The sequence below is a fragment of the Pezoporus occidentalis genome, unplaced genomic scaffold (genome assembly GCF_034315485.1).
Source record: "Pezoporus occidentalis ecotype Australia unplaced genomic scaffold, CSIRO_AGI_Poc_V1 ctg179, whole genome shotgun sequence".
NCBI classification, from domain to species: Eukaryota; Metazoa; Chordata; class Aves; order Psittaciformes; family Psittacidae; genus Pezoporus; species Pezoporus occidentalis.
The window spans coordinates 1-276,370 of NW_026913629.1; the positions used below are offsets into that span (position 1 = coordinate 1).

The 276,370-nt window shown below is 49.7% G+C and overlaps 15 protein-coding genes and 1 non-coding gene across 27 annotated transcripts in view; 8 read left to right on the plus strand and 8 right to left on the minus strand.

The window, feature by feature from the left end:
* Nucleotides 1-352: 352 nt before the first annotated feature.
* Nucleotides 353-6,919, plus strand: LIG3 (DNA ligase 3; the record flags this gene model as incomplete). The annotated part of the gene is made up of 8 exons (XM_062614958.1): nucleotides 353-430; nucleotides 697-820; nucleotides 984-1,126; nucleotides 1,924-1,998; nucleotides 2,855-3,001; nucleotides 3,977-4,151; nucleotides 5,476-5,567; nucleotides 6,376-6,919. Coding segments are annotated over 8 exons (1,068 nt in total), but the record flags the coding sequence as incomplete, so codon positions are not given.
* A 2,460-nt stretch (nucleotides 6,920-9,379) lies between these two features.
* Nucleotides 9,380-39,757, minus strand: RFFL (ring finger and FYVE like domain containing E3 ubiquitin protein ligase). 5 transcript variants are annotated; one of them, XM_062614857.1, is made up of 8 exons: nucleotides 39,595-39,753; nucleotides 31,413-31,488; nucleotides 20,002-20,192; nucleotides 14,983-15,387; nucleotides 12,407-12,490; nucleotides 11,820-12,027; nucleotides 10,656-10,679; nucleotides 9,380-10,116 (listed from the first exon to the last, which is right to left on the minus strand). In XM_062614857.1, the coding sequence occupies exons 3-8, from the start codon at nucleotides 20,185-20,187 to the stop codon at nucleotides 9,935-9,937; spliced, it is 1,089 nt and encodes a 362-aa protein (XP_062470841.1). In that variant the 5' UTR covers nucleotides 20,188-20,192; nucleotides 31,413-31,488; nucleotides 39,595-39,753; the 3' UTR covers nucleotides 9,380-9,934. The 5 variants fall into 5 exon arrangements, with proteins under 5 accessions (XP_062470841.1, XP_062470842.1, XP_062470843.1 ...); XM_062614858.1 differs by lacking the exon at nucleotides 39,595-39,753 and adding an exon at nucleotides 36,885-36,908; XM_062614859.1 differs by lacking the exon at nucleotides 31,413-31,488 and having other exon boundaries at nucleotides 39,595-39,757.
* A 1,435-nt stretch (nucleotides 39,758-41,192) lies between these two features.
* RAD51D (RAD51 paralog D) lies at nucleotides 41,193-50,431 on the minus strand. Its single transcript, XM_062614863.1, has 12 exons — nucleotides 50,394-50,431; nucleotides 48,899-49,083; nucleotides 47,722-47,853; nucleotides 46,787-46,848; nucleotides 46,514-46,632; nucleotides 46,195-46,276; nucleotides 45,958-46,092; nucleotides 45,434-45,529; nucleotides 45,164-45,254; nucleotides 44,275-44,345; nucleotides 43,233-43,400; nucleotides 41,193-42,558 (listed from the first exon to the last, which is right to left on the minus strand). The coding sequence occupies exons 2-12, from the start codon at nucleotides 49,041-49,043 to the stop codon at nucleotides 42,493-42,495; spliced, it is 1,167 nt and encodes a 388-aa protein (XP_062470847.1). The 5' UTR covers nucleotides 49,044-49,083; nucleotides 50,394-50,431; the 3' UTR covers nucleotides 41,193-42,492.
* Nucleotides 49,244-60,760, plus strand: UNC45B (unc-45 myosin chaperone B). Its single transcript, XM_062614862.1, has 20 exons — nucleotides 49,244-49,569; nucleotides 49,667-49,836; nucleotides 50,549-50,585; nucleotides 50,890-51,065; nucleotides 51,613-51,702; nucleotides 52,143-52,310; nucleotides 52,853-53,021; nucleotides 53,303-53,473; nucleotides 54,286-54,457; nucleotides 54,787-55,087; nucleotides 55,478-55,572; nucleotides 56,243-56,384; nucleotides 56,836-56,976; nucleotides 57,160-57,287; nucleotides 57,731-57,797; nucleotides 58,151-58,264; nucleotides 58,371-58,486; nucleotides 58,807-58,924; nucleotides 59,037-59,192; nucleotides 59,993-60,760. Exons 2-20 carry the CDS (start codon nucleotides 49,675-49,677, stop codon nucleotides 60,254-60,256), a joined length of 2,787 nt encoding a protein of 928 aa, XP_062470846.1. The 5' UTR covers nucleotides 49,244-49,569; nucleotides 49,667-49,674; the 3' UTR covers nucleotides 60,257-60,760.
* Nucleotides 60,761-63,910: 3,150 nt separating this feature from the next.
* On the plus strand, nucleotides 63,911-64,008 carry LOC134161783 (Z30 small nucleolar RNA). The gene has a single exon (XR_009964081.1). It is a non-coding gene; the product is annotated as a Z30 small nucleolar RNA (small nucleolar RNA).
* Nucleotides 64,009-64,143: 135 nt separating this feature from the next.
* PEX12 (peroxisomal biogenesis factor 12) lies at nucleotides 64,144-70,017 on the minus strand. The gene is made up of 3 exons (XM_062614879.1): nucleotides 69,788-70,017; nucleotides 68,495-69,039; nucleotides 64,144-67,777 (listed from the first exon to the last, which is right to left on the minus strand). Exons 1-3 carry the CDS (start codon nucleotides 69,911-69,913, stop codon nucleotides 67,384-67,386), a joined length of 1,065 nt encoding a protein of 354 aa, XP_062470863.1. The 5' UTR covers nucleotides 69,914-70,017; the 3' UTR covers nucleotides 64,144-67,383.
* On the plus strand, nucleotides 70,012-148,886 carry AP2B1 (adaptor related protein complex 2 subunit beta 1). 3 transcript variants are annotated; one of them, XM_062614876.1, is made up of 22 exons: nucleotides 70,012-70,173; nucleotides 73,913-73,970; nucleotides 76,402-76,507; nucleotides 78,516-78,651; nucleotides 79,505-79,750; nucleotides 91,797-91,987; nucleotides 94,064-94,285; nucleotides 95,187-95,307; nucleotides 97,287-97,382; nucleotides 101,927-102,042; nucleotides 103,120-103,285; nucleotides 103,791-103,889; nucleotides 107,088-107,347; nucleotides 111,637-111,829; nucleotides 122,263-122,304; nucleotides 124,204-124,350; nucleotides 125,622-125,767; nucleotides 128,254-128,383; nucleotides 136,598-136,682; nucleotides 137,392-137,478; nucleotides 145,511-145,665; nucleotides 146,674-148,886. In XM_062614876.1, the coding sequence occupies exons 2-22, from the start codon at nucleotides 73,934-73,936 to the stop codon at nucleotides 146,746-146,748; spliced, it is 2,856 nt and encodes a 951-aa protein (XP_062470860.1). In that variant the 5' UTR covers nucleotides 70,012-70,173; nucleotides 73,913-73,933; the 3' UTR covers nucleotides 146,749-148,886. The 3 variants fall into 3 exon arrangements, with proteins under 3 accessions (XP_062470860.1, XP_062470862.1, XP_062470861.1); XM_062614877.1 differs by having other exon boundaries at nucleotides 70,017-70,154; XM_062614878.1 differs by lacking the exon at nucleotides 122,263-122,304.
* A 1,844-nt stretch (nucleotides 148,887-150,730) lies between these two features.
* Nucleotides 150,731-157,628, plus strand: RASL10B (RAS like family 10 member B). 4 transcript variants are annotated; one of them, XM_062614866.1, is made up of 4 exons: nucleotides 150,731-151,038; nucleotides 153,670-153,996; nucleotides 156,219-156,263; nucleotides 156,704-157,628. In XM_062614866.1, exons 2-4 carry the CDS (start codon nucleotides 153,781-153,783, stop codon nucleotides 157,139-157,141), a joined length of 699 nt encoding a protein of 232 aa, XP_062470850.1. In that variant the 5' UTR covers nucleotides 150,731-151,038; nucleotides 153,670-153,780; the 3' UTR covers nucleotides 157,142-157,628. The 4 variants fall into 4 exon arrangements, with proteins under 4 accessions (XP_062470850.1, XP_062470848.1, XP_062470851.1 ...); XM_062614864.1 differs by lacking the exon at nucleotides 150,731-151,038 and adding an exon at nucleotides 151,292-151,813; XM_062614867.1 differs by lacking the exon at nucleotides 150,731-151,038 and adding an exon at nucleotides 151,301-151,813 and having other exon boundaries at nucleotides 156,139-156,263; nucleotides 156,704-157,118.
* A 2,481-nt stretch (nucleotides 157,629-160,109) lies between these two features.
* GAS2L2 (growth arrest specific 2 like 2) lies at nucleotides 160,110-165,438 on the minus strand. Its single transcript, XM_062614854.1, has 7 exons — nucleotides 165,017-165,438; nucleotides 164,546-164,915; nucleotides 163,719-163,954; nucleotides 162,859-162,966; nucleotides 162,214-162,310; nucleotides 161,636-161,888; nucleotides 160,110-161,459 (listed from the first exon to the last, which is right to left on the minus strand). The coding sequence occupies exons 2-7, from the start codon at nucleotides 164,901-164,903 to the stop codon at nucleotides 160,331-160,333; spliced, it is 2,181 nt and encodes a 726-aa protein (XP_062470838.1). The 5' UTR covers nucleotides 164,904-164,915; nucleotides 165,017-165,438; the 3' UTR covers nucleotides 160,110-160,330.
* Nucleotides 165,439-167,881: 2,443 nt separating this feature from the next.
* Nucleotides 167,882-183,672, minus strand: MMP28 (matrix metallopeptidase 28). The gene is made up of 8 exons (XM_062614868.1): nucleotides 183,542-183,672; nucleotides 175,706-175,785; nucleotides 174,964-175,127; nucleotides 171,605-171,826; nucleotides 170,818-171,063; nucleotides 170,275-170,424; nucleotides 169,607-169,774; nucleotides 167,882-168,689 (listed from the first exon to the last, which is right to left on the minus strand). Exons 1-8 carry the CDS (start codon nucleotides 183,641-183,643, stop codon nucleotides 168,295-168,297), a joined length of 1,527 nt encoding a protein of 508 aa, XP_062470852.1. The 5' UTR covers nucleotides 183,644-183,672; the 3' UTR covers nucleotides 167,882-168,294.
* A 6,089-nt stretch (nucleotides 183,673-189,761) lies between these two features.
* TAF15 (TATA-box binding protein associated factor 15) lies at nucleotides 189,762-211,275 on the minus strand. Its single transcript, XM_062614870.1, has 16 exons — nucleotides 211,122-211,275; nucleotides 207,215-207,251; nucleotides 206,032-206,080; nucleotides 205,749-205,839; nucleotides 205,553-205,670; nucleotides 202,608-202,891; nucleotides 201,662-201,776; nucleotides 194,968-195,002; nucleotides 194,329-194,361; nucleotides 193,602-193,711; nucleotides 192,931-193,060; nucleotides 192,208-192,297; nucleotides 190,809-190,893; nucleotides 190,633-190,718; nucleotides 190,424-190,526; nucleotides 189,762-190,141 (listed from the first exon to the last, which is right to left on the minus strand). The coding sequence occupies exons 1-16, from the start codon at nucleotides 211,129-211,131 to the stop codon at nucleotides 190,102-190,104; spliced, it is 1,416 nt and encodes a 471-aa protein (XP_062470854.1). The 5' UTR covers nucleotides 211,132-211,275; the 3' UTR covers nucleotides 189,762-190,101.
* A 2,380-nt stretch (nucleotides 211,276-213,655) lies between these two features.
* Nucleotides 213,656-219,759, plus strand: RHBDD2 (rhomboid domain containing 2). The gene is made up of 4 exons (XM_062614871.1): nucleotides 213,656-214,034; nucleotides 215,060-215,461; nucleotides 215,829-215,979; nucleotides 218,050-219,759. Exons 1-4 carry the CDS (start codon nucleotides 213,803-213,805, stop codon nucleotides 218,456-218,458), a joined length of 1,194 nt encoding a protein of 397 aa, XP_062470855.1. The 5' UTR covers nucleotides 213,656-213,802; the 3' UTR covers nucleotides 218,459-219,759.
* A 3,587-nt stretch (nucleotides 219,760-223,346) lies between these two features.
* On the plus strand, nucleotides 223,347-251,276 carry LOC134161741 (NADPH--cytochrome P450 reductase). Of its 3 annotated transcripts, none has more exons than XM_062614872.1 (17): nucleotides 223,347-223,444; nucleotides 225,237-225,359; nucleotides 235,173-235,364; nucleotides 241,841-241,889; nucleotides 242,641-242,769; nucleotides 243,363-243,512; nucleotides 244,330-244,454; nucleotides 245,264-245,353; nucleotides 245,526-245,624; nucleotides 246,167-246,283; nucleotides 246,798-246,916; nucleotides 247,942-248,123; nucleotides 248,259-248,408; nucleotides 248,927-249,194; nucleotides 249,927-250,072; nucleotides 250,288-250,373; nucleotides 250,554-251,276. In XM_062614872.1, exons 3-17 carry the CDS (start codon nucleotides 235,186-235,188, stop codon nucleotides 250,696-250,698), a joined length of 2,034 nt encoding a protein of 677 aa, XP_062470856.1. In that variant the 5' UTR covers nucleotides 223,347-223,444; nucleotides 225,237-225,359; nucleotides 235,173-235,185; the 3' UTR covers nucleotides 250,699-251,276. The 3 variants fall into 3 exon arrangements, with proteins under 3 accessions (XP_062470856.1, XP_062470857.1, XP_062470858.1); XM_062614873.1 differs by having other exon boundaries at nucleotides 225,237-225,348; XM_062614874.1 differs by lacking the exons at nucleotides 223,347-223,444; nucleotides 225,237-225,359 and adding an exon at nucleotides 230,037-230,173.
* Nucleotides 251,277-251,648: 372 nt separating this feature from the next.
* Nucleotides 251,649-258,722, minus strand: TMEM120A (transmembrane protein 120A). Its single transcript, XM_062614875.1, has 12 exons — nucleotides 258,581-258,722; nucleotides 257,112-257,230; nucleotides 256,557-256,673; nucleotides 255,575-255,634; nucleotides 254,879-254,974; nucleotides 254,543-254,632; nucleotides 254,187-254,252; nucleotides 253,879-253,940; nucleotides 253,573-253,665; nucleotides 253,192-253,256; nucleotides 252,416-252,484; nucleotides 251,649-252,346 (listed from the first exon to the last, which is right to left on the minus strand). The coding sequence occupies exons 1-12, from the start codon at nucleotides 258,656-258,658 to the stop codon at nucleotides 252,233-252,235; spliced, it is 1,029 nt and encodes a 342-aa protein (XP_062470859.1). The 5' UTR covers nucleotides 258,659-258,722; the 3' UTR covers nucleotides 251,649-252,232.
* A 1,129-nt stretch (nucleotides 258,723-259,851) lies between these two features.
* STYXL1 (serine/threonine/tyrosine interacting like 1) lies at nucleotides 259,852-271,151 on the minus strand. Its single transcript, XM_062614880.1, has 9 exons — nucleotides 270,964-271,151; nucleotides 268,140-268,201; nucleotides 267,593-267,710; nucleotides 267,240-267,278; nucleotides 266,162-266,307; nucleotides 264,719-264,864; nucleotides 264,001-264,095; nucleotides 262,169-262,278; nucleotides 259,852-260,082 (listed from the first exon to the last, which is right to left on the minus strand). The coding sequence occupies exons 1-9, from the start codon at nucleotides 271,064-271,066 to the stop codon at nucleotides 259,951-259,953; spliced, it is 951 nt and encodes a 316-aa protein (XP_062470864.1). The 5' UTR covers nucleotides 271,067-271,151; the 3' UTR covers nucleotides 259,852-259,950.
* Nucleotides 271,152-271,213: 62 nt separating this feature from the next.
* MDH2 (malate dehydrogenase 2) overlaps nucleotides 271,214-276,370 on the plus strand; it is an 8,212-nt gene continuing 3,055 nt past the window's right edge. The window contains exons 1-6 of the mRNA XM_062614882.1: nucleotides 271,214-271,375; nucleotides 272,823-272,991; nucleotides 273,727-273,810; nucleotides 274,800-274,909; nucleotides 275,414-275,539; nucleotides 276,207-276,284. Of these exons, the coding sequence (XP_062470866.1) occupies nucleotides 271,298-271,375; nucleotides 272,823-272,991; nucleotides 273,727-273,810; nucleotides 274,800-274,909; nucleotides 275,414-275,539; nucleotides 276,207-276,284 (645 nt within the window). The 5' untranslated portion in view covers nucleotides 271,214-271,297. The remainder of the gene's footprint in view (nucleotides 271,376-272,822; nucleotides 272,992-273,726; nucleotides 273,811-274,799; nucleotides 274,910-275,413; nucleotides 275,540-276,206; nucleotides 276,285-276,370) is intronic.

Here is a 276,370-nt window from a genome sequence, read left to right on the forward strand (position 1 = left end):
GCTACTGATTTCTGTAGCATCTTGGTTTTGGTGGAGAATGCTTGGGCGTTTGGGGCAGAGGAAGCATTTTGGGAAGAAGCAAAGAGGATAGGAACCAAGGCAGCTGGATAGAGCATTAAGCAGGCTGAGAAAATCCCATCTTGCAGACATAGGACATACCTGGGACACAACCAATGTGTGTCCTCATCTCTGAGGAGTACGTTTAACTAACCACCCCTTCTCTTCCTGGGACATACTCCCATATTAGTTACTGGATGAGCAGCAAAGAGAACATGGTTTAGTGCACCACTGCTCCACATAGAAAGCCTGAAGACCACAGCCCTTTGACACTCTTGATGCCTTTCCATTTCAGAAAGCTTCGGATCTGGCAGATATGATCACCCGAGTCATCCGTGAGGGCCTGGAAGGACTGGTGCTGAAAGATATAAAGGCAGGTTCATATTTACTCTTCACTGGGTATGCCGGGAGTTGGGGAGTAACAGCGGGCAGATCTGTGGATGAAGCACACAAAGCTGAGCATCCTGGAAATCTCCGGGTTCTTGCTGATGCTGACATCCAATCCAAGTTGCTCCTTATAGATGTGAGCACTGCTGTGCTCTTGCAGTGTTAAGCTGGATAAAACCAAGGGCTGTTTGAGGAGACAGCTGTCCCCCAGATGATCTTTGTGACCGGGGGTTCTTGCCCTGTTCTGCCCAGGGCAATTATGAGCCAGGAAAACGGCACTGGCTGAAAGTGAAGAAGGATTACCTAAATGAGGGTGCCATGGCTGACACAGCAGACCTGGTGGTGCTGGGAGCTTTCTATGGACAAGGCAGTAAAGGTAAGTCTGGGGTTGGCTTATGCTGATGCTGTGAAGCCATCGCAAGCCCACAGTCCTTTGACACCCCAAGATGGAAAAGGGTTTTGGTTCATTACTTTGCTTTTTGGAAAGCTGTGGCATGTCCTGTAGAAGCTGTGAACCACCCTGCTCTCCCCTCCTGCAGGTGGGATGATGTCCATCTTCCTCATGGGCTGCTATGATCCCAAGAGCGAGAAATGGTGCACTGTGACCAAATGTTCTGGTGGCCACGATGATGCCACCCTGGCACGTCTGCAAACAGAGCTGGATATGGTGAAGATCAGCAAGGTGAGTGGGGCTGTGGCATGGAGGTGATCAAGGACTGCTCAGCAAAGGGCTTGTAAAAGCCACCTTCCTGCTGAGCTACACCTGGGTGCTGGCTTCTGCGGAACTCAAGTGCTCTGCTGGGAAGAGGCTGGATTAGTGGTCAAGCAGATAAATCCCTCTGACAGCAGTGAGATGTAGGTGCAGCCACCTCCCGAGATGAGGCACTGCCTGAGATTAGGCACTGAGTGGGAAGCCAGACACCATCTGTTTTCCTCCCAAGACTGAGTTTTATCGAGAGGAGCAGAGCAAGTGCCTTTGCCTTTAGTGCATATTGCATTGGTGAAGACAGTCACTAGATGGGGCTGCGGGTGAGCAATGCAGGTCAGGCTGCTTTGTGGCTGGACAACCTGACACCTTGGAGTTGAGACTTGGTGTGAATGAGGAATCTTTACTTTTGAAGACTTAAATAAACAGCTGAATTCTAGTATTTACTTGACACCCTGAAGACCATTTGAATCTTAAAAAAGGGTGGTTTTATATGAAAGACAGTTGGAGCACCAATGTTATCATTCCCATATGGAATGTCAGTAATCAAGAGCTGCTGCAGACAGTCTGTGTGATTCTCTGCATAAGATAAACTGCTGCAGATCAGTGCACCCTGCACTGCAGGCTGACAGATTTTCTCCATACAAAAGCAATGTAATACCTGTGATAGACTAATCTACTTCTGGGTTATCTTTTGGCACCTTCTTTTGTAGAAGTAGGTCCATATATGCTCATAAACGCTGTCATTTTGGGTTTGTGCTTTTTGTTAATAGGATCCCAGCAAAATTCCAAGGTGGCTAAAAATTAACAAAATCTACTACCCAGACTTCATTGTCCCAGACCCAAAGGTAAGTCACAGTCACTGAACTGTTTTCCAGCCCTGATGCAGCAATTGCTACACTTCATTTAAATGTACAAACTGTCTCTATTACAATTAGTCTTCATAGCTGGAACAGGAAATTAAGTGTTTATTTCTGAATCTTGCAGGTGTATTTGAGGCTAAGAGCTCCCTGAAGAGATCGTACCTGCAGCACTTCTGGTACTTTTATGCATTAAATCCCTTCCAGAAGTGAACTCCCTTTAAATTTGAGGCATGAAAAATCTGACTTAGAACATTTGAAGCACAGCTGTACCCCAAAAGTTGCTGGTTTACAGAATGTATCAGTATGCCTTGTGCCACGTATGGCTGACTGATACAAAAGCTGCTGTTTAGAAGTTGGCATTCTGTGTTATGACTGTAGTGATAGGACAAGGGGTAATGGGTTAAAACTTAAACAGGGAAAATTTAGCTTAGATATAAGGAAGAAGTTGGTGCCTGTGAGGGTGCTGAGGCGCTGGCACAGGGTGCCCACAGAAGCTGTGGCTGTCCCATCCCTGGCAGTGTTCAAGGCCAGGTTGGACACAGGGGCTTGGAGCAAGCTGCTCTAGTGGAAGGGGTCCCTGCCCGTGGCAGGGGTTGGAACTGGATGAGCTTTAAGGTCTTTCCAACCCAAAGTACTCTGTAATTCTATCATTAGTTGAGGTTCTTTGACCCACTGAAAAAAGTTTGTCAAATGAAGGTGACCAAGGTGAGTCTGTGGGTATGGAACTGTGTGCTGGGGTGGGGAAGCGGGGTTGTGGCAGGGGTAGAGGAATACAGACACATCGAGTTAGTTCATGAGAGAGCACAGGAATGTGACACGGCTTCCTCAATCCTGTGTTTAGAAAGCCCCAGTGTGGGAGATCACAGGGGCCGAGTTCTCTAAAGCTGAAGCCCACACTGCAGACGGGATCTCCATTCGCTTCCCTCGCTGTACCCGCATTCGAGATGACAAAGACTGGAAGACAGCCACCAACCTCCAGCAGCTAAAGGTGAGTTCATGCAGCGTGTCTGCAACGTGTTGGAGAAGAAGTTCTGACTAAAACAGATCTGGATAGCAGAGTATGCAGTAAAGATGTCTGCTGGCCGGTACCTGTTTAATCTAGGCTCAGGCTGCTTGCGGGGTTATTTTGGTGTGGATTTTATTCTTTCATGGGGCCTCTGGAGTCTCTTGAGTTGTGTTGTGCACTTTCAGGGAAGTCAGTGCTGGCAGCTGGTTGTATCAGCTCTTGTAACAGCCTTCATGGTGAGGCATTTCCTTCCTGAGAGAGGTGACCTTTGTTCTCTTGTTTATGGTCATTCGGTCTCCCATGAATTGCTGAGATTGAGGGAGGCATCTGGGAAGTGACATGGGGGAACCTGGCCAAGTTCCAGGGCGCAGGGGCCACGTGGCAGGCAGCCAGGCCCCCTGTACTGCATCCACCCCATGCAGCTTCCATACCTCCCGCACTGGGAAGCGGGCTGGCCTGCTGCCACCCCAGCTGCTCCTGAGCTCTGGTCTTAGGTCTCAGCGTAGTTATTGTCATTTGGGCTGTCTTCACGCTGCCCACAGGGGTCCTGGCAGCAGACACAAGCACTTGTTATGCCATTGAAGCAAGGAGGGATTCTGGCTCCCTATGCAGGTGAAGGAGAGAAAGGTAAAATACGTTCTTCAGACAGACTGTTCTTGTGTGAGCAGTGGTGTTCCTTCTCAGGCTAGGAGCCAGGCTCTGAAGAGGTAGTTTGTCTTGCTCTGTAGCAGATGTGAGTGGCTTTTGGTAGTGTGGCTTCTCTTAACGCCAAGTAGCTGGGTGGAAAGCAGAGAGCTTGGACAGAGTAGACAAGAAAATGGCTACAAAGAGGAAGAAAAAGTATTTGAGCAAACACATCAGGGGAAACAAACTAGAGAAGACCACACGTTACAGCTCTAATCTAATGTCAGAGGTTTCCCTGTGGTTAAAGGCAGTGCTTTGTTTCTGGTGGGACAGGAGCTGTACCAGCTCTCCAAAGAGAAGGCTGATTTCAATGTTACTGCTGGGGAGGAAGACGAGTCCACGGCTGGCAGCAGTGGAGAGAACGAGGGAAATTCCAGGTCTTCCACACCACACAGCACTGTTAAAACTCCCCCAAACAAGTCACCTGCAAAAGCCCAGAAGCCAGAAGGTAAGATGGTGCTTTTGGGAGAGGAACCTCAGGGTGTGCTCTGTGCCTTTGGAGAGGCTGGCACTGGATCTTTGCCTTCTGTCAGGTGCTTGAAGATCCTGTGGCAGCTTCCATGTGTATGTCGGGGATCATGAGCAAAGCTGTGTTTACATAGAATCATAGAATGGTTTGGGTTGGAAAGGACCTTGAGATCATCCAGTTCCAACCCCCCTGCCATGGGCAGGGACACCTCACACTAAACCATCTCACCAAAGGCTCTGTCCAACCTGGCCTTGAACACCACCAGGGATGGAGCATTCACAACCTCCCTGGGCAACCCATTCCAGTGCCTCGGCACCCTAACAGGAAAGAACTTCCTCCTTATATCCAATCTAAACTTCCCCTGTTTCAGTTTGAACCCGTTACTCCTTGTCCTGTCACTACAGTCCCTAATGAAGAGTCCCTCCCCAGCATCCCTATAGGCCCCCTTCAGATACTGGAAGGCTGCTATGAGGTCTCCACGCAGCCTTCTCTTCTCCAGGCTGAACAGCCCCAACTCTCTCAGCCTATCTTCATACAGGAGGTGCTCCAGTCCCTGAGCATCCTCGTGGCCTCCTCTGGACTTGTTCCAACAGCTCCATGTCCTTTTTATGTTTGGCCTGTGTTGCTTGAGCACAGACTGAGCAGCCACAGCTCTGAGCTGGGAGTGAGAAAAGATGGGAAAAGCACTGACGATGCTGTTTAGGGTTGGACAATAAAAGCTCTCTGGGATTATATGCTGCTTGAAGTGGGTATCTTGAACCTAGCAGTCTGTTATAATTCATACCAAAACTGCTTTGGAGTGATTCCTCTGGGGCTCAATCCCTCCCTTTAATGTTGACTAGCTCAAGGTCCTTAGCAGAAGGTGTAAGACTGATCTGAACAGCAGACCTGCTGCTCCTGTTCCTGCAGATCTCATGCTCTCTGGTTAGATGGGTTTTGGCCGTGAACCAGTGTTTAGTTTTATTGCCTGAAGTTCATGCATGTAACAGGGCACCTGGAGGCAGGGGATTTCCAAATTGCAGAGCTGTGACATGAGTTTGCCTCACCAGCACTTTGTCACTGGGGAGGAACTGAGGCAGTGCAGTGCCAGCCAGGAGGGACGCTCAGCAGCTCCATGAGGGCAGGACCATGCCCCACACCATTTGCAGTACAAAGGCTTTACTTAGTTACATTCTAATACACAGGTTTTCCAGAAAGGGCAGCAGGGGGGGAACTTTTTCCTTTTCCTCTCCTTCATTCATCCCCCCCTTTTAATGCACTGTATCTGGACAGAGCACAAATGAGACAAGGTTTTTGTTTCTAGAGAGCAAAGCAGTCATTGGATCCCCTCAAAAATCGGAAGAGAAACGAGGTGAGAAGAGGAAAGCATCTGAGATGGAAGACAATGGCAAAAAGGTATGGTCAGCTGGGCAGCAGCCACTTTGGGTGGGAAGGAGCTGAGGCACCTTTGGTTGTCTCTTCACTTTTGCCTTCCATCAGGAAAGCTGGAAATCCTCCTACAGCAGCACCCTAAGTTAAAATGACACGTAAAGGCAGAAAAAGCATGTCCCCTGGTAAAGGCAGCAGATGGCTGAGCTCTGCTGGCTGCAGAGCTGATGCAACTGGGTTTGTCATGCTAAAGGCCAATGTTCTCCTCACCCACTGACAATGTCCTGCTCTGCGAAGCAGTGAGACTGCTGAGTGGCTGCTTTTCCTGACTGATGCGTACGACGGAGTTGGGAGGTGGAGGAGAGAACTGTCCTTTCTAGCCCATTGTGCAGCAAATTGTGGGAGTGGAATAAAGTCACTGAGCTGTAAATTCCATGATGAGCCTGGAGCAGTTATTTTGATATAAAAAGCAAGTTCTCCCCCCGGGGTTGTTACGTTCTCCTACTTTAACTAAGAAGCATCAGCTTGTAAAGACAGAGACATTAAGATCATGTTTACTGGACCACATCAGCATCAGCACTACAGGGAGTAATGGGATAATAATTCTCTTTAGCTGGGACAGTGCTGTTCAGCTGGAACATCTGGCTTGCAGAGGAACCATGTGGGTGCTGCTCCTGTGGACGATTTAACAGCAGTCCCGTTATTAGGTGTGGGATTAGAATGAGAACCGTGGGAACTGCAGATAGACTCGCTCATGCCTTCAAAGACCTGTAGTGTCATTTCCAGACCAGTTTAATGGCTTTTCCAACCTCTGCTTCTCTCTCACCATCTGCAGATACTGCTGGACATATTCACTGGTGTGAAGCTCTACCTATCGCCCTCTGTGAAGGACTTTGACAAAATCCAGCGGTACTTTATAGCATACGATGGGGACCTTGTGACAGAGTCTGACACAGCCTCAGCAACCCACGTTATAGGGGACATCGATGACAATCCTGGTGCTAAGCGTGTGTCTCCCAAGTGGATCTGGGAGTGCATCCGGAAGCAGAGGCTGGTAGCCCCGTGCTAGCAGTGGGGGGCAGCTGAGCAGGCCCGACACAAGAACAGCAGAGAAGTAGGTAGGTGGAAGAAATAGTGAGGTTCCTCTGTGGAGACATAGATAGAAATAAAGTGCCCAAGACCATCCAAGGTAGCTCTAAAGATCCATATGGAATCAATTAAAACAGCTCTCTGAGGAAGTGTCACTGCTGACTCCATTTTTCTGCCCATACCATAGGCTGCTGCACTTACCCTGGTGCTGCTTTAGTCTCTGGGTTTTTAAAGTTTGGGTATTTTTATAGATAAATAAAACTGAAGCAGTTGCTCCTTTGCTGTCAGGACTTATTTCCCAAAAGTTACTCTCTGCCGGGCCAGGGACACAGCCCATCAGCTCTGTGAAAGCACCAGCTGTGAATTGCTGCATGGCTACAACTCCCATGAAGGACACGTGTCCTCCTGCTTTGACTTTGCTTTCCTGACACTCAGCACAGGTCTGTACCTGGTGGCAGTGTGCACCTCTGCGGTAGGTTTCAGACCAAAACTGGGGCACCAAATGATCTTCCACTGCAGCAACTGCTGCAGCATTGTCTGAGCATCCCCTTGGAGGGTTTGTTCTCTAGAATATGCTGCTCTTGTTTCACCAAGGAAAAGTTGAGGCAAGAATTCTTGCAACACCTCCTTCTCTGAAGGTGTTCGAAACTACTGCAAGTACTTGAATAGTAAGGAAATAAGGAAGATGGGGTTTAGGAATGGGCTCATTTTAACTGTTATGCAAATACCAGTGTGACTCTGCATGACATACTCGTGACTGCATGAGCAGGGCGGGTGCATGTGTACATGATGGAAGGAAAACCAAGTTGACCAGTTTACTGGTTTCTTTAACCTCAAGGGTGCTCTCCCCTTTGTAAGCTCCACACCATTAAGACTGCACTGCTGAAAGTCAGTGTGTGTTTGTTACCTTCTTTCCTTCAACCTCTCCTGTACTTGTCCCTCTCCTACTGCTGGTATTTAAGCGCCTGCTCTCCCAAGCCTCTCCAGGTTGAAGCTCAGAAGTAGCTGTAGCATCTCTGCTCTCTCCTGGCCTGTTGGTAACAGTCAGAAACCAAGGTTAACTAAATCACAGTTCAACTTTATTATAAAATTATAAACCAAACTTCTGTACCAAAACTAGGAAGTTTCACCATCATCGTACCAAGAGGATTTAACATGCCAGTTCAAGGAGAATATGTACAGTGGACATAAAGCACATAAATATTATCATTTATTAGTTCAGATCATTATATTCCTTTGGATCCTTAATCAGTTTCCTCCACATTTTGATTTTCCTTCAAAAACAACTCAGCCATAAGTAGAAAATCATTTTTGCAAGGGAAACACTGGAGCCAGGAGACAAAAACAGAACCTCCTCCCTTCAGAAAGCACATTTCAGAGTTGGGGGGGGGGAATCTTCTCATTCCTAAGGTTTCAAACATTGATCCACAATTTGATTTATCTGCTGTAGAAAATAAGCCTACCCTCTCCAGGTACATCTGTCTGCAGGGGAATCCTCATCTTCCTGCTTCCCCCCAGCCCTGAGGATGACAACATGAATTTTCACAGTGAGTTTATGAATGAGGCAGTTCAGCACTTCATGTGTGTATTCCTGTACCTCTGAGAGGGCCCTGTGAACCTCCTGAAGAGTAAATACAGGGACTGCTTACCTGCCCTTCCTTTCTTTAACATGATGCATGGAACTGTACCAGTGCTCATCTCCTGCTGGAAGCTGTTAAGCCAAATACTAAAGAACAACCTGAACAGAGAAAGAGGGAAAACTCTGAATTCTTAGTTCAGTAAAGCTCAGTAGTGCAGCAGTTCTGCTACCAACTGACAGATTTCTTCAGCTTAAGTGCTTTGTTAACACTCAAGAGACCCTCCACTCCAAGCCAGTTGAGAAACGAGTTGCTACTCATGCAATACTCCATGTTAAAGATGACACCAGTTTAATTCCCTGTTAACATACACTGCCACTTACTGCAACAGTAGATGACTTTGGTGATGGTTTCTGTAACTGCACTTCTGCTGCTCCAGGAGCTGTAAGTGGACACTTGGTTTTGTGCTGTTGCTCTGCTGGCAGCTGTGCAGGGATGCAGCTTGAACACTAAGTGATCGCTCCCCATGAAGGGAAAAGCTAGACGGGAAAGAACCTGCAGCAGAAGCTACTCAGCAAATGACTTAAAATGAGTGTACAATCCTATGGTGGTGAGAACTTAAGGCATCAAGATTCTGAAACTCAGGGAGAAATACGCCAGCTACAGCTCTCTCTAGCAAGGCTTCCAAATGAACATGCTGCTCCTGAGGGCTTGCACTTGTCATGAATCAAACCGGAGCCTCCTGTCCACCCTCACACGCAGGAGTGAAAATCAATTGCTCTGATAAGCAGTCTGCATGTACAGGAGTAAGGGTGAGCAAAGGGGAGGATGGGGGAAGCATCTCTAATGATTTGAGGGAGATAAAGCTTCCTTTCTTTCATGTCTCCTCTCTATAAAGTCACCTGTACTTAAGCATGATTGTGTAACAGTAGAACCCTTACTGCTCTGTAGCTGTGTCTTGGCCTCACTAAACCCTCTTAAAGACTCAAGCCTTCGATTTGTAGCTCCTTAAGTGAAATGAGTTCAGGTTTAAAACTGAAAGTCCGAGGGATCTCCCTGGTGTGCAAACCAACCCACCACAGAGGTCAGGCTCCATGGGCCAGAGCCTCACTCTTGTTCTGTTTTCAATACTATAAAGTCCACCTTCAAATAAAACCATACAATTGTCCACCGTTGCACTAGGCTAGACGTGTTTATTGTGCTGTGGAGGGGGGAGGCTTGGCTGCCTGTCCTGCAAGCATAGGAGTTTAACATTAAATTAAAGGTAAAAATTAACAAGTACAATAAGCTTTCATCTTTGAAAAGAAAAGTTGTTGCTGGGCGTTGAGCCTAAGCAGCAAAACAAAGGTCACTGAGATCCCACTGTATTTACTAGTCAGGGGAAAATATGAAGCCTCTGCATCTGAGCTTTGGGGTGGGAAGCCAAACATCCCTGGCTCCCCACCTCTAACGGATCACGTTATCCTAGAACGTAGGTTAAGTTTGTGTGTCTGCTGCTGGCAATGAGCTCCAAGGAGTCCAGGCACTGTGGTGTAAAGCACTATCATGGGAAGAGCACAGCCAGGCATGGCTTGGGTAAGAACAAGTTTTCTCAGGCTTCATCCTTCCCTCACCTCCAGCTTCCAGTGGGGTCCATGTGCTAATCTCTGACCTAACTAGTAGCTATTTCGACCGTTTCTCTCACAGCAGATGAGGCTTTAAGGCATTCCCAGTCTTCCTTCCGCACGCTTAGGACTTAAAGACATGGACGGCCCTTATCACATACTGCCGGCAGATGGGGCACTCGCTCATCCGCTTCCCGCACTTGGTGCAAGTGACCATGTGGCCACATTCCAGCAGGACACAGTCAATGGGGGCATCCATGCAGATTTTGCAGAGGTTTTCCTCCGTGCCCGGGAGCCCGGCGCCACCTGAGTAAAGAAGAGACCGGGGTTGGCAAGAGACAAGGAAACAGAAGGCAGGTACGTTGTCTCTGAGCAGTGTGCGAGTTGGCTTTGTCCAGCTTCTCTGATGGACTTGTGCACACTGCAGGTCTGAAAAAGAAATGCTTGTGTCTGACTCAACTGATGTGGAGGTATCTGCTCCATCAAGGGGCAGGAAGTTGTAGCTTTTAGAGTCATTTGTGCGATGAAAACAGAAATACCACTGAGATTCTTAGCAATGAAGCAACATGGATCTCTCTTCACTAAGTAACAAGAGAAAACGGCCTCAAGTTGTGCCAGGGGAGGTTTAAATTGGATGTTAGGAAAACTGTCTTCCCCAAAAGGGTTGTCAAGCACTGGAACAGGCTGACAGGGAAGTGATGGAGTCACCATCCCTGGAGGTAATTGACAGATGTGTAGATGTGGCACATGGGGACACGGTTTTGGCAGTGCTGGGTTAACAGTGGGACTCGATTTGAAAGGTCTTTTTCAACTCACACAGTTCTAGGATTAAGAATATCACTTACCAGTTTGATCATCAGTGTCAGAAACTGCAACAGAAGAAGAGACAGTTATTTGGTGAGAATAAGGGGAGCTGGGGAAATAACATGTTTCTCAAGCAGTATTATTAACAGGGGACAAAAGCCTTGCAGAGAGATCACTTAAACCAAAACTGCCTTTTGCTGATCCCCATGCAGGGGCTAAAGCTGAGGCTCTGATCAGGATAGGTTCAACTGACGAGAACTTTCTCTTCTGCTGCGCTTGCACAACAGCCAATGCTTCCCAAAGCTCAGCAGCCACCTACAGTGATGTGTCAATGTTTAACACAGAATCGATGCGGTGCTTGGCTTCCAAGAACTACACTTTCAGTTCCTTTGGTGTTGCACAATCTCACCAATATTGCTGAGCACAGCCGAGACAGGCAACAGGGATCGAGAGAAAAGGGCAAGTGCTGTCAGAAGCACAAGATCCAATGAAAGAAGAACATAAACCCAAAGCAGTTGTCTTAAATCTTGTTATCGTTCCCAGAGGACAAAGCTTAGTTTTTAAGACTACAAAGCCACATTGGACAAACACTGAGAAAGAAACCCCTCTATGAAATCAAAGCGTCCCAATCCATTTCTCTTGGAAACCATTTACAAGTGTGTGTCTCTTTTAACCCTAGAATTGCAGACTGGCACCTGCAAGTCTAGCACACCACCATCCCTCCCTGCTCAGCGTGCAGGCCCGGCAGTGCACTGCAGGAATGGCTCTTGTGATCAAGAGCCACCATCCCCAGGCACATGCCTGCTCTGAAGTGCCCGGCTGCTTTCGGGTGGCATTTTCCTGCTCACTTTGCCAGTCACCATGAGTCGAGAGATCAGAGCTCACCCAGAGCTTACACTCATCCCTCTGCGGTCGCACATCAGCCGTTCAGCGGGTGATGCCGTGACTGCACGATCCGCCACAGAGGAAGGGTGCAGAGTTCTCCTTTGCTGCTAACAGAGGGAAGCCACTCTCCAGAGCTACCATAATGCTCTCCTCTTACACAAGCACAAGTGGTGAATAAAAGTTTAGCTACTTTCACTCTTAACATACGTAACACTTTCTCCTCCCTTGCACAAAACAGATGTTAAGTTCTAGTTCCTTCTGCAACTGTCCATAAAAAGGGAACACCTGGGAAACAGGCCCATGTTTGCTCAGTTCCTTACCTAGATGTTGAAGGTCTTTCTCTTTATAAAGACGAGTCACCCGCTCCAGCAGCTCCCACTTTTCACAGCAGCCTTTGTAGTTGACAAAGTTGCGAGCAAGGATTTCCTTCAGCTGTCGCACAGAGAGCGCGTTGATGTCTCCAATGCTTGTCAGATCAGACAGAGAAGCCTTCCTCCCCTGCACCAGGTTATCTTCGGAGTCTGTAGACTGAAAGGGAACAAAGATGGAGTGATTCTTGCCCTCAACACACAGTGCTACAGCTTAAATCGGCTTTCAATGTGGGCTAGCAGGGATTCATGTTTGGATATAAAAACAACCCTGACTCCTCTGTGAATTCCTCCATCTATCAGAAACACAAGTCCTAGGATGGAGATAAGTCATTTCTATTAGTATAGTGTCCAGGAACACCAGTTCTTTCCACGTGTGGAGGACACAATGATGCCAAAGAAAGGGGTTGATTGGGTCTGCCCGTGGGCAGCCTGAGTTACTGGTTAGCCCCCAGTCTCTCTGCAGTAATGATTCTCTGGCAGCAAATACAGCCTTGCAAACCTGGTATTCCTGGTTATTAATTCCAGGACACACAAACCTGAGTCTCCTCCTCTGCTTGCGCTTCAGCTGCAATCTCGACTCCTGTCAAACCAACTTGGCTTGGAGGCACGTAACCATTTGCCTAGAAGAGGAAATAAAGCTTTCACTAAGAGCATGTCTGTGTGTCCAAAGCGAAATAAACTCACTATTCAGCATGACCCTGCCCATGGCCAGGGGTTGGAACCAGATGGTCTTTAAGGTCCCTTCCAACCCAAACCATTCAGGGATTCGAGGATCATCCTGTGACTGCAAACGCTGCCCACTGGAAGCACAAACTGCAGCACAAAGTACAAGTGAGGCACACTCACAGGAAGCTTTTCCTGTGCATCACTAACAAAACCAAGCTTGGAATAAGTAAAACTCTGAAACTGAAATCACCATCTGACCCTTTAAAGCCTCACTTTATTTAAGCCCTGACAAAGTATTTGTACAGCAAGATCCCACATAAGGTTCTTATGAGGCTGGATCAGGAGGAGACCGAATTTATACACACACACATATATATGCAGCGCACTGCAGTGTGGCAGTATGCTGTGGTACGGTATGACAGCCCTGGTGGTACACTGCTGCCAGTACAAGGCTCTGTGTAACACAGCTCAAAGCCAACAGGTCATCTTCAAGTAACCACAAATACCTCCAGGTGGGTTCTGGACTGGACAAACAGGAGATATCACATGAAGGACCAGCAGCAGCAAAGCTGGAGATGAGGAGGAGCAGCTGCTTTGAGCACTTAAAGGAACTGCAGTGTCATTCAAGCTGACTCCCCCCTCAAGCAGCTGCCGTTCCCCTCTGTGGTTTCCCTATGACAAAGGAGACTGTAACGTTACCATCCTACTTATCTAAGTGGGGACTTGTTAATATTTACCAAGTAAGAGGATAACGATAATGATGAAAGAGCCTGAGCTGCAGCAGGATGTCATGCAAATGAGACAAGCTGACATGTGTCATGGGGGCAGTAAGGGAAGACAACAGAGCTGAATGTGCTGGTAAAAACTGGAATGGCAATAGCCAGAAACCAGGCAATGAAATGGTCTTTTAATGATTTGTGAGAACTGTCCTCCCAGGAAAGCTCTTCTTTGGCACTACACACAGCTGCTGAGGAAGCAGGAGGTACATACACTTTCACAGCTTTGATCCACAGGGAACTAAAGACACCTATTAACTTCCTAATAGGACTAGGAGCAGATGTCAAACACGGAGTAAACTTTCCATAGCAGATAGCAGAAAGACAAACAAAGCAAAGTCAATGAAACATAATTAAGCTCCAATGCCCCTGCCGTGGTTCATTACAGACTGCAGAGTCAATAACATCCTCAGCTTTGCCTTCTCTTGGTCTGAGTGCAGAAGGCACCAAAAACCTCACCTGTACTGCAATCATCTCTCATCAGTTTCAGTTCCAAAATGGCTTTAAACTGTGCTTGTGTCTTGCACATGAATTAAACAACAATAGTAACCATTTCTTCTAACACCTACAGACAACTGTCAGAAAGCCATCAACATCAACACACCAGACAGATCTGAGCACTGACACAGCCATCGGGTACCACAGCAATCAGCCACAGAGGATCTAGTGGCAATGGCACATTTGGACCAGAGCACCAGAGGAAACGCATCTCAAAACAGTGGTGGAGTTATCCGAGTGAAGGTTCAGCACTGCCCACCAAATTCCATAGTGTAGAATGGGAATAGCACATCAAAGCTGGTGGTGGCATGTTGAGGTTTTGGCTGGGATAGAGGTAATTTTCTTCCCAACAGCTGGTGCAGTGCTGTGGTTTGGATTTAGTGTGAGAACAATGCTGATAACACACCGATGTTTTAGCTGTTGCTACGTAGCGCTTACCCAAAATCAAGGACTTTCCAGTCTCTCCTGCTCTGCCAGTGAGGAGCTGCACAAGAAGCCGAGAGGGAGCAGAGCCAGGACTGGTGACCAGAACTAGCCAAAGGGATATTCCATACCATAGAACATTAGACTCAGTACAGCAACTGTGGGGAGTTGGCTGGGGGCTGATCGCTGCTTGGGGACAAGCTGGGCATCAGTCAGTGTGGGGTGAGCAATCGTATTGTTCATCACTTGTCTGTCTTGAGTTTTATTCCTTTCTTCCTCATTATCATTGTTATTACATTCTACTTTATTTCAACCATTAAACTGTGCTTATCTCAACCTGCAGGTTTTACCTTGTTCTTATTCTCCTCCCCATCCCACCAGGGAGGGGCAGGGGGCAGTGAGTGAGCGGCTGCTGGTACTTAGTTGCCAGCTGGGATTAAACCACGTCACAGCAAGTCAGTTTTACACACAGCAAGGCAGTGCAAACTAACTCGTCTTGCTTCCTAATCACTCTGTAAGAAAGTGAAGTTCTCACTGCAAAATCAAAACCAAACCCAAATAGAGCACGTATAAAACACAACAGAAGTATTTTGTCATCTGTTCTGTGCAGAACCCTCCTTGCTTTTTACGCAGGTATAACATAACACTTTTCTTGCCACACATCTACCTGGAAAACCTCATGCACCCTCAGTAGCTAATCCAAAAATAGGAATGAGGTTGCAAAAGATGCTTCCGGCTGGAGACTGTACCTGTTCATGTTCCTGAGCTAGTGAACTTGAGACGGGATCTGCAGACCCTGGAGCCGCATCATGTGAGGTAGAAGATGCTGGGCCGGTTGGTGGGAGAATCACGAAGCCTTGCTGTCCAGAGGCACTAGTATGAAATGGATTTGTTCTTATCTGATCTTCCTGGGTAATTACAGGCTGCTGGCCAAGAATCAGCAGTACCAGGTCCTCCTTTTCACGACACAACTCTGTGGATATCTCGTGGAGTGCCAGATAGTCTCGCAGATCCTTCACCTTCATCTTTATCAACTCCTCCCGCTGAAAAGCCGTGGCTCGGAACCGCTGGCAGAGGTGGCAGAGGAGGGGACCACCGTCAGCCTGGCTGGAGCAGGACGTACAAAAGTTCTTCTTGCAGTCCAAGCAGACGTGCTGGTAACGAGAAGGGAACAAAATCAAACCCATCCGTGACCTGCAACAGAGGCGCGCGACAGCCGCGGGCAGCGCTCCCCTTCCACCTGAAAGGCAAAGGAAGCAACAGCCTCTGATAAAGCATCACCAAAACCTCCTGCTTTATGAAAAAGCATCCAGTTTGTTACTCGTGTTCCTAGAACAGGAAAACCCCCATTTACCCAGAATGAAAAGTTAGATTCTTAGCCTCTTCCCTCAGAGGACAGGCATTTTCCGCACCTTATTCAGGACCTGTTCATGCAGTTTAAGGCACAGGTGAAATCAGGAGATACCTGTGAGGCAGCAGACTTTGAAGTAAATTACACCTAGTTGTGCACTGCTTCATAAAACAACCAAACCCCTGCAAATTAAGAAAGCCCTGGCACTGGAGGGAACCACTTAAAACCCTTTCTCCATTTCATCAATGTAATACTTGCTATGAGTGACCTTCCCCCTTGGTTCTTCCTTCCTTAATTTGCTGCAGTCACTGAATGAATCTTTTTTTTGCCATAAGAGGGAAAGGAAACGGCAATGCTGAGTGTCTGACAGACATCAAAGAATCCAACATTTATTTATGCAACAAAAATAGCCAGCTTCTGCTGAAAATACCAGGCAGGCCATGTGCCAGCTAGGTGCTAGGCAGAACGTGTTGGAAGGTTTGGAAACAGCAGGCCCCGGGTGTTTAAATCTCTACAGATTCAGTTCTGTTGGTCAATGTCTCTGTTTTACCCTGTTCTGGTCTCCTCACTCAGGGCTCCATTTCCAAGCACTCCCAATCCACGGTGACTTCTGCAGACACTTGGCTGTTCAAGTGGGAAGTCAAATCCTACGTTTTCCAATAGGAAGAGCAGCAGAACAGCCCCACTGCGTGCCTTTTAAAAAGTCCAGAGGGAAGAAAGAACTGGTTTCAGTGCTGCAGAAGACAAGCACCTCTATGAAATGCTGACATCCTGAGCCTTTGGAGCCGTGCCAGGAGAAACACACGTGTGTAGTGTATGTGAGCAGAGAAGCAACAAATACCAACTCAGAGACAGAAATATTGCTTCATGAGCTGCTTCTCCTGATTAAAGAACGTTTTTAACTTCACAGTGCAAAGCAAGCAGATGTTCCTAATGGTGGAAATGCACTACTTGCTTACATGAGCTCCTTCTGATCCCCTGGCAGCCCCCTTGCCCCACACACCCCTTAACATTATAACCAACAGGCTTCTCATTTAGACCCTGTAATAAACTTACAGTGACAGTGGAAAGAATCCCCATTTCCTGCCTAAGCATTTTAAGACATGAAAGTTTCTACCACAAAGAGAACCTCTGGTCACGCAAGCTTGAAACCTCATCTCCAGATTGCTGTTTGGGGGCCTGCCAAGTAGAAGTGACTTCCATCAGTGACACAGCAAGAAAGGAAGGGCAATTTCCACATACCCATTTTGAGAAGTTTTGCTTCACTTGGTCATTAGAATAGAAGCCCATTAGTATTTGTCTGTCTTCTTCTGACCTTACAATTGCAGGAGCACTCAGGGTAGAGACAAGAACTACTGGTTGTGTGCATGTCTAGAGTAGGGGAACAAACATTCCACAAAGGCAGAGGAATGGGAAATAACCCCATTGACAACACTCCCCCTCTCTCAACCATCCATCTGTGACAAGGGAGCAATCAGAACTGAGGAAGAAAACAACCAAACCCCAAACAGCCCTGCTTTGCTCTGGGCAGGGGGAAGCCTGCACCACACTCCAAAGGGAACCATTGTATGGCCAAGGACCTTCCAGCCAGAGAAGTCCTACTTATTTACATGGTTAGACATCACGTAAGCAAGCCCAGCACAAGGGCTGCATTATTCAACACAGGGTTTGGAAGCAATTAACAGTAATAACACAAGCCTGCCTTAGTTATCAAATGATACAGTTGAGAAGTCAAAATAAACCCAGGCCTGTCTCTGGCTTATCAGTTCACCAGTAGGATTTATCTTCAGAGGAAACAAGCTCCCCAGCCTGTACCTAAGCATCGAGTATTTAAACATGCACAGAAGCTGTCTGGAACCATCTCAGCATTAAGCAGCTTTTACAGCTCTTGAGATATTTGCTGAACTTTAAAGACACCAGTCTCTTCAGAATGATTACTTCCAAATGTTGCTGTAAATGAAAACCTGTTCTGAAAAGGTCAGGCCACTTCTGACTGATGCTCACCGACAGTCACAGCGTGGGCAAACCCAAGTGAAATGCTTCAAATCAGCAGCCTGTCCAGAGTGGAAGCTGCTCCTGGTTGTTTGCTCTCACAGCCAGTCTCCCAGAGATACCAGGATGGGGCTTTGATACACTTGGCTCTCGTCTGTATGCAGGATAAAAGAAGGAATGCCAACGTTCAAGCTCTCACTACAGCTACTGTTGTTCAGGGGGTTTTTTAACCTTACACTCCAGCTTGCCAGAGCTTTTCCTGTAAGTATGCAAAGAAAAGCATCTTCCTGAAAATGTCAGCCAATGGAAGGCACTGAAATCAGAAAATGGGGGAGGAAGGAATAACAATGTGACATATCCCCCGAGGATTCCTGCCACAGCCTTCTAGCAGCAGAGAGGGAAATGAAGGATGCTCGGTTTACATTGGAAAGATTTGGGGGAAGCGGTTTGCTGCAGAAAACTAAGGTCAGAAGTCATCAAAGAGAAGGAAAACACCAAAAAACTCAGAGATTTTTGCCCCCACAATTAAGTTTTACGTCCTTTAAAGATGCTCCAGCAGTTACTTAAGAGTGTCTCATACGTACATTCAAATGTCCCCTACCCTGACCCTTTTAGTAGCTGCCATGTTGGACAATAATTCCAGTACAATTAGGATAAAAGGCCAGGCTCTCCCCATGCCACCATCCTGCTTTGGGGCTGGGGGTTGGTTTGGGGTTGGTTTTTTTAAAGGAATCTAGGTTATCCTTATGTTCACCAGAGCAGAAGGAATTCATTTTTGTCCATTGTATTCCAGCAGAAACATTAACTGGACACTAGAGTTCAAAGGTATTGACTCTCCTGGCAGAGACTGCAGAGTTTTCCATGCTCTTGTTGCAGCAGACTGAGATCTCATACACTTCTCAGTCCGGATCAACAGCATTAAAGAATTAACATGGCCACAAGCATGTCAGTGTTCTCTAAGTTCTGTATTCAGTTCTCTGCTGGAGAGCAGGGAGTGGTGGATGAGCTCTAGCAGACTTCCCAGCAGCTGTTTGAGCTTTGCCACCCAGCTCAAGTCAGTCCCAGAGATCACTGCTCTGTGGTTGTGGTGGCAGAAGGAAGGTGGAATGAAGGTTCAGGAGCCCCCCTTCACAATACTGAATCTAAGCCTCAAACTCCTTTTCATTGATAGCCTGCCCTGAATGGGAGCAGCTGAGACACAAGCACACATTGTACTCTCCTGCCCCAGTTATGCTGACAGCCAAGTTGCACAGAACAGCGTCTGCTGGGGGCAGAATGTCTTGAACTGTTTCAGCAGATCCTCTACAAGGTACATTTGTGCACCAGAGCTTTAGCTAGCCCCGATCAGTCAGAATGTTTTCACATATCTGGAACAGTAGCGATTGCTCCTATCCAAGACATTGCTTCAAAGACAGCTTACACAGAACATAGAATTCAGAAGATACAAGGAAAAATGGGACTATGGGTCCAGCACTGCTGCTGTATAATTCATACTTAACTGGGTGAATTGTTATCATTTCAAAAGCAGAATCATCTACATCCACTGTTTGCTACAATGCTCAACAGGAAGCACTGGATCCAGAGTAACTCCTTCCACAAGTGTTTGTGAAGGCACATCACATCAATGAGGACAATGTTGAAGATGACACAGTGTATGGAGTGACATGCAGTGACTGCACTATTCCAGCTGCCCTAGAACCTGCCTACTGTCAGAAAAAGCCTAAGCATCCTTACATACCCAAAATATATGACTGTATATGTAAGACACTTAAACCACGGAGTACAGACACTGAACAACTTTACACACAAAACCATTTTTCAAGCAGCATTATAGAAACCACCATGGCCAAATAATGCCCTAGACAGGGACTGCTGCCCAACTAAAAGTCCTGTGGCAACAATTGTTTTGGTATCTATATGCTCATAAATGAGCTTTACAAGCATGATAAAATGGACTTGGTCTTTTGTAACTTTCTTCTACACACACCCTCCATAAACTTCTATGCTTTTTAGTTTAAGCAACAACAGTCTGGAAAAGAGAACTGTAGGTCCTCCATTACTGGAAGCACAAACGGATGACTAAAATTCTGGCCACAACTAATTGAAAGGACATCAGTGCTTTTAAATCTATTTCAAAACTCAAGTCCAACTCATGCTCCTTCAAATGGTCATAAGCAGTTTGGCTTTCTTCTTCCAGAGCCTGGCAAAGCCAAGTGTGCTGAAGGTTAACTACCACATTTCCAGTCACCTTTAACTATGCCTGCTAAGGGTGAAAGAATGAGTAAAGACAGAAGCAAAGGCAAGCTGTCTTTTCCCATAGGGAATGCCCTTAAATCAAACGCTGCTAACGTGCATTCGTCAAAGTGGCTCTGTTGTTAAATGGAAGTCACGTATCATAGTGCCAGGGAAGACATTTGCAACTCACCTTCCTGGAGGAGCTGTCGAAGCGCATCCCACAGGCTTTGCAGCTCTGTTCCAAAGTGGTTGGAGATGGGTAGGAGCTGTACCCAGGGTTGGAATAGGCTTGGGCTCTGGCTCCCTGCTCTGGCTGCGGCTGCATCTCTTCAGGTGAGCCATCCAGACAAAACCAATTACAGCAGCTTGCCCACATAGTAACTGAAAGAGGGAAAGAGTCACATTAGAAGGGACATGGGAAACAACCTGTCAGCGAAAGGGAGAGCAAAGCATAAAATGCCTGTTTGAATTTGCCACCGTCAATTCGTTTCTGACAGTGTGTTTGTAAGTTTTGATCTTTAACTTTCAAGCACATGCAAAAACCACACACCCAGTCCAGCATGGAAAGCCTTTGGTGAGAAAGGACAACTAAAGTTCAGGAATTATCACTGGAATTCCTTAGAGTTAAGAGATTACAGTGAAGATATGATCAATTTTATGTTCCAATTGCCTGTATGAGACTATGATCCAATTTGCTGTAACAGGCTGTGTCTATTCCACATAAACCTTATATACTTTGAGTTTTGTGCATTGGGAAAAGCAAGCAGAAGTTGTGTCTCGTCCATTGTTTAAATAAGATCAGCAGCAGGATCATAGACAGTGTTTGGTTTTATTCTAAATCCTCTCCAGATTTACAGATACAAACCTAAAAGGCTAAGAGACAAGGACAGTGGAGCCGCTGATTTAACATACGCCAGTTCTCAACTGAATTTGCACCATTACAAGGCAAAGCCATCAGACAGCGAGTAAATGTCAGTATCATAAGAAATTCAAACACCAGCTTCTCGTAACATACTTGGGAAAACAACTGCATTTGAGATAGAATCACTTGGGGGTTTATTGCAAGTCAAATAATGAGAGAGAGACAGAGAGAAGATACACGCTTACCTAAAAGCCTAACAGTCCAGTGCGAACCGCAGTTCTGGAGCCTTGGAAGACCACCCATGCAGCAGTATTCCAGAAATACCCTGCTGCAAACTTGCTTTGGGGAGTTTACAAAGAAATCGGAATGCATCTGGGCATTCAGTTTCTACAGCATACCCCACGTGTCATCGCTTACTGGTAAAGAGAATACAAATCGCCTCCTCTGCGTTTCTGTATTCACACTGGTGTTCCTGGACCATGTTTCTTTTATGTCTTAAAAATCAGCTCCACCACTGATAGCGTTCAGCAACTGCTCCATTTTATAAACTTCTGGAAATGAAACATCTCTCAGCTACACAGCCAATTCATTTCTTTCCCTCAGTAAGTACTGCCACTGTGAAACTCCAGCTTCCTAAGGGATTGGGGCTGGTATGAGTCCTAAAGGTTATCTGGTATAACACAGCAACATCCTGTTCTGTTGATTTCTCTTTTTTAAGCTGTGTTAAGTCTTTTGGGTTGATGGAGTTGAATTGGGAAGGGTTTGCAGGTTGGTGCTGTTCCAGTGTCTGTAGCTTTAGTGGCATCTTTAATCCTTTCAAAATGTAGCTGAATTTGGCTCGTCAAAGTTGCTGCTGTCATGGGAGTGGACATACGCCTTTGAAAGCCCACAATGGTGAGCTTACCAATGAACTCTACCCTGCAGGCTCAGCACATTTTAATGTTGAAGTGAAACTCTATGGATTCATGACACGACGAACAATTCTTCATGTAACTGATGTGCGCAGTGCTGCAGTATCATCTGCACTTAGACTGGCAACTAGAGCTTAATACATGGAGAGAAGCGTTCCATGAGCAGAAATAACCTCTCATGCATTTGCTTTCACTCTGCACTGCAATCAAAACACATACTTTAGATATTATACAGCAAAGAATGACTCCTTTTCCTTCTGCACATTCATTTGCAAGCTGTCGGTCCCCACTCAGAACTTAACACCCCCTTTCTATTGCAGAGATCCTGAATTTCTATGCAAAACTACGCTGTTTGGAGGTTTAATTTGTTCCTAGGACTTGCAAATCTAAACAACACGAAAGCTGCACAGTCCCAGCCTCCCCAGCAGTGGAAAACTGCATCCCCAGTGAAGCTGCCTTCCTGTTTCAAGGACCCCTACAAACCGAAGGCCACCCACGATAACAGAATACGTAAACGCTGCTGCCTGCCCCTAAAACTTTGTTTTCTTAAAAAAGAAAAAGACAGCCCACTAATTCACCCTGGAACACTGCAACATGACAAACGTGGGGAAGAAAAACACAAGGGAGCACACAGAGCAGGATAAAAGAAGACAGAGCTCAGCATTCAGCTGGAGTTGTAGTTTTGTGTAATTGCCAGGAAATGAAAAGGTTGACAAAAGGCTCAGATGTTGCTTTAGAAGAACCTTAATCCTGCCCAGCTACAAAGACATGGAAGGGAAATGTCCATAAATAAACAACGAATAACCAGGACTGGCCTCTGCTCTGTAATGTTTTCCCAAAGGTATCTCCCATCTTGAAGAGAAAGGAGCACGTGGAAACACGAACAGCCATTCACACAACTTGGGTGCACCACTTCCAGTTCTTTGAGGACCTCTGCATACAGGTGTATGTTTCAGTGAGAGCTTACCTACATGCAGCACTTACACCAACAAAGATGCTCCACTGACAACTGCTTTGTGCTGACACTGACGGCCACACAGAAGCAGAGAGCTCTCGCTTCTCTAGCAGCAGCTCAGGACGGTGGGCTCCTGCTGAGCACATCCTTTGTGCTGGGAGCAGGCATCCCATGCTCCTTTTGTGCCACCACCAGCTCTTACACAAAGTGGGAATCTCCTTCAGGCACATGGAAAGGTACCTGCCAGCCAAGGTGAGTGACCACCATCTCTCACCATGGCACACAGCGTGCTCCAGCTTAGACTGCTCGTATACAAGTGCAAGAAGCTCATATACACACCTCTGCCTATACAGTGGCCATTGTGCTAATTTTGCCTCTAATTTTGTAGGTATCTGCTACCATATCCTAAATCCCAGGAGACTATAATGGCTGAAAAGCAAGAATTACACACTGACACCAGCACAACATGCAGTAGATGCTACATGGGGACTTCAAATGCTGCCACCAGATCAGCAAAGCTTTACTAACTGCCAGCTATGCTACTAAGCGGGTACGACTGAGGCTTAAGATGCTAAAACATCTCTGTATCTACCTGCAGCTGCACGACGACAACAACAAGAAATGCAGGCAAGATTCAGCAGCTGCTTCAAGAGCAGTTCTGTACAGAATCAGTTTTAGACGTGAGGAAATAAGCACTGGTAGGGTGGAATTTCAGGATGTCATTTCCTCGACCTCTCTACGTTTGCTACGGCCTAATTATTCCCTTCTTTATTTTGTTACCCATTCAGAGCTATGCGGGCAGCACCATCCAGAAGTTGGTAACTGCTGTAGGCAATGCTTTGACAGATGGGTGGTTGTTGCTGCAGTTGCTGCAGAGTTTGAGCACCTCCCCGTATAAAGCCTGTCAGCCTTTTGCAGCTGCACAGAGCCAGGAGCTCCATAGTTACACTGAAGTGACAAATAAATGCCCAGCCAAAAAAGTTTATCAGCAGAAAGAGCTACTTCTTTGTTGTGCTCCAAGAGTTACCTATTACTAACATGTTGGTTTGGAAAAGTTAACACCACCAGAGGTTTCAGGAATTCTCAAGCAACTTCCTGAATAAAGGTGTTGACTTAGTGGTATGACTTCATGTTACAAGCATTACTGGTATCAGAAGTCTTCATTATTCTTGGACATCCTGCTCATACTGGCCAACAGGAGCCACAGAAAATCACTGTCCTGACTCTGGAGCTGAACGTGGCTTTGGGAAGCTGAAAGCTCTATGGCAGGCACTCAGTAGATAACTTCTGGCAGCCAAAGAGTACCTGCCCTAAATCGTAACTGCATGTTGTGCTTGGAGCATCTGCAAGAGCAAAGGGAGAAGGAGCTTCACCAAGGGTGGAGACAGGAGATCAAACACATCCACCCACACGGCAATCATCACGCTGGGCTGGCGTTGGAGAAGCGAGACCATTTTATCTTCTTATTGAGTCTCTTTAAGGAAAAGCCAAAAGAAATCCCATAAATACTTGAGAAGGCAGGGAGCTGCTTGCCGCAGTCTGGGGGCAAAGCAGTGCTAGCTCTCTATCATGCTCTGCTGTGCTGCCTTTTTCCCCTTTATTTCCAGTAAGAAGCTTTGAATGCCGTGACTCTCTCACTGACTTTAACAGAAGAGTGAAATTCATCTTACCATCCCTTTATTACCATCTATACATCACCAAGAGCTTTGTGCCCATTTGCAAGTATGATTTCGTTCCGCAGGAAATACCGGTGATATCAAAGTTTTCCTGTTGAAGATGGTATTCATAATGCAAGCCTGGAGTTTTAGACTTTCCATCTCCACTTTAAAAAGTCTTTGAACTCAGGTTCTCACTACATATGCAATGTACAGTGAGAATAGCTGGAGTACCAAAGATTCCTGTCTATGTACAGGACTTATTACATATGCTTTGTGCACTTCTATCAAAGCGAAGGCTTTGGCTCTATAGGAAAACTGTGGCTTATGTCCCAATATAAAATTTCCCTTTATTTTCCCGAGAGTACAAACTATCAGGGACTACAGCAAGCAAAAGAACATCTCTCAACCACGGAGCTTCCAGCTCTGCCTAATAAAGCTCTCAAGGACGGTGTGTGGCTTCTTTTCATGACTGCTCAGGAATCTGGGGGCTGGAATGCAGTAGCACCATCAAGACACTTGAGTTAAGGGATCAAAAGGAACTGAGCTCCCACAGGCAGCTGGTTTTGCTCCTACATGAGGACAAGCCACAACAAGTTCTCCTCCTCCTGAGAGGCCTTCAACCACTGGAACACCAGGGCTGATGACCCTTGAGGCTACTGCAAATGGAGAAGGGTGCCAAAAAGGGAGGGAGATGCAAGACAAACAGCAGCTGTGCTAGGGCATGCTCCCCTACAATAATACTTGCTCATTAGCTCTATCAGCTGCCCTTGCACCTCCTAGTTTGGAGGAAGAGTGTTCACCATGAGGAGCTTCTTTTCTATTAGCTCCCTGAACCATCACACTCCTCTTTCCGTATCATTCCACTGGCCATCCTCTTTGACTACCTTCTTCTCATGTTTCAGAATGCCCCAATGATCCCAAACTGTCTTCTCCTTTTTCTCAGCAGTTGCCAGATTACTGCAGAATGTCTCAGTCTTCTCTCTTTTGTCAAACACCAGGCAACTGCCAACCTGCAGACTGCAGGGAGGGCTGTGTGCTTCAAATACAGATGTTACACAACAGCCCATACCCAACCCGTTATCCACTGTGTGGCCTCCACAACAGCAAAACCATGTTCCGTGGTAAGACACAACTTTCAAGGCAATACACTAAGGCTGGGATGAACACTCTTCACCAAAGCAGCAGTTTCTGCCATTCCTAGTAGCTGGAAGATCACTGAAATCTGTTCAGGAAGGCAGCAAAGGGCAGCGTGGCTCTAAAATACCTTCTGTCTTGCAAAAGCACTTCTTAAATTATTATTTTGCTATTATTAATCCATGTTGCATCCCTGCAAAGTTAATCAGATCAGACTTTCACTAATGCTGTTTTGAAATGGCTAAAGTATGACTTAACCATCTTGGTGCCTCATTAATAGCACAAATGAGCGTAAGTGCTCATTGCTCCAATTTACTTCTTTATTTATCAGTAAACCTGCACCGATAAGAAATGCCTAGCTAAAATTAGTTTCACTAATAACCTACTACTTCCAATTTGTAATCACAGCTTGTTTGGTCAGAAATTAGTATTTACTCGATAACAGAGCTATAGTCTGCTCAAATGGCCTCTATGCATGCAGCATTATTTTTATCAGCCCGTGTCACAGGCACACAGACCTGAGTTATGATAAATGGGAGCAACCATATGTCAGGACAGGTGGAAGTCAGCAAATGCAGGAGGCAAGGGAAAGGAGGCAGGTTGCCAGTCTGAGCAGGACACTGGCAGAGGTGGTGTCTGAACCAGTCCAAAGCATGAGAAAATGATGAGCAGGAACAAGCCCTGGCTGTCACAAAGCACATAAACCTCATTTGCTGTATTGAGCACATTAAGGATTTTATCTAAGGAGAGAAAAAACAATGTGTTTATGAGTAAAGGTACTAGTTCACATGTGCCTAAGGTGACAGCACGCACAGATTGAAAACAGTGAGTATCAGCACTGTATCACAGCTGGAAACACGAGTGAACAGGTGGAAAAAGAGAGACTGAAATTTTCCTCTGGAGGGAGGAGACATTTTGCCACTTTGTTTTGTGCCTTTGAGACATTTCATGTCCCTCACCATCTAAGTATGCAATACCCAGTAATCTTTACAAAGACAAACACGATTGCTCACCAGTCTGATCAGCAACTTGGATGCCAGTCTAAAGATTTTCAGGTGAGAAACTGGCCAGCTACGAAGGCAGAGGACAGGGCATTCAGGTAACCTGCACTGAGCTTAGTGAGAACCAGGTATCCAGGTGAGCCTCTGTGACTTCCGAGCATCCAAAAGTGCCTATGCTATCAGGCACATCAGGGCAAGCAGCTGCACTTGAATAGCATCTCCAAGCTCACATCCACTGGCTCCTTCCAATGGACAGAGGAGGCTGACACTGGCATCCCATGCCCATACACTGTCTTAGACCTTCCCCGTTGCATGAAGACACTACGTGGCTCATGGTTCAGCTTGTGCCTTCCTGTAATCCATCTTCAGAGCCTTTTTAACAGCATTACACAGTTGCATCTGTGCTTCTCCACCTCAGAGATGCCTCCAAAAGCCTCCACGTGCAGGCGCCAGGCATCCCAGAAGCCAGGAGTCGCAGTACATCTCAACACATCCAGATCCAGGAGCGTGGCACACAGCTGGATTCAGCAGCGCGTGTGCTGATGAGGTGCGCTGCTCCTCCAATCGTGCGAGCCCAAAAGGGAGAGGATTTGGCTGCACACCAGCATTTTAATCAAGGAAGTGACATCCATTTCCCACAGAGCAGAAAGTAAACAGCGTGGTCCGCTGGGGCAGGGTGCAAAGCAGCGCAGGGGAAAGCTGGAATGGGGCCACAGCAGTTCAGCCACACACAGCTTCACTGAACTGCTCTCGCCTTCAAGCACTGCTGATTCCAAGAGGAGTACCAGAAGTAACTTCAGTTACGTGGTACAGAGGAAACCATCATGCAGACAAAGATCCTTTTATATTGCTAGAACCTGGTTGACATCGGAGTAAATCATTTACAAGGTGAGCCTTTAGAAAATGTGCTTACATGAGAGGAAAATTAAGAACTGGAGTTCTTGAATACATGGGGGAAAAAATACAGTGGGTATTCCAGAACACTCTGCAGCTTTATCAGCACCCTGTTACAGTCATCTGCAAGCTTACTCGCAGCAGCACTTGCTGATGTTCTGTTTGTTGGAAGATTTACACACAGATGTTCAGTGAACTCGCCTTTGCCCATCAGCAAATTCCACCCATGTTACAAGCACAAAGGATCTAAACTTCAACCTTTCTTTGAAACCACAGAGCTGCAGTTTTCATTGTAAACTGGAGACAGTGGTCTCAAAAAGCGGTGTGATTATAGAGCATTGGAAGGGAAGCTCGTTCCAAAGGCAGAGACCCCTTAATTTGACCCCCAGCCTCGCACCTGAACTCAACACTCACCCACCTTCCCCTCTGTAGCACAGTAAAACCAAATGATTTTCCCCAGTTTCAACAAGAGAAGCTTGGAAATTTTTGTTTCAAACGGAGCTGGGTACCTGGTGTGCGCATTAGCTCAATATAAACTGTTTGTTTTGACCCCAAATTGCACTGTATATATTGAGAAATATTTAGATATAACATTCTTCTGGCTACTAACTGTAATGAGGTCTGCAGGCATCTGCCAAGACAGAAATTCAACAACAGCCTTTTTCAGTTGCAAGTCAGCAACATTCTTCCAGCGAGTTAACCCAAACCAAAACATGGTTAATGAAACCAGGTGACTAGGTTTAGAAAATGATTTCTCTTACCCAGTCTACCTTAATTCCTTATTCCCATGCCCCTTCCCAAATAATGTGCTGTGACAGCAGACAGACTATCATAGAACCATAGAATGGTTTGGGTTGGAAGGGACCTTAAAGCTCATCCAGTTCCAACCCCGTGCCACGGGCAGGGACCCCTTCCACTAGAGCAGCTTGCTCCAAGCCCCTGTGTCCAACCTGGCCTTGAACACTGCCAGGGATGGGGCAGCCACAGCTTCTCTGGGCACCCTGTGCCAGCGCCTCAGCACCCTCACAGGGAAGAGCTTCATTCCAATAGGAACCTAAATCTACCCTCTTTCAGCTTAAAGCAATCCCCCCTTTTCCTGTCACTATCTCCCTTCCACTCTCCTGCTGTGCTGAAAAGCAGTTTAAAACCCCAGTGCATTCTTTCACACTAGTGAGCTGCTCATCAGCAAGACAAAAATTAAGTCAGCTGTAATACAGACTGTGAACCAAGTCAGAAGAAAGAAATCTCTGTAGAAATAAGATGCCAGAGTGTTCCATTTTATTACTCTTCCCACCCTCCTAGCACCCTGCACGGGTGTATGAGTGTCTCTGTCTCTCATCCCACACACCAAAGTGGCAGCTCTCTGTCAATACTTCAGCAATGAGCAATGCAGGAACCCTGGACTATCACTGTCCATTTCAATCCATCCTTTCCATTATGGGGAAAATGGTCAGTGCTGCCTTGCACCCAGAATTTCTTGCCCTGTGCAGTCACACCATCACAAGCCTTGCTGGGATTTACTTTCAGCCAGATTGCTTTTTCAAGCAGCAGGTAGCTGCTAAAATTACCATTTGATACGTAGCAATAAACTGCTAAATTAAAACCTGAAAATTAAATCAGAATTTAAATAACATGTCGCTTCCTTAACCGGCTCTACGCGAGGGAGGCCGCCACTCCATCCTCTCCAGACTTCATCTCAAACCCCACCTAGAACACCCTACTGTGACAGCCACGTGGCAATAGCTGGGGGAGGTTAGCTGGATCCGTGCCCACCTGAAAGCCAGAAATGGTCTCTGAAGGCTCAACATAAGCTTTTCAGTGAGTCCTCCTCCTCGTAATGATACAAATACCTCACTTTCTCTGCAAGTTCTACATTGCCCAGAATAGAAGGTTGCTCAAACTGAGTTTCTGCTCTGCTGCAAAGAGCTGCTATGAAGTAAATGACTTCAGCATTCAGATATTACAAACAAGCAGGAGCAGTTCCACAGTTCCAGCAGGGACGTCAAGGAACAGCTTTGAATCACCTCAGCTTTCACCATGGAAGAAGGTAACCACTGTTGGATGGCTTTAATGATTCTTTTAGCCTAAATGAGGGGAATGCAGGGAGCTGGAGAGAGAAGGGGAGGAGAAAGGATGTCAATTTGACATCACATCACTAGAGCTCCCATTTCAGCTAAAAAGAGACCAAGATATTTCCATTTAACTCCTTGGCCCAAGAGGCCTCTGAGACAGCTGCACATCTTGTTTCATTGTGACAGAAGGTTTCTCTCCAACTGGATAACTTACATATTCAACAGCTCATCTTTGGAATGACGCACAAGCATATGGGGCAGGGGAATGGAGGAGAAAGAGGCATTATCCCAGCTACAGCTCCTCAAGCTTATAAAAGCCCTTACCCCCAATCTACAGGGACTCAGGAAGCATCTCAACACAAATTGCAGCAACGGGCACAGAAACTCCTTATCTCACCTGGTGTACAAGGATTCAGGGAGACAAAGCATTTATTCCTAAAATAGAGGCAGTTCTAAGTACACTCTTCAGTCTTGCAGTGTTACTCATCCAACAGCTGAGCTTGGGTTGGAGGTGGTACAGCATCAGTCAGAACCGCATTCGGTTTGGATGCAACTGGGACTGCAGTTGGCACTAACACTTTAAAGCTATCGCTGTGTCTCAGACACCCAGAATTGAGTGTTTGCTGATAAGCTACACCACCAGTTGGAAATCCCATAAACTACTTCTTACGCCAAGCTTCAGCTTTATTTTTAAACAGCAAACTTCTACTTTTTCTTTTTCCTTCTATTTTCCCCCAGAAATCAAAGATAGCCTCAAAATTCCTCACACACAAAGCCTGCTCTCCCCCCCCCCATTTCAGGAGTTAATCTAAAATTCAAGCTAAACCCCATGGAATTCATGCACATGGTAAAGTGCACGTGCAGCAAAATTGCACGCCACAAGGATGTGTGCAGACTGGCAGGCAACCTCTAACCTGTTTAACTGCAGCCTGAAAAAAGAGCGTTTTTATTTGGCTAGACTGAAAAAATATCTGAATGTATATAATCGAGGCACATCATAACAAGTACAAACACTGCAGACTCATTTCCTAGCTATGCCTATTCCAAATTCATCTGAATTCAAATCCAAACTAGGTGCTGAAATAGAATCCAATGCAACTGCATATCATCTCCTTTGGTAGACATGTACAAAGACCAGCACATACATTACATCTGAAACAGCGTGGAAAGCTCTCCTCTCCCAGACCACAGGAATACTCAGGAGTTTGTCAGCAGCTAAAGAAAGGTCTGGGATATTGAGTCCAGCACTAAAAAGCAACAAACCTGAATACCAGTTTTGTGACTGAGACAACAAAAGATACGGGAATAAAAAAGTCTGTTCACTTGTGGCTTAGTCATCTCATCTGAGCATGAGGAAAAATACCCCACCCTCATTTGAGGTAAGCTGGTACAGGTGGAACTTTGAGAGACACTTTGAAGTTGCACTCTTAAAGCATTTCCATAAATATTAACTATTACTTTTATGCCAACCTCCATTTAGCACAAAAGCATTTGAAATTCAAAATCACTTGCATGCAGCCCTGGAAAAGAGCTGGAAAACCGAGGAAAAGTTCAAGCTTTGCCTTCTAGTGTCTGTCAGTAGGACTGGCATGAACTACTTACAACATTCATAGGCTATGTTGTAGAAAAGTTCATTTCCAACCATCTACAGAGGTTGTTTCTAGGCAAGAAAGACTCTGAATTGGTGATTTTACCCCCACCTATGTTCAGTTGCCATGCCTCTTCTTCCAGCCTCAATCTCTACAGAACATTAAGGACTAGTAAACCCAAGCCAATGCAGACTGGAATTTGGGCTGGGAATTTAAACTGGGACATGAACAAACCCAACAGCCATCTTATCCCAGATTTTTGGCTGCCGAGTTGAAGGGTAAGATCCTGAGGAGATTCTGCAGGAGCTCACGCAGGAGCTCACCTACATCATCAGTACAAACCATAAAGTAAACATTTGTCTCTTGGAACAAAACCCATGACCTCCCACAAAGGCAATTTTCCTTTATTGCCACACCTCTATACATACATTATGGCAGAATATTAGGATCCTTTGTCAAGCATTTTAAGCATGGTGTGAATTGCCAACAGAGGCACAAGAAGACATCGCCGAAGGCACAACTCACCTAAAACTGCTGCAGTTTATGGTGATCAAAGCAGAAAGTCAGGATTGATGAACATGCGGTCATTGTTGGAGCCAACCTGTACAAAACAGTTACTTTTTAAAGACTGAGAGGATCCTGGGTACTGAAAGCTTCAAACAGCCCTTAAGGACCTGCATCTTCTGGATTCCCCACTTTTGTCATGAAGAGGAAATTTCCCATATATGGCCCACGCCAACAAGCAGACCAGGGTCACATTTCAGTTCATGGCTGTTGGCAAGCCCAAGCATTCAGACACGGTGAGTCAGTGCTCCAGAAATCATTGGGGTTTATAAACCAATAAATCTGTTTCATTTGGGGTGGTTTTAATTTGCTTGGGTTTGCTGATTGTTTTCTTTCAATGTCTGCCATACAGCAGCATCATCACCTTCTCATTTTGCTTTCCTGTATCTGGGAGGAGCACTTCTTTCCCTTTGGGTTTGCTTGCTTTGTAAACTGACAGATGAGATCTTCGTATTAGATTAAATCCTGGTGTTGAAGCATTAAGACAAAATCCCTACCAACTATCATGGAAGTTGGGAACAGACACTCTGCTGTCTTGTCCTTTAACAACAAGGAACACTCAGTTTTTAAATAAAACCTCAAAACCTTTGGGATCTGTTCTCAGATCCCAAACAAGTAACAGCTTATCTGGCCTTCCAGCACAAGCAGACGTGAGTTCTGCTGCTAAGAAGCTCCCTGTGACACAATCTTTTCCACCATTAACATCAGCATGAACTTGCTTCCATTCTGAGCTCTGCTTTTCTCAGTTCAATAGGTCAGCAGCAACTGCCCCAGGTTTGATTACACACACACACAATCCAGTTATTCCTATTAAGAAGGAAACAAAAAGACCTCAAGTTCACCAGAATGCATTGGGTAATTAATTTCAGATTAGTAATGGGATAAATAACATGGGACAGCTGAGACTGAGGATTTTTGGTTTCAGTTTCTAGCTCTGTTACAGATGCCTTGTGCATCCGGCCAATTCAATTCTCTGTACCCCAGTTTTCCACCCGTAAAATACAGGTAATACCTCATCAGGGAATGGAACTGGGTTACTATTTCAGTTCTTCAAAGCAGTACTGTAATCATAATGGTATTAAATACTTTCAGAGCTATCACAGCTCACAGAAGTAAGGCACGGCAAACGTTCACAGTAAGGAACCTCCTTGCACGTTTGCAGAGCTTCCTGACATTTTAACGTCACAAACCACATAAACGTATATAAATAAGGACAAGACAAGATGATTTTGAGGGCAACTTCAGGTTTCACACAAGTGCAAAAGACAATGCAAGTCCCATTAGGGTTTTTGTCCTTCTTTTGCTGGGCTTTGTTTGAACTTTTTACCCATTCACAGTGAAAGTTCAGGTAACGTGCAGAATAAAATACTACCCCATACATTTGTTTTTACTTAATGAGGTATTTTAATGTTTTAAAGAAGTGTCCCTGCCAAATGTGGCCTTCTCAATCAGAAAAAAGGCATTCTTGGTACCTGAGACAAGAATAAGGTCTGAAGGAGGCAGCACGCTATCACACTGCTGGTTAGAAAAGCATCTCGGATTTTAGATGTCAAGTCTTTGGTGGATGTTGTAAAAATTCCCTTCTTTCAAAGCTCAGAAGGTTCAGTAAGTAATTTTAGACTTTTTCCTCCATCATCAAGGATTGAAGCTGATCAGTCAAGCAGACAGTAACAGTTCACAGCCTTTTCCTCACATTTGCTTTGATTGGGGGAGTTTTTAGGAACTACTACCACATATCACAGATTTAATTTCAAGCTTGCATCTGTTATTCCAGACAGAGCAAGAAAAGCCTGAACTTGCATTATAAAGAGCCACATCCAGAAGTAAAAAACCAAGCTCAGGCCTCCCTAACAACACCTTACCAAGTTACTTGGGTTTTGAGCAGCACGCCAATTGGAAAATACTGATGAAGAGACAGGCCTCGTTCCAAGAACGATCATCTTACTTCACTTAGACAAAGTAAAGCCTTTCATGAGCTTGGCTTGGGTTTGGCCTATGTTCCGTTGCATGAAAAGGCTTCATTATATGCAGTTGAGCATGTTGTTTGAAAACGTGATCCAAATGGCATTTAACACAGCAAAAGGTGAACAAGCTAAAAATGGTAAAACTGCATTAAATGTGCTACATATTACCTCTGAAATAGACACACTTGGAATATCCTGAAATAGGTTTTCACCCACAGGAGACTTCAGAGATGGTATCAGCACCATTCATGACGATCAGATAAACCTATTTGCAGGTTTAAGTTGTCTCTGAAGGCAGATAACAAGAAATGCTGCAAGCACTTTGTTTTTAACTGCATTACTTTGCTGGATACAAGTAGTCGTTTACTGGTGCTTTGAATTCCAAGTGCATTCTCTAAGCACACTTTGTCGGCACTGCAATGCACTCCCAGCAGCGAGCTGAGCAACATATTTCAATTCATTTCAGGAATTTCTTCCTTCACTTAGGATGACATTCCTCATTTAGTTATTTCCATTGCACACTCTGCCTGTGATCTGTCTTCACATCAGAGAAGCAAGTAACAAGAAGCGAGAGTTATAAATAACAACAGGAACAGAAAGAACAAGAAGTTTGTCAACAGGAAGGCTGAGGTTTGGGGCTTTTTAATCAAATACCTGCATTAACTCCCTCTCACTTCTGCGTAAGAGACAAGATCTAAACCGTCTCACCCGAGAGCCCTTTGCACAAAAGGATGCACAAGGACAGGCTCGAGTTGACTAAGCCAACAAGGAAATGCACAATCACACGCAACAACTGATAAGCCTTTCAATCCGAGAAACACAAGGTAAGAATAATGCAAGTATCAGCCTCTGACTGGAAGAAACCTGCGTTTCCGAGAGCATAAATCGGCCTCTATAGAAACACCAGCTTCCATTTCTATTTTTATTGTGATTAGACAGTCCAAAGGGCCTTTGAAATCTACACTTTCCGTGGAATCTGAAAAATAAACTGTTTCCAAACTATTCTGCAATGCTTGTGTAATGGCCTCAAGACAGGCAGTCATTTAGACAGCTGTGCAACTGGCCACAGAAGCTGCATTCTAGAAATGCCCCTTCTTTGGAACAATTCAAACTTTCGCCAGGACGGAGTCTGCACACAGGGAGCAGTGTTTCCCTGCAAGCACACAACAGTTTCGTTATTGTTTAACCACCAAAAACCAGCTCCAACTATCTATCAGGCTTGACATTTTATCCGTCTCTGCTGCTAGCCAAGAATACAAGGCATGTATAGGAAGAGGGTGCATGGGTGCAGTCAGAAGGGTTTGTTAATCTAACCAGGAAAACATTTGCCTTCTTTCAGTGATTAAGTTGACATTTAAAAACCTGCTCAGCAAACCACGGGCCTGTTTGTCCTCCAGATTATCAAATCCAAGGATCTATAAATAAATCTATGCCACCAGATGAATCAACGCTCCATTTTAACTCTAAGGCAATCCTATGGAGAAGGGATTCCTCACTGCAGCAGAGCAGCAGCACCAGTTGCGGTTCCAGCCTAGCCATGGTTATTGTAACACCAGACTAGAGCTGAGGATTAACTTGCTGCTCTCCAACCCCCCGTTCCCAGGAACGCCACTGCTCAGCAGATTTCCACATAACCTTGGCTCAGGCACAGTCCTAAGAAGCACCAACACGTTTATGGAAGAGCTCAAAGTAATGGGTGAATGAAACATGGAACCCAGCAGTAACTGCTTTCTGAGCAAGGTATTTTGACATCAACAGAAAGCACATCAGTTTCAGTGTGGAATTCCACGGGGTGCAATATTACCGTTTCCACCTCATTTGGGGAACAAGCCAAACCAATACAAGCTCAGGCACACTGCAAGTGGCATTGATTCAGTGATGCCACTTGTGATACTGCAATTTGGAGTTATCCATGTGTACGTGTAGAACACATAATGCCCAAAGGAACTATCCTTCTGCAGTAGAGGTTACTATGCAACAAGCTACTCCCAAAAGAGACTACTGTAAATTTGCCTGTTTAAAGTCTCACTTAACATCTGTCTAGAGGCTAAGCTGAAAGATCCAAAGCACATGATGCTTAAATTTATTCTTATGAGCATATCCCACAACCTCCTAAATAGAAATAAAAAGGTGGCAGTGTAAAAAGAGCTGATGTTAAATTAATACTCTAGTCTCCACTGAAATACAATGTGGAAATTCCTATTCTAAGACTATGTGGCAGAGAAGCCGGAGGGCATTCGAGGAAGAAGCCTAATTAATATTGTGGAGTAAAGTGAAAACCTCAAGAGCAATTAACATGGAGAATCTGTAGATTTTATGGACACTCAGAAGAATAAACAGTGCCCCAGAAAACAATAATTCCTTTTTAAAGGAAGTCCCTTATGGGAACCTAAATTGAGAAAGCCAAAAAGGGCTTTCAGAGCCATCCCTCAGCTCTGAGCTCTGGCTGAGAAAGAAGGGAGAAACTAATAGAGAGTTTAAACTCTGGATCTGACTGTCATACTCTGGTTTCTGAAAGAAAAGTGTCATTTTTCAACCTTGCAATGTTCTTTGGAGACTGAGTAATAAATCTGGAGGGCCCATACCATCAGGTGGGCTAGAAGACTTGGCAAGCAGGTGAGTTCTGTTTCTGACATCAATTCAGGGCTGATGTGATTCTCCCCACCTGGGAAACAGAGACTGCACTTACTCACCCCTGCAAAGCATTCCATGCTCCCGGAATGCCAGTTAGTGGGAGTTCAAAGTACTAATTTCTGGCTTCTCATAATGACAGTGTCTGGGAAGTGGAGGAAAAGGAGTTCCATATGGGGAGACACTGATAGGTGCTACCAAGAATAATGACTGGAATTCCCTGGGGAGCAGGAGACTGGCTGGAATTTCACAATGGAAGTGGGCAGTCACAAGAGGGCTGGAGAAACACTGGCACTACGTGAATACATATAGTGTATGCAAATCACAGCAGCACAGACCTTACCATAGCATTGACTGTAACACTTGGATCAATACTCAAGCATTTAGCCCACACCAGCAGCATTCAGGTAGTTTAAAGCCATGCTATGCTTGTACTCAGGGCTCAGACTACAGAGAAGTACTGAATTCCCTCAGGTTTTACTACCACATACCAAAAGGTCCTCTTGTCCTAGTCAGCATGGATTCATTCACACACAGTTGTGTCCAAACCAGTGCACACAACTAGCTGCATCTCACATTATCTTTCTGCTGCAAAGTGGTTTATTAAGCTCCAAGTTCTTGGTTGAATGTACTTTCTAATTCCTTATCCCTGGAACAGGCTCTGTATCCCCCAGGACTGGTCAAATGCTTTAGAGAAGAGACACTCTGAGATACTCTGTGTATGAAAACTCACTCTTCCTACAAGGGATGGGAAAGCAACCTAAACCTAATTAAACCCAATTTTCCCTCCATGTATTACAGCAAACCCAACACACAGGAGCTGAGGACAGCATTTTACCTGGCTGGATGTGAGGACACAGAGCTGCAGTAGCAGGTCAGACACAGCCTGTCTAGCTTCACAGCTGCCTCCAGCACACGTCCAGGCAATTCAGGGGCAGACACACTGCTATAGGAACACCACAGCAGATGACTGGCTGAAAATCTGCTTACACCCTTTCACCATTCAAAAGCTGGTTCAAAGTCTAAAGCCCAAGTTTTAATAACCCTGCTATATATAGAGCTGACAATTCAACTCAAATCCTGCTCTAGCAGGATGGAAGACTTTACAGTGCGAGTTGTTAGAAACAACAAACCCTGTATAAAAACAAATGAGAATGACACAAGCTAAAAACCGAATTAAAACACAACGCTAAAGTCAACCCCAATGCAGACAAAACTGAAGGCCTGGAGAAAAGAAGAGAGATTTCAGTCAGAAACACAACTGGTGACCACCAGCCCCAAAATATAACTTAGATATATTGTTCCTTTGTGCTCTCACTGCAGAGTATTGCATTCAGCTCTGAGTTTAAGTTGACTCCCAAGAGCCCAATCACATGTACCTGCCAACAAGAATGACGAAGCCTCACTGAAAGCCTACTTTTCTACAATTAAACACGATACTTAAGTGATGGCTTTAAAGCTAATCCAATCCAGCATAAACTTGAGTAATGAAGCATTAAGCCATGAACAGCAATTTCAAGGCAATCAGCTTTTAATTAAAAGCTCAACTGCCACCAGCGGAGTGGATGCGCAAACACCGAGCGCTGCAGCCGGGAACCCTCCACCAGAGCTCCCACAGGCACAGAGAATTGTCCACAATGGAAAACACAGCAGCCACAGCAGATTATTCTGTTTCATTAGACCCAAATGTTCTACCAAAAGCAATTATGTTTTCAAAGAATGAAAACAAGACCCTGCTCCCCACCACTGGGAACACAAAACGTGCTGAGGAGTTAAGAGGGTTTCACAGAACCCCGGGCTGGTTTGGGTTGGAAGGGACCTTAAAGCTCATCCAGCTCTAACCCCCTGCCACATTCAGGGACACCTTCCACTAGAGCAGCTTGTTCCAAGCCCCGTCCAACCTGGCTTTATATTTGAGAGGTAGGTAAATACAAGGATCTGGAATTCATAAGAAACTTTCCAAGATCCCAGCTTTCTGTTCCGCTTCTCAGCTCTGGAAAAACAAGGTAACAGTGGAAACAACAAAAGGTTAATACTCTTTTGGGCTTTTTTCCATGTACATGCCTTAATGACCATTTGTCTTAAAATGTGGGCTTCCAAGTTTTGAAATAGAACCCACTATGATGTAAACACACCAAACCCACCAACTTACAGCACTGTCACTTCCCATCCTAGTGAAACGGAGAATTTAACAAGCATTCTGCAAATCCACTAAGTTCTTTACCAACTCTATAATCAGGTTAGAAAGGGCAGAAAGCTGCCACGAAACAGCTCTCCCAAGGCTGTGCCATCCATGGCAGACACATTCTGAGCCACAGAGGAGGAAGTGAGCTCAAACAAAACAAATCCTTTCACATCTCACATTAAACATTACCCTGAATACATCTAAAGCAAAGAACCATAAACCTAAAACATCCCTATAAATGCTTTAATGTTATACTCACCTCTATGGTATCTCAGCAAGCCAGACCAGCCTCGCAGTGCTTGAAACACGTGAAACTCCCAAGCGCAACACTTTATTTATCACACAGCCACTACATCAAGCACATTCATCCCTAGCTGCTTTGCCTGTGTATGAAAGCTCACTCTTCCTATAAGGGACGGGAAGGTAACCTAAACCTAATTACACCCAGGTTTCCCTCCGTGTATTACAGCAAACCCAACACACAGGTGCTGAGGACAGGATGTGAGGACGCAGAGCTGCAGTAGGGTCGGACACAGCCTGTCTCGCCCTGCAAAGGCTCAGCCCGGACCACTGCAGGGAGCTCACAGTCACCAACCTGCAGTCACACACCGAGCTACCGGGAAGCACCTTGACCAGCTCACAGGACAAAGCGTCCCGAAGAACACCCCAGCGCTTCTGTGTTCCGAGCTCCTTTTGCAAGGCGTGGTGCAGGGAGGGCTCGCACGGCTTCTCCTTTGCTGTCCAACCCCCGTCTCCAGCAGAAGCAGCTCGTCCTGAAGGGAACAACTCGGGTCCTTGTCACCAAGGAGTCACCCCCCCCCGCTGCCACCAAGCACAGTACTTCAGACACGCTGTAAACGCCCAGAGACAACGGTTTAAGCAAAGGGCTCTACTGACGGCTGGTGCTTATCCAGAACCCCTCCATTCTCACAGCGTTTCGAGCAGAATAACCTACCGAACCTCGCAGTGCCTTTGGGAGCGTTACCTGGAGAAGGAATGAGTTTCTCAACTCCACTTTCTAAATCAGAGGAAAGAGGCTGCACCTGAGTCTCTCCGGCCCTCCACAGGGAACCCTGCAAAGTGCTTCCCATGGGGGAGCCCCTTTACCTCAACTCCCCACCACCAAAATCCAGCCTTTCCCAGTCCAAGCGGCCCCATTCTCCCCCAAACCCTGGCACCCCCCCCCCCTTAAAACCAACCCCCCCAATCCACAGCCGTTACCCAGAGCCCCTTCATAACCCTCAGGGACAACTCCATCACCTCACGGGCCCCACATTCACCCGCACCCCCCCTGCTCCGACAGCCCCACAACGGGGGAGGCCTCACCCCCACACACAACCGCCACCCCCTCCGAGCCCCTCACCTGCCTCCTCCGGCAGCCCCGTCCCGGTAGAGGCCGAAGGGGCCGGGCCGCGGCTCAGCCCCGAGCCCCCCGCTCGGCCCGGCGGCGGCGGCGCTATGGCAACCGCCCACGGCGGCGGCGGCGGCCGGCCACGGAGAGCCCGCCCAGAGCGGCGGCCATAGAGCCGCGAGCTAGGCAGAACCGGGCGGCCCGCCCCCCGAGGCCTCACTAGCGCCATCAGGAGGCACAGAGGGTAGAGCCCACCGAGGGGCCGCGGGTTCGAGACCCCGTCTGGGCAGGGAGAACCCCTGCTCTCCGTAGGGTTTCTGCTATATGCACAGGGGCTTAGATACATTAAACGGGAAACACACACAAGGACACCTATATAGAGAGACATACACACAGGCATATATACACAGTCCCCCATACACGCATACCTGTAACACGGTACATATAAACATACACTTGTATTCTGTACGTATGTACACATACAAGTCCTCAGTGCCAAAAGGCATCCCCATTCCTTGGGACAAGGGGTGCCCTGTCAGCCCCGAGATGGGTTTTATCACCACTTTCCGGGCAATGGGAGGGAGCAGGGAAAGGGGATGTCCCCATACAGCTTACAAGGCTGCAGAAGTGCCTGTCCTGAGCACAGAGAAAGGCTGGATGAGGACATTCAGGTCTCAGACTCTTTCCAGGCTCATTTTACTATGCAAATTTACGGCAAATCAGCTGGGATAAGCAGACAAGATCTTCCAGATCAGGCAATGGATTCCCACAGCCCGAACCCTTCCACTGCACCCACACTGAGCAATGACCAGCGCTCACAGCACAGCCAGAATCCATCAGGACATGACTGTCACCATGCACACTGCCTCTCTGCCTACCTCCGCAGCAAACCCAGGAGCCGAGGAGCCCTGCCCCATATCACAGCATCCTCCCCAACCCGTCCAGCTGCTTCCTAAGAGGACACAAACCTCCTGCAGCTGCAATCAGCTGATTGCCAAGGAGAAAATGCCCCCAGGTCATGGCTGTGCCCCAAAGCCTGGGATGGGTGGCTCTGGAGGAGCACAGCCCACATGGCAGTGACTTTCCCCAGTCTCTTCCCCACAGAGCAGCACCATCCCCACTGAATCACAGCCCCATGACTGCTCCCCAGGGATTAAGAGCATGAGCAAGTGATGCCTGTCATTTCCTGAGGCCATGGCAAAGATGCATGCGGGGCACAAAGGTGATGCAGGGTTCAGAGCAGGCTGCTCCACTTCTCATCCTCTTGCTAGCTAGGGGAAGGAAACAGCAAGAAATGCCCCTTGGTTCAAATATAACCAAAGAGGTTTCTATTTGGCTCTTCCCCTGCTCCATGCTCCACCACAAGAGCTTTGCCTCCCCTACAGAACCTCAGGCAGAGAGGGGAAGTAGCAGCACAGTTTTGGTTGAAATTGGTGTGGACCAGCTCTTTACACACAGCTTCAAGACACACAAACCACATTCTCTGCTGGTGAGGACCAGCCATACCAGCTCCAGCAGATGGGCAAGCCATCCTCCTCCTCCTCACCCCAGCCAGGCTGCAGTGGCTGCAGCCAAGTCTCCCCTCCCAAGCTCATAAATGCAAATCAGTGCACAGCTTTAAAATGCATTTATTTTTACTGAAACCTGTTGAATGGCACAGCCCACAGCTCACATTGCTTTGGCATATTCCCCTCCTCAGGCAGCCCTTCCTACAGCACCCCTTTTAGCTGCCTCTTCCCTCCAGCAGCTATTTGCTCAGGAATACAGGGCTGTACACTGTTATATCTAACTCCGGAGAAATTAGCACCCAAATTGTGGCTAAATCAGCCTCCTCTTTACCCAGCAGAGCCTTAGAGAGCTCCAGATACTGCTGTATCAGTAGCTTAATGAGCATGCCCTGATGAGTCTCAGCCCCCACAACCTACATCAGCAGCCTTGGAAGTGCAAGCCAGAGCTCAGCTCACCTGCCAAAGAGGCTTCTTATTAAGCAGTGGGGTTACGGGTGTCTAAGATACCTGGGAACAAGAGGAGAGGCCACATTCCATCACAGCCTCCTGTCTCCTCCCCAGCACTGCACAAGCACCCACGAGGTTGCCCAGAGCAGGCAAGAGCAGCTGGAAAGCACTGGAGCAAAGAGAGATTAAACTTCACCACATGCAATTGAGTAGGAACTTGAGCATGAGACAGGGCCAGCTGGTGCAGCCAGGACTCATCCACCCCAGCTGATGCAACCATAACCTTCAGCAGTTAACAGCAATTCTTTCTGAAGCACAGCAGTGCCCCCAAAACACCAGCAGCTCTCTCCAGGGCCTGGTGTTAGTCTGTGGAGGAGGTCAGATGAAGCATCTGGTTATGTCCCTGCTCATCAGCAGCCTGTCCCACCTTATTCCTGCTGGGGACTAACCCTAATTGTAATGAAGTTAACAGCAGTTACCATTAACTGAACTCCAGCTCTCAACCACCACAGCGGTGTGCAGCACCTTTCATTTCTGAGCCAAGACCACTGTGGGCTGCTCCCAAGGACGATCAGAGCTCTGGGACCAGAAGGCAAAGAGTTAAAGGGGAAACAAAACCACCACGAGGAGTCATGGGTTTGTATAGGAACATGACAGCTGGTCCCAAGCCAATACCTGAGGACAGGGCTGGCTCTGCTGCTTGAAGACAGGCCTGCAGCAGAAGAGACAACCTGGTTGTTGTGTTGCTCACACAGCCCAGCCACTGCAGGCAGCATCTGCTGAGGCAAGATCTCTAGGTAGCCCCCCACTCTTTCTCCCCAGTGCAGAAAACAAGAACTTCTTCACATTGGTCCTTCCCAGGGCTGCAGGACTCAGTCAGTCTGTAAAGCCTCCAGTGTGCTGATCTGCTTTTTTGCAGCTCTTCTAGAACTTGTCATTTGGTTTTCCACCCACATTAGAGCCTCTCTGTGGGTGTCACATCAGCACTTCCAATATCCAGCTCCGCCTGTATCCCAACTGGCTGCAAGGAGAAACAGAGAGGGGCTTAACCTCACTCTATCCAACACTCCATCACTGGCCCCAGAGCCAAAGATCCCCAAACACATCCCCTTGAGCATTTCTCTATGCTGGTGCCCTTCATTCTAACTGGGTCTGCTGAACACAGAGATACAAATAGAGAATGCAATTTAGTAAAGAAAGAACAATTTGGGCTGAGATATCCCCAGACAGTTATTTAGCACATCCAGGATGCATTTCTCTGCCCAGCAGACCACCACATCCAAACCCATTCAGATCAGGCAGCAGAGCAGGCTCAGAGTCAGGAGGCTCACGCAGAGCTGTCTCGTACTAGGCAGGATTCAAGCTAAAGTCACCTTTGCAGGTGTTGGAGCCATTTCTGCAGGACTCCCACTGATCAGGAGAGCAAGACAAGCCCAAGGAACACTGTGACCCACATTGGAAGTGGTGCCACTCATTTATCATGCCTATAAATACAAGCCCAGGCTGTTGCGAACAGATGCTCTTCTCTTCCACAGCACACAGCCAGGCTGCATTTGCTCCCCTCCCGTTGCCATGGGTCACCCATGAGACCTGGTGCTGCCTGACCCACAGCAGGAGCCTCACCCTGCTCCAAAGCCAGGTCCAAGTCACACAGCATCACCTCCATACCTGAGAGACCAGCCTGAGGAGCCTCACCTGCCGGGGTGACTTAGCCAAGGAAGCGATGCGCTGGGTGGTGGCTTTCTCCAAGGTGACTTCTTTGCTCTCCAGCAGCACTCGGGTGCTGGGCACGAAACTCCAGGAGCGGCCAAGGGCTGGCTTTGGTGGACCGGTGCTGCTGTCCCTTGTCACCTGGTTGGTCACCTGCAGCACAAGCAGGCTTAGCAGTGCCCAGGAAAAGCAGTGCCACGTGGTGCAATGAAACACCAGAGATTATCAGGAGATAATGGCCAGCCTGCTACTTCTGTAGTGCTTTTTCTTCTCCATCCTGTGCCCTCCCTTCTTGGCACACTCATGCCATCCCCTTTAAACACAGCCCATGCTACTGCCCCAGATGTATTCAGGTAGGAACCCACTCGTATCTGCAAGCTGCAGAGACTCCATGTGCTGAAGGCACCTGCAAACTTTAAACTTGGAGCTTCCAAGCATCCTTCCAGACACTCCATCCTTGTCACTTCATTGCTAATCAAAGGGCAGGACTGTCTCAACACCATCCAGTGCCAGGTTTAGCAGAACACTGTTTTCTGTTGTGGCCTTCCCAGTTCAAACACATTACCTGTGGTCCCAGCAACCTGTCTGGGTGCACTGAAGCAAATGCAATTGCTGGGCCAAGCACTGGGGAAGACTACAGCAGGGCCCCTTCTAGTCCCTAGCTCCTTGTGGATGATGCAATGCCCAGCAGTTTCTCTAAGGTAACTGAGCAAGAGGTTACTTAGAAGCTGGCCAGTCCCTTAAATGACTAGTGTTATATCAAAAATAAATACAAACAACCTTTCAATGCATCTGTGCTTAACTTTACCTTGCTCAATCAAGTTAATGCCTCGCTGGCTGAGAACAGCAATAAGAGCAGGCAGTAAACCAGCCCTGTTCTCGCTCCACACTCGCTGGAACAAGCTGCAGAGCACTGTGGATACAGGGCTTTTGCTCCTGCTTAGCTGGGATTGGGGTCCCACCCTTCCCAGGACTCCTCACCATGGCACATGCCAGCATGTGAAGGACAAAGCCCAGAAACACTCACCACAACAGCAAGGCTGAACTCCCTGGCCAGTGTCTTCAGCTCCCTGGCTAGCTGCATCATGATGGCCAAACCTGAGGAGGACAAAGGATTTGGGTGTTTCAGAATAACCCTAAAAGCACTTCTTGGAAGCAGGTGACATCTATATTTGCATGAGCACTAGATTTAGTGCCACTGCTGGTACTCATAGACACTTACAACCCATTGCCATTACCAGCACCCACTGCACCTGCAAATACAGGGCACTCTGTCCCAATGGATGTGGCATGGACAGACCAATCCCAAAGTTGTCCCACCACCTCCTTTCCCATCCTAGAAGCCCTGAGGTCAAAAAAAAACCCTAAGAAAGCACCAGGAGCTCCAAAGCTGGCCAGGCTGATTTAACAGGTACAGGGCCCATCTCTCCAGCTCACAGCTTTATTTCCTACAGCCCATGGTTCCTGTGATAGCACTGGCTGCCACCCAGGTCTGCAATACCCTCTGGAAGGTGTATGAGGGGCCTCCTTGGCATCCCAGCCAGCAGGAAGCCCCTCACTCCTGATTTATGGTCCTTTCTGGCAGAAAGGGCCCCAGGGGAGCTTCACAAACCGTGCCAGCAAACACAATGTACTTGCGACACTGTAAGCAGAGGTTTTAATCTGTGGGCAAACAGCTCAGCGCCTCCTCTGTCCCCTGGCTGGGTTTCAGACCACCTACACGAGCCTGCATGGCCACAGCCAGCTTGAATGTTTGCTGATAACACTGCAGACAGACTCCCCTTTACATACAGTAGCAAAGGAAAAGCTGGGAGCTGTGGCACCCACATCCATCCTGCCCCAGCACACGTGGAAGATGCTCTTCAGGATGAGCAGAGATCTGCAACCTTATTGCACATCCCAGTGAAGCAGCTCACCCTCTGACTGCTTCCCACCCAGCACCGGGTACATCACAGCTGAGACAGAGTCGATCACCACGACCTTGAGAGGACTCATGGAGCTCACAACCTGAAAGAAGGAGGCACCATGTAGAGTAACACATCTAGCAGTTCTGGAGCTCATGAGCTGCACACAGGCTCAGATGTCCCCAGGGCAGGGTGATGCGATGTCACTCATCAGGCACACAAGCCCTGTTGCTCCCAGTGCAGCTCTGGGGAAGGGAGAGGGGCCCGGTCCCTTGCTCCTACCTGCTGGGAGAGGTGCTCCCGCAGCTCCTGCAAGGCACTCAGCATCTCATAGATGTCAAACACACGGACCACCTGGATCCGCTGCAGAGCCTCCAGCTGCAGCAGAAAGTGGCATCACCAACAGCCTCAACCCCACCATGATTTGTTACAGTCCTCCTGCCCCAGCTGCTATCAGCTCTTTACATTTATACTATGGAGCCAGGAACCTTTATTTCTTCCGCATTTGCCTCCACCCCATGAATACTCTTGTCCCCATGGCACTGATGGAAGAAGCAACACAGATTATGCTCATGGAGCAAAAGTGTGAGCAAGTACAGCAAGTTCTCTTCTTCTCCCCAAGAAAAGCACCTAAAGTGCAGTGTCTGTGCCTGAGCACAGCACCCACCAAACCACAGGAGGAAGACTGTGGATCCAAAAAAGCCCATGGGGATGACAAGGCAGAGCTGGAAAGACAAACCATCTCTGGGGGTTGTCTGCAGGCAAGAGCCAAGTGTGAACAGAGGGCTCAGCTCAGGGGAACTTGCCTGCTCTTCCTCTTCCTCTTCCTGGGCTCGAAGCATCTGGTAGAGTCGAGAGGCAGTGAACCCCCCCGTGGAGTCAAGAAACAGGACGTGCTGCTTGAGGCCAAGAGACACGCTGGCTGCAATGCCCAGGCACACCTGGAAAGGCAGGGAGGTCAGCAAGCCCTCCCAGGCCCCTGTGCTTCACATGCCTGAAGGCATCATCTTTGTCCTACCTGTCCTCTCCTCCACCCCACTCACCTGCGTCTTCCCACTGCCCGGTGCCCCCATGAGCTCCGTCACTTCCCCCGTGTACAGCCCGGAGTCCAGCAGCTGGTCCAGGCTATGGGATGAACATAAGGTGGGATATCAACTCCCCTCCAGCCAGAATTGCAGGAGCAGCAGTCCCTGGGTGTTTGTCCCTAGAGCCTCCTTCCCAAATGCAGACAAGTGCCTCAGCCCCTGGCTCCTTCCCAGGACATCACCACATTGAGATTCAAAGCCTGTGCTGGGGAACCATGGCCTTCTGCAGCAAGCCCAGCCCTGGGCAGACCCGCTGGCTCACCAAGCAATCACCCACCTCGGGCTCCCAGTGGGCAGGATGGCCGTGGAGCTCTTGAGCTCCTCATAGAGGTCTGCTCCATTGGCAGGGAAGGCAGAGAACTGGGCCAGGAGCACCCGTCTCACTGCAGCCAGCGCCTGGTGGACAGAGAGATGCCCGGAAACAGGACTAAGGAAGTCCAGGGACAACACCATGCTGCAGGAGGTGCCCCCAGGAAAACCCATCCAAGTAGGAGCTGAACAGCTCTGAGCTCCGCAGCGAACATACCAGGACTTGGGAGTCACCCTTTACCTTGTAAGACAGGGAACACTTCTGGGCAACGTCCTCCAGGTCTGATGACACGAAGTCCACCACTGCAATAACACAAGGAATGAGAAGCTGGCAGCCAAACCTGGACAGATCATGGACACTAGAAGATGGCCAGCTTAGACAAGCCTGCCTGCACCAACAGGCAAAACATCTGCACCCTCTGGCAACACTTCAAGTGAATGAATGGGATGCCCTACACAATGTAAAACTGGAGATGGCCCCACTGCCCATTGCAAAACAGATCAGGGAGAGAAGATGGTAAAAATCCTCCCTGTTCTGCTCAAGAGCTGCCCAGCACCATTTGATAACTGGTTCCAGCCAAGAGACTCCCCTTCTGCCAGTGTGCCACAGCCTCAAGGGACTACTGACTGACCCAAAGTGCCACGAAGGGCTATAGCCCCAGGGATTAGAACTGGTGGCCCCATCTCTGCTCTCAGGAACCACTCCAACATCCTTTTTTTTCAGATAAATGTGTTTGTTACTGGTATAAAACAAGTCAAAAGTAATTCTTAGAGGGAAAGCAAGGATTACAGCATCCAGGGCTCCAGCAGCCACAGGGTCTCACAGGCTCCAAATAACAACAACAAAACAGTGTTTTCCCCAGCTCTAATCCAGTCAGAACAAGTAAAGAACTCACTCAAAATCTTTTCCTTCCCCCTAAGGGCAAGAGGGGCCCAGGGTGCAGCCTGCCAGGAGAATGAGCATTTTTCAGAGGGAAAAACACACAAACCCACCCAAAAGACCTTCCAAAAGCCTCTACAAGAGCCCTGCCACATCCTAACACTCTCCTGCTTCTATGGAGAAGTCCTGACTGCCCAGGCTGGCAGATGGGTCCCGCACAGGGGGAGAGGCCCGTTCCACCCCAAGTGTGCTGGGGGTGACATTCCCCAACCCGAGACCCCAGTGCTCCCCATTACCCGTTTGGATGCTGTTCGCCCTAAGAAGCTGGATCATCTCCTCGGTGAGACCAGGGCAGAGCCCAGCCCGCAGGACCACCATGCCCTCAGGCACCCCAGCAGGGAGAGCCACGGGGCCAGGAAAGGAGAGACCTGCGGAGGAGAGAGGAGAGCAGATTTGGCACCATCCTGTCACTGAGCATACCCGCTCCTGCAGCCGCGGGCGCTGGGGAGATGCTACCGAGGCTGTGTCTGGGATGGGTAAGCACAGCGAGTGTTCAGTCTCCCTCAACACGGAGGAGCGCGAACTCCTCCGAGCCCCAAAGGTACCTTCCGAAGCAGGGCTCCCGGTCCCTGCCCATTCCCCTTCCTGCTTCCTGCCGGCAGCGGAAGAGCCGGGCAAGGGCCCCGTTTGCTTCTCCGTGTGAGGGCTGTGGCCGGCAGCTCCCCCGGCCCTGCGCTAGGGGTCCGGGCCCCCCAGAGCCAGCGGGTCTCCCGGCCCTCCCCCCGTCCTCCAGCCGCTGGTACCCAGGGATGCTCACAGAAGGGTTTACCATTCGTGCCGGTGGGGAGCAGAACGCACTCAGAAACGGAGACAACAGGAAACAGGAATTCCTCCTTATCTATTGCAGCTCCCTGCCACCAGCTGCCTTTAAATGACCCTCAGCACAGGTGCCTGCAATGCTGCAGCCCCCCAGGCTCTATAAATAACAGCCCCACAGGCTGGTCTGGCTTATTAGGGAAGCAGATGCAGTGGGAGATAAAGTAAGCTGGTTTATGAATTGAGCAAGGCAGAAGCAGGAGGAAGAGGTGAAGCTGTTTCAGCTTTCTCTCACAAGTGCTCTGAGTGTGGTTTGTTTCACTTCTAAAGCCACAGTTTGTAATTAGAGCTGGGCTCTGCTGCTGGTGTGGCTGAGCAGAGCTCAGTAAAGTAAGCTAGTTTATGAATTGAGCAAGGCAGAAGTAGGAGGAAGAGGTGAAGCTGTTTCAGCCTTCTCTCACAAGAGCTCCGAGTGTGGTTTGTTTCACTTCTAAAGCCACAGTTTGTAATTAGAGCTGGGCTCTGTGCTGCTGGTGTGGCTGAGCAGAGCCATGAGCCCTGCAGAACTGGTGGGGACTGAATCCTTTAGGAGAATTGCTGATGTGAGAGGGAAAAAAAGCTTTCATTATGATTTCTGTGGTTATTTCAGAGGTAAACCTGAGCTCTGTGCAAGCCACGAGTGGGGTTTCCAGTGGGGCAGGCTCCCAAAGGCCCCGTGAGGAGGAGGCAGTGCTGGGTGTGAGCTGGCTTCCCCATCCCAGGGTGTTCTGGAAGGTGCTGGTGCTGCTGCAGCTGCTGGCATGGGGCCGCTTGTTCCTAAGGCTCAGCTGTCTCATGCTTCCCTAAATAGAAAGGGAGAAGGGTCTGAGCACTGTGGTGGGGGTCAGTCCTCACAGTTAGGAGTTTCTATGGCATGAACCCCCCCATTCTTGCTCCGCACACTGTGCAGCTCTGTAGGTAGATGGAAGCTGGGGTTTGCTTGCAGAGGTGGCAGAGGATCTCTTCTCCTGTAGAGAGGGGCTGTGTGCTTGCATGCAGGCCCCCCCCCAGCAGGGCTGCAGACAGGGGCCATTCCCAGGCAATATATAGCACAGGGGACAGGCTGTGGTGACAGGTGACATTGACAGGCAGCAGGAGCTGCCAGGTCCTGCCCAAACTCGGAGCGGGAGGCGAGCTCTTTGCTGGGACACACAGGCTCTCTGTGGCACCGGTGGACTCCAGTTTTTTTCTCTTATTAACTGAATCCTAAGGATCTATAACCGTGGGATAAGCTGCTGTGAAGCTACAGCCTTGACCTTAGGTCTTCACTTTCAAAGCTCTTCAGCCTGGTAAGCTGCTTTTATTAATGTGAGTGTTCATTATATGTGAGTCTTATGGTGGGGTAGGCAGTTGGAATGGGACACAAATCGTTGTTTTCCCTTAAAGCTCTCCAAATGGAGGATCCCATCCAGCTGAAAGAGGAGGGCAATAAGTACTTTCAGGCCAATGACTACGAGAAAGCTGCTCAAAGCTACACTCAAGCCATAAAGCTCAACAAGGACAAGGCACTGCAGGCAGTGCTGTACAGGAACAGGGCAGCGTGTTTCCTTAAGAAGGTGAGGTTTGCTCCTGGTTTGCTTGGGCTGTGCTCAAGGGGAGAAGAGCAGGGAGGCAGGCCAGGGCGCTCCCGTGCTGCGGGCTGTGTGTTTTGTCCATTGATTGAATAGCATGTTTCAACTGGCCTGAAGTGGTTTGTTCTGGGCTTATTCTGGAACTGTAAAGCTGCCTCCCTGCTTCAGTCCTGATGGTTCAGGTCAGAGAGGGCCTCACATAATCACTTTGAAGCAAAAGCTTTTGGCAGCCACGAGAGCACTGTAGGCCATGAGTTGGGATGCGGAGACATTGCTCTTGCCATCTGTCCTAGCGCAAAAGAAGCAGAAGTCAGTATTTAGCAAACTGAGTTATTGGTATCTGTACCAAAACTGTCTTGGCTTCCTGCAGTCAGCTTGTAGTGACCTGCTGTGGGGTTTTAGCAGATCTCTTGCATGTGCTTGAGTTTACACTAACCCAGAAGAAACACCAACTCAGAACAAGCTGCAGACAGGCTGTTGTGAGTATCCCCTCTGCCCTCACTGCCCACTATCTGCTGCTGCAGCAGCGTATGTTGTCTCACCTGCATCAGAGACCTTTCCCTCTTTTCTTCCATCAGTGATGAAAAGGCTTCACTGAGGTGTCCTATGGGAACACAGAGGTCACAGAGTGTGTCAGCAGTGGGGACATGCCCTGCTATTCCACTGCTAACACATTTCTCTCTTGCTGATTTAACAGGAGGAATATGCCAAGGCAGCCTCAGATGCATCTAGAGGTAAGGAGGGGGCTGTTTTGAGAAGGCAGAGCTGCATTGGTGGGTGTGCTTGCTTCAGCCTGCTCTCACATCTGGTTTTGGGGGGCTGTGGTCTTATTCCTTCATGTCCACTAACACCCAAGTGTTGAGGCCACAAGGGAACTAATGGAGGAGGTTGAAAAGAAGATGCACCAATTTGTTGTATTGGAGCTAATCCACAATAACATCTCAAAGAGCTATAGTCACTGTAAAGCAAATCACAGTTTACACAGGTTATTTCCACGCAGCAGACTCTGATGGCTGGTGTTTTGGATCATTCTTCCAGCTATTGACATCAATTCCTCGGATATCAAAGCCTTGTACCGGCGCAGTCAAGCTCTGGAAAAACTGGGAAAATTGGACCAAGCATTCAAAGATGCTCAGAAATGTGCTGCCATTGAACCCCGCAACAAAAACTTCCAGGAGACCCTGAGGCGACTGGGAGCCAACATCCAGGAGAAGGTAAATGCCAGGGAAGCAGTGCTGGGTTCACAGACCAGGCATGGAATGTTCTTGCTCTGGGTTACATTAACAGAGTATTGATCATACTGGAAACTCCTAACAGTGTACAGGCATAAATAGGCTGCATTTACTGGGAGCTCATATTTGGTGCATGTAAATCTGGGGGTCAGATTGAGTTGTTAAGTTAAAAAGCAGCTCACTCCTCAGGCTGGCCTGGTCCTGAGTGTTGTGGTAAGGTCCTGGCAAGGAACTGGACCAGCTTTGGGGCTGGGGCTGGCAGCTGCCACTCTGACATCTTTCCAGGGTGCTGTGAAGAAGTCCTTGCATCACTAGGGATGGTTAGGTCTCAGAAATGATGGGTATGGGCTGGCTCTGCTTGTGCCTACAAGTCTGAGATGGGCAATAGGTGCTGGTTGCTGAGAAGTGATGCCTGTTTTAAACTGTCCACGGTTTGAGGGGCTGTGATGTCCTTGAAGTGATAAAGGAAAAACAAACCTGCGCTTCAGGTTTCTGCCTCTGATGCTCCATGCACTCTCTGTTGGCACAGCTGCGCATTCAGTTCTCCACGGACTTGAGGGTGCAGAAGATGTTTGAAATCCTGCTGGATGAGAACAGCGACAAAGAAAAGCGGGAGAAGGTGAGGACTGTCCTGGACTTGACAGAATTGCTATTTAATGTCAGAGGAGCAGTAAGGTGCATTCCCTTTCCCTCCTGCCCTAGATGGAGGATGAGGAAAGGAGTTGGGAGATGAGCTGTGCTTGGAGAGGGGAAGTGTCTCAATGAGGCATCACCCCTGTGCTGAGGGGGAAGGTGATCTCGCCTCCCAGTATACCAAAGGTGGGATCAGACTGGACTTATCAGGCCCATCTCTGCCACCTTCCCCTATGTTCCTCTCCAAGCAGTGACCCACTTTAATGGGGCAGGGTGAAGCTAATCCCCAGATGTACCTGGAGAACTGTGTGGTGTGGTCTGAGCTGGTTGTCTGTGTCTGCCACTGCGGGATGGCCACCACCCCAGAGCTGCACAGAGATGTTCTGCAGGGCTGGGCCACTGACCTCAGGTCTGTCTCCCCCCCAGGCTGCAAACAACCTCATTATCCTGGGACGGGAGGAAGCGGGTGCTGAGAGGATCTTCCAGAACAACGGGGTCAGCCTCCTGCTGCAGCTGATAGAAACCAAAAACCCGGAGCTGGTCCTGGCAGCCGTGAGGACCCTCTCAGAAATGTGCACAGGGCACAAGGCTCGGGTAAGCAGCCTTCGCTGCTACTGCCTGGCACCAGGGGGAGTGGAAAACTGCCATGGTTTAATGCTTGTGGGCAGTGGGGCATTAGATCCTACAAGGCTTGTAACACGATTGAAAATGCCCCTGACCTCTAGGGGTGAAAGCTGTACTTGTTCACTATGGTGCCTTCATGTGTGCTGGTGAAGTAGAACTTAGGATGAGTTGTTCTCACAGGAGTTGTGATGAGCATGGTTGGGTCAAATCCATGTCCTTCATCACAGGTCTCAGAAAAGCAACAAAGAACAACTAACTTTAGGAAAGCTTTGTCTAAGGCTTGCAAGCCTTGCAATGCTTTTAACATCCTCTTTGGAAATAGACTTAATTACTGGCAACTCTACATGTTAGTTGTTGTCTTATTAGAAATTAAGGCTGAAAAGCAAAACTCTGCCTTGTACTGACTCAGGATTCACCCAGGAAAAGAGTTCCTTTGTACAAGCTGAGCCTAAATATGCAGGAAGTAAAGGCTTTTGCTAACGGCTGCCCTGCTCTCTCCTTTCTGGTGCCAGGCCACTGCCATTCTCCATTACCTGGGCATTGACAGCATTTGTATGTGGATGTCTGTGGACAATGAAGAGATCTCCCTGGCTGTCTGCAGCCTTCTGCAAGCCATCACCGACTGCTTGCTGGGCCAGGGGAAAGAGGAGCATCACGGGAAGGAGGAGGCTGTAGTGCTTGGTAACACTGCATGACCTGGTGGTCCTGTGGTCTTGCTATCAAAGTGGGGTGAGCAGAGAGGACTCTGCTCCTGGGATGTCCACCTTATTCCTTGTTCCTTGGGGAAGTGGGGCCTTTACCCTCCAGCTGTCCAGGATGACAGCCTGCACGCAGCTCTTATCCTTATGGTGTTAAACACCAATATTGCAGCCACGTAATGCCTTTGAATGGTTTTCACTGAATTCATCTGCTTTTGAAGATAATGTCTTGTAACTGGCTGCTGCTGTCTTGCTTCTGTGTAGATACTAAGAAAGATTTGAGGATGATCACAATGCGCTTGCTGGATATGTTGGTCAGCAAGAAAGTGTCTGGGCAAGGACGAGACAGAGCTCTCAACCTCCTCAACAAGAATATACCAAGGAAGGACCTGAAAGACCATGACAACAGCAGGACTATCTTTGTCATCGACAATGGTGAGTCCTTCTCTTCCTCCCTGTTCTGGTCTGGGAGATGTGGAGCTGTGTATTCTTGCCTGAATACCTGTAGAACTGATCCTCTGTAGCTTTCTTTGGTGCATGCAAGCCTGGAGCGAGGTTAGATGTATTAGCAGGTAGCAGTATTAAGATTAAGAGAGAAAAAAGCTGTGTATGAGAACAAGACTTTTTCAGTTTCTAGAGGACTGACTTCTCTGGTTCATTTATTCCAACGTATTTGCTAACGTTAGGAGGATTTGGGTTGGATAACTTGTCTATCTTCAGATGAGATGAGCACCTGCTGAGCTTGCTGGATCCTTAATCTGGTCATTTCTAAAACTGGAAGGGGGTAAGAAAATTGCGTGGGATGCATTTTTATACTAATTCCAATGCATATGTGCGGTACCATTTTGGAAGCTATTAAATAACACTGCAGCAAAAGGAGGGTTAAGACATCCAGGATCCCTTGGAAGTCACTGACTTTTCCTTAGTCAGAGCCTCCAGCCTTGGAAGTCAGTAGGTTTAAACCCTCCTGACAAAAATAACTGATCCAGCCAGGGACCACATGCAGTTTTGCTTATCTCATTCTGAGAGCTGGATAAAAGCCTGATGCTGCAAACCTGCAATCTCAAGAGCAGAAGCTCCTCCCCAGTAAATGTCTGAGCATCTTCTTTAAGACTTGTGTGATTAGGCTGCAAAGTAATTGAAAACCATCCAAACTGGCTATTTCACTGCAGGAAACCAACAAGTAGTATCTTGAGCTGTGTACAGACCCCTCCCCTCTAACAGCCATACGACTCCATTGTTTCCAGGCTTAAAAAAGATACTGAAAGTGGTGGGCCAGATTCCTGAGCTGCCTGACTGCCTGCCGCTGACAGAGAACACCCAGCTGAGTGCCTCGGTGCTCCTAAATAAGCTCTATGATGACCTGCGCTGCGACCCGGAGCGTGACAACTACCGGGTGATCTGCGAGGAGTACATCAAGTGAGTTGAGCTCAGAGGCACAGGAGTGGGAGGTCTTAAGGATGAGGTGAGGTACTTGGAGTCCACTTAGATGCCAAACTGAGGACCTGGGAGATAATGATTGGGTTGAGATCCTGCTGGATCCTTCAGCTGGGATCCTCAGATCCTTGCATTGTACTCCTACCTGCTGGATCACAGCCTTTGCCTGAGTTTAGGCTCAACTGTGTCCCATGTACCTACTATCAGAGGAGCCCAGCTCTTGATCTGAGGAAGGATGCTCCCTGCTCAAGGGAATGAGAACTTAAGCAACTGCTGTTCCACATGCTATTCCCTCTCTCTATCCCATGCAGGAGCAAAGTTGACCCACAGGACATGGATAAAACACTCCATGCTATCCAGATGGTGTCTGGAGTTCTGCAAGGGCCCTTTGACTTGGGCAACAAGCTGCTTGGCATGAAGGGAGTCATGGAGATGATGGTGGCCCTGTGTGGGTCCGAGAGAGAGATTGACCAGCTGGTGGCTGTGGAAGCCCTCATCCACGCCTCCACCAAGCTGAGCCGGGCCACCTTCATCATCTCCAATGGAGTGGCGCTCCTGAAGGAGATCTACAAGAAGACCAAGAATGAGAAGATCAAAATCCGAGCCCTGGTGGTAAGGATGGCAGCCCCTGCCACACTCACCAGCTTAAACCCTGGACTTGGGAGAGGGGGGAGGACCTGGGAACATGTTGGATTCATTCCCTTCAGCTGGGAAATAGTTTATGGTGCTTTCCTTACAAGTAAGGGGGAGACTGCAAATGAGGATAGCATAGGGAATACTGGTAACCTTGGTTCATCTTGCATTATGGATATCCGATAAGAGCACAAAACCTCAGCTTGCTGTGCTACAACCTGAACAGTCTACTGGGTATTTCTTTTACATACTGCTTCCTCTGTTAGAACTGACTTCAAACTTCAGAAATGGGGTTAGGCTGTTTGGGGGCAGCGATACTGGAGGATTAATGAACCTTTCTCACTGGTGTATCCTCTTGCTTCTCCTCAGGGTCTCTGCAAGCTGGGCTCAGCAGGAGGTACTGATTATGGACTGCGGCAGTTTGCTGAGGGGTCCACTGAGAAGTTAGCCAAGCAGTGCAGGAAGTGAGTGACCTTACTTTGTCCTTCCGTTGCTCTGTACCTTGCAAAATACAGTATAATCCTTTCCCAAGAGATCCTGCTCACACATTGCCTTCATTTACTGGTGCTGCCTGAGAGCTGACAGGGCCCCCAGAGCCATTGCACTGGGACCTGGAGCTCTTCTGTGCCTGATGCAACCGTATGTTCCTCCTGCCTTGGTATCCAGAGAAGCCTTTCTCCCTCCTTGATTTCCTATGAGAGACACCAGACATGGTGCTTCCCTCTTTGCCAGAATGGTACAGACTAATTGAGTGCTATCTAGAATATGCACAAGTGTCTTTTGAAGGTGGATGAGAGGAGGAGCTGGGATGAAGTTAGGAAGTGACTGAATGGATGATCATTGCTCCTGACACTGGAGAGCAGGGCATCATGTGTTTGTGTGGTGGTGAAGGCAAAGCGGTGCTGAGTACCTGTCCTGGTCTGTCTTTTCCTGCAGCATTTAGATCCCTCAAGCTAGGCCATGGGAGAAAGGTCATGTCTCGAGGGAAGCATCCCACAGTCTATAGGAGCTGCAGCAGAACCTGAGGACATGTTTGGGCCTGAAACAGTCTCAATATGTTTTTCCTCCCTCTTCTCCTAGAGAAGTTATTCCTGGGTCCTGGGATAGAAACGTGGATGTTTTTCTGTCTTCCAGATGGTTGTGCAACACCAGCATTGATATCCGCACGAGGAGATGGGCTGTGGAAGGGATGTCATATCTAACCCTTGATGCGGATGTGAAAGATGACTTTGTTGAAGATGAGCCAGCCCTGCAAGCTATGCTTGAATTAGCCAAGGTCTATTTCCTTACTTTGTTTCCTCATTCCTCTAGTAGCATCACACTCTCCCAGGTCTCCAGCCCAATACTGTCTCCCCATGCAGGAGGAGCTGTGACCCCAACCTCTCTCCTCTAGTTTAACAAAATTTCAGCTTAGCCTGTGCAATAGAGACACCTCAAGGCTGTCATCATCCTGCTCTTCTCCCAAGGCTGAGGAAGGTTGCTCTTGCCTTTACTGTCAGCAACTGCATGAAAATCAAAGGCATGAAGGTGCTGACAGCATCTGATGATGTCAACAGCCTGTTGGACCATAAAAACATTTGTTTTTCCCTGCCCTGGGCTATAAAGCTGCAGCTAAGCCTAAGAAGGCTTCAGCTAGTGCAAACCACTACAGCGGGGCAGTCCTAAGGGACCTGTTTCCCTAAAGTGTTTTCCCTCACCTTCACATGAGCTGTCCTTTTTCTGTGCAGACAAGTGACAAGACTATCTTGTATTCTGTGGCTTCTGTGCTGGTGAACTGTACCAACAGCTATGACACCAAGGAGCTGGTCCCAGAGCTGGTGCAACTGGCAAAGTTCTCCAAGCAGCACATGCCTGAGGAGCATCCGAAGGTATCCCAGGGAGCGGGGAGGAGATGCTCGGATCTGAACACCTTCCCTGGTGTATCCATTGTCACAGACCTCAGATCTCCTATCTCCAAGGCTGAAATTGCTTTGCTCTCCAACCAGGCTTGGCTGTACTTAGCAGCATGGCAGCTGCTAAGGGGCTAATCCCTTTCCAATGTCCCCCCTCAGGACAAGAAGGATTTTGTGGTGAAGCGGGTGAAGCGGTTGCTGAAAGCTGGTGTTGTCTCTGCCCTGGCCTGCATGGTGAAGGCAGACAGTGCCGTGCTGACAGACCAGAGCAAGGAGCTCATTGCCAGGTACCTTCACTGCTGTCGTAGGAGCTGGGAGTGCTGGCCAGCCCATGTGCCACTGAGATGGGCTCTTGGGCTGGCTCTCTGCTTGGTGGGGCGGTGCCTTCTGCCTATGGGGGAGGGATAAAAGGGAGAGGGAGAAAAGATTTAACACAAATCCACATTCTGACCCCAAAGCTGACTTACAGGCCTGCTTTGCTGGGCAGCATCTTGAATTTCCAGTCCTCTCTACTGGTTTTGACTAGAACAGAGTTTATCTTACAGGCCTGAAAACTTCTTATTGTGCCATCTGTGGTTTTCTCCGAGAGTGCTGTAGGGCACTGAGTTAAACATCTGGAATTAACTGATGGATCTGGCACCCTTGCAAAACCTTAGGCTCCTTCCCTGGGGGATGCTGGCTATTCCCTTCCCCTGTGGCTGTTTCACTAAATGATTCTGTGCTTCTGCAGGGTGTTTCTTGCCTTGTGTGAAGACCCCAAGGACCGGGGGACCATTGTTGCTGAAGGTGGTGGAAAGGTGATTACTTGTATGTTTGCAGCCCAACCTGATGTGCAGCTTGTCTGCAAAGTGTCTGCAGTGAGGGAAGGTGCCAGAGAAGTGTGAGCTGTCTTGGCATAGCTCCTGGGGCCCACACTGACACTGCAGTCCTATCCCTGTGAGCCTCCAAACAAGTAGTCTTGAAACAACTGAATGAGCTACAAGCTCTGGTGTGATGCCTATCGGAGAACCAAAGACATCACTCTGGGCTACAGTGCAGGCCTATTTCTTCAACAGACACATCTTTAGGTGGTTTTAAACTTATTTTAGTATATTAAGGCAATCCTGTAAATCTTCTCAGAGGCATCATATGCTTTCACATGTGTCACTAGGCCCTGATACCTCTGGCTCTGGAAGGCACAGAAGTTGGCAAGATAAAGGCTTCTCATGCTCTGGCAAAAATTGCTGCTATCTCCAATCCAGACATGGCATTCCCAGGAGAGAGGGTAAGCTTAAAAATACACCCGGAATGAATCTTGACATTTCCTTTAGCAAATGAAAATTGCCAAGACCTGAGAGCTGGAAAAGCAGAGACATCCCTTCTCTTCTTAGGTGTACGAGGTGGTGAGGCCCCTTGTCAGCCTGCTGAACACAGAGAGAGATGGCCTGCAGAACTACGAGGCTCTGATAGGTCTCACTAACTTTTCAGGAAGAAGTGATAAACTTCGGTGAGTTTAACTGGTTTCTGCCTGTCTTCCCCTGAGTACACGTGAATGTCAGTCAAACTGGTCAGTTTGAGATACCTTTGGCACAGCTGCAACAGTCTCAGAACTGAAAGATGAATACGAAGAGGAGAGTGGCACTTTTTCCTCCAGAAAGAGGAAACATGTGAACATCATAGTCTGCATTAGATAGGGAATGAACCATATCATGAGCTCCAGTGCTGCAGACACTGATTGGTTTCAAGGCTTTACCTTGTCTGCAGCTAATATTGTGTAAGTTGGTCATTGCTTGTCTCATGATAAATTTTGACTGCTCTTCAACACAGGATGAAGATAGTCAAAGAGAAGGCCCTGCCAGATATTGAAAATTACATGTTTGAGAATCATGACCAACTTCGACAGGCAGCCACAGAGTGCATGTGCAACCTGGTGATCAACAAGGAGGTAACTCACTGGGCAGCTCAAACTAGACTGTGTGCTCTGGTTTGTGAGCCCCTGTGATGAGGCATTCCTGAATGTATTATCCCTGGATATCATGGGTTTGGGTATTTTTTAGGTTCAAGAGCGGTTTGTGGCTGATGGAAATGACCGGCTGAAGTTGGTGGTGTTACTGTGTGGTGAGGATGACGAGAAAGTCCAGGTTGCAGCGGCAGGAGCCCTGGCCATGCTTACAGCAGCACAAAAGAAGCTCTGCTCTAAAATGACTGAAGTGGTAAGACCCAAAGTCTGATTATTGGCAGTAGATATACCCTTGAAGGGGCCTGGCTCAGCCATGGAAATACCACTCAAAAGGAAGATGCAGTGCACCAGTTTTATAGTGAGGAACTTGGTGAAGTTGAGACCTGGCTGTGCATGCTTCTAGTTCATCCCTGCATGAAGTAAAGCAGTCTACTTTATAGAAGACTTCATCTCAGAGCTGAAACATTTCTATATAGCCATTCCACAAGCTAAGTCCAGGATGCTAACTGTCAAGCAAGGGTAGGAATGCAGAATATTATTCTATAGGCTCTTAAAGCTTTTGATAAATAACCTGAGATCCAAACCTTGTTTCACTCAGACATGAGAAAAGCTTGACAGATAACATATTAAGCTTTCCAGATCCCCAAACATCTCAATTTCCTGCACAGGTCTGTAAGTCCTTAGGACTCGGACCCTGCATGGTTGAGTATCTGTGAAGAGCTGTGGCTGAGAACTAATGAACTCTGTTGTGTCGATGTTGGACACCGGGCCTTGTTAGAATAAAAGTGGTGAATCAAGCCACAGAAGGGGCTCAGGAAGATCAGTGCATCACCCATGGGAATGGGTGGTCTGCTTCAGTTATCATTGTGTCAATATTCTGATCAGAATCTTTGCACAGAGATTAAGTGGCAACCTAAACATGAAACATGTTTCATGTGGTGCCAGTGCCTTTGATTCATGCGCTTTCTTCTGCTAAGAAATGCCTTTCCAAACTCACGTTCTCAGTTGAGGTGTTCTTCAGATCAATACTAATGATCTCTCTCTCCCTCGAAGACCACCCAATGGCTTGAAATCCTGCAGAGGCTCTGCTTGCATGAGAACATGGAAGTACAGCACCGAGGACTGGTCATCGCTTTCAACTTAATCAATGCTGACAAAGACCTAGCAAAGAAGCTGGTGGAGACGGAGCTCCTAGAGATCCTGACGTACATCGGCAAGCAGGAAGACCCCAAGAAGCAGCACATCATTAATGTAGCACACGACTGCCTCACGAGGTGCATGGATTATGGGCTCATCAAACCCCTCTCTCAGGCATGAGGAAATGAAAAGCACCAAAGATAATGTGGACAGGAAAAAAGCCACTGAGAAATGTGTAACAGTGAGAGCCATGAGGGAAATCTCATGCCATTGTTAAGGCATGGAATCATCTGGGGATGATTTTGGAAGATCAGAAACAATATGAGGAAAAGAGGGACTGGGAAAGTTGGGAAGTGTCCATCTGAGTAATTGCTGTTAAACCCTTTCTGCCCCTTCAATGAAGGCTTCAAGGCCCAGCTGTAAAGAGTCGGTTGTGTTGCAGATGCACTGTGGATTGTAGAAGGCAATTCAGTTGAGCTGCAATCTCTCCTGCAACCATCTACAGCTCCTGGTAGTTGTGGAATTCCTAGCAATGGTGGAATGGGGAGGGTTAAATGCCTTCTGTTCTGTAGTCAGAAAATAGGCTGGGTAATAGCTGTGTGCTTTGTTAAATTATGGTAGTTTTAGACAGCCTGAAGAGGTGGGTGAACTCTTAATAAATTCACATCTTTGTTCCATGTGGAATTCCTCTTCTGGTTTTATTAAGCAAAGGGAGAACTCCCACTTGCAGCCTTGTATTAAGACCCAGGAGGCTGGAGTAAGGGGTAGCACAGACTGGATTCTCACCACTTGCAACCTTACCCAGTGATGCTCAGATGAATGGGCCAAGTCACTGTGAAAGGCTGTAGGAGCTTAATGGCTTAAGCTGAGGTTCACACCAGGGAACGGCATTTGGCTCAACAGGGAATGCTGAAAAGAGCTCATTGACGGAAGAAGCAGAACAAAGAGAAAACACACCAGTTGGTCATTACATTCAACTTCATTATATAAATTTATATTGAAATCATGTCCATATACAACTTGCAGCTGAAATAATTAATGTTATGGCTTAACCTGCCTCATAAGTTTTCCCCATGAAAGTGATCTAGGCTGGGGACCACTCTGGAACATCCTCAGTGTCACCTCCCTCCTTGGAGGCAAATTCCAGCCAAGGCACTGAGATTAGAGCAGTAATGGGAGGACTGCTTGCAACCCAGAAGCCAACTGTATCCTGGGCTGCATCAAAGGGAGCGTGACCAGCAGGTCGAAGGAGGTGATCCTGCCCCTCTACTCTGCTCTTGTGAGACCTCACCTGGAGCATTGTGTGCAGTTCTGGTGTCCTCAACATAAAAAGGACATGGAACTGTTGGAACAAGTCCAGAGGAGGCCATGAGGATGCTCAGGGGCTGGAGCACCTCCCGTATGAAGACAGGCTGAGAAAGTTGGGGCTGTTCAGCCTGGAGAAGAGAAGCTGATGGAGACCTCAGAGCAGCCTTCCAGTATCTGAAGGGGGGCTATAGGCATGCTGGGGAGGGAATCTTCATTAGGGACTGTAATGATAGCACAAGGGGTAACGGGTTCACTTAAACAGGGGAAGTTTAGTTTGGATCTAAGGAAGAAGTTCTTTCCTGTTAGGGTGGTGAGGCACTGGGATGGGTTGCCCAGGGATGTTGTGAATGCTCCATCCCTGGCAGTGTTCAAGTACAGGCTGGACAGAGCCTTGGGTGACATGGTTTAGTGTGAGGTGTTGGGGGGGGGGGATATGGAACTGGATGATCTTAAGGTCCTTTCCAACCCTGACTATTCTATGATTCTATGACTGAGAGCAGGGAAGGGCTTGGGCTTCACCACAAAGCCTTGAGAAGCCTCTCACAGCAGTGGAGGAGAATTGGTTTGAGGGAGGAGATGAGAGAAAATGAAACTGCAGGGAAAAGAGCAAGCAGGAGAGGAAGGAAATAGAAACAGGCTCTGTTTGTGGGCAGGATTACAGCTTCATGGACAATACAATAATGCTTTTTAGCTTTTCATTCCGTACTGTGTAAAAGAGAGTCCCCTTCCCGACCCCCTTGGCAGGAGACAGTCTTAATCCCCCCCTCCTTGCTTTGCCCCTTGTCTTCCTTTGCCCCTCTTCAGACTGCCTTCTGGTGTCCTGGCCTTTATTCCTTACATCTGGCCTTAAATACACATTTTATTCGAACTTGCACATTAAACCACGAAGTTTTGCCTTCCACAGCACCTCAGTGATTGGAATATTTTTATTTACCTATTTCTATTTCTCCCTCATGGTTTATTTCTTCCCTCCTCTCAGCCGGTTTCGCGCTGCCCCTCTGTGGTGGAGCCGCCTCTACACAATATGCCGCCGGGAGAGCCGGGCTCTCGGGACTGGGCGGTGTTGGAGGCGGTCACTTACCATCGTCGCTTCGGCTCCGCAACCGGTGTCGCTGAGGAAACGGAACACAACGTTAACGGGAAAGGGAAACGCCGCTGGCTCATCCCGCCCCTTCCCGTCCCCTCAGGCCTCCTCACAGGGCGGGAAACGCTCGCACCGCCCCGACCGCCGCTAACGCGCCTTCCGATTGGTGCCCACCCGACCTCGCCGGCAGTGCCGCGCGCTGCCATTGGCTGTTGGCCACTGGGGGTGGGACAAAGGCGGGGCAGCTTCGCCTCGGCGTGTCTGGGTCTGCGGGAGCGGTGTGAGGGGGACGGGGTGGAGAGGGGCTGGGGGTAAGGGGGGATCAGGGTAGGGTGGGTGAGGGTTCGGGGTGCGGGCCGGAGGTGCGCAAGGGGCTGGGGGCAAGGGGGGGATCAGGGTAGGGTGGGTGAGGGCTCGGGGTGCGGGCCGGAGGTGCGCAAGGGGCTGGGGGCCTGGCTGGGAGGGGGAGACCCGACTGAGGCGAGGGATCTGTGGCTGAACGGGCGTGGAGGTGAGCGGGATGGGGGGGGGTGCTGCTGCAGGAGCCGACTGGGAAAGAGGGTAGGGGTAAAGGAACGGGGGACTGAAGAGCTGCAAGGGTCTGGGGAGAGAGTGCAAGGAAGGAGGTGGGTAATGGGTGGTTAGATCGAAACAGACACCTCTGGACCCTCGGAGAGCCGCTGGATTCGGCAGCGTTTGTAGGTACGATGGGATTTTTCCCCGTGGCTTTGCCTGGGACTGGCCGTCCTGACCACGGAATCCTAGCTCCTGACCTGTCTTCCCGAGCTCCAGTTCCGTTCCATCAGCATGTCACCTTCCTCCCTTGCTAAATGTGCCTTCTCCCCTTGTTACCTATACCAGGAGGTCGTGATAAGGAGAAAAACCACACCGTTAATTAATGGATGAGCTTAAAACTTTATCTGCAGCCTGCCTGCAGATCAGCTAGAGCTTTAATGAATGCTTATTTGGAGGCTCGTATGCCTTGTGGGGTGGCTTTGCGTATAAATGTCAGGAGGAAAGAGAGGAAGGCTGCTGGTTTAGCTCGTGGTGTTTGGGAAAGGGAAATGGAGTTTTGCCAGTGTTACTCCACCAACATGGATTTATCATGCACAGGAGCTCCTCATGGAGAGACTACATCCATCCTGATGGTGCAAAGTACCACCTCCATCCAGCTGTGTGAAGATAGAAATAGCAGCTTGGGGCTCAGTTTCTTATAACAGCCATGCCTGTCTCATCTCCCAAGGGTTGCTGTTAACTTACTGCAAACTCCATCCTGTACAAAGCTGTGTGATCCTGAAAAGAATTAACCCAAACCCCAAGTTAATCTGTGTTTGGGTGTGGGGAGATGTGTGTGTGTGGTTTTCCTTCAGGGAAAAAAACTTTTCTGTTCTAGTTTCTGAGTTGGGAGCAAGCTTCTTATGGAATGAAAATACACTTGCCTGAAGCAATGATGAGTGAAGTATAGTCTGAACTGGTATTGCTGAGACTGTGTGTCTTTGCTCTGACCAGGGCATGATCATGTAATCTTCTCTCTGAGCTTATTTAGGCTGAGCTCATCTGGAGTAAATAGCTTTGCTGCTTGAAACTTTTTAATTTGTCCTAAAAAAAACTGGGACACACACACACACACACACAACAAACCAACCCAAACCCTAAAAATCTTCACATGTAAGTATTAAGAATTTGTAGCCATTTATTTTATTGGCAGAAAACAAAAACCTTGATTTGGCAAGTGAGTAGTGCAAACACTCGTTTGGGTTTGTGCATCCTGCTGCAATGATGGGTTTAGAACTGAGCTTGCAGCAAGGGAGGTTTCTTGTTTTGTCTGTGTGCAGTATGGCACATGAAACTCCAGATGCTCTGCCACTGCATCTTCTCTGTAAATGCAGTGCATTTTACTCTGTGAAATGGAGTTTGAGCTGTCTGTCCTGTAGGCACCTCATTAGCAGTTGGTTCAGCTGTACCCTCATACATGATTGCTAGGAGGAATGGTTTTGGAAGAGAGTTGTGGTGTTGGGCCTGGCTCTGGTGTTCTGCTCTGGAGGAAGTGACAGGGGAAAGGCTGGGCTAATCAAGGAAGTACAGGAAGAGATCTGGAGCTATTCCCTAATCAAGTTTTTAATCTCTTCCAGGTCTTGATGATGGCTCTACATTAATTTCTCTTTTCCTGTGAAGAAGGAAGCTTCTACAGGGAGTGTATACTGAGGAGTATAATTATGGTGGGTTTCTCATAACAGAAGCAATGTGGTTTCTGTAAGGAAGTGAGGAAAGCAACTCAGTTGCTTATGCACTCACTTTCTAAGTGTCTGGATGAGTTGTGAATGTGGCTTAGCTTCATTAAATGCTTTTTAAAAGACTTTAGTCAAGTTCTGACAGTAACATATTGAGCAGCTCCAGTGCTGCTGTTAATGTTGATGTAATTGTATTAAGCCACAGAACTTAGAACAAAGCATCCTGAATGTATACGTATGTGCCTGTATAGAAGTTACAAATCAGTATGTAAGTCTGAAGGATGGTTTAATAAAGTTGATATTCCCTAAAAAAAATCTTGTCTATCTTTAGGCCATCATGGCTTTAATAACACTATTACATTTAAAAGCACATAAAAGGGAATGTTTGTATAATCCAAACTGGTTTATAGCTTTGTTTTAGAGCAATAAACCTGATAAAAGGGTATGTATTTGGCTCCTAAGAACAGGAGGGTTAGAAGAAGCAGTCAAATCCAAGTTGGTATTCTGCAGGAACACTTGCAAAATCTGCCAGGTAACTGCTGAGCCTGTCACTGTTGTGAGCTTAATGCTTGTTAGTCAGCTAAGCATTAAAAAACAATTTAATATTCAAGAGAGTAATTACAGCTGTTCAGAACTGTGGGGCTTAGATGTGGGTGGTTCTGTGCAGGTCTCAGAGGTGCTGTGGAGTTGGTCTGGCAAGGACAGGGTGTTGTGTGGTGTGAGGCAGAGTGGAAGCAGCCAGGGCCTGGCAGGGAGGCATCCACTCTGGGGAGAGGGAAAGAGATTAACCCTGGAAGAAGGAGGTGTACAAGGGGCAGTGTGTGCACGGAGGCAGCTTGGGTTGTGCTTATTTTGGAAAGTATAGGCAGGATAAAAGGACATTAAACCTATCCTAAAACTGAATCATCAGTCAAATCCTTCATCCCTTATGTAAATGAGTGGCTGCAGTCAGTCTCCAGGACACTCAGGCCCATGTCTGTCTGATCAGATGGGTACTTTTAAGACCACACAGCACATGCGTGGAGTGGTTTAGATGCTGTTTTTTCACAGAGATGATGATTTCTCTGTATGAAGCAAGTGATGTGAATTAACAACCAGCTCAAAGCCAGCTACATTAAAAGTGATCTGAAGTCTCAGAAAATCTTGGTCCTTTCTGTGATTTCTTTTCCAGCAAGATGCACATGCTCTTCCTGGCTTTTTAAAGGGAGAGGTGTCTTTAAAGATCCATTAACTACTAAAGGAAAAATGAGAGAGTTTTTATTCCATAGTGGCACAGGTGGAAGGGTCTGGAAGTTGCACAGAGCTAGTAAGACAAGTGACAAATCTCATTTGTTACAGCAGGTGTTTTCCAGAGCATCTTTAGGATACAAATTGCTGTCTTTTTCCATGTTATTCAATAACCTTGCTATCTTGCTTATAGGTGAGGCAGCATATTGGAGATTTTTATCTTCTGAAGCAAAGCTAAAGTGCAGAGGGAAATGAGCTGACCCGGTTCAGTGGATTAAATGTTAGAAATTACCACTTAATCTGGAAAAATCTTGTACATTGTGAGCAAACTTTCCTCTTCATATTCTGCAAGGGATGTCCTGGTGGTGTCTCTGAGAGCTGACTGCTGCTCCCTAGAGCCCAGTCAGGAAAACACCTTCCCTCACAAACCCAGGTGTCTCAGGGGCCAGCCATAACGTTCTCTCCTCTGTTCAGCAAAAAGATGCTTTGCTATGATGTGAATGTGCTACATGGCTGGGACTGGAGTAATTGCCATGCAGTAATTAAACGTGGATATTAACGATTCTCAGCCTATAAAATACGCCTATCCATTGTCTGCAAAGATGAAAGCTGCTTCAGTCCAGTCTCCCTTGTGTAAACAGAGCTCCTCTGTTTTTCCAGTAACCAGAAAAGAATTAAGGTTAGGTTCTCAATCGAGAGATTTTTGCTTTATAAAAGCAGATAATAACCGATGCAAAGACTTATTTAACAAAAAAGCCAACTCCCATCATTGCTGCTTTGCTCTGGTTCATCATTTTTCTCCCTTGTGCACACATGTAATGTCTCTCTTATCTCCTTGTTTACACACGTCAACTTCTCTTCCTTTAAAAAGTCAAACCCTTCACTTAGAGCTGTCAGGGGAATTAGGGGGTTGATGTTCTCAATTCAGAGGCGAGTAGCCTGAAAAATCAGGGGGACCCTGAAGAACAGCATGATGGAGCAGAGGTTTGAGCCTGTCTCTAACTCTGTGACAAGCACTAGTGCCAGAGCTTGCCCTGGCAGTGCTGAGAAGCTGCTGTGGTAGCAATAAGTCCCCTGGAGAAGTTTCCCTACCTCTTTAATTTGCTGGCTCATGCCCTTGAGTGGGGAATTTGCCAGTGATGGTCTTTGATCTACAATCTTATCCAGATCAATGTTTCTTCCCTTTTGGTTGGTCTTTGAAGGTGCTTCTGTGCTGGCTGACAGACCAGGGCTGTCCAGTCCCTCTGAGGCTGTCACAGGATGTTTGAACAGTTAATAAAGGGGAGAGCCTTACCAGAATTCACAAGGGCAGCAAAACTGATGTATCATCAAGTGCAAAGCAGCTTTAGAGCTCACTGATGAGCTGTAGTGGTCCAAAGCCTTTTATGGGACACAAGGAGGGGAGAATTCAGGCTCAGTGCTACCCAGCTGCAAGGTGCAGGGATGGATCTCTCCTTTCAGCTCTCAGGAGAGTACAGTTTGACAAGATGCTGCAGCTCTGTGGCATAGCCTGTGATGGGGCAGCGCTGATGAGCCTTCACGTACCCGTACGCACAGCGGTAGCAGAAGACAAAGCCAGATGTGGATAGGGCTGTGGCGTTGACGCGAGTTTTGTGGCACAGGGGACACACAGTCTTCAGTTTGGGTAGGAGAGTGGAGCTGGGGTCGAGGTGCACAGGGGGTGGAGGAGTTGGGAGCGCGGTCAGAGATTTGATGGTCTCCTGGTTTTCTGAGGAGTACCACCAGTCCAGGAACTGGAGGAAGAACACGCTGACAGACAGCCCAGTGGACAGGGAGAAGGCGATGGTGCCCAGGGCTTTCCTCACTGCTGACTGCACCTGGGTTTTAATGCTGTAGCAGAGAGAAGGTATTAAGTATATTAATATATTATTATTATATATAAATGTATTATAATAAATGTATAATATTATTATTATAAATAATATATAAATGTATTAAGGTATTATATAAGGAAAAACTTACCACTACATATATAAACCATAGCAGAAGGGACTGCTTTACACAACTTCTTAACACTAAGTTGGTCAATGTATCCCATGTTTATAGTAAGGCATCTGCTAGGATGTTTCTCTTAGTATTTTAAGAAAGCTTCAAGTCCTGTTTTATCCAGAAATCTAAATTGGAAGAGTTGGGATTGAGCGGGTCTGGATCACAGAGCTTTTCACCCATGGATCATCATTTTATAGGACGTTAAGTGTGGTCATGGCTAGCTGCTGCTCAGAGGAATCAAAGAGCTAAGTTTTAGTCCTTTTAGCAATATAGTTGCAGTCTGGTTCCCTCGTTAGAAAAGTGCAGGTGAAGACTGAACACGATAAAGACTGAAGTGCCAAAAAAGACCCCCATTTTATGACCACAAAATCTTGTGAAGCTCATCCCCACTACTTGATTCCTCATTCAAACTGACAACACACCCTTTTGGAGCACATTTTGCCAGAGGTAAACCTCATCTTGAAGAATTTCTGGAGAAGTTTTCAGTTGCAGCATCACCTCTACGTTAACACACCCACAGAACCCCCTCGAGAGCAGCTAAGCCATGTTCTGACATACCTGGGTGCAGGATGTGAGGTGGTTCCCCCCAGTTTCTTCTCCAGGGCTAGGATATCCTCCGCAGTCAGTCTGACCAGGCGAACGCCAGCCAGGCGCAGCATGGGTGAATGATGCTGAGCCTTCCCCAGGATATAGCACAGTTGCTGGATGAGAAACCAGCCCTCCCAAGTCATGTTTACAAAGGGGTAGGCAGCTAGAAAGGCTCTGTAGAAGCGCTTCCATGATGACGAGGGAGGGTGGATGGAGTACTCATCCTCTTCCCTCAGGGTGGACACCAGTTTCTCCAGCTTTCCTTTCAGGTAAGGAACAAGAACCAGCAAGAGAAGAGACTTCCAGTGCTGCCTCTTTGGCAGGCCAGCAGTGGCCAAGGGTTGCCGTCTGCAGTCTCCTATGGGAATCCTCTTTAAGCTGTAGAAGTTTTCAGAAAAGGAAGCACTGCACCTAGCCAGGTAGTGCTGCTGGAGCAGCACGTCCAGAAGGACATAGATCTCATCAAACCAGTGCCAGAGGAAGCCGTATCGGCCAGGATTGGACTCAGCAAGCACCTGTTGAAAGGGATACAAAAGAGGAGGGCATAAAACATAGTGTGCTGAATAACAGGAACTAGCATAGAATAGTCTGGGCTGGAAGGTGTTGACGCGGGAGTCGTGGACAACTTGGAGATGATCAATGTGATCAAGCGATTGCCGTTTATTGAGCATCAGACATGATCTTTTATACACAAATCCACACATTGATTATACGCTGATTGGTTAACATGCCTTGCCAACAAGCTTCTGATTGGGCTTCACACAAAGTTGCTTAATACAAGTTACAACAGCTACTTATGTTTAGCACAAACCTCAACATCCATACACTGCAGTTTTACATCCTGTTTTTTGTTCTTAACATCGCTAATGTTGCAATTTCATCGGTAACGTTGCAATTTCGTTTCCTCCACTGCTATCTCTGGCTAACCTTCCCTCTGGCCTAGTATTTTTCCACTTATAGAGAAGCTCTACTTACGCTAACTGAAGCTCTACTTATGCTGAGTCCATACAACAGGAAGGGACCTTCACAGGTCATGCCTATGGCTTGTAACACCATCTGGGTGGTTCAAAACTGTTGTAGTCGTTCATGAGTGTGGTAAATGCAGGTGATGAAGGGCTCAGCAACGCTGTGCAGTGTCCCCAGGGCCCCTCTGCAGCAGCTTCCCCACACAGCAGCCACCCTCAGGCACCGCTCACCCAGGCCTACGGTGATGAGGGACGGACGGCCTCCGCTCCCCCTCCTCACCCCAGGCCTCGCACGTACCTTCACCAGGTGCTGCAGGGCGGGTTTCACGGCGCCCATCAGGCTGTCCTGGGCCACCGCCTCGAAGATGGAGGGCCGGTCATCCCCGGCCGAGGCGGCCGTGAGGTGAGCGCCGAGCTCCGCCATGACACCCTCTGCGCTGCGCTCCGCCCCGCCGCCAGGGGGAGCCCCCGCGCGGCCCCAGCTTAGGCTCCGCGGAGCACCTCCTCCCGGAAGTGCGGCGCTCTGTCGCCTCCCGCGCGCCTCTATGGTGGCAGGGCGCGGCCGCTCTAGGCGGAGGCGGGTTTATTCTCGCTCCTCGCGAGTCCTCCCGGCCCCTCCGCTCCGCTCCGCTTCCGGTTCCGCCGCCGCCGCCGCCCCCACAGCGGTGTGTGCGTCCCACCGCCGTGAGTGGGGCTGGGACGTGGGGGGGGCGGCACTGGGGGGGGGCACTGGTGAGGTACTGGGGGTGCGCTGGGAGAGGGGGCTGGGAGGCGGTGGGGGCACTGGTGAGGCCTTGGTGGGACACTGAGGGGGCATTGGGCGCTGGAAGGGGGGGGACTGGGAGGCGGTGAGGCCTTGGTGGGGTGACTGGGATAGGGTGGGAGGGGCACTGGGAGGACTGGGCAGGAGGGTGCTGGGGGTGAGGGGTGGGTGCTGGCCATGGGGGACGCTGGGTGGGGGGGTGGGAATGAGGTAAGTGAGGTGCTGGGATACAGGAGGGGCTGGGCAGGCACCGTGCCGGAGGCTGGGATCGGTGGGGGATGCTCCTGCAACCTGGGAGAGGTCTGGGGGATGCTGGTGAGGGGGAAGGCTGGTGGGCGGGGGGTCGAGGGGTACGGGGGGTGTCCGAGGAGGGAGGAGGTGATAGGCATTGGAGAATGGGGTGGGGATGGAAACAATCACCTGCCCCTAGCACATGCTGTTAGGGCTGTGAGTTCAGAAGCTGAGGCGCTGTTTTCCCCTTGACATCCATGTTCTGTTCAGTCTCCTGATGCTCTGGGGGCCCTGAGCCATGCTTGGGCTATTGTGTGGCTACTCAGTCAATATGGGTGCAGATAAGAAGGTGTGGCACCAGCTGGAGTGTTAACCAGGGATAACTTTAGAGGTTTAGGGGTGCAACACTGCGTCATTTCAGTGCTGAAGAGTTTGGATCAATACTGAGGCCTTAAAGCTGCTGCCTTCCTCTTTATAGTGATGTGAAATCAGTGGTGGGAGCTGCTCAGGCTGTTGGAGTCATGCCTGGGGCAAAGCAGGTGTTGGTCAGACACAGGGTCCATTTTGCTGTGTGGTTTTGGGCTGAGGAAGCTTTATCTTTCAGGCTATGATGGTTCCTTATTCTTTTAATTTAATCATATTTTTGGTTCAGTCTCCATTTAAATGTCAAGGCAATGCTTATAGCATTAAACATTGCCAGAGCTTCTGGAGAAGTTCCTCTCTTCCTGTTTGCAGGGGTTGGAACAGGAGCCTTTTGCTGTCAGCTAAAACACCTCTTACCTGTTCCCACCTTGGACACAGAGCAATAGTGAGGGCACAATCGGATGTGGATTTTCTCCTAAAAATACAAGGATGATCATGATGTTGTCAGAATTTATCTTTATCTCTCTTCAGTTTAGATTAGTGTGCAAGGAGCTGGCATTTTCCTGAGTTATTTGAAACATTGCTATTTGTATATTTGGGCTGGTTTGGGTTTGGCCTTCATCTGGGACTTGCTGTAAACCGAGCTGGGTTTGCTTAGTAGATGAGATTATACCCAGTGCTGTCACTGAACAATGTGCAAAGCAGGCTCTGACATCATGAAGCAGCAATCTGAGTGCTCATGAGAAGAAGAGCTCTCTCCGGTGTTCCACTTGGAATATGGTAGTTTGCTAATTGACCTGTCAGATCTCATTTACAGCTATCAAAACAGGGTGTAAAGACATGCACTGTGCTTAGCCTTGGCTGAGTGTGCCTAGGATTCTTCATCTGAAGTTAGAAGAACAGCAAAATGTCCTGGTTTTGGGTTTAAAGATCATCTCTGAAATTCCAGAAGGTTTCTTCCTCCTCTGTGTAGCTTTATGCAACTGGGATGGATGATGTGTATGATGGTTTGTTGGGGTTTTTGCTCCTCAGTTTTCTCTCATATCTGCTGCTCTGGCCACTGTTAAAACCAGTATCAGGGTAGCTCAGTTGAGAGGTATGACCTGGGTTGATAAATCCACATACAGTGCAAACAAAGAACAGCAAGGTTACTTTCAGTGCCTTTTGCATAGCACTATACCAAACACTCTTGTAGAGGAAAGTATTTTAGGTCATCTTTTAAGCTGGGCTCAAGTCTGAAAGACTCTGTCAGCAGTAGCTTTGCAGCTGAACATGGGGTCTGGTCTTAGTCATAAACCAAGACCCACAACAGCTTCGGCTTTCAGGATGCTGTGATATTTTAGCTGCAAAGATTGCAGTGCTATAGTTTCTGTGGCTTTCCCAACCCAGCCTCTGTTTTGGAAGGAGGGCAAACCTCTCCTGCAGGAGGAATGTGCTTCCAGACCTGTCCCCAGGCATAGTTTTGCTCTCCAGCTTGGCAGGAGCAGAAAGGGAGATGAAAATCAAACCCAGTCATGCTGCCTCATTGGGATGAGGTGGTAACCACACAGGCACAGGGCAGGCTGGAGCTCTGGGGAGCTGGATGAAGCAACAGGTTGCTTCTCATCTGGCTGCTTGGCAGTGGGACAAGATGACGACACCTCTGCATGGCTATAGAGCACATTGAAGGTGGTAGAAACAGTGGCATTCCCCCTCAGCTGCTGCTGCTGGGAATTGAACTGCTGAGGAATTGGTCAAGGGGGATAAGGGTGGAAAAGAACGGCAGTGGTGTTGGGGTTGGTTAAAGGATGAGGAAGGAAAGTGTTAAGAAACAGCAAGCTGGTTGTGCTGCTGCTGGGCAGTGTCTTGGAGTTCAAAGCTGTGCTTGTCCTTCTGTGCTGAGCCAGCAAGAGCTGCAAGGTTTAGAGGCAGTACAGGCGGTGTTTAGGGAACAGATGACTTGCTGCTTTGCTGATAACATTTAAGGTCATGGAAGTATGTACAAGAGAAGAGGAATTGGGAAAAAAGAAACAGGAGGGAAGAGGTGGGAAAACCCTTTTCTTTGGATAGTTTTAGAGTCATAGATTCTTAGTACTGATGCACTGTTCCACGAAAAGCACTAAAACTGCCCGCTCCTTTGCTTGTTTTTCAGTTCAGCTGAAAATTGTTTGAGTCATATTTGCCATGGAGCTGGCAATTGTAAGGATAAAATGATGGCTATCCACGTACATTTGGGCAATCCCTGTATTCTAAAGTATTAATAATTCAGTTCTCTGGGACAAGGAAAGTGCTGGTGAGAGCATTCTCGTGGCTCTTAAGCACTTGCTGGCCCAGCACCGTTTGTCAGTCCTGTCCACAAACCTGAAGTGCAGCACTGAAATAATCAGCCTGTGTGTGTGTCAGAGGTGGGATGTCAGCTCTTGGCAGAGAAAGATTTCAATTTCAGGCTTCGGAGAACAGAAAAGTAATGGCTTTTCATTGCAAACAACCACTTTGCATCTCTCGGGAGCCAAAGGAGGGAAAGAAATAAAAGGGCCTCGGGGTGGGTGTTGCAAGTGGGGTTAATTGTTCCTTCCATCAAGATGCAACACAGGGAAGTATCGTTAGGGGGAGTTGACAGTTTCCTTTGTCTGCATCATGGACTTCTGGCTTCCAGTCGAGATATTAGATGTGCCGTGCTTTTTATGGCAAACGAAATGGTGAACCTGCGGGAAAGGCAGCTGCAGAACATGTCAGGATTTGCTGATTATAAGGAGTTAAAAGCCCCTTTTCCCCTTCTGAGACTGAGAGTTTGAAAAGCTGGGCTGAGCATCCCTGCTTTCCCAGCCTGCCCACCTCGGGCTGTGGTGTTTTCACTGACATTGTTCATCTGAGCCCTTTAAATCCCTGGGTTTGCCAAGTAACAGCAGCTGCAGGTGCAGAATGAAGACTGTGAAACTTGTGCCTGTGGATATAAAGCGTTTGCTGCTTCCCCTTATGTTACACACTCACCAGCCATCCTTCCTCTGAGTTCCTGCCTTGCAAACTGGGTGTTGTCAGCTCCCAGCGCTGTCTGACTGCTTCTTCCTGTATTTTTCTTCTCCCCAGGTGCTGTAAGGAACTGGAACCATGACGGACTCCAAATACTTCACGACCAATAAAAAAGGTTAGTGTTAAGCTGCTGTGGTGGATTGGAGGTGGTGGGTGGCTATTTATACCCAGCTTTTTTAACTGCATGCGGAAGAACTTGTGCTGTTCTGTTAGCTCTGTCCCTGTTTCTCATCTTAATCATCTAGGGAGGAACTTTGCAAGTAGGTCACATGGTGACAGAAGATAAAACTGATGTATATATGGTTTTGTGATGCACAAAATGACCCCAGTTGCTGCTTTATCAAGGATCGGAGAGCAAAACACTGGGATTTGAGTGCAGATCTGGTTTTAGTTATGGGCTTACAGGTTCAAGACTGAGGGCGATTTCTCTGTTGGGCATCACAGGATTAAGTTGATGACATTTAGTATATAAGGTATAAGTGTATACCTCTACATTGAGCTGTTGCAGATAATGGGATTTCCTATGACTGTTTCCTCCAAAGCTGCAGTGCTCTGACTTCCCCTTGGCTTTACTGTAGGCATGGCGGTCTCCTCACTTCAGGACAATTGCCCTTAAGAAAGGGTAGCCTGTAAGGGATCTTTGAGCATGTTTTTACCCATCCACCTATTCCAGAGCATGGCTTGTTCTGCTGAATCTGTCCCAGGCAGATTTTTTTCTTCTAACCTGTTCCTAAACAGAACACTGTTGCTGAATGCAGTTTAAACCTGATGTAAACCATATGAAGACAGACTGAGAAAGTTGGGGCTGCTCAGCCTGGAGAAGAGAAGGCTGCGTGGAGACCTCATAGCAGCCTTCCAGTATCTGAAGGGGGGCTGTAGGGATGCTGGGGAGGGACTCTTCATTAGGGACTGTAGTGATAGGACAAGGGGCAATGGGTTAAAACTTAAACAGGGGAAGTTTAGATTGGATGTAAGGAAGAAGTTCTTTACTGTTAGGGTGGTGAGGCGCTGGGATGGGCTACCCAGAGAGGTTGTGAATGCTCCACCCCTGACAGTGTTCAAGGCCAGGTTGGACAAAGCTTTGGGTAAGATGGTTTAGTGTGAGGTGTCCCTGCCCATGGCAGGGGGATTGGAACTTAAGGGTCTTAAGGTCCTTTCCAGCCCTGGCTATTCTGTGATTCTATGTTGCTCATCCTTCTCCAGCAGATGTGGAAAATGGTTCACATTAAGCCCTCCTTTTGAGAACAGCTCAGTGTTTCTGGTGAATGCTTGCCAGTGAAAAAAATACAGTGCTGATCAATTTATATTTTGTTAAGCTTCAGAATGAGCTCATAAATGAAGCAAATGCAGTTCACATCTTTCTAAGGAACAATCTGATCTGTAAGTTGGGTCCTAAAGGTGGGGTTTTCTGCCATGGCTGTAAGAGGCCAGTCTGCACTCTCTGAGCTTTAGTGGCACACTGCTGCTGGCTCAGCTCTGCCTGGGACATGATCTCAGTGTGGGTAATGCAAGTATCTCTGGCAGGCAGGAGGTATGATGAGTGCTCACTGCACTGTGTTCTCCAGAACAGTAATTCCTCTTCTTTCTTGAGGTACCTGTTAGTCCTTTTTTTGTCAGGCTCTTTAGTAATCAGTGCAGCTGATGTGACAAAGTGCCATTGGTGTGTAGAAATGGAAGGTTAGGGGCTTGAATGTGTTTTGTCAGAGAGATTTTGGTATTTGTAATGTGTCTTCAGCCTGTGGCTTCCAGTGAGGAGTACTGCTCACCATCCTTCTTGAGGAAAGCTGTGAGACAGAAGCATTAGCTTTCTCTCATCACTTTATCTAGAACAGGCCTCATAAGCAGAGTTTTGCATGCAAGCTTGCTTTGCTGCTTTCATGATCCAGCCTGAACTGACATTCCACGCACTAGCATCTGGAAGAATTAGTGTCGTGGAAAAGGCAGCTTTGGCAACCTCAGAATCCAGGCAAGCTGTGTTACACCATTTTGTTAGTAGTAGCTCTCTCTTTCTAGCTTGGAAGGGATTTATTCCACTGGAGTAAATTTGTGCGTCCCTGTTTCTGCTGCTGTGTATCACAGCATTTGGGCTATACCACAGCCTGCTGTTTTCTCTTTACATTCACTGGAAGCAGGTGATGATGAGCCAAAGTTGGAAGTCTGGGCAAAATTCCTAGCTTAGTTAGTTAGCTCTTGCAGGCACGAATCTGGTGTCTCCAAATATCTTTCCATCCCAGTTATATAATAGTTGCCTCTGAGAAACAGACGCTGCAGTGATGTGATTTAATGTTCTGGAAGTGGGAGAGCTGCAACATGCAGCGTGGTTCTTGTTAACTGCTTTTTCCTTAGCAAGGTGTTAGCCCATATCATTATCTTGAGTGTTGCAGCTTTGCTTCTCATTGAAGCATGTTCTCCATAAGGTCTGGCAGATGCTGTGCTGGTTTTATGGGAACAAGAGGCTGGGAAAGTAAAAAGTCACTCTTGATTTATCCATAAACCAAGACCTTTTTCAGCTCCCCAAAGGCTCGGTCTGTTTTGTCTTCTGCCAGGGGAGATTTTTGAACTGAAGGCTGAACTCAATAATGAGAAGAAAGAGAAGAGGAAAGAAGCTGTGAAGAAGGTTATTGCAGCCATGACCGTGGGGAAGGATGTCAGGTAAACCCAACTTTTCTTGCACTTGTAGCAGTTCTGGCTGTCCTGGGACTTGATTGGGTGTAGCAACACATCTCTATGGGGCAGCTCTGAGCGTGTGATCTCAGTGGGGCTGGGTAGTGAGGCTGGCTGTGTCCTTGCCTGTGCTGTGCTTGAGCCATAGCTTCCTCAAGCTCCCTCCTCTTAACTGAGAGCAAAAGAAACAGCTGTTTTCAGTGCTGGTTTAGCTAGGTGCCAGTAGCTCTTTTTATTTAAAAACTCATCCAGAATTCATCCGTTTTGTGCATCACATTAGATGATGTTTTCTCACTTGTAGCTTGTGTTTTTGTGTTAGAAAGGCAATTCCAAGTGTTTTTCTTAGCCTTACTTGTCATAGCATCAATTTAAGCTACATTCAACATAAGTGATTTTAAAACTGACCCTTTACCTCATGTCAGCTCAAGGACACGGGCATTTACCTTCTGCAACACTGTCCCCAAGACTTTATCTGTCTTTGAGACAACCAGAAAAACTTGCTTCAGTGAATGCTTCTCCCTTCCAGCTTCTCCTGTTACTGGAGTCTACCACAAAGTCGCAGTAGTCCTGGATTCATGGCATTGTGCTCTGTTGCCACGGAAATAATACGAGGTTGCAAATTTAGCATCATGACTTCATTGTAGAATGAAGGGGCAGATAAACTGCAGGAAAGATAAAGTAATGTTTTTTGGCCAGCAGCACTTGCCCTTCACCTTTAGCTCTCTCCAGTGTACCCGAGAGCTGAGTTTTGCATGCGGCTCAGCTTGGCAGCGTTGAAGCTCCTGATCTCTGTAGTGTTTAGCAGGCTGAGATTTGCAGGTTCTTTGCAAGTGTCCTGCATTACCAAAATGTTTTTAAGCATTTCTTTTCCTAGTGGGTTTGTTACCAGGCCTGGCATGGCAGGGTGTTGTTGTTGGGTGAGCTCCCCAGTTAAAACACCTTTGGGAAATTGCATTAGTTTTCACTTGTTCCAGAACTGACCCATGTTAAAGGCCTAGAAGAGATTAAATGATTATTACAAAAGCCATTGCAAACTGGTTTGGGAGGAAGTTGACCTCTCATTACACAGCAGGATACTTAAAACGGAACTCCAGTTTTCCCAGCTTCCTTGGTACTGTTGCTATCTATCCCCTTTGCATACCATACAATCTCACTGCTTTTCTTAATTTTGGGTGGGAGTGTTGATCTGCTTGAGGGCAGGAAGGCTCTTCAGAGGGACCCAGGCAGGCTGGATTGATGGGTTGTGGTGAATCTGTACGAGGTTCACCAAGGCTTAGTGCTGCACTTCAGTCACAACAGCCCCATGTACCACTGCAGACTTGGGGAAGAGGGGCTGGGAAGCTGCCTGGTAGAAATGTCCTTGGGGTTTTGGTCAACAGACAGCTGAGGGTAAGCCAGGACTGTGCCCATGTGGCCAGGAAGGCAAAGGGCATCCTGGCTTGTGTAAGCACCAGTGTGACCAGCAGGACTGGGGCAGTGATCATCTCCCCTGTACTGTGCATTGGTAAGGCTGCACCTCGAATCCTGTGTTCAGTTTTGAGCCCTTCATTCCAAGAGAAACACTGAGGTGCTGGAGCAGGTCCAGAGAAGGTAATGAAGCTGTGGAGGGTCTAGAGCACAATGTGAGGTGCAGCTGAGGGAGCTGGGGGTGTTTAGCCTGAAGAAAAGAAGGTTTGTGGGAGACCTTAAGGTGAGTCTCTTCTCCCAAGAAACAAGCCATGGGAAAAGAGGAAATGGCCTTAAGTTGTACCAGGGGACGTTTCGATCGGATATTAGGAAAAGTATCTTCACCAAAAGAGTTGTCAGGCATTGGAACAGGCTGCTCAGGGGGTGATAGAGTCACCATCCCTGCAGGTGTTTAACACACATATGGCTGTGGCACTTAAGGACATGATTTAGTGGTGGTGTTGGCAGTGCTGGGTTAATGGTTGGACTTGATGGTCTCTTCCAGCCTAAGTTATTCTGATTTTATTCTTGCTTTCCCTTGTCTGTGCAGCTCACTCTTTCCTGATGTTGTGAACTGCATGCAGACTGACAACCTGGAGTTAAAGAAGCTGGTCTACCTTTACCTGATGAACTATGCCAAAAGTCAGCCAGATATGGCCATCATGGCTGTCAACAGCTTTGTGAAGGTAAAGTGTTGACACTAGTCTGCACTAGCTGAGCACTTCACATGCAGTTCACAGTTCAAGGTGTTGAATGCACTGGTAAGATATGTCACTTTGCTTGCATGCTTTGAAAGTGAAGGTGTGTTCTCAGCTGTAGGGAATGTAGAGAGTGGAAGGTAAATGCACCTTGTGCTTTTGTAGGTCATTCTGCAGCCATCCTTTTCTAGGCTGTTTTGGAGGAGCGTTGCTCAGAAATGTAGGTGGGTTGGATGTATGGAAAATTGTGTAGTCTTGAAATATGAAGTGTTACATTCCCTTCTGCTTTTTCTTTTTCCTCATCAGAAAAGCACCTCTAGGCTAGCCTTTGTGTACTGCTTCATATTTTGCAAACTTAAGGGATGCTTATGTCTAGAACTGATGGCCTGTGAGAAATAGCCCTTAATTACTGTTGCATTATGTTTAGTTGATTAATTTTCCCATAATCTTCTCTTGCTCCTTTAAACCAGTAAGGCTGGAAACCAGTGTATTACTTTGAAAGTTGCCTGTGGCTAGCTTTTGGGTGGTGAGAGCTAGCTCTCTAGCTTAGCTGTAGCTGCTAGATCATATTGAAAGCAGTTTTGCCTGAGAGAACCAAGGAACACAGAGATCACAAATTTACAAGCTAACATACCTGAAACCATCTTGAGGTAGTGTAGAATGTTTCTGTGAATCTGCAAGCTCCACCTTTTATCCCTGATCTGAAATAATTGCCTTGTTTTAGCATGTAATCGGAGAGAATGCCTTTTGGTTTATATAGGAACAGCCTGATTCTGGCCGCAGGGAAGGTATCGGTGGCTAGTGCTGCAGATTTGCTTACTGTATTTCTGTCATGTTACAGGACTGTGAAGACCCAAACCCTCTGATCCGTGCCCTGGCCGTCCGTACAATGGGGTGCATCAGGGTGGACAAGATCACAGAGTACTTGTGTGAGCCTCTTCGCAAGTGTCTGAAGGATGAAGACCCTTATGTACGGAAGACTGCAGCTGTCTGTGTGGCGAAGCTGCATGACATCAATGCCCAGATGGTGGAGGACCAAGGATTTCTGGATTCCCTGCGTGACCTGATTGCAGACTCCAATCCCATGGTATGTACATGTTCTCCCGGTGCATTACTTGAGTTCACAATGGTCAGATAATAAGAAATGTGAAGCTTTTTTTTGTTGCAACCGATGCACCATGATGTATGTGTTGGTTAGTGACCACTTGTTGCCTCAAAAACCAGGAAATACCTTCTCTTCTTTGATCTCTTTGGGCTTTTGCCTGAATGCTGCAGTGACTGTTTAACTTCCTGGTCAGATAGTCAGAAGAGCAAGAAATACTTCATGCTGCTACCTTGGTGACAGCTCATAGTGATTGCTTTCCTGCAGGCTTGCTCTTCTTGGAGTAAGATTCGATGGATTAATTCATTCACTAATGCGGATAAATCCAGTGGCCTGTAATGAGTGGAGAAAAATCAATGCTCATGTGTTTAATAAAGTTGAATGAGTCATGAGAGGTGGAGATCAAGACCAGGAATTTCACAGGAGTAAATTACCTACTAAATCAGTACTTCGTTGTGGTTGAGGAAGGGTCCATTTCCGTGCCAGGCATCTTCCACTATTATTTTGTAACTATAAGGTGGTGGCCAATGTATTAAAGTGCATTACTGCATAATCCTTTCATTCATTATGTTTTTCCTGTGATCTGCTGGAAGCCAGTGAGCATACTGATACTGCTATGAGTCCTAGAAGGTACTAAAACTTCTGCAGCTCAGTTTAACTCAGTTTAGGCATGTGTCTGCTTTTTTAGCTCCTTTAGAGCACAGATCTAAAGGAGCTAAAAGACTGCTTAAAGACATCATTTCACACTATTGGGCCAGTCTGACCGCTCTTTGTGGTGCATGAATCAAACCACAGAAAGCAAATTGCCATCCTGTAATAGCTGTCTTTGGGCAGGTTTGGATACATCAAGTGCAGGGGGTAAGGTGCCATTCCCTTTAGTAGGAGAGAGAAGGCTGCTGACTGCTTTTCTTGCAGCTTTCTAGAGACAGGAAAACTCAAGGTGTCTGACTTCACAGGCACAAGTCTGTGAGCACTGGTAGCTATCAGAAGATACAGGTGCCTGTTGCCTCTGATACCCAGCTCTTTTCCTGTTCTTTTTGAATGCCTGCCTGATGTTTTTCTGTGCCAGGTTTCTGCATGAATATTGATGACTACTTGAAGATGCTCTCTGTGGCTAGGCAATTTAAAGGCTAATAGGGGAACACCTGCTTTTTTAATTCAGTGTTGAGGATCTCCTTGCAGCCTCTGAAAGCACTTGATGGGACTGAAAGCTGTTTCAGTTGTGCTTAAATGCTGGCCCCTGACATTCACTGGCTCTCAGGCAGCAGTGGTGTGTGCTCTGGACAGGGATATAACCAACTCTTCTCCTAGCCTTGGTTCCAGCTGTTTAATTTTCTTCTGCTGATTACAGCCTCATGGAGATGAGCGGAGGAGCTCAGGCTGAAAAGATGTGGTTCTTAAGGGAAATTAATATGGTTTTGCTTGCTCCTTCTGCTCGTTGATCTCTATGGAACTAACTTTTTGTAAATGAACAGTTGGCTCTTAGGAGAGCACCAATATCAAAAGTACATTAACTTAATACTGACTTAAATGAGAAGAAATATCAAAGGAGAAGAGGAGAAATATCAAAGGGCAATGTATGCTCCGTTTGCTAAATAAACCACCCGTGGTAGCATAGGGATTCCTAATAAAACAGCAGTGCAACTAATGAGCTCCTTGGTGGGAATGAGGATGGGCTGGGACAGCAAAAGCTTTGCAGCTCTACAGCTACTGAAGCTGTGTGGGACCACAGTACCTGTCCCACGTTGTACTTGCCTGCTCTTCCCAAAGCTGAGGGTTCCCAGCCGGGAACATGCAGTTTGGAGGAGTGATAGTGATGGAGAGGCCTGGGGTGTGGTTTTAGATCAAGCTTTGAGAGGATCACATGGCTGCGGTGCAGTGTACTGGTTTCCCAGGTTTTCCTGTGAACAGGGCATTCTATTTTTGCATTTTAAGGGTGCATGGGGAGAGCTTTTGTCAGGTTTGGGGCTCTTAGAGCTGCTGACTTTGCACAATACTTAATCTAGTTACAATTTTAGATACAGCCATTTCTTCTAGTTAAGTTTATTGCTTTGGTCCCCTTTGAAATTCATTTCTTTGTGGCACAGTGATTCCCTCAAAGGTATGGGAGCTATCCACACCTTTCCAGTCAAACCATGCAGCTCATTGCTGAAACTCCAGTGGGGGTTCCTGAAGGCCAGCAGTTGTGTTCACCAGTGAAGTTCTGTTTGTGTACAAGTTGATATTTATGAAGGTGTTTCCCCATGATCAGGTGGAACGGAGCCCTGCCTGGAAGCTCTTTTTAAGTAAAATGTATGAATCAGTATTGGCTATCAAAAGAAAGGTTACTGATAAGAATGGTACAGATGGATCCATCCTTATGGCCTGTTCCTCTGTAAATCCTGCATCTCTGTCATTGCAGCCTGTTCTCTAAACTCACTCATCATTGTATTATAAATGTTTGACCTCTTTCGATGACTTGTGGAAATAGGCAACTTTAGACCTTAATGAAGCAGAATTTTGTAGCCAGGAAATCCACGCTTGTTCTCTCTTCTGAGAAGTGAGGATTTTGAGCAGGAGCTAAAACCTCATGTTGAAAAATAGTATTTAAGAAGGGGTTTATTATGGTTTTGTAATTGGCTGCCTCTAGCACATGAGCAAGCACTAAGCATTCTAGCTGAGTAGAGTAACAGCTCCATGTGGGGCTTGCTAATTGCCTTGTAATTGTGCGGGGATCAGGGTGCGTGGTTTCCAGCTGCTCAAACCACCCTCATCATAATGATGGTGAATGCTCCGTCCCTGGCAGAGTTCAAGGCCAGGCTGGACAGGGCTTAGAGCAACCTGCTCTAGTGGAAGGTGTCCCTGCCCATGGCAGGGGGTTGGGACCGGATGATCTTAAGGTCCTTTCCAACCCTTCTGTGTCTAAGTTGGAGGTGACCTCATCAGAACCATTTTAGTTTGTTTGGGCTTCTTTTTTAATACATGTATTCAGACTAATAGGTTATTAACATGGAATGTTCTGGCCAGTCCTGTTGAGGTGCTGTGTGTGCACAGCCATGGCGTTTTCCCTCTTTATCTGGGCTTTTATTGTCAGGGCCTGGCCTTTGTTCAGATACAGTGGTGTTTTGCAGAGCTGAGGGGTTGCAGATGAGCTGCAGTAGTTGTGATGAAAGGACTGACACTGGAGGCTGGTAGTTCATTAGCTTCTGCTGAGAAATGCCTGTGGTATTGCAGTTTCTCTTGGATGAATTAATTCAAACTTCTAATTGCATATCTATTGATACATGGCAAGTTACCAAATGGGTTAGTGACTTACTGCATTTCAGCTGAGTTATCTGAGATATCTTACCTTGGGCAGGCAGTGGGCCAATAACACATACAAGCGCATGGTTCAGTTACTGGGTGGTTGCACTGCACAAGCCTGATTATGGATGGAGTCTTTAATCTTGTTTTACAGATGGGCCTAAAGTGCTTGTGGCTGCCCTTTGTCACTTGGGATCCTGGCAGTGAGTTTCCATTCATAGAGGGAACCCTCATTTATTCACAGAGCTGTCTAAGGCAAACCCGTCTTTGCTGTGCATTTCCTCTCATGAAGCTTCTCAGGACCAGGTCTGGATAGATGCAAAGCTAGAGCCTGCTTTCTGCTGTCAGTGTGCTGCTGCGATTACTCAGTCCTCAGGACCTTTCTTGCTGGTAACTTTGGTGTGCTACAGCTCAGAAAGGATATCCTCCCATGATCCTTGTGTTCCTACAAAATACAGTTTGTGTGACATCCCAGGGTTTTTGTGAACGCCTGGTTGCACACAGGTTACTGCACAATGCTGTTTACACCCAACAACAGCAGGAGATATTAGTGAGGTGGGAGAAGTAGGTCTGTTACACACCTACTGTTGCCAGGGGCTCTCTGGAGTGTTGGACAAACCCTTATGCTTTTTAGTTTCTCTTGATACTGTCTTGGTCTGACACTTGTGACACAGACCTAGTGCCTGCTGCTCGATGGAGCATTGCTGGTGCTGGGCCCTGGTGATGAAGGGCAGGACCACGAGATGGCAGCAGCTTAAAGCAGAGCCAGAGCTGTCGATGGACACCTTAGTTTGTAACTAGTTCCCTCCTGGCTTTTTCACTGCACTTGGTTTTCTCCAGAAATGTAAATATTGGCAGAAAAACGTAAGAGGAAATCCATCTTAAGCCTTCCTGCTCTTTAATATTTGAATGGAATGACCTTTCTCCCCAAATATTTTCAATCCTTGACCTTCTAGAGTACCTTTTAACTCATGGAATAGCTTTCTTGTCAATCTGCCTGTTATCCACATGGCTTAAGTTAGGTTGATGTCACTTTCTTCCAGTTCTTTTCTAGGTGCTGTTGGGATTTTTACTGCTCTTTGTAGCATATCTTCTTCCTTATGCTCTGTTTTGTCACTGTGATGTGCACAATCAGATCTTTCATAAGTGCGGCTGTTCTGCTCCTGGGTTTTCATGGATATAGCACTTATGTGCTGCCCAAGAATATGTTATGTATTACACCATCTACCCATCCAGCTTAATGGGAGAAACACTGTTGTGAATCAATACAGAGCAACCTGAGATCACAGGAGCAGCTGATTAGGAAATACAGCAAGTGTGTGGAATATAATTAAACTCTTCTGTTGTGGCAGGGTATTTTTTTGCCTTTAGCATTAACCTGCACTTAGAAAGGAGTGGATTGAGATCAGACCACGAGAGCTGGTGAGGTCCATCTTGATCTAATCAGAATTCCCTCCAGCAGGGTTGAGTTTCTATAGTTCACAGACTAGACTAAAAATGTAGTGATCTAAATCACAGTGCTCTCTTGTCTTCCCTGCTGTGACAGCAAGATGTGTAGGTTCCTTTTCTGCCAGCCACAAGTTCACAGTGTATGTGTGGGCTTCCTGGATGACCTTATGGAGGAAGAAGGTCCTCCTTTTGTTCTTTTTCCTACTAGCTGGCAAGCAGTATGTCTCTCTGAGATCATGTCCTGAGGAACAAGCCTGTTTAGAAACAGAAGCAGCTTTTTGTCTCCTGGGCTGTCTTCCACTGTGTACTTTGCAGGAATTCTATCCCTCTGTGTAATAAAGCTGAGAAATGAACCTCTTGCTGAGAAGCTGTTGGTGGTCCTCTGAGTCCCAAAAGGACTTTGTAGGAGGCAGTCTGGGATGTGGGACTGCTCTTGCAGAGCAGGGAGTGGAGCACCACCTTCTGCATGGGCACAGGAAAGAGCTTGTTCCTCATGGGGAAACTTGGACTTTCCACAGCTGTGTGTTTTCCCCTCTGCAGCTGATGTTTTATCTAGTGCCAGGAGTAAACCACTGCTGCTGGATGAGGTTGTGATTCCTGCTCATGAAGGTTGTGAGGACTTGGAAACTCACATCCTACTGGAGTGTTGAATATTGCTAGGAGCTGTGGGCTGTGCCTCTGCAGAATGTCATCAGTCTGAGGCTGCCTCCAAGACACCCTGGCTGGAAAACATCCCTCTTTTCAACCTAGGTGCTGCAGAATGAAGGCTCTATCTTGAAGTTCCCCAGCCATGTCTGTGTTGGGCCTTGAAAGGGGCAACATGGGAGACTGCCAGAGGAGGTCGGAAGCCAGCTTGTGTGTATGTGTTTCAGCAGTCAGACTGCAAAGGTTTAAACTGGGGGAGAAGGGAGAGCTGCTGTCTGCAGTCGATGGCACAGCTTCAGGTTAGCCACCGAGACCCTGCTCTCTCTGCCTCCGGAGACTCTCTTTTGGCTTTGGCCTGAGCTCCTGCAGGTGCTTCTCCAGAGGAAGCTGGAGTCTGACTTAGTGAGTAGCTGGTTTTTAATCCAGGTTGACATCCTAAACAGGTCTGAGGGAATTCCAAGCCTGTGTGTTGGACCTCATTTGTTTGGTGGGTTTTATAGGCTTGTGGATGAAGGATGCTGGTCTTGAGCACTTCCTGTAGAAGCTGTGCTTTTCCTTGCCTTTGGAATACTGGCACTCTGGCAGAGAGACGCAAGGATTTTGGATGATAATGCATGGATTCCCGTGACTGTTTGCAGTCTTTCATCCCAGACCCCTCATTTATAACGATTGACAAATCCATCTATCAGAGACTTGTCTCCTTCCAGTTACTACTACCATTATGTGTCTTAATTCCCAAAGCGTTAGTCTTGCCGAATAGATCATTCCAGGATCTCTACTATCAATCAGAGTGTTGGAGAGCTTTATAGACATGTATCTAGATGTTACATTTTCATTGGAACAGACACTTGGAGCTAATGACAAGCACCATTTGTCAAAACGTGCTGTGGCCATGGTGCTTTGTAACACTGCACTCTCCTTTCAGGGCTACAGTAGGCTTGTGTTGATGCTTAGCTGGTGCCCGTCTTCTAAATAGCTGCTTGGAGCAGAGACAGCCCTGTTTGCCACTGGATGGTGCCAGTGAGAACCTCTGCAAGCCAAATTGCAAAGGGCCTTATAAAAAGAAGCCCCTTGAAAATCCTTCCTGGTGTGTGACAGGTGCCTGATCCAGGCTGGGATCAGAGCCTGGTGCTTTCTGCAAGAAGCACAGCGGGTTGCAGAGCCTCAGTGGCTTCCTTACAGAGCTTAATTTTCTGTACTGGGGGGCTCAGGAGCCCTTTGAGTTGCAGCCATCCCTGAAGAGCTTCTTGCCCACCAACCACAAGAGGTTCAATAGTTGGGGTAAGTGGTCTCCTGTCTTACAACTAATCCATTCTGATCTTGCAGGACATCAGAGCAGGAGGGGTGTTTTAGTCTGCCACAGAGTGGCATTGTTCTGCTGCACACTGCAGGAGCAGGGAAGTGCAGAAACCAGTCAGGACAAGCACGCCATGGGAAGCATAACACTTCGACTGTCCTTTCATTGTCACCTCCAGAAAAACTCATCCTACTTGCAAAAAGCAAGCTGGAGATCTTCCCCACTCAGGCAATATGGGGGACGTGGTCAGGAACTGATCATATATCCACCAGTGCGGTTCCAGGCTTCTAGGTGCAAACCTCTTGCAATGGAATTAGTGGGAGATGAATGGCTTACCCTGGGATCTGGGAACCTGTCACAATTAAGGCTGAACAGGGGAGCTGTTGCTTTGCATGACTACATAGACTGGGGATGTGTTAGTCTCACAGAGCTTTGGTTTAAAGCTATAGATAGCGTGTGGATTAATGGTGTGAGAGGTTCATACAGGCTCTCTGACTTGCCTGATTGGCCATTTTAATTGTTTATAGACCACTTCAGGGAAGTAAAGTAAAAGGGGCTTGTAGATGAAAGCTGAAATGTGAACAGAAGCAGGGGTCATGCATGGAAGGAGTGCTTGTCTTTGTTAGCACTTGTTAGGGACCTTTCAGGCACACAGCATTGTGTGGCCATGAAAACGAGCAGCCCTGTGAAGTACCCATCCATGCGGATGCCCCTGATATCCCATCTGGGAGTCTGTGCTTAATGACACGACCACACCATGCAGGCTGAGAGTGCTCTTTGGAAATGTCAGCACCTCTCTGTTCTGGAAAACATCACGTGGTGCCTGCCTCTCTTGAGGACAGGGCCTCCAGCTATGTGAGGAAGGCTGCCTCTCCTCAGCATCTTTACAGAATGCCTTAATTTTGCCTCTTTTTCTCCTTTTTCTCCTCATTTTAATTCGATGGTGAACCAGAGGTTCCTGCTTTAAACAGCAGAACATTGTATTTCATGAACTCCATTACACACTTGGTTTAATTTCCAATTAGTCTAGCATGCTAGCAAAATAATCTGATTGCTTTATCTGTTGGGTGTTCTAGATCTGCCTAGCTTCCCTCCTGTCCCCCCAACCCCCTGCAAAGCTTTTCCATGTGGGTTGATAGGCAGACACTCAGGTTTTCACCCACCCCCTTTCCTCCTTGTTAATGTATTTTATACCATTTGCTTGGAGCTAAAGGTTTGAGCTGCCAGAAGGAATAACTGGCAAATCAGTGTTCCTACCTCTGCAGCTCTCCACAGGGTCGGATCTGGTCTCTGGCTGCAGAGAGGGGTTGTCTGTAGGTGGGTTTAAAAATGTTGGGTTCTTGTTAAATCTGTAATGGAGTTTTAAGTGCAGGGTTTATTGTGTTTTTTAATGAGAGCCTGTGAGACTTAGTTTATCCCAGTGATGCTTCTTTGAGAGTCTAAATGTATTGGGAAATTCCAGCCAAAGAGCAGGTTTATTGTCATTCAGCTCAACTGTGCTCTAAGGGGATGTGGCTGCATTTGAATACTGCTGAAATGTACCCGGGGTGAACTGATTTGCATCAGCAAGCCAGGCACCTATTATTATTGTTATTTAATCTTCAGTCTGCTCTGCATTTGTACTTTCTAGGTGCTTTTAGGCTGATTCTCAGTGCTTGGTAACTCTTAGCTTAAAGACAGTGGTGTTAATTGTGAGTCAAGTGAGGCATTCTGCTGTGGAGTTAACTTACAGGTTTAAGCTTTCCCTGTTCAGTAGTTGTTTGGGCTCATGTGTATTTGACTAGTGGGCTGGCCTCAGTTTTCTTAGTTATTTTTGAGAACTAAAGACTATAGTAGATGTTAGTTTCCTGTCCTTTAGTCTCCTCCTTATCTGTGAAGTAAGTTATGCAGCTCCTGCTTGGTTCCTTAACCAAATGTTTTGAAAAGCAGGGAATTCTTCCTTTGCTGAAGAAGTTTATGGCTTTTTTTTTTCCTCAGCAAAGTATGGAAGTGGTTGTGAAACTTGTCCAGTTTCATGTAGGACTTTGTCCTGTGCCCCTTGTAAAGGTTTAGCTTTATATTTAATATGTCCCCCAGCAAATATATCATCACTGATTCCTGGTTTTAAAGGTGAGAAAACCCAACGTGTTGTGTAAGTTAGTTTATCCATTTGTACCTTGTACTTGCTGTTCAGTGCAGCTGGACTTCACTATCTCGTGTTCCTCTGTTAAGGAAGGAGCTGTCAACTGAGTTGAAGAGTTAATGTACAACATCAAAGCTGAACGTTTTCTTTGGCCACAAAGTACACAGTAGGTTACCAGGTGAGGTGCTACTTGAATTGGTGTTGACTTAATGGACTTCTTTCCCCATAGCTAACTGACCACTGTTAGTATCCCAAACTGTGGACAGTGCTTCTGTCTTTATTTCCATGTTGCCTGAGCCATCACTTAGTGAGAGCTGTCAGCAAAGTCAGAGTCGCTGTGTACTGGAATGAAGCCATGCAGGGCCGGCTTGTATTGCTCTATGTTCCTGTCTCCTAACGAAGCCAATGGCAATGCCAGTGAAGAGAGGTGAGCGTGCATACTTGAACCAGTGTTTATGTTGGCCTGGTTCCTGCAATCTGTTTTCATTTCAACTGTGCTGCTGCTGTCTACAAAGCCTTAAAGATGTTAATTATTTTTGTTGGCATACCATAACACATCAATATGTTCAGTGTGAACCGCCAGCAAGGGCTTCTTTTCCCCTTTAATAAATGTTGCTTAAAGTTTGAAGATATTCCCTTATCCCCTTTTGCTTTATTTATCTTGTCACCAAATTGACAGCAGCACAGTTCTGCTAAGGCAGACGGTGAGGACTGGCTGTAATTGTGGGCTATAAGATTGTGGATCCCAGCTCATCTGGCAGAACTGAGCTGCTGCCAAATGTTTCACAGCCTCATCCAGCCCTCCTTTCCTAACACCCAGGCACACCACAGGCCATGCTCCTAAGTGCATCTTGCCACCTGATGCTCCTTCTTACGGATGCACTTTGTGGGGATCTAAATCTAGTGGGTTGCCGTATAATGTCCCAGCCTCAGCACTGATTTGGACACTTGCATTATTGCTGCCATGTTAGTTCCTGAAAAAATCCTAAAAGCAAGCCCTCATTCAGAGTCAGGGCTCTGGGTTGGAGCTGCTGTGAAGCTACCCAGAGTGGAAGTCTGGAGCCTGCAGGAAGGTGAGATGTTCTGTGTGGCTACTCTTGCTGTCGGGCAGCCCATGGTGACAGCATTTCTGTGCATCCTTTGCCTGTGGCAAACTCCATGCTAGACTTCACTTCCTCTGCAAGAAAGGAAACTTGAATGCAGCTTCTTTGACTTGTACCTGCCCCAGGGTTTAGGATATGCACATGGCCCAGTTGCTGCAGTGTAGTGCCTGGCAGTGTGAGTGCATTTGCCTGAGCTCAGCTCTGTTCCTTAGTACACCTGCCAGGTACATGTCTCTGTGATGCTTTGGCTCTGTAACTTTTTATATTACTTCACTTTTGATGTTTTTTTCAAAAGTTGTTTCATTCTAAAAGCATTTTTCCATAATGATTTTGAACTTTTAACTTGCTTTGATTTGTCTGCACTTACATACTTCCAAAATATAATGGAATTGAAACAGTCTTGTACTTCAGCTTTCTGCTGTGTCACGTTAACCGTTCAGGAGTTAGGCAAATGAAATGATGGGAAGAATAAGCAGCATCTCTTAATAAGTTACTCATTAAAACAGTACAAGGAGACAACAGTTCTGATTACTGCTGATTTTAGTGACAGAAGGCTCATTCAACTAATGAAATTCATAAAATCTTGGATCAAAATCCTATCTCTGACCTCTAGGTGTGAAATGCAAACCAATCAACATTACTTGTGCTTGTGCAATGACTTTGGAATAGATTGGTTTAATGACAGGCAGTGATGGGAACAATACAGAGAATTTTCTGGTCATGCTGTTCTTGTTTTCAGCGTACTGCATCAAAAGCATCTTTAGGCATCCAGAGAATCAGCTGATTTTAGATAAGATGCTTCTTTGCCTTAATCCCATAGAAAATAGTGCTATAAATCTTGGCTTTAGCAGGGGTGTACTGTAAATTGGGCTGGACATGCATCCATTGTAAAAGCCTGAAAACGCCTTTGCATAGGGTATGGCAAGTTGTGTGTCAAACTTGAGCTTAAATCCCTTTTCTAGTGAATTAAACAAATAAAAGACTTTTGTCTCATCTACAAATTTTCTATTTCTGTCTGTCTATTTGCAACTCTTCTATTTTGAACATCTTCACATGGCATCTGTTAGAATAACTGCTGAATTTGAGTTATGGAACCCTGAATTTGTGTTGTACTCCCCCTTCTTGCTCTTGTCGAGCTGGACCCTGGACCCTCCTCTCTGTGCTTCCTGTCATGTATGCTTAGAGAATAGAAGACCTTACATAGTCTTAAATGTAACAGGAGTGTTTTCAGTGTTGTGCTGCAGTACTTGCCAACAGGACTCTAAGGCAGACAACTGGATGTGATGGGGATGTCTGGAACTGAAATAGGTGCTATTTATGAGTTGCCCATTTTAGGGAAATCGGTGCGTTTGCTTTCAGACTGGGTGACCTGGCAGTGTTACTGCAGAGCTGAAGGCACCTGACATCTCTTACCAAGGAGATGGTTGTTCTCATTTCTCAGATGGTCCCTCTCATTTCTCAGATCACACTAAGCCAAGTGTTGTGGGCTGCTGAGGGGAGATTAGGTAAGAGGTATGCGTTCCTGAATAAGCAGGGCAATTAGAGCTTTTGGGACCAGGACTGTTACCAGTTGAGCACCTCCTGGAAGTGAGGGTAGATGATGTCTTCTTGAAGCAAGCCAGGGTGGAAGTCTGGAGCCTGCAGAAAGGGGAGATGTTCTTGTTCCACGTGGATACTCTGCTGCCATGTCTAGCTCCCTTCCAAGTAAAATCTCTTGGGAGGTCCTGGTGCCAGCTCTGTCTGGAGGTGACTTTAACTTTAGTTTATCTCCAACAAAACTACTTTCAAGTTGTAGTTTCTCTAGCAAAATGCACCCAGGCTGGCTTTTCATGTTTCCTGTGTGTGTTGGCAGCCCCTTCCTGCTCTGTGCTGCTCTTCTTTCACTTCCTTCCCAAGAGACCCTTCAAATTTTGGCAAAGAGCAAGGTTAGAGTCAAGTTTCGGGGCTCCCCAGGTTGGTTATGAGTTTGTATGGGCTCAGGTGACTGATGCGGTGGACGCTGTGGAGCAGCTGATAGCACACAGGATCTCCATGTTTGTTTGCCACATGGAACCCATGTAAACCCAGGTTAATCCCTGCCAAGCCGTTGATGGAATGCCAGCAAAGAACACATCTCCTTGTCTCTTCCCCCAGGTGGTAGCGAACGCTGTGGCCGCCTTGTCGGAAATCAGTGAATCGCATCCCAACAGCAACCTGCTGGATTTGAACCCTCAGAACATTAATAAGCTACTGACAGCTTTAAATGAGTGCACAGAATGGGGCCAGATCTTCATCCTGGACTGTCTGTCCAACTACAACCCCAAGGATGATCGTGAAGCTCAGAGGTATGGTTGTTCATGCTCTTAGCACAAGCCACGTGGGGCTGTTTGGTCACTTCTGCAGTGTCAGAACTCTGAAAAGGGTTTGTGATAACAGGGGTTTTTGTTGAGATCTGTAGCAGCACAATTAAGACTTGAAGTAAGAGCTCTAAAAGGGAAGCAACTTCTGGCAGATTGGGCTGATGCTGGAAACCTGCTGTCCCCTTTGCAGAAGCACTTTCTCTGCTTATCAGTAGCTTTTTTTCCCCTTTTCCCATTTAAAATTCTAGTTCTTAGGAGAACTGGTGTTACTAAGAAGGGATCAGCCCAAGACCAAACCTGTAACAATGGCAACACTGTTTGGAGGATTTTCTGGTTTAAAGCAGAGCTCTCAAATCTGGTTTTGCTGCTTTGAGAGGCAAGAAGCCCTTATAAGTTTAGAGACTTCCAGAGTACTATAGGTCTGAGGCTGTAATATTTTTTCCAACTAAAAACTAGTCTGTGATAGAGCTCAAAATCAAGGTAAGAAATTAATTTTCTTATCACTCCAAATGTATCCTTGTGCTTTTACCTTTAGCTGAGTGACTAAACCTAAATACAAAGAGCTTAGGGCTTAGGAACTAGAGTGTTAATTTGTGCGCTTCAAACCTCCTCATCTTTGTCCAGAGTCATAAAAAGTCAGATTCTGTACCCAAGAGAACAAGGACCCAGGAAGAAAAAAATACTTGGAACAGGTATTCACTGTTCTTCATCTATTTTGTGTGGGTGATGTGGGAGTGGAGGGGGAAGAAGGGGCAGAAGCCCACATGCAAAATCCTATGCAGGCCTTTTCAAATTTGACATGTATCTTCATTAACTGTGGTTTTATAATCCGCTTCTTTAGAAAAGCCTGCCAGTCTTGCTAGGTTTTCTTTCTTCCCACCTCCCTCCCTGTGTGTTCTGTTTCTGTGCCAGAAACAGCTATTAATGAGTGCTAGAAACCTGCAGAGTTCTCCAGGGTGTCAGGCCAGTATTATCCTGGCTTTGTCAGAAAGGGACCACCAGTTTGAACAGCTGTGAACATGTCCCAGTTCCTCATCAGTGATTCCTCTGAAGTGGTGTGTGAAACCGGATGGGCAGTAACTACTTTTGCTCCTTTGTGTGGAGTTTGAGTCTCAGAGCCTGCCTTTATTTCAGAGGAGAATGATAGCACGTGGTTTTAAATAGCTTTCTCCTTTACAGCAAGGCTGGTGTCATTACCCCTGTGCATGAAGAAACTGAGGCACAGAGAGGTGAAGCAGCTTTGCATGCCAGGAGACCTTGGGCAGAGGCAGCTGGGGACTGCCCTCGTCTCTGACTTTGACTCCTCTGCTCTTCCCTAGCCATGCTGCTTCCCTTCCAGGATGGCTGAAAGGAAATCTTTCAGGGAAAGAAACTTCAGGAGGCACAGATGGCAATAAGATTGTTCTGGGTTAGCAATATGCAGGAGGGGGTGGGAAGAAACTTGACAGATGCTGTAAGAAAGACCATATGAACCCAAACTTCCTTTCTGCTTGGGGTGGCTTGTTTAGGATGCTGTTGATTTATAGGATCCACTGAGGCAGGTGGTGAAGCTGAGACTTGGGGGTGGTATTTAGGTCACTCTTTCCCTGTATCATCAGTGGAACAGAAACCTAGTTTTGCAGAAATGAATGGTTGAAATGGCAGCAGCCCCCAAAGCAAACCCGAAGTGTGTAACGCCTCTGGATCATTATGGGGGGGGCTAAAGTGTTTTTCTGATCATTAAAGTTGTGTTTGTAAGTGATTACAGAAGATTACAGAAATAGAGAATAGCACCAGGCAAAGGCAGAAAGCACTAATAATGGAACCTGTGTTGGGACTGGAATGCTGAGAGCTGGAAGAGTTCTGAGCTTACTGTGGCAGGAGAGAAACCTGAAGCTGTGAGAGAAGTAGTTCTTTGCTTCCTGCTGTGTTCAGGAAAGCAGGACTTTGCTTGTTCTCTGCGAACAAACCCCAATCAAAGTAGTGAGAAGCTGTCCTCAGCCATGTGCAGTCTGCTAAAGTCAGATAAGCTCTGAAATACCTGCCATTCTGAATTACATCTCTTTACTCCTCTGTCTCCAGCATCTGTGAACGGGTGACCCCTCGGCTGTCTCATGCCAACTCCGCAGTGGTGCTCTCAGCAGTGAAGGTCTTGATGAAGTTCCTGGAACTTCTTCCCAAGGATTCTGACTATTACAACATGCTGCTGAAGAAACTTGCCCCTCCGCTGGTGACCCTGCTCTCTGGAGAGCCTGAAGTTCAGTATGTTGCCCTAAGGAACATCAACTTGATTGTGCAGAAAAGGTAAAGGCTCATGGGGTGGTATCCCTGGGTTGCCGAAGGGCGTCTGGTTATCTCAGACCTTCAGATAGTTCCACATGCACAGAACTTCACTGAACTTAGGCTCAGATCCCTTGAGGGACAGATTAAACTGTTTATGACTCTGATAGACTGAATTAATTCTTTCAGCAGCATATATGTGGTACCAGCATCATACAGTATTTCTTTATCTGCCCCTTTCATTGCCACCTTTCTAAGAGCAGTAAGAACTGCCCTCTCATTAGCCTATAAACCAGAGTGCACGTAGGACGGAGACTGTAACTGTACAGTTCATGGTGACCTGTAGAAACTTAATGTGCTTATGCTATTATCAGCATAATAAGAAGAGCCAGGCTGCTGACATACTGATGTACAGTGGGTTGGGTTTTTTTCCCCCCATCAGTTTACTCCTACGTGCATGTTCAAATACTGTTGTTCCTTGCTGGAAAGATGGAATAGGTTGAGTAGCACTTTGTGATTGTGTTCAGGGCAGAGCTACTGTGCACAGGCATCTGGCAAGTGAAAGCAGCAAATGAGTTTGTAGGTGGGTTTTGCATTAAGATAAGGATGTTATTCTTTCACTGAAAGCACTGTCATCTACTGACTGACTGCAGTGGTTGGCTCAGCAGTTCAAATGGAGGAAGTAGAGATGTAGGCAGAGTTGGAGACTTGAATTCTGCACTTCGTACCTAAGCACTCTTGCTCCAGCCTTCTGACTTTATTCAGACTGTTGTTCTCATGTGTTTACATGCACTGGACACAAAGTGACACCATTCTCTTTCTCAGGAAACATTTGGGTAGATGTCTAAACAACAGATACCTGTGGTTAGGATACAGCCCCTTGTTTTTACCAGTCTTGAGTCAAACAATGCTATGTTCCCTCCAGGCCTGAAATTCTGAAGCAGGAAATCAAGGTGTTCTTTGTGAAGTACAACGATCCCATCTATGTGAAACTGGAGAAACTGGACATCATGATCCGCCTGGCTTCTCAAGCAAACATTGCCCAGGTCAGCTGAGGAAATCCTGTCCCTGGTATAGTGCTCTTTACAGCTACTTAAGGGAGGTGGTGGAGTTTTCTCCATAGTTAGGATGTTAATAGAATGGCATGTCTTGCATCATGACCGTTAGGTAGATCTTGTTGTACAAGGAGAGCTGACTTCTCCTGTCAAATGGATTGCTGTTAGTGTTGAGGTTGGAGGGAGAGGCTTCTTTCAAGTAAGAGGTGCACCTGTAACAGTGGCGTTCACAACAGCCCAACATGACTGAAGTCTGAATTTCAAGAGTATTAAATTGTTAAACACTTCCACAGATGCTTGTCAGAGCTAAAATGAAGGTTATTTTGCTTCCAGAGTGGAAATGGCACAAAGCTAAACTGAGTTGAGGATGCTCTATACAGTACATAAATTCCCCTTGGATTTGATGTTGGTTTAATCCAAATTCATTTCTTAAAGGAACTGTTCTTGAGTGCAGCCCTGGCCACAAGACCTAACACTAATTCAGAATGATTAATGCCTGTGGTTAGTGCTATTATTGTTCTACCCTAATTGTCACAGAGCAGTTTCATTTAATGTGACATTTTTAAGCAGCTCTTTCCTCTGCTGTTTCTTGGAACAGAGCGAAGTAATTCACACACCTTTTGTGCTGGGGACATGGAAAACATCTTAAAAATCAGTTTCCATGAGAAATCTATTTGTCATTTTCTATTTTTTCTTGGTAGGCTCCATAGCAATTTTAATGCATAATGTCTCAATAATGCAGGTTGTTTGGATGAAAGGCAGTGGTGTCTGGAGGGCAGAGTCTGGGACTGGTATCTGCAGACTAATGAATGAATCTCTTCCTGGTTCTAAAGAGGCATTCCTAAAGGCAGCCTAAGCTTCATCAGAAGTATGCCCTGAAATGAGACCCAAGGAGAGCAGGCTTCTACCCACATCCTCCCTTTGCAGCTTGTTATGGCTCTTCATCTCCTTGCCCATTCTAGACCAAGGCAGCAGACTAGTTGTGTCCAGGTCATTCAGACTCAGGCAGTGTTTGAAAAGCATAAACTACTAAACCTGGCTGCTCTAAGTCCTGTGCAACAGAGATCAGCCAAGGAAATAAGAAACTTCAAAACACAGCTGTCCTGTCTATGATTGCAGATGTATTTGTCTGCAGTCTGGCCCTTCAAGGCCTTCTTATCTTGTCTTTGGTTGGGGCAATTTGCATTGACTATAGATTTTTTTAACCAACTGTCTTACTTTGTGCTGCTCACCTCTCCTTTGCAGTCCGTTTGTGACATCACAGTGAAATCCCTTATGTCATGTTTGACATAAGAAACGGACACAAATGAGATTTTGAGGGAATATAAATTGCATAGGGTGTTTTTTAAAACTCGTTTATTCTATCCCAGCAGGTCCTGGCTTAAGCCTTTGTTCAGTTTCCATTAGCAAAAAAACCTTAAGAGGAGAAATATGTTATTAATCTCTGTATAGGTGTCCAGGGTGTCATCAGATCCCCTCTGCATCCTCCTTTTGGATCCAGTAGGGATCCAGAGGTTCATCCTGGCACAGAAAAGGAGAGATCAAAAATGGTTGTTGCCGAGAGCTTTGAGTACAGTGAATGTAGAACAGTAAGTACAATAAACCAGGCATGAATCTACGTGTATGGATGTGACCCCAACTTCACTGCATTTTCAGTGTCAGAAGGAATAGCAGCATTTAATTTCGACAGGGCTGATTTTGTCCCCAGCTTTTAGTTCAGGGGTATTTGAAAATAATCCAGACTGAGCCATCCTTTGACTCTGGATCAGTTTTGCTTCCTGATCCAAACCAGTGGGGTTTCAGAGATAGAGATTGATTGCAGGGTTTGACTGTGTTAGCTTTGGATGTGTGTGGTTAGCTGTGGAAGTGTGCATCCTGCTTGTTTTCCTGTAGTCAAGCAGCATTACTTGTCAATGGGATGTTCTCTCTGTGTGACCCCAGGGACTCACATTGTTGCATTTGCTTTGCAGGTCCTGGCAGAGCTCAAGGAATACGCTACTGAGGTGGATGTTGACTTCGTGCGCAAGGCTGTCAGGGCAATTGGGCGCTGTGCCATCAAAGTTGAGGCAAGTATCTGAACCTTGAGGTTTTCTGTGATTCTCAATTCAGAAGCAGTAATGGGCTTTGTCATCTTGTTTCCACGTGACACAAAGTTTCTTTACTCCTGTGTTGGCAATTGAGTGACCAGGATGATCAGAATGATGTCATGCTCATGTTGATCAGTAGCTGGTGAGCTCCAGTTGAGTACATTGCAGGAGGGTGGTGTGCTCCTCTCAGACCTCAGCTTTGCAGGCAGAGCGAGGCAGGTAAATCATCCCTCACGGAATATTTTGCTGCACTGGCTTCAGTGCAACAATGACCGCTTATCCATGAGGGACCTGTTTTAATAGCTTTGGCCTGACCTTCTGAAGGGGGAAGGAGAAGAGGTTGTGCAGAAGAGCTCAGTCTTATGAAATGCTTTGTGCCCCCATATTTCAGCTGAATAGAACACATGCACAGAATTACAAAGATTTGGGGCACTTAAGTGCAGTTTGCACAAACACAGAGTGACTCTGTCTGCTTATTTAGTTGTACAGGTCCATATAGCTTGTAACTTCGTTTAGAATGTGCCTAGATGCTTGTGCAAGTAAGTTCCCAAGAACCCCTGCAGTTATCCAAAAGAGCAGTCTGCAATGTCCTCTGCCAGTTGAACATCCACCAAAATGCTCATCAGAGAATATTTTTTTGGTGATATCCCTGTTAATCTCCCTGTAAATGAGTCCGGTATGCCTGACAGGAGCTCAGAAAGCCTGTGAGAAGAGGGAAGACTTATGCTGTGGTGTTAGTGCTTTTCAGTAAACTGATAGCCGAGTGGAAAATGTCACATAAGCCCTCTAATTTCAGCTGAGCTCATTTAGCTTTTGCTAAAGTGTGTTCCCAGGAGCATTGCCTGACAGCAGATTTAAATAAAAGCCTCATCATGCCTGGCTGAGTTTGGTGTCAGTGCACAGGTTTCTCTGGTTCCAGTTAAGCTACTGTGACTCTGCGTCAAGAGGACACCAGCTGCTGACCTCTTGAGAGAATGGACTGCCCATGCAGCCTTCACTTCCTTCCTTCAGCTCCTAAAGGCTTATCCCTGCCATGGGCTTTGTTTTAAGCATGGCCCAATGGCGCGGGTGATCACTGCCTCTTATTTCATGTCTGCAGTTCAAACTACCAGAGTGCTCCTTCCGTGATGTGTGCAGGCAGGAGGCTGACTGCATGGAGCCACAGGAGTCACAGTAGAAAATCCTCTTGAGCATGGTAGAAGGCTACTGACAAGTTAGAAGAAGCTGGTGGCAGCTCTTTCTGTTAGCAGTGCTTGTGCTGGGGACTGTGGAGTTAGCTTTAGTTCTCAGTAGGGACTTTCTTGCTAGGATTTGGTCATGTGTGTCTCTCATGAAAGATGGTGTATTCGTGCACTATCAAGGTGGTTTTAGAAGGTTTTACCCTTTCCTGCCCTTATTCCCTACATTCTTTCTTCCCATCCCTAGTACTATGACATTCAGATTCGTTATGATAATGTCCCATCAAATTCACAGTGACCCTCCAACTATGTAATTGTCTCTCTCAGTAGGTAGCGTTAACCTTGATGTTTAGCAGTGCTCCTTTGAAGACACTGCTGCTAAAATGGGATCTGTTTACTCCTCTGACAAGAGCCAGATTTAAAGAGGGCAAATATAGAACAACGTATTACAGAGTCCTCAAGTCTGGGTTAATCCCTGTCCCCTGTGCGTCTGTGTTTACCAGAGCCTGTTTGCACTGTGAATTATGACTAATGGAAGAGCATCATCCTCTTAGCCATCAGTGTCCAAGTTCCTAAGGCTTCAAAATCTGCTTTTTGACACAGGGCGCAGCCGGAGGGAGCTGTTGATGAATAAGCATTCACAGGAAACCTCAGCTCTGCTTCAGGGATCCTACCTTTTGTCTGATTGTCTCTCCTAGATGAGTAAGACATTGTGTTGGCTGTGATGTGAGCAAGTGTGGCATTACCTTTGCTGCAGACAACAGAGGCAGTGCTTGTTTGGGAAATATAAGCAATACCTATGCTGAATAGAAAGGTTGATTTTTGCCCAGGCTTAAGTAGTCATATTGTCTTGGGGCATGTTGGAACAACATCATTTTGCATGGATAGACTAGCTCAGAGTTAGTTTGAGTATGTCAACAGAAGACTGTGTGATGTAGCTAGACTTGCATTGGTTTCCTCCATTGGCAGCACTAGATGAAGTCATCATCTGATGCTTTGCTTGTAAGCAAACCAAGCATCACTCCTATGGGAAAAGGAAATGAAGTGGATGCAGGAAGAATAGTGATTCTTCTGGAGCAAAGAAGCAGCAGAAGGACCCATATTAGAGGGGGATTTGTCTCCATTCCAAGAGATTCTGCCAGCAGCCCAGTTGTTAGAAATCATTGAGTCTCATGGCTGTGATCATGGTGTGTGCTACTTCAGTGTTCTTTCAGGCTTTCATTTGCTTTCTACAGAAAAAACAAAGGAATTTTGACACTGGTTGGTTTTTCCTCATTCCAACTTGGGAGCTGTTCTGGTTGGGGCACTCTTTCATCAGTTTGCACAGCACTGCAGTCCCTTGGGATGGCTACCTTCAAACAGCAATGTGTTTACAAGGGATGGGCTGAGATGAGGTGGATTTTGCTACAGGGAGAGGGACTGCTCTCCTGTGTGTGTGCCTACGTGGCTGCTCACTTCCCAAGGGACTCATGGACTAAAAATCAATCCCACATATTTCAAAGTGGAGGTTGTGCTCTTCCTGGAAAACTCACGCTTTGAAGTGCCTAAAGGAAAGTAAATAAACCTTAATTTGCTTTTCCTTGAATTCTGCAGCTCTTCTGCTTTACTCGGTGTAGACTGACAGGGCTGGACTGCTTGTTGCGACTGACCGCTGTAGGTTCTGCAGAGTAGAGTTGGCTTAGGACAGGTTTACCCCAAGTGCCCCTTAAGGCCACTTGTTAAAACATGAAGTGAAAGTAGGTGAAACTGGTGAGAGATGAAAATTCTGAAGCATCTGTCTTCAGGACTTTCAGTGGGGTTCACACTGTGAGCCATGTCAATGTGTGTGGAGCCAGCTCCATGGTCAGTCTCCATGAAATGGAAGCCTTCCAAGTCCCAGGCCTCAAATCTTCTGTTGAGCAGAAGAGATCAGAGCAGGCCATTGTCAAATTGCCATTTCACTGCCTCTGTAGTGGCAGAGGACCTGTAAATCCGTGCTAAGAAGGGAGAGGTATCATAAAATACATGATACCAATCATAATTTTATATGGTACATTTCCTTACTCTGCAACCAATTGTATTGGGTTTGTTTCTGTTTGATGTGAATTTCAGGGGAGATTCCTATGCACTTTAGTGCCACTTTGCAAAGACAGAGCAAATGCTGGTTTATAGTGTGTTCTCTCTTGGCTGCTCATTGCCACTGTTTGCACTTGTAGGCTATGTTTGTAAGACACCACAGCTAGAGTCACAAGGGCAAGCAATCACCAAGAGGTTTTAGTGTCTGCTTGTCCCCAGTTCAGCTCTACAAGTCTTGAGGTTTGTCCCTGAGCTTTCTGCCCATTCTCAAAAAGCTGATTCCTGTGACTTAAATGCCATTTCATTCCTCCTCCTCCTGCCCAGCCTTCAAGTACTCTGAATGTGAAGGGGACTGTTGGCTCACTTGAACTGAAAAATCCACCTACGTTGCTATTGTCTGTGCCCTACGCTGTTTGTCTCGATGCTGAATGCTTTCCGAATGTTCTGATGGCAGTGTCATGAGCAGTCTGCTTCTCACATTAATCACCAGCTGTGTAATGAGGCTTCATATGTGCTCTGTTAATAGCAAAATTGCTGTCCTTATTTGAGACTCCTTGGTGCTGGAGTTGGTTGCTCCTGTGATGTCCTGCCTCACTGCGCTATTTGGAATTAGACCTCCCTGAATTACTTGCCTCTAACTCCAGTTCTGGTTCCTGGAGCATGCCAGTGTCTAGTCCTTGTTATCTTACAGTGCCTGTAGCTGGGAATTTTGAACTAGTTAATGTAAAAGCTGTATTAGCAAGAGCTGGATTGCTATTTATAGCTGTATCTTCACTTGGTGCTGGTGACCTCACCCCCAAAACACTGACGCTTTTGCTGCTGTTACTGCAGTGTGATTGACAGCATGGGTTTATCCTGCCTTCTAGCTTCCCCTGTTAAGGACACCTTCCAGCAGTCCCTACCAAAACTCTCCCCACTCTGGTTGCCATGGCTTGGGCGAGTCTAAGGGAGCTCGTTTGGTGGCCTGTTTCAACTGCTAGCCAGCAAGAGGGTGTTATAAGTAGTAATGCAGGTGATGTTCTTAAGGTCTTCTATGTGGTGATCCAGCTATCTACTGGCACAGTTGCTTCAGATGTTACTTTTGCAGGAGCTGGAGTCAGCTGGTTTCTCCAGTGTAATACACAAGCACTTGTCAACCTGCAGGTTTCTTCTGAACAAGTATACTGAGGTGGTAGCTGCGGTCCTTTTGTTTCCATCCTTGGGCCTTTTCTCATATGTATGCATTGTTCCTCAGCATGTGCTGTGGTGTTTCTTCAGCTTGTTTTAATTGTATTGTTCCGTTCTCTCTAGCAATCTGCTGAGCGCTGCGTGAGCACACTGCTAGACCTCATCCAGACCAAGGTCAACTATGTGGTCCAGGAAGCCATTGTTGTCATCAGAGACATCTTCCGCAAGTACCCCAACAAGTAGGTGGATGTAGCCTAAGGTTTTTGGAAGCCCTTGTTGCTAACATCAATATGGAGCAATGTAAAACCCACTCAGCATAGCTTACCAGGGCTCTGAAGCAGAGGTGGCCATTGTTCTGAAAAGCCATGTCCATTCTGATTCCAGCTCCTACTACAGTAGGACTCAGATGTTAGCTCTAAATGAGGTATCGGCCTGGCACATTATTAGTTTGAATCAAAAGCTTTTCCTTCCCCACCGTTGCATATTCATGCTGAGTATAAGCCTTAATCAAAAGCCATAAAGCTCTCACAGAGAATGCCAAAAAGAAAATTAGACCAAGTTTACAGCATTGGGCATCTGGTTTTGCTCATCTCCTCTGGAAGGTTCATATACAGACCTTCATGGGCTGAGGTCTTGGTCAGATTGTGCTGAACAAAACACACAGTTTTCACCATCAGGAGCTCTCTCTGGCTTGGGCAGTACTTAGCTCTTTTTCAGCTGTTTCTACAGTGGTGTTTTGTCTCTTAGCTGCAGAACAGCAGAGTCTTTCAGCGGATACTTCATGATCACCTAAAAAGTAATATGGGACCTCTGCAGGCCTCTCTGGCAATTTCTGCTGTCAGTTACAAGATAGATTACCTGCTTTTTGACTGGGATATCCACACACGGGAATAGGGGAAGCTAAATAATCAGTGTGAGGTTTAGTCTGTTTTACAGCAAAGCCTTTGGGGAAGTGTGATACCCAGTTTAGAGTTACCAGTCTGAAGATGCCAGTGAGGCTGCAGGATCTGACACAGACTCAGGATTTGAACTGTTGGATCAAATGTTCTCTTTATGAAAACAGAGAGGGAGGGAGAATTCCACATCTGGGTGGTCTTGTTGAATAACAGAACTGCAAAGCTCTTGAGGACCATGTGAGCTTGGTAAAAGAAAAAGGCCAGGAATATCTTCTGTAGTTGAGTGAAAATGCTGCTTGTTGCATACAAGTACAAGACATTGTCATTCAGTGCAAGATTCTCTGCAGAATGATGTGGGCAGAGATGGAGAAACACAAGTGGAATTCACCCCAGTAATCCATCTGTACTCTGACAAACCAGGTATGAAAGCATCATTGCCACTCTGTGCGAGAACCTCGATTCCCTGGATGAACCAGATGCTAGAGCTGCCATGATCTGGATAGTGGGCGAATATGCAGAAAGGATTGACAATGCAGATGAGCTGTTGGAGAGTTTCTTGGAGGGCTTCCATGATGAAAGCACTCAGGTAAAATTGTGTTCATCTTATCTGTAGTGTTTTGTGCAGTGTATGTATGGGATAATAAGTAAGTAACATTGCAGTGGTCAGGAAATACCTCCCAAGGAAAACTTCAATATTTGGCTAAAATAAAACTCTTGGGAGTCTGTAGACTTTCTGTGTTGTTTGTATTTCCCAAACTTCTCTTTTTGGAAGGATAAGAAAGAACAGGAGGGGTTTCTAGATTTTGTATGTATCTTGAGGAATAGGGACCAGAACATACAGAAGAGTGATGAGATGCATAAATGTACAACATAAATCTCAGTGTGCTAATCTGGGACTTGTCTGTGGAAGTGTTTTGCAGCAGGCAAGAGTCTGAGTCTCACTGTACTGGGTTTCCCTGGCAAAGAATAGTTGTAATGCTGTTAGAAAGCACAGGAGTCGAGTTCCATATCAATAATGGATGTTGAGACCTGGGAGACGTTGCTAAAGCATGGATGAATTTTCTAATCTCTGCTGTGTCTGCTTCTCTTAGGTGCAGCTCACCCTACTGACTGCTATAGTGAAGCTGTTCTTAAAAAAGCCTTCTGAGACACAGGAGCTGGTTCAGCAGGTTCTCAGCCTGGCCACACAGGTAAGCCCAAGGTATTGAGAAAACCAGAGCCCTCCAGACATCATGTTGGCCTGCTGTGTGGTGTCTCCCATCTGCCAGGCAAATCAGCTTTGCGGTAAATAGGATTCAAGCATGTTCCCCTCTCTCCCAAACACACTCCATTTAAGAGCTGCTCTGTGCCTGTTACCATGCCATCTGGCATCTGCTCTCTCCTTAGCTCTTGCTTCATCCTAGTTCCCTCCCATTCCCCACCAAATGAAAAGCTAGGGACAGGGTAGAGTTATGAAGAGACCAAAATGCTTTCTCTTTGAAGACGGCTTGCAGTTAAAACATCTGGAACTATGACAGAGGGAAAGGGTCTGGCAAAGACTTGGTTCTGTGAACAGCAAAGCTTAAGCAGTGTTATGAAAAAGAAAGAACTGAGGTTTGGGTTTTTTCCTTTGTACTTGGATGCTGTCAGCCAATATGACAGCTTTGCTGGAGGCTTTAACAGTGGGTTAAGATCCTGGATTCATTATGCATGAGGTGCTGAGTTATGAGCTCAAATCACTGCAGGCAGGACTGGGCTTGAGCTGGTAGACAGAAGTGCTGTAGCTCTGCAAGACAGAAGTGAAGATGTCATGGTGGCTGGAGTGGGTAGGACATGAGCTGATCCTCTTACAGTCCCTGGCTGTAATGACTGGGGTAAATGTGTGATGGCATAGCCCAAAAAGAGGCCCTCTGTTCCAGACCTGCTGTGTCAAGTGATGAAAATAGTCTCTCAGCTGCTCTGAACGGGCTGCTGTTGTTTATGAGCAGAAAACCTAGAGTCTGTCATTAGCTGGCCTTATTGGTCCTCTTTGCTGCAACAAGCCATGGCCGTGGACTTACGAGTACTTAAAACTTTTATTCATCCCTTTGGGGGTGTTGCATTGGTCAGAAGCAAGAAATCTGTGGTCTGCTTTTCTTCCTTCAAAACCTGCTGTTAGGCAGGCTCCCAGCAACTCTTCTGAGAGGAATTGGGCCAAGGGCATGCTTTATCATTTGTCTAAGCTAACAGAAGAAAGGTACTAAGTGTTAAAACCCACTATGCTGAGTCACAAAACACTTATTGGTACCCTAGGAATATAATAGGCGTCTGTTTTTTCTCTGTTTGCCACAAATGTTGATTCAGTCTAGCTGGTATTTTATATGAATAATAAGTCAGAGTAGGATAACTGGCTGTAAAATACTAAAAAGTCCTGTGCTTCAAGGTCTGATTTCTAGGTAGAGATACTGTTTTTTCACTCGAGTGGGAGAGTAATTACACGTGTATTTCTTTCCCCAGCTTAGGTATTGTTGCACTTTGAGTTTCTCTTAGGGTATGTCTGCACAGCAAACTGCTGGTGTGATTGTAGAAGAAGCCTGCTTAATCCAGCCAACACTGGTAAAAATAGCAATGAAACAGCTGGGGATGGGAGGGACACGGATGTGTAGCTGCAGTCTGGGTCCCTGGCAAGCCCATAACCTAATGGGTGGCACAGAGCCATTGCTCTTGTCTGGCACGGGTAGGTAATTAGGCTAGCATGGGTTCATTGGTATGCACCACAGGTGTGCATGCAGCCCCTGGAGAGCAGAGAATCGGGAGAACTGTGGAAGAGGGAGATGTGAGCCTCCTGTTCCAGTAGATTTACTAAAGTTTCAAGTCTGTTTATTTGGCTGTGGGAAGAAACAGTCAGTCTTGAATCTGTGTGTGCCTGCAAGTACATAGGAGCATATGGTCTTTCATGTCTGCCCTTGCAGAAGCCCTGCCTCCTCCTGAACTGCCTCTGCAGGCAGGATGTGGAGAGTCTTGTAGGAATTGTTAGGGGTGAAAAGTGTAAAGAGTCCACGACTCCACCATCAAACTGAAAAACAGCACTGCAGAGGGATCTGTCTGTTGTCCCAGATATTGTATCTAGGTCCTTACAACAAAATGAGCTTAGCATGGTCGGTGCCATTACGAAGAGAGGTTTTGCTGTGTGCCTGTAAATGTCTCGAGACTGACAGCAGAGAGGCAGGTGATAGGAGGTCAGCAGCAGTGGGCATAATATCATGGAGGAGGAAAAGAACTACCAAGTAGGAAGGCTAATGAGGTGTATGATGTGTTGCCAGAGTTTAGTGGGGGGTGGAAGCTTCAAAAACCTTTACCCTGTTATTCTGCTGACGTGGGGATTAAAAACCCCAGTTCTCGTTTCCATGAACAGTTCAAACATGTTGCACTACACCACAACACCTCCCTCTCCCTAGAACGTTAGCTGCCAACTATCACCATTCACTTTACTGCTCTGGGCAGAGCTGCTGGAAAAGCAGAGAAATAATTAGCACTTCATGCAGAGGCAGAACTGTCTGCAGTGAAACAAGGCTGTTATTGACAGCTGGAGAACTGATGAAGGACCCTAGCTGTGTGTCATTAGCATCTTTACATACTTCATTAGATAACTAAAAGGCTGGATTAATAAGATCTCTTTTTGGTATGAAGAATATGGCTTATTAAGATCCATTCTGTAGCTCTGCAGTGTATTTTTGTCCAGCAGTGTCCTTGGGTAAGTAGTATATTTCCAGGAATCTTGGATCATTCTGTTCCAATACGCATTATTGTATATATACTCTTACTGTGTGACAGAGTCATTTTGACCTATGTTCTTTTCTCCTATCAACAACCCGTGGAGTTCTCCTGATATTTACTGTTATGTCAAGTGGCAGGAGAGTTTGGAAAGCAGTTGAAGCCTTAAAGGGACCTTAAAGCTCATTCAGTTCCAACTGCTGCCAAGGACCAGGGACCCCTTCCACTAGAGCAGGTTGCTCCAAGCCCCTGTGTCCAACCTGGCCTTGAACACTGCCAGGGATGGGGCAGTCACAGCTTCTCTGGGCCACCCTGTGCCAGCGCCTTAGCACCCTCGCAGGAAGAGCTTCTGCCTAAGAGCTCATCTAGGTTCCCCTCTGGCAGATTAAAGCCATTCCCCTTTGTCCTGTCCCTACAGGCCTTTGTCAAAAGTCCCTTTCCAGTTTTCTCAGGGGTTTTTGCCTCCTGAGCAGGATGCTAGGCATTAATACTTTGGTTCTTATTTCTCATTTTGGGATGTTCATCACAACAAGCAGTTCATAACATCATTCTGAAGTTGGTGACTGGATGGCTGGGGTTTTTTAATCCAGAAAAATGAAGTGATGACAGGCATTAGTCTGCTTCAGACCTGTGACTGATGTATTGCTTTGCCTCAGGATTCCGACAACCCAGACCTGCGGGATCGGGGCTACATCTACTGGCGCCTTCTTTCCACGGATCCAGTGACTGCCAAAGAAGTGGTCCTGTCGGAAAAGCCACTTATTTCTGAAGAGACTGATCTGATTGAACCCACCCTGCTAGATGAGTTGATCTGCCATATCGGGTCTCTGGCTTCTGTGTACCACAAACCACCCAACGCTTTTGTGGAGGGGAGCCATGGGATCCACCGCAAACACTTGCCGATTCACCATGGAAGGTAAGCTGAGGGCAACCCTAGTGATAATGGGCAGGACTGGTTGTTTCTTTCTAGCAAATAGTCCAAAAGATGCAAAGATCTTTTTTAACACTGTAGTGGGTTTTTTTTTACTGCTATTATAAGGGCTTGCAGGTCATTCAAGGGGCTATTTCATTGTAAGTTTTACTCCTGGGTATGTAGCTTCTGAGTTCCTGGGTCAGAAGACAGAGGAAGTATCCAAGTTCTTGTGTGAGGAGAAGCTGTGATGTTTTTTTGAGAAGACACTGGCTATAAGCCCTCTTGGCAGGAGAGTTTGAATAAAAAAGCAGAAACTTTGGATAACTGGCTCAAGTGTCTCCTCCAGTAGGAGGGTGACTGTGGTTAAAACCCAGCATCTTTCAGAAGGATGCACTTCACTGATTTTCTAAGAGCTTTTACTTCAGCAACAGCATAGCTTTACAAGCCTCAGTTGTGTAGAGTAATACTAGTTCCCTGGAACAGGCAAGTACAGGGATCCTTTGCTGTTGGAATATAAAATGGGGAAGGACTGGTAAAACTACCTTTCTCTAGGTGCCTATAAAGCAAGGGGAGTCTAAAAGCCATCTAAGACCCATCATTGAAAACTGTTTGGGCTTAAAAAGATGTCTAGACTGATGTGGTTCTGTCTAACCTTTGTGGGGAAGATGCTTTGGCTTTTTGTCTGGAGCTTTAATGATTCCCCATGATCACAGTCCCAGAAGTGGGTTAGATCTGCAAGAGCAGGCAGTACAGTAGTCCTTGGCTACAGCGATGTTGCTGTTAAGCCTGTTCCCATGGTTCCTCATTCAGGTAGACAGTGCTATTTGCACTAATGGCATTAAATACAAATGTAAGTGTGCTTTACAGCGGGAGGCAAAGTATCCAGGCTTACTTCTTAATATTCCCAAAGTGACATTTGGAGTGCTATTTTTTGCTGTTGTGCTGATAAATCAGTGTGCAGTGCTGCTCCTTTTCTATTTTCTGACACCCCTTCTCTGCTATTCTTAGCAACTAAAGCTATTTCTGTAATGACTAGCTTTGGGAAGCCGAATTGTTTTCTCCCTGCCTATGAAATCAAGTCTGACTTCACTGAGACCCAGGACCAGCAAGCACAAGTGTACTGGTTGGACAAAAAAGGCAGTGGATGCTCTCCATGACTGCCTCTTGTAGTCAAAGAGTTGGCTTCAAAGCAAAATGAGCTGGGGTGGGGGTAGCTTCGGTCTTTGGTATTACCAGCCTTCCTGTACACTGTTGTTTCAGGTCACTACAGAAGCTAATGTTTTAAGGGGGTTTAGCCAGCTCAAGGAGCTTTTGCAAGGAGCAGTCTTTCTACAAGCTTCTTGCTTATACTGTGTACGTGGTTTGACTCTCGTAGTTCATGCTCAGACAGTCTGATGACCTTAAATCTTTTCTGACTGTAGCAGTATTGTACGCTGCCCTGGTGGTGTTTACTACTAAATTACCCATTACTTCAACATAAAACCTTCAGGCCTCAGTCAGCAGTGGCAAGCTGGGAAGGGCCTGGAAGGTGCTCAGTGGAGCATGCTGCATACTGATGCAGTGCTCTAGCCTGTTTGGAAAGTTAAAAAAGAGTGGTGTTACTTAATGGCTCACCTCATAAAGAGGCCCCTGTTGTGGTTTTCTGCTTTACTATTAGCAAAAAGGCATTAAAACTTTACAGGCTGATGCCAAGCTGATGTTAATGACCTCTGTATACCAAACTGCCCCTTTCAGCCATGAGAACTACAGTGAGCAGCTCTGCAGGAGCGTGGTTGTGAGAGCCTGAATTTGGGTATCCAGTATGATTTTACTGAATACTAAGAAACTGGGTTGCCTCTTTCTAGTGCTGAATGTGCATGAAAAGATACATGAAGATCCATTAGTTTAAGGCAAGTTGAGGGTGTCCAGGGATAGATAACCTCCTCATCTCGCTATTTGGAGTTACCTTCATTACTTCTGCACTCTGGTAATGACCATTCTTGTGGCTGACCTCTCCGCTAGAGACTGAGGTTTTCCTTCAGGTTGCACAGTGAGATAGAGGTAGAAGCATGAATTTTAGAGATGTCCACAATGGATGTGGCTTAAGAGGATCAAGACAGCATTGTGTTGAGTCGATGGGCAGAAGTAGCTGCACGAGTGGTGCTTTCCTGGGTATAAACCTAGGAGGAGTTAGTTATGGTTGGCAGAATACTACATACATTGCATTTTGATTTCATTTTCATTTAATGTAGGACAAGTTCCTTTCAGCTTATATGAAGAACCACTGAGCAGCTCATGGGTGGTGAGATGTTCCTGCCTTTGCAATAAGCCCAAGTGTCATAGAGCTGCAGATGGATCCTAAAGCTGGGGGAGAAATCTCCTGATTGCTTGGCAGTGTTTTTTCATGTGATGGCCCCCACTACCCCTGCTCAGCTGTAATGCAGCTGAGAAGTCTGGGGAGATGTCTGCAGGAGGAGGCTTGGGTAGGAGTCCCCATTCCCACACAGGCTATTTTTGATTCTGGTTAGGCTGTGACACCCAACATCTGGAAGCCTCTGGAGGCTGAACTCATAGCAGAGCCCAATCTCCAGCTCATGTGGGTAAACCCAGCTGCTAGCCACTGCCCAAGATTATGAGGAAGAAATATCAAGTCTTTTTACCCTTTACAACCTATATATTCTTTGTTCATTTTTTTTCTCTCAAAGAAAATGCGAAGTTGTTCATACAAATCCCGTTGAAGAGCAATGGAAGGCTTTTGGTGCTTTTGTTAATACAAACTGACTTAGCTTTGTCCTTTCCTAATTTCTTGTTGGGCTTCGGGGCAGCTGCAGTTACACAAGACCTTGAAGGATTACTTTATCTCCATCAGAAGAAGGATGAGTAAGTGTTGAAGAGGTGTAGTGTTAAAGGGATTATATACTGGGAACGAACCAAGTGTGTGCACTACCGGCTTGTAATGTGCCTCTGCTCATACATGCTGTTCTTCCCTGTTCTCAGGTTGGGGGTGGGAGTGCATCACAGTAACCACTTGCTCTTCAAAACTATTTTAGCTAGCTGTTCAGCATATTCAGAAGTCTCCCTGCTGAAGCCAGAAGCAGAAAAGACAACTAATATTAGTCCTATTAGGGGTCTAAAGCTTTTAATGCAAAGAAGCTCTAGACCTTTTCCATTGCTGCCTGGTCGCTAATTCATTCTGTAGTACTTACACTGCATCTCTTCCTCTATGCACTGAAGTTGGGAGCAGCTTACATGTTGTTGTGTCCTGGGTTCAGGAGAAAAAGCTGCTACATCTGAACCCAGGACACGTTGCTAAAGCTTTCCCCTCAGTAACTGAATAAGGATGAGGAAGAGAGTTGTGGCTACTCCAAATCAGGAGCTGCAATCCTCAACAAAAGAGCCCCAGCAATAAGCACCTTGTCAGGACGCTTTCCCTTGGCATTTATGTGCAGTTACCTGTTGGCTGCATCTGCAGTAACATGAGCTAGAAATAATTTTGTCAGTTACTGCTGGCAACAGGATAAAAAAATAGATTTTAAGAGAGCTAAAATATTAGTGTCTCTGGATTTAAAGAATAAATACATTGTAATGAGATCTCCAGGAGCTACAGTCAGTTATAGTTGGGGTTTTTTTTCTCTTCTTCTTGTAAAATTCAGTGGCAAGTGAATATAAAAGGTAACCAAACTGCACACGATGAGTTTTGGAAGCTGTATCTTGAGCATTTCTAGGCTAGCAATCAGCATGGCTGCTAACTCAAAGGCAGTTATTGATAGAAGGGAAGAATCTGTTTTAGATTGAGATCTTGAGTTAGAAAAGAGTTGTGGAGCTTGGTGCTGGTCAGTAGAAGGTGGTTCATCCAGACCTGTGGGGAGTGCTTGGGTTTGCAGTGGTTAGAGTGAGGGCTCAAGGGTTGCTCAGTGCTAGGTCTCAAAGGAAATCTGTATTTCTCCCTCCCCCCAGCATGTTTACATGTAGTTCTCCAAGCCCAGTGGGCTGAAAATCCGCTCTATAGGTTTCTTCTGAGCTAGGAAACCCTTATTTTCAGTGCTGTAGTCCATATAGTACTCATGGCTCACTGTTTTGGAGAGGTCTGTGATGCCCGAGGTGGGCAAATTTCATGCCTTTGTGAAGAACCACGTGCCATAACACACTGCCTTGTACATGGCAGTGGTCAGAGCAGCTGCTAGGATAAGGTATTTTAGATGGCTTTTGCTTATGAGCCACCTCTTGCTGTTTCCCCATGCTGGGAATCTGAAGCTGGAGACTAAAGGTCACTAATGTTTCTCTCTTCTGTTTCTTGTTCCTCCCTCCCATAGCACTGATGCGGGCGATAGCCCTGTGGGCACAACAGCCACTACAAACCTGGAGCAGCCACAAGTCATTCCATCCCAGGGCGACCTTCTGGGTGACCTTCTCAACCTGGACCTGGGACCCCCAGTGAATGTTCCCCAAGTGTCCTCCATGCAGATGGGTGCTGTGGACCTCCTGGGAGGAGGGCTGGATAGCTTGGTAAGCAGCATCCTCTTTAGCTTCAGCTGATGTGAAATAATTGGAGCTGTGCTTATCTCTGCAAAGCTGTGATCATTTGTGCCTGTAATGCTTGGATCACTGAGCTCCCAGTGCCGAGTCCTAAAACTCCAAGGGGATTTAACCAGTGTGACTGTACCAGCTTTCAGCAGGTTTTTCCTGCTATAAAACAACTGGTGGTGCATGCTGTAGCATCCCCACGGTCAGCTGATGTGTTTGTCCCATGCTTTTGCTGTCTGTGGAAGAAAACCAAAAAGTTGTTTTAAGGATGTGAAGTGTTCCAGTGCTTTGTAATTGGTTCAAGAAGGTGTTTGTTCCACACTGTTCCCACCCCTACTGAATTTCAGTGCAAAGCTCTCAGGGCTGCAGGCCGTAGCCCCGTGTCATCCCATTTGTATATTCTCCAGAGTATGCCATGGTTTAGTATCGGTGACATTTTAATTGCAGTTAGGTCAAGAGAGAAGCACTCTGAGTAGTCCTCCCCATGCCATAGCTGCTCATAAGGATGTATTCTAGTGCTAACAGGGTCAGCCTCTGGAGTATGAGTAATCACAGGTTGCTTCTGCTCTGGGGTGTGAGCTGGGCATGAGCTGCAATGAGAAAAACACTTAGCAAGGAGACCATGGCAGTGGCGAGGAGCTTGGTTCTTTGATCTAATGCTGGTAGCAGCCAGGCATTGAGGAGTGGTGAGTGCAGTTATCAGCCTGAGAGTTATTCCCATGGTGGGGAGCACAGCATACAGATCCCTGACACCCTGGAGGCTTGCCTACAGGGGTAAGAAGTAGCCTAGGTATACTTGCACCATGTAACCTGAGTAAGACTATCCCAGTGAACATGGGTGTTTTTCTGACCTACACTCTTGCTTTGGTTTGAGATTTGGCTTGTAATGAGCTGGCTTGGGTTATCTGTGTGCCTGGTTTAGGTGCATCTTCAGTTCTGAGTCAAGCTCTGAATAATAGAGGTAGGAGGCAGCTGGATGAACCCCAATGCAGCAGATCCTTATTTGTCAAAGATTTTTATTTTAAGCTGCCATAATCTTATTAAAGGCAGACATGAAGCACATTTCCAGCTCCAGCACTTCATGAGCTAATGAACTGGAAACTAACTTACTGGCATTAGCATCCACAGAGGTCAGATGTGCTTTAGCCTCTCTGCCATCTAAACAGAAGTTTGCTTATTTAGCAGGGAGACTTCTTTTGCTGGGGAGGTAGGGAATTAGGGCAATAGATTAAGCTGGAGATGCTGGGAAAGCAGACAGTGAGCCCAGAGCAGTGACCTTTTTCAGCCTTTGCCCCCTGCATCCCAAGATATGCCACTAAGAAACTGGTATTTTTAACTGTGTTACGGCGTTGCAGCAAATGGTGCTGTCTGTCTGTGGCAGCAAAAATGCTTGGGAGTTAAATTCCTCTGCCCAAACCATCTTCCAGGCCACTTACAGTGAACCTTTGTGTCTCATTAGTGTCAGAGACTAATAAATGGCCACAGCAGGAGGGCTGAAACTTGGTTTTGGGAAGAGTTCTCTCGTAGTTGGCATTAATGGGCTTAATTTAGTGACCTGCTTTGGCAGCAGAGCTGACAGCTGATACAGTACAAGGCTTTTACTTAGTGTTTTCCTCAAGCCTTAAGTAAATCCATGGGGCTGTGAAGTGTGATCAAGCAAAGTGCTCATGGCTGGATGGGGAGGAGCTGTGCCTCTGGCTGCTTGGGCCAGTGCTGTCTCAGCTGAGTTACTAGATGGGGTGAGCACTAAAAGGAAAGTATCTGAATGGTGGTGGGTTTGGTTTCCCCTGGACTGCTTCCTGTTGAAGTGCTGTTGCATCAAATGTCTTCTCTCCTGATCCCTCACATGTAGAAGTGAGTCTTTTTCTGGTAAATCTCTGTGCTTCTCTGGCTTTTGCTTCCTTAATACAGACATTGCAAGTGACACCAAGTTGGACAAGAGTATTGATCTGCTTGAGGGCAGGAAGGTTCTACAGAAGCAGAGACTGGATTGATGGGCCAAGGCCAAACTGTATGCAGTTAACAAGGCTCAGTGCCAGGTCCTGCACTTGGGTCACAACTCCATGCACCACTACAGACTTGGGGAAAGAAAGACATTGAGGTGATGGAGCGTGAAGAAGGGACTGAAGCTGGTGAAGGGTTTGGAGCACAAGTCTTGTGAGGAGCAGCTGAGGGAACTGGGGGTGTTTAGTCTGGAGAAAAGGAGGTTCAGGGGGGACCTTATTGCTCCCTACAGCTGCCTGAAAGGAGGTTGTAGTGAGGTGGGGGGGGGTCAGTCTCTTCTCCCAAGTAACAAACAATAGGACAAGAGAAAACAGCCTCAAGTTGCCCCAGGGGATGTTTAGATGGAGAGTAGGAAAAATGTCTTCCCCACTGTCTTTTGGGCAGTGATGGAGTCACCTCCCTAGAGGTATTTAACAGACGTGTAGATGTGGCACTGAGGGACACAGGTTAGTGCTGGAGTTGGCAGTGCTGGGGTAATGATTGGACTTGGTGATCTTAAGGGTCTTTTCCAACCTAAGTGGCTGATTCTGTGATAATGAGTCTAATAAGTGTGTGAGTGAATGTGATCTGTGTTTATTGGTGTGCGCATGTTTGACAAGTGTCAAGCTGAGTTAACCCTAACCTGGTATTAGCTAAATTGCTGGGCAGTGTCTCCTGGCTGCATGGCTGGGCAAGGGGATTGGCAGTTGGATCCTAGGCTAATATTAAGCCACATTTATGCAGTGCCAAAACTCAGAGTCCCGGCTGTTAGTGCAGCAAACGGTTCCTCTTTCTCTTCCAGATACCTTATACACACACCTTTAATGTTGTATTGCTGCCTAATTTGTTCTGCTTTGAAGTCTCCCTTTCCTTTACTCCTAAAGTCTTTTTTTATTGCATTTCTTCTGCTGCTTTGCTGGGCAGACTGAGGCTCCCATACTCTTGCATGAAACATGCAGTGGTGGAAGCATCCCTCTCTCCTCCCCAGACCAGAGTTTACTTCACTTTTGGCCCTTGTGCTACCAGAAAGTAGCCCTTTTTGGTTGTGAATGTCAAGGGAGAGGTCTTCCTCTGCATGTGCTGCTTTGGTTTTACTTTTACGTCCCTTCTGTTGTCTTAAGAGTCTAAGTAAGAGTACTGGAACCAAGCGTGGCTGGGGTCTGATCTAAGGAAGGATTGAAGATGCATTTTCCAAACAGGAATTTGCCTAATGTAATGCTTTGAAGATAGAGTTTTTACCACCTCTACTGTTGATCCCCGTTTTCTGCTCATCACTAGCGAATTCCTTTTGGATCACAGGTGACCTGAGAGGAGGCAGGTGAACATAGTATTAGTCAGTGGCATATTCTCTGCGTTGTGCATCTGGCATTAACTCTCAGCCTGAGCAGGGACATAAGTTGCTTTAATGCCAAAGCAGAGCAACCTCAAACCCCGCTTCCACTTTCCAAGCAACCTTTTGGTATGTCAAAAATAAGCCTCTCTGTTAGAGTGGAAGAAAAGGGTTTGGGATGTGCTTGAGCTGATGCACAAAGTCATGGTCTGTTGCTGTGGTGGTGAGGTTGCATCAGTACTGCAAGTGTCTCAAAGGCAGCTGAAGGTCTGGAAGAAGCTGCTGCCAGGATCTGAGCCAGGTTGTCACATTCACTCACTGTCATGTGTTGAGCCCCTTGGAGACTTGTTGTAGCTCTTGTGTATTTGTTAAGGTCTCCTTTCCTTTGCAGGGGTGTCTGTCTTCAGAGGGATGCTCTTTCAGTGAAAGTCCCAACAGGACTAAGCAAGAAACAACAGCGGCATTAACTTCCATGGCAAATGTCAGTCTGCATCTCCTAAACTGTGGGGTTTTTTTTAAAGCCAGGCATTTATATAGAGACTGCATGTTGTAAAACTGGATAAACACCAAATTAATAGTGTTCATTGGAGTTTTCCTCAGCCTTGCTAGAGATTTGTCCCCATGACCAGTGAGAATCCAGCTGCTTGTAAGGTTCATTTCTTTAGTGAGTAACTATTTCATCACCTTAGTAAGTCCTGTAATTGGTATCAATGTAACATGCATATTGTGCATGCACAGATGCTGAGCATGTGTTAATAAAAAGGGGGGGGGGAGCCTTTAGTTACAAGATGATATGCTTTGCTTATAGCCAGAGCATGCTGTATGACTTATGGAGAGCTGTTCTCTAGTGAACAGAGCCAGCAGTGAGCCTGCTCTGGGTTGTGCCCCTATTTGCCACCCTGGGCAGACCTCTGCTTTGCTTTCTTGTCTGTGAAATGGTGACTAAGCCCATTGTTACAAAGCTGTCGAGATCTCCACAGTGTGAAGTAGTGATGTGGGAGAAGCAAAACTTGCTTGGACAGCAGAATGCCGGGTGCAGAGTTGTGCATGCTGAGAGCTGATGCTTTATCCCCTTAAAGCCACCTCATCAGTGCCTAAACTTAATTCAGATTATAGGCAGCCCTCCAACTCCTGGTTTAGTGTTGATGCAGCGCTTTGTACACTGTCTGTCTGTGCTCTAATGGGTCGGGGTCACTTTGCCTTTAAACCTTTCTGTGTGTTCATTTGCTCTGAAGATCCACAGGGCATGAGAGCTCGGGCTGGGAGCCAGGGAGGCTGGCTCTAAACCTGGGGGCAGAGCAGTAAATCTGTAGGAATGGACATGCTTGGATTGTCTCTTATGTAAGGATTTTATTTAATACTCTAGCCACTCATCTACAAGACTATTATTGATTCAAGGCTGGCAGCTGATCAGACTGATTTATGTCCTGAATTGTGAAGCTGGTTGATAAACACTGCAGTTTTCTGTAATACCTGGGCTGGTTTGGGCTGTTCCAGGTGGAACTGTGCCCCTCTATGGAATCAGGTTGGACATAAGGGGGGGCTGACCCTAGAGGTCTCCTCTGCATGGTTCAGGGCTGTGTCCTACTGCTCTGCTTGCTCTGAAGCATGGTGGAGGGCAGGGACATGAGCTCTAGGGTAACTCTCCCATGGGGTGTCCTGGGCTCTGGATGCCTGTAGGCTTGGCAGCCTGGGAAGAAACCCTGTTCCAGCAGTGGTGAGTGCCTGCCTGATCCAAAAGGGTGGTCACTCCTCCCTCGCTGGTGCTTTCAAGTGGAGAGTTCAAAGTTTGGCCTCAGTGGACAGCACCCTGGCTTGTTGAGGTTGATCAGGGACTCACCAATGTTGTATAAAAGGAAAACTTACTGAGTTATTTCACGTGCCCGGAGTAGGAAGCCTCACATAGTTGTTGAAGCCCAAAAGTGCCAACTTCCCCTCCTGGCTCTGCAGATGACTTGCTGTGTATAATCTTAGGAAAGTTACTTCATTTACCTTTTCCTGGAACTACAGTGTGAACGTGCCTATACCAGGTCAGCCCTAACATCCATTTATGCAGTGGATGTGATGCTTCCCCAGCCTCCAACAAGGTGCTGAGCATCTCCTTTCACCTGGGCTGTTCTGGTTTGATGATCTACAAAGGACATCTGTTAGGATTTCTGACAAAGGGCATGTGTCCATTGCTGGAGCAGTGCTGATCCGGAAAAGGAGCTCTTCTGGTGAGTCACTCATTCATGTCTGATTTAAGGCTTTTGTTGCTGCAACAGTAATAGGACTGCTAGAGCTTTGCAGAGCTGCTTTTTTACACTTCAGAAATAAAGATGTTAGCACTTTGTTTCATTTGCTGATGGAAATCATTCAGCAAGGTAAAGCATTAGTAGTTAAGTGCTACTGGAACTAGTGGCTACGGTATTGGCAGCGTAACCCATCCCCTACCACCTTTGTCACAGCTCACCTTGGTTTGGACAGTAGCCTGGCTTGGTAGCAAGAAAACAAACACATAAAATAGGCAGCAAATGAGGTACTGAAAATGCCTCAATGTGAGCCACAGTGGCATTGCAATGAGATACCTACATAAGGAAGTCAGCAGATGTAGACCATGCATGATCTGTCCTGCACTTCAGATGTGTCTTAACAGGGTTAGCCCACCTCAAGTGGCCTTCTAGCAGCCCTGCTCTCAGCATTTCCTTCAGCCCCATAGCCTGATTGTCGTTAGGTAAATGCCTGGCTGCTGTGTTATTGAGGGCATGCTCCCATCCTATCTCCTTGACACGCTTAACTCTTGGTTTGGGGTGTGAGGGAGAGGGGAGGCAGCATTTGTCCCCTGTTAACCCATGAATTGTGGCTCTATGAAATGCATAGCAGCTCTGAAAGCCCTGGAGATGCGTCGGATGCAAGGCAAAGCGGTTGCTGAGCAGTGGTTGTTGCAGCTTCTGTCCCTGGCTCCACCTGGTTATGTTTTGGAGCTCCAAATGCCTCACGTCATGTTGCAGAAGTGATTGTAACCCCTCCAGATCACATGAATGCTTCAGCAGTCACTTCATTATGAGCTGCTGTTAAGATGCAAATAAACCCTGCTAATGCAGTAACTCCAGCACTGCTGCACTTCATAAGTCAGCGTAACTGCTTACACCGAGCTGGCATTACAGGGCAAATGCTCTTCCACTGCAGAGCAACGCCATCCAAGCCAACTAATACAAAGTAAAGATAGCAGTGCAGTTTGGGAAGAGGTTTTATTGATACAGGATGGAGCCTAGCTTCTTTAAACCCATGTGGCTGCTTGAGTGCTGTTATGGCAGGATGGGTTTGGAGGGAATAAAGAGAATTCCTCTTTCAGGAACTTTGTGTGTTTGGTGGCCAAGGCTCCCTGTTCATCCCCTGAAGCCCTCAGCTCTTCACCCTGGGTAGAGGCCTTATGCTCTTCAGCAAGAGGCAAGCCTGTCAACTATGGGCTCAGGATCAGGGCTCTGCAGCGCTTTGAGTTCCCCTTGGCCACCAAGTGGCAACTCTAATCCACGCCACCTTCACAGCAAGTCTGAGGAGGGTTCACAGTGCCGTTAGCCTGGTCCTTTCCTCCGTGGGGCTGTTGCCTGCTCTCATGTAATGCAGGTTCATGTTGTCCTCCCAGTAGGAGTGGCTGCCCACCCCTGAGATGAATGGAAATGGTTAACCAAAGCTGCCAGCCCTGGGGAATTGGTTCAGCAGCACTTCACGCCTGACTAATATCTGCTTCTTTCCTTCTGCACTCTGCCTGTCACTCCAGATGGGAGAGGATTGTCTGTGGGTAATTGGTTCCTGTTCCCTCTGCCTTCCTCCTTCCCTCTTAATCACACACGTTGCTGTTACCGTCTCTTCCATCGTTTTGAGTTTGGAATAAAGTTAGGTCTTGGGCATCTTGCAGGAGGGCTGGGTGAACCAGACCTGTAGTTTCTGAATGCGGAAAGCATTGGTGCTGTAGGAAGGTGACAGGAAAGAGAAACAGAGAAAGGGATTTCTGTCCTGCTGCAGTGGGTTGTGCACCACGGATCTGATGTGGAACTGATTAGTTGTTCACTAACTTTCCCCCTTTCATTTCTGTTGAAGTATATGTGTTGTCACTTCTCTTTTCGCTATGTTAGGTAGAGCCAACTCTGGCTCTAGGGACCTGGTGAAGCTGCCAGCTCCTTGGAGCTTGCTCTGCAGCTTTGTAGCACATCTGCAGCACTTACTCCCAAGCTGGGAGCCAAAAGAGTGGCAGCCTGCTGTGTGCAGACCCCTTCTGTGAGTAAAGCAGGGCTTCAGGAGGAGCAGGTCAGAGCTTCCTGGCATTGAAAAGAGATCCTTTCTACCAGACAGGAATTAAGTGCAATCTAGAAATGTAACGGTAAATTCTATGAGCCAGTGAGGTTTTTTTCTCTGCATTGTAGGGGGTGAGAGCTGGAATCTTGGCTCAAGACAGGCAATAAATCCAAATTCTGCTTTTCCCCCCAAGGCCTGACAATTAGGGAAGATGAAAGGCTTGCTGATAGCTTGAGGAACCCCAATATGTTATTCCTCACAGTGAAGACACGCAGATACCAGTGTACGGGTTTCTCCGAGGTTGGATTCCTAGCCTGCAGCTTCTTATGATGAGTGTAGTAGGAAGTGGTACAATAGTTAACATCTGGCTTCATTATGCAGAATTATTCAGTCATTTCCATAATACCCTTTGTAAAATGCTTGCTGCTTGGTAAACCAGTCTTTCTCCTGCTTCAGACAACAGTACCCGAAATCCTCCATGCATACAGTAGTATCTGGAAATGAACTGGATTCTTTACCTTTTTCCTCTGCACTTCACTGCCTGTCAGTATAAAGTGTAAAGTTCATCTGCATGCAAGACTATGAATAGTTGCATTTATTACTCCTCAGTGAGCCAGTAACAAGATCTAAATGATCTGATGTATTAATCTAAAACACGGCTTGGCTTATAGAGCAGGCTGTAGCACAAAACTCTGCTCTGCCAGGCTGTTTCAGAGGGGAAAACCTGACAGTGTAATAAGCGCTATTTTATAAGCTTAGTATTAATTGGATTTGCATCCTCTGGCTGGCTTCCTTCAGTCTGTGCCTGATCTTTCTTTCAACTTTGGAACTGTTCAGTGTTACCTCTTCAGTAAGAGAACACAGAGCACTGCCATGGGCAGCAATAGGATGGGTTGCTCTGTGAAGAAGTGCCTGTTGCAGAAGATGAGGGATGTCCTGTAACTTTCTACCATGACTTCAAGTAGGGATAAACTGAGCTTCACACAGGATAAAAAGAGCTCTTAAGGCTTCTTAACAAAAAGCAAATTGTGTGTGATTTGTACTTCTCTGACACCTCCTCATGGTAGCTAATGTTGCATTGGGTGGCTCCTGTGGGGACCAGGGGAAGCAGAGGTGCCGGGGATAGAAGGGGGATGCAGAACAGCACAGTCAGATTTTAGTATTGTTGGAGGGTAGTTGCCATCTGTAAATCACTCTCTTGCAATTCACTGCTGTTCTCAAGGCCTTTTATCCTTTTTATCTGTGCTCTGAGGGAGAGAATTACGAAGCTTTATGGTATCTCTTGACCGGTGTAAAGTACATTTGCCATGAGATCTCCTGGGGAACAGGCTATTGGGGACCAGAACACGGTTGAGGTTCCAAGTCTTTTGTGCAGAGAGAAAAGGTTGGAGCCTTTTTGGCTTTAAGCACAGACTTACCTGGAAGCTTCTGGTGTATCTTTTTAGATATCTTAACATATCAGCATATATTTGAACACCATATCTAGAGCTTTTGTTGACCCAGTTTGTCAGATGCTTTTTAAAGCAGATGGACCTCCCCAGACCTTGATCAAAGACATCTAGATCTGTGGTGTTCTGGTCTGCTAGTCCAGCCTTTTCTCCCTGGGGGTTGGCTTCTACCTCACCCCTGCACTTGTTTCATCCTCCATGCACATTGCTGGGGCATGATCCTTGTCTGAATGTGACCAAAAAAGACCCTGCAGTAGGCAAAAAGCTACCATGGTCTTCTGAAAACAAAAGCCTAGGACACAGATATGCCTGGAGATGTCTCTGTAGTGAATAACCACTGCAGATGTATGCTTATTTCCTCCTGGCTATCAGTCATCTATCAAGTGCTTTATAAATAATCACAGGAGTGATGTACTTGCAAACAGCACTTGTAGTCAGCGTTGGAGTCTGTCCTGATCACTGAGGTATCTGAAGCGTGTAGAAGGGTATGGATGTTTCAAAACTGGGCTTTATCACTGAGAAAGTGGTCCGGATGCTTTGTAAAGGGAGTTCATGGTAGGACAGCTTCTAGGTGGGCTGCAGGATGGTTTGGCAGAAGGGCTCCAGAGAGGGTTTAGTGTTTATGGAGGGTTGCGCGGGTGGTACACAGCGGCTATTTCAGTCGCTTCAAGCTGTAGCTGTGTAGCTTGGCAGAGATCATTACTGAAACATTCTAGTGCACTGTAAGGTCTCTTTACTATTTGAGTGGCCCATTAGATCATGAAGCTAGTTTGTTCCTGTCTAAGGGAGGGGAGCATCTTCAAAAGGAAGAAAAGCCCACCTCTCCGAGCTGTTGTAATAGCCCGTTCTCTTTCTTCCTCCTTACTGAATAGAGCCGCGTGGCAGATGAACGGAGCCAGGATGCGTTGTGTTTTCCTGTTGTTCGTAGTTGTTCCCTAGAAAACCAAAGCTTTCAGGAAGTGAGCTTCCTGTCAGCTTTATGCCATTTCACAGCTACCCCACTGGGTTTTGTGGAGCTGCTCCGGGCTGCAGGCAGGCAGCGTGGTGGGCTGAGGGGAAAGCGCTGGTGCACGAAGCACAAAGAACTGGGCAGAGATTTTTGGTGCAGATGACAGGCGCAAGAAGGGGATGAGCTTTTGTTCTTGTTAACCTGCAAAACACCCCCGTCCACTGTAGGTGTGTGGGGGTAGTTCTCCAGCAGCTCTGCTCACGCAACAGCAAAAAAGCCCCTCTGTTCCCTGTGCTTTCATTGCATTTCTGTCTGTCCTATGCGTGGCAAGTGAGGGAGCAGTGTGAGCAGCCCAGCTCCACTCCAGCCTGCTGACACTTGGCTTAAATGAACTCGGCCTTTCTCTCCTCTTTCTCCTTCTCTCTTTCAGCTTGGCAGTGACCTTGGCGGGGGCATTGGAGGAAGCCCGGCAGTAAGTGCCATTCCTTTTTTTTCCCCAATTTCAAAAGCTGCTCAAAGCTCAGGGTGTTTCAGTACAACCTCACCCATTATGGGCTGGAAGATGCTTTAAAATCCCTCAAGATGTTTGAAAATGGACAAACGCAACTGAAACACACAGGTCCCCATCTGTGTTGCTTTGAGTCCAGATGTCACCTGGGCTTTCCTAAGAGCAGCCACGGCCAGAGCTGTTGACTGTCTGCTTAGCTCTTCTTTCTCAGAGCTTTTGGGTTGAGCATCAGCATTACCACTAGCAGTACCCCAGTCCTTGTGCAGCTGCTTTGGGAGCTGAAAGGCCAAGGTGCTTACCTCTCTACTCACAAAGCCTGCTCTGCTGTAACCCTAACCCAGTGTCTCCATGGGCTTGTCTGAACTCAGTGCTTTTCTCCTCCCAGATGCCACATAAGGTTTTTTCTGAACATCAGAAAGAGGTGCTTTGAGCTTTCCTCCTGCATGTGGTCAGTGCTGAACTCTGCCGGCCACCGGCCTCCTCCTCTGTGCCTGTGCTTTGTGAGTGTCCTAGTGCCTAGAGCGCCTGCCAGGACATGGGAGACTTTCAGGCTGCTTCCACAGCACCCTTGACTTCAAACGCATACCGGCTTCTTCCAATAAAGCATGGGAAAAGGATGCAAGGTGACTGGGAGATGCAGTGAGCAGGAGGGAGTGTGTCTCCAACCCACAGCCAAAAGCAGTCTCCTGGAGAAAGCTCCAGTCCCTCTTCCCAGGACTGTGTAGGCAGTAATGCAGTGAGGAAAGCATACTCAGTTCTGGAATGGGGGCTTTTCGGAGACCCTTGTTCTGGCTGCAGTCATTCTCTCTCCTTCTTTTCCTGTGACTCCTGCGTTCCTTTCTAACCTCAGCACCAGGGCAGAGGAGAGCTGGTGGCACAGTGTACCTGTAGCCCCCAGGCCGTACAGACCAGCATATGGGAGACACTTACACTATAGAGATTGTACTTACAAAGCCAGGACTCTGCCTTCCTGGGCCATCATAAACCCACCAAGCAGTCGTGTAAAAGCACCAGTCCTCCCTGTCCAAGGGGTTGACTGAACACCACATCTCAGGTGGGTTCCTGAGCAACAGAACAGCAATGAGGCTTCAGACCTGCCATCAGTATTTCCTATTGCCTGCCTTAGCCCTTCTGCCTGTCCCTGGGCTGCTGACTGGTGAATCCTCTTCTCAAGCACATAATTCTTCCTGCTCATAGTAAAGGAGAACTTGGGAGTCTAACTTAGAGAGTGACTGTCCCAACTGGAGCTGGGCACCTAAAGGTTAATCCTCCAGGTCTGGTGCCCTCATTTAAGTCCTGAGAGGGAAGGATTGCCCTTGTTGCAGAAAGATTGTCCTGTGGCAGAGACAACTAGTTCTGCTTCATGTAATGAACCTTTTGGACCATAGTGCTGAGAATGCAGAGCTCTGGCTTTGGGTGGGAGTACACAATATCATCATGACTCCCTTGCTATCTCTGGATATGCAAAATCATGAAGATTCCTGAAGACTGTCATAGTTGGGGGAAGATTTGAAGCGTGTTTTTCTTTCCCCTGGGTTTATATAGGGTAGATCCACAAAGCATATTGTTTTTATGAGGAGGAGAGATGGAGAAGAAAGATTCCTCTACAGTGGGAATAGGTAACTGGAGCTATAAGAAATGATGTGAAAGCTATTGCATGGTTGAGGCGATAGCCAAGTGTAGGGATTAGTTGCCAGGAGCTTTGGGATTCAAATGCATTATTTAGCACTATTGATAATTCAGCAGGGAAGCTGCAAACGGCTTTAAAATATTGAGTATATTGCCTGAATTTGTGCTTTATTTAATAAGTAGTGCTCTTCATGCGTGATGTTGATCAGTGCTTGTTTTTTCTACCCCCTCCAGGTGGGGCAGACCTACATTCCCTCCTCTGTGCCGGCCACCTTTGCCCCTTCACCCACCCCGGCCGTGGTGAGCAGTGGACTCAATGATCTCTTCGAGCTCTCCTCTGGTATAGGCATGGCTCCTGGAGGATATGTGGCTCCAAAGTCTGTACGTAAGGAAAAAGAATCATCCTCAGTATATTGCCTTACCTTGGGCTACAAGAAGTCAGAGGTTGCTCGCTTGTCCCCTTTATTGTGGGTCTCTTGTGCTATTGGGGCACTCAATTCAACTCAATCCCATTAGGGATGCTCAGGCAGTGTAACTGTGTTGGAGACCGTGGTAATTGTAAGTTATATACTTCTGTGTCTTTAGCAGTTCCCTCATTTTTCCTGTAATAATATTACTCCAAAGACCAGCCCTTGTAAGATAAAAGAATCTCAATTTTGTGCAAGCAGCTCTTTCCTGGAGACCTGCTTCTTAGCAAGCTTCCCCAGGAAACTGAGGGCGGGATGCAATTTGCTCCAGCTTTCATAGAAGATATGTTTATTTGGAGGAATCCAGCGTGACAGTGAAGGTAAAACCACGTGATTGATGAGCACACTGCAGCGTAATGCAGAGAAACGCTCTGTTAGTGACAGAGATCACAGATGCAGTGACTGAAGTGTGCTTAGTCTGAAGGGCTTGTGAGATACAGAATGTGGTTCTGCCAACAGGCTGTGGGGGAGCTCAGATTCAGCCTTTCATGCCTGAAAGGGAATAAACAAAACTCAGCACCCTGATTAAACACTCAATGGATGAGTAAGCCTAAGTCATCCTATGAAATCTAGGATCTCAAGGTACTGCAGAGCGTACTCAAAGCTTTTGGTCTTTAGCTTGCTAGTAAATAGTACACCGTATGTAAGACCGAGTACGAAAGACCCCAGTAATTTTGAGCTAAGAAGTACTTCATCTTGCACCACTCAAATGTGGGTCTGGGTTTTTCCCACAAAGATGGTTTGGGAATTCAGAACCCAGGCAGGTAGTAGTATCAGCCCTGTGATTTTATTTGGTTCAAACTTTAGTGTTGTCCTGCCTCTAATAGCCCAACATGTCCTTGGAGAAGCCTGTCCATCAGCAGACTTGGTAAGTGTTGCATTAGTGTGACGGACACAAGCTTTCCCTGTTTTGTGCACACTAATGCTATAGTATATTTGAATTCTTAATGTGAGTACTGTGGGCAAATACAGATTAGGAGCAGTGAGCTTATTACTCATTGGTGAGCTTGATCCTTTCAACACCCCATGTTGTGTCTTCCCTGTAGTGTTTCCTTAGCATTTGTGGGCTTGATGTGTCAATGTAGCTGGATTTCCAGACTCAGGACTTCTCTGTTGCTTGGAGAACTGTACTTGTTTGTTACCTTCAGGCCAGACTTATGCTGAATGACATCTCTTGTGTTCAAGGTTTGGTTGCCTGCAGTGAAGGCTAAAGGACTGGAGATCTCAGGCACATTCAGTCACAGGCAGGGACACATCTACATGGAGATGAACTTTACCAACAAGGCTTTGCAGCACATGACCGACTTTGCCATTCAGTTCAATAAGAACAGGTGAGAAATCAATCCACTTTCTCTGTTAAAATGATTGCATGCTCCTATGAAAGGAGTCTATGTCTAAGTGGATAGATACAGGGAGGACTTTTATGTAGGTATATGATGCAGTTATGGAAACAGCTGTATGATGCAGCCTGAACTCTCCATCACACCCCAGTTGTGTGAAATGGCTGGAAATACAGACTGATAAATCTGTGAGGCAATGGGCAGCAGACGGTCTCCTAGCTCTGAAACAGCATCTCCCCCATTTAATCTCTGCAGAGTTTTAAAGCAGCCTCATGAGTTGTTAGGCAGGTTAGTGGTTTTATAGCCAGTAAGAGCCCCGAGGAAAGCAAGAGCATAAACAGGCAAGCATTTGAGCTGCACAAGTATCAGTCTGTAATGCCTCCACCTCCTGACTTAATTGCTGTGCTGCCCCTCAGACTGTCTGGAAATACAGGTCTCATTAATAAAGCTATTTGTCAGGGAAGAAGTTGCAAGTTAAGAGCCTGTGGCACATGTTTTCCCTCTAATTGGCAGCAAAACAATTTTGTCAGAAGGAGCAGCCACTTGAGTGTTTGGAGCATACAGATTGTTCTCTGAAACCCATCTCAGCCAAAAGACATGACATGGCAGTACAGCCATGGTGCCTTCCCACAAATAAGCCTTCCTAGCCAGCTTATCTTGTGGTTTGCTCTGTGTTATCTTGAGCAAGGACCAGCCTGCTTCTTGTTAAGAATGTGAAGGATATCTTGTGACTGAAATGCTCCCCATATTTCTTAATATCCTTTTGCTGGAAAAGGGTTCTCTGTACTGCAGATCCACTGAAACTGTCTCTTTAATATCACTGTTAGCCTTGCAAATGTGGGATTTCTTGGGACGAAGAAGATTTACTTACAAAAGTCATTATGCTAACTAAGTCTTAGTAAATGTTCTCCCTGGACTGCTGTATTTTGTGGAGAGTTTTGCTAAGCTGCTGTGTGCAAATACTTCATGCAAATTGGCCTGAAAAAAAGCTGGTTTGCTTGTGATTTTTCCCCATACATCAAGCTGTGTTCTAGCCACACCTCCACAGTACTTCTCAAGGATGCAGCAAGTTTAAATACTGTACAGTAAACCAGCAGCTTCTCCCTTTGCAGCATCTCAGCACACATTCTGTATACAACCTACTACTGTTTACTCTTCTACAAATACTGTTCTCCTGCCACAGCTTTCCACGGTGGCTGGTGCATTGGAAAGAGCTGCAGTGGGCTGGCAGTTTAGGTCTAAATATTAAGGCTTGCAACTCGGAGGTTTCTATTGCGTTTCCCCCTCTCCTGCTGCTACTAATCACATTCACTGCAGTCTTGGGATAAAGCCCTAAAAAAAAAGGAAAGAAAGCTAAAGCTCTAGTGTGCTGGAATACCAGGCACTTAGTAGCAAAATACAACTTTGTTTTCCCTCTGAGTCTTAGGGAAAACACTAGGGCTTATATCCCCCAAGGTGAAATGGCTGCAAAAGGCAAACCACGTGGGTAGGCCCTTGCTGAGAATATTCTTGTTTCAGCTCCCTAAGGCTGAAAATAAAGAGAACAAAGAATGGGCATCTCCTGGTTTCTGAAAGAGTGACAAACCCAATGCACATGCACCGTGCAGAGGCAGTCTCAGTTTCGTAGTGGGTAAAATAGAAGTACACACCTATGTTTTTGTTGCTGTAAATATCACTTCTGAGCTCATGTGAATTCTGCTAAAGAGAAACACAGTTGTGAGTGGACAGACTGTGTTATGAATCTGTGCTTGCATCTCGTTTTGAAACGAAGCTAGTACATAGTACAGAGGTGTTATGGTAAATGTTAGCTGCTTCCCTCTTATCCACATGAAGTAGAGATGCCTGTGGAATCAAATGCCTCTTGGACTGAAGGGCAAGTAACCATTTGCTTTTCTATGGTGGTGTATAGCCCCAGCTGAAGGAGTCTCAAACCAAGCAACAGAGCCAGAAACTGTCATTTGGGACCAGACAGCTGGCTGTGTTGATTCATTTGTTCTGCAGTGCTCTGCTACAAACCACGTACCCCTCCTTGGCTATTTGTTCTGTGTTGGCTTCAGTTCCTTCTTCCAGAGCTCCCAAAGATACAATAGCCGTGGAGTGTGTGTGATACACTCTATTTGCAGTGCTCTACAGCTCTGTAAGAGTAAGCCAAGAGGCCCGAGTTTGAGGTCAGGGGCTGCTCCTTGCTGGGCAGGCTGCTGCTCAGCACATAGACCAGTATGGTGTGGGTAATGGAAGAGTTCCCAGATGCTGGTCCCCTGGGCAGGATGGTGCACGTTGCAGTGAGGCCGACCTGATTGAGTTTCCTATGCTTTGTCCTACTTTGAGTGCTGTTTTGAGCTGTGTTCCTCCCTTTGAGTGACAGCAGGGGCAGCTCAGGAGTAATGGAAGGCGAGTCAGCTTGTGCTTGGCAAAAGGGGAGTAGGTGCTGGTCAATGCAGTGCTGCTCTCATTGCCTCTGTTTTTCTCTTGCTCAGCTTTGGGGTCATCCCAAGCACCCCACTGGCCATTCACACACCTCTGATGCCAAACCAAAGTATTGATGTCTCCCTGCCCCTCAACACTTTGGGACCAGTCATGAAAATGGAGCCTCTGAACAATCTCCAGGTAAGGATTGGCTCATTCTGTACAGGGGGGGAGAGCAGCAGGTGCTCAGCCCAGCTTGTTCAGCCCAACACAATGTGGTAAGACTCTAGGAACAAAATACCATGTGTGTAGGGTAACTAGGCAGACTTATGAACTGGTCTGAACAGAGAAAGTGCATGCCTGGGGTGGAGGAGGCAGCAAGAGCTGTCACCAAGAATTGAGGCAATTAAAGGAATTGCAGGAAAGATGGCAACTCCTGAGTGATTAATACTTCTTTAGTGCTCTTAACTTGAGGGTGCTTTACAAAGAAATTGGCACATCCCTGCCCCAGATAGCTTAATCCAAGGCAAACAAGATGTTCCAGGAAAGGCAGAGGAGAAATGACGTGAGCAGCTAATGTTTCATTAATGAGGCTGTTGCTGCATGTCAGGGGCAGCATTCCCTAGATGAGGCTTTTTATCAGACTGGGCTGCCAATCTGATAAATAAACCCACACCAGATCCAGGAAGATGCTCCCCTCTGGTTTTGACCAGAGATTGTCTCCAGCAGTCCTGATGTGCCTCAAGGGTGTTGGTCTTGAAGTACTTCTCAGGCAGACAGTTCTACCTCCCGTGTGCAGCCACTGTGGAATGGAGCTCAGTGAGGGACTCCTGCCTCTTCTCTGTGTAGCTGGGTCCTCCAGGATGGTTTTCCCAGTATTCCAAAGATGTGGTTAACTTGCTCTGTAGCACGCCTCACTTGCCTCCAGTCTCCAGGAGATGGAACTCAGTTGTGTTCCTGTAGCGTAGCAGCCCATAGAGGGGAATAGTTTGAAGTAGCTCATTCTCTTTTTAGATTAAGAGAATGCAATGAAGTTACTATTTATTCTGCTTGAGCAACTGGGTTTTTTTTCCCTTCTTTTGACTTCCATTCTGGGGCTTATGACTTATTGATGAGTCTTTGGGCAAACAGCTCAAAATAGCTTCTCTGGCGCTCAAACGAGCAGTCCTACACTCAGGCTCTGAGCTCAGTCATGCGATGGAGCATGTGGACAGTGTATGAATTACATGTGCTTGTCTTCCACAGAGGGCCCTTCCAGCTTGTGGAAAAGCTGGATTCCCTCTGTATCCAGGTCATGAGGATGAGTCTGTATTACTGCATTTGGGTCAGACGTGGTAAAGTCTACCTCCTGCTCTGAAGGAAGTTTGGAAGGCTCTAGGAGGTGACAGTTGTCATCTCCCATAACGCTGGGGACTCTCACAGAGGCACTCTCAAGTTGCTGCTTCCTTTGATCAGGAAGGAAGTGGAGTATTTGGATTAGTCAGTCTCCAAAGGAATCAGAACACAGTTTGTTTCTTGCAGCAGCATCTTCTGCTAGAACAAAGCAAAGAAAAAACATGCGAGGAAACCTCCAACTACCTTATATTGAGACAGCAGAGCATTCATTAGTGCCAGACTTCGTTGCAAATTTGCTAGCTCTCTCATTGCCATAGAAGTTGGCTGCCCTTTTACAATTGGGGAAGCTGCCATATGGAGTAATAGTATATTTCTCTGCAAAGAGTTGAATCATGATAGCAGATGCCAAGTTAAAAAGAGCACTCCCCTTACTTTTTTGACAGCAGTGGGCTTGATGGAGATCTGTCATTGCCCTGACAGCCAAGGCTCTGGTTTTGTTTTGTGAGTTCACGTAGGAATTATCTATCTTAAAACATTCAGAAATCGTTTTGGTGACCTACTTAGGGAACAATTTATAGCATAATATAGGAGTAGAGAATACAAATGTTCCTGTATTCATTGAAGAACCAAAACACTCATCAAGTTGAATTTGCTTAATGTGGTTTTTCTGAGCTGGGGAACATTGAAGTAGATGCAGGGCTGGTTTGAACCTCAGGACCTTATGTTCATCTGTTCTGGTGGGGTTTTTGTTGTTCTAGTAACAAGAAAAATAACTCCTGAAGTAACTAAACTGATAGCTTTCAACTTTTGTCATGTAAATTAGAAACTTCAAAGCCTAGTTGTACGTCCTTAGGCAACTATTTCAAAAGTAATGAATTCAAGTCTTGTTCGGGTTATTTTTATTACCATTTCTACTCTTTTGCCCAATACAGCTGGTTTAATCTTAACATTTGTAATCATGGAAAGAGACTGAAATATGTGGCAAGTTAACAAAGCGCCATTTTACAAGAAGATGAGGAAGACTGAAATATCTTCAGAGGCTTTCTTGGGTAAAATATAACTGAAGTCTTCTGTTCACCAGTCACCTTGCATCTTGTGAGGCTGAATGCCAGGCTTCTCCCTCCCATCCTAAAGTAGAGATGATAATTTTCTGGACCTGTTAACTCAGATTCAAGCCCCAATCAAGCAATGATTTATTCAGAGGGTAGAGTTAGACTGGACAGAGCACTGTAGGGGGCTGAATGGACTCCAGCCTCTGCTTTCTGGCTCATCATTTTTTGCCTCTTGCAGATTTAAAAGCTGCTGATGGATGCCTTTGGAGTGCACCTGTTGCTAAAGAAAATCTGACTTAGTTATTTGTGCACTGCTAACTTCTGCTTGGGGATGCTCTTGCAGTGCCCTGTCAGCCCTTCAGAGGCTACTTGGCACTTGTAGGTGCTGTGGTTCCCCTGCCCAGAGCTGTCTCTGCAGAGCGCAGCGCTAGTAAATGATAACAAGTTCTTGCCCGAGGTGTACAAGAGGCTGCATTGAGCTCTGTATCTGATAGCCAAGGAGATGACTATTAGTTGTACAGGGTCCTGTAGTTGCCTTTTGACAATCAAAGCAGTGATACCCCTCTGATGACATGTAGTCAGGGTTGTACCTAGTGAAACAGATGCGGTGGGTGAGGTATCTTTGAGACCTTGAGCTCTCACACACATGGTGGCAAGGAGGAAAATGGGTTCTGAAATAGGCATTTGCATTGGTGAGGAGCATTAACTCCTTCCAGATACTTTGAGTCAAATTTGGAATAAGAAAATGCCTGGGATGAGAGCCTTTCTATGCTAAAGAAAACCTCTGCTCCTAATAAATGGTCTTTCAAGGATTGTGAAATCAGAATACCCGATTTGTTCATTTGGGTACATGGGAATTGCTCCCTTGACCCTGGAAATGGGTGAGGACCCAGCCTGTTGTGAGAGCTTCAGAGCTCAGGCCTGGCCTGTCATGGCACAAATACGATAATCAATTCTGTGAGGTGGTAACCACTTGCAGGAGACAATACAATTGAAAACAAGCCTCAGGGACTCCCAGAGCAGTGTCGAGTCTGAGCCTGGAGCATTGCCATTCTCTTGGGATCCACATTCAGAACTGACAATCAATGTGTTACATTCCCCAGCATTACCTGCTGTCAACTGGCAGGGCTCTTTGTTGCAGCTACTGAGCATGCAACTGAAGGAAGCAGAGCTTCAGTTTTCCAAAATGCCTGTAAAATGATCTGGTGAGTATTGAAAGGGAAGGATCTGCCAGCTGCACTTTTTCCTCCAAAGTGACACTTGGATACACAGACCTCTCCCTTGCTGCTAGCAGTGTGAACACTTATTTCTTCCAGTGAGGTTGGCAAAACCTTTTATAAAGGCAGATGAAGTTGCAGTTTCTTCATTGAGAAAAGATCAGTCTTGCTGTTGCAATATCCTATTTCCTCTTCCATGCTCAGTTCTGCTGTAACTCATCACCTGTGCTCCTCCACTCTTCAGTGTTTCACTTGCAATGCAGAACCCCTGGAGCTTTCATTCATCAGAAGTGTTAATGTACCTCAGGTCACAAATACAGAGCTCTCAGTACTTGGAAACAGATTCCACACAGTCATCTCTCCATAAAAGCAAGGCTGAGAACAGGCGTGAGCAGTGAGTCCAGCCAGCAGATGTTCTCCCTTCAGAGCCTACTTAATAAATGGCACACTATCAGCCTGTGTGTGAGTGGAGTCAGAATGACTGCACCAACCACCACAGAGCAGCCTTGGGTAGCTAGATGTGGAAGGTGTTTTCTTGGGTTTGTTGCCTAGGTTGCTTTTTAACAGGCTCTACTTGTAAGGGTCTGATTCCAGCAGAGAGCCCTCTTGGGAGCACCCTGAATGAAGGACTTGGATCACAGCTTGGCATCTGCGGCCAGTTCCTAGCTCAGCTGTGGAAGGCTGTTAGCTTGCTGCTGAAGGGTAGGTCTGCCACATGGTGCAGCACATTTGATAAGAGTGTACATTTTGAACCTCGAGTACAGCCAGGCACACATGGGAGCATAACCCTCCCAGTAACTCAGTGTTCCCTGACCATTGACGTAAGCAGCATGCCTGGAGATGGCAGGCTCAGCACCCACCCTTGCTGTCTGTACACAGCACCACTGCCCAGGCTTAACACTCCTGCCTTTAGGTAGAGCAGCGACTGTCAAGCACCCCCTGGATCCTGAGGAATCTACCAGTCAAACAAACTGAAGTAGCTAGCACTCCCTGGGGGCATCTGACAGCCAGAACAGCAAACTGTCACAGAATAAACCATGCCTTTGTGCTAGCAGAGGTAGAAAAGTCTCTGCAGAGGAGAGTTGTTCTTTCCTTAACAGTTTGGCTGTTACCAGGCTCCAAAGCAAAACCCAACTTGAAGTAAATCCTTAATTTAGTGTAGGTGCTAATGGGATTCCAAGTGGGTATGTTGTGTGCTTGCTGGTGATGGAAAGCATCTGTGTTGCTTTCAGACTTGACTTTGAAAGTCACTTCTTATGCTGAAGTCTGGGATTTAAAGCATCAGAAACCCACACTGTTGAAGAAAATAACTCATGAGGTACCTCTACCCCAAAATACCATGTGTTGGCTATCGGAGGGTTGCACCGCAAGAAAGGACAACAGAAGGGTGCTCATGCTGCAAGATGAGCAAGTGTGTCCCAGGGATTATTTCTAGAAGTGCTGCTTCCTCTAGGCAGATCATGAACAAGATGTGAGTGATTGGGAACCCGGTGCTCACACCTCTTTAACAGTGAAGCATCACATGAAAATCTGGCACCTTTTGACTTTTATCCCTCAGCAGCTTTGTAGTCTGCATGACTAAATTCACAAGGTAGTAATATTTTGTTCCTCCGTTCAGAAGGCTCACAGATGGAAAGCCATTTTTGTTGGAAATGCTTCCGTTTCAGCTCTCAAATGTCTGAAGCTGAAGGTCAAGCTAAAGATTTAATAGTTCATGGCCAGGTCAGCAGGTTAATGCTGCAGAGACAGGCAAAGTTAGTCTGGACTGGAGGGTTTATTGAATGCAAGTGGAGGTTCCTTACAAGAAGTCCAACCTGGAGAGAGGTCTCGGCTACTGGTATCACTTGAAATGCCATTGATTGTCTCAGCACTGATTTTTTTGGCAAGTCACTGTTATTAGCTACTCAGTTTCTCACAGGCAGTGCTGTGGATGTGCTGTCTGCCTGCAGGTGCTTTTGTAGCCTCTCAGATGGCCTTGGATGCTCCCCATGTGACAGTGCAGAGGTTAAAGCATGACCTTGGTAAACTGTTACCAGCTGGTAGGGCCTCTTAGCTTTCCCCTTGCTGCAAGTTTGCCCATCCAGGTATCTGCAGGTGCTTTGTCTTGGGGATCACAGAATTAACAGTGCATGCCTGGCTGTTGAGGGGCAGTACGTGGTGGTGAACGAAAAGCTTACTAGTTTTGTCCTAGTGCTGTAGGTTTAAGGAGGCTGTAGCTTTTCCCTTTCCCGTTTGCAAGTGTTATTTGTCACAGCTGGCTTCTGCATCATTACAGACACTTGCAAGGTGACACGTGATGTCATTCCTGAACCCAGTGATGATGCAGTCTGGGAGGAAGGCTGGCATGTGGCTTGCTTTTCTTTGCTGGGGAGAAATTGCATTTCAGAGCATCTTAATTGGGTAGCTCTCCAGAGTATAGCCAAAGCAGCTTACTCAGTATGTTTCTGCAGAGTTGAGAAGCAGGTCAGCAGATACCTTTTTATAGCATCCTTATAACTGCAGGGACAGGGTTAGCATATTAATTTGGAGTGTGCCTCTAGAACCGTGACTGAAGAGAAAGCTCTGCTTTCCAGCCCCTCTTGTAAGAAACTGCTGTTGTATGGCAACAACAATTAGCTACAAAAGCTAATTCTAAGGCAAGGCAATTAATCATTAAATCAGAGTTGGAAAAGATCTTGGGTCACACAGTGTAGTGCCTGCTATGCTTTGTTGTTTTTCTACAGATCCTCTTACTGAGAGCATTGTCAAGGTTGATTTTAAATACTCCAAGTACTGGAGCTCCTCTCTTCCTCAAGAGTATTTTGTGCTGCTTAGTAATTCTCACTACTGAGTTTTTCCAGGTGTTTAGCCTAGGTTTTCCCTCTTCTGGCTCATCTCCATGCCTTACATCTGAGCATAGCTATGGAATGGCTACACTGCTGCCTCCCCCAGCCCTCCCCTCCCAGACTGAGAGGTGCATTTTTGGCTGCTCACCCTGTCTGATCACATTTTGCAGAGGTGAATCACTTAAGTCCATCCACCAAATCTGCTTTTACCCCTCTGGCTTTGGAGCCTATAGCTCAAACACTGGACACTCCAACTTGCAGGTACAACTCCAGCAGTCAAAGCACATTACAGCTCCCTGTTTCAGAGAACAGTTTCCCTTTTTTTTTCCTAGGTTGCTCCATCATTTACATGGTTTTAGAGGGCTTTAAATTAATCCCTCCTTAAGCTGGTTTGCACTGGGGGAATTAAATATAAGCTACTACCTTTAGTGATGGCTGAAAGCAGGAGCCCCACAGACTATCACAACTGCCTTTCTGCTGTTCTTTGTCCTTCAGGGGCCTTCCCAAGTGCTATAAGGGTTTGTTCAGGAGCTTGATCTCCTACCACTTATCCTCTGGCTTGCATGCATGTCTAATCAGCTGACTTGGGTTTGAATTCCCTGGTTTATTCCCCTCCCTTCTCTATCTGCAGCTGGTTTTACAGACATTTGGGGATGTCTTTCTAAACCTGCTCCTATAGATAATAGAATTTCTCAGCAGGGCACTAATATATGTAATTATTAATGTGACTGGAGTTTGTCTTGGCACACCTCTTTTGTAGCAGCAGATTTATTTCTTTGGCTCAGCATTTAGCATGGTGTGGTTTGTGTTTCAGCTGGCTGACAAGTTGGAGAACTCCTTCTGGGGTTTTTCAAAGGAAGTAAGAGCTCAAACAGCTCCTGAAATTCAGGGCTCCCCACACAACTTCCATTCTCAGTCTCTTACAGGCGAAGTTTCACTCATTGCAAGCAATGGCAGGTGTTTGCTGAACTCTATTCCCATGGCAGGCTATGGCTGTGTGGGAGGATGTGAGGAGAGCGTGAGAGGCATAGAAATAAAGCCCAGAGCTCCCTTTTCCTGTGCTATATTATGACAGTGCACTTTCTCAGACCTCCAGTCTGCTCCTGCTGAACCATCAGCTCTCAGCCTGGGGAAAAGTGAACGTAAGGTTGCTCTCTGTTTTAGGAGAGATTAGTGGGTAACTTGGCAAGCATGTGTGATAAAAGGCATTCCAGTGAATCTCCCTGGCTGGTGGAGTTCAGTGACACTGAGAATTAAGTCTTCTGTCAAGTGATCTTTTTTTACCTGCCCTGATTGCTCTGTAGCAGGGCTTTCTTCCAGGAATCAACACCCAGCACGCGTTCACTGCATCACTTTCACTAATGTAAAGGCAGGAGACTTAGGAGATGCTGCAAGGAAGGTGCAGGCAGTGGACCCACTTCAAGCTCTCTGGAAAGTGTGGACTGAGACAAGACTAATCAAGGAGGTGGAAAATGAAGAAATGGGGGTGAAAATAAAGAATACATAGGGGATTGGAGCAGGGGACTTGCAAGAGTGAGGTGGCAAAGAGGGTGGTGGGGAAGCTCATGTGCAGTATGACAGACATGATAGTAGCTGTGTGCAGCTGAGGGGTATGAACATACCTCAGAGGTGGAAGAAGCACAGGGAAGGAGAGGCTGAAGAAGAGCAGGAAAGAGCAGGGGTGCTGGCTGTGACTCCATCAGTGCAGTTGGCTGTGAAGCAGCGTGCTGAGAAGCTCACAGGAGAGGATTGAGCAGCTTTTAGTGAAAATGGGGTGAGCAGAGTGGTGGGACTGAGCCTTGTCTGAAACTAACCAGAAGCTCAATAACATCTCTCCAGATAATCTCAACGTTCAGAGCTGGCCTCTGCTGAGAAGAGAGCACTGCAGGGTGCATGGGAAGGCGATGAGGCTGCTCGAAATCTTGGGATCCCTTTGGACTTCCAGCTGACAGAGCCACATTAACCCCTTGTTTCCTTCTGTAACAGGTGGCTGTGAAAAACAACATTGACGTCTTTTACTTCAGCTGCTTAATTCCTCTCAACGTGCTTTTTGTAGAGGATGGCAAAATGGGTGAGTGCCTTTAGATCTGTGGTCAGCATCCTCCAGCCAGACTGTGCTTGCAGCGCCTGGCTAGCTGAGATTCATGTGTGCTTGGCCATGACCTTCATACTAGTGCTTCTCAGCAGCCTGAATTGATCTGGTTTGGTAGCCTGGCCCCATTGTGCTGCAGCTCCAGTAGTCACAGGAACTCTGCTCTGGGTCCTCTGCTCTGGTTCTGTCTACCAAATAAGGGGTGAATCTATTTTCCTTGAGGGTGTTTGTTTTGTTTTGGGCTTTTATGGTTTGGGGCGTTGAGGTTTTGATCCACTTAAATGGGTCTAGAATTTGCCTCCATACCACTTCCACTATAATGAATGTATTCCTCATCACCTATATTAAGTTGTTTGAAGTGGCTGGGGAAAAAGCAGCTTTCACTGATGTCATCCTAAATGTGTGCGTCTCCTTTCTTTTTGTCAAACCCTGTCTGTTCCTTGTTCATACACAGTTCATATGGTAAAGACTGCCTCTGCTTTGAGGGTTTCAAAATCCATCCAAGCTTTGCTGCTCTTACAGTGAGACTGAGGTTGTTATAGGAGCAAATTCTGGACCTTTCCATGACAGGACAAAATGTGACCAAAATCTCTTTTTGTGTGTCTACCTTGTAACATTCTATGGTGAATTAATGAATGCTCCAGTCCTGTGAGGATCCAGGAGGGCTCATTGTCTGTCTTGTTTCTAGAGCGCCAGGTCTTCCTTGCGACATGGAAGGATATTCCAAATGAAAACGAGCTTCAGTTCCAGATTAAAGACTGTCACCTGAATGCTGGTGAGTAGCTTAATTCTGCCATGCTGGGAGCACTTTTGATATGTGGTCACTAGACATCACCTTGTTAATAGCTATGGCTAATGGATAGTTGGGTATTGCACTTCTGAACAGAACAGCTTTGGCTTATGAAGAGAACAGCCTTGGATCCTAGGGCTTGTTTCAGGCAAAAACTTTAGCTGGGTCCCTATAAATGAATATCTAAAATCCTTTTAGATGTCCTTTAGATGCTGGTTTTAGATTTTACCTGCCTCTTTTTCCCTTTCATTCTGGACCCTTGTATTTTTGTTTCCTCATTTATACTTTGCTTCCCTGCAAAGCTGCTCATTTAAATAGGCCTGAATATGGTGCTGGGGCTGTTCAGCAGTCCTGTCCTGCTGCTGTGTGTTCCAGCCCTGACTTTAACCTGCTGCATAATCCTGGGCCAGTCACTTCACCTTTTAGCATCTGCTTTGTTCTTTCTGTTGTGAAAGACTAGAAAATGGTTTGACATGTATGGAGGACAAGAAGAGCTTTGGTCTGCTGTTGTCAGCTGATATATTGATGTGTTTTGATCATACTCTGTCCTGTTCACCCCTGTGCTTAGCTGTTTAGTTGCCTCTGATCATCCTGCTTGTACGTATGACCTTACTACTGCTGAAGGATGAGGGAGTGTAAAAAAGTGGAATGGGGCCAGTGTAGCAGCTTTGTTCCTGTTCAAGAGGTTCTGGGCAGGAGCCAAGTGATTCTACCAAAAGCTGCTCTGTATCACAGAGGAAAAAAACCTGTCCCTATTGATTGCAAACCCCGTAACCTTTTCATTTGCTCCTGTCTATTACACGATAAATATCCTCTTGCTTCAGTTGCAGACAGAAACTATGGGTCTCTTTGTACTCGTAATTATTACTATTTTGGAATATAAAAGATGGAGCCTGGGAGAGGGGAAAAAATAGCAGCTGTTGGAGGACCTTATGACTTGATTTCACTGTGGGGTTTCAAATGAGAACAACCTCTGCGCCTCCCCCAGTCCTGACGAGCTTGGCATAGCTTCTCCCCTGCACCGCAGTGCAGCTGCTGGTAGTGCCTCCTGCCCCAGCCATGCTCTGCCTGTGCCCTCTGAGGCTCTTTGGATCTCAAATCAGAATTGTTGGTGACTTGCAGTGTTTGGCACTGGGCTCTTGCAGTGCTGGCTAGTGGAGGGTGTAACTGAGAGGGAGAGAAGGGGGTGTGCATGGCTGGGAAGATGAGCACTGTGATCCTGCAGCCTGGCCTGAGCCCCCTTCTCCCTCTGAGACCATCTGGGGAGGGTTTGCCTGCTCAAGACCAGGCTGTTTGCCCAGGCCTGCCTGAACTGGTGATGCTCAGTGGAGAATGTGTTACTAGCTCGCAGGGAGAGCACAGGAATGCCGGGTGGTTTCTCTGCAGTGCTATCCGCAGCCATTGCCAGGACTCAGGTGGGAAGAGGCTTCTCTCAGTGCTTTAGCAAGAGCCCTGGATGCAGTGCCTCTCCTGAGCACAGTCCATCACTCGGGATGCTCGGGGGCGTGCAGGACCTGCCAGCCTCTCTGGCTTATGTATGAGAGAAAGTGGGTCATGTCTCATAAACAGATTTCAAACACTTCCATCTGCTGAGGCTTTTGGGTTTGTGTTTCCGCTGCAGACATCTCCTCCCTTTTGCAGCTACGTGTCCATTTCCTTCCTTGACCACCTGGGCTTTGGCACAGAGCAGGCCAATACCTTGCAGGAGGGAAAATTAGGAAGGTCTTGTGTGCTTTGTCTTAGTCCCTAGTGCAACCCTGCCTGAGTCTGCTGCTTACCTTGATTTCATGTAAGTGTAACCTCCCCTAGTACGGACCATCCTAAGAGCATCAAACCCTGCCTGAAAAGGGATCACCCCAAACCCCATGGAGTGCTGGGCTCCCAGCATCCTCAGGGATGGAGACTTCTCAGTGTGGCAGGTGGCTGGTGGTGCACAGCAGGGCAGAGGCACAGACAACCTGGTTGAGCTGTGTTGACAGTTGAATCCATCTTGCTGCAAGTTTATACCAGAGCAAGGATGCGTGTCTGGCCGTGTGCTGCAGTAGGGCAATAGTCTTTCAAGATTCACAGTCTTGATCACTTAAATCCAGTGAAAATAGTCTTAAGACATCTCCTTTCTTCCCAGAATAGTAACTGGGTATAAAATCTTTCATCTTTGTGGAGGAAAGACTGGTTCATTTTCAAAAGACTGTCTCGTAGGAGATGCTTAACCAGAATAAAGCTCTCAACTTGGGCTGGTGGCAGTTCTGTTGTTCACTGATGAAATACCACCACGTGCAGCTCTCCCATCAGCACATAAAACAAGGTGCACACAAGGGCTGCCGTGGCAGAGCTGCGCAGAACAAAGCCTGCAGATTTCAATGGCTCCTGACTAGACCTTGGGAGACACTGGGTTTTTGCAGCCCTTCAGCACGGGCAGAGAGCTTCCAAGCACTGCCAGCTCTGCAGAGGTGTGCAGCCACCGTGCGAGTCGTTATCCCTGCTCTCGTATCCGCTGGGATAACTAATTCATGCTGCGCGTGAGCCCACCCACTTGGTGGCGAGTCGAGGCTCGAGGACGCAGCACACCATTCATGCTTCAGTCTGATTCCAGCTCAGTGACGTGAATTAAGCTGGGAGCTGAAAATACCTCTGCTCCCAGCTGATGTGCCCTGGTTGCAGCTCTGCCAGCCACTGCAACAGAGCTGCGTGGCAGCCGCAGGTGATGGATAGACAGAGTGCCAGGCGACATGTGTCTGCTCCTGGGCTGAGGGCTGAGCAGAAGTGTGGTCCCTGCACCCTCAGTGCCTGCTTTTCTAACTGTAAAGAGCCTTTGCTTTCCTGAGTGCTCAGATCTGTGCTGTTCGTGTGCCACGTGATAAGTGGGGCTGAAGTTACGTGTAGACACGCAGGAGGCCCTGCTGAGCAGCTGAACGGGGGATGCTGATTTATTCAATGGAGAAACTGGAATTTGAATTCCTTTTTCTTTAGACCAAAGTGAAAGGGGCTTGGAACAGGGATTTTAGCTGTCAAAAAAAAGCAGCTTGTGTGTTTCATGTGCACCCAGAGCTGTCTGTCACGGTGCAGCAGTCACCTTACAGCACCTCCTGTGTGTACTGCAGGCTTTTGCCCAGATTCCTTCCTTTGTTCCTTCAAGCAAAAAGGAGATAAACACAGTCCATCAGTGGAGATGCTTGTCTGTGAATCAGTGCTCCCAGGCCTTTGCAGGTAAAAGATCCATCCTGTGCCCGCAAGCCGAGCCAAATAGGGTTGACTCAAGCTTTGGTGGTTTGCAATGAGGGTGGCAGAGAAAGCTCCAGTCCCTGGCAGCTCACCCTGTAGCAGGGCACAGAACAACCAGAAAACCTTGGCTGCTGCAGGCTGAAGCCTAAGGTACCAGGCTCTGGGGCCTTTCAATGGTGAGGGCTCTCCACTCTTGATCCCAACCTCCAGCATTTTGGTTTCCAAACAGAAAGCAAATCCTGAACCCTTGAAGGTATTCCCACAGTTCCCAGTGACTCAGTGAGAGAGGAGTGCTTACTGGGACTCAGGTTCCCACCAGTGAGAGCTGGCAGTGGTCTGAGGCTGTTCTTTAGGGTTGGAGCTGGATGGCTTTGGAGGAACAAGTCTCTCTGGAGTTGTATATCATGGGGTCAGGGTGCACTTAGGATGCACTGTACATCTTGAATTCACTGGAGCTCTTTCATGTGCCTGCCTCTTAGGACGAGGTTGTGATAGTTCCATGGAGCAAACCATCTTCAGAAATAGAACTTCTAATGGAAACACAAGGTCAGGGCTCTATCCAAACATGCTCATCTCTTATGAATCCAGTGCTAAGTTAATTGAATTGGGGTGGGCTTAATGAAAATAAAAGAATCTAGTGCATGAAAATAGATCCCTAGACTGTTATATCTCCAATAATCTGGGTGCAGTTGGTGTCACTGTGCCAAGTGAGGTTTCCCCTGCATCTGAGCACGCGTTAGAGCTCGCTTTGCCTGTTTGCACATGCTAAGTCTGATTGAATCTGAAAGGACTGTTACGTTAAGTTAAAGTACACAAACCAGATTAACTTAATGTTTTCCTTTCTCTAAATCCTGCTTACCCAAACCCATGCAGTGAAAGAGGATGAGCTGACAGGAGGGGCAATTAGTTGCTGTGCTCTTCAGTAGCTCTAAGAGCTTTGGGTTTGCTTGTTCTGCCCCACAGTTTGGTGTGAAACAACAGTTATTAGTGTTTGGAATTCATTCTGGCTTTATTGGAACGCAGCGGTCACTTTGGTTCCCCAAGTAATTTGCTAATGCTAGAACAAAGAGAAATTGGATATTCTTGCTGGAACCCGAGGGATAATCATACACAAGCTTCTCTGGTATGATCTTATTCTGGATGTGCAAATCTAGTAACCTGATCATTTAATAAATTATAGAACTCGTGTATATTCCATGTCTTGGAAATGAGTGTGCTGTCATAATATTGACCAGAGTGCCTCCCCACTAGATCAGAGTCTGCAAATGCATTTGGTGTTTTAATGCAGCTCTTGGCTGGATGCTCAGAACCGTTCAGTTGTTGCTGGGAATGGCGTGGGGATGTTTCCAGCTACCACAGCATAAAATATAGTCATTAAATTTTACTTCCTCGTATCCAGGGCTTGTGCAGAACACCACAAAGGCCCAAGTTCAAAAGAAGCTGTATTGGTGGTGCTGCTCCTGAGTTGTGCGAGTCCTCTGGGAAAACTCCTGTTGTTGCCAGCTGGGCATCTCGGCTCTTTGAGTTTGAAGTGAACTTCTTAAGTTGCAGGGGTAGAGGATTTAAGCATGTCCTTTGCTTTACCCAGAAGGAGAGTGCTGTTGGAAAGAACTGGATTAGTTCAGTGCAAAGGAGTAGCCCTTGTCCAGCTTTCTTCCCTATGTGCCTGTGTTTCCATGTGTGCTGTTCACTTGTTGGGCTGAGGCAAGGGAAAGAAGTCTGTTTAAAAAGCAGAAGAAAAGGAAAACAACCAAAAACCAACCCTAAAAGATGGACTGATGTTAGAGGCTTCCCTGGCCTTGGGGATGGGGAAGTCTTTCTGTATCCTTACATTGTTCTTCAAGAAGGCTCTGAGAACAAGCCTTGGGCCAAAAGAAGCAGCCCTGCAGAAAGTTACTTAACAAGGTCAGGCATAGACTGTGCTGACTTGCAGGAGCACTCAGGTGGCTCTGGTTTGCAGTCACCAGACCCCATGTGTCGGGGGGCACACATAGCAGCATGGCTCAGCCCTCCTTCTGCCTGTGTTGTGCACTGAGCAGGGCTCCAGTGGGTGCTGTGCTCTCACTGAGGGAGCAGCAGAGCTGGGCTCAGTGCTCTGCTCCCAGCAAATATCTGCCTTTTTAAATGTATTTATCTTTTAAAGGCTGTGCTGTCACATGGCATTAGCAGTCCTGCCTTCAGCCAGGCACAGCCTGGCACTGTTGCTTAGCAACTCTGCCCCATCTCCAAAATCCCAAATCCTGACACTCCGGGAGCACAGGAGGGATGGGAGCTGCTAACTGGGAGAAGAAGGGGTAGGGTCTCACCAGCCCCCACAACTGTGCTGAGAGAGGAGCAGGAGGAGCCAGGCAAGCCAAGCATCAGAACTTGAGCCTGCTCACCATTGCTGTGGGTGCCTGCTTGAGACAGGGTATGTTTTGGTAGGGTTTCTTGCACTCTTCAGAGAGTAACTGAGGTCAGACAGAGAGGTGGAAAACAGGCTTCCCTAGGAGTGTCTTGCCTCAGTTTCCCTCCCTGTATCCCCCTACAAGCATGTCCCTGTTTGGAAATCTGCTCTCCAGCAAAGGCAAGGCTGTTTAAGTGCAGGAGGTGCCGTCAGTTGAAGACTGGCATAAGGGTAGTTGCTCTGCAGCCCCATCTCGCCCACTGTGCCCCCAGAGCACAGCTCCCTGGGCAGCAGGAGCACTCACTTCCTCTGGTGTGTAATGGGGTAGCAGCTCCACAGCTGCCAGAATTACAGCTTCCCAGTTGCAGCCTTGCTCCCAACCTGCACCCATGCTCCCTGGGGAATGCCTTTGCTGTGACTGTGGATACGTAGATGGCTGCCAGCAGGTCTAAGGATGACTGGAGAAAGCCCGAAACCCTTTCCAGCAGTTCCACTTCCAGGATATGTGTCCAGAGAGAGTTCAGACTGGTAAGGTTTAACCACAGCCTCTTAAAACTGGGCAAACAAAATCACAGTTAATACCACCATGCCTTGCAAATGAGGATGTAGTCTCTGAGCCAGTGCTTGTTGAAAACCCTGCCTTTTAAAAGCCCTGGAGGCTGCTCTCGTTGGCTGGGGGGACACAAAGAGATGGGATCTTGGGCTTTATCCCTGGGGAGTGATGTCTCTCCCAGCCATGCTCTGTGTGAGCAGAGGACTGCTCTGCATTCCCCATTTCCCAAATCTGGATGAGTTTGTTGTATAGAGGAGGAGTAGAGGTGGGAGGAGGAGACAGAGGGAATGAGGGTTTTTAAGCAAAGGATCCTCATCAGTTACTTATATCTGCCAGTTTCCATAGTAACTGGGGAAGAGAGAAAACCTAAATCTGAGTGTATCTGGGTAGCTGGATGCCTGAACCCTCCTCGACCTGCATGTGGCTGCTCTGAAGCCTGGGGACCAAAGAGGTTCAGCCCAGCTGCAGGCAAAGGGTCCAGGCTGCCTGTGGAGCTGCTCTGCAGCTCTGGTTATCAACACTGCCCTGGGGAGAAGCAGTGGGTCCAAGTCTCTGCATCAGTGTGTAGATTCACAAGGCTCTTTCTTTCCTGCTTCTACCATTCCCTGGCACATGTTCCCTCTCTCATCCTTACATGTACTTGCACAGACTCGTGTCCATTCTCAAATCTAGCACTGATGCTGGCAGATCTTGGTGGTGTTAGGTGCAGGGATGGATTAGAGCTGCATGGTCACTTTGTGCTGCTTCTCTGCTGCTGTCTTGCTCCTCGTGCTCCTTGAAATGGATCCCACATTCCCAGTCTCTTGGCTTTCAGCACAAATTGGTTTAGGGCCACTTCTCCTGCTTGCTTGCTTTCAGAAGTGCACAACCTCCTGATAATGGCCCAGCACAGACAGGGCATTCCATCCTGCCCTAGCAGAGAGCTTGAATGAGTTCAGTTTCTCCTGTTGGACACTAGGGATGGAAATTTGCCAGTGGTGCTTGCCATGGGGGGAGTCCTCCTCCCTCAGCCTACCACCCAGAGTGGGAATGTGCCCCTCTTACTGGCATCCAGAGACTGAGGTTTGCTCTATGCCATGTTGAGAAGCTGCCCCTTGGCAGCCAGAGGCCACTGATTTGGGTCTTTGTGCTCTGCATATTTGCCTGGGTCCTTGTTTCTTTGAAAGGCCCCGTAGAAATAACGTGTCGTGCTTCCATCCATGCAGGCCTCCAGGTGAAATCACACATCTGGGAGTGCTGAGGTTGTAAAAGCTGCATCACAGTCCTGTGCTGTCTAGAGGCAGATGTCTGTGGGTTTTTACACTTTCAAGTAATGGCTTTAAAATGAAAGGGAAGGATTTTTACTACCTGGTGGGACATTGGTTTGGTCAGAAGTGTCTGTGCATGGGGGAAGCAGGAGGGAGCTGTCATGGTTGGGACAGGACCTTAGAACCAGGTTCCCAAGTGAGCCTCAGGCAGTGATCTTTGTTCTTCTCTGTCTTCATCTTCTGGCTACCTCCAGGTTCCCTTGCCTGGGGCTGGTTGGGGGCTATAGATAAAGCAGAGTCCTTCCACCCTCTGAGCTGCAGACTCACACTGATAAAGGCAGTAAATCCTGAGCATCCCAGAGCAATGAGCAGTAAGTGAAAGCCCTGCATGATGGGCCAATCCATCACAAGGGTTAACAGCCTGAAAGGAATGAACTGGAATTTTTTTCTCCTTGTGTCATGTCTGCTCCTGTCCCCAGGGAAAACCCTGGGACAAAAGTCAGCATTTCCTTGTGGGCTTGCATCCTGGGATTGCTCCTCTGGGCTCTCCTGTCTCTGCCCATGATGAATCTGAATTAACAGATGTGTTTTTCCTCTGTCTCTCTGAAGACACTGTCTCCAGCAAACTGCAGAATAACAATGTCTACACCATTGCCAAGAGGAACGTGGAGGGTCAGGACATGCTCTACCAGTCCCTGAAACTCACCAACGGCATCTGGATCTTGGCTGAGCTTCGCATTCAACCGGGGAACCCAAACTACACGGTGAGGTGCTGGGCTGCAGTGGGCACATGGGGCAGGCTGGGATCTTTCTAACTCACATCACACACAGTGATTTCTCCTGGTGTGTGTGTGTTTTGTTGGGGAGATCCTGTTAATTGACGGGGGGAGGTTAGGAATGCCCACGGAACTGGGGAAAAACAAGTGAGAAACAACAGGATTCCACTGCTGTGTTACCAGTGAGCTGGGATAATGCCCGCTCAGCAATGAGCAGCTACTTGCCAAGGTTACCCAGAGATAAAGCCAAGAGCCATTAGCGAGGAAGCATTGCCAGGATGCACTTCCCCCTCTCACAAACAAGGACATATTTATGCCCTGCCGTGTTCCCGCAGCGCAGACCGGCTGTCTCGATGTCACAGCCTCTTTGGCCTTGTGCTGGCATCAGCCTGGGGCTGGTGCAAAGGTGCTCTCTGTTCCGGGCACCTGCATGTCTGAGCATCCTGGTGTTAACGGATTTAGCTCCTGTTGGAAGCTGTTCCAGGGGTTTCCAGAAAAACCCGTGGTCTGAGAACCTGGGTGGGAGCGAGCGTTGGAAGGTGATTTAAAGTGTTTGCACAAGGATTGATGCTGCAAACCTGATCTTGGCCTGATCCTTGCCTTAGAGAGGGCTGACAGCAGCCAGCTTTGTGTCCATCAGGAGTGAGCCCCCGGGTTTAGTGCTGTGACTTATGGCATGAGAGCAGGCGAGTCCCTTGTCTCAGATTTGGGGCGTCATCTCCTTCCTTCATGCGTGCAGAGGCGCATACATTTGTTAAGGAGTTTGGGAAGCCCACAGTGGGAGTTTGCTTTCATGTACCTCCTCTTGCCTGTAGCAAGCTCTGAAAAGGCAGTTTGGTGACGAAGCAGAAATGTTCAGGTTGACTGCCATCAGCCACGTCCATGATGCGTGCAACCCATGCTGTAGGTCTGATGTTTCCAGTTGCCTTCCTGGAGACGGTAGGAAGCTCCTGCCTCCCCTTGCACCACCGCTAACCTCTCCTCTCCTCTTTGCAGCTCTCCCTGAAATGCCGAGCTCCCGAAGTGTCCCAGTACATCTACCAGGCCTACGATGCCATCTTGAAGAACTAACAGGAGATCAGCCTGTGCCTCACCCTGCGGAAGGAGGCCGGGAGAAAGGGGTGCCCAGATCCTCCTTCACCACTAGCGCAGGGGAAAGCACTCTTAACTGGAAGCAGCTGTATTCATGTGTAGGATGTCAGTCAAAGGCACTGATTCAAGGTAGCAATTAGTATCCACGTGCTAACGATGATAGGGAACAAACCCCTTTGGTATTTTTAGCGTCCATGGAGTTTGTAACCACTGCTTCGACTACTCCCACGTCCCCCTCGCCCCTCACTCCTTGTCCGTTCTCGTGGGCTTCTCCATCTTGTGCCAATGTCCAGTGTTTTCTAAATGGCTTTAGGCGTAGTTCCGGTTTTGTAAACTCATTGGGGAAAAAGAGACAAGCAGAAACCCATCCGTCGGCTCATTAAAACAAGGTGAAAAGTGTCGAAAACGTTAACACTGCACTTTATTTTCTATTTTTATACTTTTGGGTTGGTTTTTTGAGTTTTTTCTATTGGAATTGGCTTAAAGGGAAGGTCATTCCAAGGAAGTAGTGGGGGAGCTTTGCAGGGATGTCAGGCTCTAGCAGGGTGAGCACAGCCTCGGGGCATTAGGAACAGAGCCATCAGTTTGGTCCGTGGAGGCGGATGGAGCCTTATAGAGGGGTTTTTTACTACACTCGTGCTGACAGCTTCAGCTCTGCTTTTGATGGTGTTTTCACTCCAGCCATCTCCCTGGCTCATTAGCTGCTGATTGGAGAAGTGAGGCTGCTTTTGCGTGGGGAGAAGCTGCAGACCTGGCTTGGTACCAGGTGGATGAAATGAAGGAAAAGAGCCCACTCTGAGAGCAAAAGGCTCCAGGTATGCTCTCTGCATCCTCACCCATCTGCAGCCCCTCTTCTTGTGCTTTCCGTGCCTGCTATGGCCAAACTGCCTTCTCAGCTGTCCTCTGAGCTGTGCCACCTTCACCCAGCGCTGCGCTAACCCCTGAGGCTCGTGGTGGTAAATCCAACTGTGCCCCCTGCACAGGGGGGTGGCTGCTGGCTGTGTCTCGGGTGCCAAAGGGACCGGAGCTCCTTCTCCCTGTGCCGTCCCCCAAAACCCAGGCCATGGTGTGATGGGAGATGCTTTGGGCTTATGGTGTTTGCTCCCTGCCTGCCCGGGGCCTTCAGGCTGGGCTGAGAGTCCAGCAGATGGTGGAAGTGTTTCTTCCATGTGCAGCTTGGCTCTTTGTGCCCAGAGACACACAGGAGCACAGAGGCCGTTTTGGTTCCTGCTCTCACCCCGTGTCCTGAGCAGCCCCATGACCTGGTCCCTCTTTTCCAATCTCTCCTTAGGGCCAGGGCTGCTTCCCTTTCCAGTCCATGCCTGCGGACTCGCCACATTGCAACCACTAAGGGCTGCAGCAACAGCAGTGAAAGCAAAGCCTCTTGCATGTCCTTGCTCCATCCATAGCTTGTCCTGCTTGTATCACTAACCAGAGTGGCTTTGCCCTCCCCAGCATGCATTGATGCCATCTACTCCCCAGCAAGCAAAGCCTCCTACGCATAGCAACCCCCATGTTGCCTTTTTAGATGCCACGTTCGAAGTCCATACATGTTTTATGGTGGGAGATAGTCCATCAGGGCTTTGGCATTGTCTGCAACCAGGAAGTCAGTGCAGGGAAAAGGCTACAGTGCCCTGGAAGAGGCTCCAACAGAGAGCTGAGGAGCTCCGGTTGGAGCTGCAGGACCCCAAGGAAGGTGATGTCCCTGTGTTAGGAACCCCTGTGCTCTGGCTGGGGGGAAAGTAGGGCAGAGCTGGAGCAATCCAGCCCTTGAGCCCCTGCCTGTGTGTGCTGGAGGTGATTTGCAGAGCATCCTGCAGCAGTCATTCACAGAGCAAGTACGGAAGCACCGGTGGCACCGAGTGTGGTGCTGCGTTGGGGCAGGGAGGAGGGTGTAGCTTTGATGCAAGGAGGGGTTGCTGAGCACCCCCTTCTCTTGCCTTGATTTCCCGGCTTTTTGGGTGCATGCATGGGTGTCTGCACTGCAGGGCAGAGCCTGGGCTCCCTCAGTGGTGGTTGCCCTCTCCCACCGCGCTGCTCATCCAAGCGTTGGCCGCGTAGTTGTGTTGCTCTTCAGGCTTTACCTGCCCTCCGTGTCAATAAACTCATTTCCACGATGCTGTGGCTGCGCGTGGCTCTGTGGGGCTGGGACGAGCACCCAAGTCCTGTGCTTTTGGCACTGCCTGTGGGAGCAGGCAGGGCTGAGGGCTGCATTCGGTGGGAAGGAGGCTGTTTGCTCCCTGGAGCCTTTCGCCCTCACTGCAGCAGCCATTTCTATGGAGACACCCCCCCAGAAACAGGGGCTTTCAGGGCGAGGAGGTTGCAATCATCCTCGATCCTCTGCCTCTGGCTGCTGCTCTCTTTGCATCTCAAAAGGTGGCAGGAAAAGGGCACTTGCTTGCAGGGGGCACTGGCACCTTGTCACAGACGGCCTCTGACAGGGAGCCGGAGATGGATGTACCCATTTAGCCCTTGCTGGGCCCCAGGTGGGCTGTGTGTAATGGACCTGCTTTGCCTGCAGTGAAACGGTGGACTCAGGACAGTCGGTGATGCATTTGGACTGCTCTGGCCTGGTGCTGGTGTTTTCCAGAGAGTTTTCCCATCGCTGGTGCTGCCTCAGGCTTCAAAACCTCTGGCCAGAAATGCAACACCACAAGCAGCAGAGCAGCTGCATCCCTTGCCCTGCCCAGCCTTGCCTTTGTGGCACTTGGAGACGAGGCCGAGGGTGCTCTGTGTTGGGATGGTTTTGTGTTAGAAGCTGGTGTGTGTCTGTAGCAGCAGTGAGAGGCTGGTTTGGGGTCACTGGTGGTGCTGTTGTGTCCCTTCATGCATCCCCTTGTGTGCCTGGGGTGGGATGGGGTGGTCATTGCCCGCTGTGGGGCTGGGGCTGAGCCTGGGGCAGCATTTGGCCCAGTTAAAGGTGCTGCAAGATGCTGAGGTCTGTGCTGAGCTGGCTGCTGTCCCCATCACATCCCATGGCAAAGGGAAAGGGTTTTGCCTCCTTCCCTGTTCTGCAGAGGTTCCTTGGGCAGGGATTGGTCTTTCCTGGTGCTCTGGGTTTGCAGCAGGCGCATGGCATGTAAACAGGGACACACCGGCCCCGGGCCATCCTGTACCTTGCACACTGGGTTTGCTTCATTAACAGCATGAGCCTGTGGTGCTGGGAGCTCAGGGGCCACCAGAGCTCTCTGGGCTGGCAACTGCCACAGGGATGGATGGGGCCTTCACCCTTCCTGAGGCCCACGCTGTGGGGCAGGGACCCCTGGATGAAGATGCTGTGCTGAATGGGCTCCCCCACGCCCTGCTGCTCCTTGCACCCATCCTGCTCTATGCTGGTACATGTGCTAAGGGCCAGCACCGGGTGCCAGCAGATCCCTGAGCTCATGATGCAGCACGGGGAGAGGATTTTCGGGCCGACCACGTGCCGGGACACGGGAGCTCTTTGATGGATGGGTTTAGGTTTGCGTCGGATGAAGCTCGCAGCCAGTGGGGATGTGCCGGGATCCAGCCCCGCTCCCTCCCCCTTGCCTCCTATATTAAATTTCACACATAAACCTGCAAGCGAAGAGCATCTCGGAGGGAGCTGCTAAAAATAGCCCGAGGCTGGAGCCTGGATTGTGCGGGAGGGTTCCTGTGCAGCCGCGATCCCTGCCCTTTCCCAGCAATGTTCCAGGGCTCCGGGCTGCTTTATGGCGATGCAGAGAGAGGAGCTGGGGAAGCAGAGCAGCATCTAGGGCTGGTGATAACCCCCAGGGACGCATCAATACCTCCCTAGCTGTGAGCATCAGGCACCTCCACGGGGAAATGAGCCCCGAATGAAAAGCCTGGGTGTAATGTGAGGCACGAAGGGGCTCTGACTCTCTCTGAGGTGTGGGGTGGTGCAAAGGCTGCCCTGGGGTTTGCCCTTGTCCCCCTGTGCCCTGGGGCTGTGTCTGCTGTCCCCGTTCCCCCAGGAAGGGCATGGCAGTGTGTTTCCCCTCCTCACCCTGGAGAAGACCCCCTGGAGGTGATGTTATTCCCGGTGCTGATGAGGCTGGAGGGGGCCCAGCCGTGCTGTGGCCGGTGTTGGGTTCAGCCAAGCCTGCGTGACCGCAGCCAGAGCCGTGGGGACACCCTGGTGCTTGGTGGTGGCAGGGGGACCTGCAGCGGGGCTCAGGGGCCGCTTCGAGGAGCAGAGAGCTGCAGGGAGCCCATCGGCAGCGTGTCCTGAGGGCCTGCACCAGGCTCCCGGAGCTGTGGCCAGCATCTTCCTCACTACCCGGCCTGCAGGTAAATGCATGGTGTGGGGTGTCCCAGAACTGCAGCAGCAGTGTCCTTCCCTTGGTGGGCACTGGCAGCACCCAGGGACAGCGGCCCAGGGGTCTGGCACATCGGGGATGAGGGGATGCGCCTGAGAGCACAGGAGCAGCGGTGTCGGAGGAGGGAAAGGCTCCTCGGAGGGGTCCTACCCCCCGTCCTCAGAGGAGTCTGGCCCTGGGGGGGTCCCACGGATCGGGCATGAGGACACAGACACTGCTTGGCGCCGGCGAGGGCAAGGCTGAGGGTGTTGCACCCAGCACACTGCAGGGGGGACATGGGAGGGTCTTTTCCCATCGGCACCTCCCCAGAGCCCCGGGAGAAGCCGCTGTGTCCCTCCTGGCTTCCTGCGACTCTGTCTGGGCATTCCCTGCCTCCTTTCCCGGGCGCTGCCTCCTTCCCTGCCTGGCCACCGCCTGCATCCCTCCCCGGGCATCCCCTGCATCCCCGCCTGGGCAGAGCCTCCCTTCCCACCGCGGGCTCTGCCTGCATCACTCCCGAGCATCGCCGCCTGCATCCCTGCCTGAGCGGTGCCTGCCTCCCCCCGGGCGCTGCCTCCATCGCCGGCACCTCCCGCCCCGTGCCCCCGGCCGGGCTCCCCCGCCGCCGCCCGGCCCCTCGGTATCACCGCGCCGGGCCGCGCCGGGCCGGGCCGGGGCTCTGCAGCGGGGCCGCCCGCCCCGCTCCGGGCTCGCCGCATGGCTCCGCCGCCCGCCGGGGCGCCGCCGGCCCGAGCCGCCGCTGCCAGGTAGGGGGGGACCCGCCGGGAACGGGGACGGGGGGGGACAGGGGCGAAGTTGCCGCTGGGCAGGGCCGGAGGACGGGGGGGAGCCGGGTCCGGAGGGGGGGGGGTCCCTAGCGAAAGTTGAGCTCCGGTGCTCCCCGGTTCCCCATCCCCGCCGGCCTGGGGGGTGCGTTTGTCCCCGGTACCCCCCGAGCTCCTCCAGCCCCAGCGCCCCGGTGCCGCGGATGCTGCGCTGCCGCCGCGGAGAGCATCCCCCGGCTGCGGGGTCAGGGCTTGCGGGGGGCAGCGCTTGCCCAAGGTCGCGCCGGGGCCGGGGCCCCCTCCCCGGGGCAGCCTCCCCCTCGCCTCCCGCTCCCACCGCGTCCCTGCTCCACGCCTCGGCTTCCCACGGAGGCAGGCGGGTCGGGATGCGATGCTGTAGGGTGCAAAAGCGTCCTGGGGCCGGCTTGGCTCATGCATGGCCCCCGGGTACCAGCCCGGAGGAGGCCGGCGTTTTTGGGGTGGCTCAGCCCGCTCCGGGGTGAGGGTCTCGTCTGTGTCTCCATCGCCCTCCAGCCCCGCATTGGAGCGGGGTTCTGTGGGGTTGTCCCTGCAGCAGAGTGGCCCCCGGGGACTTGCAATGACAGTGCTTTCTGCGGGTGGAGAAAGGCCCCAGCAGGGCCGGTGTGGGGGCTCCTGCACCCCAGTGTCCCTATGGAACCACTCCTGGGGATGGGGTGAGTGGGACCCCGAGGGCAGCAGCAGCACCGCAGGGGACGCTCCCAGCACCATGTGCCATGCATGTGCAGTGGTACCCAGTCCAGGGCACAAACCTGCTGCTGCCCTGGGGCTGGGTCAGGCCCTGCCAGCCCCAAGCCCTTGCTGTGAGGAGGGTGAGGGATGGTGGCAGCCATGGCCCAGCTTGGGGTACCACAGGAAGCCCAGCAATCCCGGCACCCAGTAACCAGGGCATCCACGTCCAAGCTCTCCTGGGGCAAATACCTCCATCAAGCACTCAGGACAGGGTGGTTTGTGCCTGCTGCTTTCTGCCAGCTCAGGGACCGCTGCCCTGTGCTTTGGGGATGGTTTGCAGGGAAAACGGACCAGAGCATCGCACGTTGCTGAAAGCATCTGTGCTGGGATTAAGTACAAGCCGCTTCTAATGATGGGAGCAAGCAAAAGCGGGACCCAGCCCCTCACCCTCATTGTTTCCATCATAGCCCCTGGTTGGGAACCTGGGGCCAGTAGGTGTTTGGGCTCCTTGACTCTGCTCCTTCATCCTTACGTGTGGGCCATCACCCTATGTCCCCCCCTGCATGTGTGGCCCTGCCCCGGGTTTCTCTGGCCTTAACACATGCGCCAGCAGCTCATGGGCTCACCCCGTCAGCTGGCTCAGAAATTAGCCTCCATCAAGTTAATTGCCAAACTGCTCAAAGCCTGGAATTAAACATTAAAGCTGTTGCAGCACAGAGCGATCTCCCCCCCCACCCTAGCAAAAGGCAATTCCAGCTGTCCAAGCGGAACGAAGATGGATTCTCTGGCTTGGGGCAGCACCGGGATGGAGCAGCCAGTGAGGGTCCCCATGGATGCTGTGGGATGAGCCCCCCCAGTGCTGCAAACCCTGAGCCACGCAGACCCTTTCCTAGAGGTTTCCTTGCTCTGGTACCAAAAGGGTTGAATAATGGAGCTCCTTCCTGGCATGGAGTTCACCCAGATCCTTGGCTCTGCAGGGTGGGAGCCCCCGAGGGGGGGAACACTGCAGCTCCAAAGCCCTGGGGGACGCTCCTGCTCCCCGAGGACAGCTCAACCCTTTCCCATGGGAAACGCATCCCCTGCAGGTGCACCTTTGGGATCTGACCATGTCCTCCTTGGCCTGGCAGTGACAGGGGAAATGCATCCTGAATGGGGCTGAGGCCCCCTGCGTGGGAATATGCAGCCTCGGCACCGCAGGGGCAGCAGCAGGGCAGCAGCCGGCGCGCGGCAGCGGCGGCATGGTGGCAACGGTCAAGATCGCCGTGCTGGGAGCGCAGGGCGTGGGCAAGAGTGCCATAGTGCGGCAGTTCCTCTACAACGAGTTCAGCGAGGTCTGCGTGCCCACCACGGCCCGGCGCGTCTACCTGCCCGCCGTCGTCATGAACGGCCACGTCCACGACCTGCAGATCATGGACTTCCCCCCCATCACCGCCTTCCCCGTCAACACACTGCAGGTAGGGCCGGGGCCTCTGCGCTGGGGTTGATCTCTATAAGGGGGATCCCGGGGCCTTCTCTTTCAGGGGATGCTTCTCCCTGCGCTTGCTGGTGTGAGGGATCGCGTCCTCGTGGCTGTTGGTTGGGATAATGTGTCTTTTAAGGCTTTCTCACCTAAAATGATGGCGAATGTGGGAAGGACGGTGCTCCTCTAACGATGCCCGCGGTCCCATCCAGCTGGGTGATGGATCCCAGTCAGAGCTGGCACCAGCAAAGGGAGCACGGCCAGAACCAGGGGTTCCTGGAGATCCAGACCCCAATGCACGCGCTGCCCGTGCCAGGTAGCGCAGGGCTGCACATCCCCTCCTGGTGTGATTGTCACCACCCCACATCTCTTGAGCACTGAGCCCACCAGCACCTCCTCAAGCTCCCCTCAGGTGCTTCCAGAACAGCCCCAAAAGGCTGCATGGGGTCCTAAAGCCTTGCCACCAGTGCTGCTTCAAGGGGGTTTAATGGGGAAGAAGGGGATTTTAGGCTCAAGCCATAGTGCACAAGTTGTGCCACTGCTGTGGGGAAAGAAGCCGTGGCTGAGGGCAATGGGGCACCTCCATAGGAGCTGGGCTCTCTCTTATATCTAATCAGTGTAATGGTATCACTCTAGTGCCCCATGGGGACGGGGTTATGGGGCCTTGTAGTGCTCCTGCCCTGTGCTGTCAGGTGGGAGGTGACGGGGGAGCTCCAGGGGCGAGGAGGAGGTTTAGGATTAATCGGTGTGTGCAGGGAATGAAAGGTCAGTGCGAGAGGCAGCCCGGAACAGCAAAGGGTGAGGTACTGACACGGCAGCGACGCTGCCACACTCCGTTAACTCCCTGCCTCGCTGGGCTCGAGAGGACACAGCCGGTGGGAACAGATGGAGGTTTCCTGGGAAGAGAGGCTGGGCACAGGGATGGCTCCAAGGGGAAAGGATTGCGGTGGGGGATACACGGCTCTGTTTGCTGGGAGGCTCCGTGGCCAGGAGCAGCATCCCTGCTGGTGGCTTCCCAACATCCCGCTCCCACATGGGACCCTCCTCCAGCCTGGAGCATCCCGGAACACCTGCCCACACAAGGAAAACCATCCTGACATCACAGCCCCGCAGTGCTGGAATAGCTGCAATTTATGGATCTCCCAGGTGTACCGGGACTGAGGGATGCTGCCGCTCCATCCGCCCGCACCGCTGTGACACCGAGGAGCTGCACAGCACCTCCTGCCCTCGGTGTCCCAGCTCCTTCCCCTGCTGCAGTCTTTGATGGAGACCAACCTGCACCCAAAACTTTCCCCACTTCCCTTCAGTCCTAGGTCTTGCTTTGCATCATCCCAGTGATAAACCCAGCAAGGGATGATTCATGGTACCAAAGAGGTTTGCTCAGGAGAAGTGATGCCTTTCCTCCTCAGTGCATCTCCAGTGGTGCTCAGGAGGGTTTGTGGTGCTGTCAGCATGGGCTGCCACTCCCGGCACTGCTGCTGCACTGGGGAAATGGCTGGAAGTGGGACAGATCCTATAGCATGGAAAAAATAATCCTGCTATTTCTGGAAACCCAGAGCTTCCCTGACAAAGTGTATTCCTTACAGCTCCACACTGGGGCTGTGGAGAGGCCACCCCTCCTGCCTCTGCCCCGGCTCCCAGTCCCACAGACCCCACAGCAGCCGCTGCTCCTCTCCTGTCCCCATATCCCCTCCAAAGAGCCCTGCTGTCACCTTCCCCCTCTGACCCACAGGGATGGGGATGCATCCTCAGCATCCTCCTCGCCTGCCCTGCCTGCAAGCCAGGGTGCATCCCTGCTTAACTACAGCTTTGGAGGATGAAGCTTTTACATCCGGGGCAAGGGGTGCATTCAGCCCCGCTCCCAGCTCACCCCTGGACCAGTGGGCATCGATCCTTGCTCAAGAGAGGAATTGGGGCTGCAAATCCCATTTGTTCTCCTATGGATTACTGAGGGGAAGAAGGGATCTCTGGAGATGGGGTGGCTGAAGGGCTGTGGGGGGCAGATGCAGCGTCGCAGGGATGGGTGAGGGCAGAGCAGAGGTGAGATGGGTGCTGGAGAGCAGGCACCCAGTGCAGGGCATCTCCCAGGCACGGCGCCGGGGCCGAGCCAGGATTGATCCCTCTCTGCACCTTGCAGGAGTGGGCGGACGTGTGTTGCAGGGGGCTCCGGAGCGTCCATGCCTACATCCTGGTCTATGACATCTGTTGCTTTGACAGCTTCGAGTACATCAAAACCATCCGCCAGCAGATCCTGGAGACGAGGTAGGGATGCATCCCCCCGCAGCGCAGTGCTTCCCTGCTCTAGGCACTGGGGATGTGATACTGCAGACTGGGACAAAGCCCCTCTGCGGGGCTGGGAGCCCTGAAGCAAAACTGGACCTGAGGGCAGAAGGAGCTGGATGAGGCTTGGAGCAACCTGGTCTAGTGGAAGGTGTCCCTGCCCATGGAGCTGGATGAGCTTTAAGGTCCCTTCCAACCCAAACCAGGCTGGGATTCTACGACCCCGGACGGGTATCACCTGTGGGTGAGGGCAGAAAGCAACTGGGTCTGACACAATGCAGGGCTGGCCACGAAGAGGGATGAGGCAAGAGGAGTCGCATCCCTCTTGCCAAGCCAAAGCCAAGAGCTGGTTTGGGATGGGTTGGGGTCAGCGGGCCCATCATCACGCTGTGCCCTGTCCCCTTTCTGTGCTCTCTCCGCAGGGTCATCGGCACATCGGAGACACCCATCATCATCGTGGGCAACAAGCGGGACCTGCAGCGGGGCCGGGTGATCCCGCGCTGGAACGTCTCCAACCTGGTGAAGAAGACGTGGAAGTGCGGCTACATCGAGTGCTCGGCCAAGTACAACTGGCACATCCTGCTGCTCTTCAGCGAGCTGCTCAAGAGCGTGGGCTGCGCCCGCTGCAAGCACGTCCACACCACCATCCGCTTCCAGGGCGCCCTGCGCAGGAACCGATGCACCATCATGTGAGCCCCCCCGGCCCCCATGGACCCCTCTGGCCGTGCCATTGTGGCCACCCATCCTTGGGGACCGCGGCTCCCCGGTGTCACCGCTCTATGGGAGTGATGTTGTGGTGGAAGCGGTGCTGGAGGCACCTCGGGGTTTGCTGCCCCGCCAGCGCTGGTACCCTGCGGTGACATATGGGGACGGTGCACCTTGGACAGGGTGATGCCATGGGCAGGAGGGTGGCCGGGATGCCTGGAGAGAGCAAGGGGTGAGGGAGGACCATGGTTAAAGTGAGCCCTCCCCAAGCCTCCGGCACTCGGGGTCAAAGCTGTCCTGGTTTGTGTCTCTGCGGTGCCTGACATGCTGTATGGCACGGGGGGGGGTAAAGGAGATGCCTCAGGTGGTACCCACAGGTTGGCTGTTGGGTCCATCCTTCCCTGGCATCTGCTGCCTGCCATCACCTGCCTCCTGGAAGGGAATTGCCCAGTGCCTGTGTCCCAGCGTGGCTCCATCCCTGCGGCACGGTGGAGCTGGGAGTCCCCCCTTCAGAACTGGGGTTCCTCTCCTAAGGGCAGAGCAGCCTCCAGCAAGAGGCCGGGTCAGAGGGGCTCTCTTTTGGCTCGGTTGGGTCACATTTCCAGGTGGAATTTCTGGATGAAAGCAAGAAAGGTGGGGGGGGGGGGGAGGAAAATGCTAAACTACAGCCCCCATCCTGCTCCTTACATCCCATGGGTGCTGCGTGCTGCTTCCCCAGGGCCTTGAGTCCCCCTTTTCCCCCAGTTCAGCCAAGGAAGGCTCCTCCTCCCCACGGCCTGTGGAACACCAAATAACCCCGGAATGCTGCTTGCCGGGCAGGTCACCCCTCCGCTACCTCGTGTCCCGGGCTCAGCGGGATCCAACCGCCCCCCGGTGTCCCCAGGGCAGCCCCTCACTCCATCACCCCACACCGGCTTTCCCATCGGGATGCTCGCCTCCATCCATGTGCGATGGCAGCGGTGCGAAGGCATCCCCCAAAGCAATAGGGACCTGGACTTTGATTTCCAGTCGCGTTCCTTTTTTTTTCCCTGTTTATCCCTAATAGGAAATGGAGGCCTCGTTATTAGGTTTTAATCTTCCAGCTTGTTCTACACCAGATTGAAGCTCATCCTTGTCTTCTGGTGCCAAGGGCAGCTCCTGTTAGGAAATGGTGCTGGGAGGATGTGCTGGTGAGGTGTTGTGGTGCCTCCTCCTCTGGCTCCCTTTGGGACATGGGGAAGTGCATCCCCACCTCCCAAAGCAGGATGTGATCCATGGATGTGATCCATGTCAGTGGTTTCTGGTGTGACAAAGGCGATGCAGGTGTTCCGCAGCGCTCTGGCTCCATCTCTTCCCCCACTCCAGGTTTCCATCCCACAGCAGCACCGCTGTGCTTTGGGGGGCACTTTCCACTCAGTGCATTTCATGCCCCATGAGCTGCCCTGCAGCCCAATGCTGGGGGGTTTGGGGTCACCCTGCTCCTCTTTCCCACCCCCGGCACCCAAACCCCATTCCCCTTGCTCCAAAATGGTAAAATAAGGGAAAACCAAGAGAAAAGGTGGTGGAGGAACACAGCTGCTCGGAGGCAGGCAGTGGCACCCATCCCCATCCCTCGCCTTCATGGCAAACTGACCGGGCTTCCTCATGGCCCTGACCTCATCCCATCAGGATTTATGGACACGTGTGAGTCCACGTTACCGGTCTCTGGTTGGCTTTACCCCTCCAAATTGTTTGAGAAGGAAACTCCTTGGTAAATGCTAATAATAAAGCATTTCTAAAGTGCTCCGATGTACACATATCAACGACTAAACCAATACATTGTTTGTTATAACCCTGTAGCCTGCAGTTTATAGCACAATTAGTTACCGGTTTTTATAGCATCTGTTTAGTATTTTGGAGAAAAAGAAAGAAAAAGTTATAAATATAATTGTTATATTCTATTGCACTTTATAGACAAAGTTATATTAGTAATAATAACTCACTGCTCTGACAGCATTTCCCAGCTCCCGAGATAAAGGGGGCTACAAAGAGCTCCTTTCCCAGGAGGAGGGAGTATGTGGGGGTACCCACAGGGAAAGCAGGGCTGGGAGGTCTGGAGCATCCCAGGCTGGCAGGGATCAGAGCAGCAGCTGCAAGAACCCTGCTCCTTGCCCTTCAACACAAAGCCACCCTGGTCCTGCTTGGACCAACCTGCTCCTGAGCCCGGCAGAGGCTGAGGATGTCCCCAGGGTGGTGATGGGTGCGCGTGGTGCCTGGGCTCGGTCCAGCCCAGCAAGGATGCTTCTCTCTCCTCCTCCTCCTGCCCCCGTGAGTGTCCCAGTTGCCTGGACTTGGCTTTCCTTTTCCCCCTGGACCTCTTGTTGGAGCTCCCCGAGGTGTCTGCACCGCCTGTGACGCCCTGCACTCCCTCGTTTGAAATGGAATTAAAAATCAGGTCTGTCCCCTTGTTCCGTACCCGCCTCGCTGCTCTTTGCCCGTGCCACCAGGTTCCGCTGTCGCAGCTCTCGTACGAGGGGCAATGGGCCAGGGAGGGGGAACTGGTCTCTCCCCTGCCAAAGGAGCAGTTTTGCCACCAGCTTTGGCATCCCCAGGACCCCGGCGCTCTCCTTTGCTGCTCCTCTGCAGGGGTGTGGGTCTGGCTGATTCCTCTCTCGGAACATGGGGTTCTTCTGGCCCCTATGGGGCTCTCAGAGGGGTGTTTGCTGTGCAGGAATTCCCTTCGCCATGACCCCCCATCAAGATCATCCTCTGTCCCTCCCCATCCGTATGGAAAAGATGCTGGAACAGAAGAGCTTTGGTATGTCTTTATTGCACAAACACGGACGGGTCCATGGCTGCAGGCGATGACCCTGGGTGACAGCCACCACACTGACCATCACCACCGCCCCCCTGGGTCTCCCACCATAAAGAAGCCCACGGGGCTCAGCAAGGGTCACTCCTCTGAACCCCCTCCCTCCAGTCTTTAAGGCTCTTGGTGCTGTAAGAGGGTTGTTAATCCTGTTGTACAGATGGGGAAGACTGAGGTATGAGATGGTCTGCACTTCTGGGTGCTGAGTGCGAGGTGTCCCCACTTTGTGGGGCCAGCTGCACCCCTCTTCCCTGCAGAAAGCACCCCATTCTCTCAACCTGGGGCTGGATTTTTCCACCCAAAACCGGCACAAGAGCGCCTGCTGAGGAGGAGAATTAGGGTGGTCCACAACCAACTCCATGGGGAAGGAGAAGCTGCAGCTCCAAAAAGCAATGGGGGGACCCCTTGGGTGTCCTGGGAGCAAATTCATCCTTCCCACACCAACCTTGGGTACCACAGCTCCAGCTCCAGCATCACTTAGGACAAGTGTAGGGTCCAACCCTGCTGAACCTGGGTGTCAGACCCACGCCTCCTCATCATCCTCAGTCAGCCAGGCACCGCTGTCAGCCAGTGATGGCTTGGCCATGGGATGGGTGCTGCTGGGCTGGGGGTGCCGGGGGAGCCCCGTGGGGCGATGCTGACCCCGGGGGACTTGCGGCCGCTGCCCCATTGGGGTGGGGATGCGCGAGGGCCGCTTGCCTGGCCTGTGGTCCCGCCGGGGACGCACCTTGGGCCGCAGCTTCAGCTTGTAGATGGAGGGCACGCGTTCAGGCTTCTTCAGGCACCGCCGGGGCTTGGGGACGCTGCCGGCCCTGGCTGCCCGCAGGGTCTGGGCCCCCTTTGCTGACCCCTCTGCCTGCCCCTCATCCGGGGGCACAGTGGGCTGTGGGTCAGCTTGTGGGACCATGCTGGGGACCCAGCTCCCCGCAGGGCGCAGGGGTTGGTGCCCACGGGAGAGCTCCTCCACTACCTTGTCATAGCCAGGGGGCTGCGCGTGCCCCCGGCACCCCTGCATCCCCTCACTCCCCACAGCAGGCCCACAGGCTCCCCCCGCTTCATCCACCAGCTCCTCAGCATCCCCAGCCCTTGGGCTTGGGGCTGGGGGGCACTGCTGGGGGGCACAGCCCTTGCACCCTGGGGTGGGGGGCCGGCAGGAGGCTGGGCTGGCTTTGGTAGGGGATTTAACGCTGCTGTCCTGCTTTGGATGCTGCCTGGAGGGGGTTCGGGGTGACAAGGGGTGGCCCCGGCCAGGGGCTCCCCATCTCCCTTCCCGCGGGCTCTGTGAGTCACCCTGGTGTGGGGAAGGGGCATGGACCTTGATGGGGCTGCGGGCACGGGGGTGCAACACAGCAGGGACCCCCCCTTCCTGCGGCCTGGCTGCCTCCGCAGGCAGTTTCCCCCCTTGCTGGGTGGGTTTTGGGGGTGCTGGTGCCAGCCGGGTGCTGGGTGCCCTGGGCCTGCCCCGTGCTGGTGCCATGGGGGATTTCACTGGGGTGCTCCCATGCAGTGCCCTGCCCTGCGCGCTGGGGGCTACACGGGAAGGGGTGGGTGCCCTGCTCGGCACCCTGCAGGCGGAGCTGGGTCGAGCGGGTGACCTGGATGGTGGCGGTTGCCGTCCCAAAGGGGGAGCTGATGGCTCTCGGGTCCTGCAAGGGGAAAGAGGGGAGAGAGGGGCTGGGGAGATGCTGCATTCCCCCACCCCCCATTCCATCCCGCCTGGAGCCGGGCACCTCCAGAAGGGAGAGGGAAGGGAATGCAGGGATGTGAGGAAAACTGCCCAAAGCGGATGGTTTGGGGCACGAAGCATCCCTGCATCACTCACCTGCCCGAAGGAACCCTCCGGGGCTGCTCCCGGCGGGGGCTGGCACTCACTGGGTGACCTGAGCCCTCCGGAGACGGGGGCCTCGGGCCGGGGGGGACTCGGGACCCCCATGTGACAGGGGGCAGGGGGCTCTGCGAGCGGCTGACCAGCACGGTGGGCTGGGGCTGGCCGCGGCCCTTGGCGGCTGGGCACAGCCTGATCTCGTGCTGCACTTGCTGCTGCGGGCTCCTGCTCTTCAAGGCTTGTTTGTGAGCTGTAGGGAGAACAACGCGGGGCTCAGCACCGCTGCCCGTGCACCCACCCATCCACCCACCCCCCCGGTACAGCACCCCCCTCCCCAGCCGCTGCTCAGCATCCGGCCCCTCCGGGATGCTCCCTGCAAAGGGGCTTTTGGGGACCGGCTCCATCCATCAGTCTGCCGTGACCTCTAGCGGCCACCGAAGCCAACGAGAGGCCCCGCAACCACGCAAAGCAACGGGGCAGGGCAGGAATGAAGCCTTCCCCTCTGTTAAACGGGACCCAGACCCACGGCGGACCCCCCTAACCCGAGCCGCAGGTCTGGGGATGCAGGGACTCACAGAGCGAGGTGCAGCGGCACGGGTCGTGCTTGTCCAGGTAATGCTCCAGTGTGTCCCAGCCGCCCCCGACCCGCACCATGACGTGCTCCCGCAGGATCTGCAGGGGATGCCGTGTGCTGTGGGACCCGCTGGGACCCACACCTCTATAGGGAGCCTGCTGAGCAGGGCTTTGAGGGCTCTGGGCTTGCTCTAAGTGCCACCGGGTCTCCCAAAGGATACAGCTTCATCCCTGGCTCTGTGCACTGAAGAGGGGCAGGTGGGGGGCTCAGCTCCCGCTGCCATCCCAATGGGCACATTTCATCACCCCGAGGAGAGTGGGGAGCCTTGTGGAAAACCCCGCTCCACCATCACATGCTGAGCCCTTTGGGATGGATCCAGGGAGGGATGGAGCATCCCAGTGTTCCCACTGCTGGATAAGACCTGGCTCTGGCTGGAATGGCAGGTTTTGCCCTGTACACATGGGTGGTTATATCCATGCAAACATGTACTGCAGGGCTGAGCCTCCCTGCTGCCCAGCTTTGGGGATCACAGTCAAAACCCACACATTGACCCCATTTTGGGGGTGGATTATGGAAGGGGCTTTGTGGCAGCAGAGTAAAATTCCTGCTGCCTGCGCCCTAAAAGCTCGGGGCCAAGCAGACTCACCCGGACAAAGATGAGGGTGTCAGAGTCACCCACACGGTATTTCCCTTCGGATATCTTGATCATGGGGAACTGGACGGGGCAGGTACAGCGGCTCACCAGGTGCTGGACCTGCAGGCACCAGGGATAGGTCCTCATCGTGGTCACTGGGAAAGGTCCTGGGGTGGACATTCCCATCCATCTCCATCCCTATCCCTATCCCCATCGCCATCCCCATCTCCATCTCCATCATCTGTCTCCATCTCCACCTCCACCCATCTCCTTCTCCATTGCCATCCCTTTCCCCACCCATCTCCATCTCCACCCATCTCCATCTCCATCCCTATCCCCATCACCACCCCCTACCCCACCCATCTCCATCTCCATCCCCATCCCCTTGGCCTTCCCCATCTCCATCTCCATCTCTCTCCATCTCCATCTCCATCTCTCTCCATCTCCATTGCCATCTCCACCTCCACCCACTTCCATCTCTATCTCCATTGCCATACCCTTCCCCACCCATCTCTTTCCATTGCCATACCCTTCCCCACCCATTTCCATCTCCGTCTCCATCCCCATCCCCTACCCCACCCATCTCCATCTACATCCCCATCGCCATCCCATTTCCATCTCCATCTCCATCTATCTCCATCTCTGTGACAATCTCCACCTCCACCCATTTCCATCTCCATCGTCATCTTTACCTCCACTCATCTCCATCCCCATCGCCATCCCCTTCCCCACTCATCTCCATTGCCATCTACACCCATCTCTATCTCCATTGCCATACCCTTCCCCACCCATCTCCATCTCCATCTCCATCTCCATCTCCATCTCCATCATCTCCATCTCCATCCCCATCCCGCTCCCTGCCCCTCCAATACCATCTGGTCGAGGTGGAGGTCCCGTGGTTTCCGGGGGGCCCGGGGCAGGGGGATGTCTGTGGGTGGCAGGTCCAGCTCCTGCCGCAGCTCCTCCTCGATCTCCTGCTCCATCTGCACTAGGGTTGGGGCGCGCATCCCGAAGCGGGCGGCACGGCGCGCCAGCTCCAGCAGGCACAGCACAAAGTTCTTCTCATTCTTCCTCAGCACCAGGTCCTCCGTCTCGAACATCAGCACATCTGGGGCAGGGCAGGCTGGGCTGAGCTAGGGCCGGTGCGCGGGGATGGGGACAAAGGGGAATATGGGGCACAGGTGGAGTCAAAATCCACCCGAAGGGATGTTGTTCCCTGAAGCCATCCCTCTAGGAATGGTCCCATGAGAGTTGGGGTAAAGAAGCCTTCTTCTTGAGCATCCACAAGTGAAATCACTGTGGCTCTCTCATGGCATCCCAAAGCCACAAAACCCGGTGTGCAGGGGTTGTGTCACTCCATGCCTATGCTTTTCCCAGGCACGCACCGATGGTGGGGACAGGGTGAGAGACCCTTTGCTCAGAGCCAGGACTGCTCCTGACGGGATGATGTTTGGGATCATGCCGTAGCATGCATCCTTTCCAATTCCACCCTTCCAGCACCCAAGCAAACACATCATCCGAGTGCCAGCACCCTGCTGCCAAGCCTGGAGGAGCTTGTGCAAGAAATCCCAGCTCTGGGACGTGTGCCCATGGTGCTGGGTGGCACTGGCTTTGTGGGACGTATGGGGAAACCCACAGGGCGATGCCAGGAGCAGCCATGGGGGAATCGCACCCAGTCATGCTCAGCCTGGCACCTTACCTTTGATATCCATCTCCTTCCTGCACCACTGGATGAAGTTGGAGACGTTGTCCCTAGCCTGGAAGGTGCCGGGCTGCGCGGCCACGTTACAGGCGACACCGGCAGCGGGCAGGCGGAGGTGCTGGGCTGCATCGGGACAGGCACGGGAGAACTCCGCGGCCACGTGGGTGACGTTGTTGGCGTGGGAGCAGAGCACGGAGCCCGTCTCCAGCGCCTCCACGAAGGTGCCCACCTCGATGTCCAGGTCATAGAGCTCCTTCAGCCACTCGGCCAGGTCCTCCTTCATGGCATAGAGGTACTGCTCGCTGGAGCGGTAGGGACGGATGCTCCGCACCGCCGGGCACGGCGGCCCCCACATTTTGCCATAAGACTGGGAGGAGATGGAAGGGGAAGGGTGATGGGGACATGGGTGGTGTGGACACGGGTGATGGGGACGTGTCCCCAGCCCACCTCCCCACCGGCCACACTCACCTGGTGCCGCGTGCTGTCGGCCACCCGGGATGGCGACGCCGTTGTCCCGGTGGTGTCAGGAGCCCTTCTGGGCTCCGAGGGCTGTAACGCAGCGTGGGGAAAGGAAATCGCCCTCCTGGGCAGTGGGTGTTTTGTTTCCTTCCCAAGTGCTGCTCCCTTCTCCTTGGTGACAAGGGACCGGCTGCAAACACTCCCCGTTAACCCTTCAGCACCTGCTCCTCCTCCTGCTCCTTCTTCCCCAGCCACCCCAGGGCTGGATTCTCCCAGAGGCCCCTGGATCTGGGGCAGGAGGCGGTTAGGGAGCAGCTCCTCAGCATCTCGAGTTGCTCACAACCAAAAGAGGGGGGATTTTCCCCCTTCACACCACCCTTGCACCCACCTCCAGGATCTGAGGGCCCTACAAGATGCATCTTCAGGGCTTGGTACCCTGAATTACAGCCCTGAGGCGATCACATTCTTTGCACCCATTTCAGAAGCTCAGGCGCAGCTGAGGTGCCACCGAGTGCTGTGCAAGCCCAAACACACCGTGGTGAGGAGCCAACCCAAACAGGGGACCTCCAGCATGGGTGATGCTGGGCAGGGCTCCCTCCTCTCTAGATGGGGTGCCCAGAGGCTGAGCTCTGTGCAGGTCCAGTGTGAGGACCTGATCACATCATGGGGGTGATGCTCACACCAGTCCCCCTGCATCCCTCCTGTCTGCTCCATGCAGCACAGCAGCACCAGGAGCTGGAAAGCCAAACCCTGAAGCAAGAGCTTCCCAAAGCAGTGGGGATCAGGGCAGAGAGGCCTCGGAGGGGGCTGATCCTGATGGAGACACCACTGCCATGGATTGCTCTGTGCTTTCCACCAAGACATGGAGCAGGGACTGAGAGCCGAGCAGTCCCGGACCCCTCTGCTCCCCCTCCATCAGCTCCTCCCAGCCACAACCCCCAGGCTGATCACAGCATCTTCACTTACCCCATCATTTGCTTTCATCTCCTGATAAAAAGGCCGGTGGTTTTGTTCAAGTTTGGGTGCAAATCCCTATACTTGAACTCACGATGATCCCTTGATCCCGCTGCAGGCGACAGACAGGTCTTGTCACCCCCAAAGGCTGGGGACCAGAGCAGCTCCCTGCAAGCACCAGCTCCCTTTGCCTGAGGGCTCAGCCCTTTGTGGGAGCTGCAAATCACAGCACAAACGCATCAGTCCTCTCCCCCAAACCTCCTTCTGAAAAGCAGATCCATACAACGAGCATGAAGGGGGGGTTGATTGCATCCCACCTTTGGGGTTTGTCTGCACTGTGATCCCTTGCAAACTTCATCCCAAATCGCCCATGCCAGCGAGGTCTGCGGCAAAAGCCGAGCTCCTCCATGGATGGGGTGATCCCAAGAGCTGGGGCTTTAAGAGAATGACTACATGGATGAGTGGGCACTGCTGGGAATGTCGGAAACTCCCTCCCTAACCCAGAGCTGCCCAGCACCCAGGTACTTGTGCAAACAAACCCACCAGGGATGTGCTTGACCTTGGGATTGAAATGGAGCTTCTCCTGGGCTTGGGGGCTTCTTGCTGTGTCCAGGGCCCTGTCCTCTCCCTGGATGATGCTCACTGCAGATAACTGTCTGTTCAGTGTCATTTTGGGGGAGGAAACGCAAGAATCCCAGCTATTCCCGGGGCCGGGAATGCACGGAGGCCGGAGGAGTCTGTGCCTGCCGTGTGCCAGGGAGCCCAGCAGCAGAAAAGGACACTTGTGAAGCAGGAGTTTCCACCAGCGGGGCTGACTGCACGGCTCAGGGTGCGCATCCATCTCCCACAGGTCCCCCCATCCTTGCGGGGTTCAGGCGATGCAGCAGTCACCCCATTGCTCAGCATCATCCGTGACCACAATGCATCCTGACAGCACAGAGCCTCTGGAAACACTGCACAAGCAAGGGAAGAAAAGGAAACCCCAAAGCCAGGAGAGCAGCAGGGTTCCTCAGGAAGCACCAGCCCAGTGCCCTGCCTGGGCCAAGGCAGCTCCTGCCTTCCCTGTGAGAAGGTCCAGGGTGGGAGAGGGCAAGCAGAGGATGCTGGCACTGGGAGGGGATGCTGACATGGCCCCCGGGCTCAGCAGCCCAGCACAGCACCCTAACACAGGGCACCCAGTGCTGGGACTGAGTCCTGGGCGAGCCATCAGTGAACCGTCAGCCCAGCATGGTGAAAATCCCTAAATCCCTCGAATCCAAGCACATCATGAAGCTCAGCACCTGCTCAGCACCAATGATCGGCGACACTGAATTCAAGCCCTGGGGACCTGACACTCCCCCACCAGAGAGAGTCATCTCCTATGGGAGACAATGGCCCTTTGCAGATGGGACCGGTGACTCAGTGCGCAGGAGCCAGCAGCGTTTCCAGGTGGGGAACCTGCTTTGGGAAAGGAATGAGGACTGGTGCAGCCGAGCTGTCCTCGCAAGCGTGCACGGGCACGTCCGTCTGTCCTCCTCCCCCAGTGCTGTGCCAGTTATTCACATCCAACTGTGGCGCAGGACTCAAAGGCAGGTTGATCCTGTCTGCTGCAGATGGAGGACACTTTGCACGCAAGAAAAGCTGCCAGCTCAGCACAGCCCTTATGAGCCACCTGAGAACCCACCCATCATAAAGCCTGGCTGCAGTGCTCCTGCTGCCTGTGAGTGCCATGGTCAGCAGCTCAGCCCTCCCTTCCTCATAGAGGCTCTTACACCAAAACCCTCTTCACCCCCCAAACCCCGCAGTGTTCGTGTCTGCAGCTGGGATGTGAACCCAGCACGGCACCGCAGGGCTCATCCTCCATCCTGGGATGAAGGAATGGAGGAGGCAGGAGCAGGGGTCTGTGCACACAACAGGGCAAAGCTCAACACGGACCCGGGGTTTTGTCCCATTCTCTCTTTTCTCTTTGGTTGTAACCAGGAAACATTCTTGAGGCTCTTATTTAAACCCCCCCAAGGCCCAAGGTGAGCAATGGCAAAGCACTTCTTTGCCTGGCCATGGCTAAAGGATCAACAGCCCCCAGTCCCAGTGTGGAAGACAAATGCACAGCGATCCCCTGACCATTCACGGGAAGGAGCACTGCAGTCTCATGGCTTATACCCTTGCTTTGCAGTCTTAACATTGTCTCTCCAAGCCTCCAGCCTCTGTCCATGGCAGAGCCGCTGGGGCTGACGGCTCCATCCCCACTGCATCACGCCCGGCTCCAGCCACCCTGCTGGTCCCCTCCAAACCGCTCCCATTCAGTCACACGAAGAGGGCTGCAGGCAGGGGCTCAGAGCCCTGTTTTGTCCAGCTCAGAAGAGGTCCTGCCCACCGCCGGCATCCCAGCAGCCCATCCAGGGCAGCTCTGCCGCCCATTTGCCGCTGGCCACCACTTCCAGCTTCCCCGGGTGGAAGCGCCAGTACCGCTCATCCCTGAAGAAGTAGACGGAGCCGTCGCGGTGGGTGAGGGCACCCGCGGTGCCCGAGGGCAGCCCCTGCCAGTCCCGCAGGCTGCGAGGGTAATAGGGCTCTGGAGCGAGGGGCTCCTCGCCCAGCACGAAGTACTTGGGTCCCTTGAAGAGCACCATGCGCCGGAGCTGCTGGAAGTGCAGCGCCGTGTCCGGGTGCCGCGGGAGCCCGCGGGCGCTGCACTTCAGAGGGAAACCTGCATCCAAGCTGGAGCCCGCGTAGCACCAGCATCTCCCTCCTAGGGAGAGATGGGGAGAGGTTAGGGTCCATCCCAGGGCGGTCCTGCCATGGGGCCTTGTGACATCCACCCTGCTGGTGATCCAAGCAGCACCCATGGAGCGGGATGTGGGGAAACTGATGCACGGTGGCTTGGAGGCATCAAAAGGGACCCCGCGGACAGAGCAAAGCCCCCGTGCTGCCTGCTAGCCCATGCTGCTGCCTTGCAAGCCTCCCCCTTGTTCCCCAGTGTGTGGGGCACGGATCCAGAGCGGTGCTGCCGCAGCAGGAACTGCAGCCGGGGCTGAGCGCTCAGCTCTCCCCACAGAGCCTTATCCCCACAAAGCAGGCAGACAAAAGCCTCTTTCTGCTCACAAGCCGCAGCCTGCTCCAGCCATAGGGAGGGAGGGAGCAGCCGAGGGCTGTGGAGGCAGAGGGGCTTTTGGCTCTCACCCAGCCACAGCAACAAAGCCCCCTTTCTGACCAGCCAGCTCCGGGTTTCCATTCAAAGCTGTGGCTGACCCTGCAGCGGGGCTGCCTGCTTTGACCTCCGTCTACCCAGCCAGCCTGTGGATGGCATTTGAGCTCCCCACAGCAGCTCAGCCCCTAGCGTGGTGCAGGGAGCCATGCGTACCATGAAAACACCGCTCTCAGCTCCCCTCTGCCCATGTGTCACAGGGGACATGTTCTCCCTGAGACCCCAAAGGGTTTGATGCATCTGGTTTTGTTGTTAAACACCAGTGAGCGCTGCTCTACTGTATGGGGAAACTGAGGCTGCGGGGGTGACACCGCCAAGGCCACGCACAGGGCTCCTGTGGGGTTCAGCACACCGGGCACGCAGCGATGCTCCCTCCCTGTACCGCGGGCATCACGGGCAGGAGGAGGTGCTGTGGACACCAGGCAGCCAGGGCAGAGGCAGGAGCTCTCCTGCTCACCTACCTTTGAAGAAGTAGAACTTATTGCTGCTCTGGGACCAGGCAGCGGCATCGATGCCAGCAGGGAGGCCAGGCCAGCGGTTCTGCAGCGGCTGTGGGTCGCTGGCGTTGCCGTGCACCGGCACCATCCAGTAGTGGTTGCCCTTGAAGATGTAGATGTTGTGATCCCCATCTGCAGAGAAGAGGGAGGAGTGAGGATGTCCCGGGTGAGAAACCTCACCCCAGCTCCCATGCGCCGGTTCCCCTCTCCTCCCCATGCAGTGCTTTGAGGACACTCAGGTTTTGGATGCTCCATTCTGCCTTTCCAGCTACACCTCCCTGCTTTCATCGTTCATTGTCTCCAGCCTGGAGAGGATAAAAGCTGAGCACAGCTCCTGCTCAAGGCTTGTCTTTCACACTTGAGCTCCTGCAGTGAATAAGCCTTTGCCATGGCCAAGTGCTAGGATGTTTTCCTTGCTCCTAACACACTGAGCCATCGCTGCATCCTCACGATGGACTTTGTGGCAGCGATGTGCACCAGTGATGCCATCAACCCCAGGAGCAGGTACCGGGTCAGCCAAACCCACCTTTCCCACCACTGTAGCTCAACAGAGCAAGGGGCAAGCTGGGGCAAGCTGGAGCAAAGGGTAGGGATGCATGTTCTGGGAGAGGTTTGCACCATCCAGCACTCACCAGAAGTTATGGCATCGAAGAAGGAGTGGCAGTAATAGGCACTGGGGCTCCTCTGCTGCCGATCCCCACCGTAAGGATCTGTGCTCCAGTCCTGGAAGTGAGTGAAGACCTTCCCCGGGAGCTGGATGGCCAAGCCCTTGGATGGCTTCCCTGGGATGGAGCAAGGGGTGTGAGCTGCAGAGAAGGGGCATGGAACTGGCTTTCCCCAAAGCACTATGTGACCACAAAGCTGGGCTCCAAACACTCCTTTATCCCACTCTCTGGTACCTGTCCCCCTCTATATAGCAGTAGAAAAGACCCCTTATTACCCCCAAAGCATATGCACCGTCCTTTCCGGGGTTGCAAACAAGCACCTAGCAAGCCCAGCCTTCCCTGCCCCGGAGGGCCTGGTACCCATCCCACATGCCCTACCGCATCTTCCTCCCCAGCTGCAAAGGGACGAGGCCCATCCCCACCATGCCCTTTCCACGTAGCCCCCTCCCCTTGTTCCCATCCCTGCTCCTCGCTCTCCACCGCAGGGATGCTCGGGGAAGCCGTGCTCACCGTACAGGCTCTGCACGGCCAAGACATCGTCCCAGCTGAGCACAAAATCCTTGCCGAGCTTCTTGTAGTAGGGAGACATCAGAGCTCTCTTGACGGGGGAGTGCTCCAGCCCCAGCGTGTGCCCGACCTCGTGGGCCACCACGATGAAGAGGTTGCGCCCTTTGCCGCTGTGCAGGGACCAGCGCTCGGCGCTGTCGAAGTGGGCTTCACCGCGCCGGGGGAAGAAGGCGTGAGCCAGGGCACCTCCTGGGGACACAAGAGCCATCAGGGCCTCAGCCACGAACAGGGGCAGTGGGGCACATGCAGCCCCTGTGCTTAAATGTGCGTCAGTTTTAGGTCTTTGGGAGCGCAGCGGCTTCCCATGGCTGTTCCCAGCGGCACATCCAACCCAAACCAGCTGCATGCTCTGTGGTTCATGCGTTTGGTTTCTTGCTGGGCTCGGGCCAGGGATTGAAGCCACCACAATGACCCATGTTGGGAAAGGCTCAGGAAGAGAGAAGCCCTGGGCTTGTCTGATGGTGGGTAAGCAGAAAGGCTCAGCTGGACAGAATGAGCTCAGGTCTGCGGGATGCTGTCAGGGCGGGGAGGACGTGATCCTATAATGAGCATCTCAGCTGCCTCGCAGGCAAGCTTCGGTTGCAGAGCTGGGAGTGAAGACCCCAAATCAGAAAGCAAACTGGGTTATGGGCAGAGCCTTGCCTCCATCCACCCCCCCCCAGCCCTCCTCCCTGCCGGGGAAGAGCCCACGTGGTGAAAGAGAAGCTTACGCGGGGTAAGCGACCAGCACCTGGCCCGTCGAAGGCGTTGTTGAGCCCGTCGTTGTGGTCCCCATGGAAGAAGGTGAGGCGGATGTCGGCGGGGCCGTCGCGCACCTCCCAGAACACCAGCGAGGACACGTTGCTCCAGAGCTCGAAGGCGGCTCTGACGGCGAGGCGCACCTCGTGCTGCGGCAGGTACGGGGGCCAGTTCACCACCCGGTACGTCAGGTGCCGCTTGTACCACCTCCCGCCTGCAAGAGGGACAAGCTCAGCACAAGGATGGGGACCTGGGCTTGTTCTTCCGTCCTGGCTGGAGGAAAGCATCCCGGTGCTGGGAAGAGCCATGGCTTTTCCAAGCTGAAAGTGAAAGTCAATCCAGGAGTCCCACCACCAGCATCAGCATCCTGCACCAGGATCTAACCCATTAAACACATCTGAAGGTGTCTCCACCGGATCCTACCCACATTCCCATGGATGGAGATGCAACCAAACCCTAAGAGAGGGGCCAAAACCTGTTTGAGGAGAGGAGAAGCTGGGGCACCCACTTTGAACCCCTCCTGCCTCATCATGGGCTAATCCAACATGGGTTCCTGACCTGCAGCTCTCTGATGCCAGCTTTATGCCCAGAAGATGCAGCCCAAGGACTGGATTCCAGGGAGAGAAAACAAAGCCACCTCTGCTATAAAGCAGATGCTGATCTCCATCACCCACCCAGGGACCCCAGTCCATCATTCAGCCTGCAGCAAACACTGTCTTTTCACTGCTTCTAAGGACATCCTGACCAGTTCTACCTACAGAAGCCATTGCCTGGAAGCCCAGCTGGGGGTAACCCAGCAGGAGCAAACCACTGCTCAGCATTCATTTTAAAAGCATCAATTTACTAGCAGCACAGATCTTACTGCCCTATGTAGCTCCTTTCAGGGCAGACAGAGCTTGGATGCCACCAGGGCAGATGGTGACAATGAAGGGGATGAGCCTGTGAGACCCCTCTAAGCTGCCAGCCCCCCTCCCACCACACAGGGGTGCAAAGATGTGTGCTCATTCCCCGAGCATCACAGCTCCCTCCTCCTCCTCGGCAGCTCTGGGTACCCCAGGGCCCCATGATTACGGGCATCCAGGGCTGTCCAGGAGTGGGAAAGATGCCATGGGGCCGCGCTGGGGAGATGTGGGTGCCAGCGCCTGTGCTGAGGCGTGGGAGCAGGGACAGATCTCCAGTGCCTGCTCCAGCTGTGCGGGGAACAGCGGGAATGGAGCCCACAGCACACTGGGAATCACTGCTGAGGGTCTGAGCTATGCAAATCTGGTGGGCATCGCATCCTATCCCATCCCATCCCAAACCATCCCACCCCATCCTATCCCATCCCAAACCATCCCACCCCTCTGTTTCCTTCTCCCCCATTTCTGAGCAGCGGCCCTGGGCCAGCTGGTTGCACTCCTTGGGGCAGAATCAATTCTTCCTGCTCATCATTGCAGCAACAGCCTCCAAGTCTAAAGGCACACAGCTCTGCTTTCCAGCCAGGACAATTCCCTGCATGGCAAAGGCTCAATACCTGCCTAGATGGCTGCAGTCTAAGATAAAGCCCTGGCATCCCATCCTTCCCTCCACAGGAGCAGAGCATCTCCTGCTGGAGAAGGATGAATGGCACCAGCGGGCAGGGGATAGGAGGCTCCAGCCGCAGCATCTCCCTTGTAAGAGCACCAGCAGGCCAGGCTGGGTGAGGTAAATGGGGCCAACTCTCAGCAAGAGGAAGGCTGGGCAACACACGCAGCCACTAAGCCCAGGATAATGACGGCAGGGATCTCCCCAAGGGGAAATCCAGGATGCTGGCTGCAGGACATGCATCTGGCCACGGTCCTGCTGGTCAGCAGAGCTCCCGCCCAGCTCCAGTGCCTATAAAGCCCAGCAAGGCAGCTGGAAGCAAGTGACCGCTTCCCAGTGCCCTGCACTGCAGACCCCAATTTCCTGCTGGGAGATGGGTGGGTAACGAAGCACTTTGCTGGCTCAGCTGCATTGGCTTCCTGTTCCAAGCGGATAAACAGCCAGCTTAGCACAAAGCCTCTGGCCTTCCTGGACGGGGCCACCAGCCATGTGGGCACCATCCCTCCTTGTTGCCTGAGGGCACCGCCATGGCATCACTCCCATCCCTCTGCCTGCAGGCACTGCCATGGCATCACTCCCATCTCTCTGTCTGCAGGCACTGCCATGGCATCACTCCCATCTCTCTGCCTGCAGGCACTACCATGGCATCGCTCCCATTCTACTGCCTGCAGGCACTGCCATGGCATCACTCCCATCCTACTGCCTGCAGGCACTGCCATGGCATCACTCCCATCTCTCTGTCTGCAGGCACTGCCATGGCATCGCTTCCATTCTACTGCCTGCAGGCACTGCCATGGCATCACTCCCATCCTGCTGCCTGTGGGCACTGCCATGGCATCACTCCCATCTCTCTGTCTGCAGGCACTGCCATGGCATCGCTTCCATTCTACTGCCTGCAGGCACTGCCATGGCATCGCTCCCATCCCTCTGCCTGCAGGCACTGCTGTAGCATCACTCCCACCCCGCTGCCTGTGGGCACTGCCATGGCATTGCTCCCATCCCACTGCCTGTGGGCACTGCCATGGCATCACTCCCATCCCTCTGCCTGCAGGCACTGCCATGGCATCACTCCCATCCCTCTGCCTGCAGGCACTGCCATGGCATCACTCCCACCCCGCTGCCTGCAGGCACTGCCATGGCATCACTCCCATCCTGCTGCCTGCAGGCACTGCCATGGCATCGCTCCCACCCCTCTGCCTGCAGGCACTGCCACCTGCAGTGCCACTGCACCCCAGCTTGCTGGCACAGATCTGCCACCACCAGACCACCGGAGCTTTTAAAGCCCTCCCTTCTCTGCCTCATCACCATGCCCTGGGCACAGCAGCCCCTCTGCCTGCAGGATGGAGCCTGCAGGAGTGGTGCTGTGTATCAGGGGTTTGTAAGGAAAGCCAGAGGCAGGAGGAGGATGATGGGGATGTCTCCTGGGGCCGTCCATCGCCAGCCCTGCCAGATGCAGAGACAGCCTGACAAGGCACAGAGCCCTTTCTTAATCTCGCCTTCATTTTTCCCATGTCTTAAGCGCAGCTGGCCCCAGCCCTCTTGCTCTCTAGGAATCCAGTTACTCACCCACAAGCCTGGGAGGCAGGCTGTGGGAGACAAGAGGCCAAATCCTGGACACTCAGCAGCAAGAGAAGTTGCTCAGAGCAGAGTTAAACCCCTTAATGTGGCTGGAACACCTCCCTTCGGCCAGGCTGCGCCAGCACCAACAGGTTTTGTGGTTACTGCTGGATAACCAACACACATTCAGAGTGCCAAAGCCCATCAGAGAACCCCACAGCCAGCGCTCACCGTGCTGCACAGTGCGCCTGTGGCGCCGGGTGCTGGGTGCCCGTTGTGTCCCTGTGGTGCGGCTCTCCCCATCACCGGTGCCACACCGCGGCAGAGCCATCTGATGGAGTGTGGGGGCATCCAGGACCCCGCTGAGCGGGAGGTGGGTCACCCGCTGGAAATCCCTGGGAAAGGAAGGGAGACGTCAGCACACACATCCGAAATCCCGCAGCTGGGTTGGGTGTGCTCGTGTTTGACCTGATGAGCTTCATGCCCCTCCAACAGGAACGCATCCAGGTGATAAAACCAGACGGGTTTTGCTCTGCAACCACATCTGACCAGTGAGCCGCCTCCTAGCAGGGCAAAACTGGACAGAAGAGCCTGAAAAATGCCTTTTCCAGCTTGTAGCCCCAGTTGTTTGACTTTGCACCTGACTTCGAGCAGGGTCAGGCCAGGGATGCTCCAGTGTCAGTGTGTTCCCATTAGCAGAAGCCCGAGCAGGGGCTGTCAGCTCACCCCTGACATCTCCCAGCCATCCCCAACCTTGGCCTCGCTGCATGGGGAGCTGTATGGGGAGCAGCAGGCCATAAAAGGGAAAGCACAGCGAGGCACGGGGCTGCCAGCAGCCAGCATCCAGCTGGGCACGGACCAGCTCCTCCAGAAGGGGCCGGTTGTGCTTTACCATCAGAGCGTGTGAGATGCCGGCAGCATCCGTGCAGCCGGAGCTGCTGCGTTAGTGCTTGGGTGAAACAAAGGCTTGTACCTCAGTGCATCCGTGAACTCATCAGGGCTGTGTGTGCCGGGAGCCTGCTTCCCAAAGTAGCCGTATTTCTCCAGGAATAGCTGGAAGAAGAGACATGGGAGAGGCACAGCTCAGAGCAGGGGCAGGCATTAGCTTAGGAATAAGGGAAAACTGGAGATGGGGTGGGAAACAGTGCTGCAAAGATGGGACTGGGCAGAAAAGCTTGGGTTTATTCCTGGCACCTCAGCACCCCAAACCTGCGCTCACACAGGGTTATGTGTGTCTCCCCCCCCCAGTGTTTTTGGTTCTCTTGGTGTTTGGCCATGGTGAGGTGGAGGCGGAGGAGGAAACATCGCTACCAACAGATCAGAAAGCCCTGCTGCCGTGTCACCCGCGGGCAGAGCCACCAACCCCACAGCTTGAATCACCTCAGCTCAGCGCAATGACTACGTTAAAGGCTCGAGTGCTGTGGGCACGAAGAGTGGGGTGAGACGGGGTCAGGCTGCAGCCTCCCCCCATCCCCATGCAGGATGTGCTGCTGCAAAGCGGAGACGCTCTGGGGGCAATCTGCTCTGCCAAACCATTCTTCTTCTTATCAGCCCTTGACATGGACGGAGATGGTTGCTCTGAACTGGCTCCAGCACCGAAATTGCATGTTAAGGAAAATAAACAGCTTCCCTCTGCTCAGCCCGTGCCCCAGCTCCCGGAGAAGTGAATATTCCTGGTCACAGGAATGCTCCACACCCGCCGGGGCCGTCTGCAGGGGTCAAACAAGCGGCTCAGCATCCTGTGAGGGCAGAACTGGAGTTCTAGTAATGAGCAACAGAAAGGGAAAGTGGCTGCTTCATTTCCCGCATCCCAGAGGAGATGTGGGCTGAGCACCAGGAATGCCACGGGCTGCCCCGGGACAGAACTGCAGAAACTCGGGCTTCTAAAGCCTCTTCCCATCCTGCTTGTCTCAGGACAGGGGAAAGCAGGGGGAGGGTGTTAACCTGCACAAGATGCTGCTCCTGACTGTCTACTTCCAGAGGGTGATTCAATCCCACTGCACCCCCCATCCCTTCCTGGGCACATCCCTTTGCCTGGCAGGGATTGGGAACGGTTGCTGGATATGGCAGCCCTGGGGTGCGCCAGAGCATGTCTCTCTCCTCCTCCTCCTCCTGCCCAAACCCTTCGCTTGCTGTTAACAGTCATCATCACGTCATCCCCACACACTCATCCCCTGTGCCCGCCAGCTCCCTGCAGGCACCTTCCATGTGCTCCTGCACCCGCTGAGTCTGATCTCCTCCTTTACACCCCTTCTACCTGGAGCATCCCATTCCATTAGCAAGGACCAGCACATCCTCCTGCCGGGACACGCTCTTCACCAAAGCCCCAGCCTAAAAACCTGGTTGTGCTTCCCACCAAAAACATTCTCCAACTCGGCTGGAGGTACCAGCATCTTGGAGCAGCATCAGGCTGCAGCAGTGAAAGCATCAGTGTCACCCAGACACTGCGCACCCCGTCCCACTGAGGTTAAATCGGGCATGAGCTTGTTTGCTGAGTGAAGCTACACCACCTCTGCATGAGGATGGACCATAGAGCCTGGACATGGCACCTCCACAGCCACAGGGGGATAAATCCCCCCTTTACATGGGTACCAGCAGCAACTCAGGATGCGCACACAGTGGAGGATACGGGGATGGAGGAGCCTCACAGGGATGCATGGCAGGGAGGTTTGAAGAGTAGTCTGGGGAGGAGGAGGAGGGATCTGGCCTCTTTCTCTGCAGTTGTGTTTTCACAATGTTCTCCTCCAGTTAGAAAAGCACCAGCTACATATATGGATGTGTGGTGATAATCCCAGCACTTACATCACCGCAGATAAATGCGAGCTCCAAAGCACCAAAGCACCCAGACAGAGCCCCAGTCTGTAAACCTTTCCTACCACAGTTTTGCTTCCACCCATCATCTAAAACATAACAATTTGAAGCTATTTCCTCCCCTGTAACCTAACACAAGCCCATTTTTCAAGCATGAAAATGGGGTTTTCCCCACCATGATCTCATGAAGGCTTGAAACCCCATCTGGACCATCAGCATACATGGCAAACAGCAACGGCTGTCGCAGCAGCTGCTCCTGAGCAGCACCACGATGTACAAAGGCCACTGGTTTTATTATATCTGTCCACGTCTCCCTGAGCTTTGCAAGTCCAACCAAAGCAGCAGTTTCCTTGTAGCTTCTGGCCCCTAGGGACCAGAGGCTTTGCAGGGCTACAGGGGAACCCAAGAGCCCCATAGCACAGTGTCCTGTGCCCAAACTAGTGCTCAAGACCCCCTCCAGCACTGCCCATGCCCTGCACATCCCCCTGGGACCAGCCAGGCTTTGTTAAGGCTGTGTGGAAGCTGGCACATCCCATTAAACCTCTCCAGAGGCTGCAATGCAAAGCCTGGCCATGCTGGGAAAACCGCCTCCCGGCTGCCCCAGACAGGGAAATGCTCTTTTCCATACAATGGGGAAAGAAAAACAGCAGGAAACCAAGGACTGAACATTAACACGAAATATGCCCAGCTCCTGCTCTGCACCAGGGAGGGAAAAGAGGAAAGATCCAGCTGCCCAGGAGCCAGTGATAGGGTGGAAAAGCCTTTGGAGCGGCAGCAGGGAGAGCAGGAGGAGAGTTTGGGACTGACAAGAGGGACCCTTCCCACCACAGGGCTCTGATGTGGAGCTGGACACAGCCCTGGAAATCATCTCTGTGGAGAGCTAAAGCCAAGGAAACACCTTGCCCTTGACCACAGGCATCCCAGTGGAACACAGCCAGCAGTAAATACAATCAGACCTCCCTCTCTGGAAACCGGGATAACAACAGTGCAGAGCAGCAGGCTCTGGTCCTGCATGCCCCCACTCCACACACTCAGCTTCTGGCACCTTTCCACCACTTAAGTGATGGAGAAGCCTCACGCTGGGCTCTCACTGACTGTGGTCCCCTGTGCTCCGCATGGATACAGCCCCATCCCTCCCCTCCATCCCTCAGCAACAGAGGGAAGGGATCGCATCCTGCCGCAGGGTGGGCTGGAATTCCAAGCCATGGTTACAGTAGCTGATGACCTGGGGTTGAATCATGAGACAACAGCAGCCCAAGGGGATCTCCTCAGCCCTGGTGCCCATCAGCCCCAGGCTGCATCCCACAGCACCACCAAGACAGACACAGGGGAAGCTGCAGCTCCTGCTTTGCTGCCTCAGGTTCCCTCAAGCACAGACACAAGCAGAGCTGACCCCAGCATCTCCTCCTGCCCATTGGGTTGCTGCCTGCCTGCGGGCTGCCTTTAGAAGATGTCGAGGCCTTTAAACACACTCATTTGTCTTTTCTCTCCCAAGCCACATTCCTGCCTGCGCTTGCAAACCCTTTGGCAGAGCCCTCGGGTCTTTTGTTTAAGTGTGTGTGTAAGTATCTGTATAAATATTGTATACAGAGACACACAAGAAGGGAGATTAGCAAGCACTTGGGCATCCTCCTGCTGCAAAGACAGCGGAACCTCGGCTAATTCTGCATGTTAACGACAGAGGGTGATTAAACCCTGATCCCCATCCGGCTGCTCCCCTCCTGTGCCAAATCCGGTCCTGAAGGAATCTCCTCTCCCAGCTGCCCCTCCTGAAATGCTGCTCCAGCAGCAGTTTACCTCCTCACCACTGAAGATGAGGAGCTGGGAGACTCTGCACCCAGGTTCTGTTAAGCTCCTTTTGTTTCCATACTTCTGGAGCTGAGAAGCAGGACTAAAACCCCTCCTGGTTTCAGTAACCCGCATCTTCAGGATGCTGAGCTCTCTGCTCTCCCCCCTCTGCCTGGACAGGAGGGATGCTTCGGGACAGGAGCAACAAACATCACTCAAAAGGAAAGAAACACCATGAGATACACCAGGGTTGGTGTTCTCCGCTTCTGGGGCTGCAAATCACTGCTTTGTGTGCGTGTTAAATAGAGGGATATCTCACCGGCAATCACTACAATTCACTCCTGCATTGGAAACGAGCTCCAGAGCCATGTGAATGCGACCCAAAGCACTTGGGGAGAGCAGGGATAGAACAGGGCTTGGCCAAACCTTCCCCTGCGAATACCAGAGCAGCAGACAAACCAGTCTGGTCACGCAGCCTGGTTCTGCTTTCATGTCAGAGGAGAGAAAGGAAGCCAGACGCTCCATCCTCGCCCTCCACCGGGATGGGAACCCCCTGCCTGGCGGGCGTTATTCCCTGTAACAGGCAGGGATTGTCTGGGAACGGAGCTGGGAAGAAAGGGGGGCTGTTCACACTGTGTGACTCAGGGGCTGCTCGGCACACGGGTGCCTTGGAACCACTTCCCACATCCCCACTGTCTCAAAAGCCTTGGGTTTTACATCCTCTCACAGGGGTGATGGCACCTGAGTATTTCCTCCTCTCCTCCACTCCTTCCATTGCTGTGCAGAGGCTGAACAGCAGGAATTCCTCCCAGGGAGAAGGATTTCTTCCTCTTTATGTCAATGTGGGGGTTCCCTGGAGCACACGGGGGTCCCAGCTGACCCCAAGGCCCATAGGGTACCAGAGACCCTCGCACCAGCCAGGCTGCACTCAGCATCCAGCATCCCGACTGGAAGTCTGCTCCATAAAGGAGCTCATCCGGACACTGGAGCGTTTCTAAGCACAGCTATGGCTCAGAGCCCAGGCTAAATGTGAGCCTTTGGGTTGCAAAGTCAGAGGTCAAGTGCAGGGGGAAGAGGGACAGGATAGGGAAAAGTAAGAGAGGGAGAAGGAGGACAGGATAGGAAAAGAAGATACCAATAGAAAATAAGCCAGAATGCGAGTGGCTCAGTCCCTCAGTCTCGCTCCCCATTCCCATTCCCATTCCCAGCTTTTCTCAGATTTCTACCCAACTTTGATTCCCATCACAACAGACCTGTAGCTTCTCACACAAGGGGCTCTATGGTCCTTTGCCCCTGGCCCCACCAGCGCTCTGCCTTGCTCTTCACTCCCAAGCCGGGATGAGCTCTCTTGTGCCTTGTATTCCACACCATTCCCCTGGGATCGGGGAGACTCGGGCACTATCACACCCCCCAAACTGCCATCCCGAGCACAGCCCAGGTCTGCCAAGCTACGTGCTCCAGCCCTTCTCCTGCCTGGAGCCTGCAGATAACGACAGGATTTAGCACACAAATGGTTCAAATTGGGTTTCCTAACTTCTTTTTTGTCTCTTGGAGTGGCAATCGACACAAAGGCGCTGAAAAGCAGGGCAGGAGCCAGGAAAACAACACCGCTGGGTGCTTTATCCCTCTTTTACAGCCCATTGCTGCAAACTTCACCTGGTTTAAAAGCAATAAGAATAAAGGCTTAGAAGCAAAGCCTGGCAGTGGTCTGAAAGCCACAAGTCACGGGAGCTATTGGATGCTACAGGAGACATTCAGCTCCCTCTTTAAAAGCAGCATTATCTGCTCAGTTCATTTAGACAAGCTTTGTTAGCCCAGATTCTCTGTGTTTCCACTGTGTACGTGGTCCCTGGCCAGCACAGCACATCTCACTGGGAAAACTGAGGCAGGGAGATAGGAAGACATCGGCGAGGAACCCAAAGGCAGCTCTTGCCCCCAACGAGCTGCTTTTAGAGTGAATCTGAAGTGAATTCTGAGCACTAAGAACTTCGCAAGTTTGTTTTTCTCCAGGGCACACTGGGAGGAGCACATGGATAAATCCCCTCTTCAGAGCAGCATCTCCCAGAGAAGCCTGCACATTAAAACAACCCTTCAAGCATTTATTGCATGTGAAACCCCAGTTAATGCGCTAGGATTTGCTGGGGTTTCGGATCAAGCATCTGGGCAAACGTGCACTGGATTGGTGCCTAAACAAGAGAAAATCCCCAACACAACCTCTGTTCACCAGCCAAACCTCACACCTCGTCCTCCCAAACCAAATAGGAACGGATGGGGCATGGAGGGACAATGATAGGGGGACAAAAAGAGGAAGTCCAAACAGAGGCGATGGGACAGCCCTGGGGAGAGGCAGAGGAGGGGAAAGCCTGGTTTTTGTCCCTTGGGATTTGCCTGGAGATGGGAAGTTTGTGGCACACGGGGCTCAATGTGTGGTTGTGCCTGTGCGGGATACACATAACAGGCACTCACAGCACGCGTGGATGAACAAACGTCAGGCCCTCGTGGGCATGCACCTATGGTGTTAATGTACCTCAGGGATATGTCCATGCCTATGGCACAGGCACACACCTATGGCACTTGTACTCCTATGGCATGAGTACACCTGGGGCTTGCACACACCTACGGCATGGGCACACCCAGGGTATGGGCACCCCTATGACATGCACACACCTATGGCACTTGCGTGCCTATGGCATGGGCACACCTATGACATGCACATGCCTATGACATTTATACACCCTTGGAACACACACACCAGTAGCATGGGCATACTTGGGGCCGGCACATGCCTATGGTATGCACACACCCATGACACATACACACCTGTCACATAGGCACATCTATGGCACACACACACCCCTATAGCACAGGTTCACACCCCTATAGCATGGGTTCACACACCCCTACAGCAAGGGTTCACACATCCCTATAGCAAAGGTTCACACACACTTATAGCACAGGTTTACACATACCTATAGTACAGGTTCATATCTATAGTACAGGCTCATGCACAGCTATAGCACGGGTTCACACACCCCTATAGCACAGACACACGAGGGCTCACACACGTATAGCATGGGCACACACACATCTATAACACAGGCACACCAGGGCTCACACACCCCTATAGCACAGGTTCATGCACCCCTGTAGCATAGGCACACTGAGGCTCACACACACCTATAGCATGGGCACAGCGGGGTTCACACACATACATAGCATGGACACACTCACACCTATAGCACAAGCACACCGGGGCACGCATACATATATATCATGGGCTCACACACCCCTATAGCACAGGCTCATGCACCCCCATAGCATAGGCACACTGGGGCTCACACACCCCTATAGCACAGGTTCATGTACCCCTGTAGCATAGGCACACTGGGGCTCACACACACCTATAGCATGGGCACACCGGGGTTCACACACATACATAGCATGGACACACTCACACCTATAGCACGAGCACACCGGGGCACGCATACATATATATCATGGGCTCACACACCCCTATAGCACAGGCACACCAGGGCTCACACACCCCTATAGCACGGGCACACCAGGGCTCACACACCCCTATAGCACGGGCATACCAGGGCTCACACACCCTTATAGCACAGGTTCATGCACCCCTGTAGCATAGGCACACTGGGGCTCACACACACCTATAGCACGGGCACACTGGGGCTCACACACCCCTATAGCACGGGCACACCGGGGCTCACACACCCCTATAGCATGAGCACACCAGGGCTCACACACCCCTATAGCATGAGCACACCAGGGCTCACACACCCCTATAGCATGAGCACACCGGGGCTCACACACCCCTATAGCACGGGCACACCAGGGCTCACACACACCTATAGCATGAGCACACCGGGGCTCACACACACCTATAGCACGGGCACAGCAGGGCTCACACACACCTATAGCACAGGCACACCGGGGCTCACACACCCCTATAGCATGAGCACACCGGGACACACACACCCCTATAGCACGGGCACACTGGGGCTCACACACCCCTATAGCACGGGCACAGCGGGGCTCACACACCCCTATAGCACGGGCACACCGGGTCTCACACACCCCTATAGCACGGTCTCACACTACGCCCTGGCTCAGGACATCGCGACGCCGGTGCCGGCCCCCCCGCTCCCTCCGGCCCGTTCCCCGGTTCCCCGCAGCCCGGTTCCGCTCCTACCTCCGCGTCCCGCCGCTGCCGAGCTGCCGGTCCGGGCTGCGCTGCCGCCAGCAGCCCCAGCGCCAGCGTTGCCCGCAGCGCCCCGGCCGCCCGCGGCCCCATGCCCGCACCGCACCGCACCGCACCGCTCCGCTCCCACCGGCCCCACTCGCCTCTCTCCGCCCGGCCCCGGGGGGCGGCCCCCTCCCGGCCCGGCCCCGGCCGAGGGCTGGGCTCCACCGCTCGCTCCCGCAGCCCCGGCACCGCCCGCCCTCGGCCGGGACTCGCCTCGCGTCCCCCTGCACACAGCGAGGTTAGGAGGGAGCTGAGCCCGTCCTGCACCCACCCGGCTCCAGCAGCACCCGGGCTGGGTCCTCGTCCGTCTCCCCTGTGCAGCATCTCTGCTCTGCGCTCGGGCATCACCAGCTCCCCCCAGCCATGGGTGGCAGAGCTGGGCACGCAAGTGGCCACGCCAGGAGGCATCCCATGGCATGGGATGTTGGTCCAGGCTGCACGGGGAGCAGAGCATGGGCAGGTTTGGGTGCTGGGACAAACCCCCACCATGGCAGCAAGGCTTGGGCTTGAACCTGGGGAGCAGAGGAGGAGAAAGCACGTCCAGCATTTCCTAAACCTGTGTTCACCTGTGGTCCAGACCCTGAGGATGCAGAGCAGCACAGGGCTCAGATGCACGGCATCCTGCTCCAACAGCGCTAGCCACGAGCACAGCAGGCTGGACAAAGCCCACATTAGAGCAGTTCCATTACGGCAGCGGGCCTTGGGTAGTGAGGGGCTTGTTGTCACCGCAAGCAGTACAGTGCACCCGCATCAGCTCTGTGACCTGCACACAGTTCATGATCTTGCGGCTCCCAGTGACAAGTGAACAGCTCTGTTTACTCCCCGCAGTGTTTTGTTTGACTGTTGTGCTTTAGTTTGATTGAAGCAAAAGGATGTTTTGGTTCTGCTTCAGTTCGGGGTGGGGGGGGAAAATAGGATGTGATTTATATCTGCTTCTGTTTCCATGCCAGCTTCAACCACACACCTATTCTACAGCTAGCAGGCCTCTTCCTCTTCTTTTTAACCATGCCAAAAGCTGAAGTTCCAGGAGCATCTGCTGAGTGCAGCTTGAAGAGATCCGCAGGGATCCTGTAACACATTGCCTTCAGCTGCGCAGGGATTAGCATGTCGGGAAGGAAGGCGGGATTCAGAGGAGGGAGAAAGAGATCTGCATAACACGGCAAAATAAGGCAGTTGCTGGGGTATGACTGGGGGAATAAACAGATGGGAGAAATGAGGAATGTTGGGGATGACCGATGGGATGCTGGCAGAGGACTGAGGGAGGCTGGCACGGGTGAGGGCAGGACGGGGCTGCTCCTAGCCCAGGTCAGCCCCATGCTTCCCTTCAAAACAAGAGCAGCTCTGTCTGCAAACGCATCCGTGTTTGGTTCGTATCTAGGAAGCGACTGATCCATCTGCTCTTCCACTTAAGAACATGGATGATGAGAAAGTGACTGGCTCTGCTCCAGGAGGAGCAGGAAACTCCCTCCTCTGCTCATTGTAATGCAGGGAAGCTTCTGGGAGGGCACCTGCAGCCCCTGGAGCAGCCAGCTTTCCGACCTGGCATTTCCCAGGGCCGCTGCTGTGGTCCTGAGGGGATTCAGCATTCAGATGGAGAAGAATCCAGCCCAGCCTTGGAGATGCCAAATCACAGCTCTGCACAGGCTGCTGGCTCGGAGGATAAAGCTGTTTACCCAGGTGCTGTAATCAGAGCAGTATCAGGAACAGAGAAGCTGCCTTGTGGGAAGGTGAATACATTTCCAGCTCCTTCAGCATTAGGTTAAAGCTCTAACATGGAGCAGAAGAAAGAGAATCCTCGTAACTTGTACCCTAAAACTGAAACGGAAGAAGTGAAACCTGTGGCGAAGAGCTGATGAAGCTTTACTAACCAATAGTGGAAGAGGATGATAAACAGAGCCATACAAGCCCTGGCTGCCTGAGCATCCCTGATTCCTCAGGTTTCTAGACAAAATCCCATCTCCCTCAGATCCACACAGGTCTCACTGCAGGCAGGTAGCTTCATTTCTAAACCCTTTCCTAAGATGCCTTCGCAGCTTGAATTTGGAGGTGCAGAGGGTTCCTGATCCAATACCAGCAGTGTATTCACCTGAGAACATCAGGGAGGACGTGCTGCTGCTCCCACAGGCAAGGGAGCCTTGTCAGTCCATATGGGTGCGGGGCAGAGCAGTGAGGCACCACGGGGTGAATCACTGCCTGCTTCCGACCAAGGTGAGCTTCGAGAGCAGCCCATAAACACACATTATGAAACAGCACTCCAGTGACGTGATGCTTCTTGGAACGGCTCTGACTGTTTACCACAACTGATAAAGCAAATAGCAACACCATCACTCCTCCGTGCCAGCGTCTACCCGGGGCGGATGCAACACACAAGAGCTGCCAGGTAAAAGCCTTGAGTGCTTTGCGCTCAGAGCACGTTCAAGTTGTTCTGTTCCATCCACTCGAGACACAGCCCCTGTACAACAGCCATTCTTCACGTGTTTGCTGCTCAACACGGGTTGCAGCAGCCGGGAGCTGTAGGGTGGCCCCAGGGCAGCACCAGATGTACTCACCCCGCTGCTGGAAGCTCTGCAACTACATCAGTGTCAATGAGACGAGCAGCTGTGGCTTCCCCTGCCTGCTGTGCTCACCAACCCTCGCCTGCAAGGGTCCGCTCTTCAAAGGCACAAGCAGCTTGTGCTCCCCTGGCTTCAGCCATCACAAGGGTCAAGCCTTTCTGCTCACACACAGTTTTGATGGGTACATCCATCATGGTGAGCTCTCACGAGTCGAAGGACGCGATGCATTCAGTGAGCCCGCCCAGGCCAGGGTCCTGTCTTACACAGAGCCAGGAGCAGATGCTCGTCAGAAAGGTGTTTAGGAAAGAAGGAAATGCAAAAGCCGTAGATGCTTCCCTTGGCTTTCCCTTTCCTGCGCAGGGATCCTGGGAAGTCTGGAGAGGCTGCAGCCAGCCAACAGGTCCTGCTGCAAGCACACCAGTGTGAGTCGTACTGCAGGGGCTGGAGCAGTTTAAGCCTCACTGGTTATTAGCTCAGAGGACAGCTAAACCCATGCATCCCTCTCTCCAGGAGCAGGGTGTAACCTAAGCGACACGAGAAGTGGGGTTTTAAGCCCTTTTGCAACGTTGGGTGCATCCTGGCAGCTGTATTTTATTACAACAGCATTAACACCACCATCTACTGGGGACAAGGTCACACGAGCTCTTTGTTAGCCTGGAAATGGGAATTACAACTTCCATCTTAGGCAAAGCAGCACAGGCAGAATCCTGGCCTCAAAACCCCCAAGAGCCGAGCTCTTGGCTTCAGTCACTGCTTCCATATCTCTTCTAGGACTGTGGTATTTGAGCAACTTAAGTTGCATTACTTCTAAGGGTGAGGTGGGTTTGGCTGCATAGACCCAGCATGGAAACTATTTGGCCGTCTCTTAAATTGTTTAGCGATAATAGTTGCATTTCATGTCCGCAGGGATCACATGCCTCTCCCACACTGGCATCCCTCCGTTTCTCCATAAAGCTGCTGTTGAGCTTGGCAAGTGCGGGATGTGTTTTATAAATAAACCACCAGCATCCCATACAGGACTGATTTCCAAACCTAAACCCTCATGGCTTATAAAGCGAGTTGGGGGATAGATCATGAGAAATGAAGGAAGCAGAGCAAAGCTGTTCCCAGCTCAGACATCCCAAACTGCCCCTTCTATTGGGATAGCCGCTCCTGGTTTTCCACCAACACATTGACATCCTTCCCTCTCCTTAGTCTGTAGGTTTGCATGATGAAATCCTACTAAGCTCTCACACAGGACCGCTTCTGGTACCTTTAAACCCCAAGCCTTCTCGTGGAGATCGCTGGCCATTAGTAAAGCACTTTGTTTGCACAGTATTACAAGTGAAGTCCCTAAAATAGGAGCAGCGAATCTAACTAAATACAGGGATAACCCCAGCGTGATGGTAAGGCCCTGTGTTTAACCAGAGTGCAGCAAGCTGTGAACTTGTGTGTCAGGAAGAGCTAAAATTCATTCATTCCTTAATACACTGGCTTCTTGGAAAGGTTTTTACTTTGCTTTTAGCCTCAATGAAAATTTACCCTGTAGGCAGTGTGTGCAATGCAAAAGGACTCAGCAGGAAGAGCTGGGAGGGCAATGGCATTGTTAAACCTCCACCTGGGTTTGTAACTACAGAACATCACTTCACAGGCTTCTCTATGAACTCATTTAACTCTCTGCACCAAAACCAACTAAAACACATGCATGCCCCCAACCTGGTGTCACCCTTTCTCTGCCCTGCTAGCTTTCTATGAGACAAAGCAGCTGGTGAAGATGTCTTCCCAGTCGTAGAAGCCATGTAGAACACAGGTTGTGCTTGCCCCAGTGCGGAACAGAGCATGAATAAAACAAACATCCAGTATCTTTGCCAGGCTGGGAAGGTGGCGACAGCTCCAGCAGTTTTGTGGCTTACTTGAATACTGGTCTGGGTAGTGATCCAGCTGGGGAGTGACTGCTTAAGGACATAAATGCTTTTAGGCTGGGGAGGGAAGGCAGGGCTGGCAGTTGAGTCAGGATTAAAGGGAGCTAGAACTGTTGCTCCAGGTATTGAAAATCCCAGAGGGAAAAGGCAAGAGAGACAGCAGGGAACGTGCAGGACCAGGGTGCCTCTGCCCCATTGGGTTTGCTCAGCCCAGCCCTTCCCAGCTTACTCACACAGTGTGATGGGATCAAGGTGCTGCCCTAAGGAGGTGCCTGCAATTTGCAAGCGCGACTGTGTTCGGCAAGCAACCTCAGGCCGTGACACATCCCTTTGTTCTCAGCTGCATCACTGCCTTCCTCCAGCCCCTCATCCCTCGGATCCGAGGTGCAAGAGCACCCTCTAGCCTGCTTCCCTCAAACCATCACTCCAGCTTAACTGCGATAAAGCACTCCAACTTAGCCAGCCTGGCTCATTTTTGACAGTACCAAGTTAGGTGTACCAGGACTCGGATCTTATGTCTTAAGCAGAACAAGACACCGAATTTATTTGCCTTCCTAAAGGCCTCCCATATCCATTAAACTTTACAGCATCACTAACACACATACACCTCCAGTTCCAGTGTTTCATGAACAAGCTGTCCGTGATTTGTGACAATTGCACTTTCAAAGAGACACCTTAAAATACTCCATTTACAGCCATGGGTGATTCCCAGTTTGAACTCCCCATCACCGTGACTGCACACCAAGGCAGGGAGCTGGCTTACAAGCATGAACAAAAGCTATTGTTAACCAGACGCTCTCTTGGAGGCCTGTGATGAAGAGGCAGCACTGGCTGACTGTGGCAGTGCCAGCTTCTCACACAGCCCCACCACCTCTCCTCTGTAGTGTGCACTGACCTAGTCCAAGCAGGGGCTCCTGCTTCTTCAAACCTTGGCTTCAGTGCTGAATCCCAAACGCTTACAACGTGTCTTCTGCATCTGTGTCACCTCCATCTTATCTTAAAGATGAGCGCAGCACTTGTTTGCATCACCCACGTTTCAAAAGCAGCACTAAAAGGGACAGCAATACATAGAAAAAGGAAGTCGATTTGCTAAAAGCCGTCCCACTTTGGTTTTGGAGCCTGGGCTGGTCACAACATGCTCCCTGGCAGCACAAGAACACACTGCCATCTGCCTGCTCCTCCTGAAGGCTGCAGGGTGCACCAAAGCATGTGTAGCAGGCAATATAGGAAAGCAGGACTTCATCCTCAGAGGGAAATGAGAAAGGAGCCAGGGACAAGTCTGCAAGTCTGGGATAGAAAGTATGGACAGCAAGTGGGCCCACCACAGGATGCTGGAGAGGGGCTCTTCATCAGCGATTGTAGTGACAGGACAAGGGGTGATGGGTTCAAACTGAAACAGGGCAAGTTCAGGTTAGAGATAAGGCAGAAGCTCTTCCCTGTGAGGGTGCTGAGGTGCTGGCACAGGGTGCCCAAAGAAGTGGTAAATGCCCCATCCCTGGCAGTGTTCAATGCCAGGTTGGACAGGGCTTGGAGCAAGCTGCTCTAGTGGAAGGTGTCCCTGCCCATGGCAGGGGGTTGGAACTGGATGAGCTTTAAGGTCCTTTCCAATCTAAACTATTCTATGATTCTATTTACTACTTAGGTCATACACAGGAAGCTAGGAAGCACATAAGGAAACACAGGCAACTGAATTAACTTGCACCAGTGAGATTTCACAAATAAAACAATCAGCATTTATTGTTGTATTACAAAACACTTCATATTTTGGCAATATTTTACAGTTTATCCTTTTTCTTCTCAGGGGCCTGTTGAAAAGGTATGGGGGAAGGGGGAAGAAAAGAGGAGAATGTTGAAATCAAGATTAAATTTCCATGTCTTGCTTAAAAAAAAAAAGTCCTCCCAAACCACCCCAATCCCTCCCACCAAAATAAAACTCTAGTTTCACTCAATTCCACTATCCAAAGAGGCCATGGGTGAAGCTGCAGGCAAAACTCTGGCAATTTCACTATCAAACGCATCAAGAAGACAAACAAAACATTCACAGTGGTCTTCAGTATGGTCTGTTGCGTTGATCATTTCTGAAGTCATTTCTGGAAGGGAAATGCAAAGTTATGAGGAATCCCCTTCAGCAAACAACAAACAGCCCTTTCAGTGAGACATCTCCACGCTAACTTCTGTGCTTGGATAGCCTCATCCAAAAACACTCACAAAACACACTCAACTGACTTCCTTCCCCTGCAAGCTCCCATGTGGAGTTGGTATTTTCACAGCACAGTGTGCATGCACACATAAACAACATTCCTTTCCCACATCCCTATCACTTCCACAGCCTGTTTGCTCCAGCACCAAGCAAGGACAAAGCAAGTGCTTACCTTCCTCCCATTTTACCCCCATAGCCACCTCCCCGGTCGCCGCCTCTGCCACCGCGCCCTCGGTATCCTCTTTCTCCTCCATAGCCACCTCTCCCACGGAAATCTGGAGGGGATGCAAACCAACACACATAAGCCAGGTTATCCAAAAGGCTGCAGGGGACATGAGCACTTTAAATGCTTCAGAAGAGAGACAGCTGTTCCCTACACACCTCCTGATGGACGGGAATCTTCTGGTCTGGGCTCACCGCACTGGTTGCAGGAATTCCTGCGAGCGAAGTTCATGTTGCCACAGCCCCTGGAAAAGACAAGGACTCCCCAGACTCAGCTGCCAAGAAACTCAGAGAGCATCCATGAAACACCACTGCCCAATGAAAATGACACTTACGGGTTAGGACAAACCCAGTCACCATTTTTGGGTTCCCCACTTCTACCCTGGAAGCCTCCACCTCTTCCATATCCACCTCGTGAGCCTGTACGCAAAATTACAGTCAGAATAAAGGAGGGGAAGTGTCTTTGACCTTATACATAAGAAACATTTATTAAGGGCTGTCACTAGCTTCAGAACCTGAGAGACAGACTTTACAGGTGGAAGAAGTGTTTAATGTAAATACATCCCTCCAGACAAGCCATATTAGGAATTCTGGAAGAAGCAGGGAGTGCCAAGGACAGTAAATGGTACCCTGGTAGAATTCAGCTACCAGCTGAGGTTTTCCTAGCTGGAAAACTTGGACAAACAGAAGTTTCAGCCACAACCAAACCTCAACAGCATTTGACGTCCTGAAGCTGATGTATCCGCATAGCTGAAATACATATGCCCATACGAGCACATTTCTAACTCAGGCAGATGGAGAAAACAAAGAAGCAAGGATAGCACGTGGTGGCCAGAAAAAGTTTCTCCACCATGCACTTATTATATATTCTTTTTCAGCAATAAAAGGAAACCTGATCCACTTGAATTGCCAATGGGTAAATGTAAACCTACTGTGTGTATTAATGAAATTTCATAAAGATTTAACAATGTCTATCCATCACATATGGCCAGGCTCAGTCACTGAACAAAAACCACCCCAAACTGTCTGGATTTATGCCAGGATGCATCTGACAAGCACAGGGACACCACAGTTCTTGCTTTCTGCAGCAAAACACAGTAAGAACTTTTATACCAATTGAAGTTCTTGACGAATCCCTTTTGTACCAGCCTACAAAACTGCCTGATTTAAGAACTAAGAGTTGTTGACAGCCACCACACAAAGCATGCTTCCTGTAAAATGGTAATTAATATCCAATGGGCTACTCACAGAACTGCATTATGCAGAGAATCAGGGAGATAAACATCCATGTAACTGAAGGAGTCAGATATCCAACTGCTGCTCTAAGTCAGTAGCAGTTGAATAATTTACCTTGCTTGATACCATCTGGAAACACAGTATCTCAAGGCTTTGCTGTAATGAGTAAATACACTCACTGGGAATTCACACCTATATATGTGGAAACTGCACAGCCTCAACATCCTTGTTACACTATCTCTTTCAAAGCAATGCTGAGACATGATCTGGAGACTCTCCAGTTCAAAAGGAAAGCATAAATTCTGTGCTGTGTAGAAGAGATCACAGATTTCAGTTTAGCGTGCTTGGTTCAAGCCTTATTATTCCCTTTCATGGCAGAATCCCAAAGGCCCCTATGCTTGATGAATCACTGCTTCAAAGTCAACTTTTATAAACTAAGAATAGCTAAAAAGCATTTAACTATTAAAACCCAAGGATTCCATGGATTTCAGTCCCCACCTCGACGTCCACCACCTCCACCTCCTCTCATGAATTCAGGCCTTCTAGTTGCAAAAGAAACTTTGATAACATTGCCATTGAATTCTTTGCCTGTGGAAAGACAGGGAACGAGAGAAAGATCAATACAGCTCCCAATGGCACAGCAGCAAGTTCGGAGGCACAGAAGTGATTTGCACATACAGACTGAATACAAAGCTTCTAAGACCCTCCTCAAGTTTACTGCTATCAAAGAGTATAGCTGTATTTTTGCATCAAGAATGCAAAGTTTTATACCACTATATTTCTGGGATCTGCTGTCATCCTCCACTGAACCCACAATTTAAGAAAACCCTTGTTCTTCACTGCTCATATACATGCACTTGAAACAAACTGTCAGAGCCATCCCCAAAGGCTAAAACCGACACCACAGCACTAACAGTATCGATACTAACACTGTAGGAAACCCCTCCAGCTGCTGACAGATCACAGCTCTGCTGGTCTGAACAAGAAGTGACATGATGCCACCTCTCACACTCGTGAGGTACCGCAGGCAAACCTTAATGGTTTCATTATAGATTTTTGGTCTTAACCACAAGCTGCTGTTCCACCAAATGAGAAAGCCAGCACACAGAAAATAACAGCCACACAACAACCAGCACAGGGTTCCCAGTGGGGTTACTGATTTGCTTCTTCAACTGTGTGTTACATCCATAAATAACCAGAAGAACAGGTACTCTCACCTACCGTCAAACCAGTCAATTGCTGCTTTAGCAGAAGGAGGGTCATCAAAAGATACTGTTGCTTCTCCCTTTGGTTTGCCCGTATCCTTATCTGTATAAAGATTTATCATAGGTTTGCCAGTCTTTTTGTTGGTCTGAAAAGAAAGGTTGTACACTTGACATAGGAGAAATACTGATAAACCTAGTTCAAAGCTAAGTATCACTAGAAGGAAGATTCTCCTGGAGCTAGCCTGCAGAAGCAGATGCTTCTGACTGAAGGATACTGACTGGCTGTTCTCCAGGATGTAATGATGGGCCCAGTTTTAAGAGAAAAAAATGAAGTCAAGTGCAGGAAGCCCTAATTTAGAATCACAGAAACAGAAAAACCAGCCACAGAACACAGAAGCATACGTGCTGAAGTACGGGGGTGGTACAACAGATAGAGTGTCAGTGTTAAGGGTTATAAAGACTAAAGATATGTGAAGCAATCTAAATGTCACTGGGAAAAAATGGTGCTAGTGCTGCCAGCTTATAAATGAGCTGTCATCTCATATACTTATGTATACATCAGACAAAAATACTATCTACAACTGGGAGTCAGAGTGAGCATCTGCCTTGAATGATACCAGTACTTTTCCAATACGCTAGCTCTGCAAGTTCCCTTTCTTCTTACCAATGATTTCTTATTTCACATACCTTTATGATACCGATTTGTTTGAAATAGTCTGCCACTTGATCTGTTGAAACATCCTCTCCGAGTCCTTGCACGAAGATGGTGTTGTTATCAGAGTTGTCAGACTCTGAATCTAGGACAAAGTAAGTTACATTTACCATGCATTTCTGTGGTAGCAACAAAAGCAACATTTTAAACTCAGGTTTATGCTGCCCAGGAGCAGACCCTTAAATCTCAAAGACAACTTGCATGAAATAAAAGATGAGCTGAGAGCATCATTTTGAAGTTAACACTCTCAACTTCCAACACACATGCACAGCACCTACAGATGCCACAGTACATCAGAGACAGAGAACATTCAATAGCTGACCAGCATAGCTGTCATTGCTACTGCTGAACCCAGGACAGCCACACACTCAACTTATCCATGGAGCCAGCACATCCAAACCCATCAAAGCAGCTTATGTTTTAAATAACTCAAGTTCAGTGGAAGTCTTATGGCAGTGAAAGCAGCTGCTGGGCTCAAAGGGATTCAAAGTTCATCAGCAAATTCCTACTTGCTCCATGAAAAGGCATCCAAAAATTCACACGTGCTTTCGTAAAACAGATTCCTCTCAAGGAAGAGAAGCTTTAGTTAAGGTTTCTTTTGAGCCATGGGAACTGCAGCCACATCCATCTTTCTAGCAATACATTTTAAAAGCAACGACCTAAGAGCTACAATGTACTCCCACCCACTGCTTGTTTTCTTACCAGCATCTGATCTCGGTCCATAATCCCTCTGACCTATGAAAGGAGTTTAAGGGGGGGGAAAAAAAAAGAAAAGGAAAAAAAAAAGACTATTTTTAGCAAAACATTTTCAAGTGACTTTTTTAGAAACAAGAAAATATTTAAAGCATGTATGTAATGCAGCTAAGATCTAAAACATTAACCAGAGATTTAGAGGCCATTTAGCTTAAAACGTTCAACAGAAGGTGTCTGTAGGACGTTAACGTGTTCTTTAACTTGCAGCACGTGGCAGTTGCCACACTGATGCTGTGCTGGTGTTCTCTTGCTGGTTGTCACATCACCAAGCAGTTTACCGCTTTGTTTTAAGTTTTTACCTCTAGAACCTTTCTAAGAAGCGTTTGTAACGGAAAAAGAACAGAAACAAAAGAAAAGAAAAGAAACAATCCGGTGAACGTCACTGTCTCCACAAATTCGTTCATGCAATTTGACAAAGGAGAAATGCAGTTTATGGCTAAAAGTTTGGCTCTTTAAAGAAACTCATGAACAACACCAGCCTCACCGAAACACCATAATGCTTCTAGGAGATAGTAACGAGATATTATTGGTGGCTTTTAGATTTATAAAGGATTTCCACTGAAACATTTTTGGATACTCGGCACTTACCACCGTAATTTTTGAAGCCACCACGGTCACCACCACTGCAGAGGAAAAATTGAAGAAATGATTTCTTCCTTAAGTCTCTATGTGCTGAGCTCAAGGCTCAATCTACAGTTAACTGATCACAAGCTGAGAGTTACTGTCTAGCAGCTAGAGCTCCATCTCTACGCTCTCCTCACCACTCATTCACGTTCAAAGCTTAAATTACATGAAAGTGAATAAACTCACTGGAGGAGAGAGAAGCCCTGAAGAGTATTTTAAACTAACCCACACACATGTCCTTGCTTCAATAGTCTCTCCCATCCCATAAGGCAAAAGGACTGCTATTAAAACCTGGGGTTTCAAACAGACACATTATTTCATGAAGGTTAATGGGCTTTAATTGTGGGTGTAATTGCTCCTTTGGAATAATCAGTGCTTTAGGACTTCCCTGGAAGTAAGAAGAGCTGAAGTTAATTAACCTCCATTGTAATGCATTTATATACAAGGGGCAAATGATCAGTATCAGCCATTCTCTGAGAAAGGGCCTGTGGGGACCTACTGTACTGCTAGCACTTGACATTACAGAGAAGGTGTGTGTATGTGAGCTTCAAAAGCAGAGGCCGTGAAGTTTTATTTCATTCATTCTGATACCTGTGGCACAAAATGTAGACCAAGTTAAGAGATTACACACATCACTTTTCAAAGGTTAGAAGGGGGTTTGAAACTCTAATTATGTGCATGAAAATAAACCCTCACTCTTTTCAATGTCAATGTTTGTACTAGCAGGATTTCTCACACCAGCATTTGTAAGTGCATCCACGTTATGAACATATAACCAGTATTTAAAGCCTTGAGGAAAAATACGACCACTGGGTTGTTTAGGAAGCCAAGAAACAAGCGTCAGAAAGTCTCATGCTGCCGTGTACAACAGCCCTGCTTGCCCTCCTTCACACAGGGCGCTTAGCTGCTACTTTAAGATTAGGCAGCTCACCTAATCCTGACAGCCTTCACATCAGCAGCTAAAATAAAGCCAGCATAAGTTCAAACCATGATGTGGAGTAGCTAGGGAACTACTATGCTAGTATGAGTAGCCCCTTCACCACTGTGCTTCACAACTAGAAGTCACTCCAGGCTTTGATTCAACCTATCTGCCAACACACCAGAGTGCAACCATGGGACAAGCACCCCAGCAAGAGGCAATGGTATAGAATTAGGGAGTAACTTCTTGGCACTTTGTGCATCTGCTTTCTGTTACAGCAAATGCAAAGTGAAGAAGGGAAGGTATTGCTTGCTAAACATTTATGAGGTAAAATCTGCCCCAAGTGAGGCATAGAAAAGAAACAAGGTTTTAACAGCTATTATCAAAGCTGGATTAAGAGACACATTCTTTGAAGGGTGACTGACATTCTGTAGCAGTACATAAAAGGACTATTAGATGTTTGCCACAACAGGCTATCGCTTTTACTGGGACTTCTCTTATGCAGTGTCATTTATTCCTATGTAACTCATTCTGCTCATTAAAGAGGTAAAATGACTAAATTCCACATGCAACATCAGAGTTGGTCTTTAGTAAAGGCTGGCTATTTTCAAGGACTGATGATAAAAAACACAATAGTGATCATAAAATTGACTGTAAATACCTTTCTGCCACCTCCAATTCACTTCAGCTAAAAGAAAAGCTTGATTATAACATAACATTTCAGTCGGATGCCTGTTCTTCTAGGATTTTAACTTAGAAATAACAAGAGTGAATACATCAACCATGAAAATGTTATCAAAGTTTTCCAGCCCTAGATTATGTCCCCAGTTCATCAGGAGAGCATTATCCACAACATTGTTTTCTGATTTCTAAGCATACAGCAGCAGAGACATAAATTAGGACAAAATCCAACAATCTAAAAAACATACAGAAAGGTTGTGATCAACACAGCCAGGACTTCACAGGGTTTTGCTGGGATGCTGGGGTAAAAATGCATGCACCATAATACTGAGAAGTGGTACAGAGCTGGATATACAAAATGTAAAGGAGGTCACATCAAATGCTTCATTTGTAACTTTGCAATACAGCAATTCTGTACCCCACACTAATAAGTGCAATCCACATTTTAATTAATGTCTGCAGAAATAGGGTTTTCCCCAAGTATGCTTCAGCATGGCATCTTCTGCTTAGTCTTGACTCACCAACCCAGCAAAAATCTGCATCAGTTCAGTGTCAAAATACCTTTGATGACAGATTTATGCTCTCCTCCATTTTTAAGTCACATCTCCTATGTGATTTATAAAGTTCCAGTGTGTTCCCTTTCCAAGCTCCCTGGGCAAAGGTACCCAAGATCCCCAGGAGGTCCCTGGATATGCTGCAGCAAGCAAACTCAAACACAGAAGCTGGTTGCAAGCATCTCAGATTCACCTCTCACCGAGACCCAAAATTCAAGTCTCAAGCTGGCTGAATTAGTTCCCACACCATCGTCACAGAACATGTGGAAAACCTAATATCAGTGCTTCACTGCTTTACCAAATAGATGGGCAACCAACTGGAGTTTGGAGTTTTAACACCTTATGTTAGAATCATGAACAGGCAGCTAAAATTCAGCTATGTCACCAACGAAGATAAGTGACTGCACTGCAAGCAGTCAGAGTGTCTGCAAGGCACCATTCATAGGGACAAAAACTTGCTGCTATGAAAGAAACACCATCAGATGTTCTTTTCCCCCTGTACGTGCTCACATATTTAACCATCACTTACTTGACTGTAACTGGTGTGCATCTGAATATTGCTTACTTCAGCTGGGAATCACTCTTTCAGTTACAGGCACAGTTACATGGCAAGCTCAACACTACAGATACAAGAAATACCTTTTTTAAATGGCAGAAGCAGCACCAAGAACTCAGGCACCAGATTTCAGCCTCCAACATGGATCTGTCTTGCCAAGCATGTGGGAGTTGCACGTAAGAATGTATTTTTACAAACAACAAAGGAATGCTCAGTGCACCCATAAAATCACTGACAGATGGCTTTTTCCCCCCCGCCTGTAGTTATTGCCTCTTTTCATGTTTTCCCAAAGTCTGCCTATAAAAGGCTGAGCTCAAGCCTGAATATTACAAGTTAAAATATTAATTCTGAACACAAACCACACTTGTAACAAAAACCCACTTGCACTAAGTTGTAGTTTCTTTTTATAACAATAAGCTTATTCCCACTCATAGCTGATACAACAGTTAAGCTGCACAGGTGACTGATTTATAGCACATCAACATCAGCTCTGCATGAGAGAATAAAATCTGTGCTGAGCAAAGTTGGGATTTCTATGCCAAACCCTAACACAACAGTAAATCCTCTTCTAAACTGCATCTGTGTAGTTCCACCACACAGACTGCAGAAGCTGATGCAAAGGCAGAGCTTCTCCCATTTAATCCCCAGGCTCTAAGAGAAGGGCAGTGTCACAGGCACAGCTACCCGACAGCCCAAATGGCTTTCTCAACATCAAAGAGAACAAACCTGCTTTGTATTGCTACTGTATTTCCCACTTAACCTGCTTAACCAAAACAGTTCAGTCCCACAACCACAATAAACTGTTAATTCCTTATTTTTCAGACGAGGACTCTAACAACAAGGGAAATAACCCTACAAGGAAACTTGGAAGAATAACTGGGTGTAAAACTGCATTCTCCAGACCTGGTGTACCCGCTTTCTAACCAAAAGAGCTCAAAGATCAGACTCTTCTACTGTGGGTTTAAAAACAAGAAAAGATTTTGCTTCTTAGCCAGAATACAAATGAGACCATGAATTCTTCAAGCTTCACAATGAAAGGGTGACAAATTCTACTAAAGCCCCCAAAGATGTAATTCAAGGCCATTAAAAAAAAATACCTGAATGATTCTGAAACCCTGAGTTACTGAGATTAAAAAGTGAACATCTGACACAGAAGAAAATGATTGTTCTTTATCGTAACATCAGCTACAGAATCTGAACAGGAACTTCTCAAAAGGTATTTTCCTCTCAGTGCTGCCTGACTTTGCACAGGCACAAAAGAAAAATGAGTGCTGAAAGCATTCATCACAGTACATATTCAAATCATTCTGGTTTTTGGAATAACAATTCATACCTTAACATTGCCAATGAGGTTTTGAAGTACTTTCAGAAAGGTTATTCAAAGAAATTTAAGCTCTTAGAATTTAAAAATGTTAACTGGATTTTGCCTCGAGTATGCCAGAATAATGTCTAGCACTTGCACACTGCTCTGAAGGTTCCTACATGCAGGGTGGGTTTATACAGGCCATTGCAACTCACACGAATCCTGTGGGAGAACTGATGCTGCAGGCAAAGTCACAGTCTCACAAGTGCAGGATGATGCTTGTAAGGGGGATGCAGCACCCAGCACAAGAGAGCAGGTTAGGCAATACAGCTGTAAGAACACCAGCCACTGGGTACAGCTCTAACAATGAGCAACAAGCTGCAACATGTTCTCCCTGTCCAGACAAAATCTTTCTTGCTTGCTAACACAGAAGAGATTCCTTTGCTACAGTCTGGAGTTAGCTATTAATGTTTTTATAAAGTCAAAGAACAACTTACTTCTCTGTGTGTGTATTGGCAGAACTCAGTTACACATTATGTTCTAAGCACTATGAAAGTCAAAGCCTACATAGTTACAAGTATCTGCCACAAGTATCTGCTGATTTCCTAGTGGCTATGGATTCATGAGCATTAAAATGTGATCTGAAATGCTAACTAGTTACTGGAGATAGACTTGACATTCCCACACAAGCTTTTAGGGGAGGGGGGAAAAGGAAAAACCCAGGGAAACCCAAGAAACTACCCTGAAATCCCACACTTTCACAGGATTAAACATGATTTCTTACCTTATTAAAAGTTATTTTCCTCTTGATTATACAAGTTTGGTATTTAATTTAAACTTTACCCTTTCCTATTAGGAATGACTTTGGTAAAACATGTCAGAAACAGAATTCTCCATCATAATTATGCAGACAGACTGAATAAATATACATGACAGTGTAGTTTCAGAGAAATTTCACTACAAAGACTGCATCACTTAACAGAAGTGAACAGAATTCCTACCCATTTTGTGGTATTTTCCCCCACTTCTCCATTCACTTCCACTCTTTTTCTCTTGGCTTTCCACTGAAAAAGCCAAAAGTGGTTTTTGGTTCGACCAGAAGTGGTAATACGTAATAATCCATGTATTACCTACATGGATGTGCGAACAAGATTTTCCTTACAATTTGGAAAAACATGGGAAGAGGCTTTATTTTCACAGACATCAATTTCATTTACTTCAACTTGCAAAGACGGAAGTTTGTTTCAAAGTGATAAAATCTACCAAAAGTAGGTTTTCTGAAGCTCACATCTGAAGCTCTTGCTGGAAAGGGCTCACCTGAAGATGGCTTTTTAAAGACCCATATTTTACCGTAGGAATATGGAAAACCCTCATCCACGCAGAAAAGCTGATTTAAAAGCAACTGTTCAGTTTTAACTGAAAATTAATTTAGAGGTTACTTTGCTGGTTAAGTTTCTATTATATAAAACCCCAGCAAACTCTAACATGAAGTAAGTATTAACACACACTTGTAATTATGCTACCACCCCTAATTAAGAGAGGTAGGGTTCACCTATGTCATTGAAACGACAAGTCACTAAGTTTAATTTGGGACCACTTTAGAAACAGGCAAATTTAAAGTTTGGTTTTAAAAATCAAGACTTTCTAACCAACCAAGTCTTAACACACTGTTAGATTATTTTCTTTAGTTAAGGTCAGTTCAATGTTGTACAATTCAGAGTTCTTTGTCTGGGGTTCCAGCAATAACCCACAACCGTGCAGCCTATTAAAGGGCAAGTGGTGTCAACAAGCAGCACTCTACAGCTCATTGGAAGCTCCCACATCCTTACTTGGCCTCAGTGAGCACTCTACACCCCCCAACCACTTCACAGAGGGAATGAAAGGGTAGCAAATTGTGACAGTTTATTAAGAAATATAAATGTCATCTGGTCTAATGCAACAGGATTTAAAGCAAAGGTCCCAATGGCCTATGCATGAGATCATCTGCATGCACTACATCAAATATGTGCATAAATTTTCTTGACAGGAGCAAGGCCTAATACAATGGCAGAAGGGGTAACAGGGTTGTTAATATTTAAAATCTGCTTTAAATAAATGTGTTGAAACTGACAGCTAAGCCAATAATACAAACTGTATTTTAATAAAAGTTTAAACTGAAAACCACCCCAAACCACAAAACAACCCAGTAAAGAACAAGTAATGCTGTTACTAGGAAGCAGAAAGACACTTAACCACCCTTAGCATAATGATTTGTCACTGTAAAGTCAAAACCTCCCTGCTAAAATGTTAGCTACCTTAGCTATGAATTGTGGAAAACCTTCTCAATCCCTGGCTGTTGGTTTCTTCCAATTGAAAACAACTGTTCCAGGTTTTACAATGTCTTATTTTAAGGGATGGGCTCAAGCAGTTTGTGTATTGCAACTCATGTAAATAAAACACAGCTACGTGTCATAATCCAAAAGCTTTTCCTAGGCAAAATGTGTTTCTGTGCAGTGCAGAAAGGTTTAATTTTAGAAACCTCCCATTTTTAGAAATCTAAATCTGAGCCACATTAGGAATAGACACATAATAGACAAAAATTAAAGCCAGCTAAGTAATAACAAACAAGGGTAGGGAACTGCAGGCACAGGAATGAGATCACTTACCTATATCCAGACATATGACCTCTTCCATCCATGTCATATCCCCCTCTACCTCCTCCCTGTGACCCGCCATATCCTCTATTATCTTCTCCATACCTACTCTTTTCACGACGATCATCTGGAGGAATGAAGAGAACAAAACATGAGTGAATTGTAGTGCAAACTGCAGTGAAAATTCCCACCCTACAGCTTTTCCTCCCCTGGTTTGCCATTTAAACCAGGAAAGCATCAACTCCTAAATCTCTTATGTTATCTACACCACAAAGTAACGGAGCAAAGTTTGGTTTTGTTCTGGTTCTCTCTCTTAGCCTCCAGAGCCACAAGATATCTCCAAATGTAAACACTGTTCCTCACACTCCATTTTCCAATGTTAAACACATTGTCTAAAATATACTTTGCATTCTACTGCATATCACCCTCCCAGTTTGCAAAAGGCATCACTGAAGACAGAACAAGGATAAAGAGTGTGGGTTGTGCCGCTGGTGTGAAGTTACTGCAAAAAGAAGGGCCGACCTTAAACTTCTCATTTCCTTCTATCTCAGAATTCACCTACACAGCACAAAGCTGGAATGTGAAGTGCAAAAGCTCTTCATGACTGATCAAGACATACCACCTTCATGTAGGAAGAAGGTTCAAAATGGCTTAGGAAGATAATTCCATCTACATTTTGCAGATATGGATATGGACTCTGCGAGGCTGCCTCCAACAAATGCAAGAGTTTTGGGGCCCCAAGTTTTTCATCTCTGCATAATGTTTGAAAGTCTTCACAAATTAAACACTCCCCAAAACCAACAACATGAAAAAAGAGTTTTAACTATTCATTAAAGAATTTTTTTAAAGAGTTTTAACTATTCATTAAATCAACTGCCTGTGGAATGCAATCCAGCTATTTCACAGCATTTCTGCTTAATTTTACTAGCCAATATTGAACTTAACCTGTGAATTTTACCTTGGCTGTTGTGGCTATAGCTTCCCTTCTGAGACTGGTAGGATTGCTGAGAATGGCCATATGAGCTTTGGTGCTGGTTATAGCCTGACTTTTGGTCATATGAGCTCTGGTGGCCATAGCCCGACTGTTGGTCATAAGAGCCCTGGTGGCCATAGCCCGACTGCTGGTCATATGAGCTTGACTGCTGGTCATAAGAGTCTTGGTTTTGTCCATAGCTTGACTGCTGGTCATAAGAGCTTTGGTGCTGACCATAGTTTGACTTTTGTTCATAAGAGCTTCTTCCACTTAAAATAAACAGAATCGGTATTAATAGCTTAATGTTCACAGAAAAGAGAGCAAAATAATGGCTGAAAATTCATGACATTGCTCAAACTTCCTAATCCCAGTTACCTCCCAATCATTACTGGCATACAGATAGGAAACACTGTTTCACCTCTGTTGGGATGTATCTGGGTTCTGATAAAAGGTAGAAAACTGTACACTACCAATGCTTTCAAGACATTCTCCATTTTCTCTATAAATGTAACTTACGAGCATCACTCACTGTACATACCCCAGTAAAATGCTGCTTTCTCTCCTCTCCCAGTAGCATGACTACTGATGGATACATGGGCTGATGGATAGCCCATGAGCTGCCAAACAACAAAGCCTTCTCTGCAGAACTGCAGGGAACATGTCTGCTGCCCATATTGTATTATGCAGCTTATACCTGCTGCCTACGAAACAAAAAAATCCCCCAATTTTGCTTTCACTGAATTGCAGTTTATCTTTTCCTGGGCTTTCTACCATTTGGCCAAGAACTGTTCTAACTCCTGTGATGTCCCCCATCATACTTGCAGTTCTCCTCACTTTCATGTCATTTACATATACTATCCAACCAACTTCCATCAGAAACACTGACCAACATCACATCTAGGATATTCCAATACAACATGGCTATACACTCCAGGAGGGAGCTGTAACTCTTCTCTGACTAGTAACAACTTCAGAGCAACCACAAAGAGATCTCAGCTACACCAAGCTTCCCTTGTAGAAACAAAAGTGTTGTAAAAATCTAGAGAACAGCTCCAGTTGGGTTACCCTTTCATAGCAAGACATTAGATAGGTTGATGAGAAATTGCGTCCAGGAAACAATGGCTGTTACTCACACCTTTGTTTTCCCCCTGGGTAAATAGCTGTGGCTTAACTGTATTGTTTTTTTCAGTAACTGAAGTTAATCACTAACCTCTGCCAGCCTTTCTTCTCTTCCTCCTCCCTGCTCCCACCCTTTTCCAAAGGACGAGGCACTGTGTTTGCCCCTCTCTAGTCTTTGGCAATCGTACTTGCTAGCCAAAATGTCTCAGAAAAGCAAACAATAAAACCTAAGAGCCTACAGAAAGTCTCCACCAGCTTTTGGAAGCACTTGAAGATGAAGTCCATTGGATTCAACCCATCTCAAAATCGGCATAAACAACCATCTAGTCTGCTTTGTCCCAGCCCTAGCCTCGATCTTAGCTTTAATATAACTAACCCTAGTGGCAAAGAGCTTGTGAAGACTTTTTGTTAATACCTTAAGAACAAGTAAGCTCCACTTTGCACCATCTGGAAAGAAGCATCATTGAGAGCATCCACTATTGGCTGCTTTTCCTTCCTTACCTCCCTTGGGAAGTGAGAGCTACAACTTTGTGGCCACCCTCTTCAAAACTGTCACCATTTAATTTCTCAACTTCCCTTACTTGTTGCAACTATACATTGAAGAGTTCCCCTCCAAGGTCTCTTTTCTGCTTTCCTGAACAAAACCAACTTGTTGGAGCATCTATACTCTACTGCATTTTTTCCCCACTGGATGTCGACACTTAAACCCCACATGATTGCCTAGTCCTTTGTACAGCTCTAAAATGCTCAGAAAACAAAGCACAGCAAAACTTAATCACCTACCAGCTTTTGTTAGGGATGTGTAAAAGACACGGGGAATGACAGCACCTACTGCTGACAGATAAAGACCCTGCTTGTTCATATTAAGACGTTTTATACTGATAACTACAAAAGCAGAAAGCCAGTACAGATTTGTTCAAGTCCAGACTGCTTTATCAGCTTGCAAAAATACACAAAAATATTTGGACCTTGAAAACAAGAATGGGGTTTAGTACAGACTGTCATTTAAAGGCCACATGATCCTTAATAAAGATATAATGCATGCAGCAACCTTGGGGTGTATGCACGAAGCTTGTAAGTTAGATAACAAAGGTATTCAAGCAAAATGTGGCCTTGTAAGTCGTTAAGGGCAGCCGGGTTGTATTTTCCAACACACTTTCAAAGCTGTATCATTAATCCTCCTGAAACTTACCGGAGGTATAATATCCCTTACAAGAAAAATACATTTGCAATAGCGTGAAGTACTGAATCAGAGTACACATTTAAGTTACTGATGAGGATATAAAAACATCAGGTTTTGAGAATCCTACTTGGTTGGAAAAAGATAACTCCTTGAATGACATTTCTGAATCCTTACCTCTTCCTTCAAAAAGAAAAGGCATTCTAAGTCAAATAAGAAGTCTGCAAATCTAAGAACAGCTAAGAATTTCCTTGCTAACAGCTTATCAGAAGTTAATAAAAGAGTATTGTTAAGTTCATACAAAAGAACGTGACTGGAGAGGTACCTGATACATCTTTTTCCTAATCAAAATACTCTCTACCAGGTTCATTCTTCATTTTAGTCACTATCCAAAGACTTTCTGAAGTGTACCTCCCGTACTCCTCAACTTCAAAACAACTGTATCTCATCCTTCTCACACAAAGAAATATTCTTCCTTTTCCTCCTGCTCTTTCAGACATAAAAAATGTTTTAAGAATGTGGATTTTCAGATGTTTGTCCTTTTTTTTAGCAATGAAATTTGCTACAGCTGTAGTTAAAAACATACAACTACTAGACTGTAAATAGATCCTGTTAATCTCAGCCTCCTTACCCTCTAGACGACCCTTTCTGCTGCCCCTGACTGCCATAAGACTGCTGGTTGTATGAGCTCTGATTCTGATTTTCATAACCGGATTCATCATCGTATCCCTGGGAATCTTGTCCATAACCTGGGAATGGAGGAAGAAAATTTTTAGTAAATATTCACCTTTTAATTACTGCCAATGAATGTAACAAGCTAACCAAACCTGTTTGATTTTGTCCATAGTTCCCATGATAGCTTCCATAGTTCTGTCCATAGGAGGAATTGTCTCCACTCTGCCCATAACCAGAATATCCCTGTAATTTCAAGAACGTCCTCACATAAGTGTAACTTCCAGCAGCTAATTACAGTTGTTCTTTACTAGACACAACTGCACACATCAAGCTGAGAATGGATTTCTTCCTGGCCCATATATGGTCACTCAGGAACAATTAGTTTTACCCAAGGAACATCTGCTATGAAAGACACTATGGGTCTTTTCACCTTACCTGTGCTTGGCCATAATTTTGACTGCTCTGATTGCCATAGGACGAATAGCTGTAAGAGAAAAATGCATTTAGTAAATGCTGACAGTACCCTCCACATGGGTTGGAAAGTAAAGGTATTTTTGGTGTTAAGTTTCTTTTCATTCCAAACCAAGTGTTTAATCCAAGTACTGCAGCTGTAGGCACATGAGAACCACATCAGTGAATTACTGGTTACCACAGTTGCCTGTCAGAAGGCAGAAAAGCTTATTCTAATTTCTGCTGTTTCAAGTATAAATTTAAAGTACATAAAAGTTGGGATTACTGTCATTTGACATTCCTCAGAATCACAGACACTGTTATGAAACAAAGCATTTTAAGTTTTGCAGCATACTCTTACAAAGTTAATTTTACTTTCATCAATTACTGTCAAGTTGGTATTTGTTGGACTATTCAGCAATATCATCATCAAAACCACACTTGCTTGAGATTATACTTACTTGTATGCTGCCACTTTAAGACTTCGTGAACAGAGAGAACCACCATGTGCTGAAACACTTGTATCATATCCAGATATGAACTCAAACTCACACAGTGCTATACACATAGAACCTTCTGACTTTCATTAGCACCGTCAGTATTAGCTATGATTTTCATCCTTCCATAACACCACTTTTGTTTCACCAATGAAAATACACACACCCCCCCAAACTTGAGCTATTTCATGAGCAGGCTTTTAATTTTCACAATGATGAACAGTTATCAGATGGAAACATGAAATTTCACTTCTATACAAGTATAGAATTAAATATAGAAGGAAATATGTATGTATATCTTTACATCTATACGGCCCATCATCTTTCCACTTATATAAGCTTTGGCTAAAAATCCTGAACAGCTTAAGGCAGTTACATGAAAAATATTTCTCTATATTCATGCCATTTCCTAAGTTCTTTCAATGTCATTCCAATATAAACCTGCTCATTGCCTTCTCTTCAGGAAGATTTTTTTTCCCCTGGTTTATAAGATATATTAATAAAGGCCCAGGGCAGCAAGCTTTCTGCACCCATAACTCCAAGAACATATAAACACTTTGTTATGCCTGAAGAGTCAAACATCATGGTGGGAATACTAAACAGCCTTTTATTTTGCAGATTGAATTGCTAACAGCAAAACACCCACACGCACCCCCCCTCCACACACATACCTCTGCTGGCCCCCAGACTGACTGTAACTTCCAGAATCTAGAAAAAGAATTAAGTCATATTGAGAACTTAAAATGAACATTTTCTTCTTCTACTTACTGTAAAAGGAAGAAATCTGGGGAGAAGGAAAAAGGTTCAAGTACAGTGGGTAATGCAACTGCTTTCCATGCAGAATGAGACAGCTTCCTCTTTATTAGCGAATGCTAAGGCTGGGAGAACAGGAGCACAGGGTGCAGGGAACATGGCACAGGAATGGCCACTTTGAACTTTCTTTTTGAAGGCTCTGAATCCCATTTTCAAGGAGTCTCTTCAAACATCCAGGCCTGTAAAACCCCCTCTAATGGCTATCACAGACAGTGCCATCACCAATGAACAGAAACAATGCAGCAGCTTTAGCAGTCAAGCAAAGCTAAGCAGGTCAGGCCTACTGAACCCCTTTTTAAGATGCCGTAAGAAAACCCTGCCTAGCAAAAAGCAAAGAGACAGGCAGAATATGGAGATGTAAAATCGGGGATGCAGGAGCCACATTTCCCTTCCCTCATATTGCAAAAAGAGAAACGCTCAAACCGTGCAGGAATAAATTCATTCACACAACACAACAGGCCAGGCAGGCATTATGGGTATTACTTCCAATATAAACATCAGTTATCAAGGATATTTATTCTGGAAACACACGGGAAAAATATGGATTTCAAAAGATGACCTGAAGTTAAAATAAAAATCACTGAAATGGTTTGGCTGGTTGTATTTAAAGCACAGAAAACCCCTAGTACCTGCCAGCTGGAATTCAGTACGGTGTTTGCCTTTACTTATCACTGTCTGTTTATCATGCTATTTTAGCTTGTTAATCTCCAAATGATGGATTTCCTCATATTTTTATGTCTGCATGTATCTAAATTTTGTAATGTAAATTCTTACAATCCTATGTGTTAAAAGCTCTTACTATCCAGGGGAAAACACACATTCCTATCAGTTCAGCTTCCCAAACCAGCAAACAGATGCAGGCACCCAGAACACACACACATTGCTCCATCAACCTCAGACCCTTCAGAATTCGGGCTGTCACAAGCAGGCCCCATCACTTCAGAGATACCCTCACACCCCTAAGCTGCTCAACGCCCCACCACCTTCTTAACTACACAGATTCCATCCATCTGCTGCCTAGGAGAGAGCCTCAATTCCTCTTGACATTCTTGCTTGAAATTCCCACCTTCTTGTCAAAACGTAGACAAGAAGGTGGGAATTTCCCTTTCTCTACCAGCCTGTCACTCTGGGTAACAGCCCTGCAATTCTTCTCTTCCTTTCAAATCACTTCAAGGACTTGTACAAATATTGTGGTGCTGTGGTCTAATAAAAACTGGCAGGAACGTCTCTGCTTTCAGCCCCGATTTCAGGCTTTCCCCAAAGCTCTGTCTCTAACCTCTTAAAACTGACTGAAAAGCTGAAATCAAGAATTAATTACAATGCAAGGTAACTAGGAATGACTACAATCATTTTTCCAATCAAAACACTCCTCAAATTGCTGAAAGCCTGTTCATTATAACCTCTGGTTATAAATCAAATCCTACTTACACATATACTTCAACACACAGGTATGTAATTCCAAGACAAGGGTACCACCTAAGCTCTTCAGACATGAAGCATCATTTTTAATGCTAAAGTATCTCCTCGAAGCAACACAAAGCAGCAAATTTCATATTCTGCAAGAGACAAGTTTACTAAAAGCTAAGATGAGATGAAAGAATATTTCATTGCACACATCCTATACAGGAGTTTCACTCAGATGTGAAACACTCTCACTCTGCACTGCTACACAAAGATTTCATTGCCTTTTCATAATGAAAAGCAATTAAAAAGCCAACCTAAAAGCGTAGCTCCGACATGTTGAGTGTTCTTAATGAGATGAAGGTCAAATTTTCATGTTATTTCAAATTAAATGATCACAAAGATGAGTATTAAATAGGCAACCACCTTCAAACCTCTGGTTTAGCTTGAAAATTTATATGCCATTAATGCTGCTAATTAAAAGAAAGAATATTAATGGTTATATCAGAAACAATTCTTGACTAAGGATGCAATTAGCTATAAACTGAATGATTATATTTAATCTCCTTAGCTTCTCACTTAAACTTCTGCCAAGCCACAACATTTGGGAAAAACTTCGGAAACAACCACATAAGGAGCCTGTAAAATAGGAACAGGCAGAATGAGAGGATTCTCCTTTATTTATACATCCTTCACTGGATCTTTTAGCCTACAGGCTTCTGATTGGATTGATTTTGGTGGGCTCCATGGGGACAAGAGACCATTAAGGATTTTTGGAAACAACAGATGGTTTATTCTGGGAATTCCTGGATATACAAACACTTTTTCTGCATGTTTAGAAAGCTCCTAGAAGAATCTCCTGTGGATGAAGCGGGGCACAGCAGAGCAGTCAGCCTGCACCACCCAGGATGTGTATTCTTCTTAAGATAAAGGAACCTGCTGCGTGTATTTGAAAACTAAAGTTCTCACACACAGCAATCTATATGAAGCAGCAGCGTTGCTTTTGTTGTATTCTTATCAGAGAAAGAACCTCATGTTTGAACACCACCACAGAGTAAAACCATAGTAGACACTCAGGTACTTGACTGCAAAGTATCTGAAGGCTGGGAAGAAAGAGGTTTCAGTTTACTGCCAAACTTCACCCATTTAGTGAAGAATTCATGGTCTGAACTCATTTGACGGTGTCTTTGGACAGGCTTTCTCCTAAAGAACTGTTCCTTGCATCAAAGGATTCCTTCAACATACCTTGCTTTGGTTTTGTTCTCTATCATTCATATATGTATATGTGAGACAACACTAAGATGGCTCAAGCCTTACAAAACATGGCTCACTCCACAAAGCACTTACGGCTTTGGGGAATTCCCTCTCCCATTCCAGGATACACTACCTATCCACGGCTTCACAGGGACACCACTGCTGCTGGGACCTCCGATGGGATGAAAACCAGCAACACAACGTGCTTGCAGAAGGCCCAGGAAAAGCTGGGCTGCATCAAGTCATCTGGGACAGCAGATCTGCTGTCTCCATACCCAGCTAAAGGCCTCCACTGGAGAATTACAGCCAAATTTAAGCCCACTGTAGGGGGGAACGGAGCCACCCCCTTCACTGTGCTGGTGGCTAAAGCAGAACATAGGACAGATGCTGGAACACAAAGGTGGGTCCCATGCTTGGGGGGGGGGGAACACACACACACAGGAAAGGGGTGTTTGCATTCCATATGGGAAGCACATAAACCATGTGTGGGGAGTGGCATCACCGAAGGATGGGTCAACATCTCACGCTGGCAGGAGGACACACAACACAAAAGGGGACCATGACCCTAAAGGGGGGCTTACATCTCACACCGCACGGGGGATGGGGGGATAAAGCAAAATGGGGCTCACCTCTCACGTCCTGGGGAGGGAGGCACCACCCAAAGGTGAGTCCCACAGGCTGAGGGGGAACCCCTTGGGATCCCCCCACCCCATTGCGACCCGGGAGGGGGGGCGTGGCCAGACCGAAAAGGGGCGGCCCCGGGAGGGCTGGCGGAGGGGGGGGGGGGGGCGCCCGGGGAGGGGGCGTGGCCTCGATAAAAGGGGGCGTGTCTCCCCTCCCCTCCCCCCCGAGCGGGCGGTAACCGGGGGGAAGGGAAGGTGTGAGAGGCTGAGCGGGGGGGGGGGGGGGAAGGAAGAAACCGCGTCTCCCCGTAACATGGCCGCGGCCTTCTCCACACCTGCGCCACATGGCGCTCGCCCACCCTTCTCCGCGCCCACACCGCCACACCCGCGCTTAGCGGCAGGAAGCGGAGCCGCCGCCGCCACCACCAGCGCCCGCCCCCCCCGCTCCCCTTCCCTTCCGAGGCCTGGCGGGCCTGGAAGCACCTACCCGAAGCCATGGCGGCGGCGGCGGCCGGTAACCGGGCTGGAGGGGACCGAACGACGGAAGGACCGAGCGCCGCGCCAGCCGCGCGCACACTGGGGCACCCGCAGCTCGCGCGGACTGCGGGGCCCCGTAGCCAATCGGCTGGCGCGGCGCCTACCACTCGTATGGGGAAGTAGGGGTGGAGGGGAAGGGCCGTACCAAGTGAGCGCGGTGGGAGGGGGGGGGGGATGATGGGGGCAGCAGGGGGTGTGCTCGGCGCTGTGCGGGGATGCGCGGGGAGGGAGGGATATTAAAGTGATTAAATCGGTTTAATTTACACGCAGGGTGATGAGAGGGATGCTGGTGAGGGAAGCAGGGCATGCGCCTGCTTGTGCATCGCCATTTGGGGCGGGATGCTAAGACAGTGGTAGGACAAGAGGTGATGGGTTTAAACTTAAACAGGAGATATAGGTTGGATATAAGGCAGTTGTTGCCTGAGGGTGCTGAGGCGCTGGCCTAGAGAAGCTGTGGCTGCCCCATCCCTGGCAGTGTTCAAGGCCAGGTTGGACACAGGGGCTTGGAGCAAGCTGCTCTAGTGGAAGGTGTCCCTGCCTGTGGCAGGGGTTGGAACTGGAGGAGCTTTGAGGTCCCTTCCAACCCAAACCGGGCTGTGGTTCTGAGAGAGTTAAAAGAAAACATCCAAAATCTGGGTCCTAAAATAAGAAAGGTTCGTCAGAGTTTCTGACTGTCTCAAAAAGGCAAATATCGACTTGGAGAGAGGCTTTCCAAGCAAAGGGGTCGTGATGCTGGGAGCCACTTCTAGGAAAGGAGGGACGTCAGAAAGGAAGATTAACGAGGAATGAACCAAAACAGCAGTGAAAGCAGCATTGATTATTCCATCCAGCTGGGGTTTCAGCAGTCTCTCCTTTCAGTTCAAGCTGCCTTCCTGCGAGAGGGAGAGCCAACAGTTGCATGCTTTCTGCCTGGTGGCAGCCTGCACATGCTTCAGCGAGGTTTTACCCTGAATCTTTTACTTTTCAAGGCAGTGAAGGGCGTTCTCTGGTTTCAACTAATGGGTTAAGCAGATTTGCAAGTAATATGGGCTGTTTCTTCCCCCCTGGGCACAGCAGCAGGAAGCAAATCCCACTGCCACAGCCTAAAATACGTTTCTGCAGAGCAAGCAGTGGCCAGAATGATTACAACAAAAAAGGGGGTTGAGCTCTCTGCCCGGCTTTTGGTTTCTCCTTGAAAAGCTTCATCTCCTCCAGCCTCGACATCTCCTGCACCATTGGGCTTCAACAACCTGGGACCCCTCAGCAGGATTAGGGCAGATCCCAAACAATGCTCCATAGCCAGGGGCAGGGTGGGAGTCCTGGTGGGATCTTTGGCTCTGTGTTGAGTCTCTCAGTGCCTTGGTGTTCCTCAGAGACTGAAGGATTCCCATGAATGGAAAATGGCATTAATGGAGATGGAGCGATGAGCTCCCGTGAGCCTGCTGACACAGCCGTGATGTGTTCTCCTGTTGCTCCCAGTCAAAAGCTTTGAAGCTGGGATGGGGAAAAGGTGTTGGCCCCTCAGTGCTCTGCTCACCCCCCTTGGCTGGAGGTGATCCCAACCGCTTCAAACTCTTTCCTCACTTTGCAAAATCAGAGGGGGTATGGGAAGGTGAATCATAGAATGGGTTGGGTTGGAAAGGACCTTAAGCTCATCCAGTTCCAACCCCTGCCATGGAGAGGGATACTTCACACTAAACCAGGTCACCCAAGGCTCTGTCCAACCTGGCCTTGAACATCATCAGGGATGGAGCATTCACAACCTCCCCAGGCAACCCATTCCAGTGCCTCAGCACCCTTACAGTAAAGAACTTCTTCCTTATATCCAATCTAAACTTCCCCTGTTTAAGTTTGAACCCATCACCCCTTGTCCTATCACTACAGTCCCTAATGAAGAGTCCCTCCTCATATCCTTGTAGCCCCCTTCAGACACTGGAAGCTGCTCTGAGGTCTCCATCAGCTTCTCTTCTCCAGGCTGAACAGCCCCCATGTTCTCAGCCTGGCTCCATACAGGAGCTGCTCCAGCATCTGAGCATCCTCATGGCCTCCTCTGGACTTGCTCCAGCAGCTCCATGTCCTTATGCTGAGGCTCCTTCCCATGTGGATGAGACCTCACTGTTCTCTCCTTAGACATGAGCCAGCGACTGGGGTCTCATCTGGAGGAGGAGCTGGGGGCTGCAGTGTCTCTGCCACGTAACTGCTCCACTTGCTGCTGGGGCCTCCCATCGCCATTGGAGCAAAGCCTCTATTTCTCTCTCCTTTTCTCCTCCTCTCTTCTCTCCTCACTCAGGGGCTTCACCCCATCCGCCGCTTCCCTTGTTGCACACACCCTGTAGACAGACAGCAAAGCGGTTCCAGCAGGTTCATAACCACTGACATGGAGGACGCCTGTCTTTGAGCATCCTGCTCCTCTCCACCTCCATCCCGAAGGGAAACGCGCGGTCCAGCCCACCAGGGTTAACCGGACCCCGGGTAACCCTGCCGGGCCTTCCCGGCGCAGCAGGGCCTTAGCGGGAGGGCCGGCGGGCTGCGAGCCGCTGCTGCCCCCTCCCCAGGGGTTGTTTTTCCTTCCTGCAAAAGGGGAAATAAAAGAATTAGAAATAATTAAAATTTAAAAGGAGGGAGAAAAAGAAACCCCTCCCGCCCGTCTCCATGGTAACAGCCCCGCGTTGCCACGGCAACGGCCCGTGCCTTCCGGCGGCGGCCGGAAGCGGGGCGGTTTGCGGAAGCATGGCCCCGCCGTGGGCTCCGGCTCCGCTCCCGGCCGCCGCTGCCCTCACGCTGCTGCTGTCGCTCGGTGCCTCCGCGCCCGGGCTGCTGCGGGGAGCTCCCGCTGCCCGCTCCGCTGCCGTGCTGCGGCCCGCGGCCTTGCGCGCCGGGGAAGGTGAGCGGGGGCCCCTCCATGGTCCCACTGCCGAGCCCCCATTGCAGGCGTTCCCTAGGCCCCCGCAGCGAGCCTTTGCTTCCCTTCTCTCCTGGCCTCCCTGAACAGAACCCCTCGGTCCGCCCTCCTCACCCCCTGTTTCTGGGCACTTCCTCGAGTCCCTCACACAGCCTGCTGCTCCCTCCGTGGCTTCTCCATGACCCGCACCGTGCCCCTTGCTTCCCTGCCCCAGCCCCTTTCCCTCAGCAGCCGGCTCCTATATCAGACTGCTTCCCCCCTCGGCCCTGCCTCTGTGACACTGTGCAGTGTGGGTACCCTGCTAAGAGCTGGAGGGGTTTGCTTTCCTCAGTTTGCTTCCCTGTGCTATTCCCAGAAGGGTTTTTATCACTCTTTTAATCCCTATGTTCTTGCTTGCCCCAGGGAGTGATCTCTTTTAGCAGTGCAGCACTCTGAGATGGTGGGTGAATTCTGCCATCTCCTCCCACGTGTCCAAGGGGCGCAGTTGGGTTGCACCGGGTTGTACTCACAACTGCTGTTTTCCTGGCTGTGGGACTGAGGGAGAACTCTGGCTCCATCCTCACTGGGTGCCCAGGAGAACAGCTAACCTGAGGTTACTTCTGGTAACCTGCAGGCATTTTTTGGTGAGAAAGCCAGCCTCTTAGCAGTTTAAGTAGTGTTTATCCTTTGAGCAAAATCCCAGGTACAACACCAGTCGTTTTTATGTCTCCTGCCTTCTCTTTTAATGAGACTGAAATTTACTACAGATGCTGTTCCTTTTCTCCAGGCAACTTCCCAGGAAGCAGCAAGAGTCAGTCCCTGTGTCTGCGATACCCAAGATAGCGCTTACTTTAACTGATGATTTATACCTGATTTTAAAGCGCTCAAGTTCTCTTCTGCACCGAGATAGAAATGAAAGCCATTAATCCTTGTAGGCTCGCGCTCCCTCTTGCTCAAGCGTGTTCATTGTAGTGGTTGCAAACAAATGCATTGCTGCCTCTGCCTTTCTAAAGTGCTGGTGTGCTCAGTCTACAGGTTGATTACCTACATCTTTGTCTATGAAGACCTGATATCCCTGACTTGCGGTGCCATTATCATCTGGTATTTTGCTGGCAGCTTTGAGAAGAACGTGGGCACTGTGAAGCACTCCTTCCTCACCGTCGCTTTTGCTGTCCTCTCTGCCCTCCTCTACCTCTTACTCGAGCCCGTTGTCTCGAGGCTGTCAGAGGTGGAAGATGCCGAAGGATTCATGCCAGTAGCTTTTGCTACGCTGGGTGTCTCCACCACCCGCTCACGGATGAAGAGGACTCTCTTTTTTGGGGTTAGAGTCCCAGTGGTGCTGGTGCCATGGTCTATGCTCTGCATTGCATGGTTTATCCCTCATTCTTCTCTCTTGAGTAACCTGTGTGGGCTCTTAGCTGGGGAAGCCTGTATCCTTTCCAAGTGAAGCCCTGAACCAGAGTGGGATCGCTGGCTCACGAGGGGGAGGACATCCTGCAGTTCTTACTGCCAGATGCACTGGCTTTATGCTGTTTTCTGGGCTCTTGCTTTGCATTAAACTGTCACTGGCTTTGCTGGTCCTCGTGCCACCCAGTTCTGCATTTGGTTTTTACCTTGTGCTTCCACTTCCCTGTGGCTTTGGTGCATGCAGAGAACACAGAGCAGAGAAGGCTCTGGGTAGAACTGGGAGGATTCTCCAAGGGGAAGTGATTCGTGGCCAGAGGGGGATTGCATGTGACTGTGTTAGGAATGAGTGGGCTTTGTCTGTGGTCCTCCTTAACATGCTGCTGACTTCAGATGGGCTTGGCTACTGTTTCTGCTTGGATTTTCCAGAGTCGGTGGGCTCTAGGCTGGACCGGGTGTTCCCTTTCAGCCTGCTAAAGAGGATACCAGGGCTGAAATATATCCCAGGGTCCTCAGCAGAGAGAAGAGCCTTGGAAAGCAACAAGTAAGTACAGGAGTTACTGTGAAAGATCTTATGATAGAGGAGAAATTTGAAGCCTAAGTAGAGGCATCAAGTTGCCTTTAAGAGCTGTGTGCTTCTTGTGCTCATATCTTAGGTGTTAGGAGGAACATACTGATGTTACGCTGCTGGCATTACTGTGACAAATACATTATCCCACATTAATTCAACCAGGTCTTTCAGTGAAAGCTAAACTGAAGTGATCTACCTCTCACCTGCTGCAAGGGCAGTGTGTGCACATGCAAAGGTGTTGCAGCTGGGCTGACATGAAAGCTAAATTGTGTGGTTCTGCCCCAACATTAGGATTTACAGCGGGAGCTGTATGGCTCCCTCAGGCATGATCTTTATCTTTCTTTGCCCCACCTCTCTTCCCAGGAATGCTGCGAGGTGAGTTGTGTCCAAACCTCTGCAAGAGCAGAGCATCATAAATTGAAGATGTCATGAAGTTCAGTGTAAACTTTTCAATGCATTATTTCAGCGTCAAAGCAAGATTGCATTAGCAAAAAGAAACCTTGGGGCCTGTGGCTGACGTTTAGGAATGGTTTTAAGTTGGGTGGATCACAAGCCGTGAGAACACCTTTGCATTCTAAACCAGGTTGGAAATGTAGGTCAGTTTTTCCCTATTCTAAGATGTGATTTCAGCTGTCTATTAAAGGTTAAACTCTACATATTGTGTAAGCCATCAGCTCACTGTAAAGCTTTGTGATGGAAACATTCCCAAGTGTTTGCATCTGCCCTCAGCTGTGGGGAGACCATAAAAGAAACCCTTGCCTGCAGGAGGAGGGTACCCCAGATCCAGTGGGGCACTCAGACATGTGAGTGCTTGCAGGGGAGGCCAGGCAGATCCAGCAGCGTTTGTGGTTTCACTCTCTCCCTTCTGTGCAAGGGCTGTTTTTGGGAAGAGGGACTGTCTCGCTGCTGTGCTGTGTCTGCATCAGTCTCATGCTTCTGCTGATGATTGTTGCACACAGCACCTCAGCCCTGTGTCTAAACCTGCTTGCCTCAGGTGAGATGACATAAATAGACTGTTCTGCCTCAAAGGTATTTACATAAACATTTACATTCAAGCAGGGTGTGGGAAGGTGTTTCTAGGATCTTTCCATTGTTGCAGCTGAATTTGCATGACTCTGTGTCTTAGACACAAGTTCTATATGTGCATCTGGGGCTTACTTTGTATTAGTTTGATTCTTATTCCCAAGCAAAAGCTCTTGATGGCTTTTTGTTGGGTTTTTCTCTTTAAATTGTCCCAAGACTTCAGGTATCAACTTGGCACCAGGCAGGAGACACTTCCAGGAGGTCCAGGCTTTGGCATCACAATAAAAATAACCCCAAACCAAGCCCACACCTCATATAAAATAGAATCCAAACCCCCAGCATGAGCCACTCTGTTATTCTTGCTGGGAATCTGGCAGTCATGTTCTTCATGAGTATTGTCTTGATTCAGTGGTGAGCGTGGGCTGAGCAGTACTCCTCAAGTCCCAGAGGCTTTGGCTTCCAGGCAGCTCTTGATACTTCCATCGGGATGAGTCATGCCTGCTGTTGGCAAAGGCTGTTTCTAGGCCTTGCTTCTGAATGATTAATGTTACTTGTAACTCTCTCTTCCTTCCCTTTTCACTCTATACCCTGGTCTCTTACTCGCACCAAAGGCCTTTATGGCTTCTTGATAAATAATAGTTGGCAGCTGTGGCTTCTCCTGATTAATAACTGAGCAGATGTGTTGTTCAGTGGAAGGGAGGGAGGATGCATATGCTAATCTTCAAGCACATTGAAGTTTGGCTTGAGTATTCCTTGCACAGAGACCAAGAATCAAGCTCCTTCAGTGGGTGTGGAATTGCTGTGGGTTGGAAGTGGGAACATCTGTCCTGGGAGGCCAGTAAACCTGTTTTTACTTGAGTGCTGCTTATAATTAGAGCTTCTCCTGTAATGAATCCCTCTGATGGATTGCAGTGACCTTTCTAAGCACTGGTCAGGAGGAAATCTGCCCTCAAGGCGATTCCATCACTAGGCAATGCCAGTTCTGAGCACACTGTAACCTTCTGTTTTCTTCCTTCCCAGGATTAACCCTTCACCAGGCACTTACCCAACCCAAAGCTACTACTGCGCTTCGCCTCCGGCTTTTCCTGCTTTTCAGATGCAGCATCCCAGTGTTCACAGTCAGGGGTTTCAACACATCTGTGCTCCAGGCTATGGTGAGGGATCTCAGCACAGCCACACTGCAGGACACAGCCTCATGTCTTCCTCCTGCCAAGCCAGAGGTGCCTCTGGAGAGTGCTACATACAGTCCCACACTGGAGCCTTGCCTGGACAGTGCTGCCAGTTCTCCCCATCATCGCACACGTGCCTGACTGACCCACAGACACTTGCAGGTCTGGTGCCCCCGGCTGGTGTTCAGCAAGCACTGGGGTGTCCAGCACCCACAAGGGCTCCTGTTCCAGCTGAACTTTCAGGGGTCCAGGTGTACTGATCCTCCAGAAAGCAGCAGGACTCTTGTACCATGCAGGACCATTGTGCAGCAGTGCATTGCTGGCATCTTTGCTGTATCTGGGGTAACTGTGGAGTGGGTTAGTAGGTCCAGTGTAGACCATTCCCCTGCTCCCTGGCCCAGGAGGCTTTATTATATTTCTTTAATAATTATTTTTTTAACTCTTTTGGATATTGCTGGGGGTGGGACTCATTTCTGTGTTTCTCATCCTTTTGGAGTCTTGTTTTCATTGCTGTATTTAGCAGCTGCCTTTTTCCATGCTTCCACTCGAGCTGTAGTGCATCAGCTCCCTGACTCAAGCTAGGAACCCAGTTGCCAAAACACTGGACTAATCTGGGGTTTAACTAGGCTGCAGTGTTACGACGTGCTCCATCTCTTAGCCTTAGTCTCCTATCTTGTTTACAGGACCCTAAAGAGGTTTGAATCATGAAAGCCTTGGTTTATAACTCAATATTTGAGTGAAGGACGGATGTCTTTTCTACCAGTGGCTTCTCCACTAAGAGTGTGCCTTGAAGGGGGCTTGTTAAACCAGGGTGGGCAAGAGGGCATAATACAGAGCATCCCTTTCTGCCCCCCAAAACACAGCTCTGAAATGCTGAAGGTCCTTTTTAGCTGCAGTCTGTGCATGCATCAACATGTTGCCTTCATTTTCTGACAGCCCTGTGCTAGCTCAGCCTGTGTGCCTCTTCAGTAAGGGATTTTGGGCATTTGTGAGGCAAATGTGTATAAATCCAAGGAGCTGGGAGGGACCGTAACAGTGGGTTAGAAGAATTGACTGGAATGTGGCAATGCCATTGGGGGTGTTCACACAGCTCAGCTTTAGATGTTTCACCCACCAATATTAGCACAATCTCTCTCTGTTTTCTTCAGAGCTGATGGAAAGGGATAGGGGAGGTTTCAGCAAGGGATTCAAAGCAGGATGCAGTGTTTGGTGCCTGTGGCAGTAACAAAGGATGTTGGTTGAATAGGTGGGACTTGAGCTTTATTTCCAGCTGTGTGGCTGCTTTACTGTGCCATGCCCAGGAGGAATCTGTGCTCTCTTATTTGGAAGTTAAAAGCATGGTTTTGATGTCAGGAAGGAAATGCTATAGATAACATTAGCATCTTGATACTCCACTCTTAGTGCCTTGGTTTTCCTCCTTGTGAGATCCTTGCCTGCAAACCTAGGAATTTTATCACTGTTCATTCCAGAAACCTGCTGGAAAGGTTGATGAGGACTAGTAGCAATTGCAAATGATGTATACCTCCAAACTGGAAGCTTGAAACACAGTCTGAAAGACAAACTACTACGTCTCTGAGATTGCTTTCAAGTGGGGATGTGTTGTGCGCCCCTCCGGGTGGGATGGGGACCGTGGGTCCCGCTGTGTTGGTCTGATGACTGCTGGGTGCCTGTGAGGCTGGTGACAAAGGACACACACTGGGAGTGAGCGGTACTGCACGTTGGAAAACGCTCCTGGGGCTGCAAACCGGTTGTTTTTCCTTTCTGACTCTTATCAGTTGATCTGATAAGAGATCACTCTCCCTGCAGAGCCAGCAAAGGGAGGGCATCTTTCCAGCCAGTAGCGTCACAGCCTTACAGTGATCCAGGGAGCCCTGACCTGTGAGAATCACTATAGCATCACTGGTGGCAGTGAGAACAGCCCCAGGCCTGGCTGCTGTGGGGAACAGACAGAAAACCTTTACATCCCCCTGCAGTGGGAGTATGTGCAGGGAGCAGGCACCAGCCCCTGACCTTTCCGTGCTGGGACAAGGTGAGCCCAGTGGATGGGACGCGGTGAGATGGGCACAAAGCCACAGGTTGGGGTTTTCCCTTTGTGAGTTCCTGGTGACCCTGGCAGATCACTTGCGCTCTCTCTGATCTCTTCCACCTCATTCCCAAGGCTGTTCCACGTCCAGCTGCACGACTGCCGTGGTGCCTGCGTGTCACTTGCGATGTTGTACCCGTCCTCAGTGGCCTTCAGATGGATGTTTGCAATGATCCCTTTTTTCCCTGGTGAAGTCTGTTCCCTGCTTTCCCGAGAGCCACTGCACGGTGCAATGCTTTTGTGCAATCAGCTGAGGACCTTCTGCTCCTCCAGCAGTGGAGTCCCAGCGAATCCCAGTTTCCCAGTGCTGGTGGCAAACTCGGAACTCCTCACCCAGGGAAGTTGCTGGATGAAAGGAAGAGGTCGGGATGAGACATTCGCAAACGTGTTTAAGGCTGAAAAGAGGAATTTGTAAGAGAGGGAGGTAAAAATCATCAGCTCATTGGGCTTTGGCATTCGCCTAACAGTTCACAGCGCTAGTGGTTGCATGTTGCAGTACCAGGTCATTGCCTTGGAGGGGAGTCAGAGAATCAAAGTTCCTAAAACGGGGGGGAGGAAAAAAGGGTTAAAATAACGGATAAATTCCCAGTTCAGCCTGGACGTGCTGTTCCTGGGGGTTGTTATTGCTGTTATTGCCTGCATTCCCAGGAAAACTGTCAATGCCAGGGTTGCATCCATTCTGGAAGCAGGATGAGTCCAGAGAGCCCCTTGTGTTGCCCCTGTGTCCTCAGGGGGTCACTGCAGAGTGACAGGAGCCTGGGGACAGGCTGCATCCCCTCTGCTCTTCTGCACCCACATGGTGTGAGAGACAAGCAGTCAGGAAGAAGGAAAGCAGAACTGACTTGGACCTGCACCACTGCCCCATGTTGGGAGCACGGGGAAGCCTGGCATTGATGCAGGAGGAAAATCAGGTCTGTATTTCTCAGCTTTCCTGTTGCTCATTCATTTGTGGCAAAGCACACGCATGCAGATGTAGATGCAGATACTTGTGCCGTGGCCAAGACACTGCCAAACATCACCTCTGTGGTGGTGCCATGGGGTCCCACCTCGTTTGCCAGCACTGCGGGAGCTCCATGGGCAAAAGCTCAGCCCCAGCCTGTGCTGGAGATGGAGGAGAGCCAGAGAGGTGTGAGCAGGGCGTGTGGGACAAGTATGCATGGAGACAAAGCACCCACCAAACAGGTCCCTGCGGGCTTCCCTGCCCTCTGGAGGGTTTGGGCCGGGTGTGATGAGAGCCCAGCCCCTTCCTTGCAGGAAGAGAATGGGATGGGCTGTGCTGTGGTGCCTGTCCCCGCTCCGGGCACTTGATGCGCTGGGATAACCCCAAACCATGGAACAGCTCTGTCCTGCTGTCCCCTCGGGGCTGCCGCAGGTGATCTTTAACCTCCGGCCATTCACCCCATGGGGGAGAGTCACAGACCGGAGTTTGTGACCCCAGAGAGGTTCTGTGGGGTCAGCCCCAGAGCCAATGTACCCCGGGTGGCCCCTGAGCCCTCTTGGATGCTGTCCTGAACGGGCATCGGTGCTGCCCTGGGCATCGCTGCCCCAAAGCTGATGCTTTTTGGGTCCAAGCCCCCTCCTCGCCCCCCTCCTGCCCTCCTCGGGTGCCTGCCAGCCCTGGCTCAGCCACCGCAGACTTTGCACCTTCCATGAGGGTTTTATTGACTCGGAAGCCAGCGTCAACACGGCGATAGCGGCAGGACCGCGGCTCTGATGTGCCAGGGAGGGGACCCAGCCCTGGGGTGACCCCATGCACGATGCTGGAGCCTGGTGTGGGGCTGAGCTGCGCGTAGCAGAGCCGTGATCCAGCAGCACAAAGAAAGGGGAGGGGAGAGCCCCAGCCCCGATGTGCCCGCGGGAGCCGGGGTCTGTGCTGCAAAACCCGTCCCGAGGAGCTGCTTGTGCAACCCCCGGGGCTGCAGCGGGAGGAGAGGCTTCCCCGAAGCATCCCACCCATCCGGTTTGCGGCTCCATCACCGGCGGGCTTGGATCTGCTGCTCTGCCAGGCGGAGCGGCCCCTCCATCCACAGGCAGGGAGGGAGGCAGGGAGCTGGTGCCCCAGCTTCCCGTAAGCCCTGCCCCGGGCATTGGGGGTCCCACAGCACTACAGTGTGCAGCCAGGGGTCTGCGGGTCCTGGCTCTGCCTGTACCCAGCGCTGCTTCATACCCTGACCCTAAAACCAACCCCAAACCAAACCTGACCTTAAATCAAAAGAGACCTTTAATAAAACCTGCCCCCAAAATAAACCTGACCCTGAAAACAGCCACAAACCAAACCTGACACTAAAACCAGCCCCAAACCAAGCCTGACTCCAAACCTGACCCTAAAACCAGCCCCAAACCAGATCTGACCCCAAACCAAACCTGACCTTAAATCAAAATAGACCTTAAATCAAACCTGACCCCAAAATAAACCTGAACTTTAAAGCCAGCCCCAAACCAAGCCTAACCCTAAAACCAGCCCCAAACCAAACCTGACCCCAAACCAGACCCGACCCTAAATCAAAATAGACCTTAAACTAAACCTCACCCTAAAATAAACCTGACCCTAAAACCGACCCCAAACCAAGCCTGACTCCAAACCTGACCCTAAAACCAGCCCCATACCAGACCTGACCCTAAATCAAACCTAACCCTAAAACCGACCCCAAACCAAGCCTGACTCCAAACCTGGCCCTAAAACCAGCCCCATACCAGACCTGACCCTAAATCAAACCTAACCCTAAACCTGACCCCAAACCAAGCCTGACTCCAAATCTGTCCCTAAAACCAGCCCCATACCAGACCTGACCCTAAATCAAACCTAACCCTAAACCTGACCCCAAACCAAACCTGGCCCTGGCCCCCACTCCATACCATACACACCCTAATCCTATCCCCTCCCCTGGGCCCTGACACCCCTAAACCCGCTCCGTGCCCCCCCGCACGCTGCTCGCTGTCCCTTTAAGACACCCCATTACCCCGCCCGCCGTGGGGCCGTACCAACCGCGCCGCTGCAGAGGTGGGAGGGGGGGGACACCTCCACGGGCGGGCGCGCTCGCAGCTCATTGGCGGGCGGTGGGGGCGGAGCGTGCTCCCCTTCCCCTTCCGCGCGTGTGCCCGAGTGGTTCGATCCGGGCGCGCCGGGGCTGAGGGCGCCGCCGACAGCTCCGGACGGGCCGCGGTGGGTGCGCAGGGCCCGGGGCCGGCCCTTGTCAACGGGGTGGGGGGGGTCAGGCCTGGGGGTTCCCTGTGGCTGAGGGGGGGTGGGCTCTGGTAGGGAAAAGGGGGGGTCTGGCCTCACTAATGGGGGGCGGTGGGGTGAATGGGCTGCTGTTGCACGGGGTGGGAGCACTGGTGTGGCTGGCCTGTGTTACTGGGGTCCGCTGTATGGGGGGCTGGTGCGAGTGGCCCTTGGTTATTTGGGGGGAGGTTAATGTGGCTGCAGCCCTGTTATTGGGGGGTGGGATGAGGAGAGCCTCTGTTATTGGTGGGGGTCTGGTGTGACTGGTTCCCTGTTGCTGGGGGGGACTGGTGTGACTGGGATCCCCTGTATGGGGCGCTGGCGTATGTGGGTCTCCTGTTATATGGGGTGGAGGGGGTGAGCCTGTCTCCTCGGTGGCTATAGGGCAGGAGTTAAGTAGGGCTGAAGAGATGCAAGGCAGGAGTGTGCTCTAGGGTGATGCCCACCCTGCATTGCATCCACGGCACTGCTTGTGCTTGCCGCATTCCAGGCTGCTGCGGGTTAAAAGCCTTACATGAAGTTATTTCTTTGGCACTTCCCTGCAGAATGCAATCCCTGGCCTCTCAGTGACACCTTTGCTGCACGCTGGGCTGCTTTGCTGCTGTTCTACCTAACTGCTGGGGTGCTGGGAAGGTTGCCCTGTCTTTTCCTGCTGGAATTGCTTTGCAGTGCAAAGTTATTCCCTTAGGGAATGTGCTTGATGAAGGACATAATGGACCCCCCCCCAGTTTGGGAATACTAAAGCTGGAGGGTATGGAGACACCTGGATCACATTGTTGGCAGATAGTTATCAGCATGGAATTGGTTCTTAGGAAGTTGTCTTGCTTGCGGGATATGCAGCTCAGGGCATGCTTTGCTCTGCATGTGTCTCAACCATGGGTCACCTTTCAGAGCGTGAAGAGGTATGGTGAAAGCAGGAATAATATCCAGGCTGGAAAAGCACAAAGCAGGATCAGGTCTCTGCTTCTAACTTCTGGAAGTGAAACAGTGCTGGTGTTGGTGGGGACATCCCTTCTTCCACAGTGCTGTGTGCTTTGTGTGGATCATGAGGAGTTTAGTGTTGGTTAGGGCAGAGCTGTGCAGAGTGGGGTGCCCTGCTGTACACGTCCCTTTGGATGGAAGGGGATATGCTTTCTTCTGGAGTTTCCATAGCTCTCTGAGGAATCCCAATGAGCTGTTGGGCACATGCAGAGCAAACCTGCAGGTTAATCTGCTGCAGGGGAGGAAACTGGTGCTTGGGCTGGTAAGTCAGACCCCTCCTGGAGAGCATGGCATTGTCCCAGTGCAGCTCTTGGTTTTCCTTCAGGTGCATCTTGTGCTGGTTGGTTGCACTGAAACAGGATGTGCATGGCAAAGAGTGGATTTGGAGAACCCTCTGTGTTCCCTGTGGACATGGTGCACAAGAGCTGTATATGAAAAGGCAGGGAAGAAGCAGGGAGAACAGTGGGTGTACAGGGAGAGAAAACCCTGTCACAACTGAGCACTTCCATTTAATCTTCTAGTGTGAAAACCTTGGAGAAGAAAGGGCAGGAAGGATGCGGTAGTGTCAAATAGTTGTTTTCACTCTCTGTTAATTAGCCCTACACTAATTGTGCATTGTAAAACCTCTTGTGTTGTCATTGCTTTGCAGTTACTGTTCAGTTCAGTAACCACTGGGGTGGTTCCTTCTGGGTAGCCAGGGTTGAGCAAGTAAGTGTGTTCTGCAGCTCTGATTTTGTTTCTTCCTAAGCAGCTGGAGGAGCTCAACGGGGCCACACAACCAAAGCTGCTTGTCTTGAGGAGGCTTTCCCTGCTGCCACCACCCTTCGTGCTGGAGCTCACAGCCCCCATCAGCTTGCAGAACCGTAGGTGCAAGGTAACCTCTTTCTTTGGAGCCCTGCAGGTTGTGGAGCATCTGTGGGTGCAGCTGGGTTTGGGGAGGGTGGTTGGGAGTGATGGTCTCTTTACCCAGGGCACCCACAGGATGCGCTCCTGATGGTCTCTTTCCAGAGATGGATTCATGGTCTCTTTCCAGTGCACCCATGGGAAAAGTGTGTGGAACCGTGTCCGAACTGAGATCCCCTTTGATCTTTACTCTCTCCTTTGGTTGTTGTGGTGCAGCCAAGATAAAGTGTTTGTTCAATCCTGGAGCACTATGGAAAAGGTTTCCCTGCTTGGATCTGGACTCCTGCCACCTTTTCCCATCCCTTCCTGGTGTATAGAGAAAGCCACCTGGCAGTTACCTCTGCTGACTGGACTTTGTTCAGGTTCCTGATGCGGGCTCTCCTACCTTTAAAACCACAATTCACAGACCTTGCATAAGTTGCTTTCCCAATGTGATCATTTGATCCGAGTGGTGAGATTACTCTCTACATGCGATTGTTGAGGGTGAGTCACGAGCCCTGCAGTGTCAGGCACACCTCTGCCAAGATTGGGGCTTTGTAGTCTGAAATTTCATCTATCAGGACAAATAATTACAGGCTGCTCCTTTCCCCAAGTAAGCATTCAAGTCAGCTGTGGCTGCAGATTGCTTATGGAATCCAGAAGGACTGAAAGAGGAGCACTTGTATGCTTTGCTCCAGTGGCTTCTCCTGGATCACAAGTCCAAAGAGTGGCTGAGTTTGACCTGTGGTGGCAGATTGCTGTAGTATTCTTGTTTAGCCATCAGCCATGTCTGCACCTCATTCCTCTGCAAGGAACAGAGTTATTGACCGATTTTTCCTTTCCTTTCTTGCTGTATGGGGTAGGAGGTGGAGGGGTTCAGAGTTGAATATGAGGTTGGATTTTTCTCCTTGGCAGATCTGGCCCTGCACTGTGTGCAGGCCTGCTGGAAAGGTTTAGTAACCAGCTGAGGGAGTTGGTATCTCTCTTTGTGGTAGGGGGCAGGTAATGCTGGATCTTGCTGCGTGGTTGCTTGTGAAACTCATCCATTGACTTGCTTTTGTGGGTCATTGCTAGCATCTCTTCATTTCAGCCAACTCCAAGCTGTGGAAGAGCGAGCTGATAAAGTGCCTGCAAGGATTGTGCAAGCCCTGCTTTTGTAACAGGGCTGTGTGCATAGCTGCTGGAGGTAAGAGGAGCAGACTGCCTTACAAAGGGAAAGGAAAAGCCTGTGTTGAGTATTGCCTGCCTAGGTTGACCGTACTGGGAGTATGGAGTTGAAGAGCTGTGGCTTATGCAACTCGAGGTCAGCCTTTCAACCTCTGACCTTGCTTATTTCCTGCTTGACTTCTCTGTTGTCCTGTGGGTGTCCCGTTCTGGCACGGGAGCATCCGCTTTGGGTACAGGGCTGATGTTCTGGTGCCCGTGACTGAGTGTGATTGCAGGGGGCTGGGGAGTTGTATGTCACAAATGGTCAAGAAGGTGAAAGGTAGCTCAGGTTGCCTTACCCATAGCAGGCAGGGAGGTTCATAGGTGACTGCACTCTCTTCTAATAGGGTGGGCCAGATTTGGAGCCTGGGTCTGGGACCAAGAGGTCAACTCTCTTACTGAGTTACTACACAATCCTTACATCTCACAGTAACACCTTCTTCCTGCACAGCACCATAGGATACAAGCATGTGATGTCTGAGGAGCTCCTGCATCCTCAGTGGAAAGCTATCTTACAAACACAAAGTGTCCCAGTTTTATACAAACAGTGCTTGGTTTTCTCTAAGTAAATCCCCAAAGCATGCTGTTCTATTTGGAGATCTTTACAGTTAAATACCTTTGCATCTGTATTTAACCATGTGCCTCAGATGCTCTTCCAGGTCTTAGTTTCAAACAAAACATCCCAAACGAGAGCAGTGTTAGGGGGTTTTGCTGCCCAAACTCCTCCTGGTGGAAGAGGTCGAAGTCTATGGCTACCAACCCTGAGCTGTCCCCTCCCTGTAGTGGCTGCACGCGAAGTCACAGCTTGTCACACAAACCCTCAACACATGCATGGCCTTCTGAGTGGTTGGTTTGAGTATTGCCCATGGTAGTTGGCAACAGAGTGGTCTATAAGTCCTGCAGCATTATCCCAGCTCCTGGATATTGGTGGTGTTGAGACCCCTGTTCCTCTTTCAAGTGATACCTGAAGCATGGAGCTATTTGTCCCTCCCTGGGACTAGAGGCTGGGAACAGCATTAGTTAGCAGGAGGTTCACTTTACCTGCTCTTCTCAGGTGTTGGTGGTTGTGTAACCCTGAACACTTGTTTTTCAGTGCTGGCTCCTGTTGATCTGTGTGAAGAAAGGTGTTCAGGTGCCTAAGCTGATGGGATGACCCACCTCCTTGTTTGAAGGTAGAAAGACAGGCTTTTATCTGGTGAAACGAAGTGTGCAAATTCAGTAATTCTAGGTTGCTTTCTTTTAAGGCAGCTTGGTGAGTTTGAATTCATTTTTGTGATGGATAATGCCTTAAGTCCTTTGCTTGAGTGTACTGGGCTCTCTGCAATAGCCCCCCCTTGACATACCCATAGAGTTGCTTTCTGCCTCAGTAAGATATTTCCTTGTTGTTCTCTTCCTTGCTTTTCCAGCTGCTCTGCTGTCCTTGAATTGGACCTACTGGCCAGAAACAAGTCCACGTGTGACGGTGGAAGCTCAAATATGCAATATTTCAAGCTCCAGACTGACTGATGCACGCTCTGCATCTGTCTCCTGCCTAAAATAGACAGTGTGCTGCTGTCTGAGCTGGTGTGTCAAGGTCTGGTTAGGAGAGACCTTGCACAGCAAGAGGGGTTTGTTCTGTTTCACAGCCCCACTGCCCCCAGCTTTTATGTTTCTTACTCTTGTGCTCAAGGTGCTGCTCTGTTTAGATTGGGGGTTCTGAGTTGGTGGAAGCATGGGGTGGAAAGGCGCTTTCCCACTGTTGTGTGAGAGAGGCCCTGCTGCTTTCCACCCTTTATTGAGCTGGTTAATGGGAACTTGTGGGATGTGCTGGGAAAGAAAGTGATGGGGAAGTGCGAGGTGTAGTGATCCTTCATCTCTAGTGAAAGCCAAGCCTTGGTGTTGTAGCACTGGTGGAAGTGAGCCCTGGGTCACTGCTTGTTATCACTGTGATGAGGAAAGCGTGCTGTGTGCCATGGCCACCCTGGTTCACAGTGGTTGAACTGAGGCTGATGGGCTGAAGAAGCCCTAAGGTCTCCTTCCATGCCTGCTCTCCCCAGCACAGCCCCTCAGGGGTGAGCCCACCCAAAGCAGGGAGCCTGCATGGACCACACTGAGCACAGCCAGATCTTACTGATGGGGAGTGTGATCTCTCTGCAGAGAAAAGGCTAATGCAGGGGCTGTTGGAGGCAATGTTAAACAACCTGGATCTTAGCGCCTGCTTCAGTAGTCTGCTTTGGTTTGGAAAGGGCCACTTTTCTTGCCAGGTCTTCTTTTACTAAAAAGGAAGAGAAAAAAAGAGGTAATTTGAGACTTGCCAAGGCTTGGCAAGAATTGATATAAACAGAATTTTTTATTCCAATCAGTTGCATTCATACTCAAAGAGAAATGAGAGAAGATCTGGTTTTGTTACAAGGATCTCCTGGCTTAATACCACACAGGAAAGTCATCACTGCAGTGGATTAGGAAGAGATGGGGCCCAGGAACCAGGGCAGAAATGCCATCTCCACCATCTCTTTGCTGCTGCTGCCTCTCCCCCTTCCTCATGGTCTTGTGGGGCTCCTCTTCCTGACACGTGTCAATAACCTGCCTGCTTTGCATCTTTGGTGGGTGAAAGAAGGCAACCCTGTGCTGGTCACAAGACTGAATTCCTCTTTGTAACCAGGGCTCTTCCTTTTCCTGTGCTGCCACTGCTGTGCAGAACGCTGGGGGCTCACTGCATGGCAGGGGGGTTGGAACTGGATGATCTTAAGGTCCTTTCCAACCCTGACTGTTCTATGATTCTATGGTGCTGCTGTCTGTCTGAGCTGTCCACAAGCATTGGAGGTGCTGTAAACAGGAGTAGAGACCTGTGAGAGGGCTCAGGAATGGTTTTCTTTTACCTCCCAGGTGTTTTAGTTCATTTTTATTTACAGTCTTCTCATTTTGCCATGGTTTCTAAAGCTCGGGCTGCAGGTCAGTGCTGTACAAAGAGAAGGAGTTCCCGTTTGCATTGTCTGCTTGTCTCCCCTCTGTCCTGAAGCTGTTTTAAGGGCTGTGCTGTGATGCCATTGAAAAGAACTGACTGCTGGTTTAAAACTGGGCTTTTCTAAGGCTTCTTCTCATGCCCCTGATCTGTGTTGGGCCATGGTCCTGTGCAAGAGCTGTCAGCACAAGAGGAGGGCTGATCCCTGGGGCAGACAAGGCATGTGGTGGGAAGGGAGGTCTGGTTATGTCACCCATGTACATCTAGGGAATTCGGGTTGGTCCTTCTCAATCCAAAAGGTGTCTGTGGCAGATCTCATGGTAATGCTGACATCCCCAACCACACATAGCTCCCAGTGCCCGAAACTGTGGCAGTGATGCTCCTGCTTTGCTTGCTAATGCCGTGCATGTGCTGAGTCAGTGCCATGAGGGTCACAGTCATGTGGCTGTGGAGAGCAAGAAGAGTGCCCTGCCAAGTCAACTCTGCCAGCAGTGCCCCTTTGTCCCTTCCCTGGTGCCTTGTGCAGGATACTACTGGAAGTCTGCACTGGAGAAAGCCTGTCTGAAAGAGCCACTGGCTTTTGGAGGGTGTGTTGCTGTTGGATGTGGTGGTGATGTGCACGGATTCCCGTTTACAAGGAACTGGAAAGAGGTCCTTTGGTGAGTGTTGCTGCTGGGCGGGTGGTGAGGGGCTGGGTGCTCTGTGTAGTGTGATGGTGTTGCTGTGAGAGCCAAAGGGAGCTCATTGCTGCAGGCATGGTTTGACTTCACACTGCCTATGTGGTGTCCCTGTAAGTGTTCAGCTGGGACAGGCTGGACCTTGCTGTGGGCTGGGGACAGTTTGGCTGCCAGTGCCCTTCTCAGCTCCCTCTGAGTGGTGCCTGGCAGCAGTGTGAGTGCTGGGCAGAGGGTGACTGATGGCACTGCGTGGGTTTGTCATCAGTTCATCACGGATATTTCCCTGCACATACTGCAAGATAGAGCTTGTGCCTGCAGCTCTTGTGTTTATCTGCAGGTGTCCAAAGGGCGCTGATGCCGCCTGGTTCCTGTTGGGAAAACTCTGGCTGTTTGGATAAGCTCAGGAGCAGAGGACATGGGGGTGCAGCCTCCGTGCTGCCCTGTGCCAGGGCAGGCAGCGTCCATAGGGCACAGTGGGATTCATGCCTATCTCTGCATGTGTGGAGTCCTCTCAGTTCAACACTGGAGCTTCTTGGTGCTACCAGCTGTGATCAGCTGGAGCTCAGGGATCAGTTAGCAGCCCTGGCTGTGCTTGGTCAGCAGTCTTCCTTCTCCTTTCCTCTCATGAGAGCAGGGTTATGGTGGCACAGGGCAGAGAAGAGTCAAGTGCAGAGCTTGGTCACTGGGTTTTGGAGCAAGAGTCACAGCCCTGGTCTGGAACTGGGAAGTGAAATTGTCCTGAGATACTTGAAACTCATCACAGATGTGACATAAAGAAACTACTTCAAGCTCACAAAGTCCCAACTTCCTGCCCAGCTTAGCTTCAGAGCCAAGGCTGTTTGGTCAGTACAGTGTGACTGGCAGAGAGGGAGCCCTCCCAGCCACATTTTGTGTTGGTGATGCCATGCTCCAGCATGCTTTTGGGCATATCTGCTGCCCTATCTCCTGATGCTGCTGTCAGCTGTGTGTGAGAGAGGGGGAAGAAGAGATATCTCTTCATGTTGCTGACCACTTGGCTGTTGAGGCACTCCTCCTCCTGTCTTGTTTGTTGTAATACTGTATTTCTATTGTAATGTTTTTAACCCTGAGACCTGATAGCACCTTTAGGCTATATGGAATTGGTGGGGGATTTGAGGATGCCTGGCCCTGACAGTACTTCCAGCCCTTCAGAGATGGGCATGGGAGTTAGAAATACACGTTTTTAGTATGAGAAGGGAGTGCATGTGTTTGGTAGCATGGGGGTGTGCAGAGAGCGTCCCTGTGATTTGAGTGATTGTGAACTGCTGTGTGTCGAGCAAATTCACATGAATAAAGGTGCATTCAGAGGATGAAAAGCTGTGCTAAAATAGAGCGTGGCTTCATTGTCATCTTTCAAAGTGTTGTGACAGGGGATGATGGGTTCAAACTGAAACAGGGCAAGTTCAGGCTGGATATAAGGAAGAAATTCTACTGTGAGGGTGGTGAGGCACTGGCACAGGGTGCCCAAAGAAGTGATAAATGCTCCATCCCTGGCAATGTTCAAGACCAGGCTGGGCAGAGCCTTGAGTGACATGGTCTAGGGTGAGGCATCCCTGCCCATAGCAGGGAACTGGATGATCTTAAAGTCCTTTCCAACCCAAACCATTCTGTGTTTGTATGACTTTTCTGTGTGACATAGAAGCCTCATACCTCATCTGAGACTGATGGCTTTACACCAGGTACTGTGTGCATCAGCAAGGATCTAAGAACTGGAGCCGTGACTTAAAAAGGAAATGGAAACTTGTCTTGCCTTGATTAAAGATAGAATAAACATTAGGGATAAAATAACTACCCTTAAAAGTGATGTCAGGGGAACTTCTGCATCATACATTTGTTTCTTTTCTCCTTTAAAAAGCTGTCTCATTGTGGGGGGGGCTGCAGGAGTTCCAGGATAGCTGTATTCCCAGAAAGAGTCAGGATTCTTTTCACTGGAAGCTAGAAAAGGACATGTATTTGAACTGCAGTGAACTTCAGGCAAATAATTGCTACAGCCAACTAGATAAGGTGAGATAAATTGAGGAATAACCTTCCTATGCTGGGGGAAGTGAGTTAAATAGTCCCTCAGTTATGGCAACCCTTTACAAGAGGAGAGGTGAGTCCTCATTCCATATCCTTTGCCTTTCTCCTGCTGTGTCTAAGCAGACACCTTCCTACCTCTGTAGCTTGGGTATAGGACTTGAATAACTAAATGTCCATGACCAGATGGAGCCCATTGTCAAAACTAAAGCAGTTCTTGTGTCACTGTGTTTAGAGGTTCGTATATGACCTGTGTGTTATGGAGAAGGCAAGACTCTGGTCCATGCACCACTCCCATAGGCCTGCAGACACAGTGCTCTTCCCTCTGGCTGGAGGGATTGAGCCACGGGTGGTCTGGCAGCTGTAGGCTTCCCCTTTGAAGTGCTGGAGAGCTGCCCCGTGGTGAAGGCCAGGAGACGGTGCTGCTTTCTCCCCCGTGTGTCCACACTGCGTTCCTGGGAGCTGCCTTCCCAAGGCTGCCCCTTCCCAAGGCATCACAGCTTGGGAGGGCAGACCACCTTGTAAAGCAAACCCCCCTCCTGGCTGCTGCTTGTCCCCAGGAGCTCTGCTGCTTTGAGCAGAGCAATGCCCTTCTGATGGGAGATGTAGCCCTTGCCTTGCTCGTGAGCCCATGAGCTCCTTCTCTCACCCTGTATAAGGGAATTGCTGTGCAGCCAGGCATATGCAGCCTGTACCCGTTCCACCCCGGTCTGGCTCACTAAAGATGTGTCTAGCGTGAAACTCTCCTCCATGTGCAGTTTGCTACAAGGGATGCTGTTATGCTCTGTGCAAGGAGCCTTTCCTAGGGCTCGGCTGCTGCCAGTGCTGGATTTGGTGCTTGGAAGGGAAGGGATGCAGCTCCTGCCCAAAACCAGCTTAGGGTGGGCTCTGTCAGCCTTGGTATTTTTTCCTATGGCTTTGGGCAAAGGTTTGGAGTAAGAGGAGAAGAGCTTTCAGTTAAAGCTTCTGGAGTCTTGCTTGTTGTAATACTGCAATAGGGAATGAAGGCAATAAACCAGCAACACTTTTCCCCCCACTGGTGCACTCCTTTGGTGTCAGTTGCTGGACCAGCTCCTTAATGATTTACTGGAACTGAAGAAGGAGGAGGAGAGAGACCCTGCTGGGAGCTGTGCTTTGTTGGCAACGAAGCTCCAGTTGTGGAGGCTTTAACTAACAGTTTAGTCTACATCTGTACAGAAAGAACACCCAGCTCTTGCTTGGCTCAGAGATGCAGCGTTGGAAAGCGAGGAGGGAGGACAGGGTGACCTGATGGAGAGGAATGGGCAATTTGCTCAGCTACAGTTGCATCACTCCCATTTTTCTTTTAAGCCCTCTGCTTCATGTCATCCCTGGGAAGCAAATGGGAAGCTTTGCAGTAGGGTTTTGGTGCCCTTTGTAGTAGTCACTTGCCAAGATACCCACAGAATTAAACTTAATGTTAAGAACTAAACTGGAGGTTAAGAACTAAACTTGATGTTAAGAATTAGCTGAGTTGCAGAAGTACCCAGCAGCCCACCCATGATCACTGCAGGTGGTTGTGGGCTTCTCCCTATGCTCCTTAGGGCTGCCTTCTATAGCTGCTGGCCTGTGGCAGAGTGCTTCATGTTCTCTAGGGCTGGACTTTGGGGGGGTGATAACTTCTTTGCTGAAGACCTTACCTGCTCTCCCGCATTAGCACTCCCTAAGCATCACCTTCCCTTTTCTTCCCTTAGCATCACTTCAGCCAGGTTTATTCCTCAGCACAGGCACAACCTGGAGTTTGCTGCTTCTCTTTGACATCCGCCCCCCCCCGAAAGCTGTCTGGGAGCTTTAATGCAGCAGGCCCAGCTTTGCTGAAGAGGTTAACTCTACCCTCAGCCATGGGACGTGTCCCTTCTCTCTGGTGACAGAGTCACGCTGAGCTCTGAGTCACTTCTCTGTGTGTAAGTTCAAATGTTCATGGTCTTCTGGGCTGGCGAGGTGCCCAAGTACAAGAAGAGAGTCACTTTGCCCTTACAAATCAAGTTTGGAGTTGATTATCTGTTTGCTTGGCCGCGGTGCGTCCTTGTGCGTTGGGAAGATAATCTTCCCATCTGGATGAGGGTCAGGGGAGTTCAGAGCTTTGGCAGAGCAGTGGGAGGGAGGGAATGATGGGTGGCTCCTGGGGGAAGGTCAGGGGCCATCGGCCTAGTGAAGAACTTGAGGACTGGGCGCTCAGCTTTGTGCTACCACGGACTGGGTATGGCCACAAGTCACTTTATCTCTGCCTTGGCAAGTAGAAAGGAGTAATTCAAGGAGGTGTAAGTTAAACTGGGGAAGAGAGTGGAGGGGAGTGGGAAGCCAGAGGCCCCGAAAGAGGTGGATAATAAATCCAGTCTGCATGTGGAGGTGGGTAGTAAATCAGAGCTATTCATCACTTGTGTTGTAAGAAGGGTTTGCTCACAGAAGTACCATGCCACGGTCCTGCTTTGCAGTTCATAAGCACAGCAGTAAGTCCAGGGCATTGTATCAGCCTGTGAAAAAGGAGGAAGCCCCAGATGTGTGGGGTGACTGGAAGAGTGGGGTCTTTCCCCACTCAAACCCCATGGGCTCTGTGGTGAGTAAGGGGTTAGTAAAGGCTGTCTGTTGAATCCCTCCTGAGTTTTGCTGGTGCATTAGTTGGGACCAGGTTGGAGTCCCTGGCTGAAATGTGGGGCTGCTGGCCCAGGGAGGGCAGAAGTCACTTCTGATGGGTCAGCATGGATGCACTGGGAAGGAAAAAGCTTGGTGGGACAGGGAAATACCTTGGGATACAAAGTGATCTCACAGTATTGTGGTGGAAGGCCTTGCTCCCAAGAGCGGTTGGGCTGCATTGCACTCCTAGGACTGAATGTATAGTGAGAAAGCATGCTCTGAATGAGCCTTCATGCTCTCGTGATCTGTGGCACTGTGTCACTGCTGGTGTTCATTTGGTTTTCCTTGCTTACAGTGCCTTGACTATCATGGGGGATGCCAGCATGGGACCTAACTTCTCTCCTCCGGACAGCACTGCGCAGCAGGACTCTCTCTTCAGCATGACAGACGTGTTCCTCATCTCCCTCATCACCGGGCTGCTTACCTACTGGCTGTTCTTCCGCAAGAAAAAGGAGGAAGTGCCAGACCTCCCCAAGATGCAGACAGTGTAAGTAATGATCGTCGGGCAGCATGGGGTGAACATGGGGCTGTCATCGTGGTGAGGCCTTGGAGGCTCTACAGATGGCTTATAGAGGTGCCCCAGTGAGGGGACTTGGTGTCAAAGTGGGTTTCCCTCCCCTCGCGTTCTTGCTGAGCTGTATTTTCACCTCTCAATGCAGAAATCCTTGTGGAGGAGCAGGAGTTCTGCCTTAAGGTAAGGAGTTCTGCCTTACCCCACCGTGTGGTCCACAGCAGTAATGTGCCTTTCCCAAGCAAGGCAAGGCAGGAGAGCCTCTGGCTGTATTTCAGACCCTGAAGGATTTGCTTTGGCTGTTCTGTGTTTCCTGATAAAAGTCATATTTAGATAAATCTGGAGGAAGGTGGACTTGCTCTTATGCAGGTTTCCTATCAGGAATCTTATCTACTCTTAGCTATGAAGAGAAGAAATAGTTCCTGAGCATGAGCTGCTTGGCAGCTCCTGTGGAACTTGCTCAGCTCAGATGCCAGGTTAGTGCAACAGCAGGAGACTGGATTTGGAGAGAGAGAAGTCCTCTTCCACCCCATCTTCTGCAAAGGGCTTAGGGTCAGGAGCGAGCCATGTTGGTGGAGATCTGGATGCTTTTGGTTCCTTGTTTCTGTCACATACCCAACTTAACACCAGTTTTCTGCTGGACTTTTTAGCTCATTCCTTCTGTTTCCTCCTGGAGCATTGATAAGAGCACTACAAGGTTTGAAACTCACTGTAGGAGCTGGTGTTGTGCAATACCTTTCCGTTCAGTCTCATGGGATCTGCTTCCTGTGTGCAGTTTGCCCCAGGGAAAAGCCAGCCTCAGCCCAGCTCTGTGCTTTCCAGCATTTGGCCTTCACAGAAGGTAACCGCACAGCAAAGGTCAAGCCTCTGCGTTTGTAATGCAAGGCTACTCACATGAGGATGTTGGGTGATAAGCCAAGGCTCGTTTCAGGAGGGGATTGATGCTCCTGTTACCCTGTGTGTAGGAGATAAACATAGCAAGCAGTTGTGGTCTGTTATCTCAGACCTCAGTGGGTTACGCTGCTTTCAGATTACAGGGCTCATCACCCAGTGCTTGTGTTGTAATTCAGGTCAGAACTGGAAGGGAGCAGGTTTGGCCTCATTGTTTCTGCTCTGACCTGCTGTGGTGGCAGAGCCTTCTGCTTGAAGGCAAGCCAGGGATGCCAGGTCTGTTGTGAAGTCCCTGGGTAACAGGAGGGGTAAGACAACTAACTCCCAGGCGGGCTGCACACTGGTGTCACAGGAGGATGGAAAGTACCTGTTCTGGCTTAGGAAGGTTTGAACAGGAAGCAGTGTCCCTGGCTGTGTGAACTTGTGCTGGTGGGTGCACACGAGGCTGGTATTCTGTGCCTGCTCAGCCTTACCTTGGGAATTTGTTGTGTTGGATCAGTCGGATACCTTCCCTCTTGAGCCTGCAGGAGAGGGCTGTGTGTATCTGTGTGTGCGGTTGCCTCTGGAGTTTGTAATGGGGATGCTTGCGCTGTGCTGAGCTCAGAAGTGGCTCTATCCATCTGAAATTCGATCCTGACATGGCACAGGGACTTGGAGAGCTCCTGTACTCCCCGTCCTCGGGACTGTTTCCACCCAGCACCCATCACATGCAGCAATTCCAGAGGCTGCTGTGACCTTGCAGAGAAGTTGGGCTGCAGAGAAGCTTTCTGACTCCTTCCTGCGTGTATGTTACCACCTTGTCCTGCTGCAGGACCTCTTCTCATGGGTTTCCATCTGAGACTGGCTGGAGGTCTTGGCTTTGAGCTGACTCTCAGGCATTTTGCCTTCGTTTCCTCCTTGAGGTCCGTGCTGCCTTCTCCATCTGCATGGAAGATGCACTGTGTAACTGCTCCTTGCAGGAGCAACTCGGCTGTGGTCAGCACCTCTGTCCAAGTGGAGCTGCTGTGGTCATTGCAGCAAGCTTGGTCTAAGGGCAGTGTGGACCCATAAGGCAAGGCTGTGTCTGGCCCCCATCCATCCTCTGGGGCAGAGACAGCTACTTCCTCAGCTCTTGCAGTGTTATTTTGTGGGATGCTTGGAACCAGGAGGGAAATAAGTAGGGAAAACAAGCTTGTTCAGCCTGGGGTTTCTTTCCCTCCTGTCATCCTTGAGGCTGGGGTGGAGTTTCATTTCTGATGAACAAGCAAATAGGCAAGATACAGGATAGTACTGTGGATATAGCAGGCTGGTCCATGGGCAGGCAGGGAAACAGCTCCAGACCCATGATGACAAAGAGCCCTCGGTGGGGCTTTCTCCAGCTGGAGAACCTTAACCTAAAGAAGTGCTGCTTTCCTTCAGCACATTCTCTGCCGCCCTGCCTTCACTCCAAACTATTCCAGACCTTATCTGATGGTGCTGGGTGATGGTTTCTGTTGTGTCTCTTTGGCCTTCAGCTTCAGCCCTGGAAGGCTGCCGGACAGAAGTGCTGAACAGCAACTCAGACACATCCCCATGGCTGCTGCTTTGATGGGTTTGCTTGCAACGTGGGGGAGTGCAAGCAGAGCCTCCGACCTGAACACTCAGTGCTCTCCTGGGGTTTTGGGAGCTGCTGCTGAGCAGCATGCCATGATCAAGCCACATTATCTCAGCAGGGTCTGTGAAGGAAATGGTGCTGCTGCTGCAGCTGCCCTTGATTGGAGAAGAATAGATGCATGCTCACAATACCCTGTTCTGTGTGGCACCTGGGCTGGATTGGCTCTGCATGGCTCTGTCAGCCTGCACGGCCCAGGAACAGTCATGACCTTGCCCTGACAAAGCCTCTCTGGGTTCAGCCACAGCTCAGGTGCTTGCTGATCCCTCACTCTTACATCTAAAGCTGGTTTCCTGCCCAGTTACCCAGGGAAGGGGCAGAGTCCATCCCATGCAGGGGTTTCCTGTGTACGAGATGTCCTGTACCTGTGTTGTGTAATACATGTGTGTGTGGGCAGGCAGGGATGCTGCTAACTGAGAGCTGCTTGTGTTGTGACCATTTTCAGGCTTAATTGAAACCACTGGAGCAGCCTCCCTGCAGCCTGCTCTGCAGATGTCATTAGGGCAAGCAGCTCTCGATGGCCACCACATTCCTCACAGAGGCATTGCTGGGGAGTTCTGCTTTATTCTTTGCCTCCTCTGTGTGTTTCTCAATCACAGATTCCTTTCCTTTCTCATGTGCCCACCCTAGAGTTGTGCAGACTGGGGAGACACAGGCCATTGGTATGCTGGGTGTCACCCCTTCCCTTCTCCCCCCATCCTTAACGTTGTTCGGGGCAGAAATCGGCTTATCTCTGTTCCACAGCTATAGAGCAATCCATTCGCTGGTGCTTGTAGGGCTTCCTGTGGCAGGAATTGCTCCAGCTCCTCAGCCTGATTAGCTCTCTTCACTGCCTGCGTGTGGGTTAGAGACAGACCATCTCTAATTTAATTTAATGGGATCCTGAAGAGAAGGAGCTCCTTTGAGCTGCCTCCGCAATGGCACTGCCATAGTTACCCGTGGCGCTGCTCACGCAGCGTCTGGAATCACTTCATTCAGCCACAGCATTGCTTTGCCTTTCTTTTAAAACCAGAATATATCTAAAAGCAGCTGTGATATAAACAGTTCCCAAGGGAACGGGGCAGGGGGAAGGGTTTTGTGTCCCGTCCCCCTGCTCCATGCGGATGGGAGAGGGACGTGCGCTGCGGAGCATCCTGGGAGCTTTCATTCTCCACTCCTAATTCCTTTCTGCCACTGCTGCCAGATGTTGGAGTTTCTCAGGGCTGTGTGGATCCACTCGGTTACTTCCAGAGCCCCACCACGAGGAGCTGAGCGCACAGGACCACTCCTGCTATGACCCGTGCTGGGACCTTTTGTGCCGGCTCTCTTCTCCTTAACAAAAGGCTGACACTTGGCTTTAAAGCCCAGGAGGAGCAGCATGGGAAGGCCTGTGCGTGTGTTGCTCCAGAGCTAAGTTAGATCCGTCCCCCACACCTCCCATTGCAGACAGACACGGCTGCCCTGCGACTCTTTGTCTGCCTCTTCCCTGCCCTGACCATGGGCTGTGTGTACTCGGCCCCACGAGAAGAGGCTGCTGTGGAGAGGTGAGTTACTGCCCGATGGGAACATTCCAGCTCAGAGGGTGGCTCTTCCCACCCCAAAGCTGGGAGGAATGGGGTGCCTCTCCCTCCTGGGGCAAGAGGAGAAGGAAGGGGAGAGGCTGTGCTGGACCCTGCTGTTGGTGCTTGCTTTCTGTGTGATGGCCAGGCTGTGTTTTCACTTCTGGATGTACGTGTGCTTCCAGGAGGACAGGCACGGGCATGGGAGCTCTCTGAAGGAGAGGTGCTCAGCTGAGGCAGACTTTGATATTGTTGCTAAGCTGTTGGGAACTTCCCTCCTTTCTTTCTGCTGAAATCAGAGTGACAGACAGCCCTGTGCTGGGCCATCTGTACAATGCAATGGAGTTAAACCCTTTCCTCCACCCCTCACTTCTGACTCTCTTAGTCACTACCCTGAGCTACCTAAGCTGTAACAGCAGTCGCTGCTGAAAACACACGTCTAAGTTTTCTTGTCTGTTGTTCGTGTCTTTGGCATCTGTGTGGTTTTGCAGCTCAGAGTTTCAAGCCATTCTGATGAAGCAGTTCCAGAGAGTTGTGCAGCCCTTTATAAAAGCCAGACTCATTATTTCGGCTGTGTCTGAGCCGCAGACTGTTCCACACCACAACACTTCAGTGCGGGGTTGCTCCTTTGAAAAGGGACCAGCTCTGTGTGCTGCACCCTTTTTGCTTCCAAAGGGAGCTGCTGAAAGGATTTAAAACACTTTCTTTCCCTCCTTTAAAAGCAGTTTGTTTAGCAGTTGACCCAGCAGTGGGTTTAATTGGGTCCTGTTTGCAGAGGGCAGTGAACCAAAGATGCTCCCTGGGGAGCCAAAAGCAAAGAGAGAGCTGAGTCTTGTGAGCATGCTGGGGGGCAGCTCTGCCAAGCCCCCATCCTGGTGGCAGCATTGACAGTGTCGGGGCTGCTCTCAAGATGCTTGTGATCTCCCTGTTCCCAAGAGGGGACAAATGACAGCGTGGGGAGACTGGTAACTTCAGAGAGGACAGACTGGAGGGTGCAAAGCAGTGGTCTCCTGGGAGCACATCTGCCTTGGGTGGCCTTTTTGGGTAGGGTCTGCTCATCTTCAGTGTGTGCTGTATGAGGCTGTAGGTGCTTGGAGCTGTCAGGTTATGGAGCTCCTGGATCCATTTGGGTGAAAGGGGGGTGCTTGAAGGTGTGGTTTGCAGTATCCCCCACCCTGCTGCTCTCTGTATGTGCCCTGCAAACATCTCTGCACATCCACAGAGCTCCCTCTCTCTGTACTGCAGTTCAGGAAGCTGTTGGTGAGCTCTGCACATTCTCACATGGGCCTGAGCCAAAACCCATTTGCTTTTTGCCTGGAGGCTTCTCTCTTCCCACAGGACACCCAGCCTTGCATTCCTGCATTGTGAAAGAGAAACGGGAGCTGGTCCCACATTCCGCATCCCCACTACTGGAGCTTCAGTAGAGGGGAGAAGACAGCAAATGAGCTCCTGACACTTGTCCTCCTGCCTTGAAAAGACCCAGCACCTAATGTGACTGTAGCTAGAGCCACCTCTGCCTGTGACACTCTCTAGAGCTGGGCTGCTTTCACTCCAGGGCTCTAAAACCCATGGATGTGCTTAGGATAGGAAAGCTCTTCTGGCTCCCTACCTAATAGAGCAGCCATCGCGGTGTGAATCTCTGCCTTGATGTTACTGATGCTGCTGTGGGTTATCCCTCTTCCAAGCTAGAGAAAGCTGCCTCCATGCAATAAAGCAAACACTTTGTGCTGGAGATCCATGCTGGAGATGGAAACCCCTGCGTGGGAGCCCTGCAGGACCTCATCAGGCAGCAGCTCCCTTGCTGAGGCTCTGTGGGTCTGATGAGCTATGTCCGTTGCTCCGCAGGGCTCTCCTGCTCTGGCACTTGTGTCTGGCCTGTGGTTTTGGGGTGGAAACAGCTGGATTTTAGCCCTGCCTGACTTCAAGCTTGGGGAATCTGCCCTGGGGGGCATGGCTCAGGACTGAGCTGCTGCAGTGAGGGAAGCAGGGAGCTCTCCATTTCCTTCTCTCCCACCATGGCTTGCCCCCTGAGGTTCACCTGGAGACCTGCTCATGCATTGTAGCTCTGTGAGGTCCTTGTAACGTGCTCAGCTGTGAAACCGCTGATGGAGGAGAGGTTTCCTGACACCCAGGGCTGAGTGCCTGTGGATTTACTGATGGAGGTAGGACAGAGGGTCCGCTTTCCCCCCCTGAGACCCTGCTCCATGGCTGTGTATGAAGCAGCTCCCCAGCTGAGTGATGGACGTTCCTGGGTAAATAAGAGCAGATGATGGGGACTCCCACTGCTTTGGGCAGTTGTCCTGAGGTTTTGGGGCTACTTTTCTTCAATTGCTTGTTCCTGACCTTAAAGAATGAACATGTTCATCTCAAAGGATGTTCCTCCTGTCTTTCAGAGCAGCTCCGGTGAGAGACAGCAGCTTCATTGAGAAGATGAAGAAGACGGTAGGCTGCTTGCTCTGGCTCCATTGGGTGCTGAGAAGGGAGCTCGTGTCCTTCCTTCCCCTGTGTCTAGCTGTCACGAGGGGGGACTGGTTTGGATGCAGACCCATGCATCCAAAACTGAACTGACATTTCGGTGCAAAAAGAGAGTAACACGAGATCAAAGTCAGGAGGGAAATGGCAGAGACTTTAAAGTCATTGCTTGGCTGTTGTTCATGTGCGTGCTTGGTTCCCAAACTGGCTCACTCTGGAATGGGAGTTGTTGTACACAGAACTGGCAGCTTTTGGCTGTGCTGGACTGGACACAAGAGGAGGCAGAGGAAGAAGCAAGGGCTGGAGGTATTTCCTGTTTCACTTCAAAGCAGCTGGCTTGTGGCAGAGCAGGAGCTCCGGTGCTTAGGCGCTTTGCCGGAGCTTTGGGAGCCTTTCTCATCCAGGGAGTTCCCTGTTACAGGAGTCACGCTGCAGCCTTGAGGCTGAGGGTAGATCTTGAGGGTTTATTCTTTACTTTGGGTGCTCGTTTGATCCAGGTCACCTCTCTGAGGTTGACAAGAGTCATGTTCTTAATACCACTTGCAGCTGTGTGCCACAAACCCAGCGGGGAGTCCTGTACAAGCGCAGGCTCCTGGTTGCCTTCAGGCTGCAGTGCAGGGCTCCTGGTTCCTAGGGGTTTCCTTTGCCTCTAAGATGTGCTCATCCATGCATTTGCTGAATGAATAATCACCATTTAACAGGGATTTCTCCTTCTCTCCAGGGGCGGAACATAGTGGTTTTCTATGGTTCCCAGACGGGTACAGCAGAGGAGTTTGCCAATCGTCTCTCCAAAGATGCTCATCGCTACGGCCTGCGGGGCATGGCAGCAGATCCAGAAGAGTATGACCTGGTAACTTAACCCTGAACAGCCTCAGGATAGGCAACATCCTTTTAGTGAACCTCAAAAACCCAGCAGGAGGCTGACCAAGGGATAAGTTGCCCTTTTAGTGGTGTCATTTAGAGAAGAAAATGTCAGCCTGAGAGAGGGAGAGATGGGCTTGGTCCTTGCTATGGAATGCTGCAATATGACTGAAAGAGAAAGGTAACCTGGAGTGTTTGGGAGTTGAGTCATCCACTGGCAGCATGAAACTGGCTCTGTTCCTTCAGTGGTTAGCGTTGATCTGCTGCAGTCTTGGACAGAGGTATTGACAGTTTGGTGTCAATGAACAACAATTCTGGTCCCTTTAAGGGAAATCCCATCATTTGGAAAATCCCATCATTTTTTCCGGTGGAGTAGAAGCATTGGCTTGCAGCCAGTGAGGGTGGTTACCTTTATTTCCCCTGCCCTTTTGGGTGGGTTTGGCCTTTCCCAACCCCATTTGTAATCAGCTGCTTGCCATTGTATGCTGCTGTTCTGCACACCAGAGCTGTATGGTAGGAATAGGCTTGCCCAATAACCACACTGCAGGATCCTTGAGGGTTTATTCTTTCCTTTGGCTGTAGTCGGACCTGAGTCGCCTCTCTGAGATCGACAAGTCCTTAGCTGTGTTCTGCATGGCCACATATGGGGAAGGAGACCCCACAGACAATGCCCAAGACTTCTATGACTGGCTGCAGGAGGCTGATGCTGACTTGTCCGGTCTCCGGTTTGCAGTAAGTGGCTCCATTCCAGTTTATGTTGTACTTGGGCAGCAAAGTCAGAAGCCTTCCATTGTGCCTGCACATGGCTTATGAAGACACAATGTGATGTCTGTGCCTGTGTCAGGTGCAGTCCCTGTTCATGGACACATGCAAACATCTATCTGGGGGCTTTAAATGCATTAATCAGAGAACTCTCTTCACTCCCTAAATCACAAGGGTTTGCTGGGAATGTCTTGCCACAAACAGGCAGCAGGCCTTGAATACAAGGTCTCTAAATGACTTAGAGGCTGCTGCTGCTGTTCAGGAGCTAATTGAGCAGCCCTGGGCCAGGTCTTATCCCACAAATGGGATCACTTGGTACAGTGTGGAGGGAGCTCTTTTCTCTGCTGAATAATTGGCTGAGATGCAGCCACCTCACCTAAACCCCAGCCAAATTCCTTAGGCAGCACAATAACTGCAAGTGAGGAGAGAAGCCACTGCTGGAAGACATTAAGCTGCTCTGTATAAAGCAGTGAGCAACATTTGCTGAGCTGTTTGTGAGAGGCACGGGGCAGCAATGGGTGTCCAGACTGTTACTGGTCCCTTGAGGAGATGGTGCAGGCAGCTTTTATATGTGCAACCTCTTGACATGCCGGGGGTGCTGGTGCCTACTGATCACTCTCCAGTGGTAGATTCTTCCTTAAGGCCCACAAAGAGCCAGTGGGGAGCTGGGAGAGGTCTTGCTGTCTGTCTTCAACATCCTTTGCTGGGTGATACTGGTCAGAGGATGCCAACACGGTGGGAGAAGTCAGTCCTCTGCTTCTCCATGCTCATCAGTGTTCCCTTCTAGGTCTTTGGGCTGGGGAACAAGACTTACGAGCACTTCAATGCCATGGGGAAGTATGTGGATAAGAGACTGGAAGAACTTGGAGCCCAGCGTATCTTTGAACTTGGGCTGGGTGACGATGATGGCAAGTGAGTAGCTTGGCTTGGAATGCCAAAGCATATTGGAAGGAACTTTGGCAGGGAGTTGGCTCTACTGCTGAGACAGCAATAAACTCCATAGGGATAGCTATGGGAGCTGACATGCCTCTGAGTTCGTGTCTGTCTGCTCTCACCCACAATCAGATCCCTGTACACTCTGAGTATCCTAGGGGATCCTGTGTCTGGAAAATCCCACATCACCTTTAAATGACCATAGTTACATACCTGAAGAGGCTTTCCAGTCTGCTTTGCACTGCTGCAGCTCCATTGCTAACCCAGCCAGTATGGATAAGCTTACTATCCCTGTGGTGGAGGGAAACTGTTGGCTTAACGGTGGAAGGCAGCAATTTTCCACCTTGGACAATGCTTTTTCTCTGGGTGCACCCTGTGGGGAGCAGCGTAACCTGGGAAAATCACATCATCCTGTGGCTTTACCTCGAAGGGCAGCAAGATCTGATGGAGGGATGTGCTGTGTGCGGGAGGCTCAGCGTAGAGCAATAAGCATTGCTATGGTGGAATCTGCCTCCGAGGAGGGTGACCTGATGGCAGGAGTGGGCAAAGGGGAGATGAGTTAAAGATGAACCTGGGTAGCAGAGCCTTCCTTGGTACAGTAGGTGAAGGGAGGGGTGCCTGGTATAGCAACAGTTCCCAAGGAACCTGAAGATGCTCTCCTGTGGGCATGGGGAGGTACCAAACTGCTTGGGTCCAGGGGCAAATGCCTTTTCCCATGGTGAAGGCAGCGAGTCCATAGGGATCTTGGTGAGCCACAGCTCATTGAATCTTTCTTTTGCCTTGGCTAGCCTGGAGGAAGACTTCATCACCTGGAGAGAGCAGTTCTGGCCAGCGGTGTGCGAGCACTTTGGGGTGGAGGCTACAGGAGAAGAGTCCAGGTGGGTATGGGAGCAGGCTCTTTTGGGTGCCAGAGAGATTGGCCACCTCTGACTGTGACTGTGCCACCAGCCCTGAGCTGCTCTTCCCTCTCCAGACTTGTGAAGTGCTGCTTCCAGCTGTACCTTGTGATTTCCAGCTTGACTTAGTCCTCTTTCCCCCTTCCTCCTCCAGCATCCGGCAGTACGAGCTGGTGGTGCACACGGATGTGAACATGAGCAAGGTCTACACCGGTGAGATGGGTCGTCTCAAGAGCTATGAGAACCAGAAGCCGTAAGTGCCAATCCACCCTGGATAGGATCAACCGATGGATCCTTGCTCTTCCCAACAACACCCGCTCTGCAGGCAGGGTCATTCCTGCAGTGCAGCCATGGGGAGGTCTCTGCCCAAGAGAAATGGGCTCCGATCTCCACTGGGGCTCTCAGATTCCCCAGTTATGAACCATAGGTCGTGTGAAGATGGCTGCGTTCACATGTGCTGTTAGGGTGGTACAAATGACCTCCTGAGGTCACTCAGAGCCCTTCCTCACCTGGGGTAGCTAAAATACACCACGGGTTCCTTCCCTGTTGCTGTGGGGAGATGAGCTGTATAAATTAAGGCCAACCTGAAGTATTTCTTTGGGGTGTGACAGTCCCTGGGTAGCAGCAGGAGCATCATTTGTTTAGTGCTGTGGTGTGCTTTGAAACACAAACCAGGACAGCCCTGTACTCACATGCAGGGAGCCTGCTCTGGGGGCAGAGGGAACGTGCCTGGATGCAGCCAGCACTGAGAGCCTGCAGGAGGGTAACACAGAGGGTGCTTGTCTTCCCTTCCAGGCCGTTTGATGCCAAGAACCCCTTCCTGGCCCAGGTGACAGAAAACCGCAAGCTGAACGAGGGTGGAGAGCGGCACCTCATGCACCTGGAGCTGGACATCTCCAATTCCAAAATCAGGTAGCTTCCCATGGGAGTCTGCACCTCTATGTTGGCAGGAGCAGTCTGCACCAAGAGCAAGGCACTGGCCTCATCCAGCACTTCAGGAGGGCACCTTGTTCTCATAATCCCTTAACACTGCCTCTCTGGGCTTCTGTGGCATGTATCAGGTACCCCACATGAGGATTGCTCCCAGCCCTTGCACTGCAGAGGTTTTGAGCTGCTTTGTTCCTTGCCTGTCGTGGAATTGGGCTGTGCCTGCTAGAAGTCTGACCTGGTTGAAACCTGTAGCAAAAACTGCTGCTATCTTGGAGGCCCCTTGTGAAAACCCTGGTTCCTAAAACCATTCTTCCACAATGCTCCTTTCTGCTATTGCTGGTGGCTCATTGGGATCCCTGATTGTGCAGGCACTGTGTAGCAGCTCACATCTTGGTGTGGTCCTACTGCCCCTTGCAGCAGCCCGTTTGTCATCCAGCTGAGCAGGTTGGGGTGATGGGAAGCAGTTTCATCTGCTCTCCTCCTGCTCTCATGCCAGGTATGAATCCGGGGACCACGTGGCTGTGTACCCAGCCAACGACTCCTCTCTGGTCAATCAGATTGGTGAGATCCTGGGCACGAATCTGGACACGATCATGTCCCTGAACAACCTGGATGGTGAGTATGGATCACCCTGGATGTCTGCAGGTCTCCTCCTGCAGCTATGCCCTCTGTGCTGCCCACCAGAGCGGAGCCAGGTCACCTGCAGGTCCCATAGGGCAGGCAGAGAGAGATGTCCTGTTGCCACTCGGAATGCCATGGCATTTTAAGAGTGGCACGGAGCCTGCTTGCTGCGAGCCAGCTGAAGTGGGTCAGTTGTGAAATGCACTTGTGTGCCATTCAGCAGCACATTATGCAACAGCATGCTCCTAATTACAGAGCATCAGCCCACCAGAGCATCCCTGTGCCGCAGCAGCCCCGGCGCTCAACAGGGACCTTAATGTCTGAGATGCTGTTATTCAGCCCTTGGAGGAGGCGCAGCAGGGAGCACTTGTACTGATACAAAGAGCTCGTCTTGGGCAGTGCTTCCAGCAGAGCTGGCCTCTGGCAGGAGGGAGATAGCAGCTGCTACCCATCTTGCTCCTGAAGCAGCCTGACCTGAGGCATCGGATGTGGTCGCCCAAAAGCTTTAAGGGAGCTCCTGTCCCTTATGGACCTCTTAGTTTGTGGAACTGGATGGCTCCAGCCTTGTCTGCTGGTGCTTACCTTTCCCAAGGGGGCTCTGAGCACAACTGGCCATGGCCAAAGGAGACTGAGAACACTTTTGAGGCCAGATCTGAAGGAGGCATAAATGTGTGAGGCCAAGTTAGCTGTGGAGAACAGCCACCCTGTTTGGTCTGGAGTTTATTGGGTGCTTCTGTGTATGGGTATCTCGGGGCAGAGAGCCCCACTTGGTGGAGCACAGGGTATACCGTTTTGCTGATAAGCTGCCTGGCAGCATCTGTGGAACACAAAATGGGCTACTGGGAGATGGAGCTGCTTTAATGTGGGATCAGGGCTGACTGAGCCCAGGGCTCCCTCAAGCCTGTTCCCCTGCTCTATCTCCACCTCTCATCTACTGCCTGTATCTGCCAGCACGAAACCAGACATAACAGCGTGTGGTTGCTGACTTCCAGTTTCTTTTTCCTCTCCCTCCTCTCCAGAGGAATCCAATAAGAAGCATCCCTTCCCCTGCCCCACGTCCTACCGCACAGCACTCACATACTACCTGGACATCACCAACCCACCCCGCACCAACGTGCTCTATGAGCTGGCTCAGTACGCCACGGACCCCAGCGAGCAGGAGCGCCTCCGGAAGATGGCATCATCTGCTCCTGAGGGCAAGGTGGGAGCTGGGGCCTTCTCAGCATGGCTGCTGGGCTCAGCTGGGTGCCAGGGTGTCCCCAGAAGGGATGCAGAGAGCTGTGGGGTTGCTGCTCTCGTAGGGCAATTGTAATGCGTGCGCCCTCCTTGCCCACAGGCTCTGTACCTCAGCTGGGTGGTGGAAGCCCGCAGGAACATCCTGGCCATCCTGCAGGATATGCCCTCGCTCTGCCCCCCCATTGACCACTTGTGTGAGCTCCTGCCCCGCCTGCAAGCCCGCTACTACTCCATCGCCTCCTCCTCCAAGGTGAGTGTGCAGGGCTGAGGCTGCTGAGGCACCCCTTCAGCTGCAGCCCCATGGTGCCATGGGGGGGGCTGCACATGGGGAACTCACCCTGGCAATGCTTTCTGTGAGAGGGGCACCTTTAGTTCTCTCTATGCATGAGAAGAGGGAATCATCCCAGCTGCCACAGGGGGTGTAAAGGATCCCACACTGCATCCAGTTGTACTTGGATACCACCACCCTCCCCTACAGCCCTGCTCCTCTTCGCCCAAAGGCCTTGCTTTTGGGGCTTGGAAGCAAGGTGGCATTTTAGGGGCTGGTCAAAATTCACTCACTGCTTTGTACCTGAAGCCCTTGTGGCTGTTGGCGTTACTGAGGGGAGCTCAGTGCTCCTGTGATGAGTTGGGTGCAAAACAGAAGGCCTGTGTGGGGTCTGGTGGGAGGTTTGCTCGGCCTTGATTTGTTGGGTTAAACTCCTGCCCCCTGAACACACTGAGCTGTGGGGCTGCCTCTGCCTGGCACTGACCCCCCCTTCCCTGCAGGTTCACCCCAACTCCATCCACATCTGTGCCGTGACGGTGGAGTACGAGACCAAGACGGGACGGGTGAACAAAGGGGTGGCCACCAACTGGCTCAAGGGCAAGGTGCCCACCGACAACGGGAGCAGCTCCCTGGTGCCCATGTACGTGAGGAAGTCTCAGTTCCGCCTGCCCTTCAAACCCAGCACCCCCGTCATCATGATCGGACCAGGCACTGGCATCGCCCCCTTCATGGGCTTCATTCAGGAGCGGGCCTGGCTCAAGCAGCAGGGTGAGTGCCCTGGGGCCTGGAGCCGCTGCAGGAGGGTGCTTTGTGCAGCTCTGTGCTGCTTGCATCACCTGTGGGGTTAGCCAAGAGCGGGGTGAGCGGCAGCGAAGGGGTTTCGCTCAGTGTGAGGATGCTCTGTGCTCCTCTGGGCCATAGAGGGGGGCAGATGATAGACCTGAGTCAGTTCTCTGGCCATGCCCCAACCTGTCTCTGGATAACCACAGCTGTCACTTACACTTATTTCTATGCTTGCTTCTGGGAATCAGTGTGAAGCTTCCCCTCAGGAACAGAAGCAGTCACAGAATCCCAAACTGGTTTGGGTTGAAAGGGACCTTAAAGCTCACCCAGCTCCAACCCCTGCCACGGGCAGGGACACCTTCCACTAGAGCAGCTTGCTCCAAGCCCCTGTGTCCAGCCTGGCCTTGAACACTGCCAGGGATGGGGCAGCCACAGCTTCTCTGGGCACCCTGTGCCAGCGCCTCAGCACCCTCACAGGGAAGAGCTTCTGCCTAAGAGCTCATCTCAGTCTCCCCTCTGGCAGGTTAAAGCCATTCCCCTTGTCCTGTCCCTGCAGGCCCTTGTCCCAAGCCCCTCTCCAGCTTTCCTGAAGTCCCTTTAGGCACTGGAGCTGCTCCAAGGTCTCCCTGGAGCATGGTGCAGCTCCGCCTTGGCAGGATAAGGGGAGGGGGAAGGAGAGGGCTGCAGGATGCAGCTGATGGTGCTGTGTGTCTGCAGGCAAAGAGGTGGGTGATACAGTGCTGTACTACGGCTGCCGCCGTGAGCGTGAGGACTACCTGTACCGTGAGGAGCTGGGCCGCTTCCAGCAGGATGGGGTCCTCACCCAGCTCCACATCGCCTTCTCCAGGGACCAGGCTGAGAAGGTACCACCCTGCTCCCCTGCTGCGTGCTCAAGCTGCCCCCCATCAGTGGGGAAAGGCCCCGAGGGCTGGAGCTTTCCCCTTGCAACCATAGGAGCACCCAGCACCACCGCTGTCTTGTGCAGCCGTGTCCATGGGCTCGGCTTCCCCACCTCCCCATGGGCTGTGATACGGGGGCTCTGCTCCCCTCGCCTCACTCCTGTCTTGTTTCTTACCAGGTTTATGTTCAGCACTTGCTGAAGAAGAACAAGGAAAACATCTGGAAGCTGGTTCATGAGGGGAATGCTCATATCTACGTGTGCGGGTAGGTCCGGTGGCAGGGAAAACACTCCTGGTCTCAGGAAGATGAGGGTGACTCGGTGTTACCGGGGTCACACTGTCCTTGTCCAGGGGAGGGCGACGGGTTGGGGTGGAACTGTCCCTGTTTGGGTGTCAGGAGCTGACAGGGGCTCTGATGCCTCCCTCATGGTCCCCTTGCTTCCAGCGATGCTCGCAACATGGCCCGGGATGTGCAGAACACCTTCTGTGAGATCGTGGCCGAGTTTGGGAACATGAGCCAGCCCCAGGCCGTGGACTATGTAAAGAAACTGATGACAAAGGGCCGGTATTCCTTGGATGTCTGGAGCTAAGAGCAGGGCCACGGAGGGAACAGGTCCCCAGCCTGGGCCCATGGGAGGTGGGAAGTGCCTGCGCGCCCGCTGCTGCTGTGGGTGATGTCCCCAGCACACAGCTACCCTGGTGTCACTCCCAACCCCTCCTGGGCCATGGCAGCCCCAGGGCAGGCTGCGTGCCCTGGGGTGGATGGGGTTGAGTGGGGCAGGGGGGTAGCTGGGGCTGTGGTGCTGATGGTACCCAAGGAGCACCTCATGGCACCAGCACTGAGGTAGGGATGCGGCTGATGCGGGGCAGAGGGGATGGATGGTGCTGGGGGAGCTCTGGGGTCCTTCCCTGAACAGGAGGTGCTGCCTTATCCCGTGTGGGGCTGGTGTGAGGGCACAGCACTGCCCTGTGCCACCAGCACCCTGCAGGGACCCTGCTCCAGTCCCTGCTGCCCACCTTTGCTGCAGCAGGGAGGGGATACCTCACCTCCCCCCTGTCTGGGGGGCGGGGGGGGTGTCTCAGCCCTCAGGGGCCCTGCAGCTTGCCTGTGCCCAGCCTCTTCCTCCTGCTGTGCACGGTCATTTTATAAATACTGTTTTTATTTTAACATCTTTTTGTGATTTAATCGGGGGAGGGGGGAGGGGGAGGCACCTTCAGGCTGTCCAATGGCTCTAAATTATTTAAATACATCTGCCCTTGGAATAAAACCCCTCTTTGTGTCATCTGCTTCCTGCGATGGCTCTGCTGGGCCACAGCTGGCTCTGCACTGGGGCACAGCACTTGAGAGGGGGCAGAGCTTCTCTTCTCCCATCTCTTGAGGACACTGAGGTCCTGCTGGGCTCAGCTTGGCCAAAGGGAAGGTGTCCACAGGGCCCTTCACCCCAGGGGCACTTGGTGGTGGTCCTTCCCTCCCCTTGATGCTGTGTCAGGGGCCCGCTGCCACAGGAGCCAAAACCACAGGAGCTGTTGTGACACCACCTCAGTGACCCAGACAGCACCTTCCCTTTATTGTCACAAGTGCATCCCCCAGAGGTGCCAAAGGTGCTGTTTGCACAGCTCCAGGATGAAGCCTGGATCAGGCTTGTGGTGTTCCCACCCCTCTGGTGCTTCAGCTCCTCCACCTCTACCCTGGGGCTTGATGGTAAAGGAGGAGCTGGGGTAAGAACCAGCACTTCCAGCTGCTTTGGAACATAGAGAGGGCCTTGGAACGGGTGACCATCACCCCTGGACACTGCCTTGTCCCAGTGGTGCATTGGGATGGGGAGCACTTACAGAGCTGGGCTGACCCCAAGGACCAGTAACTGTCTTCAGGGCTGAGGGGAGGGAGCAGCAGCCCCGGGCACGCCGCTCCCCTGCAGGTAAAGGCAGATGGGGCAGGATGCCCCCGATTCCAGGGGAGTGACAGGGACATGGATCCAGCACCGCAGAGAACACACAGTCTGTTCCCATCCCACACCCAAGGGATGGAGTGAGACACCAGAATCTGGACGGCATCGAGGAGATACAGGGATGGGAGATGGAGCTGGGGGGGAGAAACAGTCCTGGCCCCCACACTGCCCCCCTTCAGTCCTGCTTCATGTCCTTATTCTTGTTCTGGAACTTCTGGTGCACGACGCGGAGCGTGGTGAAGAAGTTGCCCAGGAAGAGGATGAGGAAGGGGAGGCCGCACATGAGGACCTATGGAAGGATGGGTGAGCAGGAGCAATGGGTGAGGGGCACCCTCTGCGCAGGGCCCCCCCCCCTTACCTGCCACTCCTTGCATTCTGGGTGCTGCAGCATCCGGAAGAGGGTGACCGCGTTGTAGAGCTGCCAGAACTGCAGGAAGAGAGGAGAGTGAGGGGGGTTTAGGCTCAGCCCCGCGTTGATGCTCACCCACCTGCTCCCTTTGGGCACAAACACCAAGCACCAACACAAGTGGTGGAGGTTGGGGATGCTCTGGAGGGAAGAAAAGGCTCAGTGTTTGCTGAAAGCACTTCCCTGCATCAGCATTGTGCAGCTAAAGCAGCCTGCAGGGGCCATGGGGGAGCTGCGATGGTTGGAGCAGCTCTGCTCTGGAGCCAGGCTGAGAGCTGGGCTGGGTCAGCCTGGAGAAGAGAAGGCTCCTGAAGGGGAGACCTGAGAGCAGCTCCAGTGCCTGAAGGGGCTGCAGGAAACCTGGAGAGGGGCTTGGGACAAGGGCCTGTAGGGACAGGACAAGGGGAATGGCTTTAACCTGCCCGAGGGGAGACTGAGCTGAGCTCTTAGGCAGAAGCTCTTCCCTGTGAGGGTGCTGAGGCGCTGGCACAGGGTGCCCAGAGAAGCTGTGGCTGCCCCATCCCTGGCAGTGTTCAAGGCCAGGTTGGACACAGGGGCTTGGAGCAAGCTGCTCTAGTGGAAGGTGTCCCTGCCCGTGGCAGGGGTTGGAGCTGGATGAGCTTTAAGGTCCCTTCCAGCCCAAACCATTCTATGACCTGTGCTGCCAGGAACACAGCAGGATCTGCTCCCACCTGAGGCTCTGGCCTCTTGCCTCAGTGTGCACTCACATGCCCGAAGAAGAGGAAGGGAAGCAGGAATGTGAGGCCTCTCCACATCCAGGACTGGAAACCCTCTGCAAAGGAAGAAGGTTTTGAGGATCCGGGAATGTGCCAGCTGGGGCCTGGTAGTCCCCAGGAGAGCAGGAGCAGGGGAGCATCCACCCTATGGGATGCTGCTGCCTCATGGGAGATGGTGCTCTCAGAGCTTTGGCTTCACTTGCAGCTTTCCCTGCTTCTGCCAGTGATAAACCAGAGCCAAACTAACCCCGAAACTAAAGCCACTGTCACCATTGCCTTGACCAGAACCCAGAGCTCCCAGTGAGCCCAGTGCCAGGCTGGGGCTGGGATGGTGGCAGCAGCTCCACTGGGATTGGGAAGATCCCGGCTTACCCACGGTCAGGTCCATGTTGTGCCTCTCGCCCAGCGCTCGCAGCCGGTACAAGCACCCGCTCTGGTAGTAGTACTGCAGGAACTGCACGAAGCCTGCGAGGAGGGAATGGCCATGGTCAGCACGGGCCCAGGCATCAGCCTGGCGCTGGGACAGCACCACACTGCCCATCCCAGCACCAGGATGGAGGCCAAGGGAAAACCCAGGTGAGCCCAAGAGCTGGGAGCAGCTACAGCCAGGTCTGCCCATGGTAGGGAGGCAGGCAGGCGTGCCCAGCCCTCTGTCACACCCCCCATGGCAGCACTTACTCTGGTACATGGAGAAGGAGAGGAACTGGTTCCTGAACATCTGGTACATGAGCCCATCTGGCCTGTGGAGAGACAGGTGTGGGGTGAGAGGAGGCCCAGCCAGCCCTACTGAAGTTGGGGGGGACACCCCAGGTTGGACACTGGGGACCACCTTGTGTTTCCCAGCCCACCCTGCCTGGTGAGGAGCACGTGGAGCTGACTGTTAGATCCACAGAGCAGGATTATGGCCATGGCTTGGGGCAGCAAAGGCACCTGAGCCATCCATAGCCCAAAGCAAGGACCCCTATGGGATGGGGACACAGACCTACCATGTCAGCATGACTCCCGAGAGGAAGGTAGAGATGTAGTGATGGAAAACCCACCAGCCTTTGATTCTGGAAGGCAGACACAGAGAAGGGGAGTCAGGTCCTGAGCACCCAAACACGCACCAGGAGAGCAGGGCCCTTTCCACTGCTGCTCCACCTTCCCACCCCACCTCTGCGTGGGGAGTGACTCCTGCCCCACTCCTACAGCTCACCCCAGGCTTTGCTACACACCCTGAGTAGGAGGAAGCTGCTCCCTTGGGAAGCACGGAGCTAGGTGATGGGTCCCAGCTCCCAACAACTTCTCCTCACAGAGAAGGACAGTTCGCTGCATGCCCCCTTCCCAAGCCCATGGGACTCACTTGGATCCGTTGTTGATGAGGATGCTCTCCCGGATGGTGAGGGTGCAGTAGTACCACACCAGGAGGAAGTTAAAGACAGCGTCTGTCACCCTGGTGTCACACAAAGCAGGGTGTAAAGGCAGCAGCAGAGGCGCTGGGACAGCAGGATGCCCACCAAGGCAGTGAGAGCTGCTTCCCCACCATCACCAAGGCCACAGTGAGACCACAGCAGCCACCCCACCTCTAGGGCAGCAGCCAGATCCTTTGCCAGGGTCTCCTCTGGACCTTTCAGGATGGGACAGGAGGACACAAGGGCTCTGGGAGGAGATCCCTGCCCAGTATCCAAGCCAGACTCACCTGGTATTGACGAGGAACCGACAGGAGGAGGAGATAATGAGTAAGATGATGGTGAGGTAGAGCTTGAACTTCTCATACTCATCTTTATAGGCAAACCTGCAGGGAAACACAAGGACAGGCTTGGAGCAAGGTGGCTGCTGGAAATCTGTGTCCTCCCATCCCACCCGGCTGGGCAAAAGTGTTGTTCCATTAGGGATCACTAGGACATGCTCAGGAAAAGCCCCATCTCCCAGGTATTCCTGAGGAGAGCACCCCAGGCTGCTTTCACAAGGTGAGACACCATCAAGGACTCTGGGCAGATGGATCTGTCTCCAAGGAGAGGCCTGGGGAACATGGGCACCTCTGGCTCTGGTGTCCCACCATGGGGATGCTCTCAGTAGCCAAAACCAGCCCAAGGGAAGAGGAGGGGTTTGCCAGTGGCTGTACGGGGCTGTCTCTCCTGGAAGTGCCCAACACAGGGGAAACCCAGCACGGCATCGGTGGAGGATCCCATTTAGCTTGTCAGAGCTGCGGGTCCAGCGCAGCCCAGCAGCAAGGATGTAAGGAGTTGAGGGCTCAGCTGGTTCTGGTTGCAGGACCTGCACTGGGCAGGCCACGTGTCTGCACATGCAGCAGCTCATCCCGGAGGAGCTGCTGTTGTTCCCTGGTGTCCTGGGGGTCCCCAGCCATGCAAAGCACGGGGTGCAGGAGCCGTACTTGGCCTGCTTGCTGAGCAGCGTCACGTTCACGTTCCCAAGCACCAGACTCAGGTACAACCTGGGGAGAGAGCAGAGGCGTTAGGACAGGCGGTGCTCTGCAGAGCCATGCCATGGCATCCAGGAGCTCCCAGCTGTCTCCCACCCGGGGCTGCCAGGCAGCGTGACCGGCACAAGTGTGCTGGCATCACCTCCCAAGGGCATGGGGACGGGTGGCTGAGCACACCCCGCTCCTGGTTTGGGCTGGGATAGGGGTTGTTTTCCTCCTAGTAACTGGTGCTGTGCTCTGATTTGGCTTTAGTGTGAGAATAACGCTGATAACACAGCGATGGTTTAGGATAAGCGCTTCCTAGCAACAAGGACTTCCCAGTTTCCTGCGCTCTGCCAGTGAGGAGTTGCACAAGAGGTTGGGAAGGAGCAGAGCCAGGGATGCTGACCTCAACTGGCCAAAGGGGTATTCCGTGGCAGGGAACCTCAGGCTCAGCATAGAAACTGGGGGGAGCTGGGTGGAAGCCACTAGTTGGGGATCAGTCAGTGGGTGGTGAGCAATTGTATTGTGCATCATCTGCCTGCCCCAGGTTTTATTCCTCTCTCTTTTCCCTATTATTATTATTATTGTTATTATATTCTACTTTATTTCCATTATTAAACTTATCTCAACCCCCAGGTTTCACCTTGTTCCTATTCACCCCATCCCACAAGGGGGGACTGAGCGAGTGGCTGCCTGGTACTTGCCTGCTGGTGTGGTTAAACCCCGATAACACCCCATACGTCCCCCAGGTACAGGGGTTTTACCAGGGCTTCCCCTGGCCCATGGCCACCATTCAAGGGCAGGTGAAGGCCACTGGAGGCAGAGGCTCAGCCTGGCTCCTGCCCAGGCGTCCTCCAGCACGGCTGTGAGGCTGTCACCAGGAGCAGGGTGACAGCCGCCGGGCTGAGGAGGGAGGACGTGGTGTTTCACCCAGGGACAAGGTGCCTCTTACCCGTTCTTCTTTGGCAGGTAGGCCTCCATCTCAAAGAACACGTTCTGCCTCTCCTTTATCAGGCTCTGGGTCTCCTGGATGGTCTCCTGCTGCTCGGGGCTCGCGTGGGCTTTGCATCTGGGGAGGAAACAAGGTGCTGGCGTCAGGACAGCGTCTGAAACACACTCAGCATGTGCTGGAACTCAATACGTGACTGTCTCAGGCAAAGACACCCCAAGGACAGGGAAGATGGGCCGGAGGCAAGTCCATGCCTCCGCGTGCAGGGTGAGCTCCTCTGTCAGGCTGGGATGTTGCTCGAGGAAAGGAAGCAGGAATGAGTGAGGTGAGGCCATATGGGGCCTTTCACCCTTTGGGAAGGATGGGGAGAGCTCTGTGCAGCTCAGGTTCCCTGCAAAGCCCTTGCAAGCTCTGAGCTGCAAATGGGGGCAGAGGAAAGGGGAGCTGATGCGGATCCAGCCTCCACAGCTCTTTGCTACCAGCGAGGCTGCAGGAGGGGCTGTGCTGGGGACAGAGCTGAGGTCTGACAGTCCCATCCTTCGCAGGACAACCACTTACTTCTTGAAGGACAACGCCAGCTCCTTCAGCCGCTTCTTCTGCCGTGCGATGGAGCTGGAGATCCCGTCCTGCAGCTTGGTTAACTCCTCGAGCTTCTGCTTGTACAGCCTGTGGTTGTCCTGGGAAGCAGAGAACACCATGCACTACAGCTGCCTGCCCTCTGTGCGGGCATCTGCTGTCCTCAATTCACGTGCACAGCACTGGTACCCAGAGCTGTCTGCATAAGGACAGGCGTGTCTGGGGACAGCCTGAGGGCAGAATCAGCCCCTGGGGATGCCCATCCCCAACCCCAAGGGATTTATCTACAGGTGCAGGCACATCCACATGGCACAGCCTGCTCCTGCCTTGCCTATGGCTTGGGTTTGCCCCCCTTGTGAAAGCTTGTGTCCTTGTGTCCCACTGCAAGGATGCTCCCATCTTCGGGAATCCATTGATTGTGGCACAGGGGAATGGAAAGACTCAGGGGGAAAACACACTGCTGGTGGCAGGGATATAACTGAGAGCCACACGGGAGCAGTGGCTTTAGCTGCAGGGATGGAATGAGTGGCATTCTCTGCCTGGAGGTTTGTGCACCACCGGCTCATGGCTCCATCCCAAGCACCCCAAAGGAGCTGGGACAAGGGAGGCTGGAGCCAGCCTCCGGGGCAGCGGTAACCCAACCATACCTGGGTGAGGCCAGATCCCATTCCTCACTATATTTAGAAGGGGAAAGCGAGAGCACGCTGGATCAATGCTGCTGCTTGTCCAGGTCAGCTGGAGCACAGCCTCAGCACCACCTCCCCCCCGGGCACCCAGTGCTGCTCACACCAACCCTTGGACCAGACCTTGACACACACACACACACATTTCAGCTGCCGTGGCTCTTATCAAGCACTTCATCAGCAGCAATCAAAGGTGAAAGGGATGCAGAGGAGGCAGCGGACCCCTTCTCCTCCTGGTGACACCGAGCGGCAGGGTCGGAATGGAGCCCGGAGTGCCGCGGCAGTGATTTACGTCCCAGGCTCTCAATGGACGTTCCCATCGAGCTTTCCTGCTCCCCACCTGGAATCCCCTCCTTCCTGCTCTGGAGTTAACCGAGCGCAAGCGGCTCTTGTGCTGGCACCTTCAGCCGTGCTCGGGACCCATCCCAGGCGCAGGGGCTGAGCCGGGACATCCCCGCCACCCTGATGGAGCAAGAGGAGGTTTCTCAAAGCCTCCCTTGTCCCAGATCCGGGCCCGGCCGCAACGCAGCCGCTCCCGGGAGGGAAGGAGGGGGCACGGGGACTGGTGCACCCGCGGCACGGTTCCCTTGCCCGACCTTCCCCTTGGGTGACCGCTGAGCCCTGCGCGCTCCATGACAGGCACCCGGCGGTCCCGCAGAGCTCCCCGCCGGTACCGGCGGCTGTGTCCCGGGCGCAGCGCTGCTCCTGCACCCGGCTCGGTGCTGAGGGGAGCCGGAGCCCCGCTGCCGCTCCCGTTCCGCACGGTACCTGGATGCGCTGGAAGCCGTCCTGCAGCTCCTCCCACTCCCGCAGGCACTCGGCAGCCGAGCCCGCCATGGCCGACATGGCGGCGGCTTCAGCCCGCGGCCCGCCCGCTTCCGGCACGCCCCGAGGGCGGGGACAGCGGCGGGGCCGGGCCGGGCCGGAGCCGGGGGTGATGGAGCCGTGGGTGCAGGGGACGGAGTGGGATGGAGGGGGCTGAAAGCTCATCCAGCTCCAACCCCTGCCATGGGCAGGGACACCTCACATCAAACCAGGGCACCCAAGGCTCTGTCCAACCTGGCCTTGAACACCACCAGGGATGGAGCATTCACAACCTCCCTGCGCAACCCATTCCAGTGTCTCACCACCCTAACAGGAAAGGATTTCCTCCTTATATCCAATCTAAACTTCCCCTGGTTAAGTTTTAACCCGTTACCCCTTGTCCTGTCACTACAGTCCCTAATGAAGAGTCCCTCCCCAGCATCCCTATAGCCCCCCTTCACACTGGAAGCTGCTCTGAGGTCTCCATCAGCTTCTCTTCTCCAGGCTGAACAGCCCCAATGTTCTCAGCCTGGTTCCATACAGGAGCTGTTCCAGGCCCTGAGCATCCTCCTCTGGACTTGTTCCAACAGTTCCATGTCCTTTGTATGTTGAGGACACCAGAACTGCACACAATGCTCCAGGTGAGGTCTCACAAGAGCAGAGTAGAGGGGCAGGGTCACCTCCTTCGCCCTGCTGGTCACGCTCCTGTTGATGCAGCCCAGGATGCGGTTGGTTTCTGGGCTGTGAGCTGTGCTCTGGTTTTCCTTACAAACAGCAGCCTGGCCCAAGGAAACCAGGAGGGACCAAAAGCAGAATCACAGCCCTCTCCCAGTGCACAGGGCTCTTGGCAGCTCAAAGGGCTGTCCTGCTGTCAGCACAGGCGGGTCTGGGTGTGGGTTCACATGCAGAAGGCAGGGACTTCCAGCTTCCACTGGGACTGGAACAGGGAAATCCTGTCATCACCCCTCCGGGCTGGAGGCAGGCGCAGTCAGACTGAATTCACCATCCCAGGCTGTGGACTGACAGACCTTTCCAGGGACAACCCTAATGACTGCCCCATACCTGGGGTAATGAGTGTGCCCAATAGCCTGGTTACCATCCCCTTAGCTTACAAGAGAGATGAGCAGCACGTAACGGGCCGCATCCCGCAGGATTTGCTTTCCCAACCTGCTGCCTTCAACAGCACAGCTGAGTTCCCCAAATGGCTTCAAAGCTTGATCCCAAAACCATGGAGCTAAAGAGGAAAGCCGTTCTATTTCACTTAAAGCTCAAGTAGCTTTCAACCAGCACGGGGGCGCAGATGGGGAAATGCCATTCCCTGCTCGGTGTTCCCTTCAGTAGTCGAGTTCAGAGATGTCTGTGACCGTGGTCTTGTACATTTTGGTCTCCCAGTCTAAGAGCTGTTTCACAAAGCCTTGGTGCGGTCTCATGTTCGTTTTGCACTTCAGGACATAGCTCCAGGCGCCCTGTGAACGGAAGGGAAGCAGGACAGCATTAGGAACCTCAGGGATTTACACGGAACAGCTGCACTTGTAGACAGCACAGCTTTGTATTTACCCTGTGTTGGGTGTAAGAACCTGCAGGTAAGACCTTGGCTACTAACGCAGGGACACACAGATTCAGGGCTGAGCTTCAGCCAAGCCTGTCACCTTCACACGCTGCTCTCCTGGGTACAGGACAGCTCAGGCTGCTTTCACTCCCCAGCAGGTATCTCCCATGAGTTTACACTGATGGAACATTGCACTCCTGGATTTTCTACCCTAAAACTCTCTTTCTTCCACAGATGATAAGCAAAGCAGTGAACTATCAGCTATTCACAAGCAAGCCACAAAGGTTATCATGTGTCTGGACTGGTCTGATCCGATGTGATAGATCAGCTATGCCACTCCAGTTACCCCGCTGCACTGCTTACAGCCACCTTATCTGTGAGTTCCAAGTGATCAGCTCAGAGCTCTGCTACACACAGGGTAGATCCACCAGGATCCAGCTGCATCCTTGGGTTTATCCATCCCTTTCCTGCTTTTAAAACAGACTGCCCCCCACTCTTGGAGGGTTGCTTAAGCCTAATGAGACCAAAGGTTAGCAGATAGTGCTCCATTGGTTTGCTTTTCTAATCTCAGTGATTCTGCAGGCTCCAAGGCTGATATATTGCAATATTGTCCCCTGTGAGCCCACAGCGTGGATGTCTCCAGTTCCCCTGAACTCAACAGATCGATTACTCATCGAATAAGGGGCCGCACATCCCAAATCTCTCCGTCTTTTGCGACATCTGCATCTTTGGAAGCTTTCAAAGCTCTTTGGCTGGACCGGCTGCAGGATCCCATGGGAATCTATTGCACTGCTTTCGTCTGCAAGAAACGAACTTGTCTGCCAGGGGAATCCCTCAGGAAAGCTTTTCCCAGCCAAGCAGCACCCCAGGTCAGCCTTTCCTCCTCCTCCTTTTTGGCACTTGGGGAAATGCTGACTCCAACCTGTTGGTACCAATGGAAGGAAATCTGCAAGGGTCAGCCTTTGACTTTGGCACCGCAGTAAGATAGCACGCGAAGGGTTCTCAGTGTGCAGGAGCAATCCCACCCCACGTTATCAGCAGTGTCTGCAGCCCGGCGGGCATGCTCAGCCTGAAATCACCCCTTGGCACCCAGCAATGGTGAAAGATCTCCCCTTATGTTTGCACAAGCTCCATTAAACGATTAGATATAGGCCCAGCTTCAGGGGAGTTTGGATCAATCCTTTCAGGCTCCCAAAGGAGGAAACATCTTCCAAACAAGGACAAGGCTTTTATGGAGATGCTCTTCAGTTCCCATGGGAACTAGCTGGCTCTGTGTTAAGCAGGCACCATTGGATGGTGCCTATGGGAGCACGATGCCCGAGCGTTGCATGCAAAGGGAAGAAGGACCTGGTACCAGGGGCGAGGCCATCAGGCCAAAGCACAGCCAGGTCACTCTCAGCCATCATTCATTATTGTTCTTCTGTTATCCAGAGCTATGGAACAGCAGGTACTGGCCTTCTAACCTGTATATCCCTCCGGAGCTAGTATTATCCCATTCCTGTTCTCTCTACAGTAGTTTCTGTGTGAGGGGATTGCTTCTGGAGAAATAAAACAGGATTTTGGAAGAAGTCAGTGCTGGCACTGAAGTCAGTGGTGAACCAGAGCCCTGCAAGCACTGGGTTCCAAATTTCCCTGTAACCCCCATGGTATTAAGAGATGGGATTAACTCCAGCAGCTTCCAGATTCTGTCTTTCTCGGATCCAGGAGAGCAGAAATACTAAGTTCTGTAACCACAGCTTTATTTTTATAGCCCCATAGTTAAGTAGGGAAACGTAAGAATATCAGAGGTGCCAGGATAAGGACCCACAGCTCCAAAAATCGCACCTGAGCCACCTCCCTAACTCTATAAAGAAGATGCAATCTCATGTAATATCATCTGTTGCATTATCAGGTGCATGAAAGCACAGACAATGTCTCTCTTATTACTGCAGTAATGAGGCTACAGAAGCAGAAATAAACTGCAGACCCAGCCAGTACCTCTGGGAAATAGAGCAGGGATGTACCTTCAGGGAAAACATGCAGGAATGAATAAGATAGGCCATGACTCCTGTGCTGCTCCGGCTTATCCCCAGGCTGGAGAACACCAGCACCGCTCCGTGATCCAGCTGAGCATCTGGGGAAAGAAATGCCAATCATGGATTAGGGATCTGGGAAATGAAGCTTCCAGCAGCCAAGCGCTAAGGCAGTGACAGCCGACAGCTCCCAGCCTGAGCAACAGGACCCTCATGAGCCCTGGCAGCAGGAGATGGGCACTGCCCGCTCCTGGTGCTGGAAGCCTGAGTTAAGACATGGCTGTGGAGACCAGAACTAGATGGCAATGACCAGTCAACGCTTTATTACACATCAGTGCCACCTTTCCATCAGGTAGCTGAAGAAGAGTGGTCCACCACGAGCAGTCAGCTTGGTCAGCACCACATCACCTCCTCAAACTCTTCCCAGACAGGTTTAAAGGCATTGAAATTGCTGATGAATGCAAGCCTGTTGTCCACTCAAGCTGGAGGAATCAGCTCTCAGTCTGGAGGGGACTTAGACTTCAAATCCCTTACTTTTCTATGGGGATTACTAGTAAGAAGTGTGCATATGCCAGCTAAGGCACAGGTTTTATGATGTTTTGACGATGGATAATTTGCAGTGGAATTTGCTAAGATGAGCAAACTCATTTTCTCCAAAAACTAAGCCCAAGGATGCTGTCAGTCACTCCTAACCACGTTAACTCTGCTACTTATGCCTGACAGGCTGCATGTTTTATTAATAGCCTTTTGATTGCTTTCCTTCCCTCTCCAGAGCAGGCAGCATGGCATGTTTTTATCAGCAACTGAACTCCAGCGTTCATAGGGCAAAGGTTCTTCTTTTACTGCGGTGAAGAGGTTGTGAGGTTTTGATTCTTTTTTAAGCACTAGAACAGTGTTTTATAACTTATTTCTACCGTGAGATATTAGTTCTGTTCTAAGACCTGAGTAGAAATGGCCTCACTCCAACATACACCTGGCGTGATGATATCCACACTCCTCTCAGAGTATGGGGAAAGCCTTAGCGTAGTGTTCACCCATAACCGTTCCAGCTTAAGTGATTTACTTTAGACTATCAAGTGAGCAGTTTGACCATCAAGTAAACAGCACACACTAATACAAGAGCTACAGCTCATAAACTCTTACAGTCTTTCTTCTGCAATACTACTGGGAAAAAACCCAGGGCAAAACGAAAGGCAAGGAAGTAGATTTTGCTCTTTGGGTTTCGATGCATGTGAATAGGTTCAGGGCCATTAGATCCTCAAATGTCATTTCCTTCTTTCTCTCTTTGTGCCCAGTTGTCATTTCTCATATTGGATGATAAGGTCTGTGGGGACAAAGCTTCTGGGTCGCTCCAGCGCTCAGCTCAGCAGGGCCTTGGTGTTGTGAGTGTGATAAGAGATAATGATGGGGTTGGACACAATGACAGGATGGAGCTGTGGGAGCTGTGTCTGCTGTGGGCACTGAGCTGGAGAGCATGTCTTTTCTTGCTTTCTCTGATGCAATCAGTTGAAGGCAGGTTTGTGCCGTCCAACCTGAAAGTCTTCCCAGGCTCTACAGTGGGTCTGCACTGCCCATCACAAAGACTGTGGGGAGTTCTCTAGCGTGTGTCACTCTCTGGTTCAAATAAAGCTCTGGTGGCTGAAGATTTGGACTGGTAAGAGCCAAAGGTGTCCACTGGGGTGTGGGCTGGCCTGGGAGCATACTGATTTTGACAGCTCCCGTCCCTTCTGTCTGAGCTTCCTGTTCAAGTGACTCACAGCTGCTCCCACCTAATATCCTACAGTGAGCAAGGTCTCGGGGATCGCAGAGCAGGAACAACTCACCTATGAAATGACAAATGGTGGGAAAGGAAGAAAAAAGGTCTGCTTCAAGTGTATCTGGAACAGACACATGGAGGTATCTGTCGCTGTCTGCAAACCTGGAAAAAGAGCACATTGTGTGATAAGAACCAGAGAAGCAGCTTTGAGAAACATGGTTGTTGGAGGCAAGCTGGCAACTGCCTTTGCTGGGACATGTGTGAGCTTTACAGCATCATCATCATTAGCATTATGATAAGGGATTTGTTACAGTAAGACACCGAGACACTTGTAATACAGAACCAGTTTAATTACTGGTTTTCCATTCCACATGGTATCAGCGTTGGTATCGTAACTTCATCTACAGCTTCCTTATCTGAGAAACATCAGTAATTCAGCTTTTACACCAATGTGTTTGTAAGATTTTGCTCTGAGAGCTGTTCAGAGATGTAGGTTCTTTGTGAAGGAGGGCAGAATGTGACAGACTCAAAATGCCAAGGGCTTCCCAATCCTCCTGTCACCCAACCCACCCACGTCATGGTGGAGGGCTGCAGGACTGCATTGCTGCTGTGCCAGCTCTGGAGTGCAGATCAGAAACAAGAGCATGAAACAGCACTCAAATCTGCAGCAAACAACAGGGGCTTCCCTGCAAGTCCCCAGGCCCTGACTCCTCTGTGGATGGGCTCTGGTGCTGCACCAGCTCCCTCCTTCCACACTGGTGAGGGTAATGCACTATGGAACGTACGGTGTTGCGCGCTGTTCGGAGATGTTCACTTGCGCTTGGATCTTCAGGTCTTTCTGTATTTGTTGGTCACAGGCCTGCTTGAAATTGCCCATATATAACTTTGCAGGTAGTATTTCTACAGGGTATGTCTGGAGGTTGGCCAGTTCCTGCCGGAGGGAAACCATCGGCTCAGTTTAGAGAGGGTATTTGCTTCCATTTGCCTCGTAAGTTCTTAAAGGTAAGTCATGCGAAGAGCTGAACACAGCTCAGCCAACAGCCCATGACACGTTCTACTCTAATGACTCACTCAGTCACCTGGACTTTGTGTATATCAAAGTCTTTGTTAGATGTACTGAGAGTCAGTAACAGCATCGCTGTCACTGCGGCCTTACTTGAAACAAACCCTAACTAAACAGGAGTCTTTCCATTTCTGGGGTACTGCAGCACAATGGACGCATTTGATGTTCTCCCTGGTTACTCTTCACAAGGCTGAATGGCATCATATGCCACCTGCAGAGCTGCACAACACAAGTGTGCAACTGCATCCTGTGTCTGCGTGTGAAGGCTGGCTTGCCAGCAGTGCCTCTGCATCCCTGATACTCAGCTGATGCTACAGCAGAACAAAGCAGCAGCCTCGCAATTTAAAGCAGCAGAGAGCAACAGCTTAAACTGAGAGCTCAGTCTGATGGAGAAGTTCAGCAGTTTGCTGCTCTTCGCAGAGGAGCACAAAGCAAGCTGGTTTTCAGTGCTGTGCTGCAGCATCCCACAGGTTAGCACTGCATCATGGCCACTTCATGTGAATCAGAAGTGACTAGGAACCACAGAAACAAAAGACACGTTGCAATGAGATGCTCTCTGCTCTACAGCACCCTCTGAATCTGCCTCAGGTCCTTAGATGTGAAAAAAGGGTAATTGTTTCTCATAAGCTAAATAGATCAATGTTCCTAGGTGAAACCAAACAATGAGGACACCAGTGCTGCAGTACATGGCTGTTTTGTTTCTGGGCCTCTTGAAGCAATGCAGCAGCACCTGGTTTGTGATCCTTTCCAATGAAAAGCTTTATAGACATGGAACATGGTGCTTGATAGGGTTTGTACTTCTGTCTGAAAACATTTCCTGTGTTTATGTGGTATTTACATGGTGACCCCATGTGAGAGAGGAGCCTGCCTCTTTTCATCATTTACTACTGTTTGTTCAGTTGTCTGTACTCTCCAGCAGGCCAGTTTCAGGGTTGTCAGAGAAACCCTCCCATGTTGTTCTCATTAGCAATAGAAGAGGAAAGAAAGACCAAGTACGGCTGTCAAAGAATTAGTGGTGAGACTCAGGGCAAGCACGGCCACCCAAATGACATTGGGTGTCTCTGTTTAAAATGACTCTGATGTGAGGTTTAGGCCACCATCATTAGCCATCATCAGCTGAATATGAATACTGATGTGTTCTATTTGCAAGTTAGTCTCGTCTTACCCAGGGCATCCACAGAGTCCTCTGAGTCCTCAGGAAATGATAGCAAGCTGAAAACTTCTTGTATCCTCCCTGCAGGATGAGCACGGGGTGGCTGGTGAACTGCTCCAAGACTTTAGCATAGTGGATGGCAGTTCCTTTCTTGGCTTCTAAATGAGATCAAAAAGCTCTTTGGCAGGGTCAGAGTGGCTCCATCAGTGCTGGGGGTTACCTCTGCCCCACTGACACCCACAGCAAATTCCTTCTCATTTCATCTAATGCTCTGGAGAAAGCCTTGCTGAAAGCTAGACTTACTCTTTAACTGTTGCTGCACGTCAGTAACGTGGCATGCTGCTTGTCACTTCTTGTCCTGAGCTTTTATTCCTCTCCTGGTTTCTTCTGTAGGTCTAGATACAAGCTATTTTTCCTCCTCCCTGTTATGCATTAGGAAATGCTTGTAATAAGTTCCCATAATGGGGAAGCATTATCAAATTAGATCTATTAATCTTAGTTTTATGGAGGCTCTTGTCTTTAGTCTGCTTTAGGCAAAGGGGGAGAGAAGGAGGTATATTGAATACATTCTTCATGTTTTAAACACTCCTCTCAGTGAAGTTAATTATGTGAGATGACTGCTCCCACTCCTTCTCCCAGGGGATCCATCCCCCTTGCTTCTAGCTATGTCTGATTTGGAAACAGATCAGCACAATAGAAACCCACTTCTGACTCTTCACACCTTCCCTTGCTCCTGTCTCATCACTGTTTCGCAGTGCTGAACACGCTTGCTTTATTCATTCCCCTTACACTCCCATGCTTTTTTGTCTTTAAAATCTTGACTAAAACTACAGTAGCCTTTATACAGCTAAATAGGAGCCAAACAAACACACACAAGTGGCTCTGCACACAGCAGAACTCCTTGCCAAAGGATGTGTGCAAGCTAAACATTTCCATGGTTCAAGGAAGGCCGAACAATTGCATGGCAAAGTTTCCAGCTCTTCACATTTCGCAGTGAACTCCACCAAATCACTACCCCCATTAAAGCGAAGTCCTTTTAAACAGGATGATGGGAAAGCCTTTTGTAACCGTCCGAGAAGGAAGTACTCACGCTGTGAAGACGTGGAACTTGAGTCAGAAAACCTGCTTCCTGAAAGGCAAGGAGAAGCCCAATCTCAGTGAAATGTAGGGGAAAAAAGAACCCATTCCTCACATGGGATAAGAGGCTTCAGAGGGATCAGTCTACAGCTAGGAAATCAGGCCTGCCAGGATGCTTTGGAAGAAAATCTGGGGTTTTGAGCCTAAGAACATATGCAAGACAGTCAGAGGCATAGCATAGATGTTCATTTCTCAAATAAAACTGGGTAAATTCGTCTCTCTTCCAATAAGCTCATAAAATGAAATGAGGAATGGGAAGAATATCTATCTGACAGCAAGGTCTTGGCTACCACGGGTCACACGTACCTCCTTCTTCATCGGAGTCACAGCAATCCAACGAGCTGGTCTCGTAGTCATACACCACGCAGTATCTGACGCACGCCAGCTCCTCTGAATCTGGGACCAGATACTTCCCCGTAGGACTCTGCCAAAATCACAGAGGAATTCTATCAGGAGCACAGCTCCACTCTTGTGGCATCAACACTATTGACATTTTGCAAGATGCTACTGTAGAGCCGTGGGACAGATTTGGGTCTGTGCCTGTACTTGACATCGAAAGACCCAGATAGAAGTGATGCAAACTACACCAGATTGCTTCATCAGCCACAGCAGCAAAGATGCCAGCACTTTGTCCTTCGTGAGACAAGGGTACAATAAGTTAGTTCTTGTGCAATGTTCCTCCTGACACACAACTCCTGGTGCCAGTCCTTTGGGCTACCGGAGCTGTCTTTGCTCTGTGACAGAATACAACCCCCCAGTGGCAGAAGTGGAATATGGCTGGAACAGGCTGGGACAATTCCCATAGGGTTTAAGGCAATTTTGGCTCACTGCTAATTGCTAAACCCAGACTGACCTGTGCAATCCTGCGGGCGGTAAGAATATGGCTCTCATCGTATTCACGTTGAGTGCGGACATCTGAAAAACAAACCCAAACAGCCGAGGGAGAGCAATTGGTTTATTTGATGCTTAAAGGTAGTTCCCTCTTTGTAATTCAGCCAGTGGGAATTCAGGCACTGACATCAGCCAGAGAAAGAGGTACAGGTTTTTAGGGGCTGAGAGTTTCTATGTGGATATAACGAACACCAGCACTGGTGTGAGTCTACGTGCAATGCCACATGTCGCATTCAGGTCATGAGCATCCCAGAAATGAGGAGAGTGGCATCCAACCCCACTCCCAAACTGGCTGATTCCCTCACCAAAGCATTTAATATTGCAGTATCAGGCACCCTTTGGGGGGTATTTGCACCGTGTAAGATGCAAATGCTTATGGGCAATCTTAGTGCAATGGTCAAGAAATCCACCTCTACAACCCCTGGGAGCTGCAGAGTGTACCCGTGTATCCCTGGGACGGATCGGAGCAGCAAGAGCTGTATGTGATGGAAACCAGAGAGTACCATGTCACGGCACCTGAAACACCCCACCTGCAACCCCTAGTAACAGCAAGAAGCAACATCTGCTCTTGCCCATAGCTGGAGTCCACAAACCCCATTGCCTTGGGATGCCGGTCCAGGCTGGCGTGTGGTGCCTGGCTGCAGGCATGGTCAGACAGTGTCCATGTGTCAGTGTGTCAGTGTCAGTGTGTCAATGTCCGTGTGTCAGTGTCAATGTTCAGCATCAGTGTCAATGTGTCAGTGTTCGTGTGTCAGTGTCCATGTGTCAGTGTCAGTGTCAATGTGTCAGTGTCAATGTGTCAGTGTGTCAGTGTCAATATGTCAGTGTCCGTGTGTCAGTGTCCGTGTGTCAGTGTCAGTGTCAATGTGTCAGTGTGTCAGTGTCAATGTGTCAGTGTCCGTGTGTCAGTGTCCATGTGTCAGTGTCAATGTGTCAGTGTCAGTGTCCATGTGTCAGTGTCCGTGTGTCAGTGTCCGTGTGTCTGTGTCCATGTGTCTGTGTCCATGTGTCAATGTGTCAGTGTGTCAGTGTCAATGTGTCAGTGTCCATGTGTCAGTGTCCGTGTGTCAGTGTCAATGTGTCAGTGTCCATGTGTCAGTGTCCATGTGTCAGTGTCCGTGTGTCAGTGTCCGTGTGTCAGTGTCAATGTGTCAGTGTCAATGTGTCAGTGTCAATGTGTCAGTGTCAATGTGTCAGTGTCCGTGTGTCAGTGTCAATGTGTCAGTGTCCATGTGTCAGTGTCCATGTCAGTGTCCGTGTGTCAGTGTCAATGTGTCAGTGTTCATGTGTCAGTGTCCATGTGTCAGTGTCAATGTGTCAGTGTCAATGTGTCAGTGTCAATGTGTCAGTGTCAGTGTCCATGTGTCAGTGTCCATGTGTCAGTGTCCGTGTGTCAGTGTCAATGTGTCAGTGTCAATGTGTCAGTGTCAATGTGTCAGTGTCAGTGTCAATGTGTCAGTGTCCATGTGTCAGTGTCAATGTGTCAGTGTCCATGTGTCAGTGTCCATGTGTCAGTGTCAATGTGTCAGTGTCCATGTGTCAGTGTCAGTGTCCATGTGTCAGTGTCCATGTGTCAGTGTCAATGTGTCAGTGTCAGTGTCAGTGTCCGTGTGTCAGTGTCAATGTGTCAGTGTCCATGTGTCAGTGTCCGTGTGTCAGTGTCAATGTGTCAGTGTCAATGTGCCAGTGTCCATGTGTCAGTGTCAATGTGTCAGTGTCAATGTGTCAGTGTCCATGTGTCAGTGTCCGTGTGTCAGTGTCAATGTGTCAGTGTCAATGTGCCAGTGTCCATGTGTCAGTGTCCGTGTGTCAGTGTCAATGTGTCAGTGTCAGTGTCCGTGTGTCAGTGTCCGTGTGTCAGTGTCAATGTGTCAGTGTCCATGTGTCAATGTGTCAGTGTCAATGTGTCAGTGTCCGTGTGTCCATGTGTCAGTGTCAATGTGTCAGTGTCCGTGTGTCAGTGTCCGTGTGTCAGTGTCAATGTGTCAGTGTCCATGTGTCAGTGTCAATGTGTCAGTGTCAATGTGTCAGTGTCCATGTGTCAGTGTCCATGTGTCAGTGTCAATGTGTCAGTGTCAGTGTCAGTGTCCGTGTGTCAGTGTCAATGTGTCAGTGTCCATGTGTCAGTGTCCGTGTGTCAGTGTCAATGTGTCAGTGTCAATGTGCCAGTGTCCATGTGTCAGTGTCAATGTGTCAGTGTCAATGTGTCAGTGTCCATGTGTCAGTGTCCGTGTGTCAGTGTCAATGTGTCAGTGTCAATGTGCCAGTGTCCATGTGTCAGTGTCCGTGTGTCAGTGTCAATGTGTCAGTGTCAGTGTCCGTGTGTCAGTGTCCGTGTGTCAGTGTCAATGTGTCAGTGTCCATGTGTCAATGTGTCAGTGTCAATGTGTCAGTGTCCGTGTGTCCATGTGTCAGTGTCAATGTGTCAGTGTCCGTGTGTCAGTGTCCGTGTGTCAGTGTCAATGTGTCAGTGTCCATGTGTCAGTGTCAATGTGTCAGTGTCAATGTGTCAGTGTCCATGTGTCAGTGTCCGTGTGTCAGTGTCAATGTGTCAGTGTCCATGTGTCAGTGTCAATGTGTCAGTGTCAATGTGTCAGTGTCAATGTGTCCGTGTGTCAGTGTCAATGTGTCAGTGTCCATGTGTCAGTGTCAATGTGTCAGTGTCAATGTGTCAGTGTCAATGTGTCCGTGTGTCAGTGTCAATGTGTCAGTGTCCATGTGTCAGTGTCAGTGTCAGTGTCCGTGTGTCAGTGCCCGTGTTGCAGTCAGCAGTCCCCCTGTCTCACCCAGCAGGCACAGGTAGTTGTGCTCTGCCCTCCGCGGCAGCACCCAGTGCTGGTTCAGGATGTTGTAGAGGTCCCTCGGCTCGCACAGCTCCATCCCCGCCATCCCATCGCGAACCCCAACTGCCGCCGACCGCTCGCAACCCGCCCGGCTTCGTTGCCGTGGCAACGGCCCTGCCGGCTTACCGCGGAGGCCCGGCGGTCGCTAGGGGAGGTATGAGATCCCGCGAGATTTCCGGCCAAGGGAGGGGGGGAGAGCCCGGAAGTCTCGCGAGAGTAGCGGCAGTTCCGCGCAGGCGCTGCGCTGTGGAGGTCGTTGGAGTCACGGAGCCGCGCCATGCTGTCCCGCATCGCCCGTCCCGCAGCCGCTGCCGGTACCGCTGCCCTGCGCCGCGGCATCGCCACCTCCGCGCAGGTACGGGCCGGGACCGAGCACCCCCGGAGACGGATAAAGCGTCCTGAGGCGGCCGCGGGTGTCCGAGTGCTGAGGGAAGGGAGGAGAGGGCAGGGGAGCGCGGCTGAGGGGAGCGGTGAGGTCTGGCCCTGACGGGACAGGATGGGATGGGCCGTACTGAGGCTTGTCTGGTGCTGCCTTCGTGCCCTTTAAGCGCTAAAAGGTTTAACAATAAATTCTTCATGTTCCGAAACCTTAGTATTCTGAATCTTTACTATATTCTGAATCCTTAATATTCTGAAAGTGTGTGATTTAATTACCAGCAGAGGACTGTGGCTGTGTACATAGAGACCGGCCTCAGTCTTCTAATGTGAGCAGCACCCAGTGGCACATCACAGAATGGTTAGTTAAGGATATGCTTTGCAAGAGAAGCTGCTGTGATTGCTTTGCTAGGAATTCTCTTCATTATCAGTGAGGTTTTGTCCTCACGGTATCAGCTCAGCCATAAATACTGGGCATTGCAGTGACTAGCGTTAGACCATGCTTTCCTTTGGGGAGCTTTGTGCTAACCCACGTTTGTTGCAATAGCAAGAGAACCAAGCAGAGGTTAGGCTGATCTAGCTCCTGGGTCAATTAGTTCTCGTCAGAGTATAATAATTAAGAGCTGTTATGGCTTTATCTGGTAAGGCAGTGTGATAGAGAACATCCTTATCACCAGTAACTGTATTACCATGTCATATCTGTGTGTTAGCCCCTGGTTCTCTGTCACTGTGGCGGAGTGTTGCTGTTTCGGGTTGTTCTGGACTTTGAAAGTTGGTTTCCTCTCATCTACAAATAGGAGGAGAGGTGTTTTTGAAAGGATTAACCTCCTCCCAGTGAGCACATTAGAGTTCAGATTGATTCACCAGGGCAGCAAACCAGCGTTTCTGTTACTGGCTTCAGCCACCGTTTATCAAAGCTGGAAATTACAGTCACTTAATGCTCTCATGCCTCAGTCCTTAGGCAGCCGGAGCTACTGTTTTGAATCTATTTCAGGCATACACATTTTCTTCATATATACAATGGTTATTGCATTTATTGTGGTCCATCAAGTGTATTGGTTTGCCAAATGGGCATGTGTACTTTCTTCTTATAGTGGCAGTGAAAACTAGAACCAGATTTTGCCCCAAGTCAGACCTAGGCCCACAAGGTAGCAGGTATTAGTCTCAGGCAGACATTTCCATCTTTTGGGTTACTTTGCCTAGTTTTGCTTCCCTTCAGATCACAAAAGAACATTTGCCCTACCAGTAAACCTCAAGGATCTTTGGGAAGCTGTCCTGATGGTCACTTTCTGTGGGCTTAGGCAATTGAGTTTGTGTGGTGCCGCGTAAAAACATGGGGAAATAGAACTAAAAGCAAAGACAGCAAGGTCACTGATGCAGCTACATCTGCAGTAACCAGAATGGTGTTTGTCATCTTTTATCCTCAGAACAATGCCAAGGTAGCAGTGCTTGGGGCCTCCGGGGGCATTGGGCAGCCTCTCTCCCTTCTGCTGAAGAACAGCCCGCTGGTGAGCAAGCTCAGCCTCTATGATATTGCTCACACTCCAGGCGTGGCAGCTGACCTCAGCCACATCGAGACAAAAGCGAATGTGAAAGGTACTGTGCGCTGCTGGAAGTGATTCTGAAGGGTATTGTCTCATACTTGAAGATGCCCGTTGCTTGTGAAGGGGAATCTTCACATGATCTTGAAGCCTACTGTCAATTTAAGTAGCTTTTACTCAAGCAGTGTGTGATGAGTGAAGGCTTAGCTGATTAGATGAAGATGGGCTGTGGTTGCACTGTTGAAGGGGAATTCGTAATAACTGGCAGGAAACATTCAGTAAAATCATCTTTGGGAGGGGGAGGAAGCCTGAGATAGTCTACAGATAGACTGAAGCTCCCTGGGCATCTGTGTGAGTTCTGTGTGCTGCTGTTCTGAAGGGAGAGCTGTCAAGTTCTGATGAAACCAAAATGTAATCTACTGATCTTCATTTTATCCAAGGATCACCAAGAGATTGCATTTGACTTGAATGTGTCTGTCTGCAATTCTCTGGGGGTACTGACTAATGCAAGTTAGGGGGGTTGGAGGGTTCAGTACATATAGCAGGAGGAGCTGAGGGGTTTTGAAACAGGTGAATGTGAGATTCTCAGCACTTACTCTGTAAGTTTTGAAACGATATAAGATCAAATGGAATCCATCCATAGTTGTATTGCTTTGCTTTTCAGCATAAGGCTGAGTTGAAGGCTCAGTTAAATGAGGAATTGGGTGCTTCTGGGCATAATCTTGCATTTCAAAGTGTTGGGTATTGAATAGCTGGCAAAAACGTAATGCCTGAATGTCTTCCATTTCAGGCTTCATGGGACCTGAGCAGCTGCCAGAATGTCTGAAGGGCTGTAATGTTGTAGTTATTCCTGCAGGAGTACCTAGAAAACCAGGTATGTTCTCTTTGTTAAAAAGCCCTAGGGCTTCATTGAAGTGTGTCTCTGCAGTAGTGTTATTCAAATAGAGTTGTATCTGGTGCTTTGTGGTACTGTTGGCTTGGGATATAAGTGTCTATTAATGACACTGACCTAGAGTTTGCTTGTTGTCATATCAGTACCTCATTTAGCCTGTCTCTTGGATTGTCCCTCCTAAAGTGGGCAGGATTGATTTCTGGGGTTCCTGTGTAGGGGTGAGGTGCAAAGACCTCTCATGCAAGTGATCCTGAATCTCCCTTCGTGTTTTTTGCCCAGAACAATTCTCTAGTGAAAAACCTGGTTCTTTGTTTAATTTCTCAGCAGAATAGAAATAATCTATTTGTTTTGCATTAACTGTTCTGTAACTTCTCTGGGCATCTCTGAATGAATGCTACTAAGGCTTCCTGGAATGTCTCTGACCTGCTCCATTTCTGCTCTGTTTTTCAGTTCCCTATTGGGAGTGTAAGAAAATCCTAGACTTGATAGCCTAGCTCTTTCTAATTCTTAATTTTTCATGGTTAAAGTAGCTGCTGCACCAGAAATAAGAGGTGGCACTTGCAGCAAGCAGCAGTATTGTACACAGAGCAGTTGGCATTCAGACTGTAGCTGTGGAGGTGACTGCAGAGGAGAAGGAGAACTCATCTTAGAAGCAGTTATGCAGTGGTACAGTGGTGTCAGTGTGGGCACACTGTACCTCAAGCTGCCTGGGTGACATAGATCCTGCTGGTTGACACTTGGGTGGACTGCTCCTGAAAAGGACTGCTCCATCTGAAAGGGCAGAAATCTTTTATTAGTGAGAGGAGTTCTGTTTGGAGCCAATTCATTGCTGCAGCTGCAGAGAGTTTCCTCTTGACGCATGAATCCAGAAGCTGATGTTCCTGTCTCCAGAGCAGAGTTTTGGCTGGGATGCTTGCCCATTAGTTAGTAGACTATGAGTAACTTAAAATACTGTATGGGATGTATTTTAGGTATGACCCGTGATGACCTGTTCAACACCAATGCTAGCATTGTTGCTACTTTGACATCTGCCTGTGCAAAGCACTGTCCAGAAGCCATGATCTGTATCATTTCTAACCCGGTAAGCATCTTGTGGAGACCTTGAAAATTTAGAGGTGAGGGGGGGAAAGCCCCACCCCAGACTGAGAATACTGCAGTAATCTGAGTTCCTGTTAGTTTTGACCAGTATCTTCAAGGCCTACAGTGTTATGTGCAGAAAAGGAGTAAAAGGCTGATTCTACTAACCTATTTTTCTTGGCTGTATTTAAGTCAGAGGAGACTTGGATGTGAAAGTGCGTAGTATCTCTACATTGGTATGCCAGTGGTTCTAGTACATGCTGGTGTTTTAGCTGGAATAAATGTCTTGGCTCCCTAAGGGTACAGCCTTTGTAATGTGAATGAGCAAATTTATTGTCTTAATGGTTATTTAAAATGGATGAGTTCCTGACTGTAAATTGCTCTTCAATTTAGGAATTAAAGTAATTGGCTGCAGTTGACTTCAGGTTGTTTAGTGGCCTGTTCAGTTCATGCACTGGCTTCGTTGTTACACTGGTTTCAACAAATGCTTGCCTGTTCTTGCTTATAGGTAAATTCAACCATCCCAATCACTTCTGAAGTCTTCAAGAAGCATGGAGTGTATAATCCCAAGAAAATCTTTGGTGTTACAACGCTGGACATTGTCAGAGCGAATACTTTTGTGGCTGAACTAAAGGTAGTTTATAGTGACAGATGCTGGGGGAAGGATGCTGCCTGTTTCAGTCATCAGATCTATCAACACTGTGTTTAAAATCACTGCAGAGGGCCGAAGGAGCTCAGATTTCTGTAGAGCTAGAGGTGAAGGCAGTGATTCCCTGCTCTCTTCTCTAGAGCAGCCTGGGATAGGGTTTCTTGCAATATGCAGTTCAAGAGTCTTTGACCTTTCCTTTTGATAGCTGTCCCTTGTGAGCAAGCTACTTGTTCATCTTCATTCTGTTGGCATTTGCAGGTGCAACTGGAGGAGAGGGTTGAATTTTGTGGTGTGTATTTGCAAGTCAAACTATCAATGTTGCATGTTACAGGATATTCTGCAATTATCAGGAGGTGTAACAGGTTCCTGCTCGTAATATCTCTGGTGAACTTTGCACAAGCACTGCTGTTTATCTGAACTTGCACTAATAATATCCTGTACCTGTCTAAAGTTATCAGAGTAAGCTGGAGTTCAGCTCCATAGATCTGGCTTTGTTCCTGGAGTACAGCTGCCTCTGAAACTCTTGCCCTGTGTAGCACTGGGTTATCAATGTGTCTGAATACCCAGGGCAGAAAATGAAGCAGGGTGGTTTTACATGTTTTTTCTTGCCAATGCACTTCAGAAGCTGGAAGTGTATTCATGTTTCCCTTAGGGCTTAGATCCAGCTCGAGTAAGTGTTCCAGTTATCGGTGGCCATGCTGGGAAGACTATCATCCCTCTGATCTCTCAGGTAAGTCATAGTTACTGATGTGGGTGGCATTATACTCATCAGTGTGTTAAAGTTGATGTAAAGTGTCTTTGTGATGGCGTGTAATG

Excerpts from the sequence above, each read along its gene's own strand:
- RFFL (XM_062614859.1), bottom strand. The coding sequence starts at position 20,187 with ATGTGGGCAAGCTGCTGTAATTGGTTTTGTCTGGATGGCTCACCTGAA. Across the intron at positions 12,028-12,406 it reads AAGCAGAGGAGGAGACTCAG|TCTACAGACTCCGAAGATAA; the intron begins GTTTGTGTGTCC and ends GTTCCCTTTCAG. Across the intron at positions 10,680-11,819 it reads GAAAGACCTTCAACATCTAG|TTTCTGACACTGATGATCAA; the intron begins GTAAGGAACTGA and ends CTTCTGTTGCAG.
- RAD51D (XM_062614863.1), bottom strand. The coding sequence starts at position 49,043 with ATGCCAGCAGCTGCAGCAGCACCAGCACCTTCCAGAACACCCTGGGAT. Across the intron at positions 47,854-48,898 it reads GTGGCTTGCACAGAGCTCAG|GTCTCTCCTTTCCTGGCCCC; the intron begins GTTTACCTCTGA and ends TCTCCTCCGCAG. Across the intron at positions 45,255-45,433 it reads GGGAGCACCTCTCCCAGCAG|GTTGTGAGCTCCATGAGTCC; the intron begins GTAGGAGCAAGG and ends TCCTTCTTTCAG.
- UNC45B (XM_062614862.1), top strand. The coding sequence starts at position 49,675 with ATGGAGGATCCCATCCAGCTGAAAGAGGAGGGCAATAAGTACTTTCAG. Across the intron at positions 55,573-56,242 it reads TTAGCCAAGCAGTGCAGGAA|ATGGTTGTGCAACACCAGCA; the intron begins GTGAGTGACCTT and ends TCTGTCTTCCAG. Across the intron at positions 58,925-59,036 it reads ACCTGGTGATCAACAAGGAG|GTTCAAGAGCGGTTTGTGGC; the intron begins GTAACTCACTGG and ends GGTATTTTTTAG.
- PEX12 (XM_062614879.1), bottom strand. The coding sequence starts at position 69,913 with ATGGCGGAGCTCGGCGCTCACCTCACGGCCGCCTCGGCCGGGGATGAC. Across the intron at positions 69,040-69,787 it reads CCCTGCAGCACCTGGTGAAG|GTGCTTGCTGAGTCCAATCC; the intron begins GTACGTGCGAGG and ends CCCTTTCAACAG. Across the intron at positions 67,778-68,494 it reads ACCTCACATCCTGCACCCAG|CATTAAAACCCAGGTGCAGT; the intron begins GTATGTCAGAAC and ends TCTCTGCTACAG.
- AP2B1 (XM_062614876.1), top strand. The coding sequence starts at position 73,934 with ATGACGGACTCCAAATACTTCACGACCAATAAAAAAG. Across the intron at positions 97,383-101,926 it reads GCTGTGCCATCAAAGTTGAG|CAATCTGCTGAGCGCTGCGT; the intron begins GCAAGTATCTGA and ends CGTTCTCTCTAG. Across the intron at positions 102,043-103,119 it reads TTCCGCAAGTACCCCAACAA|GTATGAAAGCATCATTGCCA; the intron begins GTAGGTGGATGT and ends CTGACAAACCAG.
- RASL10B (XM_062614866.1), top strand. The coding sequence starts at position 153,781 with ATGGTGGCAACGGTCAAGATCGCCGTGCTGGGAGCGCAGGGCGTGGGC. Across the intron at positions 153,997-156,218 it reads TCCCCGTCAACACACTGCAG|CTTCGAGTACATCAAAACCA; the intron begins GTAGGGCCGGGG and ends TTGCTTTGACAG. Across the intron at positions 156,264-156,703 it reads CAGCAGATCCTGGAGACGAG|GGTCATCGGCACATCGGAGA; the intron begins GTAGGGATGCAT and ends CTCTCTCCGCAG.
- GAS2L2 (XM_062614854.1), bottom strand. The coding sequence starts at position 164,903 with ATGTGGGGGCCGCCGTGCCCGGCGGTGCGGAGCATCCGTCCCTACCGC. Across the intron at positions 163,955-164,545 it reads GAAGGAGATGGATATCAAAG|ATGTGCTGATGTTCGAGACG; the intron begins GTAAGGTGCCAG and ends GCCCTGCCCCAG. Across the intron at positions 162,967-163,718 it reads ACCTCCACCTCGACCAGATG|GTCCAGCACCTGGTGAGCCG; the intron begins GTATTGGAGGGG and ends TGGTGCCTGCAG.
- MMP28 (XM_062614868.1), bottom strand. The coding sequence starts at position 183,643 with ATGGGGCCGCGGGCGGCCGGGGCGCTGCGGGCAACGCTGGCGCTGGGG. Across the intron at positions 175,128-175,705 it reads GAGTTCACGGATGCACTGAG|GGATTTCCAGCGGGTGACCC; the intron begins GTACAAGCCTTT and ends TTCCTTTCCCAG. Across the intron at positions 171,827-174,963 it reads CAGGCGCACTGTGCAGCACG|GCGGGAGGTGGTACAAGCGG; the intron begins GTGAGCGCTGGC and ends TCCCTCTTGCAG.
- TAF15 (XM_062614870.1), bottom strand. Across the intron at positions 205,671-205,748 it reads CTATGGACAAAATCAAACAG|GTTATGGACAAGATTCCCAG; the intron begins GTTTGGTTAGCT and ends CTCCATTCCCAG. Across the intron at positions 190,719-190,808 it reads GACTGGGTTTGTCCTAACCC|GGGCTGTGGCAACATGAACT; the intron begins GTAAGTGTCATT and ends TGTCTTTTCCAG.
- RHBDD2 (XM_062614871.1), top strand. The coding sequence starts at position 213,803 with ATGGTAACAGCCCCGCGTTGCCACGGCAACGGCCCGTGCCTTCCGGCG. Across the intron at positions 215,462-215,828 it reads GCTCTTAGCTGGGGAAGCCT|ATGGGCTTGGCTACTGTTTC; the intron begins GTATCCTTTCCA and ends TGCTGACTTCAG. Across the intron at positions 215,980-218,049 it reads AGAGCCTTGGAAAGCAACAA|GATTAACCCTTCACCAGGCA; the intron begins GTAAGTACAGGA and ends CTTCCTTCCCAG.
- LOC134161741 (XM_062614872.1), top strand. The coding sequence starts at position 235,186 with ATGGGGGATGCCAGCATGGGACCTAACTTCTCTCCTCCGGACAGCACT. Across the intron at positions 244,455-245,263 it reads CTGGGTGACGATGATGGCAA|CCTGGAGGAAGACTTCATCA; the intron begins GTGAGTAGCTTG and ends TGCCTTGGCTAG. Across the intron at positions 248,409-248,926 it reads CCATCGCCTCCTCCTCCAAG|GTTCACCCCAACTCCATCCA; the intron begins GTGAGTGTGCAG and ends CCTTCCCTGCAG.
- TMEM120A (XM_062614875.1), bottom strand. The coding sequence starts at position 258,658 with ATGTCGGCCATGGCGGGCTCGGCTGCCGAGTGCCTGCGGGAGTGGGAG. Across the intron at positions 253,666-253,878 it reads CTCCTTCTCCATGTACCAGA|GCTTCGTGCAGTTCCTGCAG; the intron begins GTAAGTGCTGCC and ends CCCTCCTCGCAG. Across the intron at positions 252,347-252,415 it reads CAGAATGCAAGGAGTGGCAG|GTCCTCATGTGCGGCCTCCC; the intron begins GTAAGGGGGGGG and ends ATCCTTCCATAG.
- STYXL1 (XM_062614880.1), bottom strand. The coding sequence starts at position 271,066 with ATGGCGGGGATGGAGCTGTGCGAGCCGAGGGACCTCTACAACATCCTG. Across the intron at positions 268,202-270,963 it reads CAACTACCTGTGCCTGCTGG|ATGTCCGCACTCAACGTGAA; the intron begins GTGAGACAGGGG and ends TTTGTTTTTCAG. Across the intron at positions 264,865-266,161 it reads GGACTCTGTGGATGCCCTGG|GAACTGGCCAACCTCCAGAC; the intron begins GTAAGACGAGAC and ends TCCCTCCGGCAG.